This window comes from Erithacus rubecula, assembly GCF_903797595.1.
Source record: "Erithacus rubecula genome assembly, chromosome: 13".
NCBI lineage: Eukaryota > Metazoa > Chordata > Aves > Passeriformes > Muscicapidae > Erithacus > Erithacus rubecula.
This window is the reverse complement of record NC_136665.1, coordinates 19,503,829-19,792,186: the sequence shown is the minus strand read 5'-3', so window position 1 is coordinate 19,792,186 and position 288,358 is coordinate 19,503,829. Positions and strand designations below refer to the sequence as shown.

The 288,358-nt window shown below is 49.4% G+C and overlaps 1 protein-coding gene across 3 annotated transcripts; it reads right to left on the bottom strand.

Moving 5' to 3' along the window:
• Positions 1-48,101: 48,101 nt before the first annotated feature.
• On the bottom strand, positions 48,102-211,574 carry GRM7 (glutamate metabotropic receptor 7). Of its 3 annotated transcripts, XR_013775717.1 has the most exons (11): positions 210,957-211,574; positions 145,675-145,891; positions 120,611-120,752; positions 119,895-120,049; positions 104,768-104,908; positions 100,134-100,334; positions 95,107-95,246; positions 81,908-82,843; positions 64,490-64,736; positions 48,465-48,571; positions 48,102-48,144 (listed from the first exon to the last, which is right to left on the bottom strand). XR_013775717.1 is itself a non-coding variant. In XM_079316959.1 (10 exons), exons 1-10 carry the CDS (start codon positions 211,464-211,466, stop codon positions 48,522-48,524), a joined length of 2,739 nt encoding a protein of 912 aa, XP_079173085.1. In that variant the 5' UTR covers positions 211,467-211,574; the 3' UTR covers positions 48,448-48,521. The 3 variants fall into 3 exon arrangements, 2 of the variants coding, with proteins under 2 accessions (XP_079173085.1, XP_079173086.1); XM_079316959.1 differs by lacking the exon at positions 48,102-48,144 and having other exon boundaries at positions 48,448-48,571; XM_079316960.1 differs by lacking the exons at positions 48,102-48,144; positions 48,465-48,571; positions 64,490-64,736; positions 81,908-82,843 and having other exon boundaries at positions 95,110-95,242.
• Positions 211,575-288,358: the final 76,784 nt, after the last annotated feature.

Sequence of the window (288,358 nt, the reverse complement as noted above, 5' to 3'; positions counted from 1 at the left end):
CTTTTGTGACAGGCTGGAATGTGAGTGACAGCATGAAGGGAAGAAGCAGAATAGAACTGGATGCTTGAGAAGATTATCATAACATAAAAACTGACAACTCTCTGGCTCTTGAATAACATATTGTGTTACTGAAAAGGGAGAAAAAAAGCTGTTTCACAAAAAAGCCCAATGGGGCTTAGAAATTTTTTGAGGGGGGGAGAGACTTTCAAAAGGCTTTTTTAGCACTGGGCAGATTTGAACACTGGAGTTCACAAACAGATTCTCACATGAAGAGTGTGTGCAGTGAATTTGGGAGCCCAGGGTGGGCTGGGCTCTGCTGGCCCCTCTGTGGCTCTGCTGGGAGCTGCTGCTCTGGCTTTAATTCCCACCCTGCAGGGGCAAGGTTGGTGCCCAGCCTGGATCTGGGTGGTGAATTTGGGTGAATCTGGGTGACTCTGGGTGAATTTGGGTGAATTTAGGGGAGGCTCTGGCTTGCAGAACAAACCCAGCAGAAACAGCACGAGCACAATCTCATTTGTGCCTTTGGGCTGGGGGTCCCTCCAGGCTCATCCCACCCTGCAGGAAATCCTGGCAAACGAGCCAGTGATGGAAAACTGCAGCTCTGAAATGTGCTGGGTGAAAAGTCAAAGGTGGGCTTGAAACAGAGAGAGAGAATTGCTGCTCCCTCTGCCTGCCCTGAGTTTGGATCAAGGCTGTGCTCAAAGAGCCTCAGTGCAGACATTCAAATGTGTGAAAGTGAAATTCCTAAGGAAATCAGGAAATTAAAATCATTTCAAGGAGGATGTTAGAAATTAGGATTGGAGGAGAAGTTGTTAGCACTTGTTCTAACATTTCAGTTTGGGACTGGAGGACATTTTTGCACAAGATTTTTTCAATAGAAATATAAATGTAATCCCAGCACGATTTGAGAATCTCATTAATTATGGGCTATACAGCAGATGGAGGCTTTAAAACTGTATTATTTTGCTTGATTTATTGATGGCTTGTTCAGATTTTTTTAAACTGCCATTTTCTTCTGAAAACCTTCAGTATCACATTGATGGGTGGAAGATTGAACATTGCCAAGAGAAAAAAGATGTATATATCTATTTATCCCAAACCAGGCCTTTGAACTTTTTGATTCATCAGTGTGTTGACATTTATTTTAGTTATGGGTTTTAAATTTTTTTCTTTTAACACTTCCTGGAATGATCAGTGATTCAAAATATCTTTTCCTTGCCTGGCTCTACAGGAAACCAGGGCAGCATAAGTGAGTTTTTCAGTTCTGTGCAGACAGTTTTGTGATCCAGAACATTGAGATGCTGGTCAGGGAAAGAGAGATTCTCCATCTCTTTCTTGTGATATTGAAGTGTAAATTGAAACTGTGGCAACAGCGTCCAGTGTCAGTGATAAGGAATTGCAGGTGTGTGTAGTCAGGGATGGATTTGTGCTCACAGGTGGATTAGACAAATAATTGGAAAAGGAACCTGCAGCCAGGCTCTCACTGCAGCCAGCCCCTGTAATTCCAGCTATTCTGATTTACAGGAACCACTGAGATTAGGAGACCTCCAAAATGACTGTAACAGCATCAGAAGAGCTGCTGAGAGGTGAGTCATGGTGGAGAGCACCCAAAGGGAGCTGGCTCAGGACTGGCTGTCTCCTTTGGGGATGTGCTCATCTCCAGCTTTGCTGTTCCCTTTCTTCTTGGAGTGCTCTCGTGGGGGTGAGGCTCACTCTGAGCACAGCATGGGGAAGAACTGCCTGATTTTGCAGCCTCTGTTAAAGCAGCTGCATCTGTAACTCATTTCATGGAAGTTTTACTGTTTTTTTTTTTTTTTTCCTTTTACCATACCGTACTCGAAGCTCAATAAAGATAAACTTCAAATAATGCCAGTATATCACAGAGGATTCAAAGCCCTGCAGCTGAGCCCGTATTCCTCAAAGTGCCATTTATGAGCCGAGCTGTTTTAATGGAGTGGTGGAAGTAAACCCAAACATTTGGCAGTGTCTGTATCTGCACCCTTGGGACAGATGATGGAGGAGTTATTTGCTCCAGCCTTTAATCAATTTTAGGTAAACAGCACGAGTGTACCTTGAGCATCCATATTTTCTAATTGGCTCTCTTAAAAGTGAAGGCTGCCATGAGTCAGGGGAGATTTAGAGCAGGGGAGAGGGGGAGCCCAGCAGCCCCCACGTGGAGCTGTGATGGATCAGCACAGGCAGAGCTGCAGATCAAAATGCAAACATGCCTTTGATTCACTGCCCTGCAAACCTGGGGCTGCACTGGCAGCCCAGCTCTGCTAATCCCTGATTTAGCACCGCCACATCTGCTTTATTTCACTGGGCTCAATTCCCTGGGCACAGCCACTTTGTGTTACTCATGCAAGGGCTTCCCCTGGGCTTTGGGGACTTTGATAAATCTGCTTTCTGTCTTGGCTGCTGAAGGGTTTGTGGCACATCTGCAGAGAGCCCTGGTGCTGAGCTGCCAGTCAAAGGGTGAATCTCATTGTAGGGCAGTGTCCAAAATCATCCTGGACGAGGCAGGACTGAGAGAGGAAAGGCACAGGAGCAGTGATGCTGAAAAATGACTTTGCTTTTTAAATTTTATTTGATTTTATCTGGCTTCCCATGGAGCCCCCTCCCAAGTTTGGTAGCCCCAGACTAGCCAAAGCCCTGTGCCCATGTGCCAGGTAAGACTCAGTGTCAGGGCCAGGCTGGACAGGGCTTGGAGCACCCTGGGGTGGGGGAAATGTCCCTGCCATGGCAGGGGGACAGGGGGTGATGTTCAGTGTCCCCTCCAGCTCAAACCATTGGATCCTCCCGTGTGTTTGCTGACCCAGCCTGGCCTCACCTCTGGCTCCTGTCTGCAGTGATCAGTGCTGGTGTCAGTTCTGGTGTCAGTTCTGGTGTCAGTGTCAGTTCTGGTTTCAGTGTCAGTGCAGGTGTCAGTTCTGGTTTCAGTGTCAGTTCTGGTGTCAGTTCTGGTGTCAGTGTCAGTTCTGGTGTCAGTGTCAGTTCTGGTGTCAGTTCTGGTGTCAGTTCTGGTTTCAGTGTCAGTTCTGGTGTCGGTGCTGGTGTCAGTGCTGGTGTCAGTTCTGGTGTCAGTTCCAATCCAGGCACTCTCCTGATTTTCCCCTTTGTGTGTTTGTGAGCCCAGGGCTGTGCAGAGCTGGGTGGCTCCCAGCTGTTCCAGCTGTTCCAGCTGTTCCAGCTGTTCCAGGGTCACCTTCCTGCAGTGCAGTGAGCCCTTCCCAGCTCTGGCACACACACAGCCCTGGTTCAGGCAGCCCCTCAGAGCAGCACTCTGCACAATATTCTGCATTTTCAGCAAGCTGGGACACCCTTTGTTAAGATTCAGACTTTATGCACTGATTACTTCTCCTCTGCTACAGCTTAACTTCTCCTGCATGGCTTAACTTTAAACCCAAGTGAAAGGAAATCCAATAAAGATAAATGAGATGTCTTTAAAGGATCCAAAAGGAAATGCAGCAGTGTCAGCAATGACTGTGAAGATACAGTGAGTTGAACTTGAGGAACTTGAGGATGATGGGTTCTTTATGAGGTTACATCTGTTCACAAAGGCTTGGAAGTATTTAAGATAATTAATTGCTTTAGGAGCAACACTTTTCAAAGAGTGATTCTCTGTGTTCCTGTCTAGCCCCAGAGCTGGGTGCATAATGTAGCAGCTTGGAGCTGATGCCAAGCAGTGTGCACTGACAAAACCAGTTCAGTTTCCTGGGGAATTCCTCATGGACAATGTGTTTAAAGTGCTTTTGGAACAGCAAAACCTGCTTCCCTGTCACATCTGCTGGTGTCAGTGGTGACCAGAAATTTCTGCAGTTCCTGAGCCAGGTAAATCACTGAGCTGTTTATTCAGAAAAAATAAATGAACCATCCCAGTGGTGGGATGAGCAGTTGTGCAGTATCCAGGAATGCTCACCTTCAGATGAAGGAAATTTAAAGGAATTAATTACTTCTAGAACTTGGGCTGCCACAGTTGGGTTCAGTTTGGCTGCACTCAGTTCCCTGCCCAAAGCTCTCTCTCCTTTCCTCAGCCTGCTCTACCCTCCCTGTGTCAGGTCTGTGCTGGAGCTGCCAGCCCTCATTACACATTTCCCTGTTTATGTTGCTCCTTCCCAGTGGTCACCAGCACCAAAGTCTCTGGGAATCCTCATGTTTCCTTTTCTTCTAATGTACAAATGCCTGCAAACCAATCAAAACAACCATCCCACTTTGATTGTGTATTTTATTTCTGCTGAAAGGTTCAAATGTAATGAAAATAAAATGCTCAATGAGCAAACACAGATTTTCCAGAAGAAACAGGCACATTTAACTTGTTTTGAAAGATGGATGAACGCTATTAGTTTTGATATATTCTATATATATCTTCTCACTTGACAATTGTTATTTAAAGATTTAGTTCTGGGTTATTGCAGCACTTATGTTGTAGAGTCGTTTTACACCAACGCACGGATCAGTAACTTAATTATAAATAAGTGGGTCTAAGCCAAATGGAATAGAAATAAATAGAAATAACGTTTTGTTAGCCAGAGCTGTGGGAGGAGCTGGGGCTGGGCTGGGCTGGGCACACCAGTAGAGGAGAACCTGGAGGCACCAAAAATCCCAAAAGATCCCAAAGCTGCGCCGGGCGTGGCGGGAATGCGGGTGCCTGGGGGCGGGGCCTATTACATTGGGGTGGGGCCTATTGCATTGGGGCGGGGCCTATTGCATTGGGGCGGGGCCTATTGCATTGGGGTGGGGCCTATTACATTGGGGTGGGGCCTATTACATTGGGGCGGGACCTATTACATTGGGGCGGGGCCTATTGCTTTGGGGGCATGGCTTCCTGCCCTGGGGTGGGGCCTAATATCTTGTGGGTGTGGCCTCTTGCCATATAGGCGTGGCTTCTTGCATTGGGGCCTGGCCTCCTGCCCATGGGTGTGGGTATGTCTGGTGCAGCAATAGAAAATTTCAGGCTCCCCATGAGTAAATTTTTTTATTTAAATGTTTAGAAGTTTTAAAATTTTTTTTAATTTACTACCAGGGAGCCTGAAAGTTTCTACTGCTGCTTTTTTAAAGCTAGAAAGGAGAAGGAAGTTAGAAAGAGAAAGAAACAGGGAGAAAAAAGGGAAATAGAGAATGAGACAGAGAAATAAAGAGTTTGAGCAAGAAATAGGGGGAAATACAGTGAGAGAGAAGTAGAGTTAGAGGGAAACAGAGGGAGAGATAATTAAATAGAGAAACAAAAGGGGAGAAAAAGAGAGTGAAATAAAGTTAGAGGAACAGAGGGAGGGAGAAAGAGAGTTACAGAAACAGAGAGAGAGAAAGAAATAGAGGGAAATAGAGAGAAACAGGGAAATAGAAACAGAATGAGAAAGAGAGAGGGAGACAAACAATATAAAGGGAGAGGGAAATAGAGAGAAAAATAAATGCAGAGAGAGAAAGAGTTAGAAACAGGGTAAGATAGAAGGCAAAAGACTTAGGGGTTAAAGGAAAATAGTAGCATACAGTTAGAGAAACAGAAAAAGAAACAGACACAGGAGAGGCAAAAGGGACGCTGGGACAAAACATTGCAGGGTTTTATTTTTGCACTTCATTCTTTGGGTGGGAATTGTTCAGCCTGAGCCCCTTGGTGCATACCATTGTCAATATTAATTCAAAATCCTTTCAAAATCGTCTTCAAAATGTCTATTAAAATATTTAATTGTGAGGTGCTTTTTTTGGCTTCGTCTCTCTCACGTACATTGTTCTTTATCTCAGCAGATGAAGCACTGGAGACTCTGACAGTGAGGGAGGGAATGTGAGAAAATGTGAGAGGGCAGGAGCAGCAAATTCCCCGGAGCACCCTGTCTGGGAGGGGAACTGGGGGCTGGTGGAGGATTTCCAGAGCTTGGGAGAGGAGCTGAGTGCCTTAGAGCACCTGGAGGGCAAGGAACATCATACCTGGGCACAGCCAGAGCCATGGGGCACAGCCAGAGCCATGGGGCACAGCCAGGGCTATGGGGCACACTCAGAGCCATGGGGCACAGCCAGAGCCATGGGGCACAGCCAGGGCCATGGGGCACAGCCAGATCCATGGGGCACACTCAGAGCCATGGGGCACACTGAGAGCCATGGGGCACAGCCAGAGCCATGGGGCACACTCAGAGCCATGGGGCACAGCCAGAGCCATGGGGCACACTCAGAGCCATGGGGCACACTCAGAGCCATGGGGCACAGCCAGATCCATGGGGCACAGCCAGAGCCATGGGGCACACTGAGAGCCATGGGGCACAGCCAGAGCCATGGGGCACAGGCAAAGCCATGGGGCACAGCCAGGGCTATGGGGCACAGCCAGGGCCATGGGGCACAGCCAGATCCATGGGGCACATTCAGAGCCATGGGGCACAGCCAGGGCCATGGGGCACACTCAGGGCCATGGGGCACACTCAGAGCCATGGGGCACAGGCAAAGCCATGGGGCAACAGCCAGGGCTATGGGGCACAGCCAGGGCCATGGGGCACACTCAGGGCCATGGGGCACATTCAGAGCCATGGGGCACAGCCAGGGCCATGGGGCACACTCAGAGCCATGGGGCACACTCAGAGCCATGGGGCACAGCCAGAGCCATGGGGCACATTCAGAGCCATGGGGCACACTCAGAGCCATGGGGCACACCCAGGGCCATGGGGCACACTCAGAGCCATGGGGCACAGGCAAAGCCATGGGGCACAGCCAGGGCTATGGGGCACAGCCAGGGCCATGGGGCACAGCCAGAACCATGGGGCACACTCAGAGCCATGGGGCACACTCAGAGCCATGGGGCACAGCCAGAGCCATGGGGCACAGCCAGCCAGGGCATGGGGCACACTGAGAGCCATGGGGCACACTCAGAGCCATGGGGCACAGCCAGAACCATGGGGCACACTGAGAGCCATGGGGCACACTCAGAGCCATGGGGCACACTGAGAGCCATGGGGCACAGCCAGGGCCATGGGGCACACTGAGAGCCATGGGGCACACTCAGAGCCATGGGGCACAGCCAGAACCATGGGGCACAGCCAGGGCCATGGGGCACACTCAGAACCATGGGGCACAGCCAGGGCCATGGGGCACACTGAGAGCCATGGGGCACAGGCAGAGCTATGGGGCACACTGAGAGCCATGGGGCACAGCCAGGGCCATGGGGCACAGCCAGAGCCATGGGGCACAGCCAGAGCCATGGGGCACACTGAGAGCCATGGGGCACAGCCAGAACCATGGGGCACAGCCAGAGCCATGGGGCACACTGAGAGCCCTGGGGCACACTCAGCTCCCCAGGGCACCTCTCCTGGCTGACCCTCTGCTGATCTCTCTTTCCTCTGCCAGCGGGGGACATGGAACCAGGCAATTCGCAGAATACATGAAAAATGAGATTTCTCTCAGAAGAATGATGGGAAGAACATTGAAAGCACGTTCCATCCTGAGTGCTGGCATTTGCAGCAGGGAGCTTGTGGCCCTGATGCTCTGAAGTGGCTCTTTCCTAAATACTGCCTGGTGTTTGAGAGCAGGAGCAGGTGACAGTTCACTGACCCGGGAGTGAAGGGGAACAAAGGCGCCTGTGTGGAATGAAACCTTTTCATTTGATTGAAACACTGAGGGGACAAGATCTCTTTGTGTGTTTGGTGAGAAGCAAGTGCAGCCTCAGCCACTGCACCCAGCAAGATGTGTGACCACCCCTGGGGACATCCAGCCCACCCTGGGGACAACCAGGCCCCACCCTGGGGACATCCAGCCCACCCTGGGGACATCCAGCCCTATTTGTGTCTTTTAAATCATCTTAGGTTAAGCTAAGAAATGCTTAGGTTTATTTTTATGGATTTCATTTTAAAATAGTTTCACTTGGAAAAATGACTTTTAAATTATCATTATTTTCTGTGAAATTTGCTTTCTTCATCTGTCCCGTGGTTTAAAAGTCAACTGCTTACTCAAGAGAAAACCACTTTGATGTCATGGAAGTAATGAACACTAAAGAGACTTTTGAAAACTTTCAGTTTTGTTCTCAAAATGGCTGATAATGTCATTTATTTTTTTTCTTCATCCCTTTTTTCACTGGTACTGAAAGTACAAAAAAGAAAGAAAGGGGAAAGCAAACAATACCCTGGGAATAATAACTGAAACATTTTTATGGGAATTAATCTATCTCTCTTCTAAAAAGGAGCAAGAAAAGCAGAAATAATTCCATGAAACCCCCAGTGTCTGTCCCTGTCCCTGTTCCTGAGCTGTCAGCACTTGGCAAGGGATGGAGGTGGCCCCGTGTGGGATGGAAATGGCCAAGTGCAGGGAGGATCTAAGAGAAGGGGAGCTCAAAGGGGTGGCTGAGGTGAGATGCTGAGCCCTGGCACAGGCAGCCAGAGCAGCTGGGGCTGGCTGGACACGGAGGCACAAACCAGCCCCTGGCCCCCTGTGCAGCTCTGGCTCCTCTGCCCGGGCTCAGCACCAGCTCAGCACCTCTGCTCCCTCCCTGAAGGTGGGAGCTGCTGTTTCCTGCCCTCTTATTCCATATGGTTGCTATAACTACAGCCTGCTCTGCCTCTGACACCTCCTCGTGTGCCTGATGGAGCTCTGGGCTTTGCTCAGAAATCCATCCCTCCTCCCCTGTGCTCCATCTTCCTCCTGCTGTGCCAAATGATGATGGTTTATTGCTCACCTGCCACACTAACCTGCGTATTTATTTACTCATTCACATTTAAATTCCAGACTGAATGACAAAGGACTAAATGGGGGAGAAATTGATACATTAGAGAATACATTAGACATTATAAACTAGAAGTAAATGAATAATAAATTAGCAAATAAGTCAGGGGTTCAGACACAGCAGTGTTCTGTCATCTGTGTATGAGAAGCCACGGAATGAATCTTGTTGGACTCCTCTGGTTCTGTAACAGTCCAAAGGAAAAAGCCACCTTTGCAAATCCTAAATCCTGTTGCACCTCTGCACATGATTTAAAGATCTGAAAGTGAAAGAATCCTTGATTTTCAGTGAAGAGAGGGAAAATTGATGACCCTCATGAACCTAATTTGAGTTACAAACTGGGCTCTGGCAGAGATTTCCTTGGGTTTGGTTTGTCCACTCCATCTTTACCTGCCAGCAGAACATCTTCAAAAGAACATCTCCCCAAACAAACAGCAGTTACTCATCTAATTGCTCGCCAAGGACACCCCACTAGCAAGATTTATAGCAGCTCTCTACACATGAATTATTTTGAGGTCCTTCCAGTCTGTTGTAGAGTTCATTCATCAGCAGCTCCATTATTTGTTCCAAACTTTGTTTGTTGCTGGCTCAGATCTCTCTGGGCTGGCTTTGCACCCGTGGCTGGGTATTGGGAGAAATATTTGTGGAAATATTGACCATCCAGAGCCACTGCTGGGATTGGAGTGGTGGCACAGCCCATCCATGCAGCTCCTCCCAGCTCTGTGTGCAGAATTCTCCCAAACCCAGCTCTTTCCTGGATGGCTCTAAAGCCAGCTGTTCCACCTGTAATGGCCACACGTTGCCCAGGGAAGTTTGGGGCCTTTAGCAGCATCTAGGACAAGGTTTAAAATAAAATATGGACTCTCCCCAGATGCCAGAAGTCATTCCTTGTGGACAGAGGTTCATTTGTCCTGTAATAATGAGTGTGTGCTGATGAAAAGCTCTGGTTTGGTGGTGATGAGCATCACAGCCTCTGCCCTCCAAACACTCTGACCTTTTGCTACACCAGTGGCTGTCAATATTTCCTAATTCCCTGCCTGGACTTGTGGCTTCATAATTTCTCTCCTGTTTGTTGATGCAGTTACTGGCAGTGCACTTCTGCTCATCTCAAAATAGAAATGCGTGATACAATCTCAGAATTTAACCTTAAAATCAGGGAGGAGAAAATCATTAAGAGCAAATCCTCTCTTGGAGAGGTTTCAGCTTTGTTAATGATTTCAGCTTTGGAAATACCAGAGGAATAAATAATGTGACATTACCAATCTGAGAACCAGGGGGTTGCCAAATGGCCATGGAGCAGCCATGGCCATCCAGCCCAGCCCTGCCAAGGCCACACTCACCCAGGTCCCCAAGTGCCACCTGCACATGCTGTGAGTGGAGATAGAATTGGGTCAAACGTTGCTTTCCCCTTTGTTCTGTTTCATTAGACAATATTGAATTTTAAAGAGGGTCAGGACCAGCCCTGTGGTGCAGCTGCACAGTGGGTGCCAGGGTGGAGGTGCCAGGGTGGGATGGCAATGCCCAAAATGCCCCTGTGCTGGGAGGGGGGTTGGAGCACCCCCTGGCTCTGTGCCTGTGCTCAGTGTGGAGACACCAAACCCCAGAGTGCTGAGCCACCAGTCCCAGCCCAGGGACAGGCCCTGCTTGGGATGGGAGACAGAGCCCAAAGGATGCACTCTGTATGATCCCCTTGCCCCTGGTAATATTTGTTTGTGTGCAGGATAATGAAGGGTAATCATTGTTAAATTCCTAAATGAAGTTAATCCTCGCGATCTGTCATAAATATGGAAAGGCTTTGCAAGCTGCAGAACCCAACACTTGGTTGTGAGTGGGTTCTGCCTGGAAAATCTTGCACAGAGGCTTGGGCTGACCCCTGGCTTTGTCCAAGCTGGGGGAAGTGGCAGGAGGGGGTGATGGGTGCTGAGCAGAGCTCCAGGACCCTCTGCAGGAACCATGAGCAACATCTTCCTCTCTAAAGCAATAGAGCAATAACTAAAATAAAACAAAAGCAGTGCTTTTTTAGGAGTGCAGAAGAAATGCACAGGTGAATCAGTGTGCTGTCCCTGTGTCCCAGAGCAGGAGCTCTGCCTCGGGTTGCAATGCAGGATGTGGCAGAAATGTGAATTCTGTCCCATCTGCTGCAGCCGGGTGGGGCAGTGCCCCTGATCTCCTGGCACACATTATCTGCTAATGGGCATCTTCAAACCAGCTGGGCAATCATCTTTATCTTTCCCATGACCCACCCTTCATCCAGGAGCTATCACCTGTTAATGGGCCATTGTTACAAACTGGGTGTGGCAGCGATTCTTATCCCTGTGGGAGATATCTCCTGTTAATGGGCCATTGTTACAAACTGGGTGTGGCAGCGATTCTTATCCCTGTGGGAGATATCTCCTGTTAATGGGCCATTGTTACAAACTGGGTGTGGCAGTGACCCTGATCTCCTGGCACATATTATCTGCTAATGGGCCATCTTTAAACCAGCTGGGACAATCATCTTTATCTTCCCACAGCCCATCCTCCCTCCAGGAGATATCTCCTGTTCATGGCCACTGAGTCCCAGTGCATGACTGATAAAATTACATCATTTCTATTTTAATTTTCCTAGTAAAGAACTGTTTTTCCTAATTCCCATATCTTAGTCTGAGAGCCCCTGAATTTCAAAATGATAATAATTTGAGAGAGGTGGTTTACATTCTCCATTTCAAAGAGAAGCTCCTGCCTTTATTGGCAGATGCCTGTCCTTCAAACCAGGACAAGCTCTCATCCCTGGTCCTGCCTGTGTGGATACCTTTGGGAAGTGCCCAGCTGGGCAGGCAGAGCTGGGAGCTGCTGGAAGCTGCTGGGAGCTCTTCCCTGAGCTCTGCACTGCCTTGGGCAGCTCCCACTCCAGCAGCTGCTGCTCCTCAGCTTTGTGGTGAGACCAGTCCCTGTCTGGGGGCTCCAGACATGGCTTGTTCAGCCACAGATCCTCACCTGAGTGCAGCAAATCCTCACCTCAGGCAGTGGAGATGCCTTTGGAAAAGCCTGCATGGATATCCAGGGCTCAGCAGGAATTCCTGGCTCTCCACAGCACAATGTGACTTCCACTGGAGATTTCTCATGTGCCTGTTTCTAGTCTTTAATAAAACCAAGTTCAGGACACTGAACAGTAACATTTACAGCTGTTCCCCACCGTTTTTAATTGCCAGCCCCCAAATAGCCAGATGGCCACGGTGCAGAACTGAACCAGCTGGAGCAATTAGAGGGGCTGGGGACCCTGCAGGCTCCAGCCTGGGATGAATCCCAGCCCCTTGAGGTGGAAAGCAGGTGGCTCACTTCCTTCTCATCATTTTTCACTTTTGTTTACCTCTGTGTTCCCAAACACAGGCCAGGAGTGGAGTGGGGAGAGCCAGAAATAGAGGAAATGTGGTCTGGCTAAAAGGGGTGCTAGGACTTGTCCTCTTCTTGCAGAAAGCTCTGGCTGATTTGCATATGCAAATGAGAATGGAAACTGTGACATTTAAGGAGCACTCCAATGAAAAATTTCCCTTTGGAGCACAGGTGAGGCTGCTGGCTTGTGCCTGCTCAGAGCTGAGAGGTTCTCTGGGCTCTGGGTCAATTAAGTGAAAGTACAAAATTTTGCCTGGCTCTGATTTATTTTTGGCCTTTCTGCAGCACTGCAGGAGGTGTCTGGAGCGTTCTGGAGGGGTGAGTGGTGCCAGTGTGGGCACACAGAGCCAGGAGAGGATGGGGATGGGATGGAGGCACTGGCAGCCCCTGGACTGCTCTGTGCCCTCAGTGGTGCCAGGGCAGCATGTGGGGCCCATTCCTTGCTCCAAAGTTTAGCATTTCAGCCATGCCTCTCTCATATGAACTGCTGGAATGGCCACAAAATCATACCAATTTCCAGCCTTTTTTTGGCCTAGTGGCTATTTAATTAATCATGTCACTGCTGCTCCAGAGCAACACCTGGTGCAGAATATGATCAGCTTGGTTTGGTTTTCTGTACAGACACAAGTTTAGGATAGAAAAAAATCAGATTTTTCAGTGTTGTGATGGAAAAGATGCATCTTTTCATCTCCCTCCTGCATACATGAAAAATATCCTTTTTTTCCTCACTGGATTAGACTCATGTCAGGCTGTTGGCTTGTTTCATGGTTACAGCAATCAAAATGAAAATTACAGTAATCAAAAAGAAAATTACCTGATCACAAAAATTTGGTTGAATTCTCCTGGAACCTCTTGACTTACTAATCCATAAGGAAAAAAAGACTATTGGATTCTGCTACTTTTTGTTTGCTTTAAGTGAGTGCTAACAGGTGAAGAGGGAATCTGGCTTTGCACTGCTACCAGTTGTTCCCAAGCAGAAATAACAGCTGTAATTGAAGAAATCATCCAATAATGTTATCCTTTTGCAGCAAGGGGGAATGGAGCACTTTCCATGTGTTTATATATTTACTGGGAGGAGAGCATCCCTCCCATTCTGCAGGTCCTGCATGAGGGGGAATTCAGTGCTCAGCAGGGAAACCTGCCTTGAACACAGAGCATCCAAACCAGAGCTGCTCTCCTCTCAGATCCATCCCTTCCCCCTCCCACCCACCCCAATCCCCTTTTCCCATCTGGAGCTGCCTGTGCCCCAGCCAGGACAAGATTTCCACACAAAATCCTGGCAAAAATCTCTGCTTAAACGTATTTCTATGTGTTTGCATTAGTGAAAGCAAACAAGCTCTGTGAAGTCTTTGTTTAGCAAGGTTATGAATAATTTGCTTTTGTTTTTGTTCCATATTTGTGCAGCTGCTGATTTTTCATCTCTGTGGTTGTGGCTTGGCCCAGCTTGCCTCCTACCAACAAGTAATAATGGTGGTAAATGTGATTAAAGGAGTTAATAATACTTTTTGTGGTGATCTGGCATGGCTCTCCCACACAGCCTGGATGTGGGATGGCTTTGGCTGTGGGGAAGCACCAGGAATTGTCCAAAATAAATAACCTGGGAGCTGCACACAGGGAATTCTGCTCTGCAGACTGACTCCAGATCAGGGATAACATGGGCACAGCCCAGGGGAATTGTTTGTGTGGTTGTCTCCAGCATTTCCTTTGGACACAGTTTCTTTCTCCAAATTGTGTGCAGTGGTTTAGCAGGCATAACAGTAACCCAGAGCAAAGCTGAATCAAACTCACAGGCAAGACAAGGAAAGCCACAAAGCCACCTTTAAAGTATAACCACAAAAGACCTTCAGGCTTTGGAACACTGAAATGGAGAGCAGGTAAAAATGCAGTGGCAGCATGGCCAAAATAATTCCCACTGAAAGCAAACAGAGGGGATGGGCAGGGCAGGAAAGGCCACGAGATGGGAGAAAACAAACCTGCCTTGCTCTGTGGCTGTGCTTGCTCTCCTGCCAGCCCCATGAAATCATGTTTGTACTGGGTCAGCATCAGGGAGGATTTCTGGGGAGAGCCTTGAGGGGCTGAGAGCTGGAGGGAGCTGCTCTGGCTCCTGAGCACAGGGTCTGCCAGGAGGAGCTGTGGGAGCTAATCCAGCCCCTCCTGCATGGGGCTAAACCTTGCTTCTGGTGCTCTCTGATGCCAGAATCTGCTGTCTCAGGTGGTGTTTGGAGTCAGGAGGGGCTGGGCAGGTGCAGTGGGAAGTGGAGGGACAGTGATGGTGTGGATGTGGGTAAAATCCAGCTGGGGGTCACTGAGGCTGGGATCCCTCCTTCCAAATGAACCTGTGTGCCCCTGGGAGTTCACTGGAGTCAGAATAGCCAGAATCCTCCCAGAGGAACCTGTGTGCCCCTGGGAGTTCACTGGAGTCAGAACAGCCAGAATCCTCCCAGAGGAACCTGTGTGCCCCTGTGTGCCCCTGTGTGCCCCTGTGTGCCCCTGTGTGCCCCTGCAGCCAGAGCAGCTGGTCCCAGGGATGGGGCTCCTGCTTTAGCTCCCTTGGCCCCACTCACACCCAGCAAAACTCTCCCAAAATACCCGTTGGTCTTTTGCCCAGACAGACAGGGAGATAAATTCCTTGACCAGGAGAATCTCCCTCTCACTTTCAGACTTAATTGACATTTTCCCTCCTTCCTCCCCTTCCACCAGCCCCTGCCCAGCTCTGACACAGCACAAACCTCTTCCTGAAAATTCCTGGGTCCCCAGGCTGCTGTGACATCTCTGTGAGCTCCTGCACTTCTCTGTCATGGAAATGGGGGATGAAGAAGGGCAGAGGTCACTCAGGCTCTTGCCTATTGCCAATGCAAGTTTACTTTCCAGGATCAATTTACACTGCTCAGGAAATCATTTTGCATATGCCCAGGGGACAAAAGGGACTGGATGGGGTCAGTCTGTCTCAGGAAAAATCTTATTTGGCATGAAAGCACCGTGACCCCACATTCTTGCTCCTGACCTCTGAATAATTCTTGTCTCACAGTGCTGTTTTACACTTTGCCTGACTGTCTCTCATATGCACCCTCCTCAGTGACTCTTTAAAACCAGTGCTCACCTCTGCAGCCCCAAATCTGCTCCTGCTGACCTCCCTTCCCCAGGCAGCAATCCCAGGCACTTCTTCATTGTGCTGCTGGTCCTGAGCTCTCTCTGGTCAGCCCAAAGGAAGGGCAGTGAGCAGGGGGGGTTCAGGTGCCAGCTCAGTGCAAGTCCAGCCTGGCCTTGGGCACTGCCAGGGATCCAGGGGCAGCCCCAGCTGCTCTGGGCTCCCTGGATGGAAAGAACTCTGAAAAACCTCATTAATGGGAATTCACTAGGGGCCAGAGTGAATTAAGCTAACATGTATCTTTTCCAAAATTTATGGGTTTTTGGTCTCTTCCTAAGGATATTCCACCTTTTTGATCTCAATGTGTAATTTAATCTGTCGGGGCAGAATAAATGATCTGACCTCCATAAAGAGATTTCTGCCTTTTTGTGGATGCATTTAAATAACTCCAACCTTTCAAAATGTAGGATGATGCTGTTTAGAACTCTCTAAAAATTGGTAAATAACACTTTTACTCTAATGACAGCTGGGAAAAATAATCCTTTCAAAAACTCTAATACTTTTTTTAAAGCCCTGTTTCTCCTCAAATGCTTTACAAATGTACAAGCAGCTGAAGGCCAGAAAAAGCTTTATCCTTTTTTGATGTGCTGACAAAATCCATTCTGTTTGGGACAGAAGCATCTTGGGATCAACCACTCTGGGATCTGATGGCCACAGATCCTCGCCTGACTCCTGGGCTGCCCAGCCCTTCCCAGCTGCTGCATTTCTGTCCCACAGCAGCCCTGGGGATGTCCCAGGGGACACAGAGGGGTGTCCCAGTGTGTTGGGTTGATGTGGCAGAAATGTGAATTCTGTCCCATCTGCTGCAGCCGGGTGGGGCAGTGCCCCTGATCTCCTGGCACACATTATCTGCTAATGGGCATGTTCAAACCAGCTGGGCAATCATCTTTATCTTTCCCATCACCCACCCTTCATCCAGGAGGTATCACCTGTTAATGGGCCATTGTTACAAACTGGGTGTGGCAGCGATTCTTATCCCTGTGGGAGATATCTCCTGTTAATGGGCCATTGTTACAAACTGGGTGTGGCAGTGATCTTTGTCTCCTGGCACTACATTATCTGCTAATGGACCATCTTTAAACCAGCTGGGCAATCATCTTTATCTTCCCACAGCCCATCCTCCCTCCAGCAGATATCTCCTGTTCATGGCCACTGAGTCCCAGTGCATGACTGATAAAATTCCATCATCCCACTGGGAGATGCTCCAGCCAGGGCAGGAGCCATGCCTTTCCTACCCAGAGAAAAACTGACATTTTGGACACCAAGGAACCTTCTTTCCACTGCATTCCAGATGAAAACCAGACCTTTCCACATCATCCCTGGACCTTCAGAGGAAACTGCACCTTCTCCAGGAGCACTGCTCCAGCTGAGCCACATCTGCCCCTGCAGGAGGATGCAGCACCATGGAATGGGACTGTGCCACCACCCTGACTGACTGACTGTGCCAGCTTGGATTCTGACTCTGGCAGGGTTTGGGATTGTTCTGTGTAATACTGCACTGCTATTTTAATTTTCCTAGCAAAGAACTGTTATTCCTAATTCCCATATCTTTGCCTGAGAGCCCCTTAATTTCAAAATTATAATAATAATTTGGAGGGAGGGTGTTTACATTCTCCATTTCAAAGAGAAGCTTCTGCCTTCATTGGCAGACACCTGTCCTTCAAACCAAGACACCCAGGCACCCTCTGCTCCTTGGGGCAGGGTTTGCATCCCAGCATCTTTGCACCTGACTCATCCCAGCCCTGCTGCTTTGGCTGAGGAATTCACCCTGGCTCCATCTTCCCTCTGGGCTCTCCCTCCCTGGCTCAGCACAGTGAAATCCATTGGTTCCAATGATGCTGGACCTTGGTGACTTTCCAAACATCTCTTAAAATAGAGCCAAGGCCTTTCTTTCCCAGCAAAGAAAAATGCTCTGTGGCTGGAATGATGATGTCAGAGCAGAGTATTTAGGATCTCCAAATTCCCTGCCACAAAATAGGAATTAGCTAATCAGAGGGACAGACAGGCTAATTACAGCAGAGAGAGCACTTCTATTTATTCACAAGGATCTTGTTAATCAGCAATAATGGAAAAGGAAACAGCAAAAAATTACACGGCAGTTAAGTGAGTTTTGGGTAAAATACATGTTCTTAAATTAACCTAAGTGTCTTTGAATCACAAGAATGTAACTTAATTAATTCATTACCAATAACTTGAGTCCTCTTTCCCATTGTATTTTCAGTGATAGCTGTGGGGTGGTGGGGGTGCTGCCAGAGCCCTGCCTCTCTAAGGTGGGATCATGTACCCAAAGATTTCATTTTGGGGGGCTTGGAGTCTCCTTTACTGTCACAGTTGAGAGAAGCTGGGGCAGAAGCACTGGGCAGTTTCTAGAGAAGCCAAATGCAGTGGTCACAGTCTGATCCATGAGTCAGGTTTGGTGGGATGGGAACAGGAGCAGAACAAGCCCAGCAGAAATCAGAGTGTGGAGCTGCTGGTTCCATGCTGTGTGCCTGTAGATAGGAGCATTTACACAGACATCAGCAGTAAAATAAAAACAACTGCATTTCTGCCAAGTTCTGATCTCCCTAATGTGCAAACAGCCTTTTGGGATCAAGCTCATCACTGGTGTAGGATGGAGAGCAGTAGGAGTCTGCATGTGGAGTTTGCTTATGGAGATTGGTGTTTATGAGCACGTTCAGTTTCCTGATTGGAAAAACCCCCCGTTAAAAAATCAAACTTTGATCCCCTCGAGTCACACAGAGACAGGCACTAACAAGCATCTTATGTGCTCAAAATTGAATTTTACAGCATTTCAGCAGAGCAGTCTTGGAAAATCAAGATGTCCTGGGTCTCTTTCTCCTTCCCTGCTCTCCCACTCGTCCCCTCGTTATTCAGGACCCCAGACAAACACTGGTCACTGCTGCTGTTGAGCCAGGAGCAGTGAATAACAGCAACACACTTCTTTTTGAGTGAAAGAAGCACTTTATTGAAAACTTGACTTGTATTTGTAGGATGGTTTGTGAATTTTAAAGGGGACAGTAGTTTATTGGGTAATAGGAGAAAACATCTTATGTTACCTACATTATGCACTGTGCCATGGTCAGCACTAAGTGCCCATCTGTGTTTATTAATTCTTTTCTATTTGTAAAAAAGCTGTCACTCTGGGAAGAACCCTAGCCAGAGCTGGGAAAGTGTCTTGGCCTGGGAAAAAAGACTCAGAACCTGAGAAAAAGCCTGGCTGAAATTTTCCTAGGCTTTCAGCAGTGTCCACAGGTCACCCTGGGCTCCTTCATCCACCCTTGTTTGGGTTTTAATTTCCAGGGTACCAAGCAAGCCAAGCCAGTCTCAGCTCAGGAAGCTATGAAAAATCAAGCTGTTGTTCCCTAAGAGGCTGACAGCTTCTCAAGGGCTGCTGGCATTTCTTGTGTCAGGAATTGCACACAGCAGCATTCCCAGATCCTGAGAAGGGATTCCCCTGATTTTCCTGGCTGGCTCTGCTCTATTCCTGCCCTGTCCTGGTTCTGAGAGTCCTAGCTCATTCTGGTTGATCTGGGCTGTAATGTTTTATTTCACTCTGAAGTGTTTTTTCCTAAGATAAAACAGAACTTATGAAACTTAAAGTCCATGCCAAATAGAAATTTTTTTTCTTTTGACATATTTTATCTCAATGCCACTATGGAAAGTATTGAACGATCCACTTCTAGCTGAATATTAATGAAGTAAATTATCTTGGAAAACTCCCTACTGTGCTCAGACTAGAGGAACTAACAGGCTTCATTAGATGCCTGGTGATTAGAAATGTTCAAGTGGATTTTCTTTCTTTGAATTATAATTAAAATTAATTTGATAGACGTACCCCCAGCCCTGTAACTGGGAGGAGGGAGCCCTTCCCTGCCCCGTGGGGCTCAGCAGGGCCCTGGGGTCCCTCCCACCCCAACCCTCCAATTCTCTGACCCTGCCAGCTGTGCTGGCTTTGCTCAGATCTCAGCCACACTTTTCTCCAGCCACAGCTGCACCTCTCATCACTGTGTCTTCTCATTTATAACATCCTCTCTCAGTTCTGCAGTTTTTTGGCTGTTCTCTAGGCCTGGGTTGTGCTTTCCTTGTAACCTTTATTCAAGCCAAGAGATGTTGGAAAGGTTCATTGAGGCAGAGAGCCAGGGCTGTGCTGGATGCAGCCTCACCTTGACAGCCCAGCCAAAGCTGTGCCAACCAGCACTGCCCAGAGTGTCCCCAGATGAGCATCTGGAGCTCTGGAGTCACCAGGGATGGAGAGTTAGAAATTGTATTTAATCACCAGACCCTTTAGGATTAATAGGCAAGGCGAGGGATAACATTTGTAATAGATTTTATCTTTCTGGGGCTGATTCTAGGCAGATTAAATACTGTATTCCTTACAGATATTTTTGTTCTCAGGATGTGTATTTGGGTCAGGGAGATCCTTAATGCTGTAATGGAAATGCATTATGAGGCTTTAGCTGTGCTGGGTTCCCTCTGTGGGTGGTGCCAGGCTCTTGGCTGTGCTCAGGGATTTCCCTGGGGCTGGGGACCAGCAGCTGTGTCAGTTCTGGCATTGCTGGATGCTGCACTCCCTGGGTGCCCAGCTCCAGGAGGCAGAGCAGCAGCACTGTGTGAGCCCAGGGGCAGATCCTGGAGGCAGATCCCTCCAGGGACCCCATGAGCTGCTGGGCTGGGGCTCTGCAGAGGGCACGTGCCAGCCCTGGGGACAAGCCCTGCTGGCACTGCCCCCCAGCAGGGTGTGCTCACTGCAGGAAGGGTCTGCCAGGGGCAGGGGCTTCGGGAGCCCTTCCTGGAGCAGGGTACCAGTTCAGGGTTTGTTCCTCCAGCCCAGCTCAACAAGAGGCATTTCCCACCCAGGAATTACCAGTTCAGGCAGCTCCTGGGATTCCAGAGCTTCACAGGGATAACTCCAAGGGATGCCCTGTGAGTGGCATGCACTAAACAGGAACAAAACCTCCCCACTTGTGCATTTTCAATCCCAAATCCTGACACCATCCATGCAGCCCAGCAGGTGCTCGCCCCATGCCAGTTCTCCTGGAGAATGCTGCTCACAGGAAAAGGAGCAGGTTTTCCTGGAGCCCAGGGGAGCAGCAGGCTGAGTCTCTGCTGGGTGAGCAGTTTGTGGCAGGCCCACATGGTTAACTCTGCTCAGTGATTTATTCCTCCTTCCCCTCCCCTGCGCTCCCTCCCAGCTCCTACCGAATGTCTCAATTAGATAATTGCCCTGATTGCCACATAAGGAAGTTCTCAGCTGTCTGAGGCCCCGGGTGGGCACCAGGATTCCTGGGAAGAGATGAGAGCTCCTGCAGGCACAGCAGGCACAGCTCTGCCTTGGGCCAGCACTGCCAGGAGCTCCAGAGCTGCTGTTCCTGCAGCACCAGCCTGGCAGCTCTGCTGCCATTGCAACAGGGACCCTGGGCTGGTGTTCAAATGGTGACCAGGAAATCCCTGTGTTGGCATTTCAACAGTGACCAAAGAATCCCTGGTTTGGTGTTCAAATTGTGACCAGGGAACCCCTGGTTTGGTATTTAAATATTGACCAGGGAACCCCCAGGTTGGCATTTCAGTAACTCCCCCGTGTCCAGCAGTGATGCTGCTGCCCTGCAGGGCTCTGGCTGTGCCCTGGTCCCCAGCAGGGACAGACCCTGTGCTGGGTTTTGGGGGCTCTCACAGGCACCTGCAGCTCCCTGCAGGTGGGTTCAGTGATGGCATTTGTGCCTGGCATCCAGCAGGGACACACCTGTGGTGGCTGAAGGAGGTGACAGGGACCAGGACCTGCTCTGAGAGATGCTTGGAACATGTGGAGGAACATCACCTGTGCTAGGGCATCACCTGTGCCAGGACATCACCCCACCAGGGCATCACTCCACCAGGGCATCACCTGTGCCAGGGCATCACCTGTGCCAGGGCATCACCCCACCAGGACATCACCTGTGCCAGGACATCACCTGTGCCAGGGCATCACCCCACCAGGGCAGCGTGGGGAGCCCTGGGGCAGGGCAGGGGCCAGGTTGGAGCTCATTCCCTGCGGAAGGCTCTGGCAATTTGCTGCTGGCTGTTTCTGAAGCTGCAGGGATGCTCTGGAGGGGCTCTGGTGGGAGCTGCTCCCCCCTGCTCCACACAAACCCACGACATCCATTGATCCTGTGCAGCTGTCACTGCACAGACCCACGGCGTTCATTCATCTGCCAGGGAAAGATTTTCTGCCACTTCCCAGCATAATCAACTTCACATCATGGACAGCAATATCCCCTGCAGTGCCAAAGGAGCAGGAGAGCTCCACAGGCTCCCTGGGGACCCCTGGCCCTGCTGGGATGGGGGCTGTGCCAGCCAGGGAGGGATTTGCAGGCAAAAAACCCAAATGAATCCAGGAACTGTGGATGGATGTTGTTTAGGATAAACTGATTCACCCAGCTTGTGCACTTCTCTCTGTATCATATTTGCAATCAAAAATTCATGCATGGTAAATCCAGAGCACATGAGAATCTGCAGGATCTCCATCCATCCATGAACCAACCTTCCTTCCTTCCTTCCTTCCTTCCTTCCTTCCTTCCTTCCTTCCTTCCTTCCTTCCTTCCTTCCTTCCTTCCTTCCTTCCTTCCTTCCTTCCTTCCTTCCTTCCTTCCTTCCTTCCTTCCTTCCTTCCTTCTCCTTCCTTCCTTCCTTCCTTCCTCCTTCCTTCCTTCCTTCCCTTCCCTTCCTTCCTTCCTTTCCTTCCTTCCTTCCTTCCTTCCTTCCTTCCTTCCTTCCTTCCTTCCTTCCTCCTTCCTCCTTCCCTCCTTCCTTCCTTCCTTCTTCCCTTCCTTCCCTTCCTTCCTTCCTTCCTTCCTTCCTCCTTCCTTCCCTTCCTTCCCTTCCTTCCCTTCCTTCCCTTCCTTCCCTTCCTTCCCTTCCTTCCCTTCCTTCCTTCCTTCCTTCCTTCCTTCCGTGACAGGAGTGATTTCTTATTTTCATTTATTTAATAAATAACTCCAGCAATGGAAGCATTTGCCTGGCTCAGTCTAGCAGCATGAATTAAAACATTCAATTACACCACTGGGGGCAGTTTAAATATTTACTTATTCTTGAGGGGATTATAAATTAACCCTAAGGACCTCCATAAACCTTTGCAAGACATTGACAAAAATCTCGAATCCAGGCCTTAATTAATCTGGGGAAAACTGCACTGAGGCCCCAAGAGAGGCAGGGTGGGAGAGCCCCAAGGGCCCTGAGGAACAGGCACACCCACTGCAATAATTCACATTTAGTGCAAGTGTGCTGGGGATGATGAAAACCCCAGCACCTGACACATTTTGTGATGGTCCTGGGCTCCTGAACACTTTTGGGGTCTGAAGCCTGGCCAGGGCAGGGGATGCTCCAGCAGCAGGGGTTTGGGTTTGGGTGCAGCAGAGATTCCCTGGCCCAGCTGGTGAGCAGGTTCCTGATCCCCCTGAGCTGCCTTGTCTCTCCCCAAAGGGAAAACAGGAACTGAAACTTGCTTGTCCCAAATATTCACTGCTGCTCTCTAAGGAATGGAGTTGGTGCAGTCAGGGTGCCATAAATCAGTGAGGAGGGTTTTGGGGAGCAAACTGCAGGGCAGGGTGCAGCTCCAGTGGGCAGAGCTGGAAGGGTTTGTGTTTGGCCCATTTCCCACAGGCTGCAAGAGCTGTTACCCAAATCTGCTCACTGGGATCCCCTCCTGGGGCTCCTCCCAGGCAGGAAAAGGGGAATTTGCTGGCAGCCCATTCTGGGAGGCCCTTGCCACCCTCCCAGCCCTGTGTTCTCTGCTTTTCATCTGGTAATTGATGGTTTATTTCAGCAGAAAAGCAAAATTCTGCCTGAGAAAAGCCTGCCCCACTTGGCCCTCACTGTGCCTTGCACTGCAGCTGAACTCCTGTTTGATTTGGATTTATTTTCCTGAATTATCTGGCTGTTTGACAATCACCTGCCCTCTCTGGGTGATCCTGTTCTCCAGGCACCCCTGGGCTCCTGAAAGGATGCTCCACATCTCTGCAGGGCAGGTGATCCTCAGTGAAAGGGCTGCAAATTGGGCCAGTGCTGGAGGGAAGCAATTCCAGGGATAAAAGCAGGTTCAGTAGCTGTACTTCAATAACCTAATTTTGGCAGCCTGTGCAAACCCACCCGTGTGTCACCTGCACGTGGAAGGGCTGTTGGCCTCAGCTGAAACTGGGGGGAAGGAAAGGGCCAAAATCAGTGGGGCTGGAATGAAAAGGAGGGAACAAGGCTTCACGTGGATTTTTGGGGGGCTTTGCTAAGGGTCTGGAATGATCTTTAAGGTCCTTTCAAATCCAACCCTCTGCAGAAGTCATGTAATAAAAATTACTGTGGGTTTTTCTTGTAGGGGGACTTGCTGCTGGGAGGAGGCTGCAGCTGGCTCTGACACCAAAACAAATCCCTGAATTCTCTAAGCCAGGATCCCCCTTCTGCCAGTCCTGAGCCATCCTCCTCCTCCTCACACCTGCCTGCCCAGGTGGGCACTGGGCAGGAGCTGGGGGTGCTGCAAACCTGACCCTGAACCCCCCAGAGCACTGCAGGGGGCAGCCCCAAACCCCAAACCCCAAATCTGGCCCCACAAGGAGGGTTTGCTGTCACTGCTGCAGATTCACAGCTCCCCCTGCTCCAGGACAGCTTTGTTCTTGGGGAACAAGCAGGAGTTTATTAATTGAGCAATTTCTCCTGACCTTGATGGAGACCATCACTAACAGCCAAATAAATAGATTAGTATCATAATATTTCAAGGCCAGCCCTGGAAATTAATTGCATTTATCTGACTGGGGCTGTTTTGCCATGGCAGTGGCTGGGATGTTTTGCACGTTGTGGCTCCAATTTGCACAGAAGCATACATCACACTGGGGACAATGCTACACCTAATTTACAGCAGCAAATGAGACCAATTAAAAATAACTCAGTAAAAATGATACTGAATCTTCAATTGCTTGGGGAGATGAGGAGCAGGACATTCTGTAATTGACTTGTTCATCTTCTCATCCTCCTGAGCCAGGGTAGCTCCCAAGCTGGTGGCCATTTCACCATGGTTCCACTCTCTGACCACTATAAATCACACACTGTGGTTTCAGTGTTCAGGCTGGATGAAGGTTATTATCTGTATCTGTGGGAGAGTGGGAAGATGGGGTGTTCTTTTTTCCATCAGAAATGCAGTTTTCTTCCAGCTCTGCTGCTCCTGGTGTGCTCTGACACCTCCTGCTGACACCTCCCACACGGCTCTGGATGGGTTTTTGCCATGGAGGGAAAGGCAGGTAATGGGAGTGGAGTTTGGGCTTTCACTGCAGGCTGGGGCTGAGCTCACAACACACCTGTCTGCAGGTAACCCCATACTGCAATAACGAGCAAAAATAAAATACCATGAAATGACCAAAATTCCTGCCTTTGCAGACAGCTGCTTCAAAAAGAAACAGAACAGAATCCTGAATGTTGGAAAAGACCCCTCAGATCACTGAGTCCAACCATAAACGTGGCACTGCCCCCAAGCCATGTCCCTCAGCACCACATTTTAAACTCCCCTGGGCTCACGTGGTAAATTCATTTCCAGCAGTGGAATGAGCATCTCTGGTGCCACTAATCACCTGGATTTGGTGGGAATGCACAGCTCTAATGAAGGCCCTGTGAATGCTCCTCATTCCCGGCTGAATTAGTTTTGGTGAGTAGTGGTGAGCTCTGCTGCTACAGCCCAGGTGTGCCTCAGGGAGGGGTTTGGTGGCTCCTGGAGGACATCAGGGAAGGTGGAGAAGTCCTGTCAGTGCTGCCCAAGTTTCCAGAGGGGTGAGTGATGCCCGTGGGTGTCAGGCACCCAGGGGTCTCTTCTCTGCCCCAGCTGTTTGTGTTTTATCAGCCACATTCTGAGGAAGCTGGGCAGGAACCTGGCTTTTCCTGGGGCTGCTGAAATGCTTTGCAGGCTCCTCTTACAGGAGGGTGCTGCTGAATCTGTCTCAGTTGAGGGGGAGAATTTTTCTCTGGTTGCAGATTGTCTGAAGAACCTCCTCTGGAAAACTTCTGCTTTGTGAGCTGCCATCCCTGGGGTGGTGTGTGCCCAGCTGGCTCCCAGCTCTGCTGGTTTGCTCCATCACCTTTGTTTTATCCGTGCCCTGCCCTGTGAGAGATGTCAGGAGTTTAATTGATGGGAGGTTTTGGAGGCCCTGAACACGTGTGATGCTCTGTGGCTGCTGGCTGGGATGAGCATATTTACATCTTCTCTTTCTGTCCCCAAACTGATCCCCTTTGTTCACTTCTGAGGCAGTGTTTCAAACTTTGCATAAAAATGAAAAGATGGCTTTCATATTTAATGTGCAGTAAGATCATGTAATTAGGAGTGAGCCTTCATGGTGATCCATGCCTGCTGTCTCTCTTTCCTTGGAGCAGCCAGTACGTTCTTCAGGCCACTGTATACATTTGCTGCCTTTGATCAATAATTTAGGGTAATCATTTTGTTCTGTAAAATTTCCCAAGTCCATATATATTGCATGAAATGCAGAATAGCCAATCCCAGAATGGATTTTTAAAAGCTTTTCATGAAAGGTTTAGGTTTTTTTTTTAACTCTGAGGAGGGGAAAGAAGTGGGTCTAGAGACGTGAATAAATCTGTTTGTTTGGGGACTTTGATTCCTGAAGATTTATTTTCTTAATAGTATTGGGTAGCATTTAGGCTGTCTCCATCTCCTCAGTGCTCATGGAGCAGCTATTTTCCTGTTTTATTTTAGCCTCCAGCCTTCCATGCTCAGAGAGGAGTGGGACTGGCACATCCCCTCCCTGGCACGGGAGCTGTGGCTCTGATGCTTCTGTTTCAGAGTGTGATTGATTCTGTGTCTGTGTCCTGGTTTGGAGGACAGGTGTCTGCCAATAAAGGCAGAAGCTTCGCTTTGAAATGGAGAATGTAAACACCCTCCCTCCAAATTATTATTATAATTTTAAAATTAAGGGGCTCTCAGGCAAAGATATGGGAATTAGGAATAACAGTTCTTTACTAGAAAAATTAAAATAGAAATGCAGTATTACACAGAACAATCCCAAACCCTGCCAGAGTCAGAATCCAAGCTGGCACAGTCAGTCAGTCAGGGTGGTGGCACAGTCCCATTCCATAGTGCTGCATCCTCCTGCAGGGGCAGATGTGGCTCAGCTGGAGCAGTGCTCCTGGAGAAGGGGCAGTTTCCTCTGAAGCTCCAGGGATGATGTGGAAGGGTCTGGTTTTCCTCTGGGATCCAGTGGAAAGAAGGTTCCTTGGTGTCCAAAATGTCAGTTTTTCTCTGGGTAGGAAAGGCTTGGCTCCTGCCCTGGCTGGAGCATCTCCCAGTGGGATGATGGAATTTTATCAGCCCTTCCCTGGGACTCAGTGGCCATGAACAGGAGATATCTCCTGGAGGGAGGATGGGCTGTGGGAAGATAAAGATGATTGCCCAGCTGGTTTAAAGATGGCCCATTAGCAGATAATGTGTGCCAGGAGATAAAGATCACTGCCACACCCAGTTTGTAACAATGGCCCATTAACAGGAGATATCTCCCACAGGGATAAGAATCGCTGCCACACCCAGTTTTAAACAATGACCCATTAACAGGAGATATCTCCCACAGGGATAAGAATCGCTGCCACACCCAGTTTGTAACAATGGCCCATTAACAGGAGATACCTCCTGGATGAAGGGTGGGTCATGGGAAAGATAAAGATGATTGCCCAGCTGGTTTAAAGATGGCCCATTAGCAGAGAATATGTGCCAGGAGATCAGGGGCACTGCCCCACCCGGCTGCAGCAGATGGGACAGAATTCACATTTCTGCCACATCCTGAATTGGAACCAAAGTCAGTGTGTGATTCTGTGTGATTGATTCTGTGCTCCCAGAGCTCTGGGTGCAAATAGCTGCCAGCAGGATCTCTCCACCTCCTGGCGTGGCAGGGGCAGAGGAGGTTTGAGCTGTTCTTTGGTGGCTGAGGATTTGTGTATCTGGAAAGGAACCAGAGTTGGCTCCTGTTCTGAGCAGAGCAGACCTGCTCCAGGAGAAAGCTGGGTGAGAGAAGGAAGAATAACCGGGTGAAGGTGGGAATATTGTGCTGAACATCAGGTGGAGGTGAAAAAGAAAAGGAAAAGCACGACTTTACAGGTTTTTATTCTTTTGGAGTGGGGGGAAGCTGATTTCTTGGCAGTTTTGACTAAGGCCAGAGAAAACATGAGGAGCTGGATCTGTTCTCTGAGAAGCCTCTGCAGCAGAGGCAGCCTGAGACTCTGCTTTATTTATGTATTTGTTTATTTTATAAAGGAAGGAAAAATACCATTAAGCACCAGTGGGGAGAACATTCACATGCTGCATCTATTTGTCTATCTGCTCAAATAATGAGGCGTAGGATTAGGATGGGTGGGGAGTGAAACCTGACTGGAGTCTGATGTGTGGGGACTTTCAGGTTCCACTTCCAAGGAGAAACATTTAAAATGGCTCAGGCAGTGTGAGCTGATGTGTTATTCCCTCAGGAAATGGGATGCAAAATCATATTTATTGCTGCTGGTAGGGGATCTGAGGGTTTCTCTGTGCAAACATCTCCATCTGCAGAGGAAAGAGAGGGCAAGTTCTGAATTCCACGTGCCTGTGAAACGGGAGAGGGAGCCCCAAAGCTCTGGCTGTGGGTCACTGGAGCAGCAGCACCAGGGGATGGGTGGAATCCCTCTGCACTCTATGGGGTTCTCGGGGGTGCTGCTGTCCCACAGGCTGCAGCTGGCCCTGGTGGATGGCTTGTGTCCCACTGGTGATTCCTTCCACGTTCCTGGAATGGAACAAACCTCTGAGAGAAGAGGAGAAAAGGAAGCTGGGAGAAGGGGCAGAGGAAAGCACAGCCAGGGCAGGCAGCCCTTGGCACTTTGGATGAGCTGGCCACGAGGAAATCTGTGTAATTGTGACATTTCCCAATGGTCCAGGGCACAGAGAGCCATGAGCACAGCACAGCCCACACCTGTTAAAATTCCTCCTGTGTTCAGGGTGGAGGGAAGGGGGTGTGGGAGGGCAGCAGAGCCTGGCCATGATCCATATTCAGCACTACCCCTCTCGATGGGATCTGGGGCTGGCAGCACTCCTGGCACTCACAGCCCCGTTCCTTGAACTCTGAGTAGGTGTTTTCCCTCACCTGCTTTTGATTCTGGAACCTAGGAGGAAAAATAATTGGATATAGGGGGAAAATAAGAGCCTTCAAATGTGCTGTTACCATAATGTGCTCTGGCAGCTCGGGCAACGTGTTCATTTTTTCAATCCTGAGGTGCATGAATAACACATGAGACAGAGCACAGCTGGAAAGGGCTGGAAAGGGAGCCAGGCTCTGGGCAGGGAGCACATAAAAGGTGTGATCCATAAAGGCCATGCCAGCTTTATCTTCCACAGCACTGGCTGTAACCTTCACTCACCTCCAGAGTGTCTGGCAGCTTCCCTGGATGCTCTGCTGGCTTTGGGATGTTTATTCCTTTCCAAGGTTTAGTTCAGTGCTGGAGTTGATAAAGATATCTCCTTTTATTGTCTGTTTGCAGGGCCCTGTGCACAAAGCAGCTCTGGCCTGGCCTTTAGGGCTGTTCAATACTGCATGTGTGAGTGTGTTTGTAGGCAGATAAAGAGAGAACTGCTTGATCTCTATTGCAGAGTGGACTTCAGGGTGTTACACGAATTAAGCTCATATGAACACAATTAATTTTGAGTCCTTTTGTCTGCCACTTTTCTGGTTACTACACACAAGTACCAACACCACAGAAATGGCTTGGCCAATAAGTTGCAGTGAGTAAATGATGTTGTATTGATCTGAGCAGGCTGAGCAGCCAATCTGTTCATTACAGCTCTTCCAGGCTCCTTCCAAACCACCTTTCTGAAAAATATGAAATGTGTGTCTCCAGTGCTGGATCTGCCATTAAATTATGCTCATGGATATTAATAAAAGAGCTGAAGGCTTGTCTTTATGCAGGCAGAGAGGGAGCACCAGTTACATGGTAAATGGGATGCAGAATGGAGTTTTATGGTGCACTTAAAATTCAGTCCATTTTAAGACATGTAGCAGTGTAAGAAGTGGGAATTTTTAAATTCTGACCTTTCCAGGCATAAATTGGCATATTTGGCTTCTCTTTTTCCCCCCTCTCCCCAAAGGATCAGGCTGGCAGTTGCAGTCTGAGTCTCCAGCAGAGGAATGGCTTTGCAGTGGGAGCAGGGCTGTGAGGTGAGGGGTGCTCAGTGTGGTGCCACAGGCTGGGCTGGGCTCCTGCCCCAGCTCCCCTCCCTGGGCAGGGCAGGGGAGAGGCTGAGCTGTGCCAGGAGGTGCTCAGGGTGTCAATTATTGCAATTATTGTCTGTGAGGGATATAGTGCCAGCCCTGGCTGAGCTGGGGGTGCTGCTGCTCTCCCTGCCTGTCCCCAAGCACAGGTGACGTGGGCACAGCCAGCCCCTCTCACCTGGCACAAAAGGAGAAGTGTCCCTGCCTTGTGTGGCTGAGGTTTGCTGCAGGATGGGACACCAGGGCAGAGAGCCAAGGCTGGGCTGGGCTCTGGAGAGGGAACCACAGACCCAGAGTGCTTGGAAGGGACCTCAAGGACCATCCAGCTCCCACCACTGCCCTGGGCAGGGGCAGCAGGAGCCATCCCCCTTGTCCTGCCATTCCACACCCTGCCCCAAGTCCCTCTCCAGCCCTCCCAGAGCCCCTCTAGGCACTGGAGTTGTACAAAATGAACCTTCTATACACAGCCCAGCCAAGATGATATATCTGTAATATTTCCCGTGCCCCTTGGTGCTCATTAATGCACAGGGTGAAGTGCTGGTGACACAAACCCAGCCCCTGGCAGGGACAGGAATCCACTGGAATTGGGGAAGTGCCACTCAGAAGATCGATACTGGAGCAAGAAGCTTTCAGGACTCTTAGCAGAGCATTAAGATTTGTGCAGAGGCAGCAAAGAGAGGCTGGAAATGGAGCCTGGTGGGGCTGTCAGAGGGATGGCAGAGATTCCACCCTGCACGGGGGATGCTCCAGGGCTGCCAGTGTCCCCACCCCGGTGTCCCCCTGCTCCATGGGCGCCCTCCTGCTGCTCTTTGCTCCCCACAAAGCCCAAAGCCATCGGGTTCCAGCTTTGCATTTTGTGTCTGGCTCCTTGTGAGAGGGACATCACCCTGAGTTTCAGTAAACTGGGATCTCCTAAAGGCAGGTGTGAATTCAACGTGGGGACAGAGACAGAGCACCCTGACCTCGGCAGGATGAGATCCTTGCTAAGGATGGAGCTCTCACCGTTTCCTTTAGGTCTCCACTGATGCACTCTGCCCCTTTCAGCAGCTCATTAAACCTTTGTGCCGAGCTGAGACTCCGAGCTCCTGCCAGGAATCTGCTATTTCTTATTCTGGCTCCAGTAAATACCAACTCAGGTAACATCAGGGAAGGAGTGAGCACCGGTGTTTATAGCATTACATGATAGCTCTGTCTCGCTGAAAATTGCACTTCCATTTCCACTAGCACCGAGGGAATATTCTGGGTTTGTTTAACCCCTTCCTGCCAAAGACCCAGCGTGTCTGTGCTGCCCCAGGGATGATCCCCCAGCCCGATCCCACTTTGGGAAGGGCAATCAGCACTCTGCTCTCTGCAGAGCCAGGCAGTTATTAAATAATGCTCTGTGCCTGCTTCTAATGACAGAAACTGCACTTGCAATCTCCAGGTGGATCTGCTCATCCATCTGCAGTTATTAAGTTGCTGGGAGAGACGAGAGTAAGAGTGCATTGAGCCCTTGCCATTTATAAGCCCAATTACCAGCCCATTTCTGTCCAAGCACTGAGCTTGTCAAGCCTAAGTGAGAATAACCACTGCAGGGAGGAGCAGGAGGTGCCCAGGGACAGAGCCCAGTGCCCAGTGTCCAGTATCAGTGTCCAGTATCAGTGCCCAGTGCCAGTATCAGTGCCCAGTGTCCAGTGCCAGTGCCCAGTGCCAGTGCCAGTGGCCAGGCTGAGCTGGACAGGCTGGGTGGCAGCCCTGGGAGTGCCTGGATGAAGGATGATGGGCACCAGCAGCATCCTGGGTCCCCTGCTCACAAGTGGGGATTCCTTCCTGTGCACCCAGCACCTCCCAGGGTCTGCAGTGGATGATGGCCAAACCTCATCTCCAGGTTTTTGAAGGTATTTGAGCATCTCTTCCCTTCAGGAAGGAAAACCTCCATGTCCAGGGTGCCCAAGGGTATCCCTGGATGTGTCCAGCTGGATGCAGCTGCTGTCAGTCCTTACCTCTCACTTTGTCTTTCATTTTTTCCTAACCTCAGTTTTCCTTTTATTTAAATATTTTAAAAATGTTGTATTTTTGTAATATTACCTTGAGATTGTCTGCACAACATTTTAGTTAATCTTGATTTCATGATGGGTTGGAAAGGACCATGAATGCCATCCAGTGCCACCCCACCCACGGCAGGGACACCTCCCCCTGCCCCAGCTGCTCCCAGCACGGGGGCTCTGCTGTCCCCTCCTGCATTTTGGGTGAACGTGCACCAGGGTGAGCCTTGAGCTGCTCAGCTGCACTGGGAAAATCCACCCTGAAGAATGGGGCTCGTTATTGAGGAAAATGTGCAGTGTCATTAGTCAGGGGCTGTTCTGCTCTCCTGCCTGGGAAGAGCTGAGCCCATTGGGATGGCAGATATTTAAATCTGCTCAGGGAAAGGCCACAACCACACACATAGAAAATCATTCCAAATACCCTTCTTCTTCTTTCAAAACAAAGTTCCTCTGGATAAAAACCTGAGTTTAAAGTAATTTGTACCCCACAGAGGTAATTTTCTACCCCACATTTATGGAAGAGATGCTCAGATAAAGCTGGTAAATGGAGTAGAACAGAGCCCTGACAGGATTATTTGTATCCTCATAAGAAGCCGAGCAAGGAGAGTCCCCTGCAGGGAAATGTCACGGGTGGGAGAGGTGGCAGCACAGGGAATATCCAGAATTTCTCTGTGCTCCTGGCAGGGCCTGCCTGGCACTGGGGTCCTGGCAGGGATGCCCAGCCCTGTGGACAGGCTGCTCTGGCAGCAGCTCAGCCCTCACAGCTCACAAAAACCTGAATTATTACCAGCATGGAAAGCGTTGAAGCACTTCAGGTAATTAGCAAATATGTCGGTGCTTTCAAATAAGGTAAATTAAATGTGTGTTAAATAAGTACCAAAAGAAAAGCAGGTGCCAGCTGTGAAATGGGTGATGAATAAAACATATTTCCAGCATTACCTGGTAATTCAGGGAGCTGGATCCTGCAGAGCAGCCTGGAGGGTTCCCAGGCTGGGGGACAGGGACAAACTCCTGGGGATCAGCTGCAGCCCTGGCTCCAAACTCCACATGCCCATCCATGTGCCAGTGTCACTGCAAATATCCCCAGGTGTTGAGTGAGAGGTGCCTGGGTGTGGTTATTGAGCATCTCTGAAATGAAAATAGCCCAGCCAGTGGCTCTGCTAAGAGGGGAGAGTTCCCTGCAGCTCTGCAGAGCTCAGCTGCTCTGGGGTCCTTTGATGGTTCACAGACTGCAGGGGGAGTGCAGGGCCACCCCTGAGTCCCCAAGGCTTGGCTTGCTTCAAAAGCAGCATTTAAAATAACAAAAATAACAAAAGAGCCCTTCTCCGGGCTTTAAAATTAAAATTAATACATTCTATTTCTACAATATTAAATTATAATATATCATTTTCTAATATGATAATGATAAAATAATGGAATTGCCAAATTAGCTGCCCCCAGCAGCAGCCTGGGGGTCTCAGGGGTGGTGGCCCTGCACTGGGGCAGCTTTGGGGTCTGTCCCAGGTTTGGGGCTTCTCCCAGCCCAAGGCTGCAGTCCCTGTCACCAGGAAATATTTCTGAACTAAAGCTTTGATTTCTCATAAAATTGTGAAGTAATTACAGAAATTAAGACAAAAGCCTGATTAATTAGAGGATAAATGGCAACAGATCCCAGTGCACAGCCAGCAGCATTCCTTGAGGGTAATTTAAGAATGTTTTTGAGCCTTTTCCTTTTCCTAACTTGCTGCTCTGTTGCTCATTTAAAGCCATCTTCCCACACCCAAGTTTTCAGATTTATATGTAAATGTACTGTCGATCAATTAAAAGATAAACCCAACTTTTATGTGGGAATCTAGAAGGAATAAACTCAATAAAATGCAATTTTCATATCCTGATCTTTGTATATAGTGATCAGAAAGCAATTAATCAGATTATTTTTATTGCCCAATAGTAATTTTCCACTTTGCAGTAATTTTCTTGGTCTGTAATCTATAGTTATAAAACATTTTTATATCAAAAGAGATAATTTTCAAGTAGAGGGTCTGTTTTGATCAGAGCCAGACTAATGCTGGAAATGCAGTGCAGGGTGACCCTGGAGGGAAGTGACTGTCAGCAACAGGGGACATTTCTCTCCCTGGGGGTCCCTGGGAGCAGCAGGATTTCAGTAAAGCTCTCCAGGCTGAGTCCCATTGGGGTAACCAATATTTTCTTTATTTTTAAAACAGGAAGTTATGGTCTTTAAAAGCAGACTTTGGCTTTATTTATTTTTTTTAATCACCACCTGTGTGCCTCCTATTGGTGTGCAAAGGAAACCCAAGCCTGTTTCAGGAGCTGGTCTGGATGGGGATGCACCATCCACCCAAGCACTGAGTGCAGGTGGTGCTGCTGCTCCTGTCACTGCACACAGCCCCGGGCGTGGGGACACTTCTGCACACCCTGGCTGTTGGCCAAGCCTCCAGGAATCCAGCCCAGGTGATATTAAGAGTTTGCTCTGCAGATCAATTGGTTTTTTTAATCCTGATTTCTCATTGTGGCACAGAGCTGTGGATTTGGACTGAGCCTGGCCCAAGTCTGCCTGGGAGGGGAGAGCACCTGGCCCAGAAAGGTGTTTAATCAATCTTTGGCACCCTGGGGCTGGCCTGGCAGGTGGGTTTGGAGCTCTCTGCTGTTCCCAGGCAGTGCTTTGCTCAGTGTGGCATTTCCAGGGTTTGGTTGAAATGGGGGCTCCAGCCAAGGCTGCTCCCTTTGGCAGGGGGCTCATCCCAGCTGAGCTGGCTGTGGTGATTTTGGCAGCTTGTGCCAGGCTGGGCAGGGCAGGCTGGGCTCCAGGAAATCCTCTGGCAGCAGATTCTGGAGGAGAGATGGATCTCAGCAGCATCAGCTCAGGGTGAGGAGGCAAAGCCTGGCAGGGTCTGGTGAGCAAGGGATGGAGCCCAAACTGGGCTGGAAGCTCCAAACTGCTTCGGAAGCAGTGGAAAAAACAGAGCAGGAGGTTGATTTTCCACTGATGGATGAAGAGGAATAGAAAACTTTGCCCTGAAGAAAAACATCAAAGAAACAGGAGGACCTGCCATGCAATATTTCCTTGTGGCTTCTCACAGTGATATTACTAAAAGTATGAAAAAAATATTAATTATTGTGCGAAGAAGGGCAAAAATGAAAGTAATTTTTTCGATGTGGTTATATGACGTGCTCTACATAGTCTCCAAATAAATAATTTAGTGGCAGTGATCGATGCGGTTAATTTGTGTTACATTTGTGTCGCCTGTGGAACTTGGTGTTGTTTGTGTCTCTCCGAGAAGAGCCCTGCGTGTTCTGGGATTCAGATTGCAGACTCCATCCCTCACCTTGCCTGCTTCCCCAGCTCAGGAGCGCTCTGCCAGAAGGTGTTGCTGTTTTTTGTTTTTTTTTTTTTTATCTTTACGAATAGCCACATTGTTTATTCGGGATGAGCCCAACACCAACCAGCGCTCTCGCAAAAGCTCCCAGCAAACAGTGTGACACTAATCTGTTGTTTGTGCTAAAATACAGAGAGGAAATTACTGCTCGCCTGTCACGGAGCTCATAAAGGCAAAAAGAAAAATGCCACCGCAAAAGAATGAGCTTCAAAAGAAAGCTCCATTATCAGTTTGTTTCATGCCTTGTAGCTCCAGCTGCAAACAATCCCTGCCATAAACTCCCCTCCGGATAAATGGCAGCGGCTGCTCTCGCCGAGATAAACCACTCTGGGCGAGGGAGGATCCGCTGCTTTATTTCCTAACATCTCATCACCATCTTGGGGGAGCAAATGAATATGTATCGTCTGTTATCTTGTCATTTTGGAGCCAAACAACTTAAAATACGTTTTCTGTGAAATAACCCCGGGGATTTCAAGACCGGAATAAATTATTAGAGCAATTTGAGCTTGGAGCCTCTGCACTTGCTTTGAAACATGGCAAAAGCTCTTCCTGGTTTGTGGGAGTTGCTTTTGCTTAGGAACCAGATGGAAACAAGAGGAAAAACAGGCACCAGAGCTTCCTTAGCCCAGACACCTCTGCCAAGGCTGTAGGGTTGGCCTTTCTCCCAGGGAACAGGGACAGGCTGAGAGGAAAGGGCCTCAAACTGGGCCATATGTTGGAAAAATTTCCCATGGAAAGGGGGGTCAGGCTCTGGAAGTGCCCAGAGAGGTTGGGATCTCCATCCCTGGAGTGTCCAAGGAGCTCCTGGATGTGACACGCAGAGCTTTGGGTGGGGACAAGGTGGGGACGGGTCACAGGGTGGGTTTGATGGCTGGGAGGGATTTTCCAGCTGGAACGATTCTGGGATGCTGGGATTTCCACAAGCTGGTGATCAGCAGAGCTCCTGGAGGCTGTGGTGGTGTGGGGACAGACCTGGTGGCAAATGCCCTTTCAGATTGTGACACTAATTCCCTGTTTGGTCATTTGTGGTGGAATTTCTAAAGCTTTTCCTGGTTTATGTTTTCCTCAGGCTCAGGAGGGGCTGAGCCCTGTGTCAGCTCCTGGCCAGTGCCTCTGCTCATGGATGCTGCTCTTTTAGGGCCCTGGCAAAAAGAAGGAATTAAATCCTTCAATGAATATGGAACTTCTACCTAAACGTGGACATCAGAGAGGAGAAAACAAATGAAAAGAAAGATGTGGTTTTAGATTTTGCCATTTCCTGCTGCTGCAGCTGGCTGTGTGGGCCAACCTCCACCGAGGGCTGAGCCAGGAGCTCGGGCTGCTGGAGCCAAGCACTGTGACAATCCATGCAAATCTAAGCTCTAATCCTTTTATATTGATGGAAATTAAACTTTTATTCTTGCCATGGATATGGGAGCCTGAAATTCACTTTGGGAAAAAATTCAGGGTTTTATTTTTGGCTCCACTTTCACAATTACTCAGCCCAGGGCGTTTTTATGCTGCAGCTCCATTATGTGAAAATCGTGAGTAACATTTTTCTCTCCAGGACTCTGCATTTACTCTCCGAATGTTTCACTGAGAATATGACATGATTTAGACTGCAGTGCTTTTAAAAAAACTACCCAATTTCTAGGACCAAATTGTACCTGTGAAAGTGGCTGCAGGGAGTCGGCACTGCCGTGGTGGGACCGAGCCAAGTATGGCTGGAACTCGTTAAAGCTCCCTGCAAATTATCTCATTAAGTGTCTCAGTGCTGTGAATGGATCTCTTCAAGAGGGGATTTATCATTTTCTGGGGATCAGAGTTGCCAGTGTAACCACATGCAGCAAGTGCAAGGTCGGGGTGGAGCAGGGGGCTCCTAGGGAAGCACCAGGTTCTTGTGCACTTAGGTTTGCAGATTTTGGGAACAGATAACCCAAATCAGGTCTCCAGTCCAGTGATGTTTGGTCTGGAGGGTGTTTGGGATGGTTGCAGTGAATAGCAGGAGCAGGATTGAGGCTGAAGAAGAAGTGAAATCCATTTATTCTGCAATTTCCTCTCTCTCCGGTGGGTCAGTCCTTGGCCAGCCCTGCTCCTCCCCACAGGCATTTCCCACCCCACAGGGAGGAAGGACTGTGCTGAATAATTGAGCACATTGGAAATCTTTGTTCTGCACCTCCAGACTGAAGTGGAAATTTGTCTTGAAGCAGCAGCTATCTGAAATCAATAATATCATCAACCTCACCTGCATTTACAAAGATAATATTTCCTTAATGTTGCCTAGATTCAGAGGAAGAAGAAAGGCTGTGCAGAAGGAAAAGTCATAAAAAGCACTGTGGTGAAGCAGCACTACATTTTAGAAAACTTTTCCAAGGTCATTAATTGAACTTGGTTACAAGATTTAAATGAGATATTGAAAATCAAACACGGCAACCCAGTCTTAATTGCCTGCTCTGTGGTGGGGCACAATCTCAGAGCTGGAACTTCTGTTTTGTGTCCAAAAAAATCCAGCAGTCCTGGGGAGCAGGGGGTCACTGGGGCTGGCCAGCACTCCCAGGTATTTATTTACCTTGGGAGTATTTACTTTTATTTACCTTTATTTACCTGCGTTCCAGCCACGGGCCTGTCCTGGTTTGAAGGACAGGTGTCTGCCAATAAAGGCAGGAGCTTCGCTTTGAAATGGAGAATGTAAACACCCTCCCTCCAAATTATTATAATTTTGAAATTAAGCATCTCTCAGGCAAAAATATGGGAATTAGAAATAACAGTTCTTTGCTAGGAAAATTAAAATAGCAATGCAGTATTACACAGAACAATCCCAACCCTGCCAGAGTCAGAATCCAAGCTGACACAGTCAGTCAGTCAGGGTGGTGGCACAGTCCCATTCCATGGTGCTGCATCCTCCTGCAGGGGCAGATGTGGCTCAGCTGGAGCAGTGCTCCTGGAGAAGGGGCAGTTTCCTCTGAAGCTCCAGGGATGATGTGGAAAGGTCTGGATTTCCTCTGGAATGCAGTGGAAAGAAGGTTCCTTGGTGTCCAAATCTCAGTTTTTCTCTGGGTAGGAAAGGCTTGGCTCCTGCCCTGGCTGGAGCATCTCCCAGTGGGATGATGGAATTTTATCAGCCATGCCCTGGGACTCAGTGGCCATGAACAGGAGATATCTGCTGGAGGGAGGATGGGCTGTGGGAAGATAAAGATGATTGCCCAGCTGGTTTAAAGATGGCCCATTAGCAGAGAATGTGTGCCAGGAGATAAAGATCACTGCCACACCCAGTTTGTAACAATGGCCCATTAACAGGAGATAGCTCCTGGATGAAGGGTGGGTGATGGGAAAGATAAAGATGATTGCCCAGCTGGTTTAAAGATGGCCCATTAGCAGATAATGTGTGCCAGGAGATCAGGGGCACTGCCCCACCCGGATTTCACAGACAGGGACAGAATTCACATTGCTGGGTTGTTTTTTTGTTTCTTTTTTGATTTTTTTTGTATGTTTGTTTTATTAGGGTTTTTTTTTTTGCGTGTGTGTGTGTGTGTGTGTGTGTGTGTGTGTGTTTGCAGGGTTTATTATTTTTTTAGTTTAGTTTTGTTTTGTTTCTTTTATTATTTTTGAGAATGAATTTACATTGAAGATGAAAATGCCCAGGAAGCTGCCTGAGCCATCCAAATTCCTAGTGGGATCTGCCGTGCTATGTAGACATAAAGAGATTGAAAACATTTATCTTCCCCCATGATTAATAATAAATCAAGCGTCTTATCATTCCTCCTTTAGGTTTTAATTCTAAGCAAGCTGTTGAAATACAATCTCTAAGCAAAAAAAAAAAAAAAAAAAAAAAAAAGGTTCAGAACAGGCTTTGTTTGGATTGCAGACAGAAGTTTTGTACTGTTTCAGACATAAAAAATCCAAGTGTATAAAAAGGGAGCCTCCTGCAATAACATATGGCAGGGTTTGGTGGATGGGGAGGATTGATGGCTGCAGGCACAGCAGAATCTGAGCAACTGTGTGAGGGGAGGATCTGCTGCTGGCTGGGGAGAGTCCCAGTGCTCCACCATCAGCTCTGGGACTCCCCTGGGAGACTGCCCAGTGTCTGCTGGGATGAAGGATGAAATAAATGTGTGTCCACACTGAAACTTCACTGCCACCAACAGACCCCAGGGTGCTCTTAAAGAGGTGAAGGAAGTGTCTGGGTGGGTTCAACTCCCCCAGAAATTCAGGTTCTGAATTCCCTGAAGGAGTCCAGGACTCAGACCTCATCCCTCTGGCTCCAGGGATTCATTCCCAGGAGCTTCTCCAAGGATTCCAGCCTGAGGGGAATATTCCACTCATCTTCCAGCTTTGCTCTTGGATGGGATTTCTTTGCTATAAAATGTGAGTAGGATCCTGAGATCAAACGATTTCCAATGGAAATGGAGAGCCCTACGTGGCTGCACTAGTGTGTGTTTCAACCACTCATTTCTTCTTCTCTGAACAGTTGAGTGTTACTCAGCAGTTTATTCATGGAGAGGAAAAAAGGAGCAGCAGCAATAATGGCACGAACAGGGAACGGGAGGAAAATTGAAAATTCTGCCTTTGCCAAGTGGGTGAGTGAGCAGAACATCAACTCACCCAAACCAGGCCTGGCAGAGGGGCAGCTCTGGGTGTGAATGGAACAATATTTCACTTCCTGAGGAAAAAAATCAGGCTGTTGGTCAAGATGTTTCTATGGTAACTGATATAATTTCATTTTAGTGATGGATTACACAGGAAAACACCAGGGAGGTTTGAGATGATGGAGTTTCATCTGACAGAGCCTGGCAGACTCTTCCTCTGGAGTTATCAGGCATTTCTGGTTGTGGTTTACATTTTATACAGCCAATGATAGCCACATATGCTTCTTGTTTCATACACCCATTTTCCATGCAGGAGCTGGGTGGGACAGAGCCCTGGCAGAGGCACTGGTGTGGCTGCTGTGCCCCAGCAGGAGGGGCCTGGGCTTTGCTCAGGGTGGGGAGGGGGCTGCCACCAGTGCAATCTCCCCAGGAATTTTGTATTTGCCCATTTCTGAACTTGGAGCTGAGCAGCTCTGAGTCAGCAAGTGACAAAACGTGAGATCCCTGTTTTTAAAAAGGTGTTTCTGCTGCAGGTATAAAACACAGGTACAGGTACAGCAGGCAGAAGAAAGCTAATTTTATTTCTCTTGAGGGGATCAATATTCCAGAGGAGGGAAAGTTATGTATTCCCAGGATCCTTCTATAAACAGCATTTCATTATGCCCATTATCATAACAGGCCTCTTTATCTCCTCTGTCAATATTTGGCTCTATCAGGCACTGTCTTATCTTTAAAGAGAAAAATCCATCATTGTGACAGAAAGGAAAAAATACATTAACACCCACCTGCTAATTTCTGTTTGAGGCTGGAGGCCCAGCAGTGTGTTAAGGAGCTCCTGCAGGTTGGCATTAATGCTGTTTGAGCTGCTCAATTCCCACCTCCCTTCCCAGGGCTGCAGCACGAGGGTGTGGGCAGGAGCAGCAGCACCCCAAGGTGACAAAGGGACCTGGGCACCTGCAGGTGGCCAAGGAACCTCCTGGGGCAGGACAGAGGGGAGCTGGGGCTGCTCTCCCCAGGGCATGGAGCCCCAGAGGCTCTGGAGCTCCTGCAGCAAGGCTGGCACTGCCTTCCTTGGGCTCTGGAATCCCTTCTGCTGCTCTCAGGGGTCATTCTGGATATTTGGAATAATGGGATATTTGGAATAATGGGATATTTGGAATAGTTGAATATTTGGAATAATTTGATATTTGGAATAATTGGATATTTGGAATAATGAGTGTCCAGCCAGCCCCTTGCTCTGCAGGGAAGGTCCTGCCCTTGGCTCTGTGTCCTGCTGTGGGTTTGGAGATCCCCTGGGCCAAAAGGTGGGAAATGTATTGAGTCTCTTCCTGATCCAACCATTGATGGAATGACAATGACATTTGTGCCTGGAAAGAGACCCCAGGACTGCCCCTGGCTCCAGCTCGTGCTGGGAGGTCCAGCAGGGAATGGAGGATGGGTCTGAGCAGAGCTACCCCCTCCTCCTGAGGCTTTCTCAGCCTCTAAAGACCAGTCAGAGCCTTGGCCAGGCTCTTCAGTGCTGCTGAGAAATCAGCATCTTCATAAAAACATCCCCCACCTGCCCAGTGAGGGGCGAAACTTCATTGTGAATACAATTTATTGTTAATTAATTCAATTTATTGTGAATTCAATTTATTGTTAATACAATTTATTGTTAATCCAGCCATTTCTGCTGGGAAAAGCAGCCAAGGTGTTTCAGGTACAGGTGGTTTCACCTTGGCAAAAGCAGGTGGTGTGTCTTTACTCCATGTGGCACTGTGCAGAGGTGCACACTGCAGCCTGCAGTGGGAACTAAGCCTCCAAAATTGCATATAATGGCTGGGACACCTGCTGTGAGGGGAGAAAAAATTACAGTGCCTAAAGAATAAAAATGTGACTTGTGGCTCGTTTCAGTGGAGAGGGGACAGTGTGCACAGAGCAGGGGGAGCCTCCAGGTGCCTTGGCTGGAGAAAACTCTCAGCACCTGATTGCTGCTGGTGCAGTGCTGGGGCACACAATAATTAACATTTCATCTTCAGTGGAATTACAGAGCTCATGGAATCACAGAACACACCGAGCTGGACCCATCTTGAGGGCAGGGAAGGCAGATTTTGCAGGTTTTGCAGACTTCAGACAATAAATTCAAATCCTCCTGTTGGGCTGCTGGGATTTCCTGGCTGCCCTGCCCTCAAATTCCTGCCTCCACCACAGCAGTGGGGATGGACAGGGATCATGAAGGGCAATGAGAAAAGGGGAGAGGAAAATGAAATGAAATGGAGAAAATGACTTTTGAACAATTCATACATGTTCGTGCATCACTCATCAAAGGCAGCATTTTAAAAAGGTTAACACCTTGGCAGAGTTAATTGCTGTTCTTCCTCTTAAATTCCAGTGTAATTTCTGATTTCTTCCTCTGTTGTTGATCTTTCAGCTAAGTAGACTTTAAATAAAACAAATATTTATGCCAGTAAAGCACACAACGGCTTCAATGTTTAAGTAAAGCAAAGCAATTGAAACTTCCTTCTGTAAATATTGAAGGAAAGCAAAGCAAACAAAGCCAGAAACTCACATGGCTGAAGGAAACTGCCTTAAAAACATGAGGTTACTAACCTCTTCCCATAGAACTTTTTATTTTATGGAATTCTATTCTATTCTATTCTATTCTATTCTATTCTATTCTATTCTATTCTATTCTATTCTATTCTATTCTATTCTATTCTATTCTATTGTATAAACATTTTATATACATTCTATATACATTCTATATACATTTTATATACATTTTCTTTTGCTGGGCAGAATGGAGAAGCTCCAAACTCTTTGGTTTCTTTTCCCAAAGAATCATACTGCCCAAATATGATTCTTGGGGGAAATTTCTCTGTCTTTTCAAGTTGCCTCCTTTCTCCATGAGCCTTGCCAGTCTTTAAAGTGCAGGACTTCAGCTCTTTCCTCGTGGCACAACTTCCTGAAGGGAAAGCTGCAGTTTTATATGTACAGTTTATATATACAGTTTTCTATATGCAGTTTATACAGGCAGTTTTCTAGATACGTTTTTATATGTCCAGTTTTATATATACAGCTTTACATATGTTTTTTCACTGTAAAGAAGCACAGCTCTGGGAGTTTGGAGGGCAGTGGCTCTGAAGTGGTAATTGTGCTCAGCAGGGAGAGGTGGTGGAGACACCAAACACTGGAGGGGTCTCAGGAAAACAGCAAAAACTCTTTTGGGGGATGGAGAGGAGCCTGTGGGGAGCTGCTGCTCCAAGCAGAGAAGAAACTACAGAACCTCCTGCACTGAGGATTTGTGCACACACTTTGTGGGGCTGTGTGGAAAGAAACAACAGTTCTGGGTCATTTATTTATCTGTGTCCTGCTCATTTCCAGAGGAGAAGAAACAGAAATGGGTGATTGTGGCTGCTCCTCCTTGTGCTGCTGGGAGCCCAGACCAGAGCAGGGGAGCAGCAGAGAGCACATGAGGAGGCAGAATCCTCCTCCTGGCATTTAGTGTCCAGCACACCCTGCTGAGTCCCTGAGCCTCCCTTCCAGGCACTTGCTCAGTGATTTATCTGCTCCAAGGGCACATGGGACAGAGCAGATACAGGATTACACCAGCTGGAGAGTCAAGAGCAAGGTTCACTATGATTCAATATAGTGGAGACAGTCATCTTTATAAATTAAAGAGCACCAGATTGAGATCCATTCATCACAGATTAGCTGAGGCTCTTCTTGCAGGGGCTCATTGAAATGTATGTGATGCTCATTGTTGTGGGAGATGCTGTTCAAAACTTTCAACAACAAGATAAAAGCTGGTGACTGGGAGAAAGAACTGCTGTCACTGCTGGATTTAATAAATCTGCTGCAGGGACAATGAGCCTGAGATAAACCCAGACAAAGCCTCTTGCTGGGGAGTTCTTCTGGCAGGTGGGAAGGAAGGACATTCTGTCATTGGGGTTTGGGGCTGTGCACGTCACCAGGCTGCTGGAACCTTCCTGGGAGCCAGGACAGAGGATCTGTTATTCCCTGGGCAAAAAGTCTGAAAAAGGCCATGGGTCTGCCCAGTGCCACCCTCTGGCACCAGTCAGATGCTCAGCACCAAAAAACTGGAGGAAAAAAATAAAGTTGAGAGCATTCTTAAGAAAAAAAAAAATAAATGGAGTATTCTTCTTGGGTGGTATAAGAAAACAGCATTTGCTGAAAATAAAATGTACAGAAAGTAAATGTGTGGTACAAGTAGAATTGAATCCCAGAATCATTAAGGCTGGAAAAGATCTCCAAGATCATCAGGTCCAACTTTCAACCACCAGCTGCATTGCAAAGTGCCACATCTCATTTGTTGAACTCTTCCAGGGATGGGAACACCCCCATCCCTGTTCCAAAGCTTGAGCAATCTTTTACAGAATAGATTTTTATTAACACAAAATGATTGTTACAATCAAATATTAATTTAATTTTAATTTATAATTTAATTATAAAATTCAATGCTTAAAATTAAATCATGGTTAAAATTACTGTTTATCAATACTAAATAATTGTGGCTGCATCAAGGACAGCAAATAGCCACCCCTGCTCCCCCTGGAGCTCCACAGGGTGTTGGAGTCTGTAAATCAGAAACCTCTCTGAATTGTCCAGAGAGAAATCAGAGTGCAGGGATTGAATTAAATCCTTTAGATGAATTGAAATACATTAAGCCACTCATACATGAAGTAAAGGTGTAAGTTTAAGTTTTAAATAAGTAAGTAAGTAAAAATGTATTTTAAGTGCTTTAGATACCAGTGTAGAGGAACAAGTTCTAGTGAAGGCTGAAAACCAGTCCTAGATACTAGTGATAAAAACAAGTTTCCAGGTAAGCTCCACAAACATAATAAAAGTATAGTAAAAAATGCTGCTTACATTTTTTAGATAGAACAAAAGAGACCATATGCAAAGTTTATATATAGACTGGTGTGCTACGAAACTAGAATTCTAATAAGTTCAAAAAAATAATTCTGGTTAAAAAAATAATTTGTGTATAAGAATCTATGCATTAAGGAGAGAAAAGAGCTCTCTGGCTTTTTTTTCTCTCCTCACTGCCATCATCATCACCTGAGGAAGGTCAGAACTGCAGCAGCAACATTGACCAACAAGAGCAGCTCCACTTCTAATTAAATCTTTACTTCTATTTAAAACTCCATGCCAAAAACTTTTAGCATGAACTTTAACACCTGTAACTCTTTACCTTTCAAAACCAATACACCTTCACAATAAACAACTTTAGAGCAGCTAATAGCTGCTCAACTCTTTAAAAAACCAACCAAACAACCCACAGCAGGGACAGAAATGACCCTGCTCTGCTCCCCCTGCCCATAACTCTCTGCATTTATTGAGTAAAGCTCTGCAAGCTCTCAGGGGAGCAGGGAACTGAAGCTGGCAGTTCCAGATGTGGCAGTGGAAGCTCAAATCCATTTGTTCCCAATCTGGGCTGGGGGTGAATGAGGGACAGAAAGAAGCCCAGAGCTGCCGGGACTCCAGGCTTGTGCCCTGCATTCAGGCAGCCCCAGCACACCCCAAATGAGCCTTTTGGGATGGTTTTGGGAAAGGCCTGGGGCACTGGGGGCTGCTGATGCAGTGCCAAGCTGGATGGAAGCAGCACATCACCCCTCAGCTCCTATTCAGCTATTAGAAATAATATTAATTATGCCACTAGCACAAAAAGCAATTATCAAAATATTTTGCTAAACATCTTAAAAAAATGTTATTTACCAAAAAACCACTCAACTGTATCAAAGGCTTGACAAAAAGCTCTCTTAGAAATTAATAAATATGTTTGATTAGCACTTTCATGGATGCACAGATTCTGCATATGAGAGCATTATAGTGCACTTAATTATATATAAAGGCAATTAATGTCACAAATTAAGACTAAGCTCTGACTCGGGCTAAATAATTGTCATTATCTATCATACAGCATGCCCAGAAAGCTTAACTCTGCAATGATTTTAATGAACAATAAACTTGGCATTTGCATACCAAAACAATTTGCTGTAATTCAATCTCAATAATAAAAAAAATCACTGCCATTCTTGGGGAATTTTTTCCCTTTCACGATCACATGGGCGTTTTTCACAGCAGGAGCATCACGATGGAAGGGAACATTTCCTGTCTGCAGCTGGGTGCCACAGCACAGCCCCAGAAAGGGGTGCTCAGCCCCACAGCACCCCAGGGTGTCACTGCTGTCACTGGATCCTCCAGGCCAGCACAGGGTGGCCATGTGTGTATACACAGATTTATATTGAGTATATATTGAGTTATAGCTCAGAGAGACTCATTAATGCACCCGGGCTCAATTCCCCATCACTCCCTCTCAGCAGCACCATTCCCTCTTTCCATCACCAAAATAAAGTGAGAAACAAACCAACAAACCGTTTTTTTCCCATCTAGAATTGAGAAATTTTAGATTCCCCCATTTTAATTCAGAAAACATTTTGAGTCTTGGAGCAAGAAACGTTTGATGGCAACGTGCTTATTTAGCCCAACACTGGCTCTGTCCCTGTGCTTATGGGAAAAGGAAAACGCTGCAGCACCTCTGCCTTGGTTATTATCTGGGCTGGTAATTAGTTTGTTGCTAACAAAGCCTTTAGCTGGGTGGAGCTGCTGAGGTTGGAGTTCATTCTGAGCTCATCCCGAGGAGCAGGAGCATCCCCCAGCCTGTGGCACCCGGCTCCTCATCTCCAGGCTGTCACAGCTCCTCTCGACGCTGATTAACTTCATCAGGATAATTGCTCAGGCTGTCTGCAGGCAATGGGAGGCTGAACGCCTTCCCCAGGGTCACAGCCCAGCCGTGGCTGCCATGCCCAAGGTGCTGCAGGTGCTGTGCTGCAAAGGGAATGAGTTTCCTCTCACCTCCTGCCTCAACTTCTCCCTTTTCCTGCCCCAGCTCACCCAACCCGTGCCTGGCAGATTGACTCTGATTAATTGCTCACTTAATTACCTTCTGGTAAGGCAAATCTGCTGCTGAATGTACTGTCCTCCAAAGGCATGGGCAGTGTCAGCAGCTTTGGAGATCTCAAACCATGGCAGGAGTCTGGCACTGCGGGACTCCAGTGTGGCTTTGGGGTTCTTAAACACCTCTAAAAATCCCTTCCAAGCACTTTCCCTGCCATGAGCTGCCAGCTCCCCCAGCACTTCCTCCAGACCTGCCCCTCGTGCACGAGCCCCTCCGTGCTGGGTTTTCCAATGTCTGACAATGTCATGAAATAAATGTTAAGTCACAAGGGGGAAGGGGGAGGGAACAACTGAAAAAATATATTTATTGGAGTAAATAAAAAAAAGTTACCCAAAATCTTTTATTGATACATTCTTGGATAATATCACAGGATCGAGAGAATGGAAAGGGAGGGAGGAGGTTGCGGCAAAGATTGGTTTCACTAAATTGGCACATAAGCAGCAAGAATAACGAAATTACTTATTACAAACAGTATAAAACATACATGCTTCTGTAAGTCCTTATCACACTGGTCAGTCATGGTGGGGCATCAACAAAGAAAAACCTCAAGACATGTAAAAGCCATATTCTTTCCTCCAAATATCATAAGAATCATTGAAATTATTGCAAAATAGTCATATACCTTAAAGAAAAGAACAAAATAGAACACAAATACAAATATCAAACATAAGTTATTAACATGTACCATAAAATACATTACTGGCATGCATTCCAAAGATCAAGACCTTTACTAAAACTCAGCAAAAATCCTTCTTGCTTCCTCTGCAGCCCATCGGAGGTGTGAAGGGGGGGACAAACTTCGCCAGCACAGTTTTTGGTCTTTAAATTTTTTTTTTGTTTGTTTGTTTGTTTGTTTAGTTAAAAAAAATAAGGTATATGGATTGCAGTGATAGAAGAGTAATAGTACAAGTCAGGTGGACAGGTGTCGGATCCTCAGCTGCCGGGAGCACAGGGCCTCAGTGGAACCGCGCATCCAGAGCAGCGACCCGGCAGCAACGTGGGTGGCAATAGGCAAAAATCCTCACAAACTGTACAGACAGTTCAAAAACTTGCAGTCTGGAAGTACATAGAAAGAGTGAGCCCCTTGGAGTCCAGAGCAGCCAGAGCAGCCGGCCCGGGGAGCCGCTCCTGAGGCGCCGCCATGGCGGGACAAGGCCGGAGTGCCACAGGGCCACAGGGACAGAGTGCCAGAGTGCCACAGGGCCACAGGGACACAGGGACAGAGTGCCAGAGTGCCACAGGGCCACAGGGACACAGGGCCAGAGTGCCACAGGGCCACAGGGCCACAGGGACAGAGTGCCACAGGGCCACAGGGCCACAGGGACAGAGTGCCAGAGTGTCACAGGGCCACAGGGACACAGGGCCAGAGTGCCACAGGGCCACAGGGACACAGGGCCACAGGGCCACAGGGACAGAGTGCCAGAGTGTCACAGGGCCACAGGGACAGAGTGCCAGAGTGCCACAGGGCCACAGGGACACAGGGCCAGAGTGCCACAGGGCCACAGGGACACAGGGACAGAGTGCCACAGGGCCACAGGGACACAGGGCCAGAGTGCCACAGGGCCACAGGGACACAGGGACAGAGTGCCACAGGGCCAGAGTGCCAGAGTGTCACAGGGCCACAGGGCCAGAGTGCCACAGGGCCACAGGGCCACAGGGACAGAGTGCCACAGGGCCACAGGGCCACAGTGCCACAAGGCCAGAGCAGGCCGGGCTGATAGAGGGATCCCAAATCAAGGATCACCCTGGAGCCAGGGCTCTCCCATGGAGGGATCCCAGATCAAGGATCAGTGTGAGCCAGGGCTCTCCCATGGAGGGATCCCCAAATCAAGGATCACCCTGGAGCCAGGGCTCTCCCAGCAGGGATCCTAAATAAAGGATCGGTCTGAGCCAGGGCTCTCCCAGCAGGGATCCCAAATCAAGGATCAGTGTGAGCCAGGGCTCTCCCATGGAGGGATCCCAAATCAAGGATCAGTCTGAGCCAGGGCTCTCCCAGCAGGGATCCCAAATCAAGGATCAGTCTGAGCCAGGGCTCTCCCAGCAGGGATCCTAAATCAAGGATCAGTCTGAGCCAGGGCTCTCCCAGCAGGGCCCTGCCCGATGGAGGGACCGTGTGCGAGCTCAGCCCCATGGCAGCCGGGCCTAGATCACCAGGTTGTTGTAGCTCACGTATTTCTTCTTGGCAGCAGGGCCTGCAAGGGAACGGGACACGGTCAGACATGGTCAGAGCCCTGGTGGGGATGGGGCTGGGAATGGGGACACACTGGGAATGGGGACACACTGGGAATGGGGACACTGGGAATGGGGATACACTGGGAATGGGTACATTGGGAATGGGGACACTGGGAATGGGGATACTGGGAATGGGACACGGAATGGGGACACACTGGGAATGGGGACACACTGATAATGGGGACACTGGGAATGGGGATACACTGGGAATGGGGACACTGGGAATGGGGATACACTGGGAATGGGGACACATTGGGAATGGGGACACTGGGAATGGGGACATTGGGAATGGGGACACACTGGGAATGGGGACACTGGGAATGGGGACACACTGGTAATGGGGACACACAGGAATAGAGACACACTGGAAATGGGAACGTGCTGGGAATGGCGACACACTGGGAATGGGGATGTACCAGGAATGGGGACACACTGGAAATACTGGGAATAGGGACGCACTGGGAATGGGAATATGCTGGTGGCTCCCATCCCTCAGTCCTGCCCCCAGGACTCCAGGCAGGCAGCTCCTGGGCAGCCCCAGCCCCAGCCCCAGCTCTGGCTATAAACAGAATTAGCAGGGATTGATTTTGTCAGGCTCCCACAGTCTGGGTGACTGCACTGCTGAGGCACCACAACCAGATCCTATTAAGATTTCTTTCTTACAAAAACAGTGACATTTCCTCCAACTTCTTAAATCTCCTGGGCTAAACTTGGCTTTTATCACGGATAAAATGATTCTTATTCAAGTTTTATGACTTCTGAGAATTTTTTAGTATGGGGATGAAGGTACCAGCTTTCCCAATTACGACCTTCAAATCCAATCTGTTTGCAAACAGAAGGAAATCAAAGCAGTCAGAACTTTATGAGCACCACTACATGCTCCCGTCAGGAAAAACTGCAAATATCTGCAGCTGAACACAAAGCAAAATGTTCTGCTGTACTCTGGCAACACTGACAGATCCAGGACACAGAACTGTGGAATATCCTGAGTGGGAAGGGATCCACCAGGTTTATCCAGCCCAGCTCCTTCCCTGCACAGACACCCCAACAATCCCTGGGAGCTCCTGGAGCTCTGTGCCCATTCCCTGGGAGCCTGGGCAGTGCCTGAACCCTCTGGGGAAAGCAGAACCTTTCCCTGAGATCCATCCTAAACTCCACAGAGACCAAAAAGAGAGCCTGGATTTCCAGTTATCCCCATTTGCTAAAACACTGACATCTAAATCCCACAGTCTTTGGGAGAATTTGGCATAGCTTAAGCAGTTTGCTGAATATTTCCAGCCTGCTAAGCTGGGGCAGGCTCCACTCATGCTTTGGATCATGTTTTTAATGTGGTGTGTTTAATTTTATAACTTTCTCAAGAAGAGTTAAGAGATGCTGTGGAAGGAGAGGCGAGAACAACAATTGGATTTGTTCTGCAAATGTGCTTTTCAAATTCATTGGCTTTGGGCCCCCAGGGCTCCTCTCAGCCCCTGGGCAGATCTAGAGCCAAACAGGCCATGGAGCTGTACCCAGAGCACCCTCACACCCCCAGAGACCAGGCACAGCTGGGGTGTCCCCGGGGGTGTCCAGCAGTGTCCCCAGTCACACACCACTGCTGCCTTTTCAGAAACACTTGCTCTGCCCTGCCCCAGCAATTCAGACTGTTTTTGTACAGTGCACAGAGTGCAGCCCAACACCAATCTTTCCTGGGGTGTTCACTGTTTCACTGACAAAGAAAGGATTTTAGTCCCAGGTATTCCCAAGATGGACATGTAAGAACCCCACACATAGCACAGCCCTTTGCAATATTATCCTGAAACTCTCCCTCAGCTCTTTCCTCACTCCCCAGCCAGGAGTCAGTGCTGTCTGCTCAGTCAGGGACTGATCCCTCAACGTGCTGATCATCCTCACTTCTCATTAACTCCTCTTGCACACAAAGGTGTCCAACATCTGCCAGGATAAAACTCATTATCCTTCAAGGCTACACTACAAATATCCAATAAACTGGGGAATGTATTAAACGCTGAAGAAGGGTAAAATGAGCCTGTGACAAAAAATGTCATCATGGACCAGATTGCAAAGTAATTCCGTGTATTATTTTGTGATGTACTTCAGCTTCACCATGACATGCTCAGATTTCAAGGAGCAGCAGCGTTTCTGTGACAGATTTAGATGCTCCCCCTGCGCGTTCAGATCACGCCCGTGCCCCCCGGGTATCGCCGGGGCTCTCAGCAGAACCAAGCTGAGTTTCCTCACCAGCCCAGCCCCAGAACTCCTTTCTCATTCCCGACAGGACAAGGAAGCAGCGGTGCCAAAGGGATGGAGCCAAGGAATGCTGCCTGGACGCGCTCAGACAGTGACACAATCCTTGGCATGCCCTGCCTCGGCAGGATAATGTAGCTGACAAAAGCATCATCCATAATTCAGATAAAATGATCAATAAAAGCCGCGTGGTTACTTTCAGAGAGGAAAGACAATCTCCCTCGATTAAAGGCTGTTGTGCTGGGGGGCATCCTGTCCCTGGTGGCTGCTGGTGCATCTCCCCACCCAACCCCAGCTCAGCCTCTGTGCGACTCACACTCATCCCAGGCATCTCTCCTGAGCCGCAGCTCACCATTATCGCTGCCAATTAGCACCAGGTACCGATTCAATTTTCCTCAAAGACATTCATTTACATGAGAATGGGGGACGCTAATGGAACATCAGCGTTGCATGCTCTAATCCGGCAGACACGAGCATCCTTACACAGATGCGGATCCCCCGCGCTCCGCTGCCGCTCCGGCACAGGGCGAGGCTCCCCGACAGCGAACTACACACACTGCTAATTAACACACACGTAATCGTGTCAGCCAGGTCTGGCAGCGAGCCAGGAGCAGCATCCTGGTGCAGGGACATTCCCTGAGCCCGGGGATCAGCAGCGCTCCCTCAGCCCCGGGATGCGCCAGGGGCTCTCCCTTGTTTTTAGATCCCAAATGCGGTGTAGGAAGGAAATATCCCGGCTGCTGCCTGCCTGTTTGCAAATAAAGGTGCCCCGGGGGCATTTGCACCTTGAAAAAAGAAGGAGACGTTTCAAAAGAGCCTTAAGCACCTTAAAAAGAGGTTTCCTGTTAGAGACAAGTGCCCTTTTCTGCTAATTTTCCGCTAATTAGTGGTGAAGAGTGCCAGCGCCAACAGGAGAAGGAATGAGGGGTGCAGGTGTACACAGCAGCCAGGACCTGAGCACAGGTAACCCCAGAGAGCCACGGAAGCAGCGAGGCTGGAAAAGCCTCCAGCATCAGCCAGCCCAGCCCTCACCACGGCCACTAAACCCGGCACTGGGGCCACCTGGGCTCGTGCCTTAGTTACTAGTGTACTCGTTAATAAATAAACACTTCCAGGGACAGGCAGTCCCCCGCCTCACTGGGGAGCCTGAGCACTTAGTGAAGATTTTTTTCCTAAATTTTTCCAATCTGAATGTCCCTGGTGCAGCCTGAGGCAGGTTCCCCTGGCTGTATCATGATTTCCTGGCAGAATTTGCAGTCCCCTTGCAGAATCTGCAATTCCCTGGCAGAATTTGCAATCCCCTGAGAGAATTTGCAATCTCCTGGCAGAATCTGCAATCCCCTTGCAATCAGCCATGCCAAGGCACCCTGAGCCTGCAGCAGCAGCACCCAAACAGGGACAAGCTGTGCAGCTGCATGTGGCGACCAAACAATGCTCCTCAGAGCACAGAACTCATTCCTTGCAGCAGTGGGGGCACTGAGAGCCTGCACCCATCCTCTCCAGGAGTGAGGAACAGCATGGGAACAGCTGCATCTCTGTGCCAGCAACACATTAGAAACAAATACACAGAAGCAAAAATCCTCTTTGCACCCATGAGTTTCATCACTTGGCTGGTTTTCATTATCTCGAGCACGGGTCACACAGAAAGGAGCTCCCCCAGCACCCAGAGCAAGGCAGAGCTGTCAATACTGACTCAGAGCCAGATGTAATCACTTGCACTTCAATTTTATGCACATTTGTAACCTCTTCCATGCTTAAAGAGCAAAGATTTACAGTGCAAGGAATGAATTTTATTGCAGCCCCCAGGCATCTCAAGCTATCAGACATATGAAACATCATCTCAGCATTCCCAGCTCCGAGCAGGGACAGACATCAGGATGGCTCCGAGCCTGGAACTCCTGCTCTGATTCCCTCTGCAGCCACTGGGGCAGATAATTCCTAGCTCCTCTCTTTCATTTCCTTAATTCTGGCTTAGCAACCCATATCATTTGTGCCAGGCAGAGCAGAGGCTGATTATTAAATCCTACTTCTAGTCCATCTAAAAAGCAAAATGGAGTGACGTGGCTTCTCCTCCATTTCTGCCAGAAAGACAAAGCTATCCCCATGCTCTGCTGCCTTTAAATTGGGGAATTTAGATGAGAGTGGGATGAAGGCAACAGGCCTAAATGATTCTACATGCTTGCCCAAACTCCAACAAATGGAATGAAGCTTGGAGAAAATAATTTTAAATTTGGTATCTAAATGTAAATGGATTGTTCTTTCACATCTTGACATCTCTCTTGTGCTCCCACCGTGTTCTGTCACCTTATCAGGTGTCTCAGTGGCTGCACTCTACAAGATCCAACCTAAACCTTCCCTCGTGCAACTCGAGGCTGTTTTGTCCTGTCCTGTGACAAATCCTCTCTGACCACCCTCTGATGGACGTGGCCTTTAGGTTCTCCAGCAGGATAACTGGGGGCATTGTCCTTAGGAACCACTGAAAATCCTCAAGCTGGCTGGAACTGCCAGGAGCAGAGAGCGTCCTGCAGAGGCTGGATGTGCCTGGCTCACCTGGGGCCTTCCCAAGGCAATTCATAATGAAACTGTGACTCCAGCTCATTAGAATGATGCTGTTTATGCATGTGCATGCAAATGGGCAGATGCTGCAGGTGTATTTCCATCCAAGGAGCCCCCTCCTGCCTGCCACCTCACCCAGCTTCCATTCCTAAATCCCTCATATTCTACATTTTACCTTCAGGGCTCTCTTATTATTGTCCCTTTTAGACACGGCTGTGACAGAGCACAGGGTGAGTGACAGCACCCCTGAGTGAGCCCTGAGCTCAGGGCACTGCCAGAGCCCCACACAGAGCAGAGCCAGGCACGAGGAGCAATTACAAATATTCAATATCCCGGGTTCCTGTAATGAGCATGGCTTTGAAGTTCCCAAAGGATTTAATGGGAAGGAAGAGTCCGACCTCGCCAGTTCCCCAGGGCACGTTTGAAGGAGGTTTTCCTTTCAAAAGTCTGGTTTAGCTTTGAAAGCTTCCAAGCAGCAGCAGCTATGGAGTGTGTGTGTTTTTAATTCCTCAGGTTTGGTTCCAATGCTCTTTCTGTGAGAGCTGGGAATGCACCCGAGAGGAGGAGTAATAAAAGCAGTTTTTGGATAAGATAATAGTACAATAATAGCAGCAGTTCAGGTCAAAGTGGCAGTGAGCTGACCCTCTTAGAGCAGAAGACAGCGTGGGAGGGTTTGAGTACAAGGAGTAAGTGTTTGCTTTGGTGTCCTGCAGACGTGCTGGGCTGAGCCCAACCTGCTGGGGAACTTCTCTGTCCATAGGGGTGCAGGAACCCTTAGCTCAGACACCACAGGGCCAGAACTCCACCAGCCACAGCCTGCACTGCAGCACAGAGCCAGCCAGCTCTGACTTTAGTAACTCCTGCCTTTCCCCAGTGAATCCCAGAGAGCATGGGAAGCTCCTCATGCCCTTCACCCCAGAAGCCCAGAGTGATGTGAAGGTTATTCTGCACAGTCCCTGTGCACAGGGCACCTCTTTGGGAAGAGGGGACAAGAAGGAATGGGCTGTTGGAAGGCTGGGCATGTTCTCCTCTGTGAACAGATAAATATATTTACAGATAAATAATGGACTTGGGCTCACACACAGAGCTCTGGCACAGGGGGACAGGCAGAGCTGCTGTGCTGGAAAGCTTTTCCTGATGGCACAGGGTAACCATCACTTCCCTGACCTGCTCTGTGGACAGCAAATTCCAGCTGCCTACAAAGACAAGGAGGAAATAACAAAAGCTAAAATCAATGAAGTACAGCCCTGCAGAGGAATATCCATCTCAAGCACCTTTGGCTGCACTCTCTCCCTATCTCCTGCTTGGCTGCATCTTTCCCCATCTCCTCCTTTTCTGCTTTGCAGATAAAAACTTCTGTGTCAGGTGCAGCTTGAGAGTATCTGCCCCACCAGCAGGGAGGGACTGCAGAGGGGCACAGAGAGAGCTGTGCCTGTGCTGGGATGTGGGGACACAAATCCTGCTCCAGGGGGAGAGGGGCTGAGGATGGAACCAATGCCAGGGGACAAAGGAGTCACTGCACAGCCCCCACACCAACCCATCCCAGAGCCTCACCTGCACCACGTCATGTGGAGCTGCAAAGGTGCCCAGGATCTGAGGAAATGTGTTTCCAAATGTTTATGAGATTATGGCAGGGAAGAAACAAACCCAACTCATATTCCTTAATTGGAGCCAGTGGTACAGAAAACCTGCTAATTCCAGCTCCATTTCTACTGCTGCTGTGTGGATGCTGTGGACTGGAAAGATAACAAATGGAAGCAAATTATTTTCACCCGCTTAAAACAAAGTCATTAACAGCACTTTGGTTATCTTACCTGGAAAGGCAGGCTCTGCAGAGAGCTGTTAGAGCCAAGAGTGAAAACAGTTTGCATGAAACATAATTAAAATGATGACCTGAGTGATGGCTAAGCCATCCCCAAGGAGGCCTGGAGTCAGAGCTGCTGGAAACAACTCCCCTCTGCTCTGCCTGTGGCTGCAGGGTGTCCCCAGGGTGTCCCCAGGGTGTCCCCAGGCTGCCCTGCCCTGTTCCAGCACATCTCTCCTTTATTTCTCTGCCATCCTGGGAGCTGTTGTGGCTTCCCCACCCTCCCAGGGAAGAATTCCTCCCCAAAGCCCAGCCCTGCCCCTCCAGCCCCTGGGAATGTTCTCTCTCCCCTTTCCTGCCAGCCCCTGGAGGCACAGGCTGACCACAATCAGGTCACCCTGCAGCTTCTCTCCAGCACTGCCAGGTCTCCCAGCCTCTCCATGGTGATCCAGCAATCACACAAGCAATATTTCCTTCCTCACACCCAGGAACTCCTCTCCCTTCCTGCCAGCTGCTCCAACTCCTTGGCAGAGAGTTGTGGGTAACAAACATCTTAACAGGAAAATCACGGATGCTCATGAGGTGCAAGGAGACTCAATTCACTGGAAAATGTATTCCTGGTGTACAACTCTGTTACACCGTGCCTGACAAAATGACACTCTGAGCTGTGCTGTTAAACAGCCCCATTCGGCTGCAATCAACAGTTAATTTTTTAGCAGAAAGTCTTGATTTCAAATACCCTGGAAATGTTTAACAGCTGATATTAATAAGAGCCCAGATTGAATGCAGGGCTCTTTATCCCAGGGACATGATGAGCATCGTGACAAGTGGTGTAACTATGGCAACTCTATCTTTTCTCTTTCTTTTTCCCCTGAACAGGAGCACAGGCACCTCACTGGATGCAGTGCCAGGCTGCTCCCAGCTGGGAGCCAGAGCTCTGGGTCACTGAGGGGAGACTCAGCCAAACCTCACATCCTGGCACTGCCTTCCTCCCTCTTCCCTGCCTCCATGCTGTGTCTCATGTATTTACATGTATTTTACATGTATTTACATGTATTAACATGTATTTTACATGTATCAACATGTATTTTTACATGTATTTATATGTATTTTACATGTATGAACATGTCTTTTACATGTATTAACATGTACTTTTACATGTATTTACATGCATTTTTATATATATTTACCTGTATTTTCACATGTATTTATATGTATCTTTACATGTATTTACATGTATTTTTACGTGTATTTAACAAATTTACATGTATTTAGCCTAACTCCCTCTCTCCACCAAAGACACACAGCAAGGCAGGAACAGAGATTTTCTGCTGTTCTTCTACAATCTGAGCAGTTTTCTCCATACTTGCAATCATGCCCACCAAAAACTGCCTGGATTCGTGTATTTGAGAAATTATTTTTGCTGCAATATTGCCTGGGGTTCGTTCTCCTGGCCCTTTTACCCCCTCATTATTACAATTTCCTTTTTGAACTCACTTGCCAAATTTTCAGTAGATTTATGAACAAAATCAGCCCTTCCAGCCCCTGGTTCTGCTGCTGGGAGCTGCTCCCCAGAAATTGGATTGCGATGATTTCAGGGATTTGGGGGGATGGAGGTGAGGATGGGAGGTCTGCTCCTTTCCTGCCCCATGGCCCCAGCAGGGAGGAGGGTGTGAGTGAGTTTATCCTGACATCTGCCCTGCCTGGGACAGAGGGAGTCATTACAAATCTGGGGCAGATAAGAGAGCCAAAAGATGTGTCTTTTCCTTGATATTCCAATTTCTAGATTTGGCAGAGTCTCCCTGAGAGGATGTAAGGAGTGATAAATTAGTCAAAGGGAGAACTCAGAGCTACTGAGGGTTTGTTAAGTGAAAAAGGGAGAGGGATTAGTCCAAGAGCTGTGACTGTATCTGCTCACTCCCCACCAGATCTCCCAGGAAAAAAAATTCACATAAGAGGACAGAAAATATGGAATGAATGATGAATACTTACACACTAATTAATCCTTATTTGTGCTCACAGACATCCATACTCTGCACAGCTTTTCATATCCCAGGCACTTCTAGCCATGAGTGTGTTTTCATTCACACATCAAACTCAAAGGTGAAGGTTTAAGTGCCCTCAGAATTTCAATTTTTTAAAAAGGAAACAGTCTGACACTTCCCTGCACGTTACAAGTCCTGCATTGTGTAAGTCATCAAAGGTGTGAGACAGTCTGCAGATAATTAATATGGGAGCAGGCAATTCTATGAATGTACCATCAAAAGAAATTATTTTTAGATGTAAAAAAGAACAGCATCCCCAGATGGGATATTGGGCAGGAATTGTTCCCTGGCAGGGTGGGCAGCCCTGGCAGTGCCCAGGGCAGGATGCACCTCCTTCAATACTTCCAAAAGAAGAACATCCCCATTAGAAGGAATTTGTGATGTTCAGTTTTCCAGTCAGCCATTCCAGAATCAAAGCAGATGCAGTGCAGAGCTGTCAGTGTCTTTCAGTTATCAACTTTGAGAGCAAATGCTCCTTCCTCAGCAGCCTCCATGAACAGAAAACCCCCAAGTGGGGTCAAACTCAGAGTGTGTCTCAGGATGAGAATGGCCAGACTTAAAACAGAGCTGACACTTCAATCCAGCAAATAATTCCTGCACAGCAACACTGGAGGTGTGAGCTACAGAGCATGTCCCAGCTGGGAGCCAGAGCCTGCAGAGAGCTCTGTCCCCTGGGCCACAGGCTGTCCCCTGGGCCACAGGCTGTCCCCTGGGCCACCAGGCTGTCCCCAGGGCCACCTGTCCTAGTGGCCCAGACTCCTGCAGTGCCAGCTGCACATTCCTGCAGTGCCAGCTGCACATCCCTGCAGTGCCAGCTGCTCATTCCTGCAGTGCCAGCTGTTCTCTCCTGCAGTGCCAGCTGCTCATTGCTGCAGTGCCAGCTGCACATCCCTGCAGTGCCAGCTGCACATTCCTGCAGCTCTGCAGAGTCTCGGATGTCCCCTTGCCTTGCTCCCTGCTGGACAAGCTCTCCCCTCACAAGCACCACGTGGATTTTCCCAAGCCTTGTATTTCCATCAGCCTCAGGAGCAGAGCTCCTGTTTGTCACTCCCAGGACACAATTTCAGGCACTACAAACACACCTGCCCCTGCACCACAGGCAGAAATTGATACAGCCCTGTCAGAGCTTGGCTCTGCTCATTCCCTCTACAAACACCTTAGCAGCAAAACAAGTGTCAATTTACAACCAGGCTGATGTTTTGCTGCCAGCCCAGCTTTGTTTTTAATACACTGCATTGTTTCATGCTGCTCTTGGGCTCGTGTTCCTGGGAGAACAAACCAAAACAGCAACCAGGGCTCCTGGAGCTGGGGTGGAAAACACCCTGGAGTAGAGGAGCACTGGCAGCACCAGCACAAGCCCAAACCAGCCCTGGCTGTAGCATTTTCAAAGCTTTTCTGGACCAAATTTTAAAATCTGCTTAAAGAATCTGAGTGGCCAATTGCTTTTTATAGGACTTGGGTGGCAGAGTTATTTGTGTGCCTTTGCAGACAGCAATTCCTTAATTATCTCCATTGTTACATGGGAAAAAAAAATAGAATCTGGGCTCCTCATTATTTTTTGTGCCATTTTAAAAAGGCCAAATTCTCCTGAGATTTAGGTGTCTTCCATCTCTCTCCTTCTCATCTCCTTCCTTCAGGAAGTTCCTCTGCACAGAGCTGCCCTCTCCTCCCTGCCCTTTCTGCAGTAATGCTTTGAGAGGCCCCTTGTCCCCCTGGGCTGCTTGGTCCCATTTCCCCCAGCCCAGCCCTGGATGCTCTGGGGCTCCTGGGGAGTTTCTCCCTCCCATCCCTTCTGCCTGGGCTGGAGCTGATTCCAGTGCAATAAAAACCAACCTGAGCTCCCAGCTGGGCTGGATTGATGCTGGAGCTGGGACAACTTACACCAGCCACAGATACTGGAAATTTCTTTTCCTGTGACTCAGGGACTCCATTCAAGCCACACTCCCACCTTTGCTGCTAGTTCTTGCCCATTAAACATTCTGAAGGCTGAGTACAATCGAGTGATTTTCCATCCCTCAGAGCCCAGCACCACAGGAACCAGCTCAGGTCCCACCCTTTGTACCTGGGCAAAGTGCAGCAATACTGGCACAGTGATGTGTCTGAACAATCCAGCCTGTGCTCTGTATCATATTCACCAGAAAAAACACATTTAGCTGATTTTCTCCATATTTTGCTGTTCCTTCACATGCTTAGCTGTTTTCTGTATATTTCTTAGTTTAGATCAATATTTGTAACAGGTGCACAAAATAAGCCATTTTTAAATGTTTTTCTGCAACTTGTTAGAACCCTTCAAGACCACTAAAACATAAATTGTGCTAAATTTAAAAAAAGAGCTGAAAAGCAAAATGCCAAAATTAAAAAACCCAAAATAAAAGTGAGCAGCAGAGTTTTAAACAACCAATCATCGTACCTGAAAAGTGCAAGAGCAGCACAAAAGCACCAATCAAACAGCAGTCTTAAAATATATAATTAAAGCTAAAAGTAAACAATAAATCAGCTTCTGCATAATCACATTAATTTGCTGTCCAGAAGTCCTCTTTCTCCCACAGCAAAGCCCCCTGGGCACACATGGAGCTGTGAGAAACACTCATTAAAGGGGGGTAACCAGAGTTTTTCCTGACCCCTCCCTGCCCCAGGACAGCAGGAACCCCAGGCTGAGGCAGCCACAAAGAGCAGAGCAGCTCACACATCACCAGGTCACCACGAGGAGCCACAGGCAGGGAAAGGCAGCCCTCAAAAACTGTTCACTCCTGTCCACAGAGCCAGGGGCCACTGCCCTGCCCGTGGGGAAAGCAGCTCTTCCAAATCCTGGCAGCCATTGGTGGTTCTGGAGCCATTGGTGGTTCTGGAACCATTGATAGTTTGGAACCATTGATAGTTCTGGAATCGTTGGTAGTTTTGGAACCATTGATAGTTCTGGAACCATTGGTAGTTTTGGAACCACTGATCTTTTTGGAACCATTGGTAGTTTTGGAACCATTGATAGTTCTGGAATCATTGATAGTTCTGGAACCATTGGTAGTTTTGGAACCACTGACAGTTTTGGAGCCATTGACAGTTTTATCCATCACACTTTGGCAAATGTTCTCTCTTTGCTGCCCAGCCCTGGGGGTGGAGGTGCTGGGGGTGACTCAGAAATCATTTCCTTAGTTCTCAGAGCTGGTAGCCAGAATTAACTTTTGATCATTTGTTTGTTTGTTTTTAAGCCAATATCTCCATCCTCCAGGGCTTTTTGGGGATCCAGCTGCAGTGGTGGGAAGCAGGAGACCCCTCAGAGCTCAGAGATTCCAGCACAGGGACTGGAACCCCCAGGTCAGGGCTCTCCCCTGCCCAGGAAACCCTCCCATGGCAGCTCATGATAACAGGATTGTGAACAATTTTTAAGTTTGATATTTGTTTTAACACAGCTGCACTAATGAACATTTGTCATATTATTATGTATATAATAAAAAGAGTAATAATAATAATAATCATTTGAGAATAAAATAATAAAAGCTGTGTTTTCCTTACCTTTTGGGAAAGCAGGCAAAAGCTACACAGTAGGTGGGAGAGTGTACCAAGTAACAGACTTTTGAACACTCTTTCTTACTGCTGGTATGGAGTCTACAGGGAAAGTAAACACATTGAGTGTAGGACAGGTGTGGGCAAGGGAACACTCCCAGCCTGCCTGCCCTGAGCTCCTGCCAGGAACCAGCCCTGGGCAGCAGCAGGAGAGCAGGGCAGGGAGCTCAGGCAGCCCAAGCACGGGGCAGTGCACAGGGAGCAGGGCTGCCTCAGCTGGCTGCTCTCTCCTCTCCCCTCAACCAGCTCGGGGGATTTTGGCTGCAGTTTCAGACCCCCCATCCCTCCTCAGCCCCAGAGGCACTCACAGGTTCCTTGGCATCACCCTGAGTTTTCCCCAGGAAGGTGGAAGGAGCAATTACATGTAAATCTCAGTATGAATTAAGTTTGGGTTGGAGGTTCAAGTGTTTCTCTCCCTGTCTGACTCTGCTCCTGCAGCAGAAACTGGAGCAGAGCACTCACTGCCTGAAACACCTCAGGCTCCACCAGAAACACCTTCCCAAGCAGTGGAATCCAACCAAAGACACACAGAGAGCAGAGCAGGCTGATCCCAGGCTGGGAGCTGCTGTGCTGCAGCTCCTGCTGATCCCCACGTGCCCCAGCAGGGAAAGCCGTGCAGCAGTGGCAGCAGGCACATGCCAGATGGCAAACAGCAATGATTAAGAGTTTTCCTGAAGAGATTGGGAGGCTTGGCCTTGATTTATCCCACCAGCATGAAAGCCCTCCCAGCCCTCCCACGGCGTGGCTGGAGCTGAGCTTGTGGAACTTCTGCTTTTCCAGGGATGCCATGGAATGTGTGACACAGCCAGTCCTGCTCCAGGGAGAGGAGCTCACTGCATTTCAGGGGGTTCTCCTCTCACCTCAATCACTGGCTGCTTTTACTCTCACCCCAAACCCCCCTCCCAAGTGCTCTGCACATTTTGTTTTTTACTGAATTCCAGCAGATTGCCCCAGAGCTGTGTGCAGTGGTTCCTCAGGATGTTCAAGGATGATCACAAACCTTCACATCTCCAACCTGTCACCACAGAGGGGTCTGGGCTGGAAAATACCCCAAATCCCACCCAGTGCCACCCCTGCCATGGCAGGGACACCTCCCAGTGTCCCAGGCTGCTCCAACCCCAGTGTCCAACCCTGACACTGCCAGGGAACAGGGGCAGCCACAGCTGCTCTGTTCTCTTAAAGGGCTACTGAAACTTGGAGATCTTTGCAACATCTTTCCAGCAGCTCCAGCAGCTGAGCAAACACCAGCACAGCCCATGAGACAGAAAATCACACTGGAACCCCACAGTACAGAGAGCAAATCAAACTGGGAATTCCCCTGTACAGAGAGCAAATCAAACTGGGAACCACCCTGTGCAGAGAGCAAATCAAACTGGGAACCCCCCTGTACAGAGAGCAAATCAAACTGGGAACCACCCTGTACAGAGAGCAAATCAAACTGGGAACCACCCTGTGCAGAGAGCAAATCAAACTGGGAACCATCACTGTGCAGAGAGCAAATCAAACTGGGAACCATCACTGTGCAGAGAGCAAATCAAACTGGGAACCCCCCTGTACAGAGAGCAAATCAAACTGGGAACCATCACTGTACAGAGAGAAAATCAAACTGGGAACCACCACTGTATAGAGAGCAAATCAAACTGGAAACCACCACTGTACAAAAAGAAAATCCAGCTGCAAACCCCTCTGTCCTTGCCCAGAGCTCCAGGCCAGCTCTGGTTCTGATCCTCCCCAGGAATTTCCCTGAGCTCCAGAGCCCTGCCCCACAGCCAGGGGCCATCCCAGGGCAGCAAAGCCAATTGCACCAAGAAATACTGAAAAAACATCCTTTGGTTTTCTTTTGAAAGAAGATATTTGAGATTTTTAAAAAGAATTGCTCCAAGAGTTGATGCATCCAGGGCAATTTGTAATGAACATTTCCTATTTTCTGACTGGAAATTTCCCTGCCCACAGTATAAAATATTTTTAAAGTGTAATTGCTATAAAACCATCAAAGCCATTTTTTATGTATGGACATAAAGTTGGATTTGGGGTTTTGTGGGGGAGAAACTAATTTCAGTGATTAGTGAAGTGCACCAGCAGCACATCCCCCTGCCCTGCCCAGCTGGATTCCAAATTCTCTTTTCCTCCCCCCTCTCCCTGAAACTGGCCTTGGCAGAGGTCCCTGAGTGTCCCTGGGGGACAGCCCAGGGCTGTTATTGGAATAACAAAAATAACTGATATGGAATAACTGGAATTCCTTTATTTCCTCCTTCACTCTGTCCAACACAGTCCTGAACTTGTGAGAACCATTTCCTCCCTGTCTCATCTCAGAACCCAGTCCAGCTCCCAGGGATGAATTAAGTTTTAAGCTGGAATGTGTTTTGTACCTTCATGGTCAGAGATCAGAGAGAAATGCTGCAGGGAGGAGGGAAAGTGCAATGTCAGGGATCTGCTGCCTGCTCCAGACAGAATTCCAGCAGCATTAGGGACAGGAATTCCAGCATTAAAGGGACAGGAAGGGGCAGAGCAGGGGCAGGGAAGAGGCATTTCTCCCATTCACATCTGCTTTTGCACAAAAGCTGCAGTCGTGCCCAAACCTTTGCAGTGTGCTGAGCAGTTTGCAGCTGTCTCCTTCCTCAGCTCCTTCCAATTCAAATGCAGATCAGATTTGATGGCCTCAGTCTGTAATTTCGTGCTGTGCTATCCTCTGCTATGCACATTAAGGAAACTACAAGTGTCTTTGCCATTTATTTTCCTTTTAAATCAGTGGCAAAATTTGCATTGAGACCAGATAAAATCCCTAAATGGGAATCTTGAGGGACTGTGAGAGTTTTGCAAAGCAACTTTGCAAGAAACAGGATGGAAACTCGGGTTAGCAGTTCCTGCATTTGGTGGGACCTGTCCCTGCCAGGGCCAGCTGGATCTGTGCCCAGGGGTGTGCTGATCCCTCAGCCACAGGGGGAAAGCAGGGGACACAAGATACTCACAGCTCCTGAACCCTTCCTGAGCTTTCACCCTGCCAAAAGGCACGGCTCAAACACCAGAGCCAAAACCAGAGAATTTCAAACTCAAACACAAACTCACACTGGAGCCAAAAATGGAGAATTTCAAACCCAAACTGGATGAAAAATGGAGAATTTCAAACCTACACCAGAGCCAGGACAGAGAATTTCAAACCCATATGGGAGCCAAAACAGAGAATTTCAAACTCAAACTGGAGCCAAAATGGTGAATTTCAAACCCACACTGGAGCCAAAAATGGAGAGTTTCAAACCTACACCAGAGCCAAACCAGAGAATTTCAAACTCAAACTGGAGCCAAAACAGAGAATTTCAAACCCATATTGGAGCCAAAATTTCAAACCCACACTGGAGCCAAAACAGAGAATCTCAAACCCGCTGGAGCCAAAACAGAGAATCTCAAACCCGCTAGAGCCAAACCCAGTGAACTTCCCACCAGCCCCGGGCTGTGGCAGCAATGGAGCAGCACAAGCAGGTGAGGCAGGGCTGGGTGGGGCAGGGCGGGGCGGGGCAGGGTGGGGCAGGGCTGTCCCCCCAAGCAGGGCTGTCCCCCCACATAGGACAGGCTGTCCCCCCAAGCAGGGCTGTCCCCCCAGGCAGGGCTGTCCCCCCAAGCAGGGCTGTCCCCCCAAGCAGAGCTGTCCCCCCACACAGGCTGTCCCCACTCACTGCTGGGGTCCAGGCTCTCGCACAGCTCGGTCCTGGCCTCGCCGTTGGGCCTCTCGCTGGCCTTGTGTGACAGGCGTGAGGACATGGTGGCCGCTGTCACCACGGCCTTGAAGCTGCGCTTGCGCTTCTGCACGTTGAGCTCGGGGTGGAAGATGATGATGTAAACCTTGGGCATGTAGAGCATCCCCAGCGCCACCGACGCGCTCAGGTTCATGGAGATGGTCAGCGTGGTGGTCTGGATGTAGAGCTGTGGGAGAGAGGGGTTACACAGAGTCAGAGACACTCTGTGTAAAGAGATTGTAACCAGAGACACCCTTTGTAAAGAGATTGTAACCAGAGATACCCTGTGTAAAACCATTGCAACCAGAGACACCCCATAAATAGAGATTGTAACCAGAGACACCCTGTGTAAAGTGACTGTAACCAGAGACACCCTGTGTAAAGTGACTGTAACCAGAGACACCTTGTGTAAAGAGATTGTTACCAAAGACACCCCATAAATAGAGATTGTAACCAGAGACACCCTGTGTAAAATCATTGTAACCAGAGACACCCTGAGTAAAGAGATTGTAACCAGAGACACCTTGTGTAAAGAGATTGTAACCAAAGACACCCCATAAATAGAGATTGTAACCAGAGACACCCTGTGTAAATTGATTGTAACCAGAGACAGCCTGAGTAAAGTGATTGTAACCAGACACACTGTGTAAAGAGATTGTAACCAGAGATACCCTGTGTAAAATCATTGTAACCAGAGACACCCTGTGTAAAGAGATTGTAACCAGACACCCTGTAAATAGAGATTGTAACCAGAGACACCCTGTGTAAAGAGATTGTAACCAAAGACACCCCATAAATAGAGATTGTAACCAGAGACACACTATGTAAAGTGATTGTAACCAGAGACACCCTGTGTAAAGTCATTGTAACCAGAGATACCCTGTATAAAGAGATTATAACCAAAGATATCCTGTGTAACGTCATTGTAATCAGTTTGTATGTGTTACACACAGCACTGAGCACAGATACCCTGTGTAGTCATAGTAACCAGAGATACCCAGTGTAAAGTCATTGTAACCAGAGATACCCCATGTAAAGAGATTGTAACCAGAGACACCCTGAGTAAAGTCATTGTAACCAGTTTGTATGTGGTACACACACAGCACTGAGCACAGAGATACCCTGTATAAAGAGATTTTTAACCAGAGATACCCTGTGTAAAGTCATTGTAACCAGTTTGTATGTGTTATACAGAGTCAGAGATACCCCGTGTAAAGAGATTTGTAACCAGTCTGCATGTTACACACAGCACTGCACACAAATACTCACTATAAAGAGATTTTTAACCAGTCTGCACATGTTACAGAGCACTGCACACACAGATACCCATCTAAAAATGTAAAGTGGTTTCTAACCAGGCTGCATGTTACACAGCAATGCACAGAAATGTCCAGTGTAAAGTGATTTTTAACCAGCCTGCATGTGTTACACACATAGCATGTCACACACACACACATTAAAAAACCTAAAGTCATTTTTAACCAGTCTGCATGTTACACACAACACTGCACACACACAAAAAAACTCACTGTAAAGAGATTTTTAACCAGCCTGCATGTTACACACAGCACTGCACACACACACAAATACTCACTGTAATAAAGAGATTTTTAACCAGCCTGCATGTGACACTCCTGGCCAGCACTGCACACACAAATACTCACTGTAAAGTGATTTTTAACCAGCCTGCATGCGTTACACACATTGGGCCTGGCCAGCCTGCAGCACTTCACCCCCACCCACTATACTAACACAAGTTAATAGGAATTTCTGACCTTTAGAAACATTGAGGAAGGTGGGATTTTCTTGTTTTAACCATACTTTAATTCTCTGCAATTCACTGCAATAACTTTGCAGAGGATGCACAACAATTTCTGTGCTCGTGACACTCAGCTGTGCTCATTATTGTGGAAAAATATTTTCAAGCCAGAGAACAGGGACTGAGATGAGTATTCAAAGGGATTAAAAAATGTACTCTGCAAATATACAGGGGTAGAAAAGCCTTTTTTACCCCCCTCCCTTTTTTTTTTTTTTTTTTTTTTTTTTTTTAACTGTCTTTTCAGAGGACACAGGTAAGAGATAAACCAGAACAATTCTCACAACTTTGGAGGATTCAGCACGATTAAAAAGCACAGAGATAGCACAGCACAGGTGTGGGGGAGCTGGAGAGGCAGCAGCATCCAGAGATCCTCCTCAGAAATTCAATATACAGGAAACCCAGGGAGATGGGGAAAGCATCCCACATGGAGGGTGCTCTTGCTCCACAACACTTTTCCTCTTCTCCTCCCATTCAGCCTGAACTTTGATGGAAAAGCTCTGAGAGCAGCACAAATGTCCCCAGAGCACCAGGGCTGCCCCTGCAGCTGCCACACACAGCCACCACCTATTTCATTTTATAATATAAAATTTTAAGTTATATCATTATAAAATCATACGCTACATAATTTTACATTTTCAATGAATTTTATCATAATTATAATTTATTTTTATCTAATTAGGGCCATTCTGCAGCAGCTCCAGGGCTGCCCAGTGGGAGCTGGTCTGACTGGGAGCTGCCTCACCCTTTGGGCACCTTTTGATGCAGCACCTTCCCTGCTGTGCCCAGCAGAGCAGCAGCAGCTCAGGAATTCATTTCTTCATTTTTCCTGCTGGAAAGGGGTTGAAGGTGAAATGATTATTTAATCAAAGGGGTCTTTGGCAGCACCTCACCAGAGCTCCCACCTTACAAATACTGATGGGAGATAAAAGACAAGGGAGAAAAGAGCATTTGTAGAACAAGGAGGGATGAGTGACACACAAAGCTTCTCATGACAAATGGGAGCAGCCTAAAGATAAGGGAAACTAATAGATATGCTTATTATGCAGAGCCTCAGTTTTATGTGTTTTATCTCTGCTTTGTGGTTTTACCAGCCAGACATAAAAATGCAGTTTACGTGAAACTATTTCATTTCTTATTTCACTTCTTCTGATAAATTCTGGGGAAGCATTTTAGATGAATGCAAATGGCTGACTTGGAGTACAAAGGATCAGATTTAACTGACAATGGCACTCTAATAACTCCTGCGTGCCTTTTACAGCTGGCAGCTCCCAAACCTGAGATTAAATTAAGAAATTAAGATGCAGATTTAGTGAGAGATGCTCGAACTTGAAATGAATGAGAACTGGGACCGAGCCTGTTCTGCCTGGAGGGGAGAAGCTCTGGGGTGACACAAGTGTGCCTGAAGGAGCTCCAAGAACCTGGAGAGGGAGGAATTCCAAGGGATGGAGGGACAGGGCACAGGGAATGGCTTCAAACCACCACAGAGCAGGGCTGGATGGGATCTTGGGCAGGAATTCCTGGCTTGGAGCATGGGGAGGGGCTGGGATGGAATTGCCAGAGCAGCTGTGGCTGCCCCTGGATCCCTGGCAGTGCCCAAGGCCAGGCTGGACATGGGGAGGTGTCCCTGCCATGGCAGGGGTGGCACTGTATGGGATTTAGGTTCCCTAGATGGGATTTAAGGTCCCTAGATGGGGTTTAGTGTCCTTGGATGGTGTTTAAGGTCCCTGAATGGGATTTAAGGTCCCTGAATGGGGTTTAGGGTCCCTGAATGGGATTTAGAGTCCCTGGATGGGATTTAGGGTCCCTGGATGGGATTTAGGGTCCCTGGATGGGATTTAGGGTCCCTGGATGGGATTTAGGGTCCCTGGATGGGATTTAAGGTGCCTGGATGGGATTTAGGGTCCCTGGATGGGATTTAGGGTCCCTGGATGGGGTTTAAGGTCCCTGGATAGGGTTTAGGGTCCCTGGATGGGGTTTCAGGTCCCTCCCAACCCATCCCATGACTGGAAGTGCTGCCAGAGGAATCAAATCTTTCCCAAACCAATGTGGTGCTGCTCTCCCAGGCCACCCCTGGAGGGTTTGAAGTCACATCTGCTATGACAGAAGGACAAATCTGAAGGGTCACCCTCACTCAAATCTCCTCTCTCTCAAGCAGACTCTGACTTTTGACAAATTTTAACTTCACACACCGAGCTACAAATGCAGGACTTTGAAGCAGGCACTGGAGAAAACCCAGCCCTGAGGACATCATTCACATGCAAAAGCACCTAGATTTTATCACTGCTTTTACATAAGTGATTTCCATTTGAATTTTAGATTTTTATGTTTTCCAGATTCTGGCTTTATTCATGCAAATCACAAAAAATTGCCCTCAAAACCCTGAGAGAAAATTGGACTGGTCTGGAATACACACATCTAATAACGGGCAATTTTTATAGAACAAAATACATCAGTGGCTGGTTTTGCATGAACTGTGATTTCTCTGGGAAGCAAAGCACTGATCTCTGCCTCTGCCAGCCCAGGATAGATTTCCAGCTGCTGGGCCAGAAGAACTGAACTTACAGTTTAGAGAACAACTCAACCCAGAGCTGCAGAGCTTTGAAAAGTCCCTTTAGGAGCCTGGAATCCTTTCTGCAGCCTAAAGCTTTGCCTTCAGTCTAATCAGGAGCAACTGCTCCTTTTTCTAACTCAGCTTTCTAATTATGCACTGAATTGTGTTATGTTGCAATATGGAAATAAAGTGGTAACTTGAGATATTTTTGGACTCGTGCTATTACAAGCCAATTTATCTCACTTTTATATGGGAATTAAAACAAATGTTCTTACAGATGAAGTAGAGGGTTTATAAATCTCCCAGAAGGCTTTTCCAGGTCATCTGAAGATTCTATCTCATTCTCTACATTATGTTGTGCAAATATATAAGAATGAGAAACACTTTTTAATAAAAATTAAAATTAGCTTCCCCTGTGCTGCGTGTTTGCAAAAACACAGGGAGTGGAAGGAGCTGAATGCAGATGTGGCCTGGGGCATTTGGGTGTGCAGGGCTGGGTGAGGGCACTGCAGGAGCCCTGAGAACCCCAAACACACCTGCACATCCCTGCCAGGGAAAAATCACACCCAACACCCAGCTCATGCCAACAGAGTGAGAATTGCTCAGACAGGAGCATCTGGAAGAGAGCAGGAGGCTGTGGCAGCCCCTGCAGCATCCCAAGGATCAGGAGCAGGGAGGGATCATGGCCCAGCCTGTTCTCACAGCCAGCAAGGAAAACACATTCCCAGAGAGTCACACCTGCACAAATTCCCAATTCCCAGCATTCCCAGAGAGTCACACCTGCACAAATTCCCAATTCCCAACATTCCCAGACAGTCACACCTGCACAAATTCCCAATTCCTAGCATTCCCAGAGAGTGACACCTGCACAAATTCCCAATTCCCAACATTCCCAGAGTCACACCTGCACAAATTCCCAATTCCCAGCATTCCCAGACAGTCACACATGCACAAATTCCCAATTCCCAACATTCCCAGAGTCACACCTGCACAAATTCCCAATTCCCAACATTCCCAGAGAGTCACACCTGCACAAATTCCCAATTCCCAACATTCCCAGAGAGTCACACCTGCACAAATTCCCAATTCCCAACATTCCCAGAGAGTCACACCTGCACAAATTCCCAATTCCCAACATTCCCAGTCACACCTGCACAAATTCCCAATTCTCAACATTCCCAGACAGTCACACCTGCACAAATTCCCAATTCCCAACATTCCCAGACAGTCACACCTGCACAAATTCCCAATTCCCAACATTCCCAGAGAGTGACACCTGCACAAATTCCCAATTCCCAACATTCCCAGAGTCACACCAGCACAAATTCCCAATTCCCAGCATTCCCAGACAGTCACACCTGCACAAATTCCCAATTCCCAACATTCCCAGAGAGTGACACCTGCACAAATTCCCAATTCCCAACATTCCCAGAGTCACACCAGCACAAATTCCCAATTCCCAGCATTCCCAGACAGTCACACCTGCACAAATTCCCAATTCCCAGCATTCCCAGAGTCACACCTGCACAAATTCCCAATTTCCAACATTCCCAGAGAGTCACACCTGCACAAATTCCCAATTCCCAGCATTCCCAGAGTCACACCTGCACAAATTCCCAATTCCCAACATTCCCAGAGTCACACCTGCACAAATTCCCAATTCCCAGTGCCTGCTGCTCCTGATGTCACCTTGTGTCACCTTGTCAGGGGCTCCTTTCCACCTCCCCCCAGCACATTGAGGTTTCCAGCTGCAGCTTCACAGCAAAACATGTGCAGGACATTTGCAGTGAATGGCTGTGGTTTAAATATCTCCGTTATTCCAGCTAAATATTTTATACAGCTCGTTCCCTTATATTAGGAGCTTCCTTATGCAAGAAATTTGCATGCACCAAAAATAAACGTTTATGGGTTATATCTATAACTTGTGTGATAACTCAAAGCAGCAAATGCTGCAGCACTTGCTCTGAGGGTTCTGATGCAGATGCAGAAGAGGAGGAATTTTGTCTCTCCAGCCTGAGACAGAAACTCTAACAGCTTATCTGGAAGGAAATTAAATTAGCCAGATAATTGGACAGAGCAGCAATGGAAAAGCAAGTGCAGCTTTCAGACAGCACCTGATGGCTGAGAGAGGAACTGGAGCAGCCTCAGAGGCCACCCCACAAGTCCCACAGACAAAATCCAGAGTCCTGCTCTCCTCTGCTGCAGAAAGAGCTCCTTGGCTTTCTCCAGCAGCTACAGACACCAAAGGTGCCCAGCAGTGCTTGGAGCCACAGGTGATGGGCATGGCCAAGGGGATGGGCACAATTTGCAGTTCCCCCACAGGATCTCAGCCATTCCCCAGTGCAGGAATGTCCTGAGACCCTCCAGGTTCCCCCAGGGGTCTGGGGGTGATCAGAGATTGCAGTCACAGCCAGAGGGAAGAGCTCCACAAATCCCATTATCAATCCTCAGAACTGTCTGACATCTCTTACCTGCCATTCCTGTTTGTGATCATTGCTCCAAAATAAAGTTGCACATCACTAAAAGAGGCAAACACAAAGTGCAGCAGGAGCAATGTACGTCCTCAACTTCTATTATTAAAATAATGGCTTTTCCCTCTCTCACGGGCTGAGCACTTGGTTTTTTGAGCTAGAAATAATTCCTCATCTGTCACTTCTTCCAGAAAACAAAAACAAAAAAAAAAAAAAAAAGGAAAGACAGAAAAGAAAAAACCTTCATTGCATTGCTCCCCCTTGCCACTGCACTGCTAAATTGACTGACACACAATCTTGGCATTTTCGGGTATTCAGAGCCAGACTCTGGCTGCTGCTGTAAATCATATTTCTCCACACTTATTGCATTTTATTCATTTTATACATGACCAGAGATTAGAGTTCAAATGAAACAGATTTTGCTATCCTTCTTATATTCCAAACGTCACCAGCCTAGAAATCTTTGATTTTACTCACTTCAGCTATTGAATAATTCAATGCAAAAGGAGAAAAAAAACCAACCCTGCAACCCTCAGTTTGGGATTTTGAGGAAAATAAAGTGAGACCCCAGGGCTGTGTCTCTGCAAGGTGGTGGGCACTGCCCAGTGCTGGGACTGGCACTGGGATGTCCCCAAGGGCACTGGGATGGCCCCAGGGGCACACAGAGCATTCCAAAACAGAAAACAAACTCAGCTGCCCGTGCCCCTGCACTGACTGGGGCCACTTCACCTCTCCCAGGGCTACAAATCCCAAAAATCCAGCTGGAATCTTTCAATGTCAGTCAAGTTTGAGCCAGGCCCATCCTGAGAATCTATTCCATGTATTTGCATACAAAGTAAGATCTAATTCTGCTTGGAGACCTTCAGGGAAATTTGAAGTGCAAGCCAGTGTCAGTGCAGGAGGGGGAGAGGGAAAGGATAATCCCACACTTATTACTTCTCTTTAAAGGCCTTTGGAGTAGAGCACTGGCAATAAAAACCACTGACAAACACGCATATATGAAACAAGCCAGTTTTTCAGAGACTTTTGAAATGATAATGCAATTATTAGTTAAACCAGAGCATTTACATATTGCTGGGCTACTTAGAGAAAACTGGACATGTCCTCTGCCAGCACAGGGCTGGAGTGTGGGATGTGCTGGGGGGGACTAAAGGCTGCAGGCAAGTACCCAGAGCAGGCAGCAATTCATTTATTAGTATAACTGGGTTATTTTTTCATTTATTTATTTCTTTATTAGCATGGCCAGAGCAGCTGTGGCTGCCCTGGATCCCTGGCAGTGCCCAGGCCAGGCTGGACACTGGGGCTGGAGCAGCTGGGACAGTGAAGTGTCCCTGCATGGCAGGGGTGGCACTGGGGGGGATTTAAGGTCCCTCTCAACCCAAACCACCCTGTAACAATGATTTCATTTTCTGAAGGATGAGAGTGAACAGGGAGAGTGGCAGAGCTGCCTGAAAGAAGGGAAGGTTGCTGGATAAGGCAGCACAGCCTCTGTTCCTGAGCAGCCATCGACAGGAGTTAAACCTGGCACAAGGAAAAGAATTCCTTCTACTAAAGAAAAGCCATTTGAGCATCAAAACAAGAACAAAAATAAACGGTCAGACATGGGGTGGGCAGCAGCTCGAGGCTCACACAGGCTGGACACACACAGGGCTCAGATGGCCCTGGGAGAGCCACGGGCAGCTCACACCGAGCTCTGCCGCAGCATCCCCCGGTGACAATGCCCACCCGAGGGGTCCCCAGGGGCTCCCCGACCCTCCTCATCTCCCACCCCAGGCAGGAGAGCCCAGGAGCAGGGGAAGGTCCGGGATGAGCCGGGGGACACCGGGCGCTGTTCATTTTCTGCATTTCATTAACTCAGTGACTGGAGCCAGCCAATTCCGGCTGCTGCTAATGGACCCCAATTAGGACGCGCCGTTGCCATGGAAACTGCCCAGCGCATCCTCATCCTCCTCCTCCTCATCCCTGCCCGCTCGCAGATGGGCGCTATTGTGATAAACCGGGAACGGGTAATCCCGCAATACACGATCATTGCGGCGCTCATTTAAACGCGGTTTCATTGCGAACACTCTGTCATTTCAGGACCTGCCAAATTCCAGCCGCTCCCCCGTATCTTTGGGAGGTACCAACCTAATCCAGAGCATCAGGGAAGAGCTTCGCTCTTAATTACCTAACGCTGCCTTATTGTGGTTGGAATAACCCAAATCTCAGATCAGGCGCTGCTCTGACAATTTCCAGCAATACCCGAACTATTCTCAGTCCAGGGCAGCTCCTGTTCCTCATCCCCAGCTCCGGGGAAACTCTGGAATCTCCTCCCGGTCAGCCAGAGAGAGCTCAGAGAACACCCGGAATTATTCACAGACCCCCCAGCAGCAGCTTCACTGGGGTGCTCGGACTGAGAGCAAGCTGGGGAGAAAACCCGAGTTTCAAACCCAAATCAACTCACATGGAGAGCAATGCCGGGTTTGTCTTGACAAACCAGCTGTGGGAGATAAAACCAGCACTGAGATAGAAAAGAAACAATGGGATGGATTCCACTGATTGGTGAATGGGAAAAGAGATTTGCCTTTACAAACAAACTGCAGGTTTGCTGAGAAATGAAATTGGATATTGGAAGATGGAAGAAGCAACGGGGAAAAACCATAAATTCTATAAGAATTAAAAATTAAAAGAAGGGTTGTACATGAGAGGGAATCTCAGGTATCAGGTGTTTGGGCAGTCTGTGCCTCTCAGGTACCTCAGCCCATGGGGACAGAGAGAGGGAAATTGGGATAAAAGGAGGCTGCACCTCCAAAAATCTGAGACCGCAGGGGATGCCCCATGGCCCCTCCCTTTATTGGAATAAAGCAAAAGGACTCCTCTGCCTCCTTTGGACACAAACCCCTGGTGTTTGTGGGTTCATTTTCCTGACAAGGTGTTTAACTCCTCCGTGGCCTGACAGAAGTTAATGAGCCGCAGATGCTAGTGTCAATCTGCAACATTAAATCTGTTTTAACAGGATCCAGAAAAGCAGAGCCTGGTTTTGGTGCCTGCAGCCGCTGTGACACCTCCCAGGGCTGGGCTCTGCCCCAGGAAATCCCCCAGCCGGGCTGAGTCCCCCTGGCCTCCCTTCCTTATCTCAGTCGTTATCAGAGCTCATCCTCCAGTCAATAAAACCCGCTAAAACAACATTGATTCTGAACTTCTGCAGAATCAAATCACTTGACTTCCCTGGTCCTCCAATTAAGGCACCAGAATAAATCTTAACTACTCCCTAATACCGGGTTTCACAAGACTTTCTCCAGCTCTAATCACGTTTAAGCACCTTGGCTAAAGGAATTGATTTCCATTGCTTTTCCCTCCAGACCTAGGAGAGTGTGTGAGCTCTCCCGTGCATCTCCTCCCCTTGCTGAACTCCTGCTGCTCAGCAGGATCTGTCCAACCAAAGAGCTGTCTTGTCTCCAAATGATATCTAATTGTCTCCAAACGATATCTAATTGTCTCCATGAACCTTTACAGGCTGCTCTGACTGGAGATGTAAATCCCAGGGAACAAGAGGGAGATGAGAGGATATTGTTCATCCCATGTTTTTCCTCCTACTCCCTCTGCACTCAGTAGTCTCTAGAGGTAAGGCCAAGGTGCATTTGTGAACTCGAGTTACCCAATTTATAATCAACATTGTTTTTCACTGGTGACACCACAGGCTGGGCCTAGCCAGGGCTGAACTCGGCTTTTCCTGCTGTGCCAGAGGCAGTTAAGGGCTGAATGGATGGTGCTTAATGAGCAATCAACAGTGCAAGAAAAGCTGTTATTGCAGAAATACAAACATGCCCCAAAAAAAGCACTTTCCATGAGGTAGGGTTGGGACACAAATTTTTGTTTCAGCCTACAAGAATTCATTGTTGTTTCTCTTCTACTTTCTGCTAAGCTTATGCCTCAAAGACAAAACACGAGGCAATTTCTATTACCGAGCACGATGGCTGCAGGAATGTGTCAGCCCCTCTGGGGAACCACACCGTCTTTGGATACACTTACCTTAAGCCTTGCACACGCAGGAAATTCAAAATGTTCATTAAAGTCGTGGGATCACCTTTGGGATCACCAAATCCCATAATGAACCAGCAGCTCCAGCACGTTCATCACCACATCCCCTCCTGAAGTGCCTGTTCTGAACAATCAGGGATGGTTTCTAAATATTCAGGGATGGTTTCTGGGCACTCCCAGGGATGGTTTCTAAATATTCAGGGATGGTTCCTGAACACTCAGGGATGGTTTCTAAATATTCAGGGATGGTTCCTGAGCACTCCCAGGAACCTACACACTCACAAACGGGAACTGCCTGCACAGACATCCCAACAAACTGCCCCTGCCCTGTCTGCAGCCAGTTATTCCATGATTGATTCCTTTTAATTCCCTTTTCAGGGCTATTCCATAACTCCACAGCCACCCCTGGCTCCTGTGGGTGGCTGCCCCGAGCCCAGCACTGCCCAGTGTTAATCCCAGGGCAGGGCTTTGCAAGGCTGAGATTTTCCCTGGGAATTCAGCAAACTGGAAAAGCCCCCAGCCCCTCCCAGCAGCGTGGCAGGGGCGATGCGAGAGCTCTGCTGGGGAAATTATGTTGTCAGCCCAAGTGAGTTTGACATTCAGAGGTATCACAATGCAAGCAAAGAGAAAAGTTTCATCAACACAGTAATTACTGCCTGGACTCCACGGAGCCACAATTATTTCCCGGTGAGGGGCTGTCAGTTTGTGCTGCAGATAAAAACTCCTGATGGGGCTGCCAGGGGCCCGTGCAGAGATGGCTGTTCAGATATAAAACCCTCCTGGCAATTCCACATCTTCCAAAAAAAAAAAAAAAAAAAAAAAAAGAGGAACAAAAAAAGTACATGTCAACACTATGCATTAAACACCTACACGTTTTTCCCTTTAAAAATTGTGTTGCTTTTTAGCCAGAGGCAGTTAAGTATGCAGCAGAATTCCAGGGCAATGAGACCCTCCTTCCCCACTTTTCCTTTCCTGACACCGTGTGTGTGCCCTTTCCGGGTTCCATTTATTTTCCCATCTTCAAAAAAAGAAAAAAAAAAAATTTTTTTTCTATCTCCTCAGCACAGCTAAGAATGGAAAAGGCTGGAATTACCACAGCAAAGAGATCCCTCACTGCCAACACCAAAGCAGCCACTTCAGAGGGTCCCTGGGTGACACGGCAGCTCCTGGGGACAGGAGTGAAGTCACTCCTTAGCTGAGCCCAGGTCCCTGTGAGACAGGACACCAATCCCTGCCCCAGACAGAAACACTGCTGCAGTAAATGAAGATTGCCCCAATTAGCTGATTGTTAATTACCTGGCAGCCCTGCCCTACCTGGCTGGGGAGCCCCCCCTCCCCAGGTAATTATGTGCAGCACGATTGTGGCCTTGGGCTCTGCCTGCTCAGTGTTTGCAATTAGATTTTACTACAAAAGTACATATTAACATGAAAGGAGCATTACAATGCAGCAAATGGGATAAAGCAGAGCAACGTTGCTTGTACCTTCTGCTGCTGTTCTTTCAAGAATCATAATCACCCTTAATTTATGGTCTTCTGAGGAGGATCTAATTACTGCAATCAGCCCTGGTTTTGCTCAGGGTGTGCTGCTCCCTGCCTGCCTGAACTGGGCTGGAAACCCCCAGACAGGACAGGAAAGGCAGAAACCCCTTTCCCAGGGGCTTGGGAATACAAGCTAGAAAATTTGTTCATTGCCAAAATGTGTTGTTTTTTTCCAGACACCCCCTTGAGGAGAAGAGGCTCCTTCCCAAGCCATCCCTGTTGTGTCAAACCCCAGTGACAGATCCCCCAGTGACAAATCCCCCAATAACAAATCCCCCAGTGACAGATCCCACAGTCACAGATCCCCCAGTGACAGATCCCCCAATAACAGATCCCCCAGTGACAGATCCCCCAGTGACAGATCCCCCAATAACAAATCCCCCCAATAACAGATCCCCCAGTGACACATCCCTACAGTGACAGATTCCCCAATAACAAATCCCCCAGTGACAGATCCCACAGTGACAGATCCCCCCAATAACAGATCCCCCAGTCACAGATCCCCCAATAACAAATCCCCCAATAACAAATCCCCCAGTGACAGAGCCCCCAGTGACAGATCCCCCCAATAACAGATCCCCCAGTGACAGATCCCCCAGTGACAGATCCCCCCAATAACAAATCCCCCAGTGACAGATCCCACAGTCACAGATCCCCCAGTGACAGATCCCACAGTCACAGATCCCCCAGTCACAGATCCCCCAGTCACAGATCCCCTTCTCTCTGCTGCACCAGTGGGGCTGTGGGACACTTGGGCACCAAGTTTTCCTGGCTGAATTTCTTTCTCTTTTCCATTCTTTGTGGCAGAGGGACTCCAGGAACCAGCCAGGTCAGGAATATCCCCAATTTCCTGGGATGTTCTCTCCTCCAGGAGCTCAGAGGTCACTGTGAGTGTCTGTTCAGGGAACAAAGCTCCACCCAGAGCATCAGGGAGAGGAACAGAGGCCAGAGATCAGCAGCTCCAGAGCCTGGGATCCTGCAGCACCTCCAGGACACACATGGAAACCCTGAGCTCCCCTTTAGCGTGAAACCATTAGCAGCTTTTAATCTGGCTGGGGTTTGGCTGGTCACAGCCCCCCTTCCCACTGGAGAGGCCAAATGAATACAGAAGGTAATACAGGAAACCTTGCTGAGAACTTGGCCCAGAGCTGTGCTTAAAATCTGTGTTTAGTTCCACAGAAATTAGAATTGAATCTCTATAAACACTCAAAGGTTCTCACAAGGGTATTTATACACTTTTCAGCTGTTTTACACAACCTGATCAAAACCCAGGCCAGGATCACTTTTGCAGTGAAGGTTATCAGCCTTCCAAAAATCCCACTGATGATTTCACTCCTAGATTTCAAAGAACACTGAATTTCTCCTCAGTTAAAATGCAGAACTCCAGCACTCCCCAAAAGGGGATTTTCTTCAATGCCCTTCAAGTGCTGTGAGGATCTGGAGGGTCTGAGCTGCTCTTCAGTCCAGGCTGAAGCTCTAATGTCAGATCCTGGAATCCCAGGGTGTTCTCAGGGATACAATCAAGGCTGGAAAAATTTAAGAACTTCAACATCTGGACATGCAGACAATGAAGTGATGGGTGAAGTGAAAGTGCACCAATGAGAAATTGCTGTTATCAGGAGTTTGTGGTTTCCATCTGTGAATTTAAACAAAAGCTGCCACGCACACTGTCCCTGTGTGAGCCCAGCTCATGGCAGACTCAGCCACATTCCCTGCAAGCCTCAAAGCCTGGTTTTCTCCACAGTCCAACAGTGTAAAACTCCAACAAATGTTGCATTAAATTCCTCATAACTCCCAAATCCACATATGTAGAGTTGCTATAGCAACTGTCAGCCCAAGCCTTCCCAAGGGAGAAAATAAAAGTGTGTCCTACCTGGCTAATTGGTATTTGTGTTACAGGGAATTGAAGGGTAATTTAGTTCCACCAAAAAATAGAACAGAGACTGAAGTGCTCCTGTGCTAATGTGACATTATTTAATCTGAACAAGGACCCATTTTGCATGTGCCTTTAAATTATAGTATTTATGGAACACTCAACACAATAAGTAAAAGTGTTGCTGCCAAATATGCCTGACTTGCCCTGCTTATTGATTTGAATAAAAGGGGCATTGAAAAAACAACTAGAGAAACAAGAAGGAAGGTGGAAGAGCTGATGGGATTAGGGACTTCAAATTTCATTACAAAACCTACAAACTCCCCCCAAAAAACCCCAACAGTTTACAGCTGAAAGCTCATGCAAAAATAAGCTGATGGAAGGTGACAAAACTCTTCCCTATTCCAGCTTTTCCCTTTTTTCTCATCCTTGCAGGAAGAATCAAGCTCCCAAGCAGGACAGCCTTAACAAGTCACCTCTCACTCAGTCCTGGTTAGAACTTTTTTTAACTTGAAAAAACTCCTGAGGAGCATTCAAGGAAAGAATCCCACGGGCAGGATATATTCAGGAGCACACTGACAGCTCTCACTGGCTTGTAAACACATCCAGCAATCGATTATTTTAATCTTAGCACAATTACTAAATAAAAGCAATCAGAGCTCTGAGGCAGCAGAATCTCTATGAAACATGAAAATGTAACAATGACATCTCTCCCTCCATCAGCCCAATGACATAATCTGAGAAAATGAGATTTCAGGGGAACATTCAGCTTCTTTGGGCAGGGTCTCCCCTCCTCACAGGGGGGATTCCTTCCACATATCCAGTATAAATCTCTCCTCCTTCAGAGCCATGGAGGATTGCTCTGAGCAGGCACAGCACAATTCCTGTCCCCAGAGCTGTCCTGCTCCTCCAAGGTGACAGCAGTTTTAGGATATGTCCTCAATGCAGGAAACCCCCCAAAGCAGAGTGCCCAGGCATGGGGCAGGAGCTCAGAGCTCTGTTCCCCAGCCCTGGGCACTCCAGGAGTGCTGGAACCTGCCAAGGACAAGCACATTCCACACCCATGGGATCCACGTGCTGCACTGCCAAACAAAGCCCACAAATCCCAGTGACCCATAATTCACACCCACTGTGCTCTCTCCATTTCTGCTGGTGGACAAGGAAACTGCCTGAGTGAACTCAAGCTGTAAAAAGGACTGAAATCTGCTTTTACCACGTGCCACCTCCCATGTGCCTCATGGCTCATCTCCATCCTGGAGAAACTCACATTTCTGCCCTTCCTCACACCTGGCCTCCCTCCACCTGCTCAGCAGCTCCTGCTTGAATTATTCACCTTTTATGAATTACCTGCAGCACATTACTCGGGTTTTTTGTTGTTGTTGGAGGTGTTATTCTCTACCCTGAACAAGGCAGGTGTTTTCAATATGCCTTTTACTGAACAACATTATGCTTGTATTTATCGATGAAATAAAATAAATCCATACACTGAAACCCACAGTGTTATATATAACCCCATTCCTCAGTTTAAAAGATGGTGCTGCATGAGATTTTCCAGCAGGTGCAATTTCCATTTCAGCACAGACGTGCGTGGCTAAGCTAAGGCACAATATTTTCCAGAGGAAATATCTGACAGGAAATCAGTAGCAAGCACCAAAAAGCACAATCCCTGCACCCCCAGCCAAAAGGAGTGCCAGGAAAGACAGGAAAGCAGCAAAGCTCCAGCTGTGTGCAGGGCAGGGGCAGGAGCAGGGCCAGCACTGGGGCTTGGCACTGAGCTCTGCTCCCCCAGCCCTGCAGGGACACGGGGACAGGGACAGGGACACAGGGACAGGACCTGGGTCCTCCACACACAAGGGGGTCACACTGGGGGCTTTGCTGGACAGAACAGAGCAGCTTCCAGCCCAAGGAATGGGCTGAGCCCCAGCAGCACAGAGCAGCCACTGCTGTCCCCAGTGTCCCCAGGCTGGGACACAGCACAGTGAGGGGCTGCCTGCCCTGTCCCATCCTCTGTGCTCTGGGGGAAATCTCTGGATGAGATTCATCATCATCATCATCATCACCACCATCACCACCATCACCACCATCATCCCTTCTGCTGTCCCACATGGGCTGAACCCAGCGCTCCCAGAGCCCGGCTTTAAGGAGCTTAAGCTCAGCTCCAGGAGCACATGGAACCTCAGACTGTCACTGCTGAGCAGCTCTGGGTGCTGCCAGCAGGCTCTGCCACTGAGCAGACACAGTAATTCCACCCACAGCACTGAGCCTGTTCCCTCTGTGCTCCACAACAAATGTGAAATGAAAATAAGAGGTGGAAAAAGAAGCCAAAGCTGTTTCCTGCACGAGGAAGGGCAGTTCAGGATCTGGGGATAACAGGGGCAGGGCTGGGGTGAGACAGGTGAGGGATGCCTGGATTCAAAGCACAGCACAGGGAAGGATGTGGCAGCAGTTTCCAGCTGGGCTGGAGGGGTAAACCAGACTGACAGCAGCTCAGCACAGCCCAGAATCACCATTGCTCTCTAAATACAGGACTTGGAGGAATTTGCCAATCCCTCTGAAATGCCAGCTTTTCTCCAGAGAGGAGTAACAGTGAATCTGCATCCTGGGGCATCACTGGAGCCACTGGGCTCAGCCACAGCAGCTCAGGGCAGGCCCTTCCCCCAGGTGTGAATGTGTCCTGGGGCTGCTCTCTGCACTCCCCAGACCCCACACTGCCCTCAGGGCTCGGGTCCAGAGGCACAGGAGTCCACCCCAGTACTTTCTGACAGTTTCCTTGTTTACATCTTGTATTCCAAATGATTTAGTTAGGAGATGCCTCTTTGTGGATAATATGACAGCTAATTCCCACTTATCCTGCTGCAAAGAAACAATTGAAATAGATGCAACAATAAAACTAACGGCTAATGTGATTGCTATTGATCATTTGCCAGTTTATCAAATGAACGGCCCACGAGAGCAGTGCCACAGCTGGCCCCTGAGGCAGGAAGGAGCTGACTGGAGAGCTCAGCTGGAAATCCACGGGAAGCTGAGCACCAGCACGTCGTTACAACCACAGAGCATCCTCAGGTACCTGCGCACTCTCACCTACCTTTTCCGCTGACTGGGCAGTGCCAAAAAATATTGGAATGAAGGCAAGCCATACTATACAGGTAGTGTACATAGTGAATCCAATGGGTTTGGCTTCATTAAAATTCTCCGGGACCCCCCGAGTCTTGATGGCATAGACAGTGCACGTCACCATGAGCAGAATGCTATAGCCCAAGGAACAAATGATCTGTAGATCCGTGATGTCACATTTGAGAACCCCTCGGGCCTGCTCGGGGTTCATGGTTTTCTGCTCGTCGTAATCCACGATGACGTTGGGCGGGTCGACGGCGAACCAGACGCAGACGCCCAGCAGCTGGACGGAGATGAGGCTGGAGGCGATGGCCAGCTGCGAGCTGGGGCTGATCAGCCGCGGCGCCGTCACCGACTTCTTGCCCTGCTCGAAGATGCGGTAGATGCGGTTGGTCTTGGTGAGCAGCGCGGCGTAGCTGATGCACATGCCCAGCCCCAGGAAGACGCGGCGGAAGGAGCAGACGGCCACGTCGGGCTGGGCGATCATCAGGAAGGTGATGATGTAGCACAGGAAGATGCCGGTGAGCAGCACGTAGCTGAGCTCGCGGCCCGAGGCGCGCACGATCGGCGTGTCGTTGTAGCGGATGAAGGTGGCCACCACGAAGATGGTGGCCACGATGCCCAGCATGGCCAGGAAGACGGGGATGACGGCCCAGGGCGAGTGCCACTCCAGCTTGACGATGGGGATGGCGCGGCAGCCGGTGCGGTTCTCGTTGGGGCGCTCGCTGTAGGAGCACAGCAGGCAGGTCAGCTCGTCGGCCTGGTACTGGTACCCGTCGCACAGCTCGCAGTGCCAGCAGCACGGCATCCCCTTCACCATCTTCTTCCTCTCGCCCGGCCGGCACGGCTGGCTGCACAGCGAGGGGGGCACGGCCCGCACGCCGCCGCCCCACTGCATCTCCTCAATCTGTGGAAAACGGGATGGGGTTAGGCCTGGATTAGGGCTGTCTTAGAGCTTGTTTAGAGCTGGGGGTTAGGCCTGGCTACACAGTGAGGGGGGCACGGCCCGCACGCCGCCGCCCCACTGCATCTCCTCAATCTGTGGAAAACAGGATGGGGTTAGGCCTGGCTTGGGGCTGGCTTAGAGCTTGTTTAGAGCTGGGGGTTAGGCCTGGCTGCACAGTGAGGGGGGCACGGCCCGCACGCCGCCGCCCCACTGCATCTCCTCAGTCTGGGGGACACAAATGGGCTGGGGTTAGGCCTGGCTTAGGGCTGGTTTAGAGCTGCACACTGAGGGGGGCACAGAACAAACCCCTCTGCATCTCCCCTGCCCCACTGCATCTCCTCAATCTGGGGGACACAAATGGGCTGGGGTTAGACCTGGTTTAGGGCTGGTTTAGAGCTGCACACTGAGGGGGGCACAGAACAAACCCCTCTCCCCAGTGCATCTCCTCAATCTGTGGGACAGACAGGATGGGGTTAGGCCTGGCTTGGGGCTGGTCTAGGGCTGGCTGCACTCCAAGGGGGCACAGAACACACTCCTCTCCCCCCTGCATCTCCTCAATCCGTGGGACACAGACGGGCTCTGGGTTAGGGCTGGCAGCCACAGACACGAGCTGGGAATGAAGGGAGGGGACAGGGGAGCCCCAGCACAAAACCCAGCTGGACAAAGTTCCCAGGTGTCAGAGCCACCCTGGGCCTCTGTGTGGGGCCCTGGCCCCTAACTGTGTTCACTGCCTCCATTTCTCATTTCTATTTGTTGTTAAGTCTGATGGAAGGATGTACAGCCCCAGATAAACCACGAGACTGAAAACCTGCTTTTTCATGAGAATTAGTAAGGACATTGCAAACCTTGAGGGAGGGCAGGACTCACATTTGCAAGGCTGCTTTCCAAAAACCTTGGGGATTCTTACCCAGACAGAACAGAGATCTCCCTTCTGGAGCTGCTACTGAGCAGGGGAAGACTTGAAATGAGGTGGAAATGTGTTTTCTATAGGGCATGGGGCTGGTGGGAATGAGGGAAGGTCTGCCATACAAGCCAGGTGAGAAATATGAAGGACAAAGAATATGGTCATCACTGAAAATTGCATTAATTAGATAATATTTCATTTCAAAGTCACATTCAGCTTGTGAAATATCACATGTGCTTCTGGGAATGCAAATGATAAATGATTCTATTAAACACATGCAAAGTCTCACTTACTCTGCAGTCTGGAGAATCCTCAGCTCCAAGGTGTGTGACAAAGGCTCCCATGTACTGTGGACAATCAGACTCAAATAATTTCAAACTATGCCTGACTAAAGCCACTCACCAGCTCCCAAGAAAAGGAAGGTTTAGCACTGGAGCCCCATGAAAGGGTCCAGACTGGGAGCTGGGAAGGTCCTGGCATTCCCACACCAGCCACCAGCACCTCATGGCCACAGCACTCTGTGTGTGTCTGTTCCAAACACAGAACCTGATCCCCTGGGAGAGATGTGACCAAGTTTATTAAAAACAAAATTTCACCTGTTTTTCTTTAGGTCACTTAAATGCTGACAAGCTCCATGATTTTCCCTACAAGTGAAAATTCTCAGACGAGTTTCTTGGACCAGATGCCTTAATTATTCAATTCAATTCAAACCTTAATTGAAGGTTTGGGAGGGATGTTCTGGACAGGAGCAGCCCCCTCCTCAGCTCTGGCAGTTTGGGAGGGATGTTCTGGACAGGAGCAGCCCCCTCCTCAGCTCTGGCAGATTTGGGAGGGATGTTCTCCCTGCTCCACACATCCCCCAAGTCCTGAACGCCTCAAGCAAGAGAGATTGGATCCACTCACAACAAATATCCTCATTATGTTCACTATAGAACAAACATTAACAAGAAATGCTTAGTCTGTCTCATAAGGCCTAATGTAATTGTTCATTTTAATGAACAAAGTAACTCAATCTCTGTGTATAATTCAAACATTGCTGCTTTGCTTCCCTCTGCCACAAACATTTCCATAATAAGCCATTTGTTCTGAACTTAATTGTTTCGTGCAATGTTTGATTAAAATAAAAATCAGTACAAAAATAATTACATTAGTGGTAATTAACCTACTCAGGGAAGAAAATAGCCACGTTCCCTGATACCACTTTCATAATGATAGTGCCATTAATTTCATGGACACACAGAGCCCAGAGGCTCCGAGGACTGGGCTCAGATTTATTGCCACCTCCAGACTGCAGCTCCTAACTCAGCACTTCACACATTTGTGGATATTCCACTTTGCAGACAGCGATATTTGCATGACTTAGCTCTTCAGGCTCAGCTATTAATGTCTTGTAATTAGCTTTTAAATCCAGGGATTTACCACGATAATGGTTTTAAGCTAAGAATATGTCAATAACACATCCTCAGCAGAGTCTTCTGCAAAAATATCAACTGCAATCCCTGCAGGAGATGACAGTGGTGATAAGCCAGAGTGCCAGGGAGGATGCAGAGGATGCCTGGCCCAGACAGGGTGTTTCACTCACACTGGAGCTGCTTTCCACTTCCCTGGCTCAGGGGAGCCTTGAGGCAGCTCTGAGCCTGCAAGGTGGTGGAGGCAAAACCCACCAGGTCTGCATGGTGCCAAACAAACCCCTGCAGTGAGCAGAGCAGCCTGACACCTCTGCAGGAGAACACAGAATTCCAGACCCCAAACCCTCTCGTGAAGCAGGAGGAGTGTTTGTGCTGCAGCCACACACCAGCACTGGGAAGCAGCCATGTCCCAGCTGTGGGAACTGACACTGCTCCCATCCCATTATCCCATCCCATCATCCCATCATCCCATCCCATCATCCCATTATCCCATTCCATCATCCCATCATCCCATTATCCCATCCAGTTGGAAACTCCCACCCAACACCATCACTGCTCCCCCACTGCAGCTCCTCCTGGGTGTCCCCACAAGAACCAATTCTTAACCCTCATTTATTTCCCTTTCATTTCTGCTCTTTGTCTTTGGGTTCATATTTGTCACCTTTTTTTAGCAGCCCCACCTGCTCTGCCCCAGCAGCCCTGAGAGCTCCTCTGAGCCCTCAGAAAAGCATCTTTAATGAGATCCAAGGGCCATTTGTTCTACATTAAAGCAAGGACATTTCCAGCACACCACTGATGTAGAGAAAAATGCTTAATCCACAGTTTTTGCAAAAATGCTTATTATTATATATTTCTGTTGACACACAATAAAATGGAAAATTAATTATTTTAATGCTTTTATATCTGCCTACAGCTTTGTGTTGTCTCCTCACTAATGGAAGGGGGTGGACCATGCATCTTCACTATTCATCCTGCAGCCCCTGCATAATATTCTTCTAATTAAAAAAGAGCATGTGCTTCCAAATGTGCATTTATAACACACAGCTCTTGTCTCTTTAACTGGATGGGTTAGGGCAAAAGTATCTTCTGAAAGCAGAGTCTACACAAAGCAAATTTTTATCCTAAAGTGGCTTAGAATGAGGAAAAATCTGAATCACCACAGAATCCCAAACTGGTTTGGAATCAAAGGCCACCCAGTGCCACCCATCCATGGCAGGGACACTTCACTGTCCCAGGTGCTCCAGCCCCAGTGTCCAGCCTGGGACACTCCAGGGATGCAGGGGAGCCACAGCTGCTCTGGGCAGCAGAGATTTTCATGGTGAGGATGGCAGAAAGCCCCAGCCCAAACCCCACAGCCCCTAAGCCCAGCTCAGCCCAGAGCAGCTCAGCACAAATCAAACACTGTTCCTGACCTGCTCACAGTCACTGAAAGTCTAGGTCCTCAAGAACAAGGCAGGGTGACAATGGCACATCTAGGGGGAAATTCAGGAATTCTGTTTTTTTCTCCTGAAAACTCCTTTTCAGAGCTGCTTTCCATGGCACAGCCAGGAGAGGACCTTACCTAAGGTTTGGGCAAAGGATTAGCCCTTTATCTCTGTTGATCTCTCTTATGAGCCAATAAATACTTTTTTTTTCCCCTGTTATTTGTGGCTGTGAACAACTCCCAGTCAGGAAAGGGCAGAGGTGAGAGGGAACCAAGCCCACTGTGTCATTTGGAGAGCACTGCTCTCTCACTGCCTGCCAGCTCAGAAGTGCTGGCATTTATTTATCCTCCTAATTCCCCAGCTGATTCAAAAAACCAGCATTTTCCTGTCACATCATCTGGTGCTGGCTTTGCCTTCCTGAAGCCTCAGCATCAGTGGGATACTGATTTCCTCATCACATCTTGTGTGCAAGGCAGCACAGGGCAGGGAAGGAAGATGAAAGAAATACAAAGTTCAGAGGGAAATTCAGTACCCAGCTCATTTAGGCCCTAATTAGATTGCTGCAGTGATATTAATAATACTAATAATATTAAATTATCCTGCTCAGGTTATGCTCAGTCAACTGGGCCTTAAAAGAACTGCAGATGTACACAGAAAATTAGGAATGGCTGGACACACTGCCAGGGGAGCAGCTGCCTCCCAGGGCAGGGAATTTTCTCCCCACATCCAGGGTAAAATAAAACCCTCAGTGCAAGGAACTCCACCTCACACAGGGAGGAGAAAACCCTGCCCAGCCCTTCCAGCTGCACTTTTGGGAGGAGAAGGGCAAAACCTGCTCATGCCAAGGGAGGCTGAGCCTGAAAACCCTTCCCCAGCCAGTGAAGGCACTGCAAAAGCAGAATAACATCCCTGACTGCAGTCAGCACTGGGAAGCAGCTGCTCAGCCAGTCCCACATCCCCTGGCCAGCTCAAGGTGGGATGAGCCAGTAAACAAGGATGTTCCACGGGAATCATTTCAACAGCATTGTCACAAAAATGTACATTTTCAATTTAGTGGAAGAAAAACCAGATAAAACAGGAAAACAAAGCAAATAAAGCATCCTCTCCAGTTGTTTCAGAGCAGGCTAAAGACCCTCTGCAGCTGTTTATTGGGGGCCATTATTGTCCATCATGTGCACAATTAGCTGGAGACAGATTAAATTCCACATTATACATCTGATATTCCAGCCCTGCCACAGCCACAGTGATTTCCTTCCAAAATCAGCACTCAGGGACATTTCAACAGTGATTATTTCTGACCCACTCAATGCATGTGCCCTGTCAGGAACCTTCATGCTTTGCTTAAATGCTGGAAACTCTGAGGGCTGCTCACATGGGCCTGATGTGAGCAGAGCTTTCAGTCACCCTTTGTGGGATTCCTTTCTCCTCCCTGAAGCAAACAGGCACACTGTGACACATCTGTCACCATTTCTACTCCAGCACCCTGGGCACTGCCATCAGTGTGGGACCAAAATTCCATTTTGCAAAACACAGCTGGGTCATGTTTGGGATCTGCAGATGCAGCTCTAAGCCAAGAGTTCCCATGGCTCTTCATTATTGCAAATCTGATCAACAGAAATGGAGACAAAGCAGCAGCAAGGTTTGGCTGTTAAATGTCACAGAAGTCTTGGAAGGTGCCAGCCCCTGGCACTAAAACCTGGGGCAGGTGACACCCCAAAATCCTGATTCTGCTGGAATGGCAGGCAGTGACACCCCAAATCCTGCTGGGATGGCAGTCACTGCTGACAGGGACAGGGATGTTCAGCAAACACTTCCCACAGCAGGCAGACAAGGAGGGTGGGAAAGGAGACCCCAAACCCCACTGCTGATCACTCCTCCCAGCCCGAAATCACACCTGCCTTGCCAGGGCAGAGACAGAAGTGCCTTTGATCCAGAGGCACAAACCCAGCATTATTTTACTGGTGGTTCCTGATTCTCCCTCTCCTGCAGAGCCCTGCCTGCAGCACTGTCCCCACAGAGCTTCAGTGGGAGCTCATGGACAAACAGAATAATAGGAAATATTTTCCATCCAACCTCCTTTGCCAGGGCAAGGATAAATTGAGGGTGCCCCAGGCTGGGCAGGGAATGAGGGATGGAAATACTGGGCAGGACTGAGCTAAAGCACCCAGTGGGTGTGAGGGGAGCCTGGATCCCTGCTGGGTGAGCTGGGGGCATTTCAGTGCCCACACTGCACCCCACACTGCCCTGGGCAGCAGGACAGCTCTGCTCCCCACAGCTGGGCAAGCTGCTGCAGACACAACAAAGCACATCTGCCACTGAAGAGCCTCTTCCCACTTCCAGATATTAAATAAAGAATATTGTACCCTCAATAACGCACCAACTGACATTGTTACTCCTGCCAAAAGCAACCAAACATGTTCATTAGCCATAAAATATCCCAGCAAAGCATTTGCTCCTGAATATATTTGCTGACAAAACCACATTAGCCTCACAGAAAGGCTTTAGAGGGATGTGTAGGCACAGAACCAGCACCTCTTCTGGAGCCTGGGTGATTTATTTTTTAACTCCCATTTCTTACATAACTCATCCTCAGAGTGTGTCTGCCTGCAGGCTCATGGGCATGGCAGGGAACAACACAAGACAAAGCAAAATCTCAAGTCAAGTCTTCTGCTACATCATTTTTTCTGCCATTACAGCCTTTATGAGCTCCAGTTTTCTCCTGTCTTTGAGCACATGTGTAATCCATCTCCAGCTCTCAGCTGCTTTCCCCTTCTGTCCCCACAAACACTTTCCCATGACGTTCTCAGAAGCCCAGCCGTGTTCTGCCTTGCCGTGAAAGAGCTGAGCTCCCTCACTCACACTGTTGCTGCCTGAGCCAGGCAGGTCAGTAACACAAAAAATGACATTTCACATCTCCAGCCCCAGCCTGAGCTGCTCTGCAGAGTGAGGAGTGGGATTTAACCATTGCCTTGCCGTGCTGGTACAGCACAAAGCTGCTTGGAGAGCTGAGTAGAGCTCAGCTCCTGCCTGGCTCTGGTGGCTGATAAACCCCCTGCACCAAACCTGTGCAGCCCCACAGCCCCTGCTCTCCTCCCCAGGCACTCCCAGCCCAGCTCAGCCCCAGCCTGTGCAGGACCTGTGTGATTCCTGCCTGCCACCCCTGCTGGAGCAGGGAGCACTCAGCATATGGACATTCAGCGGGCCAGTGGCTTGAAAAATTCCCTTCCCCTTGGCTGCAAGTTAACTCTGCAAGCTGAGATAATGAAAGGTGTTTGTGCTGGCCACGGCTGACAGGAGCCATGAGAGATTGCAGGGTTTAATGAGGGAACAAAATAAACAACAGCCATTACTGCAGCACACAGCAGGGCTGGGTGTGGTGGCCTGGGAGGGGCTCTGGGAGCCCAGGGATGGAGTGACCCTGCAGATCTCACTGATGGGCCAGCCATGGCCAAGCTGTGCAAACAGGCTGCAGATCCTCCTGTAAGGACTGCACTGAGCAGCAGCAGTGCTGGGAAATAACTCCCACAAATGCAGACACCCCACCCTGTGAGTGGGACTGTCACCCAGGGAGTGATGTGACACCTGCAGGGACAGCAGCACAAGGTGCTGGGTGTCCCTAACAGTGCCAGAAACTCCATTTACTTCAAACACATTCTGCTCCAAAGGGAAAACCCAAACCCCAGCAACAAACCCAGGAAAACAATGAACAGAAATCAAGTTGAACATGTTATTTTAGAAAAATACCATCTGTTGGCAGAATATTCCTGAGCAACAAACAGAAGAGGCGCTTGGATTCAATTCCAATCCGAGTATTTTATCAGAAAAAGGCAGGTACAGCCAGGTCTCTTGCCAGCAGGTTAGACAGTTAATTACTTTCTTCACCAGCTCACTATTCATAACATTTATTTCCAAATTCCCTAACAGAGATGTTTATGGCATGTAAATTGATTAGCCTGAGCCCAAACAGATTCAGGAGGTGTTGAAGTGAGCAGGTTCTGCATCAATTGCACAGAGGATTACAGAGTTACTCCATGTTCTTCTGTGTGTGTGAAAAATAGGATTGCAGTGTGGAAGATCCATCCTGTCTGTCAGTGACCCTGGTGGCCCTGTCCCTGTCCCTGTCCTGCCAGCACAGGCTCCCCCTGCCCTGGGGGCTGCCCCAGCTCACCCCAGTCCCCAAACCCTGAGCTACAGGGGTAGAAGGAGCAGGGAATTATTCAGGAGCCCACAGCCCATCCTGGGGGTGACCAGGGGAGCTGGACCCCTGAGCAGCCCATGGGACCCCACTGAGCATTATCAACAGTGGCTTGGCACAGAGCTGGGATTGCTGGGGACATCAGCCAAAGGGGAGGCACTGGCACAGCCCCAGCCCTGTCCCAGCCCCTAAGCCACCACAGTGCCAGAACACACCCAGAACAGCTCCTGTTCACCCTGCAGGCACTGTTCAGGCATCTCTAACACACATTTGCTTCCGTTTGCAAACAGATGAATCAGAGCAGCGGCTCAGCTGTGTCTGGAGCTCCCTGCCCCACATCTGGGAGGGAGGCACACCTCCAGCACGAACTGTCTGAGATCCCTGCAGTGCAGTAGGGGACAGGAGCTGCTGGTGTCCCTGCCCAGCCCAGGGCTCAGCTCCTGAGCCATGCTGAACCTGCTGCACCCTGCCCACCCAGGGACGCTGGGTGTCACTGCCCACCCAGGGACGCCAGGTGTCCTGTCCCTGAGGGTCTCTTAGGCGTGAGACCTCCTCAGAGAGGACATGCAGGTGGTCAGGAGTCTTGCTGGAGAGTCACCAGCAAGAAAGCTGCTCGAGATGACTTTGCGTTGTTTCAGGGCTGTTTATTTATCTTATCTTTTAAAATGTTTCAGCCAGCCTGACACGGGTCCGCTCTGCAGAGCGACCATTACAGAACTACCCTCAGGTGGGCTGTGCCAAACCTTTTATACCTAAAACTATGTATTCTATATTTACAAATTCTTTCCAATGCCATGCAATCTCTTTACAATGTCCAGTTCTTTCCCCATCCAATCTGTAGCTCCCAGGATGCAACTTCAACATGGAGAACATAAAGAAGGAAAAAGAAGCCCACCACACCCAAGTTCCTTCATTTTAAACACATGGCCCTTAATATAAACAATTTAAAAACCTACTTATTCTACATTCTAATACTCTAATTTATACTCTACTCACTTTCATATTCATTGCCTCTTCTCTCAGCGTTGGCAAACCCTCCCAAGGAGCTAAATTCAGCCCCTGTGGCTCTTAAACATCACTCGGGGGTCTCAGAGGGGTCTGCCAGGGGGGGTTTTGCATCCCCAAAGGAGCCAGGGAGGTACCCTGGACTCCCACAGGACCTGCTGAGCTAACTGTACCTGGAGAAAGAGAATACTTGAGCCAGAATATTTAGATGAAGCATGGACCTAGATAAAGGGAAATGTATGATTAAATCATTCTGTTTTAAATCCCCGTTATGAATATTATGTTTTCTAAATAAATTCTAATACAAATTTTGTTTGCAAAACAAGACTTTCCCACAGCCCAGTAGATTTTGCAAAATCAGATTTCCTGCCTTTGTGTAATCAATTGCAGCTTATCCACTGAGACCAGACTTCCCAGTTTCTGCCATTCCTTGTCTACCAAGACCAGATGGGTATTTATGAGACTGGACAAATTGTCCAGAGACTTCATGGATGTTTTTTGAGCACCACTGCTTACCTGGCAAAATTATGACAACAAAAAAATAACAATTATTGATTACTACAAGAAAACCATGCTATAAAAGAAGCTGCAAACCAAAGTTTGGTGGAGCATGGAGTGGGCAGTGACCCCCCATGTATCCCCAGCACTGCATTACTCTGTATAAAATAAAGCAATCTGAATTTTGCTGGAATCCCCCCCAGGCACAGGTGGGACGTGGCCCTGCCTGGCCATGCTGGGCACTGAGCATCACACCCCTGCTGAAGGAGAAAACAGAATTCTGCATGGTATCCTGGCCAAGGCCTTTCCACTCAGACATCTGCTGCTTTTATCCTTGCACAGACGTCTGGAACACAGCCAGAGCTGCCACTAAACCCTGCAGAGCTGTGCTCCACTGACTGCTACAGCAAGCAGGAGAGTGAAAATAGGGTGACTGCACTGCCCCCACAGAGACTGCTGTGCCCCAGGTTTGCTGCAAGGAAAAATCATCAAATATTTACAAATATTTACTGTACTGTTTATCTGACCTGAGGTACAGACAGTCCCAGGTAATTCATAAACACAGGTTAATCAACCCAGGCTAACAATAAGAAAGCAGAGTGGATTTGAAATTTTGTTAGTTTTTTTAGAGCTCTGCTCAGTCTGTCTCCTAACACAAGCAAGAGAGAGAAAACCACAACAGAAGTTACTCTGCAATCTAACATGTAAAAATCTGGTTGAGTCTCCAGCCTGTGCCCAGCATATTCCCAGAGTCCCAGGAATGGGAAGATCCCTTTGCTGGAGGCACCACAACAGACTGAGCAGCAGCAGCCCTGCCAGAGGAACCCAGCAGGGAAACATTGCTGTTCCTTCTGGGAACGAGGATGATGGTAAAGAAGAAAATATTCACTCACCTAATGGCCTCCTGCAGTTATCTCCCTCCTGCCCCTGGGTCTGGAGTGTCCTTACCTGTGTGAGAGCTTCTCCTGCTCCCAGGAAATTCAGAACTGACCCAGAGTGACAAAGCACCACTGCAGCAGTGCCAAATCCAAACCAGCACCAAACACCCCCTGCTTCCCCCTCCTGGGCTCTATTTATGAAACAAGAACTGGGGAAACATCCCTTGAGGAGTTATTGCCACAACAATTACTGAAGACAAATCACATGCTCTGCTAGTTTTCCCTGGGATGTATTTAATGGTATTTATTTTGGTTATTTCCAGGAATCCTTGACTTCTCTAAACTCCACAACTGCCTTTGTTATTGTAAGAAATAATCCAATAATACAAAAGGGACTCTCTCATATGTATTTGTGTGAGAAACTAGGACACTTGAGTGATTAGAAGGGAAGTTAGTGAGAGAATCTCAGCTACTGATGTGACCCTGTGGCCATGAGGGTGAGGAAAGAGGTCTTTTTATGGAAACATTTAACACAACATCAGGAATACAAATCAAGCTCCATTAATTTAGCTTTAAATTTTAATGAATCAGGATGTGCAGTTTACATATAGAAGGATTTGCTTGATAAAATATTAATATTTTTTGCTAAAAGAACTGTAAATTGCAAGTTAATATAGGTTGCCTTATATAGAACATCAAAAGTTGAAAAGCACTGAAAGAGCAAATCAAACACAGAAAATGAAAATGAGCCAAAATTCAAGGAGAGCAAAATATTGTTTGTGATCAGCCTCCAGGAGTGGAGCCCTGGTGACTCACATCATTTGCTGGGTTTAACAAAAGCCATGAAAATACTAAAAATAGAAGTGTTGGGCCTTTGGCTGCAGCCCAGGGATGCTGTGAGCCTGTGGGCAGCCCTTGGATTGTGTCCCAGGGATTAATGGGGGCTCAGATGTCCCCACAGGTCACAGGGCCAGCCCCAAGTGACACCAGGGCCAGAGAGAGCCTGGGCTGGGAGCACCCCCTGGGTCACACCAGGGTCATCCTTGGTCACCCCATGGATCACACCTGTGTCATACCTGTGTCATACCTGTGTCACCCCCTGTGTCACACCTGGGCCACATCCTGTGTCATCCCCAGTGTGACCCTGTTGTGTCCTGGTCCCTCTGGAGGGTGTCAGGGCAGGGCAGTGTCACACAGCCTGTCCTCTCCTGCTGCTCCCAAAGGACACCTGGCAGCAGAGGCAGAGGAGGGGCCACACACACCAAGAATTCCCAAAGTTCCTGGGCTGAGGGAGAAAACCCTTTTTGCACAGACACCCATCTCCCTCCAGAACAGCCTGAATGTCCCTCAGGCCACGCTGAGGAGCTCAGGGGACTGAAATCTGCCTCTGGGTGTTGATAACACTGCACAGGGAGCCCACACACCTGCAGGACCCTGGCTGAGGGCACAAAGCCAAGCAGGGTCCTGGCCCAGCAAGGCTGACAGGCTCTCCAGATTTCCCACCCACCAGTCCTGTTGTGTATTTTTTTCTGGGAGCCATGGCAGTGTGTTTGAGCACCTGCTGCTCTGTTTTCCTTTGGGCATCATCCCAGAACAGCCACCTCATCCCCACGGATGAAACCACACCGGAAAATGACTCACTCCAAATCCACTCCATCCCAGCCTTCCAGAGTCTAGAAAAACCAAAAAAAACATCTGCCAATGAAAGCCCAGTGGCTTCAAACTCCAGCAAATCACAGCTTCATTTCCCAAGCTGCCAAGTGGGGACTGCAGAGGCAATAAAATCTGCATGTGCCTCAGCCTGAGGAGGCTCTCTGTGCTCCGTGGGCACAGGGAGGAGGTGCAGGGCAGAGGGGGGTGTGCAGAGGCAGTGTGCAGGGGGCTGGGCAGGGCCAGGGGGGCAGCACTCACGTTGAGCTGCAGGTCGTCTGCCCACTGGCCCACCAGGCGGTAGCCGGGCGCGCTGCTGTTGCTGCTGTGGAACTGGAAGATGTCGTAGCGCCCCGGGGCGTCCCCGTTCCTGTTGAACATCACTGGGGTGCCAGCGCTGCCTGGGGAAGCAAACAGGACAAAATCCAGCCACCCTGCACCAAACCTCTGCCCAGTCTTTAGCGTGGGACACGTGCCAGGCCAGGGCCATCCAAGGAGGACACTTGGGGACACTGCCACCACCCAGCCCCCTCCCACTGATCCCTCTGCCTGAAAACAAACCCAGCAAGCCCAGCTGAGCCTTACCTCACCCTCTCTCAGTGCCAGAAATGTCAGAAGGCTTTTTCCTCCTGCCCTGCAGCCTCCCTCCCATCTCCCTGTCCCCAGGGAGTTCTCCAGTGAAAACCTCCTGTGAATGCAGCCTCTAAATGCTGCTTCCCCCCTCCAGAGAATGTTCCATCTGCTTCAGACACGCTGCTGACAGAAGCCAGCCCAGGTCTGGTGAGTCTTGACTAGCATCCAGAAATAGCTTCCTCCTCCTCCTCCACAATCTGCTGCTCTCGTCATCACCGTGGGCTGGGGAGGAGGGAAGGGAGAGGCTGGGGAACAGCAATCCCTGGGGAGAACATTCCCTGGGAAAACAATCCCTGGGAACAGCAATCCCTGGGGAGAACATTCCCTGGGAAAACAATCCCTGGGAACAGCAATCCCTGGGGAGAACATTCCCTGGGAACAGCAATCCCTGGGAACAGCAATCCCTGGGGAGAACATTCCCTGGGAAAACAATCCCTGGGAACAGCAATCCCTGGGGAGAACATTCCCTGGGAAAACAATCCCTGGGAACAGCAATCCCTGGGGAGAACATTCACTGGGAACAGCAATCCCTGGGAACAGCAATCCCTGGGGAGAACATTCCCTGGGAAAACAATCCCTGGGAACAGCAATCCCTGGGGAGAACATTCCCTGGGAACAGCAATCCCTGGGAACAGCAATCCCTGGGGAGAACATTCCCTGGGAAAACAATCCCTGGGAACAGCAATCCCTGGGGAGAACATTCCCTGGGAACAGCAATCCCTGGGAACAGCAATCCCTTATCTGGGAACAACAATCCCTGGGAACAGCAGTTCCTGGGAAGAATATTCCCTGGGAACAGAAATCCCTTATTCCCTGTGCATTCCCTTATCCAGCTCTGGGCACTCCCAGGGAGTGTCTCAAGCAGAACCAGAGCAGACCCTGCATTATTGGATTTCCCAGGCACTGAAATGACACACACAGGGGAGTGCAGGGCAGGAGAAGCCCCATCCCCATCTCCATCCCCAGCCCCAGCCCCAGCCTGGAGCTGCCCTGGGCTCAGGTGAGCTCTCAGCAGCACACCTGCAGCTCAATCAGGGTGGGAACCTTCCCAAGAGGAGAGCCCAGAGCAGTGCCTCATCTCCTCAGAGCTCCAGGAAAACCTTCCAGGGTGACATTTATTCCCAGACATATTAAAATCGGTTTGGGTAGGGCAGAGTAATATTGTGTCAAGATTGAAGATTATGACAATCCTCCAGCATATCTATATTCAAAGCTTCCTCCTCCTGTGTAACTTTTTTTCCCTAAAGCAATGAAAAATCTCTCCTGTTGTAGCACTGAACTTTAAGATTATCGTTTTCTTCATGATTCCCATTCTTCATTGAATTCCAGGGAGTGAAAAAAAGATTTGAAGGAGTGAATTAGCATAGTCTCCATTCTAGCCCTGGTAAATTGTTTCCTGTCTCTACAATCTCCTCTCTACAATCCTCTGAGATCAGTTACAAATTCAGTTCAAAGGCTGCTACAGAAAATCTCCCACTGAAATCTCTCCTTGCTGCTTCCTTGAGAGCACCAGGCAGATATTTAATTGTCATTACAGATTCATGCAGCCAGAATACATTTGAGTGGAAACACTTGGAGTCAATCAGAAGCAATGGCTGTAATTCCTTGGCTCCTCAGGAAAGGCAGCAAAGTGCTAAATGGGATCTGGCTAATCACGACTCTAAGCACTGCTTAGCCGAGTTAGGCTCAGCTTTGTCAGAGCTGGAAGGAAAGGGACACCTGGGACAGCAGGAGCTCAGGTGAGGCTCCCAAAATGCTACAGGCACATCTGAGGAGGGCACAGAGGAAGGGCCAGGGCTGGCAGGAGGCAGGTGGAGGATGGACAGAAGGACACCACTGTCACAGCCACCCCAAAGCCAGTGCTGGGACAGAGCTCCTAGAGCCACCTCCACGGGAGCAGCAGCCCAGATCCCCCAGCACAGCACTGCAGGTGAGCCAGGCTGGCTCCAGCAGGGCAGCCTGGGGTGGGCACTGCACAGACCCACAGGCACAGCCCCAGCTCTGCACACAGAGCAAACTGCAGCCCCAGCAGAGCTGGAATGGCCCAGCCAGGCTGGAACAGCCCTGTGCATGGAGCAGCTGGGAGAGGGGATGGGCAGGGGGGCACAGGGCAGGCAGGGTGGCCCTGGGCTGGCTTTGGAGCTCAGGAACTGGGCTCCAGCCAAGGCTCTGCTCAGCAGGGCCAGCCCTCCTCAACCCCTGCTCAACCCGGGTGAGGCTCTGCAGCCCTTCCTGTGCCACCTGGCTCAGGCTCTGCCTGCCCTGCTTCCCATCACTGCAGCCTCAGCTCAGGCTGCTTTCATGGAATAATGGAATTAATAAAAAGTGATGTATGGAAACCTCACCAGAGAGGAAACGCATTTCAGAAATAACCCTTGATCTTCCACTCATTACAACATGTCCTTATTTCACTAGGTTTTGATCATTTGGGATTCAGTTTCTTCCTAGTGAGGTTTCCCAGGTTTTGCTGAGCCCAAAGCACTTCAGAGTCCCTGTCAGTCTCCAGGCTGCAGCTTCTTGCTCGTGCAGAGCTGTGACAATTTAATTCAGTTCCCAGCAAAGGAGCTGCCTTCTCCCCACACAGACACAGGGCACTTGGCACCTGCAGGAAGCCCTCAGACCCAGACACAGCCTGACTGAATTTGCAGGGTCTCTTAATCACTGCAAGATGAGGAATGAATTATGAAGAGGAGAGCAGAGTTCCACAGGTGCCACCAGCCCAGGTGTTTGTCACTCAGGGCACCCAAGGGGCCCTGAACAGCATCTTCAGCTTTTCACTGGCAAAAACACAACTGCTCTTCAAAACTCACAATTTCACTGCGTGAGCACTTGAGGTTTAAAGTTTTTAATATTTTGGGCCTTTTGTTCTCTGGGCAACAGCAATTGCAAAATGCACACTGAGCTCCTCACCCAGATCCAGCCTCTCTTCAGCACAGCCTCAGTGATGGAGCACCTGTGCAAGGAGGGCAAGGCCCCAAAGCAGGGCAGGGTGGCCCCAGCCCATGGCACAGTGGCCCCCCAGCCCATGGCAGGACCAGCAGGGTGGCCTCAGGAGGAGAGCTGCTCCACACCAGGAGGATCCCAAGCTCTGGGGCTCAGGACCCTGGAGCACAGCAGGAGAACAGGTGATGGATGCTCCTCCCCTCACACAGAGCACACAGCTCCTGGTGCCACCCCAGGAACAGGACAAATCCCCTGGAACACGGGGAACAGGGATCTGACCACAGCACACTGACCACAGCTCCGTGATGGGGGTCAGCAGGGGATGGAGGGGTCAGCAGGGGATGGAGGGGTCAGCAGGGGACAGGGAGGGGTCAGCAGGGGACTGAGGAAGGTCCATAGATGACCGAGGGGTATCAGTGGGTGACAAGGGCTGTCAGTAAGTGACTGAGGGGGTCAGTAAGTGACTGAGGGGGTTCAGTAGGTGACAAGGAAGGTCCGTAGGTGACAATGGGTGTCAGTAAGTGACAGAGAGGGGTCAGTATGGGATGAGAGAAGCCAGTAGGTGACAAGAGGGGAGTTAGTAGGTGGCCATGGGGGGTCAACAGATAACAGGGGATGTCAGCAGGTAACAGGGGGTGTCAGTAGATAACAGAGGGTAGCAGCAGGTGACAGAGGGGGGTCAGTAAGTGACTGAGGGGGGTCAGCAGGTAACAGGGGGTCCCAGCAGGTGTCAGTCTGTCAGTAAGTCACAGAGAGCTCCAAGCAGGTGCCAGTCTGTCAGTAGGTCTCAGAGGGGTCCCAATGAGTGCCAGTCTGTCAGTAGGTCTCAGAGGGGTCCCAGTGGGTGTCAGTCTGTCAGTAGGTCTCAGAGGGTCCCAGTGGGTGCCAGGCTGTCAGTAGGTCTCAGAGGGGTCCCAGTGGGTGCCAGTCTGTCAGTAGGTCTCAGAGGGTCCCAGCAGGTGCCAGGCTGTCAGTAGGTCTCAGAGGGTCCCAATGAGTGCCAGGCTGTCAGTAGGTCTCAGAGGGGTCCCAGTGGGTGTCAGTCTGTCAGTAGGTCTCAGAGGGTCCCAGCAGGTGCCAGGTTGTCAGTAGGTCTCAGAGGGGTCCCAATGAGTGCCAGTCTGTCAGTAGGTCTCAGAGGGTCCCAGCGGGTGCCAGGCTGTCAGTAGGTCTCAGAGGGGTCCCAATGAGTGTCAGTCTGTCAGTAGGTCTCAGAGGGGTCCCAATGAGTGTCAGTCTGTCAGTAGGTCTCAGAGGGGTCCCAGTGGGTGTCAGGCTGTCAGTAGGTCTCAGAGGGGTCCCAGTGGGTGTCAGGCTGTCAGTAGGTCTCAGAGGGTCCCAGCAGGTGCCAGGTTGTCAGTAGGTCTCAGAGGGGTCCCAGTGGGTGTCAGGCTGTCAGTAGGTCTCAGAGGGGTCCCAGTGGGTGTCAGGCTGTCAGTAGGTCTCAGAGGGTCCCAATGAGTGCCAGTCTGTCAGTAGGTCTCAGAGGGTCCCAGCAGGTGCCAGGCTGTCAGTAGGTCTCAGAGGGGTCCCAGTGGGTGTCAGTCTGTCAGTAGGTCTCAGAGGGTCCCAGCAGGTGCCAGGCTGTCAGTAGGTCTCAGAGGGGTCCCAGTGGGTGTCAGTCTGTCAGTAGGTCTCAGAGGGGTCCCAATGAGTGTCAGTCTGTCAGTAGGTCTCAGAGGGTCCCAGCAGGTGCCCAGCCCCCAGCTCACCGTTGAAGCTGACGCTGCGGATGTACTTGAGCAGCCTCTTGCCCCCCGCCTGCTCCATCTCGGGGCACAGCCCGGCGCTGTCGGCGCACAGCTCGCGGCTCATGCGGTGCAGGGCGTGCGCCATGGCGTACACGGCGTCGATCACAAACTGCACCTTGCCCTCCTGCTCGTAGGGAGAGTCCTTCCCGATGCGCTCCTGCCCTGCGGGGACACGGCAATCGGCACCTGCACAGCAGCTGCCCCTGCTGGGGACACAGCCAGCGCCGGGAGAACGCAAACGGCGCCAGGGGTGCCGCTGACTGCTGAATGGCAAAGGCATTTGCCTTTGCGAACAAACTGCAGGCTTGCTGAGAAATGGATATTGGAAGATCAACGGGGAAAAAAGCATGAATTCTATAAGAATGAAAAATTAAATTATGCATTAGAGGGGAGTCTCGGGTATCAGGTGTTTGGGCAGTCTGTGCCTCTCAAGTACCTCAGCCCATGGGGATAGAGGGAGGGAAAAGCAACCAGGAAATTGGGATAAAAGGAGGCTGCACCTCCAAAAATCTGAGAGACCTCAGGGAATGCCCCATGGCCTCTCCCTTTATTACAATAAAGCAAAGAGGACTCCTCTGCCTCCTTTTTGGACATAAACCTCTGGTGTTTGTGGATTCATTTTCCTGGCACGGGACACTCGGGGACAGCGGGGACACCAAACAGCAGCCGAGCCCCTGGCAGGAAGATCCTACCTTCAATCAGAACAATAAAACACTCTGAGCTGTTCTAATGGTAATTAAAATATAACCAAAGCTCTGCCATCGCTGCCAGAATCATCGACTCCTGTTGTGAGTTACTCTCCACAGAAATAGAGAATCCAGAGAATCTCCCAGAATCCAGAGAAACGAATCCTGATGACAGCACGATCCCACCCCATCCCCATCCCCATCCCGTGCGCCCCAAAGCCCGGCTGATAACGGGAGCGCATTTCAGGGAACGCACAGCGGGGTTTAAACCCTGTTCGTTCCATTCTGCTGCAAATCCCCGGCTCTAATTGAAAGTCAGAGCCAGATCAAGGGAAGGAGTCACTTCAGAGAACTGAGGAACGCGCCGACAATTAACGGGCAATTAACGGGCAATTAACGGGCAATTAACGGCACCTCGGGAAGCCCCTGCCACTGTCACCCCCCCGCCCCCAGAGCCTCAAGGTCCTGCAGGACCCCACGATTGCCTTTGAAGTGCTGGCAGGAGGGAACTCAAGGAGCCCCGAAGTGAATCCATCCATGCAAAGTTCCCGAACTGGGAACCAGAACGCGGGATTAAACCACAGGCAGAAGAACTCGAGATTTTCAGAGCCTGGAACGAGGCACTGCAGGCTGAGAATCAGGAATCTGATTTATTCTTTTTCCCCAAAACTGTCCATTAACTCCCTGGCAGTGCCCAAGGCCAGGTTGGACATTGGGCTTGGAGCAGCCTGGGACAATGGGAAGTGTCCCTGCCGTGGCAGGGGTGGCACTGGATGAGCTTTAATGTCCCTTTCCAACCCAACCATTCCATGATTCCATGATAATCGAGGCACCCTCTACCAAAACCCCTCAGTTTTAAATCTCAGCTCCTCTGGAAGCACCAAAATCCTGCAAAGAACTGAGCAGAAAAAGTGAGTTTCCAGCTGGTGAAGTTCCAGGCAGGATCCTTTTCATTATTCACTCCCTCTCATTGATTACAGAACTTATCAGGATTTCAAGCCCTGACAAGGAAAATGCTTTTAAGTGGTTTCAGCTCTGTAACCAAATGAGCAATGCAGCAGGAATGGATGCCAGGGGAGGGGATCTGGGATTGAAATGCTGCACACAAACTGCACTGATAAGCCACAGCAAGTTCCAGAAGCAAGGCTGGGCACACACAGCAGGAGGAAAACCTTCAGCAGTGAAGAGATCTGTGAGAGGAACCCGAGCAAAACACACCTGAAAAAACCTCAGAGCAACGTAACACTGGCCAAACACAAAAATAACTGTTTTTAAATCTTAGTAGAATTTCCAAGAACAAGGATCCTTCCCTGTGCTGAAGCAGCCCCTCAGCTGAACATCAAGAACTGTGCACAGAAAATCCAGATGTGGAGACAACTGCTCACCACTAACATGCCTGAATTTGTACAGTTGGGAGTGGGCTGTCCTTCACCAAACACAGGCTGAGTTACCTCCTGAAAATATTCCATTGCAATTAGGAGTTTAACCCAAATCTGAAGCAGCAAAGAACCGGCAGAGCAAATGTTATTATTTATATGGGCCACATATTCTTCAGACTTCAAAAAAACCAGCAAATATCCAAATTAATAGGCCTGGCTGAACAGAGTTCCCTCCAGTTTGAGAACTGCTCCATTCCTGCTCCTCTTTGGGAACTGCTCCATTCCTGTTTGTCCTTGGGAACTGCTCCATTCCTGTTTGTCTTTGGGAACTGCTCCATTTCTGTTTGTCTTTGGGAACTGCTCCATTTCTGTTTGTCTTTGGGAATTGCTCCATTCCTGTTTGTCTTTGGGAACTGCTCCATTCCTGCTCCTCTTTGGGAACTGCTCCATTCCTGCTCCTCTTTGGGAACTGCTCCATTCCTGCTCCTCTTTGGGAACTGCTCCATTCCTGCTCCTTTGGGAACTGCACCATTTCTGGAGAACTGTAGCATTCCTGTTCCTCCTTGAGAGCTGTACCATTTCTGTTTGTCTTTAAGAAGAAGTTGCTTTGATGTTGTTTTTTTTAATGTGGAGGCCTGCAGGAGCCACACAGCAGCACGATTTGCTCCAGCAGTGAAGCAGCTGACACCTGGGACACTTGAGCACAAAGTGATTTCAGGAGAACACACTTGTGTCCCACAGGCTTGCAGTGAGTACCTTGGGATGTCAGGGGAAGGATGAAACACAAAAGCAGATTATTGACACGAGCATTTTTTGCTTCCAAAGGATCCATTTGAAGGTGATGACAAATAGTTTAACCCCCCCTTCCTACTCGAGGCTCGAGTGCTCATCATCCTGATTCCTGAGAGATGGAGCAGCTTCAGGCACATCCTCACAGGAGAGCAACACTGCCACAAAGGCAGGCAGAAAAGCTCCAAGCCCAGAGTGCTGAGAACAGAGAGAATCCACTTGTTCCATCTCCTCCAGATGACAGGAGTGAGATGCAGGATGGAGAGCTCTGGTCCCACTCTCCATCTCCACGCAGGCGGCGTCAGTGCGTCCCGGCACGGCGAGCAGCAGACGTGCCCTGCTCCTGCAGCTGATCCCCCTGCACTCATTGTTATCACCACACAACAGAGGGGACGTGCTAGGATCAATAAATAGTATCTCTAGGACCGTTTTTATGGTGTATAATTCACACAGACAGACATCAAAATCCCACCGCGCCGGGGCTGGGCGAGATGAGTTCAGACGCTGCTTCAGCTCCTGAAGAATTAAACACATTTTCAAAGGGTCTGGCACAATGGTGCTGCTGAGAACCTGGTGATAGTCATCATTAACATGAGATTTAATTTAAAGATTGTGGAATGCTCAGGGTATCAAACAGGCAGCTCTGTTTTGCACGAGGTGGAACTCGGCAGCCGGGGAAGCGCTGGCAGGAAAACATCCACTGTTCATGCAGGTCAGCAGCATCCCAGAGCCCTGCCTGGGCACAGGACTGCCCCAGCCCCACAGATCCACCCTCCACAGACACCTCCCTCAGCCAGGGCTCTGCAACCTCCTCCTGGGTGCTCCCTCCCAGCCCAGAGCTGCACTCAGCAGCTGAGAGCTCCGAATGTGGAAGGGCTGAGAACCAGGGCCTGAGAGCCACCCGCAGTGTGCCAGGGTAATTAGTGTAATGTGGGGGAGCAGAGGGTGACAGTGGGGCCTCTGGGCAGTGAAATCCCTGACAAAGCCCTGCAGGACCCAGTAGAGCCCTGCCAGAGCCCCCAGCCAGCAGATCCCATCAGACACTAAAGCCTTTATCCAACACACCCACCAATCCCCACGGAGCTGCCTGGGCAGAGCAGAGCAGCTGTGACATCTCTGCTGCTCACCACACAAAGCACTGAGCACTGGGTAATGCTCCAAGCCAAACTGCCTCCCCACCCCTCTGGAGCAGGATCTGTACCCAGGAGTGCTGAGCTGCTCCCTGGCCCCCAAACTCCCTCCCCACTCCTCTGCAAGGGAGTTTTCATCACTTTTCCATCAAAGTAAAACAAATCCTTCCATGAACCCATTTCCTCTGATCACAACTTGAGGCAATTATCCAATGTAACACATTTCAATTGGGAAATCTAAAGGGGGTGATGGGACATCAGGTGACAGCACTGGCCATGGCCTCAGTGACACAGAGGAACATTCCACCCAACGCTTCTCCAGGGTGCCCTAACCATGGAACCATGGAATCCCAGATGGTTTGGGTTGGAAGGGACCTTGTGGATCATCCAGTGCCACCCCTGCCATGACAGGGACACTTTCACTGTCCCAGGTGCTGCAGCCCCAGTGTCCAGCCTGGCCTTGGGCACTGCCAGGGATCCCCAGCCACAGGGGAAGCCAGGGGAAGAATTCCTTCCTCAATTTCTCCATCCTCCATCCAAAACAAACACCCTCCATGACCCCAGTGAAACCACCCTGCTTCCCACTGCCCCAGCAGAGAAGGATGAGCTACCTGTGCACTTGCGGTCCGTGTCCTCCTTCTTGGAGCCAGTGATGGTCAGCTTGCAGTTGAAGTTCTCCTCCCAGTACTCTGCAAACCACACGTTCCTCCTGTTGTTCTCCAGGGTGCGGGAGGTGAAGTAGGTGTCAAAGCCTGCAGGAGGACAGGGCACAGCTGGGTCCTGCTGGGTGCAGCTCTGCCCTCGTGCCCCTCTGTGCCCATGGGAGGTCAGCATGGGGACAGACAGCATCCCTGCTCCCTCATCAGCTGCATCCTGCAGGAAAATGGCCCTTAAAACTGGCCTAGACAAATGTAAAACAGACCAATAGAGAAAAAAGTTGTAAGGAAAAAGGATGGGTTAGAGATGTACCAATTGGGAGTGGAAATACAAGATGTGGTGCAGCTGACACTGGGCTGAGCTCAAGACACTCACTAATTTTGTTATTGGCCTGCCCAGACTTCCAGAGGAGGCACCTCCATCTCACAGGGTGTTACCAGCACCCCTGTGCATCCAAATCCCCCCGAACCAGCACCCACATCCTGTTACTGTCCCACTGCACTCCTGGCTTTCTCTGAAAAACGAGGTTTGCATGAGCACAAATAAAGGAGTTTGTGTCTGTGTGCTCTCACACAAAGCCTGCTGTCACGCCTAGTGTTGTTTTTCCCTGCAGCTGCAGCAGCTGTGCCCATCCCTGCTCAGCAGGAGCAGAGCCTGCAGGGCACAGCCAAGTGCTGCTGGCACAGAGCAAGGCAGTGCTGGCACCTGTGCCACTAGCAGGTGATGCTGCTCCAGCCCTGGCACGGGCTCCTGGCACCCCAGACCCTGCTGCCCTCCCAGCTTTCCAGCTGTGTCTCCCTGTCCCTCTCCAGGCTGGGGCTGTGCTGCTCTCCCAGGAGTGTCAGCCCCAGGGTGGGGACACTCACCTGGCTGGGCTCACCTGCCTGTGGCTGCACCAGAGCCCTGCTGCTCAGGGAACCTCCCACAGCTGAACCCAGCTCAAGCCCAGCCACAAAAAGAGTGTTTTCTTTCACTAAGAAAGTTGTGGAGGAATCCAAACTGCCCAAATCCTAAACCTGGATGAAGCAGAGTAATGGTGAAGGAGAATGCTGGCAGTACCCAGAGAAGCTCTGAGGTGAATTATCTGCCATCCACAAGGGCAAACCCACTGGGGATGGGAACCTCAGAGGATGTTCATTCTCCCCCTCCTGTTCCCCAGCTGTTCTGGCACTGCACAGGAGCAAGGATGGAGCAATGAGCTCTCACAGCCCAGAGCACCCAGATGCTGCACCATCACACAGCTCTGCAGACACATTCCATGGACAGGGGAACGTTCTGGAACTGCAGCCAAGGATCTCCCTCCTGCCATGGGTGGGTAAAGCCACACAGGGTGGAGCAGAGTCTGAGGAAAACCATCTGGCACGATGAAATCAGCACAATCCCTCCACCAGGGATAAAAATAGGCAGCACAAACCCAGCTGTTTTAAAATTGGAAAGGAGACTGGGAATGGGGTCAATCCCTCTGCTCTGTGTGCCACTGACCCAGCTCTAACCTGTGTTTTCCCAGGCTGAGCCTGCTGCTCTTGACACATCCCACGTCATCTCCAAAAACCAGCCAGGAACATCAGCACTGAGCCTTCCAGGAACAAGCTGAAAGCCAATTAAAATTTCACCTGCAGCCTCACCAGCATTAATCACCTGATTTATTAAAATCAGAAGCAGATCCCTCCTACAACAAGGGCAGCAGGAAGGTGCTAAACTCAGAGACCCAGCCCCAGTGAGGACTGCAAAAACCTGCAAGAAAACCTCCAGAGTGGCTGGGAGAAACCCTCAGTGCTGACTGCAGCTTTACTGAGTGCCTGGCTGCACTCTGTGAGTTAAACTCGAGTTTTACTGGCTGCAGCTTTACTGAGTTCCTTACTCTGTAAGCTCCACACGAGTTTCCAGCCCTCTACTGCAGCCTGAAATGAAACCTTCCCAGAATAAAATGGATCAAACTGCAGGAAAAGAGAGATCCTGGGGTGCCAGAGACCCCCATCTCTCCCTGCTCTGTTCAACCTGAGGCAGGGACTTCAGCTGGCCTCCCACAGACTGAGTAAATAATTGGTTAAAACTCCTGGGACACCTGCTGTAGCTAACTAATAACAAATTAGTGGTTTAGGAACATTTCTGGGCAGTCTCTAGAAGGGCCAGCACTATTTCTCTACCCAAACCCTTCTGTGATTCTATGATAATCATTTATAGGATTAAATTTCCTAAGGAAAACATTCTTGTGGATGGGTCAGGAGAATGTTCAGAAAACAATCAGGTTGTAGGGGCACAGAACCTGAACTTTTTGCTGTAAACCTGTGTATATTGGTTTTCCTCCTAATTAAAAGAGCATTTCAAAGGGGATATCCAGTCCTAGGATGTACAATATCCATATGGCTGGGAAAGAGCACCAATAAACCCTCCCCACGTGCCAAACTCACTGGCCTCTGGGGAAAGTGCTCTATAACTTAATAACACAAAATCAATGAGTCCTGATAAAACTGTAATAGAATTCCATATGAATTACTCCAAAGCTTTACAGATTTAATAACAAATAATAACATTCTCATTGATTGGTTTAATGATCCCTCTGCATTTGCAGGCAGGAATATGGATCCCTATTAAAAAGGGAACATTTTTTACCATTCTTTTCTATTGATCAGGACACGTGGGTGAGTGACAGCAGGACAGGGCTCAGAGCTGGTCAGTGCTGTGCAGCCACCCCTCCCTCTGTGCAGCTTTGGGATTGCTGCTCCCACACAGGAGAACCCCTGTGTCTGGGTTCAGGATGTGGCAGAAATGTGAATTCTGTCCCATCTGCTGCAGCCAGGTGGGGCAGTGCCCCTGATCTCCTGGCACATATTCTTTGCTAATGGGCCATCTTTAAACCAGCTGGGCAATCATCTTTATCTTTCCCATCACCCACCCTTCATCCAGGAGCTATCACCTGTTAATGGGCCATTGTTACAAACTGGGTGTGGCAGCGATTCTTATCCCTGTGGGAGATATCTCCTGTTAATGGGCCATGGTTTAAAACTGGGTGTGGCAGTGATCTTTATCTCCTGGCACACATTATCTGCTAATGGGCCATCTTTAAACCAGCTGGGCAATCATCTTTATCTTCCCACAGCCCATCCTCCCTCCAGGAGTTATCTCCTGTTCATGGCCAGTGAGTCCCAGTGCATGGCTGATAAAATTCCATCATCCCACTGGGAGATGCTCCAGCCAGGGCAGGAGCCAAGCCTTTCCTACCCAGATAAAAACTGACATTTTGGACACCAAGGAACCTTCTTTCCACTGGATTCCAGAGGAAAGCCAGACCCTTCCACATCATCCCTGGAGCTTCAGAGGAAACTGCACCTTCTCCAGGAGCACTGCTCCAGCTGAGCCACATCTGCCCCTGCAGGAGGATGCAGCACCATGGAATGGGACTGTGCCACCACCCTGACTGACTGACTGTGCCAGCTTGGATTCTGACTCTGGCAGGGTTGGGATTGTTCTTTGTCATACTGCATTTCTATTTTAATTTTCCTAGCAAAGAACTGTTATTCCCAATTTCCAATTTCTTTGCCTGAGAGCCCCTTAATTTCAAAATTATAATAATTCGGAGGGAGGAGGTTTACATTCTCCATTTCAAAGAGATGCTTCTACCTTTATTGGCAGACACCTGTCCTCCAAACCAGGAAAACCTGCCAGATGCATCCTGCAAACTGCCCTCCTCCCCAGCCTGGGAACAACAATCCCGAAATGCTTTGGGCTGGAAGGACCTGGATTCCGTCCCATCCCAGCCCTCCCACTGTCCCAGGCTCTCCCAGCCCTGCCCAGCCTGGCCTAGGACATTCCCAGGGGTTATTTCACCAGCCAGGACTGTTCCTGCACTCCCCACAGGGCTGTCCTGCCTGGGACACTGGCAATCTCAAATGCTTCTCTAGTTTTAGACAGGTTTTTGGAATGGACCTGACTCATAAACACTGGGGGTGATCAAGGCAAAGATTCTCTCACTGACAGCAGACCTGAGCCTGTGCTTCACCTCTCTGACCCAGGACACGAACACAACTCTCACACACAGAGCTGAGCCTGAGAGTTTGGGGTTCAGAGCCTCTGGGAATTCAATGACCCAACAGAAAACTCTGGATGCTCAAATGCAAAAGGAGGAATAATCACTTCTCACCCCTATTCGTGACCAAGCACTGCACTGCTGTGACAAGATTTAGTGATTCCCCAATGCTCTCCATATTTCATACTTTAGCAAATTACTTTTTCAGCAAATACCTCTAAGAGATATAAATAGTTCTTTTATGAGATTTTCCAAATTACAATGAATCTCTTATTACTTCAAATCACTGTGATTTGATTAAATCATTATTTTTACACATAGAAAGATGATACTACCTAAAGGGTTCATTTATTTTCCACCACAGTATAAATATGTACATGAACCTCATTGTGATGAGACAGAGGGGAAAAAAAGGGGGACATGTAGGGGGGAGTGGGAGAAAGGGACAGGATCCCAAACCCTATGGAGGAGCTGGGAAGTCCAGGCAGGGAACAGCTCCAGCACCACCAGGAATGCTCAGAGGAGCCCCTAAATTACCAGCCAGGAAATGAACCCTGCTGACCCCACCCCAAAAACCCCAAATGACTGAGTTGTGACATTAACCCTGTCTCCCTGTGGTGCCCTTTTCTGGCTGGGAGCACAGGGCTCTGTTCCCTGGCACTGCTGGGAATTGTTCAGGCTCAGGACAAACCTGGCTGGGGCTGTGCTGGGGACAGGGCAAGCTGGATTTGTCACTGGGATAGAGCCAGGAGCACACCCAGGGACAGGGACAGACTGGCAGCAGGGGTTTGTCACCAGGACAGTCAGGAACACACCCAGGGACAGAGGGAACTGGATTTGTCACCCAGAAAAACTCAGGGACAGGGGGAGCTGGATTTGTCATTAGGAAAGAGTCAGGAACACACCCAGGGACAGGGACAAGGACAGGGAGAGCCTGGCAGCAGGAAAGAGTCAGGAACACACTCAGGGATAGGGACAGGGAGGGGAGCTGTATTTGTCACCAGGAGAGTCAGGAACATGGACAGGGACAAGGACAGAGGGAGCTGGATTTGTAACCAGGAGAGTTGGGAACATGGACAGGGATGGGGGAGCTGGATTTGTCATTGGGAGAGTCAGGAGCAGGACAGGGACAAGGACAGGGACAAGGACACCCAGGAGAAGCAGCCCCTGTGAAACCAGGGATGAAATCCATGGATCTCCCCCTGGGCTGGCTCCAGTGCCACCAGCAGGAGCTGAGGGGGACCTGTGCCACCTCAGCAGCACAGGCTGCAAACCTTCCCCTCCACGTGTCACAAGGGACTGCAGGGGCTCAGGGGTTATTGAATAAGGAAAATCATTAAGTCTAATTAAACCACAGAATTATTGACCCACTGCATTTCCCATGTGCCTCAAGTACTCTGATTGTCAGCCCAGGTGAGAGCAAATCCAACATATTGACCCAGTTTCACTGGAGCAGGGATTTGAACAGTTTATGATTATTTTTATTCTTCTATTTAGTCCCAAGGATGTCCACACTAGTGACAACCAGCTATTTACCCACACAGTAAATCATCAGCTGCTGCAATTATTGATGCCAAATGAGTTGAAAGCAGCTACTCAAGCACTTTTCCAATTTTCCTAGCATTTAACCCAAAGCAGTTTCATTTACCCACATTAAATCTGGGATAAAAGCATTAGCTGGGGAATGACAGGATCAATTTTAGGACAGCAAGTCTCTCTGCAGGTTTTATGCTGTTGCCCAACCACACACTATGGGGTGGTATTAAGACAGTCTACATATTTTTTTTTTTTACCTTCTTACTCGGTAAAAAGGCCATAAAATAAATGATTTTATTAACTTCCATCGTGCCATAAAAGTGCTCTGCAGTTGTTTTCTTTTTAAATCGTTGATTATAACTGTGCAGAAGGGTATTTTAGGTGCTGTCACATTTGACTTTTTATACCCATGACATAAATCACATTGAGAGGAACTTGCACTCGGGGCAGATCTGGGATTTCAGGCTGCAAAGGTTCTGTGTCAGACAGGTGTAGTGAGTGTCTCATCACCACTGCACAGAGGGATGCAGCTGCCAGGGCAGGGGGGTCAGGGCCCAGGTGCTGCCTGAGGCAGCCCTGGCAGGGAAAGGTTAATACACAGCTTGTAATTATTCATTATTCTGCATTTCACAGCCCCCTGAGAGCTCCATGCACCAGCCCAGCAGCACAACCCCTGCATTTGTCCCTGTTTCCATTTTCAGGACAAATCCAGCCTGAGCTGCCAGGGATGCTCTGAGAGCCCCAAACCCCCCCAGGCTGAGCACTGCACCCCACTGGGACTGCTGACACCAGGGGCTGCTCCATCTTAACAAAGCAGAGCAGCAAAACCCGAGATCTGGGAGGTTTAAATCAGAACATGAGAATGATTTTGGTCTCTGCCCAGCAGCCACTGACAGAACTCCCAGCATCTCCCCAAAAGAGTTAAACTCCAGCCCCCCAGCCAGAACTCAAACCAGGCTGAAAATACAGGAATCCCTTGTTGGGATGCAGCAACTCCTGGAGGCACTCAACAGGTTAAAAAGGATAATAAAGAATTATAATGAAATGAGGATGCAAGGGGCTGCTCTCCCCAGCACTGAGCCCTTCCCAGCAGAGCTGATTTTCTGCCTGCTCTCACTGCAGTGTTTCCATGTCAACAGCAGCCACAGCAGAGGGTCCCCAGCTCTGAGCACTGCTGGGAGTGCCAGGTGTCCCCAGAGCCCCCAGAGCACAGCCAGCCCTGCTGGGGACACTGCTGGGGACACTGCTGGGGACACTGCTGGGGACACTGCAGCCCTGCCCTGTCCTGGCACAGGGGCACTGCCCCCCTCACTGCACATCCCCATCAATGGGAAATGACCCCAAATCCCCCCCAGTGCCACTCAGCCATGGCAGGGACCCCCCCCACTGTCCCAGCTGCTCCAGCCTGGCCTGGCACTCCAGGGATCCAGGGGCAGCCAGGGCTGCTCTGGGCACCTTGTGCCATCCAATTTAAGCTCTCCTCCTCCTCCACTTGTCCAATCCCCCTGATCCTGTGAAAAATCCCTCCCCAGTTTCCTGCCCCCCCCTCTGCAGGTAAGGAAGGGGCTCCAGGGTCTCCCCAGAGCAGCCCCAGCTCACTCAGAGTAGAACCCAACCCCTCATCACATCATTCCCTTTTTGCCTTAGGTCCTTTTACAGAACACAAACTCCTTGCTGGTTGACAGCTTGGAATTCTTGATTTCTCAGATTCCTTGGCTGCCAGGCAGGCTGAGCAGTGCCAGGCTGAGCAGAGGGGATCTCTGCTGTTCCCTCCCTGCTCCCCTGGGCACAGGGACCACCCCAAGCACAGCTGCCCACCCCTGGGCACAGCAGGGCAAACAGGGGCATTCCTGGGGCTGGCAACCCTGGAACCTCCCCAGGGGCAGGGACAGGGCACCCACAGCACCCCAAGGGAATCCCTGCACCTCTGGGAAAGCAAAACCCATTTCTAGCTGGTTTCAGAGAGGAGCAGAGCATCCTCCAAGCACCACCCCTCATCCTCCTCCCCCACTGTGTCCTTCAGGGATATCCCACCCCAACCTTCCCTCCGGGGTGCTGGCCAGCCTTGGGGGCTACCAGGCCAGTCCTGTGGCCAGTTCCTGGCTCAGAGCTCCCCTCACATGCACCCAGAACACCCAGAGCCACTGGAGCCCACCCTAAGAGCAGCACTGCATTCCCAGGAGGATCAATATCCCAATAAAAATATCCCAATACCCCAATAAATATCCCAATAAATATCCCAATAAAAATATCCCAATATCCCAATAAATATCCCAATACCCCAATAAATATCCCAGTATCCAGCAGCTGCTGAGGGCAGGCTGTGCCCAGAGCTGCCCTGGCAGGGTCAGAGCTGCTGGGACAGATCTGAGGCTGCCTGAACATAAGGAAACTTTAAAATGGCTCTCAAGTCACAAGATAATTTGTATTCCCCTCTCTTCATACCAACACATTACCCAAATACATTATTTCCATAATGAGGAGATGAACATCTGTGTGGCTTCCCAAAATTTCAAGTGGCAATACTCGAGACAAGTATTCCCTCCTTGGGACTGACACATCAGCATTTCAAATAAGTGCCAGAACTAAAAATATCATCTAAATTCCAAGGAGGTCAAAGGCAGTTCAGGTGTGGTTCAGATTTCAGGGTTTTTTAGATAAAGCAAACCAATTTGGTTTCACAAAATGAACTCACTGCAGCATTGTATTAACTCATTTGTACTTGGTCCTGTGTAAATGAGGTGCCCAGTGCAAACCTTGCCAGGAGTGGGAAGGAAATCCCTGGGGCAGGGCTGTGCCACTGGGAACTGCTGGGAGAGCAGGAGAGTCTGGCAGCAGAGCTCGAGGCTTCACCTCTCCTGGCTTTGCTACCACAGCCCTGCCCAAAGCCCTGCAGAAACAGCTCAGCCCCCCAGCCCTGGGATGCTCTTCTGGGGGAGTTCAGGCTGTGGGAAGCAGAGATTGAACAGAGAGAAAAGCTGACAGCGAGGGAGAGAAGGATTTCTTCTTTACACTCAATTTTCACAGGTCCCTCCTCCAGGATGTGCTGTGGCTGGACAAGGGGGGTCTGCACTGTGAGCAGCCAGAGCACAGGGTTGGGAGGAGGGCAGGGGGAGGGCAGGGGGCTGGTGTGGCTGCAGGGAGCCCAGGGAGGTGTCACAGGGCAGGGGGTTGGGCTGTGGCTGTACCTGGGCAGGGGGGGTTGGGCTGCACCTGGGCAGGGGGGGTTGGGCTGTGGCTGCACCTGGGCAGGGGGGGTTGGGCTGTACCTGGGCAGGGGGGTTGGGGCTGTACCTGGGCAGGGGGGGTTGGGCTGTACCTGGGCAGGGGGGGTTGGGCTGTACCTGGGCAGGGGGGGTTGGGCTGTACCTGGGCAGGGGGGTTGGGCTGTGGCTGTACCTGGGCAGGGGGGGTTGGGCTGTACCTGGGCAGGGGGGTTGGGCTGTGGCTGTACCTGGGCAGGGGGGGTTGGGCTGTACCTGGGCAGGGGGGTTGGGCTGTACCTGGGCAGGGGGGTTGGGGCTGTACCTGGGCAGGGGGGTTGGGCTGTACCTGGGCAGGGGGGTTGGGGCTGTACCTGGGCAGGGGGGTTGGGCTGTGGCTGTACCTGGGCAGGGGGGTTGGGCTGTACCTGGGCAGGGGGGGTTGGGCTGTGGCTGTACCTGGGCAGGGGGGGTGGGGTTGGGGCTGTACCTGGGCAGGGGGGTTTGGGCTGTACCTGGGCACAGGTGCAGCCCAGCCCTGGCTCTGCCCGGGCTCCCCAGCCCCCCCAGCCCCTTCTCCCAGCAGCCACCATCACCCTGAGAGCCTCCCTCACCCCTTTAACACAATCCCTTAACACACCTGAGAAGGTGCAGCCTCTGCTGACCCCACTGAGCTGGGACACCCCTGAGAGGTTCCTGCAGCTTCTTCCCTGCTGCATTCTTCTGTATTGCATTGGTAGAACCTGCAGGCTGCCTGCCCCTTCTGGATAAACACCTCTATTAAATTAATTTATCACCTCATCAGCTGAGTGCTGACAGGAGGAAAGCCACAGGTGAGTGTGAGGTTCCATCAGGGCTGTGCCAACAGAAACAGGGTAGCTCCTTTCTGATGGGAATCAAGAATATTGGGAATAAAGAATAATGGGAATAATAAATAAAGAAATAAATAACAAAGAATACTAGATAAAGAATAATGGGAATAATAAATAAATAAAGAATAATGGGAATAATAAATAAATAAATAAATAATGGGAATAAAGGCTGAGCTCTGCCCCCCAGACCTCTCCCTGGGCAGTCCCAGCCCCTCAGCACTTGGGCTGTTTATCCAGCCCATGGACCTGCTGACTCCTGCCCCCCTTCCCAGGAGCCAGCACAGGGGCTGCTTCTCCTAAATCTATTCCTAAATTCCCCTAAATCATTCTCCACCCCTTTGTTGTCGTGCAGTGGAGCCAGCAGAAGGAAAACAGGCTCCTGAGGCAGCCCTGCCAGCCCAGCAGGAGTGAAGTGGCACTTCTGCCTTCATTGTATCATCTTTAAGGAAATTATGTGTATTGTTCTGTGCATTATTTCCTAAGCTACTCCTTTGCAAAGCCTATAATCAGTGAAGCTTTAACAATACACACTGGAAGACAAATGCACAAACAAGCCAAGCCTTTGGAAGCTTTCTCAGCTCCAAAATGAGCTCATTCCTGAGTGCTGAGCCTGCTCCAGGGGTGCCAGGAACACCCTGGGGTGTGCAGCCCCTGCCCCAGCAGCTTTCCTGGATGGGAGCAGCTGCTCAGGCAGGACTCAGCACCCCAAACGTGGCACTGGGGCAGGGAGGGCATTTTTGGGGTGTGATGCAGACACTGCTTTGCTCCTCACAAACTCTGCATCCATCAGAGCCTCCTGCAGGAGAGGTACTGGAGCTGCCACACACAAACAGCAGCATTCTGAAAATACACTCCTTCCTCTCTGGCTGGAAACACCCAAACACATCCAGCTGCATGGCAGAGATGCAGCCCAGGGTGTCCCAAAGCACTGATCAATGGGTGATCAATGCTCCTCTGGGTGATCCCATGGGCTCATCCCTCCCTCAGAGCAGCCTCAGCATCCCCAGTGCCCCAAAGCACAGCTCAGAGCTGGTGTTTTCAGCCATTTGCTTATTGCCACTGCATTGCCATTGTCTGCTTGCCTGTTGAGACTGGTGTGCTTTGTAATAAATAACCTTTTGGCTATCAGCTGTTTGCCTAATTTAGAGAACCTGATGAAGTAGGAGCCAAGAGCTCTGGAGCTGGCACAGAGAGCACTGGAGGTCACAGAACCTCACACCCTCTCCCTTGGCACTGGTCCCCCTCTGGATTTTGGGGCTGCTGGGCTCTGCTCCAGCCAGGCTGCAGCCCCACAGCCCCCAGAACAAACCCTCCCATCCCAGCTCCTCTCCAAAGCCCATGGCTCAGGCCCCAGGGACACAGAAAAAGCTGGAGAGCAACAGAGAACTGGGAGAGGCTGCACCAGGCTGTGAACAAAGAGAAAACCCAAAGGGAAGTGTCTGACAAGTAGCAATATGCAAAATACACTGGCCCTGCTCCCCCAAGAGCAGCCAGGAAGGGCTGTGGGCAGCACATCACTCCCAGGGAATATTCCAGGGAAAAATGAACCCTGAGCTCCCTTCCTTTGCCACACTGGGGCACTGAGGGTGAAACACTGCAGGGAGGGAATTGCATCCTCAGTTTTGCTTAGGTCACCACTCTTCCATTGTTTCTTCTGCCCAAACAAAAAAAAAAAAAGGAGCAAACCAGCTCTTATTGGAAATGAAAACAGAACAGGATCTGCCATCTCCTTGGAAGACAAACAGCTGAAAATTCCAGGGACAGTTCTGTTGGTTTGCAGTGCTTGCAGTTTTTGGTTTTTAAATATATAGGCTCATCCCTGTGCTGGAGTGGAGCCATCCCTCAGCCTTCCTGCCCAGAGCTTCACAAACTCAGCCTCAGCCCATCCACAGCCTCTGGAATTGAATCATTAATCTGAAATCTATTTGAATCCCACTGTTCAGTTGCATCAATTCTGAGCTCAGACAGTAAAGACTGTTTTTCTCCTCATCAGCAAAGCTTTTGCCAGACTTTCTAAATAATTCAGATCAAATCTCTGTATTATCCCCTGTGTTTCTGCTCCCTCCTTGGCTCCATCTCCCTGGGAGCTCTGTCCATGCAGACAGAGCACACACCTGAGAGAGGGAAGGCAGAAAAACCACGAGAGGAAAGCCCAGAGCTCAGTCAGCACAGACCAGTGCTCCCAGTGCCAGCCTGGAACTGCCCAGCTGGGAAACCCTGCACAGGGAGAAAAAGGAACCGCAGAAAGGAGGAGGTGAGGAGAGCACTGTCCCTCACAGCTGAGGGTAAAACAACTCCTGGGGCTCAGGATGAGTTTGGGAATCTCCTCCTGTGTCAGCAGACCCTGCTGTGGGTGCAGCATCACAGCTGCTCTGTGAACAAACCAACCACCACAGAAATAAATCATCTCCTTTTTCTCCTCTGCAAGCCTCCCCAAGCCCTTCAGGCTCCCTGTACCTGGCTGGGCTGGCTCTGGAGCTGCTCCCACCTTGCCCAGGAGTGATTCCTCTTCCATGTGCACTTCCCTGGCTCACTGTCAATTATGCAAATAAAATGCAACTTTATCCTTTCAGCATAATTACATCAAACACAATCAGGCTATATTAAGACTGACTTAAGATGAATGAATTCAGTTCATCTAATGATTTCCTAAATCCCTCCCATGGGACTGTGGCAAAGAAAATTCTGTCCCAAGAGTGACATCAAGTACCAAGACAAATAAGTGTGGATCTGGGGCCTGATCCTACAAAAAGGATGAAAAAGTCAAACACTTTTAGGTCCCCTCTGGAGCCACAGGCTGCTGGGATATTCCCAGTGTCAGAAAAGCAGCAGCATCAGCTGGTTCCTGTGTCCAGAGTGTAAAACACAGAACACTTCACTCCTGAACTCTGAACTGAAGTCACAATGGGGGCTGAAGAATACATTGAAAAACACTTTTTTCCCTGCTAATCCCAAGTGTGCCCTGCAGCTTTGAACTGACAGGCCCCCCTGTGAGTGCAGCAGGGCTCCTGGATGCTCAGCCAGGCATTATTCCCTTCCCTGGGGCAACAGGCAGAGCCAGTATTGGGGTCAGGGCACGTGAGCTGCAGTGCCCCCTCTGCTTCCAGCAAGGTTTCTTAGGAATCTCCTTCCAACATATCCCAAACACTACTCAGGACAGTGGCCCTGCCTGGAGCCCCAGGATGCTGCAGGACAGGAGCTGGGCTGGCTCTGCTCAGCAGCTCCTGCAGTTTGCTCCCTTCAGTTTGCAGGGAAAGTCAAGGTGCTTTATTTCTTTAATTTGATGTTCAGCAAAAGCAAAGTGTTGGTGGATTTTAGGAAGCAGAGGTTCATTTCTGGATGGTGGAAGAATGATGTTAAAATGCTGAATTCCTTTCTCTGGGTCTCGTGGCCAAGTGAGATGAAAACAACAGAAAGGAAAGAGGGACAATCCAGAGGGACAGGAGCCTCCCTGGGCATGGAAACACCAAAGCCTGGGGACCCCTGGCACATCCACTGCTGCTCTCCTGGGGAAGGAGGCACAAATGGGATCAGCCCAAAAGGGGGAAGTGCTCCCTGCAGCTGCAGCAGGAGCAGATGGCACCTCCAGATGGCATTCAGGGAGGGCTGGATGGGGCTGGCAGGGCAGGAACCAGCCTTTGGAGAGGGCAGGGAGCAGCCTGGGCTCTGCTCTGCACAGGGACACTGCTCTGCCTCCCCCAGGCACTGCTGCACCCCTGCCCCAGGCTGCTCCTCCCCAGACAGGGGCACTCCCTGCCCAAAATGTGTCTGCTCCTGCAGCACACCTCAGTCAGAAAGGTGAAATGGGATTTGGGCAGCACAGCAACCCCCAGCCCACCTTGGGCAGCTCTCCCAGGTACTGAGCAAGGAGATATTTCCAGGCTCAATAAACAGGTTTTTTTTGCAGATACACCAAATCCACTGCCACCAAAAACTCTGCTTTAGCTGCCTTTCCACTCCTGAACTTTCCCACCCTGCCTCCAAACCCCTCGTGCCTCCCAGGAGGGTTTAACGTGTAACCTGAAAGGAAAACATCTTCAAACAAACAAACGTGGGAAGTTTTTGTTTCTGTGTACTGCTGACAGAATTCTCGTTTCTGTGTCAGAAACCCTCAGGGATGAATACAGACAGTGTGAAAAGCTTATTAAAATATTCAGGTTTTCTGAAACAAGCCACTTCATTGTCTGTCAACTTTCTGTATTTACAGAGAAATAACATCCGAGAGTACCTCGGGGGGTTAAAAATGGAAAAGAATGAAGCAGATGATCTACCTGAGAGGAATCACTGATGAGCAGGGAGTGCAGGCACAGGAGAAATGCAAATATTTGGTTTTCCAGGGAGTGAAGACACCAGAACCCATTTCAATGTGGGCAGCGTGCTCGAGGGCTGGGCCAGCAGAGTTGGGTTTCTCTGCTCAGAGCCTCCCCTGGAAACAAGTTTTCCTCCAGATTCCAGAGAACTCAGACTCTGACCAACCCCTCTGTGCCCAGGTGGATGCTAAAGCATCTTTACCCCCAACAGGATGAACAAATCGAGGTGAGATCAGACAACAAACACTTGAGAGCACAAAGGGAAACTAAGAAACAAAAGGATTAAGCAAAACAACTTTCCCAAAATTCGCCACACACACACACATCTGTACAGGTGTGGATATTTCTGAAGTGCACACAAGCAATGTGGATAAACCCAGTGCTTGATCTGAAAGAAAAGTTGAGTTTAAATGGAAAAATGAAGATGTAGTCCTTCAGTAGGAAACTTCTGTGATTCAGAGGAGTTGCCCAAGACGTTCCCTCCCCTGTATGAGAGGTTCTGATCAGTTGGGTTTTCCTTTCAGGGGTTAAATCCCTTCAGGGATAAAGCCCTGGCACGTCCCCCAAGCTCTGAAATCAGGTCTCTGACAACCTCAGCTGGGAAATAATCTTGAGTTTCCCCACAAGGAACACAGAGAAATTCTGGGAGGAATCAGGAGGTGGAGATGCCTCCCAAGAACCTGTTTGTGCCCCAGGTTCACCCCCAGAGCCTGGGAGCAGGGCCAGGGCAGGGGACAGAGAAAATCAGGGTCCAGACACTTCTCATGGCTGCAACACATCTGGCATTATGAGCAATCTAAAATTTTAAAATGAAGCCCATAAGTTCAGCTGAAGAATATCACCCTGTGCCTCCTGCCTCACTCCATAACTTGTGTCTCAGTTTCAGTGGTTCTTGTAGAAAAACCACCTGATTGCTGCTTGAGTGCTGAAAAGCCTTCCTGGCTTCCAGCAGTTCTCCCCACTGCCATCTACAAGTGTTTTCCCCAATTCCAGCCCCAATGTTCTCTCTGGGGCATTCAAGAGCTGCCCAAACAAAAGATGCTCTCCCAGTGATCCTGGTGCCTTTCCTGTGCTGAATGAAGCAGTGAGATCTCCATCCCCACAGCCCCAGTGTGTCCCAGTGCTGCTCTTACCCTCGATGGTGGCTCTCTTGGGCAGGATGGTGATGGCTCCCTCAGCAACGTCCTCCTGCTGCAGCAGCGGGCTCACCTTGGAGCCCCAGGTGTCTGAGCCCACCCACAGGAAATGGCCCACCTGATCTGCCCTCTTGGCAGCTGCCAGGACCTGCCTGTGGAGAGAATGGTTTGGTTTGAGTGTGGTTTTATTGAAATGAGCTGCTCTAGCACATGGGGTGTGCTGATGATGAGTCCCTGGCTCACTCAGAGCTTTCCTGGACATTCCCAACTCCATATCCCACCCCAGACCTTTCCCTGCCTCACTCAGAGCTTTCCTGGACATTCCCAACTCCATATCCCTACCCCAAACCCTTCCCTGGCTCACCCAGAGTTTTTCTGACACTTCCTCACATTCCCAACTCCATATTCCCACATATCCCCATCCCAGACCTTTTCCTGCCTCACTCAGAGACTCTCTGACATTTCCCCACATTCCCACATCCTGACCCCAGACCCTTCCCTGGCTCTCCTTCCCCCAGAGCCCAGGGGGCTTCTGTCCCAGAACTGGGAGCTGTCCCAGAACTGGGAGCTGTCCCAGAACTGGGAGCTGTCCCAGGTGCTGCTGTCCCAGAACTGGGAGCTGTCCCAGGTGTGCTGTCCCAGGTGCTGCTGTCCCACGTGCTGCTGTCCCTTCCCTCCAGCCCCAGGTGTGCTGCCCCAGGTGTGCTGCCCACCTGATGTCCTCGTCGTGGGCGAAGGTGACAATGGCCCTGGCGTTGGGCGTCTCCAGCAGCTGCCGGATGATCCTGTCGAAGTCGCTGCTCTTGTCCCGGCGCTCCTGGGGGATCTTCAGGGACTGGGCGATGCAGAGCCCACCTGTGGCACAGGGCAGAGACAGGGGCACCTCAGAGGAGGCAGGGAAAGGTCAGGGACAGCAAAGGAGGTGCTGCACCCCAGGGAGGAGGGAGCTCTCAGTGGATCACCCCCGATCCAGAGGGATCCATGCAGTTCCTGCTCTCCTGCATGGCTGCAGGGTCAGTGATTGCAGACTGTGCCCACCCCACTGCAGAGCAGCAAAACAAGCAAGGAAATGGGCAGTGGGAGGGTGAAAAGAAGAGGAATTAAAACAGGAACCAACAGCAACCTGAACAAGCTCAAACTGATAAAAACCCCCAAATCAACGGGCTGAGAGGCAGAAGGCACTGACAGTGTGCTGGGCAGGTTTTATCTCAGGGAAGGGCTGAGATTCTTTTTGATTTTGCAACTTGAGGGCTACTGGGGGAAAATGCTTCCACTGGAATGACTTACGTGGAATGGGAACAGCCAAAGTTGAGATACTGGCACAACCCACGTTGTGTCAGAAAATCCCTATTCATTCCAGTGCCCTCCACCTAACAGGGTGGAGAGACACAAACACTGGAGCCTCAAGATCAAGTCTGAATGAAACTTCTCATAAACACCCAGAGAACACAGCAAAGAGCATCAGCACAGCCACAGGCACCTACAGCCAGAGCAGGAACACTGATTTTAGCACAGTTCTTGTATTACAGCTGCCTAGCTTGTTTTAGAAAAAATAAATTAAAAAAAATCCCATCTCCACTGACATTCTGCTTGTGGCTGGCAGATGAAAACACAACTTTTGCCTTAATTATTTTGTTTCTCAGTAGTAAACACTTTCATCTTTTACAGCATCTTTGATACCAGCCTACTCACAGTGCATTAATTAATTACGTATCAGAGCTCTTCACGAAAACCAGCAGTGGGGATGAGTTAATTAAAAGGCAGCAGGACAAGGAAGAGATTCACAGACAAGCTTTAAAAAACCCAGATTTTTAAAGAATCCTGGTAATTGAAGCACTGGAGAAGGTGCTGGAGGGTGGAAAACCTGGAGGAGGGGACTGAACCCCTCCTCCTCTGGAATTCGAGGGCAGGTCTCAGATGTGTTTGTGACATTTTCCACCCCCTCTGGGGCTCAGCTCCTGTTTCTCTGCTGCCCAGTGGGGAGGGTGAAAAGCAGAGCTCTGCACACCTGGAAAAGTGCCCTGGGCTCAGCCCCTGGGATGGGGAGCTGCTCTCAATCCAGGCAGATGCCATGGCACCCTGCTAGCCTTGGCACCACCTCTGCTGAGAGGAATTACAGATAAAAGGCAAATATCCAAATATCTGTGTGCCCCTTGTCACCCCTGTGCAAGCTGAGTGCCTGGGGAATTGGGTGTGTGCTGTCCAAAAGGCACAATGCAGTAAATTCAGCTCCCATGTCCTCATCCCACCTTCCAGCACAGCAGGAACCATGTGCACAGTGATTGGAACTGTCAGGTTAATTCACAGCACTTCAGAGGGAAAAACCTCCCAGGGAATCAGGTGGTAAAAACATGAAAGTTGCAAATTCAGGCTCCTGTCACAGGATTCCTGCAGTAATCCCTTACCCTGTGGCCTGAGAAGTGAGAAATGCTCCAAGCAGCAGCACCAAGTGCCTGGGAGGCAATGGAGGAGAGCCAAAGACACTGGGGCTGAACTGGGGCTGCTGGGGCTGTCCTGGATCCCTGGCAGGGCTGGCAGCCCCTGGGATGCTGCAGCTGTCCCACCAAGGCAGGGAGTGGGGAACAAGATCTCCCAACCCAAACATTATGGGATTTTATGCTCCTGTGAATCTGTGGATCCCACACCACCAAACAACCAGCAGGCTCAGGCTGCTGAGTGAGATCACAGCACGAGCCCTCTGAAGGGTGAGCAGGGATGATTTGTTTCCCTGGGAGTGCCAGTCCTGTGTCAGAGCCTGGCACAGAGTGCAGGATGCTCAGCTCCCCACAGCCAGGGACTGAGCCAGCAGGGGCTGGGACAAAACAGAGCCTGAGCAACCCCCTGAGCCTGTCCTGGCTGCTCCTGTCCCCTGAGCCTGTCCTGTTCCTGTCCCCTGAGCCATGTCCTGTTCCTGTCCCCTGAGCCATGGCAGGACAGGCAGGGCCCAGAGGATGCTCTGCAGCCAGCACTGGTGTTTGGGATGCATCCCTGGCAGTGCAAGCCCTGCTGCAGTAGCCATGGATACCCTGATTATTGCCCTCTGCATTCTGCTCCAACACCAAGCACATCCTCTGCTCCCGACACTCCAGGAGCTGCTTTTCTTATCTCCACTTAATTGGATTATCAGGTAGCAAAAGAGACAATTTAACACTTTTTCAGCTGATTTATCTGCAGAGATGCCCTTTTGGGGGGAATCACTTTTGGCAATGCTGAAATCATCACGTCACAAAGTTATGCTGGTGCTGATAATTATTAAAAGGAACTCTCAATTAATTTGATTAGTATGTTCCTTTAAAATTAGCAGCTGCCAAGAGCTGCCTCCTGGATGTTTATCAGAGCCCTGGGAACAGCAGACAAAGCCCCTGGCACAGCTCCCTCCCTGCACACAGCACAGAAAACACCCCAAAATGAAGGTTTTAAGGCTGGTTTGTTGGGAGGGGTGAGAAAAGCTCAGGTTAAGCACAGATGGCACCTAGATTTGTACAGTAAACAATAACAATAAAATAAATAAATTTTTAAAAAATTAATAAAAATAAAGATTCTGAACCCTCACAGAAACCCTGCCAGGGAGCTGCTGTGGCCCCACAACAAGCAGGACCCCCTCACACAAGGGGAAATAAATCAATCAAACACTTCAACTGGAGTTTGGGGGAGCCAAAGGAGGGAATTAAGTGGGGAAGAAATGAAATAACCTCCAAGGCACACAGCAGGTTTTTCCCATGGCCTTGCACAGTTTCTGTATCACTGCTGGGTTTGGCAGGTGCTGCCATTCCCTGCATATCCAGTTTATGAGTTGCAATTTATGAATCTGACTTGTAACCTCCTGCTCTGTGCAGAGGAGAAACCAGAGGCAGTAACACTGAGAACTGACTTTGAAGGAACCAGGACTCTCCCTGTGTGAAAACCTGGAATGCACAACTGAGGAGAGTTCCCTGATAAAGCAGAACCACATCCCAAAGAACCAGAATGACAAAGGTGATTTTACAGTGCTGAAATGCAGCTGCACCTCCTCAGCAGGGACAGAGCTGTTCCCACAAACACAAACCCCAAATCCTCAAAGGCAGAGGCTGGAATCCACCTGTGACTCACACTAAAAACCAGCACAAACCCCCTGCCAGGACCTGCCACCAGCAACAATCCCACCTTCAGGAACTTATTGGAGTGCAGGAAAATTCCCAGCCCCATTCCCAAACCTGCAAATTCCCAACCCAGCAAGTGAACAAAGCAAGTTCTGACCTGGATCTTGAATATCCCTCTGGATGTTGAATATTTCCTTGGATGTTAAATATTTCTCTGGATGTCAGACATTCTCCTGGATGTCAAATATTCTCCTGGATGTTCAATATTCCCCTGGATTTTAAATATTCTTCTGGATGTCAAACATTCCCTTGGATGTCAAACATTCCTCTGAATGTCAGATATTCCCCTGGATGTCAAATATTCCCCTGTCCCACCTTGGAAGTTCACCAGAACACTCCCAGCACAAGACCCCAGGGATTTATCCCAGAACTCCTGGGATGGGATGCAGAGTTCAGGAGATGACCCCAGCACTCCAAAGGAATTTCCTGAACCCTGCTCCCTGGGAATGCTCCCCCTCCTGCCTGCCAGCAGCCCCAGCCCTTGCTGGTGGCAGTGGAAGAACTTTACAAAGCCCTGATCCACAGACGGGCTCCCATTTAAATTACATCTCCAAAGTATGGCACAATTCAATTGTAAAAATGGAAAGTGCACCAATAATAAAATTACATTAAAACATGGGATGACAACAATTTATCCAAGGAAAAGGATCCCTGTGGATACCCAACAGCTTAAACTCAGAAACTTTCTACACGTGAAGAAGCTACTGAATCACTTGGAAATTTCATTTTCACTAATCTTGTTTATTGTTTCATTTTTTCACATTAGCCCTCATCATAACCCAACAACAGAACACCTAAACTAATATGGAAGACTAATATTTCTAGTATGTTATTCATTAATGCTTAATTCCATTGTGTCAGACCTTTGCTGCATATTTAATGACATTCCTGGTGTGTTTTATCACCTCAAAATTCTCCTTTATTATGGCAGTTAAACTCCAGTAATATACAAAAAATTAAGACTCTCCTTGGGAACACTAAATTAAATTATAGGAATGGGGTAAGATCACTTTGAGAGATGGAAGAGAGCTCAGTGAGACAGCACAGAAGGAAAACGAGGATGTGCTGTGGGACCAGGAGGGAGAACAGGCTCAGCTCAGGGACTGGGAGATTTTGGCTTCCTAAAATCTGCAGGGAAAGGGGCACTGGGGCCACAGAGTGCAGCCATGCAGGAAAAAGCCACAGGAGATGGAAACCCTGCTTCAAACACTGCAATGCCTTTGGGAGTGCAGCTGCCAGGACCTGCCTGGAGCAGGACCCAGGGGTGCAGGACAGGGAAAAACATTCCCAAAACTGGGCTGAGCTGCACCCCAGAGTCACCCTGGCCCCATCCCAGCCTGGCCATCCTGCAGGTGCCAGGGGGATGCTGCCACCCCAAATTCCTGCAGGTCCCAGCTGGGTGCAGGTCCAAGGTCACTGCTGGGGGCTCACTGCTCCCCTGGGACCCCACATGGGCAGCAAAGCTGGGAATGGGTAAAACAGGTTCTGTCCCAGCCTGGGATGGACCTGGGACACAGGAACAGAACTCTGTTATTCTTTCCAGCTGCTCTCATGATCCCCATCTCCTTCACCCTGGAGCAAAGTTCCTCATGACTTGGCTGAGCCTTAATGAACCCTCTCAAATGAGGGCTGAAAATGCAAAGGAGCAAAAAGCACTCCTGGAGCCTGGCAGGAGGGGCACTGGGACAGGGGAGGTGTCCCTGGTGACACTGGGACAGGGAGGTGTCCCTGGTGGCACTGGGACAGGGGAGGTGTCCCTGGTGGCACTGGGACAGGGGAGGTGTCACTGGTGGCACTGGGACAGGGAGGTGTCACTGGTGGCACTGGGACAGGGGAGGTGTCCCTGTCCTGGCAGGGGTGACACTGTGCTACACCAAGAACAAACCCAAGGAAATTCACTTTTTACAGCAAGAACTCTGGAGAGACAAAATATGAATGCACCAGAAACGAGGTCACAGCCTCAAACCAATCCATCCATCAACCAATCAATCAATCAATCAATCAATCAATATTTAAATTATTTTTATGCCACAAAGAAGTTTTATCACTACTTTTTTGGCAGAATCTTGATAGGGCAAGGCAACACCAGGAAATCTGGGACCCACAAGACTAAAGAGAGGCCAAAGAAGGGATGAGAGAAATAATTATTATATTAAAAATATATACAACTAGTATTAAATAATATATACTATTATATATTTTATTATTATCATTATCATATATACCATTATATTATTATGCTGTTATTAAATTATATATAATATAAGAACATTTGAGAGGGGCTGAATGTGCCCCTTTCCCTGACTGGGCCACTCCTCATATTCTCTCCCCTTAACTGGATTTCCTTCTGTTATTTGCAGAGCAAATCTCAATGTCCCCCCTGAGCCAGCAGAGCTTCTCCTAAAGACTCTGACTTGTATGGAGGAATTTAAATGATGTTCTGAGTGTTACACAAATGAAAAGTAATTAAATCAGTGTAACTTCTAAGGAAACAGATGTTAACTGTTATTTCACATAAGACATCCACTTCCTTTATCTTTAATTCATTTTGTGGTTGGGAAAGATGACCAAAGTTATTTTTACTTTGCTAAAAACTAAAACTGCAGTGTGAGTGAGGGAAATTAACACTGTGATTAACACTTTTAATATTTGGAATTCATTTCAAAGCTTCATCTCAGTTTCCAAGGTTTGTATTAATCATTTCTCCCAATATTGGAATATTGAGAGAACTTGATTAGATGGATTCCAAAGCAGGGAGAGAAGAGAGCTCAGCCAGCACTGACTCAATTCCTCTCTGACATTCCAGGGGGCTACTCTATTTGAGAGAAAATGTGGAATTCTGATGGAAAATCCTCTTTCTCATTGCTCACACACAGAGCAGCTCGTTGCAGGGCTGGTGGGACTCTGGGATGGTTTGGGCTGGGAAAACTCTCAATCAGAACAACCTTTCCCAGCTCTGCCAGGCCACCAGAGCCCCTGTCCCCAAGTGCCACTTCAGGGCTTGGAAATCCCCCAGGGCTGGGGGCTCCCCCCAATTCCTGACCCCTGTCCATGGAGAATGTTCCCAAAATCCACCCTGAGCCTCCCCAGCACAGCCTGAGGCTGTTCCCTGGGATAAAATCCCCAAAAATCCCAAAACCCCCCAAAAACCCCAATAGATTATGATGATGATGGTGATGATACTAATACTAATACTAATAATAGTAATAATATAAAATACAAAGTACAAAAGAAATAAATGCAATCCCAAATCCCCTGTTTGTCCCCTCCCATCAGGGAGCTGTGCAGAGCCACAGGCTCCCCCCTGAGCCCCCTTTTCTCCAGGCTGAGCCCCTTCCCAGCTGTCCCAGGAATTCTGCAGCCTGGAGCAGGCATGGAACATCCCCTGCACCCACAGGAGAACTCTCCTGAACAAACATTTCCATTTACAAGCCATGAAGTTCACTTTTGCCTTTTCTCTCAGAGCCAAGCAATGTTCCCTACATAAAGAATAAAAGCAGAAACTCCACAAGATTCCAGCGAGTGCTGTTGAACCCACTCCCTTCCAGGTGTTCTGCAAACAGTTTCTTATTTTGGGGCAGTAAATGTTTTTGCTGAAGTTGAGCAGAGCTGCAGCTGGCAGGCTCTGGAGCATCCCTGCACATCCACCCTGAGAGCTGCTCTTGATGCTGATAAAGCAATTTGTTGAGTCATGCTCCTTTCCCTCTCTGCAATCTTGATTCCCCAGCCAGTGTCAGCTCTGCATTTGTTAATCCATGGTTAATTTTCAGATCTCAGAGCATCATGGCTTTGGAGATAAGCTCTGGGAGCAGCCTGCCCCCAGCCTCCTCCTCTCCTGGGGCAGGCTGAGAACAGAGAGCAGACACTCAGGGATCAGGGGGGACAGTGCTGGGAAGGGGGGGCAGGCAGGGGAGGGGTGGGGGAGGATGGGGAGGGGTGGGGGAGGATGGGGAGGGGTGGGGGAGGATGAGGGGCAGGGATGAGGATGAGGATGAGGGGCAGGGATGAGGATGAGGGGCAGGGATGAGGATGAGGATGAGGGGCAGGGATGAGGATGAGGATGAGGGGCAGGGATGAGGATGAGGAGCAGGGATGAGGATGAGGATGAGGAGCAGGGATGAGGATGAGGGACAGGGCTGAGGATGAGGAGCAGGGCTGAGGATGAGGGGCAGGGATGAGGATGAGGGGCAGGGATGAGGATGAGGGGCAGGGATGAGGATGAGGGGCAGGGATGAGGATGAGGGGCAGGGATGAGGATGAGGGAGAGGGATGAGGATGAGGGGCAGGGCTGAGGATGAGGGAGAGGGATGAGGATGAGGGACAGGGATGAGGATGAGGGAGAGGGATGAGGATGAGGAGCAGGGATGAGGATGAGGGACAGGGATGAGGATGAGGGAGAGGGATGAGGATGAGGGGCAGGGATGAGGATGAGGGAGAGGGATGAGGATGAGGAGCAGGGATGAGGATGAGGGACAGGGATGAGGATGAGGGAGAGGGATGAGGATGAGGGGCAGGGATGAGGATGAGGAGCAGGGATGAGGATGAGGATGAGGGACAGGGCTGAGGATGAGGAGCAGGGATGAGGATGAGGAGCAGGGATGAGGATGAGGATGAGGAGCAGGGATGAGGATGAGGGACAGGGATGAGGATGAGGGGCAGGGCAGGGTCTGGGACACAGCCCTGAGAGGCTCAGGGGGGGCAGTGCCCCAGAGCCTCTGGCAACACAGAAATGAAAAAAAAAAACCAAAACCCCCCAAGCTGTTTGATTGTCTCAGCTGGAGCTCCCTGGGACACTCTGGAAACACAAAACCTGCAGCAGCCCCCAGCAAACACACTGGGAGGCACTGGGAGGCACTGAGAGATATTGGGTGACACTGGGTGGCACTGGGTGACACTGGGTTACACTGGGTGGCACTGGGTGACACTGGGTGACACTGAGAGATATTGGATGACACTGGGTGACACTGGGTGACACTGGGTGACACTGGGTGGCACTGGGAGATATTGGATGACACTGGGTTACACTGGGTGGCACCTGCACCCTTTGCAGCACCCCTGAACTCCCCAAGCACAGCCCAGCCCTGCACAATCCTGATTTTCTGTGCTTTAGACCCTGCTCCTCCCGAGTGACTCAGTAAAGATTTTAAACAAACTTGATTCCTGTAACACTGGGAAAAGAGTCCTGTTAAACTCAAGTTACTTTGATGATAAATTTTAATTAGTACTATCCACCAAATGCTAAAATAATCTGATGGAGGAGGCAAATTCCAGCTGAAGCAGCAGAACATGTAAATCCTCAGCCTGATTTACAGATCCTGCAAGCAAATCTGGATCTTCCCTCAGCCTCTCATGCAATATTTTTTATTTTTCCCCAGAAAAGCTGCGCTGCCAAGGAGTGGCAGTGGACTTCTCTTTTTTGGGAAGATCCTTGTTAATTACTGGGATGGAACTTTGCTCCTAATTGAGCAACCTGGAGATGCACTGCAACCTGAGTTACAGCAGGTGAAAACAAGGGATCCTTCCTCAAAAAGAAATAAAAGCATTTCACCAAGGGTTGAAAGAGAAATGGAAACACTTGTTACCTACCAAAACATGGAGTTCACTGTTGTGTTTCCCCTGCCACAGCTGAAGGCATCACTAACACCTAAAACAGAGCAGAGAGCTGCACTTGCACATTAAATGTCTAAAGACAGGGGCAGGCTCCACCTGCCAGAGCAGCAGCAGGACCTCAGCCCAAGGAAAATCCCTTCCACAGCCCAAAATTCAATGTGGGGCAAACATTTACTGGGGAGAAAGGAGCAGAAGCCCAGGGATGGGATGGGGCACTCAGAGCTGAGTGTTCACTGATGAGAGCAATGCTGGGTTTGTCTTGACAAACCAGCTGTGGGAGATAAAACCAGCACTGAGAGAGAAAAGAAACAATGGGATGGATTCCACTGATTGGTGAATGGGAAAAGAGATTTGCCTTTACAAACAAACTGCAGGTTTGCTGAGAAATGAAATTGGATATTGGAAGGTGAAAGAAGCAATGGGGAAAAACTATGAATTCTATAAGAATGAAAAATTAAAAGAAGGGTTGTACATGGGAGGGAATCTCAGGTATCAGGTGTTTGGGCAGTCTGTGCCTCTCAGGTACCTCAGCCCATGGGGACAGAGAGAGGGAAATTGGGATAAAAGGAGGCTGCACCTCCAAAAATCTGAGACCGCAGGGGATGCCCCATGGCCCCTCCCTTTATGGGAATAAAGCAAAAGGACTCCTCTGTCTCCTTTTGGACACAAACCCCTGGTGTTTGTGGGTTTCTTTCCCTGACACAGAGATCAGTGACTCTCTGGCACCAGCACAAAGAGAAGGTGCAGGAACAAAACCAAGGGGAGTTCAGAAGTGGGAGCAGCACAGTGAGAACATTTCTATTTCTGCCAGCACAGCTGCAGTGCCCTGCAGGTCCCAGGGGTGCTGGGATGGTTCCTCCTGCCCTGGGCAATCCCTCAGACTCTCTGTGGGCTCAACAACCCTCTAAATCTGCTCTGCCCTTGGGGTGGCTCTGGACCCACTCACACAATCAGGGCAGGGGGTGCAGGTCTCCTTTCAATCAGGAGGTGGATTGACTGATGATTTGCTTGTTCAAGCAGACACTCAACTTGAAACTTCCACTAAACTGGGTAGGGAAAGAACTGAACTGGAGAGGAAAAACTAAACCAGAGAGGGAAAATTAAATAACTAGAGAGAAAAGCTAAACCAGAGAGGAAAACTGAAACTAGAGAGGAAAAGAGAGAAGCAGAGGGAGAGCCCAGGGGCAGGAATGGCAAATGGGGCTCCAACAAAAACACCTCCCAGGCATGAAGATTTTTGGAAGGAGCTGCTGGAACCCTCCTGAACCCACCTGAACCCTCCTGCCAGCACTCCCTGTGCTCTGCTCTGCCCCAGAGGAGCCAAGCTGACTCCTGGAGGTGCTTCCAGAACCTGCTGCAGCTGCTGGGAGCAAAGCTGGGGGAGCTCAGAGTCCCTCCTGTCCCTGGGAAAGGTGAGGAAGGAAGGATCATTCACCCTGCCAGGGGCTGCTCCTTGTTCTCACATCAGAAGTGGCTGCTGCAGTGTTTGCCACATTCCTGCACCCAGCAGGAATTAATTCCTTGGGGAAGAAATGTAAAAACTTGGAAAAAATAATTAAAAATCCATTAGAATAAGCAGAAGGCCAAATGCCCTGCAGAGCTCAGGCTCCAGACCAGTTCAGTGCCTGAGAAATCCTGAATCACTTTTAATTCATCATGAGATTAGCAAAGGTGAAAAGGTTCAATTTGGTGGCACTGAATTCCACATTCTTGTGGCTGTATCTGGATTTTTGCCTGTCAGCTAAAGTGAAATTATCCTCCTGCTAAGAGCTGGAAACCCAGGAGTCAGCCCCCTGCTCCTGGAATGCTTTGGGGGGTTAAATTGCCAGAGATTTCACTCTGTGCTCCTTATTCCTTATTTCATCTGGGCTGCAGTGTATTTTCTGCAGACAAATTTTGTCTCTGGCTCTTTTTTCCCTTCATTTGAGAGAAACAGAACTGAAACAGCAAACCAGCCATAATTGTGTATTGAGGTTCCCCAGTCAGCTCAGGAGTGGTGGCTGGAGCAGCCAGTTCAAACCCTGTCTGGAGAGAAAATGTGCTGGAGACACAACTCAGAGATCTCCTGTTTCCATGGTAAATTAGGATGAGCAACATGAAATCAGGAGAGAGAAATCTGGAGAAAAAAACCCCCCAAACCCACCATAATGAAGAAATAAATAATTCTAATAAATACACTAACAATTTAACCAATACTAAACCCTCCTCATAAATTGGTGTGTTAGCTGAAAAATCTCAAATGAGCAAAGCAAAACCACTACAAAGGGTTACAGCAATAAATAAATTAATAAAATAAATAACTAACTAAATGGTTACACCAGTAAATAAATTAATAAACAAATAAAGGTTTACACCAATAAATAAATTAATAAAATAACTAACTAACTAAAGGGTTACACCAATAAATAAATTGATTAGAGGAGAGTCTAAAGTCTCTCTCTAAATTCTTGCTGCACCATGATGGCACAGGGTGAAACTTTGAGCAGTTAAAAATGAGGAGCTGGAAGTGAATGTTGCAGCCCTTGAGAGAGAATTCCCAAGCTCTGCAGGCCTGGGCAGGTACCACAAACTCACATTTATGGCCCAGAACAGATGGTGTTTCACAAACTGCCACTTGATGCAAGTTTTCATCCACTCCAAGAACTGTTTTTTCCAAAAATCCAAATAAAATGTGAGGCCCAATAATCAGGGCAAAGGATGATGAGGCCACAGGCAGCTTTCAAATGTGGTGAATCCAAATGGATCTAATCTGGTCATTAACACCAAAGCTGTTTATTGGGAATTTACTGCAGTTCTCCCAGTGCTACATCCCCCAAAAGGAAAAGAAAACCATCATGGCCAGCAGCAATCAGAGTTTTCTTTGCCTCATTAGAGATTTCCATTCCTGCCTGGTTGCAGCTGGAGCATCTGGGACCCTCCAGACACAGCAAATCCCTGACAATGGGCTGGGGTGACAAATCCCATGGGCAGAGCTGCTGTCAGCAGGGGATGGCAACCAACAGAGCACTTTGCTCCCCATGAGCTTAAAACCTGCTCTGACTGTGCTCAGTCCCTGTGGGGTCTGCATTTGGGACTCAGACCTGGCTCTAAATGCACCTGGGGCAGCAGCAGCTGGAGCTCCCCAAACCCCAAACACACCAAACCCCAGCCTCCCAAACCCTAAAAAAACCCAAACCCTAAACCCCAAACACACCAAACCCCAAACACACCAAACCCCAAACACACCAAACCCCAAACACACCAAACCCCAGCCTCCCAAACCCTAAAAAAAACCCAAACCCTAAACCCCAAACAACCCCAAACCCCAAAGCCTAAACCCCAAACTCCCAAACCCCCAAACCCTAAAAACCCTAAACCCGAAAACCCCAAACTTCAAACCCCAAAACTCAAACCCCCAAACCCCAAAACCCCAAACCCTAAAAACCCTAAACCCGAAAACCCCAAACTCCAAAACCCCAAACCTCAAACCCCCAAACCCTAAAAACCCTAAACCCCAAACTCCCAAAGCCAGCAGTGCAAGGACAGGACAGAGCAGAGATTTCCCCTGTCCCAGGAGCTCCGTGTGGGATGCAGAACGTGCTGCAGTGAGAAATCCAGGGATTCCTGCCAATCCCATATTGCTGCACCCTGCTCTCAGTGCTGTGCCCCACAGCTGCCCCAGCTGGATCCCCCAGGAGGAGCTGCCCTGCTGCAGGGCACCAGCCCAACCCTGTCCCCAATGCCCTGATTGCTCTCAGAACATTTCCCCAAAAGCTGCAGAGGTCCTGCCAGCCCAACCATCGAGGGAAATGAGAGATAATTGACCAAAATCACACTGAATTCCTGTAAATGAGCAGCATTTATGGCAGTTCCCCGTTTTTGTGCCACTTTGCCACATCTCTCTGTTCCAGGTGAGTGCAGCTGGGGTTTGCAGCCCCATCCTTTGGTGAGAGGCTGGAGGAGAGGTGAGCAGAGCACAGGGCTGAGCTGTGCCTCAGGAGCCTTTTGGGGTGAAACAGAGTGGGTACCTGTGATGTTCTCACTCCAAGCCTCGTGTGTTTTCTGTTGATTTTTCTTTGGCAATGTCACTTTTAATACCAGGCCCAGAACCAGGCTGACCTACATAATCCTCCTAGTGCAGGAGCACACGCTGCCTCCCACTATTTTTGGAGAACAGAAATGGAAATGTCTGTGGCTTGCTTGGTTACCATGTCCCTCCAGAGCTATAAACATCAAATTGGAACAAATGTCCCAGGCAAACTCACTGATCTGCTCCATTTTTTTTTTTTTTTGAACATAAGAGCCCAACAATGCAAAAGAGTGTGATTATTTCATATCAAGGCATAAGTCTTCCTGCTCTACACTCAGATGGCACCAGGGGACTTTGGTCTCCAGAGCTGGAGCTTCTCCCCCTTTCCCTGTCCATGTTTATCAGTTTAGAAAAAGAACCCAGCAAGGAGAGATAGGATGGCAGATGCATCAGAGGAATTTCAAGCCCTTTTCCTGTTATCCTGTAATTGTCCTGAATCAGCCCTGCCACAAGGCAGAGCTCCTGTTTTCCTTTCTGCTGCCTCCCTTCCCTTTCCCTGGGACTCAGCAGCCCCTGCACACAGCCCCTGCTCCCAGCTCCAGGCCTGAATGAATAAATAAACCTCCCTTGGGTTATCTGGCTGAACCACATCTGATTTTAAAAGGTACAGAAGGGCACACACAGCTCAGCTCTGGCAGTCCCAGAGCACTCTCTGTCCAGCAGGCAATTCCAGACTTTACTCTGCACCATCCTGCCCCAATTCCAGACTTTGCCCTGCACCATCCTGCCCCAATTCCAGAGCTCTGCACCATCCTGCCCCAATTCCAGACTTTGCTCTGCACCATCCTGCCCCAATTCCAGACTTTGCCCTGCACCATCCTGCCCCAATTCCAGAGCTCTGCACCATCCTGCCCCAATTCCAGACTTTGCCCTGCACCATCCTGCCCCAATTCTAGAGCTCTGCACCATCCTGCCCCAATTCCAGAGCTCTGCACCATCCTGCCCCAATTCCAGAGCTCTGCACCGTCCTGCCCCAATTCTAGAGCTCTGCACCATCCTGCCCCAATTCTAGAGCTCTGCACCATCCTGCCCCAGCCCCAATTCCAGACTTTACACCATCCTGCCCCAATTCCAGAGCTCTGCTGTCCCCAAAACCTGCTCCAGGCACCTCTCACTGCCCACACTGTCCCAGAGCAGAGCAGAGACTCAAATGTCACAGGAGATGGAGTCCCAGCCAGGAGATGGGAATGATGAGTCTGTCCCAGCTGCTGGCACTCAGCTCCTGAGCCCATGCACATTTTATCTTCATGCAGGTATTCAGGAAAAGGCTGTTCCCAGCAATCCAAACCTACAAACCTACAATCCAAACCTGCAAACTGGCCAGATGTCAAACAGCAGCAGAATGAACCCCAGTGAAGGAATTACTGAAGAGCCAAAGCTGCTGCTCTGCACTGTCCCAGCATTGGAGAGGAGCAAAGTGTCACCAGCTGTCACCCAGAGCTGCTGCAGGGGAGGAGCAGCAGAGGGATAAACACCCAGAAGCAAAGCAGAGGAAGAGCAGCCACCCTGTGCTGCCAGCCCAGCCCCTGCTCACCCCTCACCTCAGCACCCCCATCCTCCTCCTCACACCAACATTCCCAACATTCCAACACAAAACATTCCCCTCGCCACTAATCTTGTTTATTCTAATAAAGAGTCACTGACTAAAACAAAATCCAGAGAATTGACTGTTGACTCACAACTGAAGAGAAATTCCCATAGGCAGATCTTTTTAGCATTCCAAAAGCATGACTAATTCAATTAACACCAGCCAGAAGAAGATTATGTAAAGCTACCAAGTTACACATCTATATATGTACAGAATAAATTACAATTACATGTTAAGGAACACAGGTAAGAGCTGGATGGTTTGCATTTGGTATTTCTAGTGCTGCTATAAACATCTTTATGGCCAGTTTGACTCCAGGAGGCGTTTACACATTTTCAGGCATATGTGAAAATAAAGTTTTAGAGTTGTGTGGTTTTAATTACCTTTTCCTTATTCAAATCATTACTGGGTGTTGTTATCTTTGTCCATCAGTGACTGTGCATGTGCCAAACCACCCTCCATCCTCCTTCTTCTTTTCTCCTAATTCAAAATCTCCATAAATCTGATGAAAAGAAGAACCAGAAGAGCAAGGGAGTGGAAAAGAGCTTGTCTTGTGGATCACTCATGCAAGGAGAGAATTCAGGGGTGCCCTTGAAAGGCTTTTCTGAAGACTCCACAGCCCAGAGCACAATTAAAGTATGAGCCTGAAAGTTCTCGTGCCAGGAAACAACTTCTTGTATTTTCCTTTGACTGGAAACAGAAGGTTAATGAACCCAACAATGAAATAAATGTGAATTCTGGGCTCAGGCAGTGCAGCTGCTCTGCTGCCTCTGCTCCAGAGCCCACCATGACAAACTGGGCACCAGAGCTGCCTTTCCCTGCCTGGATCCACCAAGAATATGAAAGGAATTCAGAACAAGTCCCACCTTTTATTTCCTGCACAAATCTCACAAATCTCCTGCCTTGAGTTTTTCATCAGGCTCATTTAGAATTCCAGATCAGCCAGAGCCAAGCTGAACTTGTCCCATAAACACAAACTAAGATGAAGCTCCACATTCACATCATTTCTGCCTGAAAAAAAAATGAACTTACAGGAAAAATTATATATTTTTTATAGAAAAGTGAATTAGGGCTAACTGAAACTTCAATTCAGGCTGAGCCAGCCAATAACCCTGCTGGAACACACCTGGACAATAACCCTGCTGGAACACACCTGGACAATAACCCTGCTGGAACACACCTGGTACAGTGATGCCACAAATCCAGGAGATTCAGGGAACACAAATGAGCAGGGATCAAGCTGCAGATCTCAGAATGGAGATCTCAGAGGAGCCCTGATGCTCCTCTGGATGAAGATCCTGCAGCTCCACCCCTGCCTGCACAGGGACACCCCAGCAGGGCTGTTCAGGTGCTGCTCTTTCAGCACCTGGGCTATAAATACCACATTAAAAAAATAAAAAATAAAATCATAAATTTAATATATATATATATACACACATACATATATATATACACACATATATATAATTATATATATACATATATATAAACACATATATATATAATTATAAATATATATATGAAAATACAAATATATAAAAATATATTTAAATAAATATATATATATATATATATATAATATAAATATCCCCATAGAAATGAAAGCAGACAGAGATCCCTGCACTGCTGAGAGCACCCTGGGGCAGAGCCAGGGCAGGGGCTGTGTCCCCCTGAAGCTCAGCCAGGGCTGCTCTGCTGGGCTCAGAGCAAAGCTGAGCTGCCAGAGCTTTTTTAAATCCCCTCCCTGAGGGATGACACCCACAGCACCCTGCAGAATCTGCACAGCTCAGGGGAGAGTTGGAGCTTTTATGTAACAGGCAGCAAGGAAAGCTCCCAGGAAAAGAACATTTTCTGTTTTCTGGCTCCTTCTCTCCACTGGGACCTTTGTCTTCCCAATGCCTGTTTGATTTGGTTTGGAGTAAATCATTGAGGGGAGATTTAATTTCTGGGAGCTGATAATGAGTGTAGCTAGATATGGATCCTTTCATTTAAAAGTCTGCTTTGCAATTTAATCAGCCTCCACAGCCTCAACACCAGCCTGGAAGTAAAGTGGGATGGTTGTAATGGTGAATGAAGAATAGAAAAATTAGAGAAAAATGAGATTAACGATTCTATCAGAAACACTGAGCTGCTGCCTGTAATCAGGTTTCACTGGGTGTCTCTGGGGAGGATTGCAGATCCCCAGAGCAGCCTGGGGGCTGAGGAACCCCAGCCCCTCTCCACACACAGGGCACCAGCACAGAGGCACCACCACCACCTGCAGCCATTTCCCCACTCCCTGCCTTAATAAACATTAATAAACATTAATAAACATTAATAAACATTAATAAACATTAATAAACATTAATAAACACAGGCACCCTGAGCTCCCCAGCAGGACTCAGCCCCACCTGCAGCAGCACAGCAACAGCAGTGTGGTTATTGGGGTTTGGACCCAGTGCCCTGCATGGCCAAACCGTGGGCACACAGCAAAGGGAAAACGTCAGAACATTCAATATTGGGGGGCTCCAGGCAGCCCCAAATCTGTGCTGGGGGACCTAAGGGAACCCAAAATCTGTGTTGGGGTCCCAGACAGCCCCAAATCTGTGCTGGGGTCCCAAGGCACCCCAAATCTGTGTTGGGGGGTCCCAGACAGCCCCAAATCTGTGTTGGGGTCCCAAGGCACCCCAAACCTGTGTTGGGGGTCCCAAGGCACCCCAAATCTGTGCTGGGGTCCCAAGGCACCCCAAACCTGTGTTGGGGGTCCCAAGGCACCCCAAATCTGTGTTGGCAGGGCACAGACCTGCCTGTGCAGACACTTCCAGCCCTTGGTGTCCCAGGGACGTGCTGCACCCCAGGCACACACCCCACACTGTGCACAGCACCTGTGAGGAGAGCAGCACCTTGAGCACTCCCCACACCCAGTGCCACCTCTGCCATGGCAGGGACACCTCACTGTCCCAGGCACTGCCAGGGATCCAGGGGCACCTGAGGGAAGAGTTGAGGTGGCCCAGATGTGTCTGTTCTGAAGGTATTTTATATATATATATATAATTATATGAACATATATATAATTTATATATAATTTCTAAAATACAAATATATATAAAATATATATAAATAATTATATAAATATATTTTAACAATTATATTAAATATATAAAATAATTTTATATATAGATATAAATAAATATATAAAATATATATAAATAAATGTATATATCTATATCTATCTATATATCTATCTATATCTATATATATATATATAATTATATATATATATATATCAATAAAGAATTTCCATGGACACAGAGCCCCTGCTGTCTTTCCCTTAGGATGTCACAGACAGAACATCAAGGCAAGGGCAGGGAGGGGAGCAGGGAGAGAACACAGGAGGCTTTAAAGGGAGATGGTGCCTTTAAGGAGCTGGGAAGTTGTGAGGAAGCAGGGCTGAAATTCGCTGGGCTGATTGCTCTGAAACTGCAGAACTTGGGCAAGTCTGAGGGAAAAGAGCCAGAGCCTGCAGAGACACCAATCCCTCCTGTCAACCCTCCCAAGTGCTAATTGCTTTTTCAGAGTTTCCTGCAGAGCAGGGCAGTGTGTCTGAGGGAACTGGAGCAGGGCTGGGCTCCTCAGAGCTCCTGCAGGGCATTTCCAAGGGAAATGTTCACTCTAGGAAAAGTTTGGGCGGTGCAGAGTTTGGCTGTGGTAGTGGGAGGCTGCCTCCCTCCTGATGCTGATGAATGAATTTCTGTGGTTACAGCAAGGGGAGGTTTGAGGTCAGCTGGGCTTTCCTGGGAACAAACAGCACAAAGGATGAACTGGAACAGGGAACATTAAGAGGCAAAATTCCAGGGTGGGAATATCCAAGCTGCAATTGATCCAGGCTCAGGGTGAGCAGGACACTGTGCTGGTGACACAGACTGAGCTGGCCCTGGCACAGGCTGCCCCTGTTCCCTGGCAGTGCCAAAATCAGGCTGGACCTGGGGCTGCAGCACCTGGCACAGTGGGAGGTGTCCCTGCCATGGCTGGGGTGACACTGCCTGCATTTAAGGTCATTTCCAACCCAAACCTCTCTGCTGGGCAGCAAACAGAACCAGTTTAACATCCAAGTGCCCAAAGCCATTTGGCTCATCCCAAACTCCAAAGAAAGGCTGGGTTTGGATGAGCCAGGGCATGGCTGAGCTCCTGCCAGAGCAAACAGCATCACCTGGGGCTCCCAGTCACTGCAGGGTGGTCCCAGAGCCCCTGTCCCACCTCCCCAGCTCTCAGACACAGCTCTGCAAGCCTGGACTGATTCCCCAGGTGCACAGGAACTGCAACACAAACCACAAATCCTCAGCACTCTGGGAGAAACCAAGCTGCTCCAGCTCCTTTATCCAGGCTCAGGTGTCCAAACATGAGGCTTCAAGTGGCATTTGCTTTTGACATTGAAATAGATATGAAATAAGCCTTCCCAAGGAATAATAGAAAACTTGGCAAAAAGCACAGGCTGCAAAAAATAAAGGCCATTCCTTAAGCAGGGTCCATGCCATCCAGCAGTGATATACCAGCAGTATAATCTTAATTAGCCAATAAAAGTTTTTAGACAATCTGTCTAGACTTGCTTTTGCCTGGATATAAAATTGGCTCTAAAAGAAATACATAAACAGCAATGAAACATCAATGAAGAGCTGTCAAAAAAAAAGCTCCCTGCTGCTCTACATCTGCACCCTGCTCTTCCTACAGCAGGAGCATTTCTGGGAAACCCTTCAGGTTTTCAGGCAGAAAAGCTGCTGTGATTGGGCTCAGGGTCCCTCAGCTGGAGCCCCTGGTTGCTGAATTCCTTATCAATAATGTCAATAACTGAGAGCAGCCCTGACTCTGCTCCAGACCAGCAGGACAGGATGGGAACAAGGGGCAGCACAGGGCACAAAAAGTGTCAGGCTGGGAAAGGAGCAAAATACAGATACCTGATCAACTGAGGGACAAGGAAAGGGTTAATTAGATATTGTGGATTAGTGAGTTAAGGGGAGAAACGAAATACACCCAGGGAATTAAATTCCAGTGTGGTTTTACCCATTCTGTGAGGCTAACAGCCCAAAATATCTGAACAGGGGCTCCTGTAAGCCCCACGATCCCCCACCCACTGCTCAGCCTGGGCAGGGAGGGCACTGCCAGCTCTGGATTCAAACCAGGACACGTGAAAATGATGCTGAAAGTCTCCACCACGAGGCTCCTTTGGGGGTGAAAAGGTGCAAACCTTGAGGAGGAGCAGCCCAGCCTGCAAGCCAAGCTGATGAGCATCCCCTGAGCACCTCCCAGCCCTGGCATGAGGACAAACACTGACCATGCTGGGGGCTGCTCCCAGCTCAGCTCCTCAGATAGAGCCCAGCAAAGGGAATTTCAAACTCTGCCCTGACAAATAACTCCCCTCAGAAGACTAAAAACTCCCCAGATGCTCACTCCCTACCTGCCAGGACCCTGCAAGGTGGGAACCTGCCACCCACCCCCTCCTCTGCACAGCACACAAGATCCCAAAAGAGCCAGAGCAGCTCTGGCACCTCACAGGGACAGATTTTGCTTTCCTGCTCTCAGAAATCCCTTCCAGCTCTCAGAGCAGCCCCAGCCACTCCTGAGGATCAAGGCCAGGGCATCTTCTCCCAGCTCAGCTGCAATTAACAGGAAATCTCATTAACCCTGCCACAACACCAGTCACTACAAACTCAGACAGAGATCTTGCCTGATTGTTTTTTTTTTTTTTTTCTGAAATGCCAAAGCATTTGTTATTTGACAACAGGAGGGAGAACAATAGATTCCATAATGTTGTTATTTAACATCACTGCACACCAAAAGGACACGTGCCTGAGTGCTTGGGAAAAGTGGGAAGAAAAATGGAAAACACTTGAAGTGCTTGGAGATAAATGGCTCTGTTTTCTGAGTGGTTTATCCGTTTGTTTTTGCTGTATTTGATCCAGAGAACAGGCTCCCAAGAGAATAAATAAAGGCTATTCCCACCAGAGCTGAATGGCTGAGCACAACCAAAGACAGGAGGACAACACTGAGCCCCCAGGAGGAGCAGGAATTCCCTGGGAAACCTCCCCAAGCCTCCTCCTGTCCTCTTTTCATTATCACAGCCAACCTCTGCCCAGCAGAGAGTCATCACCTCCCTCCTCATTCCAACCCTGGGTGCCTTGTGAGTCCCTGCTCCTTGCAGCTCCAAACCATCCAGCAGGGCTTTGATGGACCCCAGGAAAACAGAGATCCCTCACTGGCATCAGTGTAGGATGAAAAGGAAATAAATGAGGATTTCTGCCTGGCCCCAGGAGGCAGCAGTGCCCCTTCAGCTCCCTCCCAGCAGGGATTTCACCCTCTCCTGTTACCCAGCACTAATTTGTGCTAATGGAATTCCCAACATAGCATAGAAATGAACTTGTCTTGCAGAAATGCAGATTCAGGATCAGAGCAGACCTTCAGGAGCCTGCAGAAGTGCTGTGTGAATCACTGAGGGATGACAGAGCAGCTCTGGCTTTTATCAGTGTCAGCAAGGGCTGAGTGAGAACACAGGACTCTGATACCACTGAGGGGCTCAGGGAGCCTCAGGACATGACTCAGATCCCCAAAAAAACCCAGCAGAAGATTCAGATCTGAGAAGCACAAGCCAGTCCAGAAAACAAGTATCAAGGCTCTAGGAAAAGCTGTTGCATTTTCAGTTTTCAGTGGGTAAAAGGGTTTAAAAAGCTTTTGCTACAGATAACAAACCCAGAGAAAATAACTTCTGTAACAGGCACTGAATTGGGGGCCACCAGTCTGTACAGGAATCTGTGAATTTGGAGAGGATGGTATTTAATGCACAGACTGTGATGCAGTGCACAGTCATGGTTCACGGTTCTGGTGGGGTGACACAGAATGATGGAATGTGCTGGGACCCACAGGAATGAAAATCCAACCCTGGCCCTGCCCAGACACCCCAAAATATCACCCTGGGCATCCCTGGAACAGGGCTGGAACCTGACCCTGGCACAGGGATGGAACCAGAGCCTGGAACAGAACTGGAACCAGAGCCTGGCGCAGGACTGGAACCAGAGCCTGGCACAGAACTGGAACCAGAGCCTGGCACAGAACTGGAACCAGAGCCTGGCACAGGGATGGAACCAGAGCCTGGCACAGAACTGGAACCATAGCCTGGCACAGGGATGGAACCAGAGCCTGGCACAGAACTGGAACCAGAGCCTGGAACAGAACTGGAACCAGAGCCTGGCACAGAACTGGAACCAGAGCCTGGAACAGAACTGGAACCAGAGCCTGGCACAGAACTGGAACCAGAACTGGAACCAGAGCCTGGCACAGGGATGGAACAGAACTGGAACCAGAACTGGAACCAGAGCCTGGCACAGGGATAGAACAGAAATGGAACCAGAATTGGAACCAGAGCCTGGCACAGGGATGGAACCAGAGCCTGGCCCAGAACTGGAACCAGAACTGGAACCAGAGCCTGGAACAGGGATGGAACAGAAATGGAACCAGAATTGGAACCAGAGCCTGGCACAGGGATGGAACCAGAGCCTGGCCCAGAACTGGAACCAGAACTGGAACCAGAGCCTGGAACAGGGATGGAACAGAACTGGAACCAGAGCCTGGCACAGAACTGGAACCAGAGCCTGGCACAGGGATGGAACAGAACTGGAACCAGAGCCTGGCAGAGGGATGGAACCAGAGCCTGGCACAGGGCTGGAATCAGAGCCTGGCACAGGGATAGAACAGAAATGGAACCACAGCCTGAAACAGAACTGGAACCAGAGCCTGGCACAGAGATGGAACCGAAATGGAACCAGAACTGGAACCAGAGCCTGGCACAGGGATGGAACCGAAATGGAACCAGAACTGGAACCAGAGCCTGGCACAGGGATGGAACCGAAATGGAACCAGAACTGGAACCAGAGCCTGGCACAGGGATGGAACCAGAGCCTGGCACAGGACTGGAGCCCCTTTGCCACACCTGCAGCCCACCCAGAGAGGTGCAGACCCCCAGAGCCCCTCTGCAGCCCCAGGGGCTCAGAGGCAGCTGTGGGCTGGCAGCACTGGCTGTCCCTGCTGTCCCTGCTGTGCCCAGAGGCAGCAGCAGCAGCACAGGGAGCTGGGCAGGGCTCAGCAGGGAGCAGGACACTCATCCTGCAGCTCCAGCCCCTCCTCACCCTCCTGAGCTGCCCTGGAGAGCAGCACAACCCCAGCAGGGGCACAGCCAGAGACTCAGCTGTGCAAATGGGCCACTGGGGGAGAGCAGGACATTAATAAATGCACTCCAGATCTTTCATTTATCTGTTAGGAGGCATTCAAGTGGTCTTTTGCTAACGACTTCAATATATATATTTCTTACAGATAGCAATTAACCTTCTGGTACAGATTAATCTTTAAAAAAAAATCAAAGACGAATTAATCTTTGAAATTCAAGTATTCAGTAGTTTCATTAATAATCTGAAATTGTCCTTTAGATTTCCCATAATTAGACCATTCCCCTAATTTATTAATCCCACAGACTGCAGAGCATGTTTCAAATCTTCATCTCCTGCCACAATGACATATTCAAACTCGCTTGAAGTGCTCATAATAAAAGTCACTTTGTGAAGAATTATTAACTCAGAGGATCAAGCAAAGTCTTTATATGCCAAAGCATATTTGAAAACGAAGCAGGGGAAGCACTTTCCACTGATCCTCAGATTTCCTGAGATCCTGGCTGATCAGAAACAAGCTAGGATAAAGCAGTGACTTCAGGATAATCAGCTGCTACAGGCTGAGGCCAAAGGCAGGGGATGTGCTGGAGCCCACAGCCCAACCCTTCCTTCCTGCCAGGGGACAGTGACTGTGAGGTGACAGGCAGTGCCTGGGAGCTGCCAGCCCTGCTCCACTAAACCTCCACACAATGGGATCTGCCTCCACTTCCCAGGGTTTGGGATTGTGGCAGGAATTAAACCCTGTCAGAACTTCACCTGAGCTTTATCTGTGTGATAAAGGAGCTGAGCACAGCCCTGAGCAGTGCCAGGGATTGGATTATTCCCATCCAGGTCTGAGGAAGGAGCTCAGGCACATCCCTGTGAGTGCCTCAGTCTGCCAGGCACGACCCAGATCCCCCTGAGGACACAGAGCAGGGAGCAGGGCTCTGCTCTGGCTTCAGCACCTTGAGCTGACTGCATGAGCAGCTCATAGAATAAATGTAGTCCTGCACAAGGTCCATAAAACAGATCCTGCTGTCCAGCCAGAGCCTGTCCTTCACACAGGGAACACATTCTGGGTATGAGTTTGCAACTGCAGATATTTGCAAATAAAGTCAATTTTAAATTCCAATGAGCACTGGCATTTGTCACTTCCTGCTGTATTAAATCCAAACCCATTTGCTTTAATACCACATAAATATGCATTTGTAGGAACAGAAGAATTTATGCAAATGTGGGTTCCTTCTGTGACACCAACATGAGGAAACAATTCCAGCTCGCCTTCTCCCAGACCACTTCCTTTAAGCCCGGTGACTTTTGTTCCCTGGAAGATGCTGCAGGATGGATCCACCAGCCCCAGGACAGTGTGGGACCTGCCTGGGGCTGTCCCTGCACTCAGAGCCAGCCTTTGCACTCAGCACCAGTGAGCAATTCCAGCACCAATAATCAATTCCATCACCAGTGAGCAATTCCAGCACCAATGAACAACCCCATCACCAATAATCAATTCCATCACCAGTGATCAATTCCACCACCAGTGAGCAATTCCAGCACCAGTGATCCCATCCCAGCATCAGCTGTTTCCTCCTTCCCAGCACAGGAATCAGCTCCAAACACTTCATTTCCCAAACCCTGATGAATCTGGGCTGCAGCTCAGCTTGCAAGGACTCCCACCCTAGCTCTGGCATGTCTCACCCCACGCCAGGGGAAGGACTCTGAGTCACCTCCACTGAATGGGCAGAGAAATGCAAAGCAAACAGCCCAGATCAGACCCCAGGGTGACACCAACTTCAAGGCTGTGAGCAGCTCCCAGCAGAACTGCAGGTGTGAGTAAAGCTCAGCCCTTGCCAGCCTGGCTGCTCCCCACGCCAACAAGGAAACTCAGCACGAACCAAAGACTTATGGCTGCAAACCATTGAGGGCTCCCACTCAAACTGCACCAGCAGTGCAGGGATGACAGCACCCAGGAGGCACTGAGAGCACTGCAAAGGGCTGGAGCAGCTGCAGGACCAGAGACCAGCTCTAGAGAAACAGGACCAGAGACCAGCTCTAGAGAAACAGGACCAGAGACCAGCTCTAGAGAAACAGGACCAGAGACCAGCTCTAGAGAAACAGGACCAGAGACCAGCTCTAGAGAAACAGGATGACATTTGGCACAACACGACATTGATCGCTTGCTGCAGGGAGCACGGGCGTTGCCTACCTGCCTCTCTGGAAATTTGCATGAAGGACTCGACTCCTTTTTCTCCATAATTCCCTTCAGATGCCAAAGTGGATACATAATTCCATCCCAAAGCTTTCACAATGTCCACCATTGCTTGTGCTTGGAAGGAATCTGGAGGAACCACCCGTGAGAAGAAATCATAGCGCCTGTCATCGCTCAACTCGGGTGCAGTTGAGGCATAACTGATTTGTGGGATCTGTAGAAAAAAACAATTTCTGATAAATACACACATTCACAGACTCATGGCACTCGTAGCAGCAGCAGCTCAGGCACCTGGCTCCAGCTGAGCTTTGGCTTTGCTGTGTCCAGCTCTGTTTCTCTCCTTTACAACATCCAAGCCGAAGGAACAATCCTTTCATTGGCTTTGAGTTCCCCAAACAAAACTGGGACTCCACTGGGGACAGCTCTGCACATCCACCACTCCTCCCTCTGAGGCAACCAAATCAGCACACAAACCAAATAATATCAAACCCAGCACACACCAAATAGCAAATCCAGCACACACACACCAAATATCAGATCCAGCACACACACACCAAATATCAAATCCAGCACACACACCAAATATCAAACCCAGCACACACCAAATAGCAAATCCAGCACACACACCAAATATCAGATCCAGCACACACACCAAATATCAAACCCAGCACACACACACACCAAATATCAAACCCAGCACACACACACCAAATATCAAACCCAGCACACACACACCAGATATCAAACCCAGCACACACACACCATTCCCATCACTCCCTGCCCTTGTCTCAGTGCTGTGTTTTCAGCAGGATTTGGGATCCTGTAAGGTGAGGTTAACTCTACACCTGCCAGCACTGGCTGGGAGCAGGGACACCTTCCTCAGCCTGTGAGGATGAAGGCTCAGGGCTCAGGGAAGGGTGGGATTAGTTTTTATCCTTTCTGATGGAGAGAAGTGAAGGTTGCTGAGCACAGACACAGCCTGGGCAGGATCAGACTGTCCCAGCAAAGCAGCCACTGCTTTTCCTTCTCCCAGCAGAGAGTGGAGGAGCCTGGCAGTGATTTTGTGACACACCAGGACAGTGTTCAGGGCTGTTTTCCCCTTGGTAGCACAGGCCCTGAGCAGCTCCTGAGCTGCCAGCTGTTGATCCCCAAGCCCATTATGGAATTGTTGGAACAGTCTGGGACTGCTCCTTAAATGCAGGAACCTGCCACAATCCCACTTGAGACACCCCAAAGGGCAGAGAGGAGACTTGCAAGGCTGAGCAAAGGGCAGCAGCTGGTGCCTCACCACAAGCACCTCCTGCACTCTCAGATTTGGTCTCTGCACAGCACTCCACAAGGATTTATCACTCCACAGGTGCTTATCAGCTCTCCTGCCTCCCCAGAAAAACAAACACACATGAAAACAAAACAGAAAAACCAAATTATATTTCCCCAGGATTGGTGCTGAAAGGGTTCAGCACCTTTGGCTCCACAGAGCAGGGGAAGAGGAGAGCAGATTTCCCCAGAATTCACATTATTTCCCCAAAATTCACTTTATACCCACACAGGCATTTGCAACTCCCACAGCACAGGAGAAGCAGACACTGAAAGCAAAATCACTGCTGGAGAGCCAGAAGGGTGAAAACAGAAATGAACTTTGCATGGGAAAATCATGAACCCACCAGCTGCTACTGAACCTAAACAAACACAAACTGTCCCAAAAGCAGCAGCTCTCCATCAGTGCCCTGGCCCTGCAGACAGCCCAGAACCCCCTGAGGCTGCAGCTCCCTGTCCCCCCAAACTGTGCACTGAGAGCACAGACCCTGCTGGCATCCTCCTGCCAGAGCTGGGAGATCCCAGTCTGTCCCAGCTGCTGTCAAATCCCAGTTTGTCCCAGCTGCTGTCACATCCCAGTCTGTCCCAGCTGCTGTCACATCCCAGTTTGTCCCAGCTGCTGTCACATCCCAGTCTGTCCCAGCTGCTGTCACCTTTGGGGACACCTGAGCAGAGAGCACAGAGAGCACCCAGCACCCACCCAGAGCAGAGCTGCCACAGCCAAGGGCTGCTCTCTGCAGGTATCATCAAAGGGGGGCTGGAATATCAGTTCTTATCTCAGCTCTCTCTATTCCATCTTGCAGCAACTGCTTTTCCAGCTGGAAATCAAAAGGAGCACGTTCTGCACTTTTATGACAGCCAAAGCTTCTACAGAATTTGCTGCATTGCTTGTATTCCTAAGGAGACTTTTTGGATTTTAAATCTTTTTCCACTGTTCATAAAATATTAACTGCTGCTGGCTGCTTCAATCACTTGGAGTATAAAAATCAGGTATTAGAGGTTTTACCAGCGCTTCGAACGGGATATCTAAAAGCAACATAAAGTTATATATATGTGTGAGTGCCAAGTAAAATTATCCTGCTGGTTAGTTCAAATCCAGGGAGGAGAGTCCTTCAGAGGGTGTGCCAGGGACTGCAGCCACCAGAACTGCCCAGGCCAGGGGTCAGAGCAGGCTGCAAGGGGCACCTGCTGCTCCTGCACTCCAGCAGCATCCCAGGGGCCAAACTGGGCTAAAATCCAACTGCTGCCCCCAGGGAGCTGCACACAGCACCCCCAGCTCCTGCCAGCCCCAAATGCAAATATAAAATCACCTCAGTGCCACGGGGAGCAGATTTTGCAGCTTTTCCCTGCTCCCTGTGTCTGCAGGGCTGGAGCACACACCACACTCACATGTGCTGTGCCTGGCTGATGTTCTGACCACAGCAAGGGGGAATGATTAATGCTGGGAACACTGTCTTAGTCAGTGATTAATTAATGTTAATTTATTTCCAACACTGACCATTATTCTTCATTTATTTCATTTTCTCCTGTCTCTGGGTTGCACTTGTTGTCTTGCTTGCAGAGAGCAGCAGCACAAACTCCCTCAGCCTCTCCTTCCCCCATCAAACACCCCCCAACAGCAGGAGCTCAGGGCAAACCCCCCTGGAACACAAACCTGCTGCTCCAATTTTCCATTCCTGCATTATTATTGATCCCACATCCCCCTTTTCCATTCCAGAGGAATGGCAGGATGCCTGAGCTGCCCTCCAGAGCCAGGGGTCCCACCCAAAGCCCAGAGCAGCACCCAGCCCTGCAGAGCCCCAGATCACAATTATTGATTATTGCCCCTTATGTCAGGATTATGGAAATGGTGCCCTGAACCCACCTCAGGCAGGAGACTCCAGGAAAGGGTTTCCCTGGGGACCTGCAGCAATTAGGAAAATGCAGGAGTGCACCCACTGAGGCATTAATGAGCTCCTGCAGGGCAATATTAAGTTCACAGTTTGCTGCATTTTTACTTTCAGTTTCCCACTAAGTTTTATTGATATGATTTCCTGGCAGTGGGGACACCTCAGCCTGCTCTGGATTGCTTCCCCTGGCTCCAGATCAAATATCTGAATTTTCTCCCTGGTTATTTTCTGTGGGCAAAACCCTCCAGACTCTTCACTTTGCCTTCTTTTCTTTTCCAGAAATCCAGAGATCCAAGGGGCTGCACAGACCTTTAATCTCCCTTGGAACCCAAACCATGCTGTGAGTCCATATAAATATAATAAATGTACTATATATAATAATATGGGAATTTTACCCAATATACTAAATATTTACTATAAATAATAATTTGGAAATTTTATCCAACATACTAAATATTTGCTATAAACATATATATAATATATTTAATATTTCCTATATATATACTATATATAATAATATGGAAACTTTACCCAACATACTAAATATTTGCTATAAACATATATATAATATATTTAATATTTCCTATATATATACTATATATAATAATATGGAAACTTTACCCAACATACTAAATATTTGCTATAAACATATATATAATATATTTAATATTTCCTATATATATACTATATATAATAATATGGAAACTTTACCCAACATACTAAATATTTGCTATAAACATATATATAATATATTTAATATTTCCTATATATATACTATATATAATAATATGGAAACTTTACCCAACATACTAAATATTTGCTATAAACATATATATAATATATTTAATATTTACTATAAATATGCTACATATAATAATATGGAAATTTTACCCAATATACTCTATATTTGCTATAAACATATATATAATATACTGAATATTTCCTATAAATATACTATATATAATAGTAGGAAAATTTTACCTGATATACTATATATTTGCTATAAGCATATATATAAAATACTGAATATTTCCTATAAATATACTATATATAAAAATATGGAAATTTTACCTGATATACTAAATATTTACTAAAAATACGCTATGTATAATATGGAAATTTTACCCAATATACTAAATAAGGTCAGAGCTCCAGCTCCCACTCCTTGGCCAGCCTTAGGATTAAGCATCCTTTTCAAATTCCCAACTCCTCATTACCATTATTATTATAATTATAATTAGGGATGGAACCCATTCCTGAAACAAACACTTCCAAAGCTACTTTGGGTTTCTCCCACAGCTACAAGGTCCTTCCTGCTTCCTCTGCTAGAGTGAGAAAGTCCTGAAAAAAATAATTGTAGCAATTAAGGGACAATAATGACAGCAATTAGCACTGTCCACATGGCTCACGGGAACACTCCATCAGCTCAGAAAGCAGGAAAAAGATGATAAACACCCAGTAAAATGAGATGTGCCCATAAATATCAGATATCCTGTTTTTCATCTTGATGACCTGTGCCTGGACCAAGGTCTGTTTGTGACACTGATGAGCTGTTGGCATAGATTGGTTTTTTATAGAAAAACAGGGGCTGATTTCTTGGCTTTTAAATGCTGAAAGAACCTTGAAGAACCTGACTTGAAACCAGGACCCAAAATTGTGATGAAAATCAGACACAGCACAAAAAAACCCCGTCTCACACAATTTTAAAATTGCAGATAAAAGTGTCCTTGGATTAACAAGGACATCAGCCCTGTCTCAACAAGTCCACACTGAGGGGATTACTCAGCCACTGCACAGAATGTGTTGTACAGTCCCAGACACGATCCATTTGTACTTTCTCAGGGATGAATTATTTACTAAAATGCTTTGTTTCCATCCCTGGCAGTGTCCCAGCCAGGCTGGATGGGGTCTGAGCACCCTGGGACAGAGGCAGGGGTGGCACTGGATGGGCTTTAGGGTCTCTGCCACCCCAAACCACCCTGGAATTCTGTGATTTCTGCCACTGGCACAAAGCATTCCCCAGAGCTGGGCCTGTGAGGCCGTGCAAACCTTGCTGCTGTTTGAAAACCTCTCTGAGAGCTGCCAGGGCAGGGCTGAGACAGACACTGAGCCCCTGCCCCATGTCCCACAGACAGGGGAGTTCAGAGCAGCAGGGATTCTCTGCTCCCCCCTGCACAAACCCCCCCAGAGCTCCAATATTTCCACTCTCCAACAGCAAATGCCATCCCCAAATTACTTCACAAAGGGGGAGTGGATGGAGGCATGGACAGCTCTGGAGCTGGAAGGAGGAGCATCATTCCAGACACAAACAGAATAAAGAGAATTCACAGAATACAAGCAGGGAATCAGACCCATTTCCTTTGGGAACAGGGGCCATCCCAGAATAGAAAACAAACAAACCTTCAAGAGACATGCTCAGAGATTGGGATGAAGAAAGGCATTAAAAGAAGGAGATTCTGACACGGCATCACTACAGCTAAGGGCCTGCCAGTCATGGAGTGTGCATCCCAAATGGGGCCACAGCCTGCAATTCAAGGCTGAGCAGAGTGGGGGAGATGAGAATCTCTCCCCTGAGCACCCAAGCAGCTCCTGCCCATCCTGCTGAGCTCACACCCACAGCAGAGCAGAAATAAACTCCTCTTGTGTGCAGGTACTGCCTGTGTTTGCCAGCCCACCCTCACCATCTGAGCTGCCAACTGCTCCAGTAAATTGCCTTACCTTGGGACTGCTCTGCTTAAAAACACTCTGAAAAACATGTCCAGAAAGCAGGATCTGAATTTCTACTGACACAGAAAAAGAGTTTTAGATACACACTTGCCTCATCTGTGTGTGCAAATTCCTCTCTGTGAATAAGGCTGTGTTTATGTAATCATGGAGATCCTGAGTGAGCACTTCTCTGAAGTAAAATTAACTGGTATTTATATTACTCCCATTTTAATTTCTCTTGGTTTATCTGCACTGTGATTCAATAATACTAGGGGAAAAAAATCTAATTTATAATTGCTAATTACTATTTGTAAGCCCTTGATCTGCAACCCCCCTTCTTGGAAGGGGAGGCTCCTGGAAGACACCAAGCCTTGGCAAGGACAAGGCACAAACACTGGGAGCCACAATTTCCCCTGGGTGCCACAACAAACACCTCCAGCAACAGAGAAACCTCTCCCATCCCTTCCCATCCCCAAGGAGGGAAATTCATCTGCACCAGAGGGATTGTTGACACTGCAGGCCAAGGCACAGGTCCAAGCAGGACCCTTCCCCATTCAATATTTTAAAGTGAAATATTCAGCTTGCTCAGAACTGCAGCTGTGTGGCAATAAAGCCCCCCTGGTTTGCAGATGCTGGGGGTGAGCTGTGAGCAGCAGAGCCCCTTGGAGTGCACAGCACTCAGCAGAATTTCCCTCCCAGGATCAGCTGGGACATCAGTGCTGATGGCCCAGCCAGTGCAGTGCTCAGCTCTTCATGTTTAATCCAGCCCTGGTGAGCTGGGACCTGCAGTGTGGAGTTAAGAGATGGAACTTTGCTAGAGGCAACTGCAAATCTTAGCAAAGCTTCAGAGGATCTTGGCTGTCAGGAGCCAGCTCTTCAAGCCCATTGTGAGCTGGTGTGAGGTGATGAGAGCACGGGGACCCTGCAGCCCTTCTGTGGGGCCAGTTTGGGATCAGATGCTGCTTCTGCAGCAAGGCTGTGCTCAGCTGCTGCTGGCACTGAGATCCAGCCCACAGACAACACCAGGGACATTCTGTCACTGATGCCACAGCAACCACAAGGTCTGACAGAAACTGAGATGCTGGGTGAAGGAGGGGATGATGCTCCACAGAGAAGTTCCAAAAGCTCTGTGTGCTCTGAGCTTGTGCTGAGTCTGAGCAGAGCACACAGTGGCACTGAGGAGGGAGCAAACCAAGGTCTGGCCACCAAACACTGCAGAAAGCAAAAGAACCTGGGCCAAAAATGCAAAACTGCACCTGCAGCCCACTGCTAAGAGCAAGGGGTGTCCAACACCCTCAGGGGCTTGGGAATACACAGGATGTTGGGGTCCCATTTTGGAAGGGCTGATATCAGGATTTTCTGTATCACACATGGAAAGTCTCATCCTTGTGCTGCTCCCTCCATCCCCACATCCTTGGCAGCACAAGGGAATGGCCTAAAGCTGAGAGATGGCAGAGTGAGCTGGCATTTTGGCAGGAATTATTCCCTGGGATGGAATTCCCAGAGCAGCTGTGGCTGCCCCTGGATCCCTGGAATGTCCCAGGCCAGGCTGGACACTGGGGCTGGAGCAGCTGGGGCAGTGAAGTGTCCCTGCAGGGCAGGGGTGGGATGGATGGGATTTGATGTCCCTCCCAACCCAAACCATTCTGGGATTCTGGGTCTGTGCACACTGCAAGGGCTTGTCTGCCTCTCCCATGGCCTCAACACATCCTGCAAGGTCTTCTAGGTGCCCAAACTGTTCCCAGTCCTCTGGAATTCAGATTTACAGCAATCAGGGCATTCTCAGAAGGTTCCTGTCCCCACTCAGGGTCCTTTTCTGGGGCTGGGAGCTCTGGGTAATTTGTTCTCATCTCCTGCCACGTGCTCCATTCCCATATCCCTGCTGCATCCCCAAAGTCAGTCTGTGTGAGCACAGAGGCACTGGATGGACACACAAACATTTGCAGAGACTGCAGCTCCCTCATCCAAACACGGGCTCACCAATTCCAACTCCTTTGAAAATAAATCTGAAGCGGAATATAAACAGAGTGAACCAGCTTTTATGTTTTATTTATGTGTACACATTGCTCCATTCATCCCAAACAGATAATTGAACCTTATATTGTCTATGCATATTTTAAAAGGTTTTTAATCTGCAAGTATAAATCTCATTGATTTTGAAAGTAGCCCGATAAAGACAACACCAGTAACGACTTATTCAGCAGCCAGGCTGAGACAGAAAATGTTCCTGGTGGCAGAACACAGCTCTGTGAAAGCAGCCCACAAGCACAGACACACAAACCAGCCCAGTGGAAACAACTGCTACAAGGGGGAACAGCCCTCCCTGTGCCTGAGTTATTGGGCTAAATGAGAGCTGTGGAGCTGGGCTGGGAGCAGATCTCATAATTGCATTTCCAGGAGAGCATCCATGCTTATGGCGTGGAAAATAAGGCTGTGATTTGAATAGTTATTCCTAAATTTTCAATAAAGCCAAGAGTCTGACAGCCAAAGAGAATAAAGCCTCTGGCCTTGGTGCCCTGACAGAGGAACACATCCAAAATCTGGCAGCACAGATTTAGCCACGCTAAGTGGTTATTTCTAATTTCAGTGTACAGTTAAACTTTGGGCAAGCAGCTCCAGTGGGCAAACCCAAATGCTGTGAGTGATTTCCACTGAGCAGACACTGCAAAAGAAGGAGTCTGCTCTCATTTAAATGTCTCTGAGTGGGCTCACGTTGAGGGAGAGGCTCAGACAATGAGCTCCTCCAGCTCTCCCCAGATCCTCCAGCACCCCAAGGGGACCAGCTGCATTTCAAGCAGTAAATGATGTTTTAAACAGGCTTTCTGGAGCTCATTTCCCTCCGTGCAATATTGGAAGTATCTCTGAATTTAAAAACGTGTCAAATAATAAAAACCCCTGGGTTTTTAATGTGCTCACACACTGTGGCTGACTGAAGGGTTCTGCTTGAGCTTTAACTGCCTTGCCTTGGATTGGCACTTTATTAAAGGCTTGAGGCAAGGGGGAAGCTGTGAATTAGACAGAATGTGTGTGAGCTGCTGTGTGAGCTCCCTGCAGCCCTGGCCACCCACACCTGGAGCTGACCAGGTCCCTGCTCCCCCTTCCCCCTGGGGCCAGGCTCAGGCTGTGCTGTGGAACAGCTGGAGGTGACAAACCCAGGGCTGGAACATTCCCAATTCCTGAGCAGGGCCACACTGAGCTCCCCATCCTGCCCTGGTGGGAGCAGCATCCCTGCTGCCAGCCCCAGGGACACCAGGATCAGTTCCCCTGAGCCCAAGGGCTCCTGCAGGGCTGTGGTGCTGCCAGGGGTGGTGGCACCTGCACAGAGCCACTGTGGGGACCAGGGACCTGTCACAGCCACTGCTGCCCAGCCTGGCTCCCACACTGACCCAGGGACCTGGCACGGGCTTGTGATCATTGATAAAAGATCATGTCAATCATAAAATCATTGGGGTTTGCATAAACCTGAACACTCAGGTCAGAAATGAAACATGATTCTAAAGAAAGGGAAATATATGATTAAATCATTCTGGTTTAAATCCATCTGTTATGAATATTATCTTTTCTAAGTAAGTTGTATCTAATACCAGTTTGCAAGCTAAGGCTTTCCCATGGCCTGAAAGATTTTGCAAAATCAGATCTCCTGCCTTTGTGTAATCAATTGCAGCCTATCCACTGAGACCAGACTTCCCAACTTCTGCCATTCCTTATCTACCAACACCAGATGGGTATCTGATACTTCACATCACCCAGAGATCCCATGGATTGTTTTCCTGACCACCACTGCTTACCTGGCAAAATTATGACAACAAAAAAATAACAATTATTGATTACTACAAGAAAACCAGACTATAAAAGAAGCTGCAAACCAAATTTCAGCAGAGTGTGGAGTGGGCAGTGACCCCCTATGTATCCCCAGCACTGCATATTCTACCTGTATAAAATAAAGCAATCTACATTTTGCAGGATATCAAAACTTCTGTTTCTCATTTATAACAGTCTGAATGATCCCATCTCCATCAGCCATCCTTTATATTCCCTTTTCTACCCACACAAATCCTCTTGTGCATCAGGAATCCCAGAAGAGCATTCCAGAGCAGCCAAGGTGTGCCAGCTGCAAGGGCAGCCAGGAACAGCAGAACCAGAGGAGGCAGAGTGAATTCCCACGTGCAGCTGCAGCACACACACCCCCCAGACCTGCTCCCAGCTGAAGGATCTGCTCCAGGTGGGAGCAGCTCAGCTGCTCCTTGCTGCTGCAGCCACACTCCAGGGCACTGCAGTTCCCTTTCCAGCACTGCCCTGCTGTCTCTCCAGTCAAAGGCACCACCTGCTGCAGCAAAGACTCAGATCCATCGTTTTTCCACCAAACATCAGCGTGGAAAAACACTCCAAGATGAATCCAACCCTTCCCCAGCTCTGCCAAGGCCACCACTGCCCCGTGTCCCCAAGTGCCACAAGCACAGCACGGGGACTGACCCTGCCCTGGGCAGCAGTGCCAGGGCTGCACAGCCCTTTCCATGAGAAATCATTCCTGATATTCAGCTTGGAGCTCCCCAGCACAGCCTGGGGCTGCTCCCTCTCCTCCTGTTCCACATCCCCTCCTGGCAGGGAGCTGTGCAGAGGCAGAAGTTCCCCTGATCCCCCTTTTCTCCAATCTGAGCCCTTCCCAGGAATTCTCCATCCCTTCCCACTCTGTTCCCTGCCCTGGACTCCTCCAGGTCTCCCCTGCACGAGGGAGGGCTCAGAGAGGACAAACTGTCCCATCATCTGCAAGGTCAAACATCTCCCTCCCTGGGTGCAGGCATTCAGAATTCCTGCAGAACAGGGGGAGGCACAGTGACCCGGCCTGGGGATGGCTCCCCCAGGGACACACAGGGATTATATTTAGCCTGCCTTTGATTTCATGTTTTCTTTAATCCAAAATAAACATTATCACAAGTAGAAAGGGCTGCTGTGTGCTCTGAGCACCAGGAACAGAACAAAGTCCTTCAGGACACAGACTGGGTATAAAGGAGGGTGAGAAAATGCAGTGAGGAGAGAGGTGAGGGAGAATGGGTTGTAATTATGGGAGAAATCTGCATTTGACATTTCTCCCACTACATATCCAAGAGTTATAGGGTATAATGGAGTTCCAGGGAATATCTATACCTTTTATTCCCTTATATTTCATCTCTGGCCTTTTACAAAGTGCATCATCACCATGTAATTCTACAGACATCTAAATATTTCTGCATTATTACAGGAAAAACCACAAGGCAATCACACTTTTACCTTCGCTGGTTTTCTTCACCTCACCATTGAGCTTGCCAGCTAAATAATTACATTTCTTCTTATCTAACTTGTGGGAAAACAAATTTAATAACAGAAATACAGTCAGAAAGACGAATACTTAGGGGAGAATAATTTTCAGCCTTAAACTTCACAAGCTCAATAGATTATTCTGGACACTGGATAATTACTCTGCATGTCTTTATCGCAGGAGGGCCTGGACATTCTAATTAATCCAAATTACTTTCCAAGGGCCATGCTATTAGACTCATGCAGGAACAGCCAGATATAGAAATATTTGTATTTTTAAAGGTTTCTAACTGCTCAGTCTTTCAGCACCCAGATGAAAACAACACCAGAGCAGCTCCTTCCTTCCCTTTCACCATCAACTCAATTTTCAGCCATTAAAAAAGGCTCCCAATCCTCCACCAAGTGTCCTGTGGAAGTTCCATGTGCCAAATTTGAGCCAAAAGAGGACAAAGTAAAGAGCAAATAAAACCACGTGCACTCAGATTCCCAACCATGCTCAGACCAAACTTGATGGTTTCTCCCTGCAATTCCTTTGGCAGAAAAACAAAACAAAACAAAAAAAAAAATACTGAGGTGCTCTGGAAATGTGGATGGTACCTGGAAAAATTTGGAACAGCTTTGTGTTCAATGGCCTGAGGAGCTGGGCTGGCACTGGATGGGCCCCTAAGGAGCACCTGTGAATTTGGGTTCAGGGATGGGTTATAGGGGATGGGAAATGGGATATGGAATAATGGGGATGGGATAACAGGGATGGGATATAGGGGATGGGAAATGGAATAATGGGGATGGGATAACAGGGATGGGATATAGGGGATGGGAAATGGAATAATGGGGATGGGATATAGGGGATGGGATATGGGATAATGGGGATGGGATAACAGGATAACAGGGATGGGATATAGGGGATGGGAAATGGAATAATGGGGATGGGATATAGGGGATGGGATAATGGGGATGGGATATAGGAGATGGGATAACGGGGATGGGATATAGGAGATGGGATAACAGGGATGGGATGCCCCATCAGTCCCTGAGCAGCAGGACCATCCTGCCAGGACCCAGCCAACCTCCAGCAGCCTGGATTCCCCTGCAGGAACAGCTCTGCCCTTGCAGCCCCACTGCTCACCCCCTGAGAGGAAGGGGAGAAGGGGGAGGCAGGAGGGGGCTTTGCTCTCCACTCGAAACACCTTTTGAATCTGAAGGAAAGCAGCACTCCAGGAGCTCTAAACCCCAGTGTGAGCTTTCCCAGGGCTGCCCTCGAGGGACAAATAAAACCTCAGATGTTTCTCCCAACTCTTCTCAGCCCCTGCTCCCTCTCTGGCACAGCAGCAGGTCAGGGGATGCTTTAGGAGGGCAGCGCTTCCCCCCAGCCCTCAGCAGTGCTGTCAGATCCTCCCTGCCAGCCTCTCACACACACAGCGTTTATTTCTGCCTTTGGTACATCTCCTTTCAACTCCCTTCCCTGCAGATATGAATTCCTCTGGAGGGCAAACCACAGCAACCAGCCCCCTGTGCATTCTTCATCAGGATCTGCAGAGCTGCTGCTAATTACTGCAGGAGCTGGGGCAGGGGGCTGCAGGCTGTGCCAGCCCCACCAGCACAGCTCTGGGCTCTCTGAAACTGTGCTGCTCTCACAAGCAACCAACAGGAAAATTAGCATTGTAAAATGGCAACCTCATTTAGATAAGCACCCTGTGAATCCATCTAATTTGTACACAGAGTCATTATATGGTCACAGCCCAGTGACTCGAGCCTCCTGCTTTCCTGCTGCTTCTCCCACTCCCAAACACCAGAGCTCTGGGGTATCCTGAATTACCTGAGCATTGCTGCCAGCCCCAGCAGCCACCCCGGGCTCCAAACCTGCACCAATGCCCAAATCACCCCAAACACCCCTCAGCCAGCAGCTCTGGGCTGCAGGAGGCTGTGAGCCCCTCTCCCATCACAGCTCCAGCTGCTCCTGGGGACACCTGTGGGCACAGGCAGGACATCCCCAGGTGGCACAGGTGCCCACACCCTCCCACAGCACAGTGTGGGGTCCCTGCCCCACTGCCAGCCCCATCACTGCTGCCATTTGTCTTCCTGCAGACTTTTGTGCAGGCAGAAATGCCAGGAGATTTTAACATCCATTCTGACAGCTTGGGAATCACCATGTTTAATAACAGAAAGCTGACAGGGAAACTCGATAAACAGAAATCCTCTCCACTTCCACACTGTCCTGGTCCATCTGCATTATCCCAGACACTCAGGAGATTTATATCCACCCAGGTGCTCACACCAATTCCATCACCATGGCATCACAGAGCTCTCAACTCCTTAAAAATAGAACTAATGGCATTTTCTCATTATTTCTCCCTTCCAAGCTTCCCAGAGAAATGCTGCAATCACTTATGGCTTTATTTTATTTATTCCTTTGTTTGTGAAAGAGGCTGAGTGAAGCACATCCCTTCCCTTCCTGCCAGGGAAAGGAAAACAAGGGGGGGATGTGGGAAGGGATTGAGAATTCTGAGAACTGGAAAGGAATTGTCTGTGCTGCTGAAGGGTCCCAGCTCCTGTGGGTGCCCCCATGTCCCAGGGGTGGTTCCCCATCCCATCCCAACCCAGCCCCACCCTGTGCCAGGTGGGACAGGAGGGAGGCACAGGAAGGAAGGAGTGATGGAGAGCAGGGAGAGCCTGGATTGATTAGAGCAGACATGCCTGCAATGCTGCTGCATTCTCCTCATCCCCTGCACCCTGGGAGAGCCAGGCTGGCACAGGGAAATGGCAAATAAATCCATCCATCAGCCCAGGAAATGGCAAATCCATCCATCCATTCATCCATTCATCCATTCATCCATCCATTCATCCATCCATCCATCCATCCATCCATCCATCCATCCATCCATCCATCCATCCAAGAAATGACAAATCCATCCATCCATCCCTCTGTCCATCCATCCCCAGACACACTCTTGGGTTTTTGGGGCTCCCCAGACCCTGCCCTGGGGTTCTGGGGGTGGTCCCCAGACCCTGCCCTGGGGTTCTGGGGGGGTCCCCAGACCCTGCCCATCTCCTCCTGGCAATGGCACAGCCCCTGCAGGAGCATCCCCAGCCCTTCACCCCACACTTGTGGCCACTCTGAGCACCAGTTAACCCCAAATTCACCCCACCCCTGCCACCAGCAGCAGCAGGGAGAGACTAATTAGCAAGGAGCTTTGCAGGGATGCATGAATATTAATGCCAGCGTCCAAAGTAATTTCCCCAATTAGTGCTGTCACAGCAGCTCCACTGCCATCCCCAAACCCGGGGTTGATATGAAGATCTCCCTAACAAGGAGTGAGAGCTGCTGCTGGAGAGCTCTGCCACGCCTCAGCTGACACCAACAAGCTTCATTTTCCCCCCTGTAGAAAATCACAGAAATCTGTAAATATTTTAAGAATGAAAGCAGCCTTTCCCTCCTGGTATAAATATTCTGCTGTAAAATCCACCCAGAGCTTCCCTCAGCACAGCCCAGGGAAGTTTGTGATCTGCTGAACTCCCAAGCGTGGAGCATTGAGCACTGAGAGACAAAAAGTGCCATTAAAGCAATGAGCTGGCTCCTGCTTTGGGATCTTCATCCCAGATTTCACATTGATAGTCCCCTCTGAAGTGCCTGTGCTCAGGAATTCATCAGCCTGTGACACGGCTGAACGATTATATGACATGTTAGAGCTTAAATGCACTTTTATTATGCATAAAGCATTACATTTTGCTATTTATTTCCTTTTGCAATGCTTTTTTACCCCTCTGCAAACACAGCCAACACTTGGAAACCATGCAGCTCAAAACTGCAACGGCAAAGAAATGAAACCTTTTCCTGAGGAAAAAGAACCAGTATTTGCATTTAGATCCATGGCTGAGTTAAACTAATTCAGAACAAGGGTAGAACATCAGTTCTGCTCCTGAGGGTGACCAGTGCTTGAGGAGCACCTTGATTTAATCACCCAGAACCTACAGAAGCCCATGGTGCTCCTCAAAGATCTTTATACTCCAGGGAAACTGCAGCACAACATCATAAATAACACAAACACAAGGGCTAAGCACAAATCTTATCCTGATGCTTATGTTATACAGAAGCAGGGGGAAACTAAACCAAGCAAAAAAGCCTCTGGTGATGATGATCAGCGACAGAGGAAGATGGTAAAAATCATGGTAAAAATAATGTAAAAAATAAATAGAGTAAAAAATAAATAGAGTAAAAAATAAATAGAGTAAAAAATAAATAGAGTAAAAAATAAATAGAGTAAAAAATCATGGCAAAACCACTGAGATGAGACTGTGCTGGAGCAGGTGCAAAGCTCAGGAAATGCTACAGGATTTTACAGATCTCCAGTTTTAAACACCAGCCTCTCTGGGAGCAGCTTGCAAGCACAGGAGCCTTTGAGAGGTTTTTTTTCTCTGCTTCCACCTGCTGGTCAGACCATCCTCAATTCATTTGGGATCAGCCCAGGGCTGGTCAGAGCCCAGGGGCTGCTCTGGGATGGTCCCAGTGCAGCCCCAGTGCCAAGGCTCACATTATTGTCTGGATAATGACACATTTATTCCTTTGCTGGTGTTGACAAAGTCTTGTGGAAACACTGGACACTGCATTACACGTGATAGAAAGAGAAAATAAAATAAAACTGCAATGCAGCCTCGAGACAGCACCATCATTTCCCTGGTAATGCCAACAAAGAATTAACAAATAACCATTTGGGGGCTGAAAAGCAGCCCCACTGCATTTCAGGTTTATTTTTCCAGAAGGGACACTGACTGAAAGCTGGAAGAGGCTGGTGGAAATTGTTCCTTGAGATAATTGCTATTAATGACTTTCCTGCAGGATGGAGATGGAATTAGAGCCTGGCTCTGTTGGGATGTGAACTCGAGTACCTCAATCAGATGGGCACCCATGGTCCAACCTATCCCCAGCCACAAAGGGCAACTGAAATCCTCAAAACTGAAATCCTGACACTGAAATCCTCCTGTCATCCAACACCATCAGATGAGGAAGAATTTCATCACAAGAATTTGCCAAGCCTGGCACAGCTGCCCATGGAGGTGGAATCAGCATCCCTGGGAGTGCCCAGGAGTCCTGTGGAAGTGGGGACAAGTTTAGGGGTGAGAATGGCTGGACTGGATCTTGCAGGGCTTTTCCAACCCCAAGGATTCCAGGATCTGGAACAAGCAGGGAGGGGCAGCAAGGAGGGGATGAGGAGCTCAGGCCAGGCTGAGGCAGGAACGTGGATTTGTTTCTCTCTCTGATCATCAAAGCTGCAGCAGGTTGAACAGGAGTGCTCAGGAACAATAACCCAGGCACATCCAGGGCAAAAGCAGCACTGGAATTGCTCTGACCTGCCCTGCAGCTGCCTGGATCTGTGTCACAGCTCCTTTCATGTCCCTCCTCCCCACCAAGGACCAGCCCTTTGCTTCTGCCCCCAAGGCCTGCTCAGCTTTGCTTTTCCTGGTTCTCTTCAAAGACACTGCCTGTGATTCCAAGCCTTTCATTCTTCTCCCTTACATATCCCTGCTCCATCTGGCACTTGCAGCACCTTCCAATTTAGATTCATCTGGAATGAATCCAGCCACAGCTTCAGAAATACTGAGGCAGATGCTTTAAACAATGTCTCTGCCACCTTCTGCACTGCTGGGGAAGGAGGGAGCTGCCAGACCCTGCTGCCCTCCCCACCAGGAGATTCCCAGGTCTGATGGAGGATGGATGGGGCTGGCAGGTCCCACCTTCCTCATCCTCAATCCTCCCTCCCCTCCAAACAAAATCCCATCTGCTCTCCCACCCTGCTGCCTCCATCTCTGCGTCTCCTTCACCACCCAGAAGGGCTCAGGGGTGTCACAGGGACCCTGCCCCATCCCTGAGCAGCTCCTGGGGTGTCACAGGGACCCTGCCCCATTTCAGGGCTGCTCTGGGGTCCAGCAGGAGCTCAGGGCAGCCCCTGTGGGGTCTCAGCCCCCCCAGGGAAGCTGCTCAGCCCTGAGGAGCTCCTGCACCCACACACCCTGGAGCTGCTGGCACCACCCTCCTGCACAAACACCCAGGAATGTTTAATTATCAATGGCAGCACTCACAGAGATCCAAGAATATTTAATTATCAGAGGCATCAGTCACAGACTGAGCTCACCACTGCCTACTCAGCAGAGCCACCTCGGATTTACTGAACTGCCTCTGCTCTCTCTCTGTTTTCTTTTCATCTCCCTGATTACTGCCCATCATTCCTGGGCAGCTCCATCAGTAATCCAAGCCAGACTCCCATCCTGGCTCCTGGGCATGGCCAGGGTGTGCAGCAGCATCGATCTGCCTTCCTGTGTGCTGCACTAAATCCCAACCCAGCTCCTCTGCCCTCCCCTTCCAGATGCAAACCCCCTGCCACAGAGGCACCCTGAGCCTGCAGTGCTGATTCCTCAGCTCCAGCCATTCACAGCTGCAGCTCCCCTGCAGATAAAACAGCCTGGAGTCCCTCTGCAGCTCTTCCAGGCTGCACCTGGGTGCTGGGAGGATGGAGAGCTCCACCTCCATCCTCAGGGCAGCCCTGCTTCCATCCTGGGACCCCAGGCTGGGCAGGGTGAGACCTCCCAGCTATTGGGGGTCCTGCAGGGCTCCCCACATCCTCTGGGATGGTCCAGCCCTCTGGGAGCTCTGCCAGAACAGGGCACAGATGTGGCTGGCAGGGTAAAGAGCATCTGCTCCCTCTGAAAGGACCCCAAAGAAAGCTGGGCAGTGAAACAAGAGGGAAATGAGCAGCACCAAAGGAGGCAGGGAGAGTGCCCTGCCCACCTGCCCTGCCAGGATGGGTTCAGGAGCTGCAGCTCCCAGAGGATGTTCTGGAGCACCAGGAGGTCAAACCCTCCTCCCCTCCAGCATCCCCACACCTGACCATGATCCCACAGGAGACAAGCCCATGGCAGCCACTGGGGCAATTCTCATTAATTTCATCATCATTTATCCCACCTTTGAGTGGGCACAGGGCCGTGGGGCAGCAGCTGGGGGAGCCAGGCTGGCCCTGCCACCCACCCTTGTCCCCAGAAGTGCCCTGTGGAGTGGCAAGTGGCCCTGGGCAGATGCCAGCCCCTCTCAGCTGAGCCCCCCTTGCAGGACAGACCCCAAGGACACTCAGGAATTGATTTTGCCTCCTGCTCCTCTCCCATTGCCACCTGCCCCGGCCAGCTCTGCACACAGAGGGAGATGTGGCACCTGGGGACATTGTGCCCACTGGGGACAGGGCTGTGGGACAGTGGCACAGAGCTCATCCCCCTGAGCAGCCCCAGGCACAGACTGACCCCATCCATCCCACACAAACCTGCAGGCAACTGTGCAAGAGTGAGCACGAGCCCCCGTGCACTGAAATGATGAATCAAGCTTTGAGGAGAGAAAAATCACAATTCCAGCAGAGCCCCAGCCAAAGCTGCTGTAAACCCCCCCTTGAAACCCCCCCCCGGTAAAACCCCCCTGAAAAACCCCCCTGAAAATTCCCCCTGCACAGGGCTCTGCTGCAAAAGTGCCTCACGTGTAATTAACTGATATGGATAATAAATGCCAGGAATCAAAGGGAAGGCAAAATAAAGGTTTGAAGGTAAAAGATGTTTTCAGATCTGATTTCAAAATGATGGTGCATAAATGGAAAAGCAAATTTAACAATATTACTGTACTCTATCATTAGGAGGAAATGAGAGCGATTTACTTATCACAAAACTGCACTTTTTAAACAAAACCACTACTTAAAACAAAACATATCTTTGACAGAAAGACCATCAGAGCTGGGTTATTCCCAGCACAGGCTGGGGAGGTTCCAGGCAGGCTGTCCTGTTCTCAGGGACACAGGGCAGGGAGGGGGGGCTGCACCCCTGGGCCAGCAAAGGGCACAGGGCAGGGCTGGCACCCCAAACCCTTTGGGCACAGGGAAACCCAGCCCAGAGCAGCCTCAGGCTCCCCAGACCCCCCAGGCACTGGCAGGGCAGAGCTGAGGCCATCACAAAGTTTATGGGCTCAATATACAGAAAATGCCAGTCAGCTTTGGCAGCCCACAGGCAGCAGGATTTGTTCTGTGCCCTGATCTGGCCCGTGGCAATCACTCACATCCAGCAGCTTCTCCATCCCTCCCAGCCCCAGGGGCAGCACTGTCCCCTGAACTGGCCCTGCAGGGGAAGAAATCTGCTGCATTTGCAAGCCCTTGCTCTCCTGCAAACAAAGGAACACACACGGTCTGCAAGGTGATTGACCCAAAATCTCTCTGGTACCCATTCTCTCCATCAGCTCACAAGCCAATAAAGATCTTTTATTTCAAACCCCACAAGCTGCACCAGGCACCAGCTTCACCCCCAGGCACTGCCAGCCCAGGTTCAGATTAAGCAGAAATTGTTAAACAATCCCAGTACATAAAAATGATGTTACCAGGTTTATTCTGCCCATGTGGTGGCTGAACTGCTCTTTACACACTCCCTGCTATTGCTGAAGAACCTGGAGGAGCCAGGAACACAGAAATGCCACTGAAGGGTTTGGACAAGGAGATCTCTAAGGTCTCTTTCAACCCAAAACACTGGCACAAATCACCCCAAATTCAACCCTCACACACCCACAGCCACAAATATCAGGATTGAGGCAGAGAAGCTGCAGCTCCCCCAGTCCCTGGGCTGGCAGTGCCCAGGAGCAGAAATGCAATTTCCAGAGCCCAGGGTGCCACTGTCCTGCTGCCCTGGCAGGATTTGGGGGGGTGAATAAAATCGTGGAGCTGGCAGGGGTGAGAAGGACCCCAGACCACAGCAGCTCTCAGGGAGGCACCAAGGGGCTTCTGATTTATATTTCATGGCCAAACTCAAAGAAAGCCCCAAAGCAGCTGGAGGGGAGAGCAGAGATGAGATTCAGCTCTGAGAAAAGCCAAGGGTTTGCCCCAGCTGAGCCCTTCAAACAAGGGCTGGGATCTGGGAGGGCAAGGAGCTCTGGCACAGCTGGGCAGGGTGTGCAGCCTGCAAAGAGGCAGGAGCAGGATGAAAAGAGAGAGTAAAATAAAAAATAAAAATAAAAAATAAATCTACAAATAAAAATATGCAAATAAAAAAGGAAAAATAAAAAAAGGTAAAAATTAAAAAAAGTAAAAATAAAAGTAAAAATAAAAATAAAAAAGTAAAACTAAAAAAAATTATGAATTGAAAATAAGAATAAAAAATTAAAATAAAAAATAGAAATAAAATATAAAAATAAAAAATAAAAAAATTACAAATAAAAATAACATAAGAAATTACAAAAATTAAAAAGAAGCAGCAGAGCAGAGCCACAGCTTGTCCCAGCCTGGTTGTGGGAACTCAGGCTGGACTTCAGGAGGAATTTCTGCCTGAGAGTGGCACAGGCTGCCCAGGGAAGGGGAGGAAGCTTCAGGTAGAGACACTGGGGTCTGGTTTAGAGGACATGGGGACCAGTCAAAGGTTGGATTTGATGTTCTTGGAGGTGTTTTCCAACCCTAATTATTCATTCTGTGCTGCCCCCTCCCTCCCCTCCTCAGCCAGAAGGAAAAGCTCATCTCAAACTCACCCTAAGCAAATTTTACAGGAAAAGTTGAACTGCACCAATTCTCACAGCCTATTTTTCATTTTTTCTGCTAATGGAGCTTTTCCCCCTGAAACTCTGACAATAAAACAATTCTGCTGCAAGGAGCAACGTGGCTCATTTACAGTTCTCAAAGCCCTGAGGGAACACCAGGAAAATCTTTTGTTGTGCCCAGGCTGGGGGAGGTGGCACTGGGCAGCAAAGCCAGGAGGAGACAATTCCAGGAGAAAGGAGCTGATGGAAATGCAGATTCAAATTTAATTCCTGTAAATATCCTTTACAGCTTGCAGCACTAATTGCATTGAATTCATTTAGTCCTCAGGCCGTTAAATAAAGTTTTTCCATTGATTTACAGATTATAGGTTGATGTATCACAGCAAAGCTCTTTCCTGGTTTATTATGCCCCTCGAAGCCTTTTTAAAAATATTATTCAGGCCAAAATCAATAGTTACACTTGCAAAGGAAAAAATAGCAACGTGGAAAGGCTCCCAAAGGAAAGATTTAACCCCGGGGTGAATCCTGCCCAGAGCAAGAGAACATCCATGAAAAATGGGACACAGGGATATGCAAACACCTGAGCAAAGCACCTCCAGTTTGTGCCCTCTCCTCCTTTCATCCCTCACAATAAATTATTTTTCCAATAAAAAGATGATAAATCGCTCCAAGGCTTTTGCATTTCCAAATCTGAGCACACTCAAGGTTTTTGGTGCTTGGATCTGTCCCCATTTTGATGGGGTTTTATGCAGTTTTCAACCAGGAGTGGATTCCTTTGGAGGAGCGTGACATTCCCAGAGAAAGGAGGAAACCTCTCCAACATGGTAATGATGTTGAAGGATGCATCTCCCAGATCAGAGCAGCTCTGTGCAGGAGCTGTGACTCATCAGCCTTGGAGATGCTCAAGAATGACTAATTTGAATTTTCAAAGTGGAAATAAAAGGTTACATGCTTGGGGGTGCAGGCCAGAGGCAGCTCTGAGGGGATCTGGAGGATGAGAGGGAACTTCTGGCTGTGCCTGGCTGAGCAGCCCCAGACACTGATGGGTGAGAAAATGCCAGTTTTGCACCCAGGCTTGTCTGGAGCCATCCCTGAGGAGGGGCAGAGCTGCAGATGGAGGGAGGGACAGCTCACAGGGAGCAATTCCCCTCTGTGCATCCCTCACCTTCCAAATGAGAGCACCAACATCCTCCACAGCTTTAAAAATGCCATTAAGGAAAGGTAACTCTGAAACACTGGAGTTCCAGACCGTATAACTTTCCTGCCATGAGTATTTAAATTGCATTTTGCTGCCTGTGATGGATCTGTCACCCCAGGAGCAGCAGAGCTCCTGAGCTGGGCTCTGGGATTATTAAAGAAGCTCTGCCACAGGTTCATATATTTCAATCTCCTCTGTCTTGCTGGGCAGGCACTGCCAGGGCTGACAGCTAAGAGGGTAAAAAATTAGCTATTTATTTATTTATTCCCTGCCCCTGCTGCCAGTAGGAGTGTCACAGTGCCAGGGAGTGGGGCTGAATCTGATAATAGCTGATTGTGTTATCTCCTTCTCCTGGAGGGGAGGGGGATGTTCTGAAGGGACATTTAACCCCTGCTGCACCTGAGGGTGCCCTGCTGAGCCCTGTGCCAGGCCTGGGTACTCCCTGAGTAAAGAATTTCCTCTTAACACCAATCTAAATGTGCTTTTTTTACAGCCATTCCCTGTGCCCTGTCCCAGCCCAGATGCTCCTCCTTCCTTTCCTCTGGCACAAAGGTTGGGCTGGATTTTCGAGGTTTTTCCCAACCTGACTGGTTCCACAAGAAGCAGGTCAGTGCTTTCTCATTAGTGAGCTCAGCAAATGTTCCTATAAATAAGAATGGGACTGATTTCCCTAGCCAGGGCCCACTGTTCCCACCCAGGATTATCATCACTGCAGCTCAGCCCAGCCTCGACAGGAGCTGCTATTACAACTCACATGATAATGAAGGTTTTTCTTTACCTGAACCCACTTCAGGAAGAACAGTATCAAAAATGGCACTTTTCATCCAAGCAGTGTTCTGCCAGCAATTGTGCCCTCCAAACCCCTATAAAAACAGCTCACTTGAAATCAAATCAGTTGCTTCCTACTGTACTCAGTGCCCAAGGCATTAATTTGTTTGGAAATGACAGCACACGATGGCCCTGCCTGCTCCCACAGCCACAGCAGCTCAGCAGGGCAGCGCTCACAGATCCCTGTCCCAATCCCCATTCCCTCTCACAATTCCCATTTTTTGTCACAATCCCCCATTCCCTCTCACAATTCCCATCCCCTGCACAGTGCCCTCCTCATCTGAGGCTGCCCAAGCCCTTAGAACCAGCTCATTTTAGTCATTTCTCCTGATTTTGTGCTGGTTTAGTGTTTCCCTGGTGGGAAGCAGAGGAGCTGCCCCCATGGCACTGCAGAGTTGGACCCTGGCTCTGGAAAGGCTGACCTGGAGCAGAGACTGGGCAGAGCAAAAGGAATAAAACTGAGGTTTATGGAAAGGGTAAAACAGGAATTTATGGAAAGGGTAAAACAGGAATTTATGGAAAGGGTAAAACAGGAATTTATGGAAAGGATCCACCTTGGGCAGTGCAAGAGCCCAGCCAGGGCTGCACCCAAATCAAATCCCAGATGGATCCTGGTCACGAGTTTTAAACTTTTACGAGTTTTGGCTCATCCACACCCTGGGGTCATTTATCCAAGCACAGCCCCAGGCTGTGCAGTCTCAGCCCCCTTTCCCTCACTGCTGTTTCTGATTTTTGGGTACCAGTTGTCCTGATTCTCCAGCTGGGAAGGAATTGTTTTGTCACCACCCTGACAAGAGAACTCACTAACACCCAACATGAAGTTTCAGAGTTGCACACCAAGCAGCAGAGATTCTGAAAAACACCAAGGCCAAAGCCCAAGGCATCACTCTGTGCCACTGACAGACACCCTGCAAGGGACAGATCAGCCCTGGCTCCTCCACACAGGGAGCACAGGGACCTGTGAGACACCAGGGCCACCCCAGCCTGGCCACCAAAGGCCACCCCAATGTCCCTGCAGCACCCCAGGGATGACCTGAGGGGAAGGGCACTGCAGGAATCAGAAATGATCCCAAAGCTGGGACAGCCACACGGGTTTGAAACCCCCAGCACGGGGACCTGGGCATCCCCTTCCATGAGAAATCATTGCTGATATTCCCTCAGGGCTCCCAGCACAGCCCAAAGCTGAGCAGTGGGAGCAGCTCAGAGATCCCACCCCAGCTCTGCACTGCCCACTCATCCCCAAAATATCCCCAACAGTGGGGTGGGTGCAAACCCCCCGTGCCACAGCAGCCTCCAGGGAAGGGCTCAGAACTCCCCCCTGCACCAGAGGCTTTGAAATCCCCCCTCTGAAATTCCATTTCAAAGCAGACGTTTCGCTTTCATTTCAATTATTCTCCTTTTCTCCCCTCTGTTTTCCAGGGAATGGCAGCTTTCTCCTCAGAACAGTTTATTTTATGGTTCCAGATAAGCTTTTAGGGATATTACAGGGCTGCTAGTCTGGAGCAGGCTCATCACACCCTCCCCAGTGCTGATGCTGCCCTACTTTGAGGCTGTCTTACACAGGCTATATTAAGCACACACATGCAAAAATGTTCTCTGTGATGTCTGGGTGCCTTGGAAAGAAACAAGTGGTGAAACAATTCCAAACAGGGCACACATCTCAGACTGACAAAATTATCCCCATCAGCTGGGGCAAGAAACCTCAAATTATCTCATTGATTAAAATCACATCCTTCCTCCCGCTGATCCAACAGATAATGCACCTTATTTATTTGAAAACAACCAACTCTGCTAAGCAGTACCTGCTGAAATTGAGCTCTCCAGATGAAATTAATGCCATTTGCTGTTTGAAACAGGAGGAAGGTGCCTGTGAAATACCTGTCTGGGGAGGCAGAGGGAACATTTAACTGGGAATTCATAAATCCTTCCCTGACACCAGCGAGCTCAACAGAAAGCTCTTGGTAAATTCCTTCAGATCGAAATCCTAAATGCTTTAAAAATATAAAGCAAAGCTTCAGAGCAGCCCAATGCTGGAAACCAACTTGACCCCAGGAGAAACAGGAATTGGCCAGGTCTGAGCCCCCTCCCCAGCTCAGGGCTCACAACAGGGATTTTGCCACTCTCAAAGGCAAGAGCACAAAGTTTCTGTCAGCAGCAATTCATCTCTCATCTTCATGGAGGAAATGAGCAAAAAAAAAAAGCAAAACCAAGAACTGGTTGCTGTAAAATTCTGTAGAGCAAATGTCAAAGAGTAATTAAAAAGAAAGGAGGATTTCTGTGGACCTGAATGAATAATGAGGAAGGGAGCTCCTGTTGAAGTGACACTGCTTAATAATCTCATTGTAAAAACAGAGAAAAGTTACGTTCAGGGGAATTATTTTTTAATTATTTTGAATTGGTGGCTGGAAAATGAAAGGAAAATGGGTGCTTGTGCTGCTAAATGTCACTAATGTACAAAGCTCCTGAACAAAAAGGCTTCTCAATTGGAGCACTCAGTGCAGTGCCATCACTGTCACTGAAATTCCCTCTGTGCTGGCTGGGCACTGCTCAGCAGTGGGGAATTCAGAGCCAGGGGCTGCTGGGCTCTGTGTGACCTGGGAGTTCCCTCTGCCCCACCAGGGGAAACAGGAATTTCATTTTGTTTGAACCTGCCCTGCTCAGAGCAGGGATGCAGCAGCACAGAGCCCCAGCAGCCAGAGAGGCTTTTCCTCCAGAATCCTGGAATCAGTCCTGGCAGGGTGAGGCTGTGCCTGGGGACAGTGAGGGGACAGTGACAGTGCTGGCAGTGCCACCATGGGGGTGGCACAGGCTCTGAGGGGATTGTGGGGTTCAGGGTGAGGCACAGGCACCAGGTGAGGGGTTATGAACCTCCAACCTCCTTGGGTTTTCTTAAATGAGCAAAGCAGCTGAGAGGTGCCAAAAGGTTATTTCTGCAAAGCCTCAAGAGGCAAGAAAAGCAATGGCTAAAGCAAAAAGCACAAAAGCAAATGGCTAAAAGCACCAGCTCTCCCCAATACCAACTCTTACACAGGATTTTCCCAACAAACTGAGACAAACTCAAACCACCACTCCTTAACCTGTGAGAATTCCAGTTTCTTAACATGCCAGGTTATGTATAGATGCACATATAACCTGTCTTGTTCTATCTGAAATGTCAGCAATATTCTCATTACAGCTCTGTTGTGTCCTGGAGCCTCCACTGAAAACATCAGTGTGTTTCAAACTTCGCTAAAACTCTCACTGCAAACCTTTCACTCACTAAAAGCATTGGGGCTCACACTAAAACTTACTCAATTACTTATCCTAAAACTTAAACTTCCACCTCTACCTTTTGTGTGAGTGGCTTAATATCCTTCAACCCATCCACAGACTTCAATTCAGCCCCTGCATTCTGATTTCCCTCTGAAGAGTTCAAAGAATCCCCAACTCACTGACTCCAACAGCCTTTCCTTGATCAGTGCACATCCCATCATAATAAAATAATGATTTTATTATTTAGTCACAGGGCAAGAGGGGGATGGAGCTCCAGGGACCAGCACAGAGCTGCTGCTCCCAAACTTGCTGTTTGCTCAGCAAACTGAGCACCTGAAACCAGAGCTGAGCCCTCCTCCCTGTCAGATCACTAAATTATAGATGTGAGCCAGTTCTGGGAGAGGAGTGTTAATTATTAATAGGAATTACCTGAATTGATTTGCAATTACAGAATATTATTTTCTCTGACACTGCAGTGGGACTGCAGGAATTCCATTAAACCCAGAAGCATCAATTCCCATTAGGGCAGGTGGGAGCTGAGCACATTCTGTCTCTGTTGAAGCCACTGACCTGCCCTGGCCCCTTTCTGGGCTCCCAGTCCACCAAAACCCCTTTTTGACCAGCACAGCAGCTCCCATGATCTCTGACCCCACACAAGATCCCTTCCCCAAAACCTGGCCCATAAAAATCCACACTCTGGGTTCCTTCCTCCTGATTAACCAAAAAAAAAAAAAAAAAAAAAAACAAAAAAACCAAAAAAACAAAAAACAAAACCAAACAAAAAAAAAACCAAACAAAAAAAACCCAAAAAACAAAAACAAACAAAAAAAACCCCACCAAAACCAAAAAAAACCAAAACAAAACCAAAACAACAAAAAAACCAAAAAACAAAGAAACCAAACAGGGGAAAAAAGCCTCTTCAGGGCCTTTCCAAAGGCTTTTCTCATCACAGACACTCCAACAGGTGCCCAACACAACTCACTCATTCCCTGCACGGATATTGCTGCTCTGAGACTAGAACAGAGCATGCTACTGAGCACTAAAATAGTCATTTATTTCTAAACTTTCTGCAGGAAAGTAAACATTGGGTGTAAACAGGTTTTTTCCACTGTCTTCAAGTAGGAAGAGACACAAACAGAACCTTTTCTACTCAGCAGGCCACATAAATCACACACAGGTGGCACAGCAGAAATACCCAGATGGTTCTTCTTTTTTGGTAAGATTCCTTTTTTCCTCCCTACTGCTTGTGATTCTCATTTGGAAGCATTATTTTCATTTTTGAAGGGCTCTTTTAACACAAATTGGATTGAACCAACAGGCCAGCATCCCAAAGACACAGTTAATAGATTAAAGCCCAAATAAAATGAGACACTCCCCCAAAATGCAGAGGCAGAAATCTGCAATCTGGCTAGAGCAGGCAGCTTTTCAATAAATAAATTCTTCCTGCTGATAAAGATGTGATGCTATCTGCAGCTCAGCCAGTCCCTGTGGCTCCAGGCACTCAGAGCAGCAAGAAAAGCCACAGCTCTGTTCAGGGGGAGGTTTTGTCCTCTGAGAGGATCCCAGAGGATCCAGGTGAGATCTCCTCCCTCCTGTTGTTGGGACCAGCCCCAAATCCTGCCCAGAGCCCTTTCAGTGCTCCCACTCTGCTTCTCCCCCCTCCTTGAGCAGCTCATTCCCTCTCCCTGTGTAGGAAGGAGAGGTTTCCAAGATCCTGGAGCAGATGGTGGGATCTGCATGTCCTGTTCCAGCCCAGCCTGGGATGTGCAGTGCGGGCAGGGGGGCTGCAGGACAGGGATTTCTGCTGCCCCTCAGCCCTGGGAACTCCTCCATCCCTCATCTCCACACTCCCTGTGCCTTTGGAGAGTCAGCAATCATTTGGGATGCTGGTTTGATGGACATCTCAATTTGCATTTCCCTCCATCTGACCAAATTGGGGGGGACTCAGAATTGGGGCACTGAAGGGAAAGGAGCCAAGAACAGGTCCCAGCTCCACTGAGAAGCACTTGGAAGGCAAAAAGCCAAAGGAAAGATGATAAATGAAATAAGAAATAAATGAGTGAGGGCTGTTGGGCTGCTCTCAGGTTTGCTGGGATGGAGCAGCTGGCTCTGCATGGGTGATCCTTGCTCTGCTGAGCCTGGCACACTGCTCATGGAAATAAAACTTGAACCCACATGGAGAGGTCAGGGCTGAACACACCAAGCCCAGACTGCTCCCCAGGGAGAAAGGACTGACAGCAAATTGAGAGAAATCCCCAGGGACGGGGAAGAAAAAGCAGCAGAGCCCCAGGGACGAGGGCTCAGTGCCAGAGCAGAGTCTGGGAGGGCACAGGGAGCAGCCAGAGCAGAATTCAGGCAAAACCTCAATTTAAAGAGCTGCAGCTGAGAAACAGAACCCTCTGAACCTGTTCTGTGTGTGACCCTAAACCCCTAAATCTGGAATTCCTGGGGGAGCAGGAATGGGAGATCCATTTACAGATCTGAGATCTCTACTCTACAGAGCTCCAACATCTTTTCCTACAATGCACTAACTCCAGAAAGTTCTAAAATCCCTCAGAAAAACATCACTTTCTGCTGCAGAAAGTTTCAGCCAACTCGGGCCTTAGTGATCATCTAACCTTGAGAAATTGCATCTTTTTTTGGATGGATTGTAATAACTTCTGAGTGACATATCTGATCCACTCAGAAATGTCTGGGAATTAAGCAGGCATCAGTAGGCAGAGCCCAATTGATTTTGGAGAAAGCCAGGAAAGAGCAGAGTAAATGAGGCACATATTACTCTCTTTATCTGGTTAGCAGATTAATTTCCTCCAGCATCTCTGTAATCATTTATAAATAGCTGATGGCAGCTTTAGAAAATAAAAAGAAAAATCTGTTCAAATTGACATCTCAAAGCCTCACTGCCCATGGAGAGAAACTTAACGGGCTGAGGGTGCTCCTATGGAATCATTTCAGTGGGGAAAGATCCCCAGGATCATCCAGTCCAAGCTTTGGGGGGGATCCCCCAAATCCTCTGGGCTGACTGGGGCATCCAGGGAGAATCCAGGGGCTCCTCTGTGGGAGCCCAGACCCAGCCTGGGTCCAGAGAGGAGCTGCCTAATTCTGATTTCCCATGGTCACTGCCCAGCCTGCCCTGGCACAGACCTTCCCTGAGCACTTCTGCTCCTCAGCCAACAGAAATAATTGAAATCCTCTCTGGCTGCCTGGTGTGAATTAACCCTTGAGGCAAAGCTCCTCTTGATGCAACATTAAAGTGACACTGAGCAGAAAATGCTTCTTGTAGGGAGTGACAGAGCACAAGAAAACCTCCCACTCCACACTTTGAAAAGCCACCCAGCACTGACAGCGGGTGCACTCCTGCTGGATCCAAGACAGAGGGATGTGTTTTTCCAAAGGGGAATGTTGGAAATTCCCTGTTCCACAGCAATAGTGCAGCAGAGATCCAGAAAACGAGTTCCACTTTGAGGTTCTTGGTCACAACTGCACCTTCCACCTAACACTGATCACCAGCAGCGATTTATTTGTTATTTATTTGTTATTTGCCCCTTGCCCTCAGGAATCCACATCCTCGGAGCCACCTGGAGCTCAGCTCACTGCCTCTGCTGGCAGAAGCCTCTCCCCCAGCACCCAGATGTCTCTTAAACGCCAAGAACGATCTGCTAATGGCTTTATGGGGTTAATTAACTGTTTCTTTCTGGAGATAACAGAACTTGCAATGAGGGACATTGTCTTTAGTGCTACCTCTGCAAATGGAGTACAGGGTAATTGCTGGTGCCTGCTATTGCCCATTATGCACGGAATTAAGGCAGGGAATTTACATACAGTGATTACCATTGGTGTTTTATGGCCCCCCGTTCTTCTAAGGGATTGCAGTTCACACCATGGATGTACAAGAAAAGTGACTATTCTGCTGCAGTGCCCCATTGCAGCCCTGAGGGTTTCAATGATGAGGAGCCCAAACCTGGGGAAGGCATTAACTGCACTCTGCATCAAGGAACATCCAACAGGAGATAAAGTGATGCTCCATCAATTTGGGAGAGCGCAGAGGTTATGAAATGCCTTGGACTTCATTTGAGCTAAAACCCTCGGAAGGGCCTGGAATGCTCCAGGCTGGAGATGCTGAGAAGCAAATCAGGTCACAAAGCCCAAAACAACCGACAGGAAACCAACAGCAAACTCGTTCTGCTGCTAAGAGCACCTGGATTTTACTGCAGAAAGTAACTTGGTGCTGTGGCTGCAGGTTCTGGTGTCCCTCTGAGGACCCTGAGCCTCCTGCCAGGGAATTCTCCACTGATTGGGGTCGGGAGGGACCCCAAAGTTCATCTCTGTCACCCCTGCCATGGCAGGGACACCTTCCTCTGCCCCAGGTGCTGCCAGGGATCCAGGGGCAGCCACAGAAATCTGAGTTTCTCTGCAAAACCTCCAAGTTGAGCTATTGCTCAGCAAATCCTGAAAACACAAACTAACACTAAAAGGAAAAAAAAACAAAAACCAAGCCACGATGGCTTTGGTGGCACTCCTGGTGGCAGCCAGGGCAGTGTCCCTGAGCAGAGCCCTGCCCAGGAGTGTCCCTGGGCTCAGCTGGGCACTGCAGGGATGTGCCTTTGTCCCCTCAGCTCCTCTCCTGCCAAGCAGCTTCCCCTGGCACCACAGCAAACCCAGCAGAGCAGGTGAGGCTGCTCCAGGAATACATCCCATTTCTGCACTTCTTTTTCCATAAAAAGCAACAACATGAGGCTGGACTGGGATGTTTTCCCAGCAGAAAGATGAGTGTTCACACTTGGTCGAATTCAGCAGAGCTTTCCAGCATTACCCATCACTGCAGGATCTGCCTTCCCATCTTTATTGGGATCCCAAGGGAACCAAGAGCAAACCTGCACCCTGTGCTGGACAGGATCCCCCTGCTCCTGCCACAGGAATTCCTTCCCCACCTCCCCTCTGTGGTGCCAGGGCTGACCATCCCAGAGCCCTGCTGACCTCTGGAAAAGCTTTTCCTTATAAACCAAGTGTCTGCAGCTCCTCACAGCACAGGGGTGACCCGGGGAAGAAATCCTCCCCCTCCCCAACCTCAATACTCCCCGTGTTTAAATGCTCCCTGTGTTTATTCCTCTGTGCTCAAACCCCAAGCAGATGTCACCACCTCCTCCCTTTATCCTCACACAAAGAGTGTGAGAGACACAGCAAGTTCTGTTCAGGGTATTGCCCCATCCTGGGAAATTGTTACACAATTTCTGAGCAGAACCAAGCCAGATATGTGATATTTTCTGTGCTCCTCCCTTCACAGAAAGCTCTCTGCATCCTGCTCAGCCTTGTCTCCCAATGATAAAGATGGCAATGAAGCTACAAAATAAGCTGAGTGCATTGTAACTAAAGCTAAAGGGTCCCAAATTAAGTACAAGCAGTGTACAATTTAATCTGTTCTCCTTTTTCCTACAACTCATAAAAAAAAAAAAAAATCTTAAATTGTGCTTCTGCAGTTTAAGACATCAGCAAATTCTCTAATTGCTTTCCAGAACCATTGTTATTTTATGAAGGGACTCTCCATCCTCCATGTTCTACAGCTGGAAAATTAAATTACCCTTTGCAGGCAATGTGCACAGGAGCCACAGGCACATTTCTGCAGAGACACTGGGATTTTGGGCAGGGCTGGCTCCAGGCTGGACACTGGGGCTGGAGCAACTTCCCACCAACTCCTGTCTCCTCTTTGAGTCTGCCCAACAACTAACAGCAATTACAGCTGGCCTTAATTAATACACTGCTCTGATGAATCTCCTGCCCCATTCTCAGGATCAGTATCTCCAGCCCTGTCCCATGAATGAAGCACTGTCAGCTCACTGGTATCAGAATTGTTTCATAAACAAGTTTGGGGAAACAGCACAAACTCAAGTGCGTCATCGCAAAGCTGGGCAGAAAATTCCTTGATCAGATCCTTATAAATCCTCATCTGTGCTGCCATAGATTCATCTGGGGTTTGTGCTAATTCACTGCAGAGCCCTGTAATCCCTTGTCATAAATATGAAGGATTTCACCCAGCCTATTAACCTGCAGAATTACAGATTGCCAGGGAGTAAATCATCCCCCTTTTCCAGACACACCAACAAAAGGTTGAGAAAAATTACTCATTCATTTTTATAATCCTTTAATTCTCGTGGATGTTCCTCTGGAAATTGATTTAAATTGATGAGTCACAGGGCAGGATTGGTGTAAATTTTTCAAGCTGAAGGCTCTGCCTTCGATGGAGTGATGTCAGCCCAGCCCTGCCCCAGCTCATCCCTCTGCCAGCTCTGACACTGCAAACTCAGATCCAGCTCCTGCCTGCCACAGCAAATGGCATTACATTTTTGGAGCCTGACCTGTCCTGACACCGATTTTTCTGTGGCTCAGGCGGAGGGGAAGGGCAAGGCAGAGACAGAAATTCACCTTCTGCAGGTGTCAGTGCTCTGTGCTGGCCTCGGTGACACCCTGTGCTTGTCACTATTCCAGGGACAGCATTCAGCCTGAAATCCCACAAAATTCCCCCTGGGGCAGCCCCAGCACCCCAGGCCACTGCACAGAGCATCTCACCAAGCTCCAGGGTGAGCACCTGCAAGGACTCAGCATTAGCCACAGCAGGAAAACACTTCCCAGCCCTTCACATCCTCTGCTCTGTCACAATAATCCCAGGAGATTTTATCCTGCTCTGGGTTATTGCTGGGCAGCTGCTTCCTAAGAGATATTTGCCTGATATAATTCACACAAGGATGAACAAAACTAACCCCCTGACTTGATCATAATGGCTCTTTCCCTTGTTCTGTGACTAGAGAGAATCTAAATTTCAGGAAAGATGATGAAAAGCCACCAGCTTAGCCTGAAAATCTCCCTCACACAACCAGAAGACTGTCACCAATCATGTATTTGCCAGTGCCACATGAAGCCACCACCCTCCTCTGCTGGGAGTGGACTCACAGCCTGTGCCACACAAATACCCAACAGCTCTAAAAATACCTGAAAAGTGCCTCAATCCCACCTGGCCCAGCTTTAGTTCAGTGTGGTTCTATCAGCCAGCACAAGCAGAGCCCAGGAATTCCAGGGGCTGGTCAGGATGTCCCTGTGGCCCAGAACAGCCCCAGCAGAAAGGGACAAATGCAGCTCCACAAGCTGAGAGACAATCAGGATCACTGGCACTGCCACACAGGGGGATTCAGAACTCACATTAATGTCACCCAAGCTTTTATTCCAGATGAATATTCAACCCCTGATGTGGGAGCCAGGCAAGGAGGAGCTGCAGTGACTTCCCACCATCTGCTGGTCCCTCTTGCTCCCTGGACACAGTTTGGGGTGATCCCTGCAGTGCCACAGGAGGTTTTCACCCTCCTGGTGCCCTGGGGCACTGGGGCAACTCCCAAGGAACCAGAACCAGCTCAGCAGTGACAGTGGGGCTGGGGGAGCCCTGGGGCAGCTCTGCCCTGGGTGAAAGTGCCAGGAGTGTGAGTGTTTGCCAGCAATCCTACCCTAATCAGCATGGCCCAGCTCAGCTTTGCTCCCACCCAGGGCCCAAGGAGGAGCATTCCATCAGCCCAAATCCCTGTGCACCTGAATTCCCTGGGAGAAGCCCTGAGGATGAGCAGAGCTGACACTGGCACTGTGACAGGAGCTCAGGGTTACACAACAGCTCCTGCCAGCCCTGCACAGCCAGGGGAGCACCCCAGCCCCCCACCCTCCTCATTAACAACTCGATTAATTGTGTGCCTGAGAGTCACACAGCTGCTGGGGGAGCAGCCAGAACACTCCCAGCACTGCAGATCCCCAGGCTCTGGTTTCATGGGCAGAGGGGATGATGGAGTGGCCAGTGCTGGAGTCAGTTAGAGTGGAAGTCACTCTGGGAAGGGACCAGTCACTTTTTTGTAACATTACTCGAAATCAATAAAGTTCTTCTCCAAAATTATCTGGTAGTCTGCACCATGTCTGCCCTGAGATCTGATGGATGCAATACACGAGTGCTTTGTGCATCTGATACCACGGCTCTCAGATAGAACTCCAGCACAAAATGGGAATGATAAACTTCCTGATTGAAATTAAAATGGCTTGCCTTAAATCCTGCTCACAAAATCCTGCCAGCACCACAGTGAAATTGCTCCACGTGTTGAAATTGCTGCCAGGATGCAAACCCAGCTGGCAGCACCCAACCACCCCTCCCTGGCTGCCCACCCTGAGCAGAGACAGCAATGCCCCTCTGCAAAATCTGATTTATCCACTGAGGCACAGCAAGCAGGCAAAAGGCAGAAAGAGGAGGGATAGAGAGAGACTCAGTGCTGGACAGAGCTCCTGAAGGTGGTTTGTCACCAGTAACAGAAGCTTTCCTCAGAGCTGCCCCACAGCAGAGGGCCCCTTGTCACTGCTGCACCAGGAATTGCTTTTCCAGGCAGCACAGCCCCATTTAGCACTCAGCTGCAGGAAGGGTAATGCAAACAGACTTCACTGCTAAACTGACTGACTGGGAGGACACAATTCTCAATAAATCTAATATTTCCAAGTGCTCTTCCTGCCAAAGCAGCACTTTGGATTTGTGTTGGTTACACAAGTGAGCAATAATGCATTTTAGATCTAATAGTCTCTCCAGCAAAGGCACCTCAGAGTGCTTTGCCAACACTGAAGAGCTCCAGTGCAGGGTGGGAGACACTCAGATTGCTTCCCAAAGGGAGCCTGCACAGCTCCCAGCACCCACCTGCCACGGCCAGAACCCACAGCACTCACAGGGAACCTGTGCTGGAGCTGAGGCTCCAGCAGCTCCTGCACCTCAGAGAGCCTGAGGGACCCTGGGGTGGGGGATCACAGCAAGGTCTGGCTTGAGAGACCCCCTGTGAAATCCCCACACCAGGGATGGGAACATCTCCTGCTCCATCTGGCAGGAACAAGTTCCTAAGTTTGTTCAGTTTCCATGTTAATGTTACATTTCAAGCCTTACTCTGTTCTGGTTCTTAATTAATGTCAATTATTAATGCTGAATGATTGGCCTCACTCTGATTTGGTCCCCAGTTGTCTCAGCCATGTGCCCTTCCCCTCCTCTGCTCCCCTAAAACAGGAGACTGGGAGAGGAGTGATGTCCAACTATATACAAATGAAGGATGCAAAGGACCTTGGGACACCACTCAGAGTTAAAACCCCTAAAACAATGAGCCCAAACAACATCTAGAACTGAGACTAGCATTCCCAGGTCGAGAAAATATAAAAAAAAATGAATTTATTATCATGACTGGCTTTGTCCTGTCACCACAATCAAACACCACTGGGTTAAAATTACACCCCTGACAAGGAGCTTGTTTTGGGTTTTTGGGATTCTCATGAGGATGGAAACCCCAGTTTTGCCCAGGGACAAAGCTGCATTTCTCCATCAGGAGCACCACCCTGGAGCCCCCCACCCAAAGCTGATTTCCAGTACAAGCCTTGCACAGAACTGGTCTCCTGGCCCAGTTTATTCCACACCCACAGCACTCAGGACACTCAGGGATGCCAAAAGCAGCAAGAGCTGCCCCAGTGAGAGCCCAGCAGGAGGGAGGGGGCAGGAGCTGGGGACAGGCAGACCCCAGACCCAGACCCCAAAGCCAGCCCTGCTGGCTCTGGGTGCACAGGGGGGCTCAGAGCTGAGCTGCCAGGCTGGCCCTGGCCCTGCAGGGTCTGGGCTCCCATCCATTAGTGCTGCTGAGCAGTCCTGCCCTGCATGGAATGAAGGATGGGGTCAATCTGCAGCTGCTGCCTCAAGCCCTCCATGGCAGGCAGAGTGATGTGACACTTTATCATCAGTATGGATTCCACGCAGCCAGAAACTCAGGATGGCCCAAAAATGATCTGCCATTCATCAGGGGTGCTCCAGGAGCCAGAGCAGCACAAGGATTTTTGATGTTCATTGACTCCCATGCAGCTCCTCAGCTCAAAGGAAGAATTGCTCCTTGTTCTTTTGATTTCTGGATCACAAACACCTTCCTCACAAACTCCACCTGCAAGAGCTGCAGCTTGGCTTTGTCCCCTGCTCCACCTGACTTCCCCCTCATTTAAGTGATTTTTTTTTCCTACATCTATAAAAATAATATTGGCAGCAACATCTGACCAGAGCTCTTGGCTGCTTTTCCTCACAAATTGCTGTGACTCCAGGGAACTTGTGCTCCTGCCAGAGCCGAGTCCCTGCAGGGCCAACACCTCAAACACTGGTGTCAAACACTGTCACTGCTTTATTTCTGCCACATCAGAGTTCTATCAATCACTGTCTCCAAAACTTTCAGAGGTTTTATAGCCACAGAGCAGTGATAATCTACATGGGTGATCAGTATTCTCCTAATGAAAGCCATTCCAAGCTTTAGCTGTAAAAGATGCAAAAATAAGTGTGCTCACACTGCAGGAGCTTCAATAACTACATTTATTTCTTTCTCTCTAACACTTAACCTTGGGAATGTACTGCTGCCACTAATGAACTGCAAGAGAGGAGGAGAGAGTTTGAATCTGAATGATTATGCTCCCTCTGTTGCCTGGAGGAATGGATTGAAGAAGTTTACAGGAATTGCTGGAGTGTTTGTCTGGCTCCATCCCAGGAGTGCTGGGAGCCACCCTGCCCCTCCTTGCTGTGTCAGGGATGCCACCCCAGCAAAAAGGGCAGGGAAAACCTTGCTGGCTTTTTGGGATGGCACAAATAACCCCCTAAAATTCCAAGTCCCACTGATGGGTGTGGGGAGGTTTAAAATTTCACAATTAAAGGTGAATCCTGCTTTTTTTTTGTCGTTCCACAGAAATACAAAATCCGGGGGAAGCTGTGCCTGGTGCCAGAGGAGCTTGGTAAATACAGGGCTGAAAGAGTGGTGGTGCTTTGATCACTGCTTCCCTTATCAGCCCCAGCTGGAATTACAGCCTAAGCTCCTTACAGGGAGCTTTTCACTGCCCTGCATTCTGCAAGAGCTGCTGCAGGTCTCAGAGAAAGGTTTAATCCTCAGACCACTGAGAAAGGCACTGCCACTGGCCCTGTCCCTTGCCCTGGTGAATAAAGGAACTGCACTTGGCTGAGCCTGGGCATCCTCCTGGAACATCCACAACACAGCAACATCCACCCTGGTGCTGCGCTCCAGGACCCCAGGGCTGCTGGGTTTGGGGTCAGGGACCCCCAGGGACCCCAGGGCTGCTGGGTTTGGGGTCAGGGACCCCAGCCCTGCTGGGTTTGGGTCCCCAAGGACCCCAGGGACCCCAGGGCTGCTGGGTTTGGGTCTCCAGTGACTCTATCCCTGCTGGGTTTGGGTCCCCAAGGACCCCAGGGACCCCAGCCCTGCCACAAGAGCTGATCTGAGCTCACTGCAGCCCAGCCTGGGAAGTTTGCAGCCAGTTCCACTAATTAGATAACACATTACAATGAGGGCCCTATTTCACTCCTGGCACTCCATCCTCCCTCTGCACACCACATTTCCCTCAGCAGCATCACTCAGCACGGTGAAGGGCAATTTGATGCCAAGGAAATCAGGAGTGAGAGAGGCACATAAAGCACAAAGAGGCACATTAGGAGCAGGGAGAGACTATTTCTTAATATTTCCTTCCTTCTTATCTTGCCAATGACATTAGCTTGGGCAGGAAGAAGGCTCCATAAAACATCTAATAAACAATTAGAGCAGCAAAGCCTCTCTCAGCCATTTGTCTGCAGCTCTGTGCTGGGTGGAATGTGCTATGGAACTGTCCCAGGCTGTTCCCACCCCCTGGACACTGCCAGGGATTCAGGTGCTCTGGGAACCCCACCCTCACTCAGAACTCCTTCCTAACATCTAAATTCAAGCTGACTTGGAAAACCTGCGCTGGGAGCTGAACAGGGATCTCCAGCCATTTATTTATTTAACTGGATTATTCAGGGTCCACATACACAGGACTCACTCAAATGAACAATTACATAAGGAAAATAAACCCAGACATAAACTGCCCACATGTGGGCAAGAACCTCTTCAAATTACCTGGGAAGTGCCTTAATTACAACAGCACTTGAGAAATACTTTTAAAGACAAAATTATATCTAAAATCAGTATTTTCCTTCACTGCCAGTGTCCCACACTGAACAGGGAAGAGAAGCACCTCAGCACAAGGGATGGACATACAGTGCCCTGGTGATGGTCACACCCTGACCAGGCAATCCCACCCCTGGTGAAATGTGACAGCACCATGAAGGCAGAGCCATGGGACAGAGCAAGGATGCTGAAAAGGACAAAACAACAGTGCACTCAACATTTAACTACACTGGGGGAGAGCTGAGTGGGGTTAATCTGTGCTCTGCAGGAATGGTGGGTGCTGGGTCAGGCTTGTCTGTGTCTCAGTGGGGACAGCACTGGAACCAGCTCAGGCTCTGCCCAACTGGGCTAGAGCCCAGCTCAGGGGAGGACACCCATCCCCAAAAACCCCATCAGGGGGACAACAGGACACCCAGCATCCCTGCCAAGCAGATTCACACCCTCCCACTGCCCATTCCAGCCCTGCTGCAGCCAGGGGTGACTTTCTGCAGGGGATCTCAGTGGCTGAGTACACAAAAGCAGCTGAAATCCAATTATGATCCACTTGGATCCCTGCCAGCCTGCAGATGAAGTTGCCAAATTACTTTCCATTAACTTTTATGTTTCCCACAGCCGTGCCCCAGCTCAGCCTTGTGCCAGGAGGGGTTTCAGTGCCAGCCTGCCCTGCCCAGCTCTCTCAGGGTGCTCTGCTGGCCCTGCTGGCCCCTGGTGCTGGCACACAGCAAAGGAACTGCCTGGCACCAAAGGCTTGATTCCAAAACCCACCTCGGTCCAAAACCCCCCTCCCTCCCTCCCACAGCCCCAAGGGGAGCAGCTTCCACCACAACATGCCCAGAAATCAGAAGTGCAGGGGGGGTTTAAGTTAATGGGCAAAGCCATAGAGCCATTAAGGAAAATCTTGTCTCCAGACACCATCCTTGGAAGGTTTTGGGGCTGAAATGGATAAATTCCCTGAGCAGTGTGGAGCAGACTCCAGACCTTCCCACATGAGTTATTCAGGGATTACAGCAACTTCCACTCACAGCTCCCCTCTTTTCCTGCATCCCACACCCTCTCCCCATTTAGGAGGCACCAGTGCACATTTCCTCTCACGTGAGTCCAGTTTGGCACATTTTATCACTGCAGTGAGATCCAGTATCAGCCTTGTCATGGGGGGGAAAAAAATAAAGAAAGTGAGAAAGATGCAAGAAAGTGGTGAAAAATGTGAGAGGCTTCCAGCCCAGCCACTAAGGAAATGCAAGTGGTCTGATGTCAAATCATCACCATTTGTGTAAGCAGCAGGCTGGCAGCTGATGGATGGGGATGCAGAAACATCTCTGTTCTGCAGGCAGGAGAGGGACTGAGGCTAAAATATCACCGTGCTTGGTGTGACAGTCTCACTTAAAGTCACCAGGTCTGGCAGTGCTCTCCTTTGGAGGCCTGTGCCACACAAATTCACTTATTCAGCCTGGGAAATTGCCTTTCAGTCATTCTGCCCAGCTGATTAATTAGGCTGCTTTAGAGAAAAGATCTGAGAAACACAGATCTAACACCTGATTTATTCACCCTGGGAGAGTGACCCAGCCCTGTGCTGGCACTTGTGCTGAGGCTGAGAGCTCTCCACACGAGGAAGAGGAGGGCAAGGCCATGAGCCCTGCAATGAGGGGAATCCTGCTGCTGGCCACTGCAGAAATGTGCCAGGAAAAAGGTTTCACCCTGTCATTTCTGTCCCATTAAAATCAGCTTTTTCTCCCTGGGGGTCACTTCAATGCCAGCATTAGTTGCCCATTTCCAGCACACAGAAAAGGCCTGTTGAAAACCCACACTTCCATCAGCACATCCTCATTTACCTGGAAATTTTAGCCTGGTGCTTTTCCTGCCTGCAGGGGCAGAGGCTCATGGTGTGAGCACAGTGCAGACGACACACTTGCTCAGATAATACTGGGAGAATCTATAAATACCACTTGGAAATATCCTCTTTGATAACATCAGGCCAGATTTCAGCAGTTATTTACTCCTGACAGCAGCTAACTCTACAAATAATCCTGCCAACTGCTCCAGGGTTTCTTCTGTGCCAGGGGATGGTGGCAGGACTGGGGAGGTCACAGCTCACCTGGCCCCCACCTTGTCACCACCTGTGCCCATGTTCAGCCTGGGGGTTGAGCTCTTGAGTGTTTCCACAGGAATTACACAGGTCTGGCTATTCAGAATCTGCCTCAGGCATCAATCCCAGAGGCTGCTCCAGCTCAGGGGTGCAAAATCCCTTCCTGCTTCCTTACCAAGGAGGGTCAGGCTGGGAGGAGGCAGACACACTCCTGTTACACCAGGGGCAAACCCATCCTTTACTCCAGCCCCAGAGCACTACAGTCATGAAATCCTTGAGGTTGGAAAAACCCTTCAAGATCCTGGCACTGCCACCAGCCCCTGTCCCCAGTGCCACATCACAGAGCTCTGTGTCCCCTCCAGTGACCAGGCTGAGAACCAGCAGACATCCCCTGATGAACACACAGCCAAGAAACATCCCTGGCCATTCCCAGCCCCCCACCCCTGCTGGGGAGTGCAGATTTGGGATTTGCAGCATCCCCTTGGGTCTCATCTCCAGCTGCTCCTTCAGGCAGGATGCTCCTGGCAGGAATTCCAGGGCAGGCACAGCAAGCCAAGGACAAATCCTTGCTCCAAATCCATCCCTTTCCTGCCCAAGCTCAGCAGTTTGGGAGCTCAGCCCCTCCAGGGAGGTGCCAGGGGCACACAGACCTCAGCAGGCTCCTGTCCCCAAATCCAAAGCCCTGCAGGAGCTCAGCTCCCCCAAGCACACTGCCATCAGTAATTATTGCAGTGACAGCTTCTCCTCTGCTTTGATGTTGCTTTTCTTGTAAAAAGAGCAGAGGGTGGAGTTGGGTTTCTGTTGTTTGTGCTTGAGAAAGGCTCATTATAATGTGCTTAGGGATGTAGATGTTTTAAGGGGCTTTTCAAGTTTTTTTTTTCCTTATTTTTCAGATTAATTTACTTGAAGGATCATCAGGGGACCAACCCACATGTGCATTTCATGCTGTCTCGTTTGGTTTGGAACCAAAAGCAGGATTTTAAACAAAACCGAGTGGGCTTTTGTGCTGAGCCACATTAACAGATGCAGCAGCTGAGGGCTGGATCCCAAATAAACCACAGATCTGCAAGCAAAGCCAGCACCAGCCCCTCCTGGAGCCATGGAATATCCTGGGTGGGAAGGGACTGAGCTGGAGCCAGGTGTGTGTGCTGAGCAGTGTGAGAATTGATAAGAGATCTGTGTTAATCATACAAGTGTTGGGGTTTGTATAAACCAGAACACTCAGGTCTGAAATGAAGCATGACACTAAAGAAAGGAAAATACACAATTAAATCATCCTGTTTTACTAACAGGGTGCAAAACAAGCCCAGTAGGTTCTGCAAAAATCAGATTTCCTGCCTTTGTGTAAACAATTGCAGCCTGAGACCAGACTGCCTGAATTCTGTCATTCCTAATCTACCAGGACTGGATGGGTATCTGAGAATTCATGTCATCCAGAGACCCCATGGACCACCACTGCTTACCTGGCAAAATTGTGACAGAAAAATAAAAAATAAAAAAATATTGATGGCTACAAGGAAACCATGCTATAAAGGGATCTGCAAACCAAACTTGGGTGGAGCATGGGGTGGGTGATGACCCCCCATGTATCCCCAGTGCTGCATAAAATAATAATATAATACATAATCTAAATTTTGCTGAATATCGAGACTTCTGTTCCTCATTTATAACACCAGGAGCACGGGGGGCTCTCAGAGTCTCCCTGAGCTGCAGCAGGGCCAGGGCTGCACACAGAGCATCCTCCAGGACAAACAAGCACTGCACCAAGGGCAGCTCTGACCCATATTCCACCCTCTGGAGCTGCTGCAGAGCCTTCCCCAGCACAGCCCCCCAAGGTGGGAGCACCAGGAGCTGATCTGCAAGAATTCACAGCAAGGTTTAACAGCTCTTTTATCTTTGGCTCCCTTCTGGTGTTATTTCAACATTGATTTGCATAGTCAATATAAAACTCTTTACATCTAAACTGCCTGCAAGGATGACACCATCAATCCTCAGCTCTATTCACAAAATTTATTATTTGTTTCAATTTAAGAGAGATCATTGCCGGATTACACAGTTGCTGATGAGGATTTATATTTACATTTACAGCAAGCAAAATACATGTCTTCATTTTTGTGTGGGTTTTTTTTTTAGTCATCTCCACCACTGTGAAAGAGGGAACCAAAATAAAAATCAGTGTGTACACCCTCCTGAATGCCTGCAGATCCTGTTCTGCCTCATCTTTCCTTCAGACAATATTGCAAATTAGTCAGCATCTGTATCACAGCAGAGCATGAGCTCGATCATGAGGCAGAATTAAAGGGTATTACTGAGACAGCCTTAATCTCACATGGCTGTGAAATTGGATGCTCAGATGTGAGGGGAAAGTGGGATGATAAAAAAGGCCCCAGTTGTGCATCAGACAGCAGCAACCACCCCCAGCCCTGCCAGGGCAAGGAAAAACTGAGTTCCTGGAGTGTGACACTTATCCAGCCTGACCTGAGCAGCACAAGCCTCTGATGCAGCAGATCCCATCAAACAAGTCTTTTAACACCTCTCATGGGATTTGGAGAAAAAAAAAAATAAAAATACAAAATAACAGGGATGCATCACCAAAGCAGCTGAACTCTGCTTTCCCACATAACTGAGGAGAGAAAATAACTGAGCTGTGATCATATCCTACATCACCCACAGAAGTTCATAAAAGTTACAGCTTCTCTGAAATAAAAGGAGTTTGAGTGTGAAACGACCTGAGCAGAAGCTCTGCCTTGGAAAAATAAAGCAAAAAAGTTTTCCAGGACAAGAGGAGGAGGAATGCCCCCTCCCCACTGCTGCCCAGGGGCAGGTGGAGCTCATGTGTGATCACAGCAGGAACCTCCTGCCTGCACCCCAGCACCCCTCCCACAGCAGCAAGAGGCAAAACACCCATCACAAAAACACCCCAGGGAGAAATGAGGTTATTGAACTGATGTGCAAAGAGGAAAATCTGCAAACACAACCAAAAATCACTGAAACTGCCCAGCAAACTGCTCCCAGCTCAGCTCCATCCTGGATCCACCTGAGCCTGACTTGGGACCAGTGGGGAGCAAGGATCAGCTCATTGCTCTGAATCATCACCAGGAATAACAGATCCTGCAATGATGAGTGCTCCACGACCTCAACAGGCAGCCCCTGATCAGCAGAGGTGAGAGCAGCCTGGGGAAGCAGGGATCACTCAGATGGCTCACAGGCAGTGAGGGGCTCAGGCAGCCTTTGTGCCACAGCCCTGGGGGTGTCACAGCCCCTGGGGGGTGTCACAGTGCCCATAGGGGCTGCAGGGGGGGTGTCACAGTGCCCATAGGGGCTGCAGGGGGGGTGTCACAGCCCCTGGAGGGTGTCACAGTGCCCATAGGGGCTGCAGGGGGGTGTCACAGCCCCTGGGGCTGGCAGGGGGGGTGTCACAGTGCCCATAGGGGCTGCAGGGGGGGTGTCACAGCCCCTGGGGCTGGCAGGGGTCACTCAGATGGCTCACAGGCAGTGAGGGGCTCAGGCAGCCTTTGTGCAGCCCAGCCTGGCACAGCCCATGCCAGGCCTGGCTGAGCAGCTGCCAAGGGGGCAGATGTGGCTGAGGCTCCCCCAGCACTGCAGCTGCAGGTGCTGATTGTTCTCTGGCACAAAGCACCCCAAAAAGGCACAGGGCATGTGAGCAGAGCCTCAGTGCCAGCCCAGGGCTGTGCCAGGACACTGCAGATCCCTGAGCAGACTGACCCAGGGGGCAGGGATGGATGCTGTGGGGAAGGAATTGTTCCTGGGAGGGTCAGGGATGGCACAAACATTCACTCTGTCACAAATGGTTCTGATTTCACTCAGCCAGTGCCCAGCTGTGGCTCCCCTGGATCCCTGGCAGTGCCCAGGCCAGGCTGGACATTGGGGCTGGAGCACTGGGACAGTGAAGTGTCCCTGCCATGGCAAAGGTGGCACTGGGTGGGTTTAAGTCCCTCCCAACCCAAACCATTCCACGATTCCATGACTGTGACAATAAATTTGACAAGATGACCAGCCAGAGCTCCCCCAGTCCCTGTGATCCCACAGGATGCTCCTGGAGGTTTCAGCACAGCTGCTTCCCCTGGGTCACCCACGGGGAGAAGGAGCAGCCCAGCAAGGCTGGCATGTGTGCCCAGCCCTGCTCCAGGCAGAGCAGCATCCCTGCTTTGCATCTCTGTTAAACCAGATTAAATACTGCTTAGTCACTTCCAGCAGCCATGGGAGAAGTGACCCAGAAATCAGCTGGAAAACATGACATGTATTCAGCATTGCTTCTGCTGCCAGACATGGCTGAAGCAGCCACCAGTGGAAAAAAAAAGATTAATTTCTCCCTCCATTGCTCTCCTTCACCTCCTAACATGAGTTTCTTTCACATTTTAAGATAGTTGAACTTGTTTGGCAAAATTAAACACACACACAGCAATTCCTCTGCTGTGCTCCTGGAGTCACCAACACCACCCAGGATTTGCCCACATGGCAAAAATTCAAGTCCTAATTCAGTCAATTAAGACATGAAACTGCCTCAATTCAGCCTTTAATGTGAGCACTCACTCAGGATAAGGCTGGATCAGGCTTAATCCACTTCCAGAGTGACCAAACTGAGCCCAACCTCAGTCACTTCTACACAAAGAGCCAATGGCAATTAATAATCTGACCCTGCATTAATTATGACCTTTAAATTGTGTTTTAGTCAGGCCACAGCCATGCCCAAGAACATGCAACAGTGGGAGGTTATTTTATCTTAATGCAAACAGTCACCAACTCAGCCAAGACCCAAAAAATCCCCTTGGAGCATCCAAGTCAGTTCATTTTAGCATTTCTTCACTCAGTTATATTTCCAGACAGAAAGACCCAGTAGGAGCATATTTAATCTGAGCAGCATCTTGTGATGATTTATGTTAATTGATATTTAATGGGGTAATTTTAGCCTGGTGCCATTAGCTTTGAAACCTGAGAGATTAGAAGGATCTTACAGTGGAGCTTCGTGTACAGAGAAAACTGTGAAGGCAGAAATGCTGAAGTCTCTGGAAACACTCAGCCAGATCCTCTGCAGAGGGGATGAACAGAGATCCTTGAGCAGCAACATTTTGGGAATTCCTCCTGCTTGCCCTGGATGGAGGGGAGGGAAAGGGATGGAAACCTGAGGGGTGCAGGGAATGAGCTCATCCCATCCCAGCACAGGAACTGCCATGGGGAGCCACAGAAACCTGAGAAACACCAACCTGCAAACCCTGACATGGCATTTGAACCCTCCTCTCCCAAGAAAAATCTCTCAAATCTCTCCAAGAAAAATCAGTAAATCAGACACTGCAGGTCCCTCCAGCCTGGGAGACCTTCCCCCACAGCAGAACAACCCCTGGACAGTGATTCACTTCACATTATCTTGGTTTTTGTTAACAGCTCCCTGGTGATAATTACTCCACTTTCACATCATTTTGAAGCCCAGCTGGGATGGGTGACCACATCTGAGTGCCAGCTCAGCCCAGCCTAAGGCATTTCCCTGCTGTGCAGCTCTGGCCTGGAGCAGCCATCAGTGGCTTTGCTCCTTCCCCCAGCAAGGGGAGGTCACTGCAATCTTCTCCTCCTTATTTTCCCCTTCTCTGTGTCAGGATCACCTCAATCCTTTGTATTGCATAATGACAAACCCTTCCCCTAACAAGGCTGGCTATTTAAAATACTTTTAACTACATTCCTTTGATTTGTACATTAATATTCTCCAGGCAGGGAAGAAAATAGGACAGAAATAGGCCTGGCTGTAATGCAGGCTGCTCTTGCTGTTCCCTGCTCAGAATTTGCTCCCTGTGGAGGGCACACAGGGCCCATCCCCCTGGGGCACCTGCCCAGGTGAGGGCTCATGCAGCACCTCAGGATCTGCCCAGAGCTGCAGCCTGAGCCCAGCAGAACTGCCTGGGACACAGCCCAGCCTGGCAGGTGGAACTGACCCACAGCAATGCTGGGATAACCCACTGAGGGCAGCAGCCCAGCTGTGAGCATTGATAAAGGGTTTGTGTCAATCATGAAAGTATTGGGGTTTGTATAAACAGAACACTCAGGTCAGAAATGAAACATGATTCTAAAGAAAAGAAAATACATGATTAAATCATTCTGGTTTAAATCCATCTGTTATGAATATTATCTTTTCTAAGTAAGTTGTATCTAATACCAGTTTGCAAACTAAGGCTTTCCCATGGCCTGAAAGATTTTGCAAAATCAGATTTCCAGGAGCACCTGGGTTGATTTTTGACCTGCTTGGGGAGCTCTGCCCAGCACAGCACCCCCAAACTGCCCCTTCTGGGCTCTGCCTCAGAGCAAACACTCACTCTGTGTCACAACAACTCAGTTCTGGCTTTGCTCAGCCAGCACAGATTTATCTGAATTGTCTCATCATTCATGGCAAACAAAGATACTGTCATGACATGCAGATTGGGAGGAGAAAGGCATTCTGTGCAGGAGGGAGGAACCACAACATGACAGAACTCCCAGCTCAATGCCCTCCTTGTAGGGAAACACTCAATGCATCATCTCTGATCAATTGTACTTTCAAGTCACTTTCTTATTTATGGATGACTGAGAAAACACTTGAGCTGGCAAAATAATTCACATTTGTTTGCACAGACAAAACCAAATTTAATAATGCAGCCCTTTTTTAAAATAAATAAAGTCATGCATTACAAAACGTGCATTTAGAGTCATTCTCTGTAGAAAATTCACAGCATGAACTCCTTCCCCTCCTCTGAAGTGAAAACCTTTTCCAGTGTGTGCCTGATACACATCACACTCCACTAACAAAAGAAGCAGCACCTGAATTCCTGTTGCTCCTACAAATTTCAGTTCATTAATGGCAAAAGTTCCAGGGGAAGGTCCTGGCAAAGCCTCATCAGTGAGCAGATGACTGAAAATTCCTTCTGCCAATCCAGGGGGCTGCTGAACAGACTGGTGAGGGTGGGAATTACTGGGGACAAAGTCAGATCCCTCACAGCAGGAGAGAAACAGCCCCTGGGAACTCTGAGCCAGGCAAAAGCACTGAAATACCCCTGAGAGGAGAGATAAAGGTTTTTCCTGGAGATAATGTGCCAAGATTCAATCCAAAGAACAAACTGAAAGCACAGTCACCACAACAGCCAAAAACCATCTTGCACCAGCAACAACCACCCCAAAGCAGCTGGAATTATTCTTACCTGCACCAGGTTCCTTCCCCTGAGCTCCTCCTTCCCCAGAGCCCTCTCCTCTCATTTATCCCTTCTCTCATTTATCTCCCCTCTCATTTATCCCCTCTCTCATTAGCCCCCACTAATTGGGGAATTCCCCCACCCCTGTCAGGACTCAGCCCCATTTCCCCACCTGCTTTTCCCCCTCCCAGGACACCTGGGGACATTTCCATGTTCTCCTTTCTTCCTTGTCCTTTCCAAATGGAACAACATGGAATTCCTTCTGCCCTGGTGTTTTGGGTTTCCATTTGAAGCCCAGTTTTGTCAGTGAACAGCAACAGGACATCCCTTCACTCGTGATCCCAACACATAATTATTTTTCTGGTTCCTTATGAATTTCAATAAAACCTCAAACCTAATAATGTTGCAGTCGTATACAACCATTCATTTATGTATATTTATTTTTAATACATTTTATGTGTGCCTTGCATTTAATTTTTGCCCCCAGATGCTCTTAGGGGGATTTGCAGAGTTATTTTAATAGTTCTAATTTTAAATTCATTGAAATGAATTTATGCACCTTTAGACTGAACCCATTCAGGCATTTACACCACAGTAATGAATTGCAGGACAGCACTGTAGACACAGAGAGAAATTCTTTCCTTCTGTGGAGTTTATATTTCTAAATTCAATCGTGGGGTTCATTGACATGCAAAGAGTCCAGACCTTTGTTAAACGACGACATTTAACCATAAACGTTTGAGAAGATGCACATTGAGAAAGTCTCTCCTATTTGAATGTCAGGAAATTAGAAATATTCTAATGAATTCCATTTTTTTCACATCTTTCATCAAAGCCTTTGTAAAAAAGGTCACTGTCTTCACTTGTTATTTTGAAAAGCCTCCTGCAATTTGCCTTCCTGCTGTAATTAGAGGGAAAGTTCCCACAGCACCACACCACAACAATCCAGGGGGACTCTTCTTCCTCCTGATTGTCAACAAATTCCAGCATCCAAAGGCAAAAATGATGAATTTCAGAGGCATAATGAGGCTGATGGTCACAGCCAACATTACATAAAGTATTTGCATTTCCTGCTTTCTCTGAACCAGGAGCTCCCTGAAGTCTGCCAGCCTGAATGTGCTGAGATGAATTATTATTTTATTGACATTTCAAACCGTTTGAAACCCCTCTGCTGGATCTGACCCACATTTCAGAGAGGCTCCACTCCTTGCTGTGGTGACTGTTTTTCATCTCCTCATTGCTCACTCAGGCTTCATCCCAGCCCCAGGAATCTCTGATGGCTTGGGGTAGCTCTGGTTTAATGCAGAATAGCAATCAGCACCCTGTCCCCAGCAGGGCTGTCCCCAAGCAAAGCTGTCCCCAGCAGAGCTGTCCCCAGCAGGACTGTCCCCAGCAGGGCTGTCCTCAAGCAGGGCTGTCCCCAAACAGAGCTGTCCCCAAACAGAGCTGTCCCCAGCAGGGCTGTCCCCAGCAGGGCTGTCTCCAAACAGGGCTGACCCCAAACAGGACTGTCCCCAGCAGGACTGTCCCCAAGCAGGGCTGTCCCCAAGCAGAGCTGTCCCCAAACAGGGCTGTCCCCAGCAGGACTGTCCCCAGCAGGGCTGTCCCCAAACAGGGCTGTCCCCAAACAGGGCTGTCCCCAGCAGGGCTGTCCCCAGCAGGGCTGTCCCCAAACAGGGCTGTCCCCAAGCAGGACTGTCCCCAGCAGGGCTGTCCCCAGCAGGACTGTCCCCAGCAGGGCTGTCCCCAAACAGGACTGTCCCCAAACAGGACTGTCCCCAAGCAGGACTGTCCCCAGCTGCTGCTCCTGGGCTGCCTCAGTCCCACCCAAATGGGAACATCTGGTGTAGACCATGACCAAAATCCCCCTGCAGCCCACTGGCAGCAGCTCAGAAGGTCCTGGCAGTGTCCCAGGCCAGGCTGGACATTGGGCAGTGGGACAGGGGAGGTGTCCCTGCCATGGTGGGGTTTAAGGTCCCTCCAACCCAAACCTTTCCATCATTCCATGGTTTCTCTTCCCACCAGGCTCCAGCCCTGCTGGGTGCTGTAGCAGCTCTGTGCTGGGTTTCTTGTGATTACCAGGAAAAATAACTCCAGACTTTCCATCTGCATTTAAAAGTCAAGTTCAATCTTCCCCTATTACAGCTGCAAACCCCTCGCTATCTAATTCAGATAAAGTAACAAAGCTGCACTTCCATGATTGGAACTAAATGCAGTTAACCTTAAAAAGTCACTTTTACAAACAGAGCAGATTTATCTGGATTTAAATTTTAGTTCTTGTGCAAAGGCTTAAGAACAGGTTCCTCCCCATTATTCAATTTAACAATAATAATAAAAACCTCCATGACAACTATAACAAAAAGACTCTGATAAAGCCTGAAACCTTTTGGATAATGAAACATACAATTTCCCTGGTTGAAGCATAATTCCCCAGGGAACATTTTAAAAAAGATACAGAAGAACAGTCGAATCCCAGTTGTTAATGTAGAGCCACACGTGAGAACAGCACATGGGAGAAAAACCAACTTGGAGAAGAGCTAAAGGAAAAATCATGGGTGGGAGAGATGAGACAAAACTGCAGTGTTATTAGTGTCAGTGTCATTAGGGCAATTAGTCATTAACATGGGAAAAGGAGAGCAGCTCTCATCCACTGGGGCTGCTCCTCCTCAGCTCCAGCCCCAACCTCCCAGGATTTCTCATCAGTATCTCATCTCCTCAGTGCCAGGGAGGAGCTCAGGCACAGCAGGGTCTGGGAAGAGAAACAAGCACTTGGCATGCCAAAATAACCAGCCCAGGATGGATGGATGCCAAAAGAACCATCCCAGATACCAAAATAACCAGCCCAGGATGGATGGATGGATGGATGGATGGATGGATGGATGGATGGATGGATGGATGGATGATGGATGGATGGATGGATGATGGATGGATGGATGGATGGATGGATGGATGGATGATGGATGGATGCCAAAATAACCAGCCCAGGCCCTGGATTAGGGAACAAACACAGGAGAGGGTTGGGAAGTGCCAAATCCCCCAGCTGAGTGTCTCCAGCACAGGGAATTTTCCTTCCACACTTCACTTTTTACTACTTAAGGTTGTATTCGTCAGCTTTTTGTATCAATGAGTATTTTTACACACAGAGATCTCTTTACTTTTAACATGTCTCTCTTTACTTCTACAAGTGCCAAAATGAATGAAAATTTTTACATTGCCTATAAAATATATAGGTCACAAGTTTAGGTTCTTTCCTGGACTGGAGAAAGATGTGGGAAATGTGCTGAGCATCTCAGAGCACATTTGACTGCTGTAGCCATTGTATTGGTGTGACTTTTAATATCCCAGCTCCTGCAGGAGTTACCATGAGAACCTCCACTCTCATTAAAACAAGTGTTCTACCCTGGGTTTGTGTTTTGGGGTTTGAGGCAGGTCTGTGTCTGCCAGGTTTTAAGAAATTTTTAAGTATTTTTTTCTTTCAGGTTAGAGGGCTTTTTTACAAAAAAAAAAAAAGCCAGTTCATGAAGTGCAGAGAGTGTGATCACATCTCAAACCAAGCAGATGGTCCCACTGCTCCTTTGCCTGGGTCTCTGTTTGTGGTTTTTGGCTGCTGTCTCACAGACCTCAGAGGTGCTGCTGGTCACAGCCACCAGCCAGGCTGTGACCTCTAATCCCCAGAATCGTGTTCCTGTCAACAAGGTGTGAATTTAAAATCCCATTTGGAGAGACAGAAGGATAAAAGTGCAAAGTGGTGGGAAAAAAAAAAATCAACTCATTAAGGTGAGAAATCAATTCTAACACAAAGACAACCCAAAAACACTGGGATGTGTTTGCCTGCTCTGGGATGGATCCAGCACTGCCCCAAATCCCTCTGGGCTGGGTTTTGGCATCAGAGCTGGGCTGGAGAGGCTCCAGCAGAGGGTTTGGTGCAGCTGCCACAGGGAGCAGCTTTGGCACAGCTATTGCAGATCCCTCTGCACTGCCAGGGACAGGCTGATCCTCAGGCATGGGGGGACTGTCCCAGCTCTGCCCAGCTCCTCTGGCTCCTGCCCTGCCCAGCCCAGCCCAGCACAGACATTCTGGCCTGGCCTGAGACCTCAAACACTCCCAGATCCCATCCCTGCATCTCCTGGCAGCAGCAGCACATCCAGCTGAGCAAACCCAACACCAGCTGATTGCCAAAATCCAGGCATGTTCACCAAAACCCTGGGCACATTCACCAAAACCCTGAGCATGTTCACCAAAACCCTGGGCACATTCACCAAAATCCTGAGCATGTTCACCAAAATCCTGAGCACATTCACCAAAATCCAGTAATATTCACCAAAACCCTGAGCACATTCACCAAAACCCTGAGCAGAATTCCAACAGAACTGCTCTTCCCAAAGCTCAGGGGGGAAATGTGGGGCTGGTTATTTCCAGGCAGGTTTTGTGTCTGTCCCTGAAGGAACACGAGCCAAACCCCAGCTCTTTGTGCCCTGTCCCTGCATATTTTGTGTATTTTCACTGTTGTATGGGCAGGGAGAGGCCAAACCCTTCCTGGCCACCTTTCCCAAGACAAATCCTTAGCCCAGTCCTCGTGATGAAGGATTTATACATCACACAGGAATTCCACACCCATTTCTGTCACAGGCTGCATTTTATACATCAAAAAACCCCCAAAAATGTCTTCCAGATCTATCTGTGATGCCTGAAATGAGGATGAGCAGCATGGCTCCAAGATAAAACGGGAAGGGCTCTGTGGGTTTGGCATCTGCTGAAGGATTCAGGTTCAATAGCACAGACACCACTCTGCCAACTGTGAAGGAAAACAGATTCCAGTTGTACCACATTCTGCTTGATTTAGTTGAGCACTGGGAGAAAGATGAGGGGGGAAAAATAACCTGCAAAGCAAAAAAAAAAACCCCAAAAACCAACCAAACAACAACAACAACAAAAAAAACCAACAAAAAACCAACAAAAAAACCCCCACCTTGTTTTTCTGTTCTGACCATGAACCTGCCAAGTTTGAGAGGCTGCAGCAGCTCCTGTGGATGTGCCACACACCCCTGGACATCAGCAGGGTCTGTGGAAGCTCATGGGACCAAGAGCAAGGAGTGGGATAAGAATCAGATAAAATCAGATAAAAATCCCATCTCTGCTTCCTGGGCTTTCAGCTGGTGCTCACCTGCTGCAGGCAGGAGTCAAGTCGTGCTCTGCTTTTTGGAATTAGGCATTGTGCAGTCCAGGCCTGACAGATTTGCTAGGATAGAAGGTTTTGCAGTCCAGGGCAGGTCCCAGAGCAGCCCTGGGTCTGGCACTGCTCCCCAGCCCAGCACCAGCAGCCCCTCCTGGCACCCAGACAAGTCTGGGGAAGTTCTGTCCAAACCAGGACTAAAAACAACTTTGAAAGGGGCAGGAGGGAGCAGTGCCTGTGCCCCCCCTCCATCCCCAGCACAGCCTGAGCCCATTAGGGCCAATTCCCTCTCCCTGCCAGCCCATTTGCTCTCTGCTGGCTATTTTTAAATTGCTGCAGCTCCTGAGTGTTTTGTTCAGTGCAGTGACAGGCTGTCACTTCCCCAAACGTGCCCCTTGCCTGTCTCAGATCCAGGGAGCTCAGCCAGCCTTGGGCACGTCCCTGGCAGCTCTCCTGGGTCAGGAGAGCCTGGAATGGTTTGGGGTGGGAGGAACCTTAAATCCCACCCATGGCAGGGACAGCCCCAGTGTCCAGCCTGGACAGGGGCAGGGATCCAGGGCACACACGCTCATTGCCAAAACATTCCTAGTGAGGAAGCAGCAGAAGGCAGAGCAGAGCAGGATTTTCCAGGAAAGCACTGCCTGCAGTCTGTCTTCAGATCAGCCAGAGCCCTGGTGGGATTTGTCACAAATTCCTGCAGCTGCTCCCAGCTCAGAGCAGGGATGTGACCCCCAGCTCCTCCTGCAGGGTGTCCTTGTCACACAGCTGCAGTGCTGGGGCTCAGAGCAGCCCCAGCTCCTCCAGGGCTGGATTCCATCCTGGGGGCTTTTCCAGCCTCAGGGATTCCATGATCCCAAAACCAGCCCTCAGTGATTCCATGATCTCAATGACACCCTCAGTGATTCCATGATCCCAAAAACAGCTCAGTGATTCCATCATCCCAAAACCAGCTCCAGTGATTCCATGATCTCAAGGACACCCTCAGTGATTCCATGATCCCAAAAACAGCTCAGTGATTCCATGATCCCAAGGATAGCCCTCAGTGATTCCATGATCCCAAAAACACCCCTCAATGATTCCATGATCCCAAAAACAGCTCAGTGATTCCATGATCCCAAGGACAGCCCTCAATGATTCCATGATCCCAAGGACAGCCCCAATGCTTCCATGATCCCAAAACCAGCCCCAATGATTCCATGATCCCAAGGACAGCCCCTCTCCATTTCTGCTGAGCAGGGCTTGGAGCCAGGCTCAGCCCTGGTGCTGATTCCCAGGAAAGGGTTGGGAGAGGTGAATGTGAAGCTGAGGGTCCCAGCAGAGCCCCCAGGCTGTGCCCCCCTGCCCAGAGCAGGGCTCAGCTCAGGAGGCTCCTCCAGCATCCCAGCAGATGGAGCAGCACAGGCTGGGCTGGAGTTTGCACATTCTCAGCCCCATTCCTCAGGGCTTTTGTGCTCAGAGATATTTTCTGCCCTTCTGAAATGCAAGGAGATTCTTCCTGAGAAAATAAGCACAGAGGTGGGAGGCTTTTTTTTTTTTTCCACAATTTGATTTCCCAGAAAAATATATTTTCCACAGGTGGGAAAAATTGTATTTGGGATTTATTTCATTTCTTCATGGGTTTAATGCTCTTCACAGTTTCCCATGTCACTGAAATATTCCTGAGGAAGGAAAGTGGCTTTTCCAGGGGCTCCATTACCTCTGCTCTGCTCCTGTTTCACACTGAGCTCTTGGGGATCCTGGTGGGTTGTAGAAGGATTTGGGCTGGAAAAAACCTCATTTCCACATTTGGATGGGATCCAAACCTCCCTGGGAACTTCCAGTTGTCCAAAGTTTGCTGGGGAATCAAAACATCCTTTCCTCCTTTGGAAATCCTCCACTGTAGCCATAGCAGACACATCTCAGAAAGATAATTTCTGTGCATCCCCATCCATGGAAGGGTTTGGCATGGAAGGGACCTTAAGGATCATCCAGTTTTCTCAGAGATTTTCTGTACTGCTGTCAGATAGAAAAACTACAAATCCACAAAAAGCCATTTAATTAATTTTTATTGTCAATATAATTTCTGTGCATTCAAGCCCTGCCACAAAATTACCTGCTTTAAAAATCACTAAACCATCTCTATTAGTGCTGGGTTTTATTCCTGCAAAAATAACAACTTCCTGCCAAATTTGAGCTGACAGTTTGTCTTTATTTTTTTATTTTTATTAAATGGAATCTGGCCTTGATCCTATCCATTAGAACTCACTTTTGGTGGGATCCACATGGGAAACACCTCTGGGCACTCAGAGCTGTCTGTGCTCTCAGGAGCTGCCATTAAATCCCAGTGTTCAGTTCCAGCCCTCCATTAGATTTACTTATTTTATTTTATTATTTCAGCACTGAGCTCTGGGCAGCAAGGGGTGTTCCCAAAGCAGCAAAGGCAGTCCCAGGACATCCAGGGGCTCAGCTGTGTTTCTCTCAAGATAGCTAAAAATTGATTTGCATTTCAAAAGTTCTGATGGGCCACAACACGTATTTACAATTTATTTGGGAGGTAGGTTGGTGTGATGTTGATGGCCCCACAAACAGGGGGTGCCGTGGGGAGCACAGAGGGGTCCCAGAGCCCCCCAAAGCTGCACCCCCCAATATAAATTTGGGATAAATTTGAAAGCTACTTTTCAAAAGAAACTGAAAACTTATTAATGTATATTGAGGGCATTGCAAATATTTAGAAGCTGACCTGAGATCTCACACCAAGTGTCACCAGAGCTGTACAAAGCCTGGCTCCAGCCTGCTCTGGGTGCAGAAACACCACCTGGCATTACCAGCCTGGATTTAATGGCATGAAACAAATCTCCATTCTGCTGAATGCATCATTACCAGTGTTCAAATATTTATGGAATAAGACATTTATTAGGAAATTAGTGGTGGATGGGCTTGCTTTGCTGTTCACAAAGCCTAAAGTGGCAGGAGAGAAATCACACCTGGGCATTTCCACCTGAGACAACAGGGACACAGACCCCTGGGTCCTTGCATCAAAGATACTCAATTAGGAGAAGTGGGATTTTATTATTTTCTTCAACTGGAAGGGTTAAAGGAGGGTTATTGTGGAAGCAACCTTCTTGTGGGGTTTTTGCTGGATTGGTTTTCAGCACAAGGAGTCCAGACTGGGGATGAAGCTGAATTTAGAATTGCTCTGGTCCCCAGGGCAGTGAAAGGGGGGCTGGCACCTTGATCCTGGCTCAGCAGTGCCACAAATCCCCCTCAGTGCATCCACCCCCAAACCTCTGCTTTTCTGAGCTGCCTTCCAGGGTCAAAGGCAGAGCTGTGGGAACATCCCTCCTGCATTTTGTGTTGCACTCAAGCCTGCTGTGAAAACAGAGCCAGAACAAACCAGGAAAACTTCCAGCACAGAGGATAAAAGCTGAGTACCAAGAGGAGAGATAACCAGCCTTTCTTGCTCCTGTAGAACATTCCTCAGGAGTTTGCAGGAGAGCCCAGGCTGGAGGGAGCAGCCTGGCAGCAAGGGTGTCAGCCAGCAGAGGAACTGCTCCCTGGAGGGTGGGCACAGTGCCCAGAGCAGCTGGGGCTGCCCTGGACCCCTGAGGGATGCTGCCTGCACTGAAGACCCTGAAACTGCCCCAGGGGATGAGCTGCCTGTCCAGCTCCCTGCCCAGCACTGGGGAATGGTGCAGAGACCACTCTGGGGTGTTTGCATCCTGTACAATCCCACCCCTCCCTCCCTGCCCATGGGGACAGCTGGGGCTGGCTCTTTGTACAGCACAGAAGGGGCTTCTCCAGAGGGATCAGCATCCCTGTGGAGCTGGACCAGTGGCCCTGAGAGCCCCTGTGCCACATCCCCAGAGCTGCCAGAGCTCCTGAGGGCTGCAGGGGCCCCTGGCACAGCCCAGGGCTCTGGGCAGAGCTGGTGCATCCCTCTGGCAGCCACAGAGCAGCTCTGCCAGCAGCTGAGCTGGGTTTGTGTCAGCCCCCCGAGGGGAGCCTGGATCACAGCCAGTGCTCAGGACAGCTCCAGCTCGAGCTTTTGGCTTTGTTGGAGTTGTTTTACCTGCCTGTGAAGAGCTGCAACAGCTGTAGAGGTGTGATCTGAGGAGAGCTGTGGCAGCAGCTCCTCACCCAGCACAGCTCTCCCCTTCCCAGCCCAAGCCCTGAGCAAGACCTTAAAGAACCAGCTCACATTTACACATTAGCACATACATCAATAATATCTCTGTACATCTCTCTCCATCTGTACATAAAAACACCCACATGCACAGCCATGCTCAGAGGCAGAACCATCATCAGGATAAAACCTTGTGACCTGTGACTGCTCCAAACCCTCCCCTCCACCCCCACAGCTCAGGCCATCCTTTTCACAAAAACCCAGACCAAATCAGAGCTGCTGGACATGCCCTGAATGTGCCAACACTGGACCTGCAGCACCTCAGGCAGCGAGGGCAGTGCCAAGGGAGGGCTCCAGTGTCAGCCAGGGGCCAGGCAGCCCAAGTGCTGCACTGATCCCAGGGCACAGAGGGGATCTCCAGCCAGGAGCACGTCCCAGGGCTTTGGCAACATTAGTCAAGCTCATCTGGAAGGGCTGGGAAGGGAGGCACCAGCCAAGAGAATGGCCAGCACTCAGCCAGCATCTCAATGCTCTCCACATCCCAAATGGCACAGCAGAAGAGCCCTCAGCAGCACAGCACAGGAGTGGGGCTGTCAGGGGTACTCTGTCCCTGCAGGATTGCTGGGATCCCTCTGGGAGCTCAGGTGTGCCCAGGTGCCCACCCTGCACCTGCCACCAGCTCTGCTCCACACACAGCCCAAGTCACTCCCCTTTGCCACAGAATTTCATCCCTCTACAGGTGCTGTTCTCAAGAAGAGCCCCTACAAGCAGCCCTTGAGGAAGCTCATTTCTGAAAGTCATGCTGTTTACTGGGTTTTTTTAGGGCTCGCCTGAATATATGTGGGGAAACTAATCCAAAAATTCTTCTGTGAACTTGCTTAGAATCGAAGTGGCCTAAAGTGATTTAAGATGGACAGCACCCACTGCATCCCCTGAGCTGCCAAAACACAGGGCATACAAGTGTCCTGGGCAGAAATATAGGATGTGGCAGAAATGTGAATTCTGTCCCATCTGCTGCAGCCGGGTGGGGCAGTGCCCCTGATCTCCTGGCACATATTCTCTGCTAATGGGCCATCTTTAAACCAGCTGGGCAATCATCTTTATCTTTCCCATGACCCACCCTTCATCCAGGAGGTATCACCTGTTAATGGGTCATTGTTACAAACTGGGTGTGGCAGCGATTCTTATCCCTGTGGGAGATATCTCCTGTTAATGGGCCATTGTTACAAACTGGGTGTGGCAGCGATTCTTATCCCTGTGGGAGATATCTCCTGTTAATGGGCCATTGTTACAAACTGGGTGTGGCAGTGATCTTTATCTCCTGGCACACATTCTCTGCTAATGGGCCATCTTTAAACCAGCTGGGGCAATCATCTTTATCTTCCCACAGCCCATCCTCCCTCCAGGAGATATCTCCTGTTCATGGCCAGTGAGTCCCAGGGCATGACTGATAAAATTCCATCATCCCACTGGGAGATGCTCCAGCCAGGGCAGGAGCCAAGCCTTTCCTACCCAGAGAAAAACTGAGATTTGGACACCAAGGAACCTTCTTCCCACTGCATTCCAGAGGAAAACCAGACCCTTCCACATCATCCCTGGAGCTTCAGAGGAAACTGCACCTTCTCCAGGAGCACTGCTCCAGCTGAGCCACATCTGCCCCTGCAGGAGGATGCAACACCATGGAATGGGACTGTGCCACCACCCTGACTGACTGACTGTGCCAGCTTGGATTTTGACTCTGGCAGGGTTTGGGATTGTTCTGTGTAATGCTGCATTTCTATTTTAATTTTCCTAGTAAAGAACTGTTATTTCTAATTCCCATATCTTTGCCTGAGAGCCCCTTAATTTCAAAATGATAATAATTTGGAGGGAGGGTGTTTACATTCTCCATTTGAAAGAAAAGCTTCTGCCTTTATTGGCAGACACCTGTCCTCCAAACCAGGGCAGCAGCCCATGGACCTGGACACCCCTGAGCATCCCCTGAGCTGCCAAGGAACAGGGCACACCCAGCCCAGGTGGCCCTGGGGTCACCAAAGAGTCCAGCCCCCCTGACACCCAGAACCATGGGGGTCTCTGCTCCTGGTGCAGCCCCAGGGCTGGGCTGCTCTGGCCAGGGGAAGCACGAGGGGACTGCCAGGAGGGAGCTGTGGCCTCAATGGGGCAGGGCCACCACCTTTCCCAGCTCCAGAACAGCAGCAGGATTTATTTGTGATTAAATTGGTGATGGTTCAGAAGAGCTGCACTGCCTTCAGCAGAAGGGCTTGGGAGGAGCCCGTGAATCATCAGTAACGAGCAAAGCTCTGGGAACTCTTGTTCTCCTGGAGATTTCTCTCTGCCTGGGTGCCCCCTCACCACACTAATGACCTGGCTAGATTGGATTCCATGCTCTCCAAACAGCCTTCATTACATGCTTCGTATCTCCCAAGATTATGATAAAATTCATCATAGTCCAGAGTCTGGGACAGTCAGCATTGTCACTCATTGAGATTAATTTGAATACGACTATAAATAGAAATAACAACGTCTGATCTTATGAAACAAAGGATTGTGCTGGATGGTTTCAATGCCTCCAAGCAAAACTCATTTAATAGAATAAAATATGGAACAAAGTACGTGTAGTTTTGTAGTATTACTGTTATGAGATTCCAAAGCAGATCAATAATTCTTTCATAAAAATTAATGCCTTGAAATGATCCCTCCATTTGTCATTCCAGAGAGGTCACCTTACTTTGTTTCACAGAGTAAATTGGGAATTGCACAAGTGAACTTGCTGAGAATCCTCTCTCTCTGCCCCTGTCCCTCTCCATGGATGAGCATCCCTCTCCTGGCACAACCACTCTCCTTCCAAATGACCCTTTGCAGTCCCTTCTGCCTCCAGAGAGACACTTGAAAACAGATTAAGAGCCAAGATTATTGCTCAAATTGAATTTTGCCTTGTCAAGAAAATGAATGTTACCTCCAAAACACAGTGTTCCAGAAAAATACATTCACAGCACCTCCAACCTCTCATTAGTGACTCCCCGTGTGGAATTCTCCAAGTGAGGATTTTCCTGGCCTTTTATTTAAACAGGGAAAATCAGATTCCATGTCTGTGTGGTGCAGCCTCACAGCTGAGGCACAGCACACCATGGTCAGGGTGCTGACACACATCAGGGCCTCACTAACAACAAGGACAAATATTGAGAGGCTGCTGAAATGAAAGCTCATTCAGGAACAAAAAAAAAAAAAAAAAACAAAACTTTTTTTTGAGAGGAGGCAAAGAATTAAAGGTTGCTGTTTTCTATTTTCAGCTTTTTGTTCCATTCTTTATGTGAGAAACCGAAAAATGTGGAGTTTCCTGAAATATCTTTTCTAAAATGAAACATTGCTCCATTGCTTTAAAAGTATTGTCCTGTTTGAAGTGAGGAGAGGAAAATGCAGCAATCAGGTCAGGAGCTCGCAATAAATCAGCATCCAGAGAAGAAATCCTGCTGAAATGTGGGAGTTTTCTTCCTGAGCCCCAGAGAGAGCCCAGGTACATCCCAGCAGTGAAACCTCCCAATATCTCAGCAGGGCAAGGGCAGGAGGGGCTCAGCACCTGGGCTTGGAATGGAAAACAAATCCCTGGAATGGCCTGCATCCCACATTCCTGCAGGAAACTGGAACTGAGAGGGGGCAACAACAGCTAGCAGGCGTTTTCCTGGGAATTAAAAGGAGTTTCTAGAAGGGATCAGATCAGCAGTGTGGAATTGCTCAGAAACCAAACACTTCCAAGGGATCTGCTGGAACCATGGGATCACACGTGGCTGTACAATCTCACACAGCCCTGCCCTTTCTCCCTGTGCCTGAGGAGCACTCCTGGCACCAGCAGGCTCCAGTGCTCCCCTCAAGCCCCATCCCATTATCCCATCCCAATATCCCATCCCATTATCCCATTATCCCATCCCAACAGCCTCCCCCAGAGAGCCTGGCAAAGGTGTCTGCATTTTGCAAGGAATGAGCAGCATCCAGCTCAGAGCTGCACTTTGAAGCTCCCTCCCTCTCCAAATAATCTCATTTTTGTGATTCCTGTGTCTGGAGCAGAAGGCAGGAATGCAAGTGTGATCTTCCTCCTTTGGCAGAAGGAAAGGCAGCCAACACCCCCAGGGAGCTCCAGGATGCTCCAATTTACACTCCCTTAGCCCACTTGGCTGCAAAGTTCCCTGGAGGGGCTCAGGAACAGTCCCACAACAGCCACCTTTGATAAAATCCCACAGGGATTTAGACAAAAACAGAATTATTCTTGACTGACTCTTTCAAGCTGCATCCACCGAGGGCACAAACCTGAAGCAGTGATTTGTTCATTATTAATGCCTGTCTGAGAAGTCTGTAGTTCTAAGGGAGCACAAAAACAAGTTTTCCAGCATTAAAAAAGAAATCAGGGAGCTGTTTGGAGCATATTGTGAGGTTCTACTCCCAGAAAATGTGAAACACTCTGGCAATGGTTTTATTATGGAGTTCCATTTGCAGGGAAAGGTACCACCCTGCAAAGGAGTATTTCCTCCAAAGCAAAACCAGCAGCTTAAACCCACCCTGCCTGAACTCCCTGGTGCATTTGGGAGCAGCTTTCCAAATTATTTTGGTGTTATTTTTAGGAGAGATATTTAATTTATGGCCGGGCTGCTATTTACTGGTGTGCACTGATAGAATTGTGTTGGGAAGAAGTCCCTGCCTTTGCCACACTGGAATATTGGTGCAGGGCCATGTCCACGCTCCAGCAGCCCCAGGCTGAGCCCTCCTGGAGCATTAATCCAGTGCTGCAGCACAGGCAGCAGGGCTGGCACAGCCCTGATCCCCAAATTCCTGCCTGGGCTGGGCACACTGCCCTGATTCCCAAATTCCTGCCTAGGCTGGGCACACTCCTGATCCCCAAATTCCTGCCTGAGCTGGGCACAATCCTGATCCCCAAATTCCTGCCTGGGCTGGGCACACACTGCCCTGATTCCCAAATTCCTGCCTGAGCTGGGCACAATCCTGATCCCCAAATTCCTGCCTGGGCTTGGCTGGCACAGCCCTGATCCCCAAATTCCTGCCTGAGCTGGGCACAATCCTGATCCCCAAATTCCTGCCTGGGCTGGGCACACACTGCCCTGATTCCCAAATTCCTGCCTGAGCTGGGCACAATCCTGATCCCCAAATTCCTGCCTGGGCTGGGCACAATCCTGATCCCCAAATTCCTGCCTGAGCTGGGCACAATCCTGATCCCCAAATTCCTGCCTGGGCTGGGCACAGCCCTGCTCCCCAAATTCCTGCCTGGCTGCCCTTCCCAGCAGGATGGGATGGGACACAGCCCCAGGGGATGCAGTCACACAGGGCTGTGCCACTGTCCCTCCTGCCAGGGCACTCATCCTGCTGGATGGGGTGAAGGCAAAGGACAGAGGTGGAAAATAAAGAATCCAGCCCCAAAATCTCAGCTTGGCTCCATCAGCACCAACCCTTCAGCTGGAGAAAGGGTTACAGCTCCCCTGGGCTCCTGAGGAACCTCCCACCCCAACTACTCCCAACCACTCTTTCATCCAACTGCGGGGTAAGCGAGGGCAGAGGGACAGAGGCAGGACTCTGATCACACAGAAAACAACCCCAAACGCCATGGAGATCCCTCCCATCATTTCCTCACCCCAGGAAAGCTCCTACAAGGCTTCCAGCAGTAATTGCACGGATGAATTGCAGCCTCTCCCTGCTGATCCACCTGTTGGCTGTGGCTGCTGGGAGCTGCAGGCAGAGATAACAGAGCCCCCCATGCAGGGAGGAAGATGAGCAGCCCAGGGGATCAGGCCCCTCGTGGGGAGGAGGTGCCTGGAGCAGCAGCAGCTGCCTGGGAGCCCTGCTGTGCTCTGGATGGGGTGTAGATAACTATATATGTATATTTACACGGATTTTCTCCCTACATTAAGGCACAGCACAAATACTTCTCTTCCATGATATTGTCAGAGAAGCAGAAACTCCACTCATATTTCTTTGCAGGGGCCTTTTGCACGGAGCTTTTGCCTCCCAGATGTCAGGGAAAAGCCAGTTTGAGTGTGCAGATAAGCATCCAAGAGCCATCCAGCCAGCCCTGACCCACTGCCCCAGGCAGAGAAACCCACAGTGACCCTGGGAAAGAAGCTGGCTGCCACACTCAGGAATTTCACACAGTTCTGAGGTTAACAAGATTTTTTGTGATTGGTACTTGGTTTTCATCTTTCCACTAACTTGGAGCTTCTCATCCTCCCACACACAACGACACTTCACTGTTGAACAGGTCCAGTTCTCCTCCTAAAATAGTTCTTTTCTATTTCTCTCTGGCTGAACGTGTTCTGGGCTGTGTTTTGAAGGAGCAGAGGACAATAGGGACCAGTTTTACAGCAAGGAAGGTCTGCTTCAAGGCAGCTCCTCCAAGCTGTAAAATATATCTTCAGTACCATCCCTCAGTGTGGGCCAGCTCCTGCTTTCTGGATGATTTGGTTAAATTGCAGTTTTGAACAGATGCTTAGTCACAATGCATTAAAATATTTAGTTTATATAAATATCTCTACATGGAGAAACCATCCAAATATCTTATTTTCTGCAGACTCCACTACGTATCACCCAAGCATGCAGGTATTGTGGCATTAACCAAAAGGCTCCTGGTGCCTCGGTTCCCTTTCTGAGCTGATCTCGCTCGGGAGTGCCCCGGGGGCAGCTGCTGAGCTCGTACCTGAGCACGAGTTCAGCATCGCTCACGGCCCTGCGAGAACCGGAGCGCATCGGGGGATGGAGCAGAGGGCGCGGGCAGGGAGCGATGCCGGGCACGGGGAGATGCTGGGGGAGCACGGGGAGATGCTCAGGGGGCACGGGGAGATGCTGGGGGAGCACGGGGAGATGCTCAGGGGGGAGCACGGGGAGATGCTCAAGAGGGAGCACGGGGAGATGCTCAGGGGGCACGGGGAGATGCTCAGGGGGGAGCACGGGGAGATGCTCAGGGGGGAGCACGGGGAGATGCTCAGGGGGCACGGGGAGATGCTGGGGGAGCACGGGGAGATGCTCAGGGGGGGCACGGGGAGATGCTCAAGAGGGAGCACGGGGAGCTGCTCAGGGGGCACGGGGAGATGCTCAGGGGGGAGCACGGGGAGATGCTCAGGGGGGAGCACGGGGAGATGCTCAGGGGGCACGGGGAGATGCTGGGGGAGCACGGGGAGATGCTCAGGGGGGAGCACGGGGAGATGCTGGGGGAGCACGGGGAGATGCTCAGGGGGGAGCACGGGGAGATGCTCAAGAGGGAGCACGGGGAGATGCTCAGGGGGCACGGGGAGATGCTCAGGGGGGAGCACGGGGAGATGCTCAGGGGGGAGCACGGGGAGATGCTCAGGGGGCACGGGGAGATGCTGGGGGAGCACGGGGAGATGCTCAGGGGGGAGCACGGGGAGATGCTCAAGAGGGAGCACGGGGAGATGCCGGCGCTGCCAAACGAGATGCTGTGCGTGGTGCAGCCACACAAACTGTGGGAGATTCTCAGCACGGCGCTGAATCCGGCAGCGATGCGCTGGAATGTGCCGGGAGGGGAGGCGAGCAAGGCAAAGCAGCAGCTCGTTGGTGTTGTTTCGGGCACTGCCCGGCCGGGCAGAGCCGAGGGCAGCGGGCAGCGAGGGCGGCATCGCCCCGCTCGCCGGGGATGCAGCGGCCGGAGATGCACCGGCAGCCAGATGGGAATGAGGCGGCTCGGCGGCTGCTGGCAGCACCGAGTGCATTTGCCGTGAAAACCTCACAAGTTTCCAGCTGGGAAAAGCGGGGGAATCTCTCCGCCCGCAGCACAAAAATAAAAAAAAAAATCCCTCCACCACCTTCCGCATGCGAAGGCGTAGGACAGGGAGCAGAGAACTCGGCTGCTCACGATGCATCTGGTGGCGCTTCTGTCACTGTCACCGCGCCCGCGATCGCTGCCGAGGAGCGCCCGGCGCTCGCTGCGGGGCCCGGCGGCTGCAGCGGCGCCCCGGGGGGACACCCCGCACCCCGGGGGATCCAGACCCGAACAGATGGCCCCGCACGGCCCCGGGGCAGCAGCGTCAGCGGGGGTGACAATCTCCGTGCCCAGCGAGGGCGGCAGGGCGCGATGGCAGCGCACGGGGGAGAGGCGAGCGGGGCGAGCACGGGCAGCGCTGCAGCGCATCTCCCCCGCACACACTCACGGCTCTCTCATCTCGCATCTCATCCTCCGGCTCTGCTCATCGCTCGCTCCCCCCGGAGCTGGCGCGGCGCTCCGGGCTGCAGCCGCCCCCGCTGCCCCCGCTCCGGCCGGCAGCTCGGGAGGGAGCGGGGACCCGACCCTGCCCCGCACAGCCTCGGCTCCGCCGGAAAAACCCCTCCTGACCCTGTCCCGGCCCTGTCCGGGCCCCCCGCGACCCCCGGGCCCCGCCAGCCCTGCCGGCACCGCCGGGATTCCGTGCGCGGAGCGCTCCGCCCGTGCGCCCGCATCCATCCTCGCCGAGCCGCGGCTCGCTCCAGCGCAAACCCAGCGCAACCAGCGCCTCTCTCTTCCTTTCCTTTTTTTGTTTTTTTTCCTCCTTTCCCTGAGGCATTGCTTCGTGCAAATGGGGCGATAAATCCAGAAAGCGCCACGCACCGTGGAGAAGGGAGACGGGGAGGGCGGCGGGGAGGGGAAGCAGCTGCTCCGGAGGGAGGCGGATGGAGGGAGCACCTGGAGAGGCACGGGGGAGCCGGGGCGGCGAGCCCGCGGCACGGCCCTACCTGGAACAGCCGGAGGATGTTGGCCACCATAATGGACACTGAACTTCCCGACGCCCCGATCACCCCAACTACTTTCTCCGGCTTGACGAAGACGGGCGGCTCGCCGTTGGTGCACCTCACGTCGGAGGTGTCCTTCTGGATGAGCGCCTGGACGAAGGTGAGGGACTGCTCCAGCGCGTAGGTGTCCCGGGAGCAGGTGTCCAGGATGCGGGCGCCCAGCGTCACGTTGGGCAGCAGGTCCGGATCGCTGTTGATCTGGTCCAGGGCGTAGAGCATCGCCTCCAGCCTGTGGATGCCGTTCTCCTTCTTGATGTCCCCGCAGGGGGTGCCCGGGGGGCCCTTGGCGTGCACGGGGAAGAGGCCGCCCAGGGTGATGTCCCCCTCCAGGCGGATGGAGTGGGGCGCGTACATCTCCTGCCCGCGGGCCGCCTCCCCGAGCAGCAGCTCCAGCAGGCAGCAGGGCAGCTCCAGCAGCGCCAGCAGCCGCAGCACCCTGCCCGGCCGGCCCATGGTGATGCCGCCGCCGCCCCCGGGCGCTGCCCCGCGCTCCCCGGGGGCCGGGCCGGGCCGGGATGGCCGGGGGAGGGCTGCGGGATCGGCCCTGCCCTGCCCTGCCCTGCCCGCCGCGCTCCGGCACCGGCACTGGGCAGCGCCGAGCGCCGCTGCCGCTTTAAACGGCCGGGACCGCCCGCCCCCCGCCCCGCCCGCAGCCTGCGCAGCGCCCGCCGCACCGCCCCGGCACCGCGAACGGGAACGGGAACGGGGACGGGAACGGGGATGGGGATGGGAACGGGAACGGGGACAGGGATGGTGATGGGGACGGGGATGGAACGGGGACGGGGACGGGGATGGAACGGGGACGGGGACGGGGATGGGGATGGGGATGGGCACGGGGATGGAACGGGGACGGGGACGGGGATGGGGATGGGGATGGGCACGGGGATGGAACGGGGACGGGGACGGGGACAGGGATGATGATGGTGATGGGCACGGGGATGAGGATGGAACGGGGATGGGCACGGGGATGGGGATGGGAACGGGGATGGGAACGGGAACGAGGATGAGGATGGAACGGGGATGGGCACGGACATGGGGATAGAACCGCGTGGGCCCGGCCCCTGCGCCCGCCCTGCCGGGGATGGTGGCGTACAGGTGTACGGGGGAAGCGGAGGAACACGAGCGGCTCCGCTCCCCGCTCCCCGCTCCCCTCGGCCGCAGCCGGGCTCGGGCAGCGCGGCTCGGCAGCGCCCGCCAAAGGCGCTGCGCGGGGGATGCTCGCTCAGCCCCGCCGGAGCATCCTCCTCATCCTCCTCATCCTCCTCCGCCTCCTCATCCTCCTCCGCCTCCGCCTCCTCTCCCGGCAGGAGCGGAGCGCCGCGGGCTCCCCCGGCAGTGCCACCGCGGGGCTCGGGGACAGCCGGGGACAGCGCCAGCATCCAGCCAGCCCGGGGCATCCAGAGCATCAATCCGGATCGTGCCATGGGAACGAGAGCCAGCCCGCCGAGCTGGGTGCCGAGGGAGCGGCGAGGAGGAGGAGGAGGAGTTTGGATGTAACCCCGAACTCCCAAAGCCGAAGTAACGCAGCTGATCTCGTTCTATTTTAAGATCTCCAGACCCGTTTTTGTTCTGCATACCCAGATCTGGAGGATGCTGGGACATCCTGGTTTTATTCCCTTCACCCCGAATCTCTGGCACCCCAAGGGGCTCCACCTGTTGCCATTCCCTTCTGACCAGCAAATCCACACCCTGGCACATTCCCAAATCCAAGCTAATGCAGAATGCATCTCTCAGATGTTCCCACCAGACCAAGCACATTTTTTTGGAGACAACCTTTAATTCCTCCATCATAAATACCAGAGCAGGTGTAGCTGGTGTTCATCACTCAGCCCCTGACACACTCTGGACCAGCAGCGCCCCGTGTGTAGATCCTGTCCAGCCACAGGATCACAGAGTGGACATCTCATGAAAAATTCTGTTTATCAGTTTTCAATTTCCTGCCTTTTAAGTTGAGCTCTTCAAATTGATTCTCCTTGTCACTGTACCTGAGCTCCATCCACTCTGTGCTCTGAGCTACCTACACCCAATCTGGCCCTCTCAGGCAGGAAACTAAATATAATAACAGCCTGTACATCTCTCACTGCTGTGTTTTCCTTGGGAGAAATATCAGACTTGATGATCTGAAAGGCCTTTTCCAAGCAAACCATGATTGTGTCATTCCGTGGTTTCGCTGGGATTGCTGAATGCCTGGAGTGAGGCAGCACTGACTAAAGGCAGCAGCGAGTGTGTCACACCTGTGTGAGCAACAGCCCCTGTCCCACTGCACCCAGAGAGCCCCTCCCCTCCCTGCCAGCCCACCTGGGAGCCACACTCAGAGTCACACTCAGAGCCACACTCAGAGCCACACTCAGAGTGCTGCACTCACAGCCACACTCAGAGCCACACTCACAGACACACTCAGAGCCACACTCAGAGTGTTCTGCACTCACAGTCACACTCAGTGTTCTGATCTCACAGCCACACTCACAGCCATACTCAGAGCATTCAGCACTCAGAGCATTCAGCACTCAAGCATTCAGCACTCAGAGCACTGAGCACTCAGCACTGAGCACTCAGAGCCACACTCAGAGCATTCAGCTCTCAGAGATTCAGCTCTCAGAGATTCTGCTCTCAGAGATTCAGCTCTCACAGAATTAATCTCTCAGAGCATTCAGCTCTCAGAGATTCAGTTCTCAGAGATTTAACTCTCAGAGCATTCAGCTCTCAGAGATTCAGCTCTCAAAGCATTCAGCTCTCAGAGTGTTCCACCAGCAGTTCCTGAGGAGAACTGAGTCATGGCCATTCCCCACTCCCAGAGCCAGGAGTTTCTCCCCTTTCACTCAATCCCAGGAAAGCTGCAGCCATAATCCTGCACAGCTCAGGAGGGAAAGCAGCCCTTGATGTCTTTAATGGGACACTGAGAAGTGTGGAGATGGAGGAATATTGCAATGTGACGTTTGTGTTTCACTCCCCAGTGAGTCACTGTGCCAGCCCAGCTCCCAGCACAGCCACTCCGAGCTCCCAGGCACTGAACACCTTCTTTACCCTCAGCCTTGGCAGCTCTGGCCTCACACCTGCACAGCCTGGACACCCCCTGGGGCCAGAGTGAAGCAATTCTGCTTTTCTCACCCACAGAATGACACGGCAGGGAGCTCAGCACTGGGGTTTGATGCTCTGGTACCACTCCAGGTAGTCCCAGCAGTCCCACTCATGTCTCACCCTCCCATTGCCAGAGCCCTTGCAGTGCTGGGGACACACTCCATCTCCCTCTGGGGAGATTTGCTTCACCAAAAATAAAACCGACCCCAAAAACACAGAACAAACCAAAAAAAAAAAACCAAACTCAACAAACAAACGCAGCCTAAGCCTGATCTTTTTAGCAAGAGAATTTGTTTAGAAGTAAACGCTGGTTAAATGCATCCAAGAGAATATTCAAAACCATTTCTCAACTTTGCTGCCAAATAAGATTCAGCCAAATTGTTACTGGATAAGCAGAGAGTTTGCCAGAAAGGAAGGGGCCTCATTGCTGGCATCCTTCAGGGAGTGGCCTGATCTCCAGCACAGGAGGATCTACTGTCAGAGCTGCTGTATAATTAAACACTGCCTTTATCTGGGCAGCTGGCAGAGCAAACACACAATCCCCTTACAGCCAACCAGTGGAAGCAGCCCAAAGAGTGATGGACCAGCAGCAAGGAGGAATAAAACAATCTTTCAAATATTGGAGATGTGGCAGAGGCTGCCAGGCAGGCAGAGGTCAGCTTGGACAACTGTAATGGACGTGGTACAAGCAATTAATTTGTTGGGTGAAGTCAGGCTTGGGAAAGCAGCCAGAGCTGCTGCTTATCTGCTGTTCAGAAAATAATGGATTTTTGGAGCAGAGGCCAGTGAAAAGCTCAGATCCTTAACTCAGGGCTTTGTTGTTGCTGTTTACAAAGAGAAGGTGTCAGTGAGACTCTGGTTTCCAGGGAGGACAGGGGACAGCAAATTCCCTTCAAGGGTATGGTCGCTTAGATACCTTGCTAGATCCTTATTTATGTAAGAGAAACAAGATTTTTACAATTGTAGCTTATTGAATTATAAAATATTAAAATATATTAAAATTACAAATAGATTGTAATTTATAAAATTTATGAAGTTATTAAATCTACAAGACATTATGGATTGTTTCCAAGGAAAAAAAAAAACTGCAATGAACACGTTGTGCTAAATGAAGTATCTGGGCCTAATTCTGTTTTGAGCACTGGTGTGATCCTGTGGAAGAGCAAAGCCAAGCTCAGCCATCCTGTGGAGAGAACATTTCCCTTCCTTTGATGCTCTCAGAGGCCCCCAGCATCACACTCAGAGCTCTTTGCCATCTGCAGGCACCTCCTGGGTGCTGCCTCCTGTGCCCTGCAGCTGCCACTGCTCTAGGGAGAAAAAGGATCTGGGAGGAGGAGGAGGAGGAGGAGGAGGGGTGGACCTGGCAACGCCAAGTTCACCATTGGATTGATGATCTGAGCCTCCATCCCAGTGATTTTGTGGCTGTAGCACGTGGTTAAAGGAGTGCAGGGATCAGCTGCCACCATCCCCACCCCAGGGAAGGACCAGAAGGGCAGGGGAGGAAAGGCCCTTGCTCTTCCCAAGCAATTGCCCCTCTCTGAGCAGCATTTCCCCCTCTCTGAGCAGCATTTCCCCCTCTCTGAGCAGCATTTCCCCCTCTCTGAGCAGCAATTCCCCCTCTGAGCAGCAATTGCCCCTCTCTGAGCAGCATTTCCCCTCTCTGACAGCAATTCCCCCTCTGAGCAGCATTTCCCCCCCTCTGAGCAGCAATTGCCCCTCTCTGAGCAGCAATTGCCCCTCTCTGAGCAGCAATTCCCCTCTCTGAGCAGGAGCTCAGGTCACTCTGCCACCTCTGCCTCGGGGACAGGACTGGTGGCATTTCCCAGAGCCTGCAGCCCCATCCATCCCTGCCCCAGGCTCTGAAATCCATGCAAGCCTTGGAGAGGGATGGATCAATCAATTCCACAGGAGACACTTTGCAAGCATTCCTTGGAGATCACAAATCTTTCCAGCAGTCAGCTCTATTAGATGGGCACTTCAGCCAAATCATTAAACTCGCTGCCACTCATGAGGAACAACAACTTCTCCTTTCCAAACACTTATTATTCTCTCACTTACTTATTTACTAAGAATATTTTGATTCGCTTAATGCTTGGAACATCTTCCTCCACTGCTGAATTAGAAATGATGGAATTGCACATTCAGGATAATTAAATAAGACAGCTTTCTCCCAATAATAATAGTGTTGTAATGTCAGACAATAAATGGACCCAGCCAGTGCAGGCAGGTCTCCTCCTCCCCTTCTGGCTGTGCTGCCTGGACTTTTCCAAAGTGGCATTACAGCTGATGGAATCACTCAGGATGCTCTGCAGAGGCTTTTCCCTCCCAGCCACCAGTGCCCCTTTTCTGTCCTTTACAGCTCCACCAAATTTTAAGCAAAACGCTCTAAAAATACTTGACAGATTTTTTTTTTCCTCCAAGAAAAAAAATGCTTTCTACATTTCTGAAAAATACCTTTAACTGGTCACATTGACCCAGCACAGTTCAGAAAGGCTTTGTTAGGAAACTGCTTCCCCAGTTTGTGAGCTCAGGGCTCATTTCATCCCAAAAACCACAGAACCATGGAATTGTTTGGGATGGAGGGAGCTCAGAGATCACCCAGCTCCAAACCTCTGCCATGGCAGGGACAGTCCCACAGGACTTTCCAGAACCTCACATGTCACACTCACACCCTCCTGACTTTCCAGCTCTGTCCTTCTGGGAATTTAATGATTTCTGTTGAACTGAAGTTGCTTTTAGCAGAGAAAAGAAAATCATCCTGGGAGCTTCATAGATTTTGTTGTTTGCTGTAATGGAGTCACAGAAAACTCCAGTTCATGTACTGAGGCACTAAATACATTCCCTTTGGCCCAGCCCAGTTATCCCCTGACACTGAGCACTGGCTGCTCTTCCCAAAATCTCCAGGGACAGTGATCCCAGCCTGGAAGGTGCTGTGGTACCCAATCCCATCACAGCTGGCACTCTGCTTAATTAGTCCTGACAAATCCTGATAATGAATCATTGAGAATATGAGTTAAGCATGAAATAAAGCAAACACCAAGGATCTTATGTAATTCTTCCTACTTCAATGGCTGCAGGAATTGAGTCATGAGATTGTTTTGGAACATTTTATGACACAAGTCAGGAGAGCTCTTTGTAAATGAAGTTTTAACTTTTTTCCCTTTAAGGGCTCTTCATGGCTGTGCACATTTTGTACAAGTGGAGATTTTTTTTCTTCATCTCTTTCATTTATTCCCCTGATGTCCTCCCTCATTCATTTTGTAGCAAGCCTGGTCTGTGCAAGGTTTTACCCTGTGTACAACAGGAGCCAACTCAGGCAAAAAGCATCAACAGCCTGGTAATGTCAGCAGCTCCTTTCTGCTGGTGTGGGTTCACTTCCATTCCCTTGCCCTGATAGTGAATATCAGACAATCATGCCTTTTCTCCATTTGCAGGTACTTAACCATGGCTTTCTTTCCTGCCCATCACACCCCATGAAATGAATTTTCCCCTGGCTTCACCTGTCTCACTACTCACCTGGTGTGTCTCTAGATCCTGGTGTTCCAACCCCACCAAGTGGGGCCATGGAAAAGCCTCTCCAAGGTGCTCCCATGGGTGGAAATGTGGTTTTGGATGTGGGTTGAGCTCAGTGTTGACCCAGCAATTTTTCTTCAAGACTCACTGTGTTCTCCACAGAAAAAAAAAAAAAAAAAAAATTTACAGGTACTGGGAACATCTCCATCACCTGTGAGCTGTTCTAATAATAAAAAATGTTTTATTTGAGGTGTTTCATTCATTATTAAATGAATGAAATCAGATTTTTCAAACCCCACTTTGGACTTTGGGAAATGCAGTGTTGAACTTCCTCTCTCAGGGAACCCTGGGCTAACAAAACCTTTCTAGACTGGTTGCTTGAGCTAAAGGGGTGGAGAAAGGAATTCAAAATAAGTGGGATGGGATGGGGTGGGATGGGATGGGATGGGATGGGATGGGATGGGATGGGATGGGATGGGATGGGATGGGATGGGAGCCCCATAGCTGATCCTCTTCCAGCCCATGGCAAGTCATTAATTTCAGACTGGAGTGTTCATTTGAGGAGTGCTGGCAGGGCAGGGGAGGCAGCCTGGGGGTTAAAGGAGACAGGACAGCTCCTGACAGGATCCTGGAGCAGAACCAGGGGAAATCCCTCACAAACAGCTCTGGGTGTGTATCCGTGTTTGACACCCAGGGAAAATGGATTTTATCCTCAATTAGCCCAATCCAGGGCTGCCCTCAGCAGGGCTCAGGGTTCACTGGGACAAACTGCAGTGCCAAGAGGGGAACTGCCTCACTGCCCCCCAAAATTCCACCCAAACCTCAGCCCTGCTCATGAGCCCCTCTGGGAGACAATTATTGGGTTAGAAAAAGGTTTTTATGAAATGACAGAGTGGCTGTGGGACCAGAGCTCACACTTCCCAACTTGTGGCTCTTGGCTTCTGTTGGGTCTTTCAAGGGAACCAAAACACTTTGTCTTATCAAACCAAACACATTGGAATGAATATTTTAAAATATTTTCCTTATTTTTTTCCAATTAAAGGGAAAAAAGTATTATAATTTCTTGATATTATTAGGGCCTTTTGTTGAAAAAACAATGTCAAAACTCCTGTGTTTTCTGTGCAGCCCCTGTCCCTCCTGGAGCTGTCCCTGAGGGCTGTGCCTGTGCCACCAGGCAGGGCTGGGCTGCAGAGTGAAGGTCCTGGCTCAGGACACAGCCCTGGCTCTGCTTTGGGCCAGCTCTGGCCACTGGATTGTGTTAGGGACACTGCCAGACCATCTCCCATCTCAGTTCCCCCAAATAAATCCATTTTCCTCCCTTCAGGAGGACACCCCAGTGGAAGCAGGGCGTGGGAAGGGGGTTTAGGGGGGATTTGTCAGGAAATGTTCCCCCAGCCCTGAGCCAGACATGGCAACAAAACCACCCTGAGAGGGATTCCTGCAGCCTTGGAACCACAATTAAACACTGAGAGGATGGAATTGAGGAAGGGACTCTCAGCCTGGCCCTTCCCCAGCTGTGGCAGGAGCAAAACACCTTCAGCAGGGATTGTTTTATTGTGATATGCAGAGCTGAAACAAAATCTGATCCAGATATTGGATCAAACCTTGTACTCCTTGGCAATCTAATTTTATCCTGACATGTTGATTGCTCGCTCTTCATCTGTGGCTGCTGTCCCAAAGGGGGCTAAGTGAGAGGAGCTGCTTTTTTATTTTTTTTTTCTTCTTTTTCCTTTCCTCTAAGAAGATGACACGAAATAAATTCAGAAGAACACACACAAGAACAATGTGGGGTTTGTTATTCACAAGGCAGCTCGGAGAAGGGAAAAAAAAAAATTGGAGCTGAGATTTGTGAAGGATGGTACAAAATATGATGGAATTTCTGACTAATAAATCACAGAGAACCATTCCAAACCAAGGGAACTGGTCCATGCAGGAAAATCTCTCTGCATTGTTCTCACTGCTCTCCAGCAGGTGGGAAATGTGGAATTCCTTGGAAAAGCCAGGCCTGTGCCTCATGAGGTCTGTGGGCAGATCCAGTGGGGAATTCACAGCTCATAGACCAAATCCAGTCCCAGCTTTGGGTGCAGATTCCTCAGGGATCTGGAATTCCCAAGAGAGGAACATCCCTCAGAGGCAACACCTTTAGGAAGGGATGCTGAGCTTTGCCACAGTGGAGAACTAATTACATTTAAATAGGAGCTTGCAAAAATTCCAAGGATTTCTACAGATTTCCATGGATATCAAACTCCAAATATAAAGCTGAGGGATGCCAGCAAGGGGCACACAGCAGACCTGAGAGCAAAAGCAAGAAGAGCCCTTGAAAACATCCCTGCCCATCCTCTGGGTATTTCCCTGGGGGTCACAGGCTCAACTCAGCAAATGTTGGTCCTGCTAATGAAAGGGGGAAACCTGGTGTGGATATTTGCAGAACCCAAAACCCTGCCCTTAATTTTCTTGCAAATATTTAAGAAAAAAGTCAAACACAAACTCACCAGCCCATCAGGAGAACCTCATTTGCACCACTGGCAATCCAGAATTTCTCACTGAACCTCTCTCACTTCTAATAACCTCAAACTTAAAAGTGTTTCTTAATTTTAGCAGTTTTTTTTTTTTTTTTCTCTTGACCCAGATACAAACAAGTTTTTACTACTGGGAAATGCAGTGTTCATGCAGCAGGGCTAAACCCATCATTTATTTTTGTATTAAACCAGAATTTCTCTCCTTCCTCTTTAATTCCCCACCTTGTTGGAGCTCTGCATTGTCCCTGAGCTTAGCAGGTGTTTTACATTCCCACTCTGGCTCCTCCATTAGCTCAGCTCCAACTCTGCCCAAATCAAAGTGAATATTTCAGACACACCAATGGTGGCTCAGGGTTGGCGTGAGCAGACAAGAATAAAATTGCTTTTTATAAGGTTTTTATTAAAAGCAATTCAGTTTGGAGGACCGGAAGATGAATTAGCAGAGTGATGCTGGGCTGGGTGTTAATTGCAGCCAGTTGATTTAATTAGGGATGGCTGATGAGTGTGGGGCAGTGCTGGCTGGAGATTCCCTGTGGGCTCCAGCTCTGCCACAGCCATGGAGAAAAATCCATGTCCTCAAGACATCCCCTAACTTTTCTGGTGGTTTGACTCATTAGCAATTTTCCTTTTCATGCTCTTTGAGGTGAAAAAAAAAAAAATAGAAAAAGATGGCATTTTGGAGAAGAGAGGAGCAAGTAAAAGACAGGCAAACCCATGAGAGCACTTAGGGAGGAAAAAACCCTCCAGTGCTCCTGATGTTTCCTCCTGAACTTTTCCATTTTCCAGCAGCAGGGTTACCTGAGGCAGCCCCAGCACGTCCAGGGGGCAGAGCCTGCCCAGCCTGGCCCTGGGGAGCCACAGGAGTGTGCAGGAGCTTTTAGTGCTGCGAACCAGGGCTTGAGTTCTGAACAGGAATTCAGATCCAACCCATAAATCACCAACTTCCCATCGAGCAGGGTTAAGATGTGCTGAGTTAGCGTTAGAAATCAAAGTAACCACTGACAATCCTCTGGAAACTCAGCAAATTTCCTTTGTCCTCACTGCCAGGAAGGAGAATCTTCCTTTCCAAAATGGGAATTTTTACCACTGGTTTATGTCCTTTCCTGTTTTTATGAGGCAAAAGTTACAAAGGTATTTCAAACATGAATTAATTGAAACTTGTGCTCAATTCCCACCAGAACTAGGCTGGGGTTCTCTAATGTGGGGTGTTTTGGAGCTCATTTTCCATTTTTATACCAATGAAATTGTGGATTCATTCAAATCTAAGAAACATTTAAGGCTGGACTTGATGTTCTTGGAGGTCTTTTTCAACTGTGAGCATTCCATGAACACGGGCTGCAAAATCAGAAGGAAGAAATGACAATTAGCACATGCCCTGAGGGAAGCAGACCTTTCCCAGCTCCACGCTGGGTCTCTCCTCAGCCAATGCCTTTCCCTGCTCCTTCTGCTGTGTGCTGGGAGTGCTCCAGACCCCAGATAGAGGACTGGAGTCTGACCCACTCCCTTCAAATTATTATTATAATTTTGAAATTAAGGCGCTCTCAGGCAAAGATGTGGGAATAGGAATAACAGTTCTTTATTAGGAAAATTAAAATAGAAATGCAGTATTACACAGAACAATCCCAACCCTGCCAGAGCCAGAATCCAAGCTGGCACAGTCAGTCAGTCAGGGTGGTGGCACAGTCCCATTCCATGGTGCTGCATCCTCCTGCAGGGGCAGATGTGGCTCAGCTGGAGCAGTGCTCCTGGAGAAGGTGTAGTTTCCCCTGAAGGTCCAGGTATGATGTGGAAGGGTCTGGATTTCCTCTGGAATCCAGTGGAAAGAAGGTTCCTTGGTGTCCAAAATCTCAGTTTTTCTCTGGGTAGGAAAGGCTTGGCTCCTGCCCTGGCTGGAGCATCTCCCAGTGGGATGATGGAATTTTATCAGCCATGCCCTGGGACTCAGTGGCCATGAACAGATGTCTGCTGGAGGGAGGATGGGCTGTGGGAAGATAAAGATTATTGCCCAGCTGGTTTAAAGATGGCCCATTAGCAGAGAATGTGTGCCAGGAGATAAAGATCACTGCCACACCCAGTTTGTAACAATGGCCCATTAACAGGAGATATCCCCACAGGGATAAAAATCGCTGCCACACCCAGTTTGTAACAATGGCCCCATTAACAGGAGATATCCCCACAGGGATAGGAATCGCTGCCACACCCAGTTTGTAACAATGGCCCATTAACAGGTGATAGCTCCTGGATGAAGGGTGGGTGATGGGAAAGATAAAGATGATTGCCCAGCTGGTTTAAAGATGGCCCATTAGCAGAGAATGTGTGCCAGGAGATCAGGGGCACTGACCCACCCAGATTTAACAGATAGGGACAGAATTCACATTGCTGGCCACATCAACTCAACGCAATTCCCAAGAGAGGAACAGTCTGCATCCTCTCTTGTAGAGGAGAGGCCTCCAGAGGAGGTGGCTGTGCAGGAGGAACAGGAGTGTGAAGGAGCAAACCCTGGCCAGCAAGAGCCAGACCAGTTTAACACTGCATTATTTCAAATTATTTAATTGACACTGAGTGTGTAATCTAAAGCTGCAATATAAGCAAAACCCCACTTGAGCCGAGTTGCTGTGACACAATCATTTGCTGATTAATCCCCAAAGTACACTTTAAAGGACACAGCCAAAGACTTCAGGACAATGGTTTTATTTTTATTGTGCCACATCATATTTTTCATTTACGAGTGCAGCTCTTGCTAAAGACCTGTAATTTCATCTTTGGTTCACCCTGCGAGAAGCCTTTGCCTTGTTCCAAAATACTCCCTCAGAAAAGCTTTCCCCAAAAGCTTGCAACCAACAATAAAAACAATTGCCCTGAAACCAGCCTCAATCTGGGGCATTTCCATCAATCCAGCTCCTGCTGCTGCTCCCGTTGGAGCTCGGGCTCTTAAATGATTTCTCACTTTCATCCTCGCTCTGAAACTGCACAAAATTCTCACATTTGGCACCGCTGGAAGCAAGAACAGGAAAGCTGCAAAGCTCCTGGGTCTCTGTGTGAGGGAGGGAGGGTTTTGCTCTAAATGTCCCCGTTTCCATCACATCCTTCATGCTAATGGGGTTTTAAACCTCAGCCTGAGCTTCCTGCTGCAGCTCCTGTTCCAGCACTCCATCCCTCCTGGGCCCCTGGGGCTCTCCTGGGGTCTGGGTTCAGCTCCAGGTTTTCCACACTTTTCCTGTGTAGGACTCCAGGGAACGATCTGGTTCCTTGCTGCTGCAGCTCCCCTCCCTCTCAGCAATAACAAACCCACTAATTCACATCGCTCCAAGACACGAGAGCCGGAGCAATAAAACTTGCAAACAGAGCAGAGAGAGAGGGAAGCAAGTAAATATGATTCAAACCCAAGTTGAAGTTACTAAAATCCAATTGAATTCAAATTTCTTTTCCTCCTTCCCTTGGCTGATGGTTCCCCAAAGCTACTCCCTTGAATTACATGTGCACAGTCACCCTTCATTTCCATCAGCTGCGTTGGAAAACCCCCACCATCTTGTGCTTATGAAGAAAATAATTTAAATTAAGAAGGTTTTGTCCATGTGGGTTCTGAGAGCGTGGAATGACTGAACAGCTGGGCAAGGTTTGCAGGAATGAGACCAAGCCAATGCCTGACCCCCATTTCTAAAGGGACAGAGTGTTTATAGAAGCACAAAAAAAAAAAGGTAAGAATTGGGTTTGAAGAAGCATCTCACCATCATCAAAGGCACAGGCAGGTGACCAAAGAGTGACATCTGTAAGTGCTGGGGTGACACTGATGCTGCTGGGGTGGGTGAGACTTTGGTGGCTTCCAGGGTTTCAGCCCCAGGGAACAAGAAGGATGTTGGGATGTTGGGATGTTGGGATGTTGGTTGGCAGCACCACTCTCTGCTTCTCTCTGCCCAGGAAATGGGGATTTATGGCAAGCACAGCTTCCCAATTCAATGAGAATTGACCATAGAGGTGGTGATGAGTACAGACCTTCCAGAAACCAACTGCAAAATAATCTCAGATAACCAAGAAATTGCTGAGATGTTCCAAGATCATGCACTGTGGGGGTGCAGAGGCCCTGGGATGGATTTCCCAGAGCAGTGTGGCTGTCCCTGGATCCTGCAGTGTCCCAGGCCAGCCTGGACAGGGGGCCTGGCACACCCTGGGCCAGTGGAAGGTGTCCCTGCCATGGCAGCATTTACAGTCCTTCCCAACCCCACCCATCCTGTGGTTCCCCCTACAGAGCACACATAATAAATAATTTTTTGGAGCACTCCCATCTTCCCAGGGTCAGTACCAGGGTTCCCTCCAGTGCCTCCAACCCCAGGAGTGACCACAGGGTCAGCCCTGAGCTGGAGCTGAAATGTGAAACCTCCTCTGTGCTCCATCAGCCTCTTGCAAAACCAGCCCTAATATTCAAAATTTAGCAACACCATCTGTTAGAGACTTTGTTAAATAAAAACAACTCATTACCGAACTTAGAACTGGGAGAAGGATCATTTTCTTTCACATACAACTGATTTTCTTCAGCTGGAAAAACACAAATAGTTGTTTCCCAGTATTTCTGAACCATTTCCAAAGGTTTCTGACAGCAGCCACGTTCCTAACCTGTAGCCAAAGAAATAACTGTACTATTAATCTGGAACTGGCAGTAACTCCTGACATTTGAATTATGTTGCTGAAAGGTGTCTTTTTACCAGCTGGTAAATAATGATCCCCTAATTACAGATATAAATCTGGGGAGGTATGAATGCACGGCTGAAAGGGATGAAAATGTTTAATAAAATATGGCCCAGAAATGGAGAACGTGACCAGATTCAGCAGCAGAGACCCACGGGGATTTCTGGGTCTGAGGATGGCAACACCTCCCTGTGCCAGGGCTCATGTGAGGGGCAAACTGCTGCTGAAAACTGTCCCAAGAAATCTGAGCAGGCAGATGAACCTCCCTCTTAAATATCCAAATTCCAATGGCTGCTGCAGGGAAGAGCTTTTCTGATCATCAGCAGCCCGTTATTAATTCTGCTTCTCCAGTGAAGTTTGATGAAGATGTGGTTTCCTTTTGGGGCCTGAATTTGTCACCTCTGTGATTCAGACTTATATCATAGATCTCTAATGACAGAAACTGGAAAGAGCTCAAAACTGGAGTTTATTTTTTTTTAATAATTTTTTTTAAAATCACTTTTTAAAATTCTGCCCCAAGTCAGCTATTTTATAAAAGCTGTGGCAGCTTGATTTGAAATGGCTTTATTTTGGTGCTTCTCTTTCAGGTTGTTTTTTTTTTTTAGTATTATATTTATTTATTATATTTTTTTGTTGTTTCCCAATAATATAACAAAATAATAAATACAGGTGTATATACAATATATTGTAAATAGTAACATAACTTGGGGAATGACCTTTCTGACCACTGAGATGCAGCACAGCTGAGTCCAGGCTGGATTTCAGAACTCAGAACTGTAATTATCAGCCATAACTGTGATTTCTGCCCAGATCTCTGTCCCTGCTTCCCTGGAGGGAAAAGTGACAGCTCAGCCTCCCTGCCCTCTTCAGGGAACGAGCAAAAACTTCATTCCCAAGCTGCCAGTGCAGCTTTTCTCCAGCACTGCCCTCATTAACTGTGCAGCACAACACCCAAATTGCTCCTTGAGCTGCTGCAGGTTCCTGTGCCGTGCTCGGGGTGGTTCCAGCTCATTAGTGCAGCTCCACTGTTGATGCACGGGCACTGCCCATGCAAGGGTTTGTTAATAACTCACGTTCTTAAACCCATGTGTTCCCCTGCAAGGATCTCTGGCAGAACATCTGCCTGTGTTCAAATTATAAATGACAGTGATGAGACTCTGCTTCTGCTCATCCCAGCCCTGCCATGCAGGGACCCTTCACTGTCCCAGCTGCTCCAGCCCCAGTTCCAGCCTTGGGCACTGCCAGGGACCCAGGGCAGCCACACCTCCCAGCCCCAAATCACCAACCCCACCACCCTCAAACCCCAAGAACCTCCTCGGTGCAGAGCCATGTGCTGATGAAGAACACACCAGGGCTCACTCTGCATTTTCTGGTGACCAACACCAACCTCAGAGCTCTGCCCAAAACCACTCCCCACCACCAGACAGACCCAAACAAGGACCAAACCCCAGCCAGACCCTGCCCATCTCTGAGCTGGGCATTGCTGGAGATGAAACCAATGAAAGGGGTTTTAGGAGGACACTTGTAGAGGAGAGGAAGAGCTGGGCTGCAGAAGCTGGAGCTGGCATGCAAGGCTGAATTAATAGCTTAATGCAATTCAGTTCTTACTGGTTGCCTGGAAACTAACTTTGGGAAAAAAAATAAGGAAAAGCACAAACCATAATGGGTGTAGAGGGCTTAATAGGGAATTATTGATGCCACTGGACTGTCTGACAGTCTGATGGATTTCTAACAAAATCACTCTGAACACTCCTTTGTTATTTCATGTTCTCCTGAACAACAAGGTCCGAGCCAAAGGAGAGGAAATATTCCATGGTGCTGGGGTTAATGCTGGCAGGAGAGCCTGGAGGGTGCCAGGGACAGCCCTGCTTTTCCTGTGTGCTCACCATCACCCTGAGCTGCAACACCCAGCAGCAAACCCTGCAGAGCTCCTGCCCCATCAGGAATTATTAACCCTGCAGAACTGCCCCATCAGGAATTAACCCTGCAGAGCTCCTGCCCCATCAGGAATTAACCCTGCAGAACTGCCCCATCAGGAATTAACCCTGCAGAACTGCCCCATCAGGAATTAACACTGCAGAGCTCCTGCCCCATCAGGAATTACACAACCTGGAAAGCTCCTGCCCCATCAGGAATTAACCCTGCAGAGCTCCTGTCCCATCAGGAATTAACCCTGCAGAACTGCCCCATCAGGAATTATTAACCCTGCAGAACTCCTGCCCCATCAGGAATTATTAACCCTGCAGAACTGCCCCTTTAGGAATTATTAACCCTGAGAGCTCCTGCCCCATCAGGAATTACACAGCCTGGAAAGCTCCTGCCCTGCCAAAGCTCTGGAGTCCTTTGGGCTGAGGATCCCAGGTAGGAGCAGGAGCAGGAGCAGGAGCAGCCCAGCTGGAGCTGGTTTGGATGGAAAGCTCCTGTTCAGCCCAGTAAGGACTTGCCAAGCCTGGGAAGGCACAAACTGTTAATGATGCACATTTTAATTAGCTAAAGAAGCAGCTCAGTGGTTCTGGCACCACAGAGCAAACCCTGTCCCTGCAGCAGCCCAGGTGACAGGAGCATCACCCAGAGCAGCTCCAGACCCTGGGGCCCAGCTTGCCATCTTGGAATAGTGCAGGTTTTATCCTGATTATTTTTGACAGGAATTAGGTCAGTTTAGTTACCTTAAACTCCAGATGAGCAATCCAGCTCTTTCCTGGGTGTTTTAGATAAAGAAATAATGCACTGACAACACCAAACCACAAAGCCCAGCACGCCCAGGCTGCTGGGGACCCTCCCCACACACAAATATCCTTTTGTGTGCCTGAGACAACCCTGGCAGGGTGCAGGGAAAGGACCTGGCCTGTCCCACACAGCTCTGAGAACAGGCTCTGTCCCTTCTCCCATCTCTGAGGTGCATTGTGCAAGGGCTGGATAATGGGACTGGAATATAGAACATATTGTAATATAGAGCAGGGCTAATTTTGAGTCTGCTCCTGATTTATCTGTGATGTCAAGATATTCACTAGATACCTCGAGAGCATTTTAAATAGTCTCTAAATAAAGCAAGTCATTATTTCTTGCTAAAAATGGGGTTTAAAATGAGCTAGTTACTGAAAAAAAAAAAAACCAACAAACTGTAAATTGTTTTCCAATTCCATAGGTCCCTTTCCTGTCTCCAAGTGATCTGTGGTATTAAAGTATCAACATGGAGATCAAATGCCCCAACAAAATTATTTAATGAGTTACAGAATGTACATTAAATCCCTGCAACCTAAGCCAGGACAAACATAACCACACACCCCTTTTTATTGCAGTTCTTTAGACATGGGGGGTATAAATAGAATTTAGCCCACCAGTTCACTGATTTTTCATTGTTATCCCATTAGCCACAAGTTCTGTTGTCTTTGTATCTTTTTTTCCAGAAGTTCCTGAACCAACAAACCTGGAAGGTGAGAGGAAAATCTGGATTTTCCAGCAGGAATGGAAGGGAGCAGGAGTGGGGCCAGCTCCCATCAGAACCTGCTCATTGCTGTCTGTGGAATTAAAGTGATTTAATTGTGTAATTTAATTAAATTTAATTGAAGTGATTTATCTGAGCTCTGAGCTGGTAAAGCTGTGAGGGTGAACACAACCTGAGCATCCCTGAGCCTTTTCTTCTGAAATCAGGGAAATGTCCTCCTGAAGTTCAAAAATGTCTCCCTAGTTGCTGGGACAAGTCATTCTGAGGTTGTTACTCTGCAAAATAATTCATAGATTCCAAATACTGATATTTATAGCTGGAGCAGAACTCCTAAAACCTCGTGGTTCTAATGGGAATGTTGGCAGGTCCTTTATTATGTCACAGCAGTGGTGTTAAAAGTTCTGGAATCAAACTATCAATGCATGATAAATGGGGGGTGAGCTGCTGGTGTCACACCACTTATTAAGTTGGTACCATAAATTATTGCACTGTAAAAATCAATGTTTACTTCAGACTTCCAGATTTTCATTGCTGTTTTCTAGAATTCATTTAAAAGCTACAAGAAAAGAAAAAAAAAAAAAAAGAAGGAAAAAAAATAAAAAGGAATCCAAAACCACATGAAAAAGGAAAATTAATTTTCTTCAGGCTGAATTGTTCTCTATTACCTAAACAAAACAGCTGAGGGTGTGAGGAGAGAAAGAGAGAGAAAGAGAGAGAAAGAAAGAGAAGGAAGGAAGGAAGGAAGGAAGGAAGGAAGGAAGGAAGGAAGGAAGGAAGGAAGGAAGGAAGGAAGGAAGGAAGGAAGGAAGGAAGGAAGGAAGGAAGGAAGGAAGGAAGGAAGGAAGGAAGGAAGGAAGGAAGGAAGGAAGGAAGGAAGGAAGGAAGGAAGGAAGGAAGGAGGAAGGAAGGAAGGAAGGAAGGAAGGAAGGAAGGAAGGAAGGAAGGAAGGAAGGAAGGAAGGAAGGAAGGAGGAAGGAAGGAAGGAAGGAAGGAAGGAGGAAGGAAGGAAGGAAGGAAGGAAGGAAGGAAGGAAGGAAGGAAGGAAGGAAGGAAGGAAGGAAGGAAGGAAGGAAGGAAGGAAGGAAGGAAGGAAGGAAGGAAGGAAGGAAAAGAAAGAAGGAAAAAAAAAATTTTGCAAGATAAAAGTTTAATATTTCAGCTTCACCTCTCTGGGCTGGGAAGAAGGTGTGGTTTATGATTTAACAACTTCAGCAAGGATCCTGTGCAGGGTGGGGAGAGAAAAAGTCTCTCAGATCTCAGGCCAAGATTCCCCCATCCTACAAATAACATTTTTCACCTCTTGTTGGGCATGCCAGACCTGCAGGGGCTCCCAAAGGTCGGGTCCCTGTCCCTGTCCCTGCCCTTGTCCCTGTCCCCATCGCTGTCCCTACCCCAGGCTCATTAATCCTGCAGGCTCAGGTGCACCTGCAGCCCTCTGGCATCCCACATTCCCCATTATCCCACCTGTTGCCTCCAGTTCAGATCACCTGCCTTGCTGGGAGCCTGCAGAGGGACCTGAGCCAGCCCAGCCCCTGGCTCAGAGCTCAGGCTGTGCTGGGAGCATGAAACAAAACCACACATCTCCTCCTCTCTGCACCTGGGAAGGTCTCACTAATTACACCAATTATTTTGCTGCAACGATAGGAAATAAATTTTTTTGGTTTTTGGTTTTTTGTTTTTGGGGTTTTTTTGGGTGGTTTTTTTTGTTTGTTTTTTTTTTTTGTTAAAAAAACCAGACAGAGGCAATCTGAGCTAGTGTTGTGTGCCAGTCTGGAGGAAGGATGCACTGCAGAGCTGCTCTGGGGCAGATGTTTAATGAGGGAGTGAATAAACCCTGTGTGCATCAGCTGGGTGTGTGCTGCACATCCCATGGCTCCTAACAGGTTAATAAATCCTAATGGGGTTTATTGCCCATCCCTTGATGTATCTGGTGCACAAAGAGTTCTCAGAATCCCTGAATGGGTTGGGTGGGAAGGGGCCTTCTGGGACACTCCAGGAATCCAGGGCAGCCCCAGCTGCTCTGGGAATTCCAGGGAACAATTCCTGCCCCAGATCCCACCTCACCCTCCCCAGGGGTGTTTTTCCAGGGCTCTGCAGGGATGGAGGCAGCTCAGCCCATCCCACAGAGGAGCTGCAGCTCAGGGTTTCTGTCCTTGGCACAGCAGCTTCTGCTGTGCTTGGTGTTTGTCCCACTCTGGGGTTCCTCCTTTGCCCCCAGATCACCCCAGAGGGACATGAGGTGGTTCAAACCCTGGTTTTCTCTGAAGCAGCCAAAGAGAGATTGCCAAGATGGTTTTCTCTTGTTCCAAGGATTGTTTATTATTTCTTATCTCAGGACCCTTTCTGCCTGGCCAGCAGGGTCTGCTCAGCCTGGCATCCATGGTGGGATCTGCCTGCTGAGGGCAGGGCTGATCTTATATAGTTTGTACTACATATTACATGTTTACAACAATTTCCCAATACAATACAATTTTATTGAATGGTCCAGCCCTGACCCCATCCAATCCAAGAGTGCCAACGTGTCACCCAGCATGGATAACATGGAGAAGAAGGAGGAAAACGTGTCCACCCCCCAAATTCTCCATCTTGGCCATGTGTCCCTTATCATAAACATTAAAAAAAACCTATTTATCTACATTCTAAAAGTCTAATTTACACTTTACTAATTTTGGTGGGTTGTTTCCATTCCCTCTGTGTTGGTAATTTCCCCCAAGGGTTGGAATTCAGACACTCAGAGTCTTTGAGACCCTCTCCAGGGGGTTTTGAGACCCCCAAGGAGGGCAGGGGTGCACAGGTGGGCAGAGAGGGATTGAAGTGAAGCACAGTCAGGATCCAGACCCTGCCCAGCCAATTGCTGCTCACTGAGCTGTGCAGGTGTAGAGGGACAGGAGGATTTTAAGGTCCCTTCCCACCCAAACCCTTCTGGGATTTTGTGCTATTTGTGTCTCAGAATTCCCAATTTACTCACTACACATTACACATATTATGTTCAATCTTAAAATATTACTTATCTTTATATTATTTCTAATTAAGTGCAGCATTTCTGGGGTTTTTTTTTGTTGTCATCCTTTCCAGAGCACTGAGCTTTTCCAGCAAACCCATTCATTTGCCCATGCTGCACAAAGGCAAAGCTAACTGCAAAATAATATTGGTGCCATCTATTTATAGCAGATATAAAATCCCCCCAGGAAGTTGGTAAATCCCCTTCCCTGTGCTCAGATCTGAGGGGCCACAGAGTTGCTTTTCCAGTAGGGTTTCATTATCCAACCCTGGTGATTGATGCCATTCCTGAGTAATCTTTCAGATAAATGAGCCCTCCCCACCTCGTTTCCATAACTATTTTATCACTGTGTGAATTAGTTCCTCACACTTCTGCAGTTACCTCTCCAACAGGAATTTCTTTACAGAGCAATAGAAACATCCAGCAAATAAAAAATATCCCAGCAAGTGCTGAATATCTCCCAACAAACCTCTGATTCTTCTCCTTTAGCAAGTAAAATTTTGACATTTTTTCATCAACTCCTTTCTCAACAGGTGAGAAAATCCAAGCCAGGAAACAAGGGCCAGGCAGAAGGTAGGGATGTTTTCTAGGAAAAACAGTGGTTATCCAACAAAATCCAATGCAGACATAAAATCCAGCTATGTGAGAATCTTCCTTTGTCAATATCTGCTGGAGTTTCCTAAAACATCTCTTCTTTTTTGGAAAATAGCTTCAAACTAAATCAAAAAAACAGCTTCAGAAATGGGGTTTAGAGGACTGAGAGAGAAGAAAAGCCATTTGTTCTGAGGCAATCTGGGTTTGCTTAGATTGGTTTCCTCGATTTTGAGCAGAGGAAGGTGTGAAAATAGGCAAAGAGGAGACAAGATTTGACTGCTCTGGATGAAAGGATCAATTCCAGGCCAGTTGCTGTTTGTGCTCACTATAAACCCATTTTTTCAAGGGTATCACAGAAATCCAAATGCACTCTGGCACTGGATGAAGAATGGAACTGAAACCAGGCTGGGGATTTTGGGTGTGGGATGGTCACATTCAGCAACAGAGGTCTCACACCTCACCACTGGGATGTGTTTAAGATGCTCTCTTCATGAAAAAAAAAAAAAAAAATTATAAAGAAAATAAAGTATGTTAAGCCCTTTACTAAGGACAGAATGTGAGATCTGAGCAAAAACCAAGTGTGAAAAACCGCAGTCATAATTCAGAGACTTCTGCATTTTCAACTTAAATGCCATTCTTGCAAAAAAAAAAGCTGTGACATCCACAAGCTGACCAATGCCGTAGATAAAAAAATTGTCTTTCAGAATTACTTTAATCACAACAGATGCTCCCAAACCAGGTTTTAAAGCAGTACCAATGGTAATGTTTGTCTGGGAGAGTTCAGCAGCAGGGAAAAGAGCACTGAGGAGCAGAACCAAGGGTTGCACTGACAGCTAGTTCTGCATTTTGGGGGATTTCCCACCCAAATTCTGAATTTTGGGGGATTTTCAGGCCCACCCTGAGCAGGCCAGGGCTGGGCCAGGTTCCCCTGTGCCTCCTGTGCCATCCCAGCAGCTCCTGCAGTTCCAGTCCCAGGCAGGATGGGAGGGTGCACAGCTGGGCACAGCTGGGCACAGCCAGGGTTGATCATCTCACTCTCAGGTGCTTTGGGATGGCCCTGGGGGGCAATGGGAGCTCGTGGCTGGTCACACATCAGCAGCAATCCCCTGGTTGGTGACCCCAGCCCTGCCACCCTCCTTCCAAAGTGCTCCAGGAGCCTCCTGTCCTGCTGGGGAGTGCCAGCAGCCAGCCCAGCTCCCAAAGCTTGAGCACACCCCAGCTCACAGCAGGGCTGGGATGTTCAGATCCAATCAATCCCAGCTCATCCCAAAGCTTGAGCACACCCCAGCTCACAGGAGGGCTGGATGCTCTGATCCAATCAATCCCAGCTCATCCCAAAGCTTGAGCACACCCCAGCTCACAGCAGGGCTGGGATGTTCAGATCCAGTCAATCCCAGCTCATCCCAAAGCTTGAGCACACCCCAGCACAAAGCCAAGGGTGGGATGCTCAGACCCAGTCAATCCCCAGTTTATCCCAAAGCTGTGAGCACATCCCAGCTCACATCCCAGGGCTGGATGCTCTGATCCAGTCGATCCCAGTCAATCCCAGCTGATCCCAGGGCTGGATGCTCTGATCCAGTCGATCCCAGCTGATCCCAGGGCTGGATGCTCTGATCCAGTCGATCCCCAGTTGATCCCAGCTGATCCCAGGGCTGGATGTTCTGATCCAGTCGATCCCCAGTCAATCCCTAGTCGATCCCCAGTCGATCCCAGCTGATCCCAGGGCTGGATGCTCCAATCCAGTCAATCCCAGCTGATCCCAGGGTTGGATGCTCTGATCCAGTCGATCCCAGCTGATCCCAGGGCGGGATGCTCTGATCCAGTCGATCCTCAGTCGATCCCAGCTGATCCCAGGGCTGGATGTTCTGATCCAGTCGATCCCCAGTCGATCCCAGCTGATCCCAGGGCTGGATGTTCTGATCCAGTCGATCCCAGTCGATCCCAGCTGATCCCAGGGCTGGATGCTCCGATCCAGTCGATCCCCAGTCGATCCCAGCTGATCCCAGGGCTGGATGCTCAGATCCAGTCGATCCCCAGTCGATCCCAGCTGATCCCAGGGCTGGATGCTCTGATCCAGTCGATCCCAGCTGATCCCAGGGCTGGATGTTCTGATCCAGTCAATCCCCAGTCGATCCCAGCTGATCCCAGGGCTGGATGCTCTGATCCAGTTGATCCCCTGTCGATCCCCAGTCGATCCCAGCTGATCCCAGGGCTGGATGCTCTGATCCAGTCGATCCCCAGTCGATCCCCGGTCGATCCCAGCTGATCCCAGGGCTGGATGCTCTGATCCAGTCGATCCTGCTGTTCTGGCCTCGTTGCCATGGCAGCACCAGGGCTGCTCCCTGCTCTGCTCTCTGGAAATGCTGCTCTGCTGCTGAGCATTCCCAGCTCCTCACCCAGCAGGGACCAGCCCCAGGCTGCTGCTGCCCCCCGGGGGCTTTGGGGACTTTTACTGCCCCTCTGGAAGGGGCAGAAAGGCACAGCAGTCCCTGGGATGGGGAAACAGGGGATGCAGCCACAGAACTGGTGGAATCCCATCGAGATGAGCCCTGGAATTCATGGTTCCTGCAGTGAGATCACAGAACTTTGTGTCACCAGTTCAGGGGACACAGAGCTCCTCCAGACTCCTCTTTGCTGGCTGTGCATTAGTGATGGAATCATTTATATTTCTGTCAAGCTGATGCCAAATGTCCACATCACTTCAAAAATGAAAACTTAGTGAGATTGGTATAAACTGTATGAAATTGCCACCTCTTATAAATCAAGATTTTTGCTGAAAACAAACAAGTTTTCCTCCATATCCTTGTTCCTCATGTTCTGTGCTTGTTCCTCAGCCTTGGGACGAGCTGAATTTCCACTGAGACATCTTTCAAGCCTTTGCTGCCCCATGTTGTTAGATTTCCCTTCAAATTTCCTGTTTATATAGAAAATATGGATGTTTGCATGCAGCCTGGCATTACCTGTCGTGCAGGTGGAGCTCAGCTCTCCCCCTCCCTGGGGTTTGTCCCCTGCAGATCCCTGAGCAAGGACACCTCTGGGTGTGGAAATGGGAAGAAGGACCCAGCAGATTTCATCCTCTTCCTCTTCTCCTTGAAGGATTTCCTTCCCTTTGGAATGTTCTGTCTGAAACGGAGCCAAAACCAACAGCATTCCTCAAAATCAATTTGTCATTTCTTCAACAACAGAAGAAAACATAATATTCTTGGGTATGTAATATGCAAAACATGCTTGGGTTTATTATTTGAAAAACTCAGACAGCTTTGCCTTTGGAGATTAGGGAGAGCAGAAATAACATTCCCTGTGCAGAAATAACATCCCCTGTGCAGAAATAAAGCTGTTTTCCTCTGCCACATCCACAAATGCTGTTCCAGGTGTTCTCCTGTTTCTGCCCATGGCTGGACACAGCACATCCCTTCAGCAGCCCCGTGGGTCTGGGATGTGAGGAGCATCTCAGAGCCTGAATTTCCCCTTGTCCCCAGCTCCCCATGGCCAGGGAGCTGTGGCAGCTATCTCCTGGAGCCTGGCTGAGCTGGGTTACCCATGGGACATGTTCCATGAAATGGGACATGCTCCATCCCTTGGGACATGCTCCATCCCATGGGACATCCTATGGGACATGCTCCACGCCATGGGACATGCTCCATCCCTTGGGACATGCTCCATCCCTTGGGACATGCTCCACCCCAGGGCTCTGGGCTGTCCCAGAAGCCAGCAGCACCAAGAGCAGCTCTGCTAACCCACTGCACCCAGTGCACCCAGTGCACCCAGTGCACCCAGTGCACCCAGTCTGCCTCTGCTCTCAGGGCTCTGTTGGCAGCTCCAGGCTCCCAGAGCAGCCCCTCAGGAGCAGCTCTGCCCTTGCAGGGATGCACAAGAAATCCCCAAATTCACACTCAGATTCAGTCCAGCCCTTCCTCCTGGAGCCTCCACACAACAATTCCAGCACTCCACAGGCTGCTGGGCTCCTCTCACCCTCACACTCAGCCAAGAACTCCCACAGAAACGCTTTTATATCTCAAGACTACTTGAGAGGAACCTAAGTACTGCACTTTCACTGCCAAATTTAATTTGTTCCTGGAGCTCTCAGCTCACTTAAAAGCTTGCCAGGCTCTCTGAGGGCTGGGGGCTGCTCAGGGCATGGTCTGGGCTGTGCTCTGGGCTCTGCCCTGCAGCCCTGGCAGGCTGAGGAGCCCTGCAGACCTGTCCCTTCTCCTCCTGCATTCAGAGAGTCACTCAGCATCCCAAAATTCTGTCTGGGGAGCACCCTGTGCAATCCCAGCCTCACTGAGGGTGGAAAGCTCTCCAGGAACACCCAGCCCAGCTGTGCCCATGCCCAGCCAGAGCTCTGAGTGCTCCTTGGACACTCCAGGGATGGGGATCCAAACCTCCCTGGGCACTTCCAAAGCCTTTCACCCTTTCCAGGTAGAAATCCTGCTGTGTCCCACCTGAACCACATTTTCCTCTCATCCTCTGGGAGAACAGGACCCCCTCCTGTCCCCTCCTGTCAGGGATTTCTGCAGAGCCACAGGGTCCCCAAACCCCCTTTTTGTCCAGGCTGAGCCCCTTTCCCAGCTCCTCACTGGGGGTTCTCCCCAGTTTGGGGACAGGGCAGATCCTCCTGCCTGGATTTTCATGGTTGTGATAAAAATCCTCTGGAGAACAGAGGGCGAGGACTGGAGCAGAGCTGGTGCAGTACCCAGAGTAAACTGGAGACACGAAATTAGAAACAATCTGTGTTTCAGAAATGTGGTCAACAGAATGCATCACCATGACAATTCTTGCTAGAAGCAACAAGAGAGGCTTCCTGGCAGTGCTGGAGGAGGGCTGGTTCAGCACTGAGGATTCATCAAAATGCAATTTGCAGCACCAAAAAAATGTATCTGTAGTGGCATTTCATTGACTTTTATTCTTAAAATGTGAGAACTAGACTGAAGAAGCATTACCTTACACTGAATTCTGTGAAAATCCTGGTCCTGACAGAAAATCAGAGACATCTTTAGCGTGTTCCTCACTAGTTGCATTCCAGACAAAGCTAAAATAAGGATCAAAGATTTATATCACAGATATAAAATAAAATCAAACGAGAGACTCAGATTGAGGCACACAGAGGTGGGCTTTAAATTATAAATATGGTTCTAAAAGGAAATGTAAAGAAAGGATTAAAATACCCACACAATGAGAAATCATTCCTTTCAAAGGTGCCACCATGTCCCAGCTATGGCAGAAACACAACTTTTAATGCAATTTTAATGATGGTTCTCTCCAAACATCCCGTCCAGGGGGGTTGGGCATCCCCCCACCAACCTGCCTTTGGGTGAGGATTCCACAAAATGGATTTGTTTTTATTTGGGGCAGCTGTCCTGACAGATGAGGTCACCCAAATGTGTTTGTGGGGACAGGGCTCAGCTGGAAAGAGAGAAAAAAGAGAAAAAAGGGAATAAATCTCTCTGGGGAGAAAAGCAAGGAGCCCAGAGCAGCTGTGGCAGGGCCAGGCCAGGCTGGACACTGGGGCTGTGGGATGGATGGGATTGAAGATCTCAGCTATTCTGGGATTCTGTGATCATAAAAAAAAAAAAAAACCAAGGAAACCCAGCAAGATTTTGATGACAAATGAAATGAGGAGCAGCTCTGGCTGGGGGTGGTGTGGGATGGAAATCACGTCTCCACCTCTGGAGCTTCCCCAGCAGCTCTCCCCCAGGGGTTACTATTTACTACATTTTAGGGAGGGCAGGCACTGAGGATAAATTTCCTCTCTTAAGGCCATAAATCTCTGCAGGTCTGACTGAACACTCAGCATGGTATATGTGTGTGGCTGGGCTGACCTTGAGCTGGGGAAAAGTTTGTGGAAAAACTTCTCCTTTTGGAAAAAAAACCAAACCATGGCAAGCTGACAAATCCTGCACAGCTGTCCATCAACTGCCACAAGTTGTCTTAATTTTTTTAGTGCTTAAATGACGTTCCTTTCTCATCCAAATACTTTGTGTCAAAAATTTCGTTTTAAATGTTATGCTAGGTTAAAAAATAGTAAATCACTTAGCAACTAAAATGAAATATCTAACAGGAGGTCAGATTGGCCACTTTGTTGATTCTGGGTTGAAACAACAATTTGTTATCATTTTTGCTTTTAACAAAGCTTTTTTTTTTTCTTTTTCCTTGAGGCAATTTCGAATTGCCAGGGAATAAAATAAATATATTACCCCCAGATAGGTACTGTATAAGTAATATATGGTAGAGTTATAATAGAACACTGAAAAACTCCATTACATTCCTGTTCCTTTGTCAGAGGCAGGACTGGTTGGAGCAGCACTTGTATATCTCAGTGATATCTAATTCCCAGGGAAAACCTAGCAGCACTGAGAGCACAGCCAGCTGCAGGCAAACAGCCCCATCAAACACTGCCACAAACAGATTATTCACAGAACCCAACAGGAAAAAAAGAAACAGGAAAAGAGAATGTCTATCATATCCATAATTCATAATCAAGTGTTTTTAGCACAATGGCAGAGCAGCTCTGGTGCAGGTGGGACAGAAATGGGGGTCAGTGAGGAGCTCAGAGGAACAAGGATCTCTCACCTTGGGCTTTTGGGGAAATCTCCCCTGGCCAAATTCTCACTGATCCCACCCTGGGGCTGGGCACTGCCCCTGCATCCCATGGAAAACCTGTGGGGGGAAATCACAGCTCCCACCAGGGAGTCTGGGCTGGGAAAGCCCTCCAGCCACCAGAGCTTTGGCACTAATTGCCAATTATGAGACATGGTCCATTCCTGCCCCTGCACTGTCACACTCCCAGAGCTGTGTGTGCAGTCCTGGGGTCTGCAGCTCCTTGGCCTGGGGGAGGGAGCTTTTCCTGACCCACAGGAGGTGCAAATCCTCTGTTTGTCTCACAAACCTCTTCTCTGGAGCAGGAAGGACAAACCAACTGTTCCCACAAAGACTGTAAGGCCAGGAATGATTGTGAGCACCTGGGAGGGAAGAAAACCAAGCCAGGGCTGTGAATCCAGAGCTGAGCTCGTCCAGCTGCCCAGGGCTGCAGGGATGGGGACCCAGACCAGCTCTGGTGGGACCCAGACCAGCTCTGATGGACCCAGATCAGCTCTGGTGGACCCAGACCAGCTCTGGTGGGACCCAGACCAGCTCTGATGAACCCAGACCAGCTCTGATGAACCCAGACCAGCTCTGGTGGGACCCAGACCAGCTCTGGTGGGACCCAGACCAGTTCTGATGGACCCAAATCAGCTTTGGTGGCATCTAAATCAGTTCTGATGGACCCAAATCAGCTTTGATGGACCCAGATCAGATCTGCTGGACCCAGCCCAGCTCTGCTGGACCTAGTTTAGCCCTGCTGGACCCAGCTCAGCCCTGCTGGACCCAGCTCAGCCCTGCAGGGACCCGGTTTAGCCCTGCTGGACCCAGTTTAGCCCTGCTGGATCCAGCCCAGCCCTGCTGGACCCGGTTTAGCCCTGCTGGACCCAGTTTAGCCCTGCTGGACCCAGCTCAGCCCTGCAGGGACCCGGTTTAGCCCTGCTGGACCCAGCTCAGCCCCGCAGGGACCCAGCCCAGCCCTGCTGGACCCAGTTTAGCCCTGCTGGACCCAGCTCAGCCCTGCTGGACCCAGTTTAGCCCTGCTGGACCCAGCTCAGCTCTGCTGGACCCAGCTCAGCTCTGCTGGACCCAGCTCAGCCCTGCACGGACCCAGTTTAGCCCTGCTGGACCCAGCTCATCCCTGCTGGACCCAGCTCATCCCTGCTGGACCCAGCTCATCCCTGCTGGACCCAGTTTAGCCCTGCTGGACCCAGCTCAGCCCCGCAGGGACCCATCCCAGCCCTGCTGAGTGCCCTCCCTGCTGAGCTGGGTACCATTCCCAGCCCCAGTGAGTCTCATCCCCCAGCCCCTGGCTCAGGCTCATTCCCAGAGCTGCAGTTCTGGATATTTGCTGAGCAGGGCTCTGCCACTGACGTCAGCCTTCCCCCAGTGCTCCCAGTTGTCTCCGTGGGCTGGGCTGCCCAACACCTCCCTCCAGGAGGGGAGCCTGGCCCTGGTGACTCACCGAGGTGACAAAGTGCTGCATCTCCTCCTGGTGCATCACTCAGAGAGGGGCACAGCTCCAGCCCCCCGCTCTATTTACGGCAGCAGCCAGAGAAAAACATGCTCCTGCCACGGTTTAAAATAAAATGTATGTGAGCTTGGTGAGAAACAGCAGATGACTGCACGCAGGGATGAGGGGATGTTAATGCACACAGTGACACCTCCAGTTTTTGGGATGCCTGGGGAAGGCACCAGCAGAGCTGCCAGCCTGGCCTTGGGGCACCAGCACAGGGTGGGGAGGGCAGGGGAACACACTGGAAACACCAAAAGCACCAAAAAAAATCCACAGGCAGACCAATTGTGGTCTGGCTTTGAAGCCAATCTGGCAAAAAGCACTGGGAGAAAACAGGAACACTTGAAAATTTCGAAATATTGCCATTTTTTCAGGGATTTATAAATCTACAAAAGCCTCGTTGATGCACCTGAAACAGCTTTGGCTTTCTAGTATTTATTTAAAGCAGTAATTCTTCTGAGTGTTTTACAGGATGTTCAACCCTTCAAGTGAAGCTGTACAGCAACAATTATAAAATGCAAAGGGCAGCACTGCTCAAATGAAGAGACCTCAGCCACAGAGAGGTTTCAGCTTCTCTAAACCTCATTTGTAAGCAGGGATAAAATGGAAGAGTAAATGGAGGAACCTGATAGCTTCATGTCAGGAAAGACATGAACCGTGACACAGCAGTGTCAGCCAAAGGAAAATGAGCTGTTAAAGCACCTGGAGTGGAACAACACACGGTTTCTGAAGTGGCAGATTTAAAAAAAAAACAACCTGATAATGGGTCACGAGTGATGAAATTTATGCCTTGTTTCTGCCGAGCACGGGGACTTCCCCTTCCAAAGCTGCAGTCAGAACAGATTAGATTGCCTCCAAATGAAAGTGTCAAGGTAAAACCCAGCAAGTGGAGTTCAACAGCTCTGTAAAAACATTGGCAGCCAGGGAAACAAGAAAACAAACCTCATTCTGCTTTTCCAGGCACCTGGAGAACAAGGCTTTAACAGAGGCAGCAGGAAAGGGATGAAAACCCAGGGCCTGGAGCAGAGGGCTGGAAGGAGGCTTTAAGTGCCTGTCAAAAGTTGTTAAATAAGATTTTTTGGAGCTAAACCATGATTCAGCTTTTCTAATATCACATAAAACTAAAAATTGGAGAAAAGGTGAGGGATTTTTCATTGACCTTCAGGAGGAAACAAACCTCTGGCTGGCTGGTGGCTGCAGAGAACAGGCAGTTCCAGCCTGGCTGATTACTGAGCAAACCACTCTCCCACCCATTTCTTTCCCTCCTGCTCCAGCAATGCCTCAGCACAATTTAACAGCTTCCAATTCACTAACTAAAGTACCTCAAAGGTCTTTATTTTTCCAGGGTGAGGAGGGCAGCCCAGCAGCATTTCAGGGAGGGCTCCAGGAGGTTTGTCTGGCACAGGACGTGTCCGGCGCCCACGGTGGCATTTCCACCCTGCTGGGCTGGAGGAGGGAAGCTGCACTGCCTGCAAATATCCCACTGTGGGGAGGAGAAAAACTCCTGTTCCTCCTGACCCTGAATGAGTTCTGGCAAAAAAAAAACCAAAAAAAAAAACCACCAAGCCAGGTTTGGGTTGATGATTTGTCCGAGCTCGCAGGAGGCGGTGGGTGGATCACAGCCCAGCTGAGCCCTGGTCCCTCCAAGTTTAATGCAGATTTTTGGAGCTCTTATCAATTGAAACAAGAGATCTTCCTCGGGTCATAAACTCGGAGGGGAATCAGTAAATTCTGATGTTTTATTGTGCTGACCTTTAGACCACCATCTGTCTTTTGGCTCTTTGGTTTATACATGAGAAAATACCACAAGGAGCTGGGGCTCTCCTTCCACCACCACACACAGACCTTAAACCCTTCAGCACTGAGCTGGAAGTTACATTTTTATTGAGAGACAGCTTGAAGCAATGGATAAGAAGAAAAAAAAAAAAAACCCAGCTCATTTATAACCACTTCTAGTTAATGGCAGTGAGGAGGATTTTTTATTTGCTTACATCATCCACTGCTAAAGTCCTATTTTCTCTGTTAAGTCTATGTTTTGAAAAGTCCTTGGCATTTTAATTGGCTCAATATTTCAGTTCTCTGTCAAAAAAGAGACTTGCTGATAAAACACCAGCTGATTTCTCCGTGGATTCCTCAGAGCCCCCTAAATGCTGCAGCCCCTGGGCAGAAGTTTGCCCTGGCTGCAGTTCTCACCTAAACCTCTCCCTCTGGAACAGTCTGGCACATCCAAAATCCTCTCCCCAGCTGGAGCTCCCTGCCTGCACCTGGCTCACAGTGAGGGATCCCAGACCCAGCCTTGCATTTCTTCTCCTCCACCAAGGAGTGACAAAGAACGAAAAGAAAAAGCCACAAGTGGCTGGAGCTCTGCAGAGCTGGAAGGGAACATTTCATGGGAGCTGCAGCTACAAACGTTTCCTTTGGTCCTCAGTTCCTCCCTTCCTGCTGTCCATCTCCACACAGCCCTGATCTGGAGATTGGGCTGTTCTTCCTTGGCTCTGGAGAGCAGGGAGGGGACAACACAGAGCTGCAAAAAAATCCCCCAGAGACTGAGTCCAGCCAGCCCTGCCCAGGCCACCACTGCCCCTGTCCCCAAGTGCCACATCCACAGGCTTGAAACCCTCCAGGGATGGGGACTGACCCTGCCCTGCTGCAGGAGGGACCCACAAGGGTGGGGTCCAAGCCCTGGCTCTGCACAGGGCACCCCAAACCCCCACCTGTGTCTGAGGTGCTGCACTCAGTGCAGGTGAGGAACTGCCTCACACCAGGGAAACGCTGGAAAGGGACAATTATTTCCATTTAATCTAGTGGAAGTAATGACAACCCTGTTTTTTTTCCCCTCAGCACTGCCCAGAGCTGCCTCCAGATGTTGTTACCTGAGGATTGGGATGAAGCCAAAAACCCACCCCCCAAAAATCCAGCACCCTGCAAGCAGCACTCCTGTTTTCAGCTCCCTAAGATTTCAACAGATTCCAAATTTCTGCTGCATTTCAGCCATTTTTGCATTATGCAACCCCCAGTGTGCATTTTATTTCCTCCCAGTATCCTGTGCAGGTTGGAACTATTAAGATCTGCCAAAGCTTACCCATTTTCAGATGTCTCAGGAGAACATAAGAAAGGCCAGAGGTTTTTATTTTCATACTGGCAAATTACAGTTTGCTTGCTTCAGTAAGTTAGAGGTTAATGGCTCTGCATGAGAAAACAAGGATCACGGCCAGTTCTGAGCAAGATTCAGTTTCCAGTTGCTTGAAAACTGAAAAGAAGGTCAGCACGCCCAGCCAGGTTCCTCTGTGCTTTTGTTTTATTCAGCTTTGCAAATCAGAGCTCTCTTCATTGCTCCAGTCTCTGGTGTGAGAGCAGGAAAAATGAAGTTGCAAGGCTGAACTGTTATGCTATTATGTTCCCCATCTTATTATCTAAATTGCTGTGCCATGAGCAGATCCAGCCCAGAAGCCTCTCTTGATCTATAGCTCAGGGAGCAGGGCTGCTGGGTTTTTCAAGCCCTGGTGTGTGTACACGGGGCTGGAAGCATTTGGAAATCTGTTTACAAGCTGTCCAGTGTAATTGAGAAGGATTTTTTTTGTGCCTTCGAGGTCACACACGTCCAAAGGTGAAACTTGCTGCAGCAGCTGTTTTAAAAGGATCAGGGAGGGAGAACAATTATTTGTGGCCTGGGGATCAGGAAGGGGAAATCCCCAGAGAATGGTAAAGAACTAAGAAATAATGTAGATGATGCACTAAGAACAGAGTGAGCCAGGAGAGGAGAACCTGGGAAGGAAGTTAATGAAATTGGACAAATTGCATATTGAAAGAATTTCTGATTCTTCACAATTTCCTTGTCTTTGCCTCCTCTCACCTCTGGGTCCCAGCTGGGAGGGGGGTCAGGGCCCTGCCACCCCCTGCTCTGGCACAGGGAGACCTGGCCCAGCAGTGCCAGGCTCTGGATTCTCCAGGGATTCCCAGAGCAGGAATTTCAGACACAGCATTTAAAACCTTCAGCGAGTGCTCCCTCCCCAGTGCAGCCACTGGGCAGAGGGGTCAGGGACAAAGCAGGGGGCAATTAACAGGAGATCATTCCACAAGTGCAGCAGTCATAAAGGGAAGCTGCAAAAGGAGCAGGAAAGCCATTAGCCAAGGAAGTTGAGTGTTTAATAAGCTTTCCTTGCCTCAGTCTCCATGAAAAGGCTAACTGAGAGCAGATGGTCGGCACAATAAAGCTGGAACAAAGAGGGAAGTTTATAATCTCCCACAAAGGCAACGGGGAGAGTGGCTGGCTAATTTAGATGTTTGCAAATTGGTTCTGCTGATGAACTTTATCTTTGCATGCTTAAAGGACTGTCTGAATCAATATCAGAGTTTTAACTGTTCTTGGGGGAGGCTGGAGAGGGAGAGACAGAGGAACCACATCTGTAGAATCACAAATGGTTGGGCTTGGAAGGACCTTAAAGCTGATCTTGATCCCATCCCTGGCAGGGACACCTTCCCCTGCCCCAGTGTCCAGCCTGGCCTGGGACACTGACCCAGGGACAGCCACAGCTGCTCTGGGCACCTGTGCCAGCCCTGCCAGGAACAATCCCTGCCCAATCCCTAACCCAAACCTGTCACTTTGAAGCCATTCCCTGTGCCCTGTCCTGGCACCCCATGCTCCTGGGAGCAATCTCCAGAAGGATGAAAGGACACTGCTTGACACCCCAGCTCACGAGACATCCATTCCCAGAATGACACACTCTGCAGAAAAGCTACAGGACACCAGAAGTGTGTCAGAAGGGCAGCAGCAAACAGCATTGCTGGGCTGCACCATCCAGCTGCACCCTCCCATGGGCACTGAAGATTCAGGCTGGCTTGAACCAGCCTGGCCTGTGGTCACAGAGCTGCTGGAGACCATTCCTTGCCAGAAACAGCTCTGCTGGAAATTAAGAGATGAATCAAGCTGCTGAGAGACCTGCCTTGAACTGAGCATTATTAATTTCTTCATTATTGACTTGCATGGCAGAGGAGGGGTGTGCTGGTTAAATTGGCTGCTGGCACTGTGCAGGGAGGGACTGTGAGCACATGAGGGCATGGGGATAAAATCCAAAAAGGTCTTGGCATTGCAGAAATCACCTCTAAAGAACTCCTGTTATTCAAGAGAGACAAAGCAAACCCCACAGCTGGGCAGAAATAATCATTTCAGGGTGGGGAGGGAGCTGAGCATGAGAAGTTGTGGCTCTGGACAGCAACAGAACTGTGGCCATCTCAATATGGGAAATGATCCTTCTGCTGGGCTCAGCCCCACCTGCAGAAATGGCAACTGCTTGTACACTCTGAGTTAGTGAAAATGGGAGCACAAGGAAGGGAATCAAAGCAGGACAAGGAAGGAGATCAGAGGGCTGGAAAATATCCCCAGTGGATGAAGCAAAATTGGGAAATTGTGCCTGAAACCAGGCAGAGACTGAGGAGGGAGCTTAGAAACTGAAAACACAGTCAAGGTGACAGCAGAGACAAAACAATGAGCTGAGGAAGATGAGGGATAAATCCCAGGGAGCCCCTGGCCAAGGGCAGGGCTGAGGTTGGACACAGGGACCCTCCAGCACTGCCCACCCTGCCAGGAGCTGCCACCCACCCCACACCCTGCAAAACATCCACCAACAACCTCCTGCAACGTGACATGAAAAATTCAGGAAGGTCAATTAAGCTGTTCATGGATATTTAATAATAGGGAAGATAAGAAAAATAACCAAATAAATGACTTGTTCTGAATTATCCCTCCATTCTACCTGCAGTTCATTACTGACTCAGATTAATGAACGTTGAAAAGATATTACTCTTGTCTGAATACTCAGACTTGGCTACCTGATTGCAATTTTTGAAATGAAAAATGCAGTGTATCAATTCTGGATGAATTTTTTAATAGAGTCAAATGCCGAGTGCCCTCCCGCAGCAGAGCTATCATCATTCCAAGGGATCCCGTTTCTCTCTCGAAGTTCCCAAATTGCCCAAGCAATGGTTAACAGAGGAATCAGCTGGGATGGGGCTGGAGCAGGGAATGCCTGCATTGCTCCAGCCAGCTCAGCAACCTCAGCTGGGCTGTTATAAATAGTGAGAGCTGTGAAAAGACCTGACCCTCCCCTCAGGGCTCTGTGGGCTCATTTTATTCATTTTCACCTTCAGCAAAGGAGTGTTTGCCAGGGAAAATGCTTTTGTACTTAGCAAAAAATAAAACCTGTGAATCACCAGGGAAGCTGCGAGGGAAAGGTCACCAACTGGCTTCTCCAGACATTCATTTCATCCTTGTAGGACCTGCACTCCTTCATGTGATCACTCAGCTCTAGATTTCAACAGACAGGGCTCGGTGAAGGTGAGAATCTGGTGTTTCTTCAGGTGACAAACACCTGGCTGACCTCCCCAGCCCCTGCTGAAGGATTTACCCCAATTGCTGAGCTCGGGAAGAGAATGGGCACGGGAACCCCGGGATGGGGACAGGAACCCCGGGATGGACACGGGAACCCCGGGATGGGCACGGGAACCCCGGGATGGGGACACGGGAACCCCGGGATGGGGACACGGGAACCCCGGGATGGATACGGGAACCCCGGGATGGGGACACGGGAACCCCGGGATGGGGACACGGGAACCCCGGGATGGATACGGGAACCCCGGGATGGGGACAAGGATCCCGGGATGGGGACACGGGAACCCCGGGATGGGGACAGGAACCCCGGGATGGGCACGGGAACCCCGGGATGGGGACACGGGAACCCCGGGATGGACACGGGAACCCCGGGATGGGGACACGGGAACCCCGGGATGGGGACACGGGAACCCCGGGATGGATACGGGAACCCCGGGATGGGGACAAGGATCCCGGGATGGGGACACGGGAACCCCGGGATGGGGGCACGGGAACCCCGGGATGGGGGCACGGGAACCCCGGGATGGGGACACGGGAACCCCGGGATGGGCACAGGAACCCCGGGATGGGGACACGGGAACCCCGGGATGGGGACAGGAACCCCGGGATGGGAACAAGGATCCGGATGGGGGCACGGGAACCCCGGGATGGGGATACGGGAACCCCGGGATGGGCACACGGGAACCCCGGGATGGGCACACGGGAACCCCGGGATGGGCACACGGGAACCCCGGGATGGGCACACGGGAACCCCGGGATGGGGATACGGGAACCCCGGGATGGGAACAAGGATCCCGGGATGGGGGCACGGGAACCCCGGGATGGGGACACGGGAACCCCGGGATGGGGATACGGGAACCCCGGGATGGGGATACGGGAACCCCGGGATGGGCACACGGGAACCCCGGGATGGGGACACGGGAACCCCGGGATGGGGACACGGGAACCCCGGGATGGGGATACGGGAACCCCGGGATGGGAACAAGGATCCCGGGATGGGGGCACGGGAACCCCGGGATGGGGACACGGGAACCCCGGGATGGGCACGGGAACCCCGGGATGGGGACACGGGAACCCCGGGATGGGGGCACGGGAACCCCGGGATGGGGACACGGGACCCCGGGATGGGCACGGGAACCCCGGGATGGACACGGGAACCCCGGGATGGGGACACGGGAACCCCGGGATGGGGGCACGGGAACCCCGGGATGGGGACACGGGAACCCCGGGATGGGCACGGGAACCCCGGGATGGGAACAAGGATCCCGGGATGGGGACACGGGAACACCGGGATGGGGACACGAACCCCGGGATGGGCACGGGAGGTTTGGGATGGAGGGATGGATGCTCCTGCTCACCCTCCTCCCCTCCCAGGCCAGGCTGGGGGTCCCAGTCACAGAATCCCCCAGGATGTCACTGCTTGCCTTCCCCAAAAACCAGCAGGGCCTCCTGGCATTTGGCTCTCAGCCCCCTTTTCAGACACAAACACACCAAATTCCCCTCATTTTGGCACAATGCCTCCTTTCAGTCAGAGCTGGTCTCTCATCACCCAGAAATCCCCCAGTGCCTCTCCCCCACTGGTTTCTCTCCCGTGTTGAGGTGTTTCTGCCCAGCTCAGCCCATTCCTCTCCCCATCACTCTGTGTGGAACTGAGTCCAAACCAGTTTTTCCATTAGCCCCACACTCACCTCACCCCGTGATGTCCTAATTCCTCTCCCTGCTGCTTTCCTGGCCAGGTGCTGCTGCCCAGCTTCTCTCCTGCTTTGCTTTAGGACATCCCTTTCCTTTAACCAACTCCATTTCACTGCCAGTTTTTGGTATTTCATCACCTCCGAGTTTCCTCTCCCTCTGTCAAATCTCCGTGATTTTCCCTGTGAAATCTCCTTGATTTTTTAAGACCAAAACAGCTGCAGAAAGCAGGATGTGCAGGGAGAGGATCCCCAGGGGAAACAGGGCAGAGTGGAGCTGGGGTGGGTGACCTGGAGGAGAAAGGCACAGGGAGCACAGCTCAGACCCTCCCAGAAAAAGTGGGTGCAGCAGATCCCCCACCTCAGAGCACCCCAGGAAGGAAACAGGAACATTTCCCTTCAGCACTCAGCTCAGTCCACACTGAGCCTGAGCAAGCACAAATTGCCAAGAAGGGAAAATTAGATCCCAGCTCCTTAATGGCTGGGATGAGGTGGAGATTGCTGTGCCCATTTCTCCCCAGCCCTGCTCTGCACACCCGGTGAATCCAAGGAATTATCCCTGATAAATGACTTGTTTTCCTCCTGCTGCTGCTCAGGTGTCGCTGGACTAGGGGAGTGGAGAATTACAGCCCGTGCTGCTGCTGCTATTATTATTATTTGGCAGTAATTCCTCTCACTTTCTTCCCTGGAGGAAGACACAAGGAGCTGCTCTCCTGCTCCCAAGGTCATCCCGCCAGAAAATATTAGCTATTTACTTCTATTAGTTTCAATTATCGAGCTGCAGAAAAGCAAATAACAGCAAATTTACACCATTTCATGGCCTGCCTTAAATGCAGGGCTGGAACATTTACCCCAAAGCACGAGCAGCTCCAGGGAAGTCTCCACAAATCCTGCTGGCTCCAGGAGGAGGATGGGGGTCCCTGCTGCCCTTCCATGTGCAAAGTTCAAAAAAAAAAAAAACTTGGAGAAGCCACAAAACTCCAGGTTAGACTGGGTTTGGGGGCTGCCTGCCCTCCAAAAACATTCTCAAACATTAATTTCATTAATTGGCTTTGCCCCTACCCAGCAGTGCCACAGCATTGCCTCTGTTCCCCCACTGCTCCTGCTGCCTGCACTGCTGAGTTTGCAGCAGCAAAATTGAGTTTCAGCTGCTCCCCCAACACATCATGGACTAGAACAGGTGAAATTTGCAATGCACCATCAATGTCAGGGGGAGTTGGAGGGGAATTTAAGGATAAAAAACATTTAGATTTTAGTTCTAGGCAAAAAGAGTGACTAAATAACAAGATTGATTTGCCAGCCCAAGAGGAAATGGAAAAGATCCCAGACACTCAGCAAACTGAAAATGCAGTGACTGAGGGAGAGAGAAACTTCAGAGGGAATGACCCTGAGCTGGAGCTGTTGAGCTTCAATTCCTTTTATATTTTTTTAATTTCCAGCCTGGCTTATTCTTGCCTTAATTGCTCCATGGGAAAGTGCAATCCTGAAATTGTTCCTAAAGTGATTTTTCCCCAACTGTTATTCAAATTATCCCCAGTCTAAGGCAAGCCATCGATATGAATTACAGCTCTTGGTATTAAACTACCAAAACAAATTATTAGCATATAAAAACTGATCTGATCTATTCAGGGGCGTTGCTGTGAAATATGGCCCTTAGCACAGTGCACCTATCTGGGATCATAAAACTTGTCAGAGGTACCCCAAGTTTATTGCCTTGGAAGATTCATGCAGCAGCCCTGGAACACTTGATTTAGGTCTGAGCAGCCGTTTGTAATTCTTGCAGGCATGCAAGCAGCTCAGATTTATTTAAATAGAGAAAAAATAATTTAGGAAGACAAAGCAGCCTTTTCTCCTAATCAGATGAGATAGAAATTATTTCAAGGCACTCTAAGGAACAAATTTGTCATTTTTCTTGCTCTAATTGTATAAAGCAATAAATCCTTCCGTGTGAATTCATTTCTTAAACTTAACAGTTATTTATGAACACAACCAAGCGTGTTCTCCCTGTGCTAATGTGTGACCCACCCCAGTGAAGTCCTGGCAGTGATTTGGGGTCTGGCTGGGCAGGATGGAGCTGCTGAGGTGGGCAGTGCCCTCTGCCCCTCTACCCCCAACTCTCACAAGAGTTTTTGCTGTCCCCACCCAGGAACTGCCTGAAAAATCCCAATTTCTTTCACTGATGTAGCTCTGAGTTTTTGTTGCATGAAGGAGGGATGGGGAAATTTCTTCATGCAATAAAGACGTGGGACAGAGAGAAGCAGCAGCAAACAGAGCAGGCCATGATAATGAAATCTCTGGCAGCACAATTTCTGTGCAGCTGGGGATGGAGCCACAGCCTCGGCTGGAATCACCCTCCATCCCCAGAACTTTTAACCAAATCTCACAGAAACCAGAATGGAAAGGGCTGGTTTTAGGCTGCATCTCCTCCAAACACACTGCTGCAGCTTTTCCTGCCTTCACACACACCCCAGAGAAGAAAACCCTGTGCTTTGTGTGGCATCTGTCCTGCAGGGATTACAAAGATTAACTTCAGTTGTCGGGAGTTGGAGTGAAAAGCACCGAAGGCTCAACAATTAATGACAAAGGGAAATAGAAGAACAGTGGCAATTCCCCTTGGTTTGGGTTTGCCTTTAACCCCTTTGGGTTTACCTTTAACCCCTTGGTTTGGGTTTGCCTTTAACCCCTTTGGGTTTACCTTTAACCCCTTGGTTTGGGTTTGCCTTTAACCCCCTTGTTTGGCTTTGCCTTTAACCTCCTTGTTTGGGTTTGCCTTTAACCCCTTTGGGTTTGCCTTTAACCTCCTTGTTTGGGTTTGCCTTTAACCCCTTTGGGTTTGCCTTTAACCCCCTTGTTTGGGTTTGCCTTTAACCCCTTTGGGTTTGCCTTTAACCTCCTTGTTTGGGTTTGCCTTGAACCCCTTTGGGTTTGCCTTTAACCCCTTTGGGTTTGCCTTTAACCTCCTTGTTTGGGTTTGCCTTGAACCCCTTTGGGTTTGCCTTTAACCCCTTTGGCTTTGCCTTTAACCCCTTTGGGTTTGCCTTTAACCCTGCAGGTGCAGCTGCTCTGTCCCTCCCACAAAGGGGACCCTGGCACCCCCTGCCCAGGCAGGGCTTGGGATGCTCAGGGTTTCACTGCCAGATAAAGCAAAGCTCAGCCAGCCAGGAACACAGAGAAACCCCCCTGGAACATCTTAATGATCCCTTCAGTGGGCTGAGCACACACAGGGGGAGCTGGGGCAGGGCACTGGGAGCACTGGGAGCACTGGGATCCCCACGTTCCACAGCCCAGCTGTCTCATCTCAAGCAGTGCCTGACACACTTTGTTCAGTGACCAAGAGAGGAAATCTCCTCTCCTTGGAGGTGAGGGCACAGTTCATGGAATCACAGAGCAATTTGTGTTGGAGGAGACCCGTGGGGTCCCAGCAGCAGCAGAACTCCATCAGAGCAGAGCATCCCTCACTCAGAGCAGCCACAAGTGATTTATTTCAGCAGCACCTCGATGTAAATAGAAGTGTGAGGGACCTCCAGTGCACCCAGGGACTGCCTGTGAGAGCAGCACAAGCAGCAGCTGCCAGGAAGGAATTCAATCTGTCAGCACTCACCTGGGGTGGCTGCAGGAGGCTGGCAGGGACAGAGCCCTGGCCCAGCCTGGGAGCAGCTCTGCACCAGCATCTGGAGCTTGTTCAAAGCTGTCATCAACAGAGACTGCAAGCCACCAAAAACCTTTTATTTTTTTTTTTTCCTATGAACTACATGGCTGCAAAGGTGTTTAAAATTATCAGGACTTTAAATGATGGTGCAAAATCACCTTGCAGTGTTATCTTAGAGCTGTAAAATGGGTTATGCCAGCACAAAAGATATAAATGGAATATTATAATATATGGTATATTAAGATCCTTCCAATCCAAGCCATCCTGGGGTGCTTTAGGGCACCAGGGATCCCTGGAGCCACTGCTGGAGGAATCCCATGGTTGTACCAAACCTGCACCAACCAACAGCCAGGGAATGGCTGAACAATAAATACAAACTCCTCTCTGAAGGAGGCAAAAGGACCCAAATGAATCACAGCTTAGCCCTACTCCTATTTCTGTGCACGCTGCACCAGACCAGATTTCCTGCTGAGAATAAGGTCAGCTTTAAAGCAGAGATTTAAGAAATGCAAAAGAGAAGTGGTTTTATCAGCTGACAGCACAAAGTGCAGCCCAGGCACTCCCAGCCCTCACCTCTGCCATCCTCACAGGAGAGCCCTGGGATTATTGATGGCAGAATCCAGCCCAGCTGCCTCTGGGATGCTGGAGATGGATGGATCTGTCCCCAGCCTCTCCTGGGGGAGCAGGAGCCAAGGAAGTGCTGAATGTTAAGGATTTTTCTAAATGGCTGTCAGGTCGTTTCCCAGTGCAAGTAATGAAGTCACTTCTCTCTATTTGTTTTGTGCTCAGCCTAAGCAGTGATGAACTCCAGCCTGAGATATGTAAAAGCCCCAAATCTGTGTGTGTGAGGCATTGTTTAAATTCCCATCAGAGCAAAACAAAACTTAACTGGGGGGGAGAGGGGGTTTGAAACTTTGATAAGTTTGGTCCATGTGCATTTTGGGGGTTCATCTCCCAATTACAGCTGCAGGTGATGAAGCCATTTACCCCAAATTTGCTCTCCCAACTCACTTTTGTTTCTATCTCTGGGGGCCTGAGGCATGGATTCAATTAGACCATGAAACAGGCAGTGTTTCAGTAGGAGAAACAGATTTCCTGGGTTGTTTTCCTTTTTTTTTCCCCCACTATTTTCTTTTTCTAGCATCTCTTTTTGGTGGCTTTCCTTCATGCATTGGTCCCAAGGAAGAAAAGCCTCCAGTACCCAAATATTAAAGCTCAGAGGGTGAAGATGGAAGGAGGGGGTTGTTCTGGGTTATAGGGCAGCAATACAGTGAAACTGGGAGAGAGCAAAGCTCCTGCTGCCCGTGGTGAGACTGGGATCAGAGGTGTGGCACCAACTCCAAAAATGCTCTTTAATCAAGGGAAATTACATTAAATTACCATTCCAGGGCCTAGAGGGGCTCCAGGAGAGCTGGAGAGGGGCTGGGGATGACAGGACACAGGGAATGGGACACTGCCAGAGGGCAGGATGGGTGGATTTTGGGCAGGAATTGTTCCCTGGGAGCTGGGATGGAATTCCCAGATTTGCTGTGGTTGCCCTGGATCCCTGGCAGTGTCCCAGGCCAGGCTGGACACTGGGGACAGTGAAGTGTCCCTGCCTTGGCAGGGGTGGCACTGGGTGTGATTTAAGGTCCCTTCACCCCAAATCACACAACAACCCAATGCTGCCCCACAAGCAGGAGGGGTTTAATGCACTCACCATGGAAAGACCTTTCTGGGGTGCCCAGCAGTGGAATCAGGGATGCCATGGGGGGCTCTGCCTGGGGAGGGGCTGCACAAACAGCAGCATTGCTGTGCCAGGCTCCAGTGCCACCCCAGGAGGATCCAGGCAACTCTTGCAATCCCCTTGTAATGAGATACAGTCAGACTGTAGCGAGCACAAAATCTATTTAAAGGATATTCCAGGGATTCTCAACGAAGTTACATTATCTCAAGTTAACATCCCTTTAAAAGCACATAATTCACTCTTAACCCTTCCAGTCTTTAGTGCTCTAAGGAAAGCCACAGCCCCTTTTGTGCTGTTTGAGAGCCAAATCAAGCCTCAGCCTCACTACACGATCTGCTTTTCCATCAACAGGGATTGCCTGCCACACTGACACCCAGCAGGGCCCCCAAAAATCCCCCTCAGTTGTTTCCCTGGGGGAGAAGGAGTGCAGGCTGAGTTCCTTTAGCAGGAGTTTCTGAGGAGCTCAGGGATGTTCCCCCAGGCTCTGTCCTGAGTTACCCCACTGATATCCCCATGGAAATTCAGCCCTGGGGAGGAAAAGGAGAATCATAGACACAACCAGGCCCCAGCAGCAGCTCCTGACTGGGGAAAGAGCCCAACTCATTTCCTTGCTCAGGAAAAGGAACAAAACCCAGCTCTCCATATTCCACAATATATAGAGACACATGCACAAAATAAACAACTCCAGCAGCTCTGTGGCTCTTTTTCTGATCCATTCAAGGAGTATTAATTGACCCAGAATTTTGAAAATCATGTCAAAATGACTGGCAAAGTATTTACCATCCATCAGAAGCAATTCCCTCCGTGGCAGCAATTACAGGGCTCCCAGAATTGTTGGCTTCACCTGCAGCAGATGCAATCACAGGCAAAGGCTGAGCACAGGCACCAGCAGCTCGTAATTTCCCACTCATCTGACCCTCCAACTTGGTAATCTTCTCTTTTATAACACTCTGTGAAGAGGAGGGAAGATGATGAGTAGGGAAAGGAAGAATAGGTAACAGGAGATAATAATAAAGAGAGTCAGAGAAGAGGTGATCCATAATTTACCACGAGCAGCAGCACAGGGACAAAGCAGGAACAGAATCTACATCCTCAATATGGACATTTTCTTGCACTGTGGGTCCTCTCTTTTCCCTTATTTCAGAATATATTTTTTAAAGGATCTATTTCAGCAAAAGAAAAATATCTTCTCTCCTGCAAGTACCTGGTGTTCCTCAGGTAAAGTGATCTTGTCTGGCATTTGGTGCCACAGCTCAGCAGCTCTGGCACTGGGGGAGGAATGGCAGAAATGAAAGTGCTCAGCAAGACCCAGCTTGTCTTAATTTTGAGTTCTGCATGCTCTGCTGGGCTTTGACATGTATATGAAATCACAACAGCAAAAAATGTTAGTGTCAGTTCTGGCATCACCTGCAAGGCCTGACATGTGATGGTGGGAACTTGAAACTGGTTTGTATATTTAGTTTTTAAAGTTTTTTAAAATATATTTATTATCTTACCAAAATTGCATTTTATCTCCTAAACACAACATGGAACTGAAATTCAATATATTCTGCCTTATCCCTAAACTTTCTTTACTTTATTTTGCTGTGAGCATATGGGTGAAGCTAATTGCTCTTACCAAATACAGCTGTGATTACTGATGGAGTTCACAGTGAAAAGCACCTGAGAGCTGGCCCAAGCCTCTCCTTCCCTTGCTGTGGTTCCCACACCCAAAGCATCCTCAGCCCATGGCAGGAAGGAGGAATTGTCCCAGTCCCAGTTCCTAAAGGAGATTTGTGCTGGTTCTGACAGAAAATTGTTGTGCCCTTGAGGGTCCTACCAAAAAAAGCCTGAAATTTGGATTCCCATCAGAAATACAGCTCTTTACACAAATCCTATTTAAAAAAAGCTACACCCACGGGAAGCTTTTCAGTCCAGCAGAGCAGACACCTGAATAAAGTGCTTGGGATGAGTTCCCAGCAGATGTGGCCACTGTGGAGCACCCAGGGAGCTCCTGGGCAGGGAGGGGGGACCAGCAGCACCCTGAACCTGGAGCCCTCCAAAAGCCCAGGAAAGGCTCTGTGAGGTGGAGGGAGTGAAAAGTGAGGCTGAGGAAACCTCCAGCAGCATTCCCCACACAAAGGCTCTCTGGGAAGTGTAAATAAATGTGAATATTGTGATTCCCAGCGCTGCACTCACTCCCAGTCTCCAAGGACACCTAGCAGGGCTGTCCTCTCACTCTGAATAGCTGATCAGCAAATTAAAACACTTTCATTAGGCTCCTTTTGTTTGAGTGGGAGCCATTGAGCAGAGCTCCCAAGGACTGCAGCTGAGAACAACATCCAGAGCCAGCACACACATCAGGGCAGGGCTTGTGCAACTTCCCAGGCCCTTTCCAGCTGATCTGAGCACTTCTCCAATTTCCTGCCTCTCACACCAGGTGAATCCAACCCAGGGCGTTTTGTTGGTAAATTCATGCAAAGTGACTGGGAAAGGAGAGATAAGGAGCAGCAGGATAATGCCAGGGATTCCTCATCTGAACAGGGGGATTCTGTGCTCAGGTGAGACCTCACCTGCAGGGACCCAGATGGAGCAGCTGGGTGGGGAAAGGCTGGCACAGCTGGGACTGCTCACCTGCACACGAGGAGCTTTGGGGTGGCCTGAAGGGGAGGGCAAAAAACGGAGAGAGGCAATGACAGCAGATGGAATGGCTTAAAAATGGGAAGAGAGCAGGTCTGGGTGGGATATTGGGGGTAAACCCCTCCCTGGGAGCAGCCTGGGGCAGTGGGATGAGATTTAAGGTCCTTCCAACTCAAACCATTCCCTGGTTTTGCTGATCCCCCAGCCCAGCTGGCCAAAGGAACCAGGGAATTTCTGAATGAGAGCCAAGCCACTCACCTGCAGCAGTTTTTGTAGGTATTTACAGCAGAGGTGCACTTCCAAAATGGGAATTCACACTGCCTGAAGTTTCTGTTTCAGTCACCTGTGCACCTTCCAGCCTTATTTAATTATAAAATACAGTTCTTCAATGAACTCAGCTAATAAATACAGAGATGCTTCTCTGTTCCCTTGGAAAAAAAATCTTCCACGTGACTACAAGCTGGGGATGGAAAAAAAATCCCAAAAAAGCATAAACCCAAACAGTTCCCAGAAAAAGCAGCATGCTCCTTTTTTAACACATGAAAAATTATCACAATCAAATCCCATTGTAAAATGCACTTCCCAGTTTGTTTCCCCAGCTTTATTACCTACGTTACTGGGATATTTTTCTTTTTCCTGAAGTAGGAGTGAGTATCTAAATGAGAGGAGAAATGATGATATACAGCTGGAAAATGGCAATGAAAAGCAAGGGGCCAAAATTTATCTCCATTGTTGCACACAATGAAGCTCGTGTGCCATAAACAGATATTGTAACAGAATAAATCAGAGTGGCACCAATGATCAATCCTGATTCTCTTGCTCCAGAACTGGAGTCAGGATCCCTTTGCTCCTGGTGTTGTAAGGAACAGAGCAGAGGTGCTGAGCAAAAACCTGGCATGGACAGGAGGGAAAACAGAGACAGGAGAGGGGAAAAAAGAGGGAACAGGAGCTGGGGTTTGTCATTTCCTGAGCAGGGATGAGCTGCAGCCATCAGGGAGATTCCCAAGGGATCCAAGGTCATAAAAACCTCGGGAATTCTTTTGGCTGAGCACAGGGAATAAAGGGAGCCCAGAGCTGGGGGGGAGCATGGGCAGGACTGGGATGGAGAGAATGTTCCTCCAGCTTTGCATGGACAGGGATGGAATGACAGGGACAGATCACTGTGCTCAGGAGGGCAGAGTGCCCTAGGAGAGCCTGTGCTTTATCCAGCAGCTGTCCCAAGTGAGGACCCTTATTCCTTATCCCCTTTCCTTTCCTTCCTTTCCCTTTCCCTTTCCCTTTCCCTTTCCCTTTCCCTTTCCCTTTCCCTTTCCCTTTCCCTTTCCCTTCCCTTTCCCTTTCCCTTTCCCTTTCCTTTCCCTTTCCCTTTCCCTTTCCCTTTCCCTTTCCCCTTTCCTCACTGAAAGGCAGCACACAGCAATTCTTAAACCCAGGGCAGCCTGCAATGCATCCCAGGGATTATTCAGTATTTTTGGAGGTGTTTTTCAGGAGGGGCAGGTTTATAAAACCTGTTCCCTGCAGAGCTCCTGCCCTGTGCTGTGCCAGCAGCTTTGCTCTGGGGCAGCTCCTGGCTGAGGATGCAGAGGTGGGAGAGGCAGAGACCTCCTTTAATCCCCTCCAACACCCCTTCCAACCCAAAATATCCTCCAACACACCAAAAGCTCTGTGACTCCACCATTCTCTGTGCTGCTCTCCTCTGCTCACCACACTTTTGACCTCAGGGAAGAAGTGATTGTGAAAAACTGGCCTGGCAGAGAGAACATTTATTTTCTGGCATAAATATAATAATAGTAATAGAGTAAAATCTGGCTCAGAAGCCGAGGGCTTATGTATTTCACATTTTGTGTATTAAATATTTAAATTCATGGAAATGTTTACTTAGATACTTATATTTCATGGGCTATAAAACAATAATAACCAACTCCAAATTAGTCATTTCCTTTCAGATAATAAAGTCACAATGAGAAAAAATTTGTAGCTTCCAGTTGTTCCAACCAGTGTTTGAAACAACATGAAAATCTCTTCAGCAGTCATTACAGCATAATTGCTTTGGAAAGCTGCAAGAGAATTACCACAGCTTTTTGTTGCTGTTTGTTTTGCTAAAGGAAAGTTAATTTCATTCAAAATTATTAACTATTTCCATCTCCTTATTCTTACAAAGCAGAGAAGTGAATTGGGAATTTCTGTTCAATATTAGAGAACCATTCAGGCTGGAAGAGACCCCAAAGTCCATCTTTGATTATCAAATCCCATCAGAAGATTTTGTACAAATGAAATCAGGGAGCTCATGGCTCTGGAACCTTGCAGAGAGCAGCTCAGAGCTGCCAGGATGTGCCTTCAGCTTGTGGGAAATGAAATATCCACGTGCAGCTTTGCAACCCCAGTTTGGTGTGAGGCTCATGAATGATGCATTTCCTTCTGTGAGCACAAAGGGAAATAGAATTAGGAATGGTATTTTATCAATATCTATTGGCATCATTGTTTGGTATTGAAAAACATCATCACATTGCAGCTAATTAAGAGGCTGCATTTCATTTCTGTTATTTGGGGGATACTCAGAATTCCTGTTTGATGCTGAAGCCCTTGGGATGCCAGGTGGGATTTTTTTGGCTGGGATTTTTCTGGCAGTCTTAAGAAGCTTTTTTAAGGAAAGCAAACGTGAAGTACCCGAGCTGGGAGACAAAAACCTGATGTTCAAGCACAAGTCTGAGCTCGGGATGTTCCTGTTCCTGTCCCTGGCAGGAATTCCCTGGGGCATTTCCAGCACAGGCAGCATTCCCTGCTTCCTCAAAAGCTGCAATTCCTGCAGCTCCTGAAACAGTGGAGAGAAATTCCTACAATCCCAGAATTTGGGGTTGGGAGGACCTTAAATCCCACCCATCCCACCCACTGCCCCATGTCCAGCCTGGCCTGGGACACTGCAGGGACCCAGGGGCAGCCACAGCTGCTCTGTGCCCTCCCCACCCTCCCAGGGAATAATCAATTCCTTATAAACCCCTTGGGATGGAGGGTGCAGACCCAAAAAATCAAACCCGCTCCTGTTCATCCCATTGCACACCCAGCTGGCAAATCAAATACCAAAAACACCATCCCAGTACAAAAATCTCATCATAACAAAGAAAACATCACTGTTGGGGTTTTCATTTGGTGCCTTAAACACCACACAGCACCCTGAGACTGCAAAGAGGTGATGTCCCTGTGCTGCTGCTGCTTCCACTAAGAAAAACTCCCCCAAGTTCAAGAATTCCAGAGCAATCTGCTCAGTATTTAGCCAACAGTCTGGTTTCTCCAGGAGCTTGCAGCAGCAGCCAGCACCTAAGTCAGTATGATTCATTGGATCAATAATTCTAAGGTCTTGTACCTAAAAGGTTGAAAAATGTGATCTAACCTGGCAGAAGAGAAATGATTGGAATGTTCAGCAAAACAGTTAATGAGGCTTGGAAAAAGCAGACTTGGAGGGGAGGGAGATCTGAGCAGGTTTAACCTTGCCCAGAGCTCCAGCACAACGTTCCCTCCTCAAGGTTAACTCTGCAGACCCCTGACACCTCCAGTTTTTCAATATTTCCAGGCTTTTCCTGGCTGGTTTTCCCCATTTCCATGCTCTGGAGGAGCTGGTCTCTTTTCCAGCTCCCAGTATCCCTCATCATTTCTCACTGAATGCTTCATTTCAGTAGCTCACTTACATAAAGGCAAGAAATGGTTTTTCCTTCTCCCCTACCTGCAAGTTTTGTTTTAAGTCCTTTTTTCTCCCATCCTTTACCATCCAACTCCAAATTTAAAAAATCCCTTCCCAGATCCCTTTTGCACTCTTTGACTCCCCTCAGATCAGAAAATGCCATTTTATACTCCAGTATTTGTGCTCAAAGCAAAACAAATAGCAGTGATACTGGGAGCCAGGACTGGTGGTGTTATTTCAGCATTTCATTATTCTAAGGAAAACAGACACTGACAGCTCCAATTTCCTGGTCCATAAAAGCACTTCCCACAAGGCAGCCCCATTTGGGATGTGTGTGTGGGGTCTGCCCCATCCCTTACCTGGGGCTCATCCTCACACCAGCCTGTGGAAGGAAATGGCAGAGGAATTATTTAAAATTGTTTATCCACTTAGGAGGATTCTAAAGGGATGGAGTGGCAGGGAATGGCTTCAAATGGGGAGAGAGCAGCTTTGGATTGGATTTGAGGGGTAAATCCTGCCCTGGATGGAATTCCCAGAGCAGCTGTGGCTGTTCCTGGATCCCTGGCAGTGACTCTGGAGCACCTGGGACAGTGGAGTGTCCCTGCCATGGATTGGGGGATTGGGGGATCTTGAAGGTCCCTCCCAACCCAAACCCTTCTGGGACAGCCACAGCCCCACTGTGCTGCCCCTCTCTGCCTTCAAAGCCATTTCCAGCAGCTTCTTCTCTCCAGGACTGAGCCTAGGGATGTGCTGGGAGCAGGAACATTCCCAGTTTGCCAGATCCCTGCTCCCAGAGCCTCCCCAGCCTGGAGCTGCACATCCTCCCCTCTGCACACAATTACATGGTTCTCATCTCATTGCTATAATTCACTTCCCTATCTAATCAACAATTATCTCTAATGAACTTTCCACTGCTCCCTCAAACTCTCCTTCCCCGTGTGAGGCAGAAGGGAGAGCCCCGTGGTTGCTGGCATATCATGTTTTATGGAGTGATTTCTGAATAATCACACTTGAATTTTAAAGCTGTTTAACAGCCAGAGCAAATGGCAGGCAAAGGAACTGGAGTGAGGAGTATGACCTATGAAAACGAGGCAAATTCATTTGGAAAAATCTGTTATTAGGGAAAGGTCTCCTGCTCACAGCTCTATAAATCACCCTGTAAAAATGCAGCACGATTGGAGGAGCAAATAGTTGTATAATTCTGTATCCCTGCAGTCATCTGAATGGGAATAATGGTGTAGGCAAAAGGAAATATTTGTGTCCTGGTTGAAGATGCGTGAAAATGTGGAATAGGTTATGAATGACCCTGTTCTTTGGGATGTCTCAGATAAATTACTGAGGTTGCTTTGCATGGATTTAACTGGTAGCCCAGACTCTGAGGTCAAGGTAATCCAGCTGCTCCCCTTAGCACAGATCACACTGCTCCTAAATCCACTGCCCCCAAAATCCCACTGATCCTAAATCTCACTGCCCCCAAACCCCACTGATCCCAAAATCCCTCTGCTCCCAAAGACTTCAGAAAGGGGAACAGCCACTGAGCAGGGCAGGAGGACAGGACCAAACACTCCCAAGTTTTGGTGAATTTTCAGACAAGCACCAGCTGCAATTATTTAATCTATAACTAGGTTTTATTTTTCTTTTTTTAAGGGGGAAAAAAATAGAAATAAAAGCAGAGCTGAGTAATTTCAAAAGAATTTCGACTTGTTTTGCTTTCCCAGGTACAATTCCCCTCCTGGAAACACAATGAATGCATTGTGATGGAATTGCTGCCAATTGTAACACATCCAAAAGGTATTGCAAATATTAAAACACGGTGTAGGAGCAGGGCAGAGGTGTGAACCACTCCTCCTTTGTATTTCTTCTGAACTTGCAGTCCTGACCACATCGGGACAGCTCAGACCTGTGAATTATCTGATCAATAGCAAAGGAGAATGGAAGTGTTTTCAGTTCACTGGCAAAAGTCAAGGAGCAGAGGAACAGCAGCAGCAGCGATTCAATCAGAGGCAGCTGCAGTAGGTGGCACAGAAACGCAGGACAAATGTCAAGCACCCAGACAAATGGCCCTGCTGAAGGGAGAAACCTGCAGTTATCAGAGTGCCTTTGGAAATCTGGGGTCAGCCTCCTCCTCCTCCTCCTCCTCCAGAGGAGCTCTTGGTGCAGGAAAAAAAATTACTCGTGGAAGCCAAATCATGTGAGGCTGCAGCATTTGTCAAATTCATGGGCCCAGTTTTTAAGCCACGGTCACGTCGACCTTCCTGTCATTTTCCTGAAAAACAAAGAAAGGAAAAACCACAGAGCTCTGGAGCAGGCAAAGAGGAGCTGTTCTGTAAATGCCCATGCCTGCAAATTCCTCTTTGCTTAGCAAAAAGATTTCTCTTCCTCTAAGCTGAAATTAATGAAAAGACAAATATGTTCTGAGTGGCAGGGTGAGGTGTTCCTGTGACAGAAACTGTTCATCCTGCCTAAAGACAGGTCAGCCCAGGGAAAAGCCCAGCCCAGGGAAAAGCCCAGCTCAGGGAAAAGCCCAGCCCAGGGAAAAGCCCAGCTCAGGGAAAAGCCCAGCCCAGGGAAAAGCCCAGTCCAGGGAAAAGCCCAGCTCAGCCTGCCCCAGCACCAACCAGAGGAGATGGACAGGGGAGAGAAATTCCATCCTGCAAGGGCTGTGAGAAATATCTTGTGGAGAACTGGCTGGAGGGAGAGGGACAGGACAAAGGGCAGGCAAAGGGACAAGGACAGAAAAGCCCAGAGCTAATCAGGCAACTGTCCAAACCTGGGGTGAATCCTGAAGGGTCTGAGGGGCTCATTCCATCCATCCACAGGGGTCTGGGGGGCTCATTCCATCCTGAGGGGTCTGGGGGGGCTCATTCCATCCATCCTGAGGGGTCTGGGGGGCTCATTCCATCCATCCACAGGGGTCTGGGGGGTTCATTCCACCCTGAGGGGTCTGGGGGGCTCATTCCATCCATCCACAGGGGTCTGGGGGGCTCATTCCATCCATCCTGAAGGGTCTGAGGGGCTCATTCCATCCATCCTGAGGGGTCTGGGGGGCTCATTCCATCCTGAGGGGTCTGGGGGGCTCATTCCATCCATCCACAGGGGACTGTAAGTTCAGGTACTTCCCTCTTCAGAAGTTATCACAGAGGATTTATTTAAGCCTCAGAAATCCCTCTGGACAAGAAATCCCAAATGGATCAGGATGTGGGAAGCTGCCACTCAGATTTTTTGGATGTTTCCCTAGTGCTTTACAGCCAGGTTCCCTCCAAGCCTTTGGGTTACACAGGAGCAGAGCAGATCCCATCCTTTTATCCAGGTGTGGTTGGCTCCTCCTTCACTTCACAATTTTCTTAGTTGAATTAAGCAGTGCTGCTTTCTTCACATGGTGCATTGAAAGATACTCCACAAACAAACAAACAAACAAAAAATAAACTGCTGGAAAAGTGAAAGCCTTCAGTGAAATCATCTTCCCAATCACTCACAGGGTGTTGCTCCCACATCTGCTCTCCAGATCATTGCTGAGGGCAAATCCTGCTGTAATAAACCTGTTCACAGGTGTGATTTTATCCAAACTCCACATTCTCCAGGAATATTCCCCACTGCATCCAATAACAAGAATGAAAAAGATCTTTTCTTCCAGCGCTGTGCTGGGCCCTGCAGGAGCTCCCTTCAGCCCTTTCCTAAATGACAAGTGGGGGAAAAGCTGGAATCCAGTCCTGGCAAGTGTTCCCAGTGCAGGCAATGGGATTCTGCTTGAGTGAAGCCTCCAGAGCTCAGCTAATTGTCAGTAATTTTCTCCTTTCTTGTCCAGCATGATGTGGAGGAGCAATCAGCCTGCTGGGAAATTACAGAGTGAGGAGAAAATGGGACATTTCCTTGGGGGTCAGGGCTGCTTGGAGGGGCAGCTCCATCTTGCAGGGATTTCAAAGGGAACTTTTCCAAATTTCTGCTCACTTGCCAAGCTATCATCAGCCCTTGATTTCCTCCCAGAGCCCTGGGGGTGTGATGGCTCTCACAGCCCCCAAATCCTGGAGGACTCAGCCAGCAGTGCTGGGAGAGCATCACACCCCAAAAACCCCAAAAATCAATGTTCTTCCCTCCCCTTCCAGGGCCACAGTCCCTGGAGACACTTGGAGATTTTCTGTTCAGTTTGGTCTTAGCTGCTTTTTGATCCACGTGAAGAGAGCAGAGCCACTCCTCTCCTAATTACAAACTCTGCTGCTAATGAAGGGGACAGACAGATGGACACAGCTGCAAACCCCAGGAAGGCTTTCCAAAAAGGAAAAAGGGCAGAGCAGACCTTGCTGGGAAGGGGCTCCCAGCTCCTCATCCTCTGGGAATATTGGTCCTCATTCCCCAGGGACATTTGTGCCAGCCCTGGGATTTGGAGTCACTTCTGCTGTCCCCTCCTGATGTATCTGCAGAGAACAAATGGATTTATAGATTATATATATTTATATATAGAATAATTGACATATAATAAATATATTTATATATTTATATATTTGTAGAAAATATTTATGTACTATGCACTGTATATTATTTATTTATGCATTACATATCTATACAAATTACATCTATGTATTATACATTTGTATATTATATATAGTGTATATCTATATTAGATATCTCTGTATTATATAATATATTTCTATATTATAAAATTACCTATTTCTATATGATACAATTATCTATTTCTATATTATACAATTATATATTCCTGTATTATATGTTTATATGTTTATTATATGTTTATATTTCCATATTATATGTTTATATGTTTCTATATTATAGGTTTATATCTTTCTATATTATATGCATTTATATCTTTCTATATTATATGTTTTTATATCTTTCTGTATTGTGTTTTTATATATTTCTGTATTATATATTTATGTAGCTCTAGAAATTATTGATATCTTTTATATTTATCAATATTTCTATATAAGCAGGAAAACCAACCTGCAGCAGAGGCTCAGCCTCTCCCAGACACCAAATTCCCAAAACCCCAGAGCCCCTGCTGGGCCCAGGGCTGGGACTCCCCCAGGACTGGATTTCTTTGGGAATGCTGTGCAGCACAGAGGGGACAATGCAAGCTGCACACCTGCAGGGCAGAGCAAACCCCAATAAAATCACCAGGAGCTGCTGGCAAAGCTCAGCTGCCAGCTCTGATCCATCCTTGCTGCTGCCTGAGGCACATCCCAGGCTCCGTGTGAAACCAACTGCTCGTTAGAATTCAAGGTATAATTCCTCATCATTCCCTGAGCAAATCTCAGTGTTATCCTCTGGAAAACAAAAACTGCATTGCAGCACCCCAAACCTTCCCCCTCACCCCAGAAATCAGCTCCCCCAAGCAGCAGCAGCAGGCAGGCTGGAAATGCAATGTGCTCCCTTCCACCCCGGAATGGTTTTGGGAGCACCTCATTTTTCTTTTTGAAGCATTTCCCCTCTGCTGACAAGTAAATAAATGTGTAACTTTCTGCTCCTTTTAGCACCCAGAAGAAAAGGAAGGAAGAGAAGGAAAAGGGGGGAAGGAGCTGCAACAGGTTTGGTGAATATTCCTTATTCATTTTCTGAAACACAACAGGGACACTTTATAAACTAATCCAGCTTTCCAGCACTGCCTTCACTTCCCTGTTATTGGATAATTTGTCAGTTCTGGCACTTTGGCAAGTAATCAAGTAAGGAACAACTACCAGAAGCAGAAGGAAATTATTGAATCTGGTTCTTCTTCCTCCTCCTTCTTGTATCCTAAACATAAGCTGATTTTAAACAAAACACTGTTGGCAGAAACAAAACAACCTTTAGGATTTACGAAAGACACAGCACTAAAATAAGATGCTTGTGTTTAAGGGGGATTTTATTTTGCTTTCCCCCCCTCCTTTCTCCCCAGATAGATCACTTTCCATTAAATGCTTTGAGCTAAACATGGAAAATCTTAATCCCTGCCCAGGTGAAACTTCACTTTGCATAACTGGTGGCTCGGAGGGGAGAGAACATCGCAGTGACTGGGCTGAGCTCTGGCCACAGCTGCAGGGAATTCTGCTGAACTAAACCAAACCCACACTTAAACCCCAGTTCCCTGCCCTGCCTGGCTGCAGTTCATCTCTGGTGGGCAGTGGGGGTTGTTGGTTGGCTGCTCTGGGGAATTCCATCCTCCAGAAACACCAGAGCATCCCCCAGGCACTGGAAGCTGCTGCTGCACCTGGGGTTAAAGGGATTCCTCAGCAAATCCGAATTTCTGCACCGGAGGGGGAAAATAAACATCAGTGGATGAAGCACTGGGGCACTAATTAGGTACAAAGTCATCCACGGTCACTTCAGCAACACCTGGACTTTATTTACCTTAGAAATTGAGTGGTCACTCATGAGGTGTGAGCCTTTTAAATAACAGTGAGATTAGGAGCTGATTCCACAAAACCAAGAAACCATCAAGCAGCAAAAGCTTCCCCAGGCTCACCTGCAGCTCCCCGTGTCACCTCCAACAAAGAAAACCCAGAACGTGGATTTTGGACATGGAATTCTCTCACTGCAGGTCCTCAGTGAAGGAAAGAAATCCCCATCCCAAATGAGTGAAAAAATCCCATCCCAATTGAAGGAGATGGACACAGAAACAGCTGTTAGGTGTTGTAAGGTTTAATGTGCTGCTGAATTACTGTGCAGCCCTCAGTGCTATCCCCCTCCCTGGCAGTGAGCAGCAGAGAGGGATGTTTGCAGCTTGGAAAGGAAAGCTTTGAATAAAAGCCACAGCTGCTGTTCTCTCCAGCAGCTCATCTTTGGGATGGGAGCAGGGGCAGGAGCTGCCAGGGGCACACAGAAAGGGCCCAGCTCTGAGCTGTAAGCTGCTGGATTTGATTCACTTTGTTGGTTTAGAGATTCCACTGATAACCAACCAGGCTTTGCTATCAAAACCTCGTGGCAGTGGATGGAAATATCACTTGAATGTGGCAAAGAGCTTCCAGGGCACTGAGCTGCTCTCAGCACCCAGAGCTGCCCTTGTGAGGAGGGTGTCAGATGAATTCCTCACTCCACAAGCAGGAGGGAAGCCAGGCTGGCACCTGTGGGATTGTCTCACCCATGACTGTCTCTGGGAGGAGACAATGCCAATAAATCATTGTCCTTGTCCCACACCCGAACCACACCAGCCAAGGTGACTTTTGAAAGCCCTGCATAATTAATGAGACACCCAGCAAAGCAGCTGTGCACACACTGAGATGTGCTCAGTGAGCCCTGGCCCTCCCTGCATTTCTGACACCTCTGCACTGGGAGAGGAGAAAATGAACACATCTCACACTGACCCCAGATCCCCCTAAGCCCAGGAGTGACAACTTTATGAGCAAGAAGTTGAACAGGAAGAAAAGATTTTACAAGGCAGACTCTGCAGACTGTTACCCTAAAAACCACAGGGGTACAACCTTTGAGGACAGTGACTGTGGTGTGCTGGGCTGGACCTGGTGATCCCAGAGATCTTTTCCCACCTGAATGGTCCCATCATCCTGATCCTTTGCAGCACACCTCCCTGGGAAAGGCAGCAATGGCCCCACAGGCAGCAGCCCAGGCATTAATGCAGGGAGCAGCAAGGGCAAGGAGGAGGGAGAGCTGTAACCTCCATCAGTCCATCCTTGCACTCATCCTGCATCCCTGCATCCATCCTGCATCCATCCATCCACCCTGCACTCATCCCTGCATCCATCCATCCATCCATCCCTGCACTCATCTTTGCACCTATTCCTGCATCCATCCATCCTGCATTCATCCCTACATCCCTGCACCATCCCTACATCCATCCATCCATCCATCCTGCACCCCCAGAGCTCCCCACACCTCTCATGGTCACAGATTGCACTGCTGGACCCTGCTCAGCTCTGCCTTTTAATATTCTCTTGCATGACAATGATCCCACCTTTGCCACTAATTAAACCCTTCCTTTGCTGAACAATGCATTGGAAAAATGAGCTAATGGCTCTGGATTAAACATTCCTGAAGGAACAGCCCAAGCCCAAGAGCAGCCTCAGCTGTGTCCAGCACCAGCCCTGCACTCACAGCTGGCCTGGCCCTGCTGCTCACTCAGAGCTCAGCCAGGACCAGCTCCAGACCTGGCAGGAATTAGGGAATTATCTCCCCTGTGCCCCCAGACCAGCCCTGCCTGGCAATGTCAAGGTTGCTGCTGAGCCATGGGGAAGTGAAAATGGAGTTGGATCATTGCTGCCAGAAATCTGACTCTGCTCTGACAATTCAGTAATGGAATTGTGCAGGGATGATGACACCATTTCTTGTTTTCCCAGGGAAGGGAAAGTGCAGCTACTGCAGCAAGGCAGAAATTGCCACTTCCTATCTAAACCTTTCAAAAACATCTTATAATCCCCTCGTTTGTTATAATTTCAATTTTTAAACTTATTTTAGTTTCACTAGAATAATAAAAAAACCCCAGAAAACCTCCAAACTTCCAAATATCCTATCAGGATAACTTTCATAGCCAGACAAGAGAGAAGAAATATTGCCTGAGTCTCTCTGACAAGTCTGAGCATCCACAAGAAACAAACTGTCAAAATACCAGCACAGCTCACCAGGATGGAGGGAACCAGGTTCTTCCAGTCCCTTTAGGGAAAAATTCCTGTGGAAAAAGCTGCAGAGCAAGTCTCACACTGCTTCAGTCACAAGGGTCCCCAAGCCCTGGGTGGGACAGAATTGTCCCCCTCCAGTCCAGGTGACTTCCAGCTCCATTCCCATTTTCCCTTTGGCCCCACGTGGTTTGTGCTCAGGTAAATACAAAATTAGTTTCAGTTTCTAGTTCAGCCAAAAGCTGGAATCCCAGCCCAGGGAAGCTCAGCCTGGCCAGGCTGTGGCCACCTAAAGCTGCAAATCAGAGCTGGCAATTGCAAGAAAATGCTTTTCATTTTAAATTGTGGAAGAGGGGTAGGAAAAAAAAAAAAAAAAAAGGAAGATTTCCAACACGGCAGTAAAAACAAAGTTAATTTGAATATGAAATTTCATCAGGACAGAAACTACTCCTGGCTCTTTCCTGCTGAGGCTGGGCTGCAGTGGGGCAGGCACAGTGGGATACTGAGACCCTTCTAGGTTTGAGACAGAAAAACTCAGTAAATCATTGCCAAACCCAAGCAGAGTCATCTAAACCTCAAGGCAATGCTGGTGCCACCAACACCAACCTTCAGTACCTCTTCTAAAAAAAACTGAACACAAACATTGTCCCTCAAACTTCTAACAGAGCAGGAGAAGAAAGTGGACTCTGCTGTCCTGGTGTCACCACCTTGCTGAGAGCTGACAAGTGCCTGAGGGAAAGATCTGGGCTCCTCTGTTCTTCTCTCTTCTTTCATCTTTCCTTCTTCTTTTTTTTCTATATATTTTTTATTTTTTTTCCCTGTGTCTCTGCTGTCTTTGTGCCAGGCAGAGGATGCTCCTGCTGGTCGAGGTGGGACCTTCAGCAGTGCCCTGACCACCCAAGGAGGGTCCAGCCCTTGCCCAGGATCTGGGGATGGAGGGAGCAGCCCAGAAACCTGCCCTGGCCCCTCTGCACCCTCCAGCCCCTGCTTGCTGAGCACCAGGGCCACCCCCAGCCCAGGTCATTTCCCCTGTTCCAAAAGCACAGCAGAGCTCAGATTATTTCCAGTGTCACACCAAGGCACTTCTTGCTATAAACCCAACAGGCAATGATGTGGATAAAGTCTTTCCTTACAGTCAAAACAACAATTTCACCTGTTTTCTCTTCTTTTTCCATATTAAAAAAACCCAACCCTTTACAAATACTTTCCAGCACAGCTGTTACAGCCACCCCCAGCCCCTAAAAAGCACCAGCCATTTACTGGTAATGCCCCTCTATTAATCCTGATGGCTCCACCACAGCTCTGGGAAAACATGTGGGAAGAGCAGCCCGTGGCTTTGAAAAGCCATTTCCTGGCAGCCTGGGTGACTGCAGAAACCACAAGAGCTTTAAACCCACAAGAGTTCTAAACCCACAAGAGCTTTAAAGCCACCCCACTCTGCTCACCTCGTTGTGTTCCAGCAGATAAATCTGCTCTCAGGAGAGGCAGCAGCTTCCTCAAGGTCCTGCAGGACCCACTTGCACAGCAATTCTGATTTTCCTGCTGCCAAAATCAGCAGATTTGGCTCACCTGGGGCTGGTGAATTCCTGAGAGCAAATTCCTGATCCTGCTGGGAGAGGGAGTGATGGAAAAGGAGCAAACGTCCTTCCCCCACACAGCCCAACAATCCTCAGAGCCCTCTTGCAAGAGTTCAGGAGGAGGATAAATAAATGCATTGCTTTTATCCCTCTTTGCTCACAGGGGTTTCACTTCAATGAAAAAAATAAAATAAAGAAACAATGGTGTATGATCATAATTGAAATGTGTTAAGTTAGAAGAGTGGAATAATCAAAATTCTTCCCTTTGTCTGATGCTAAAGCAGTGACACAAACGTGAACCCAATAAAGTTAATTCATAGCTCAAGCTGTCCACTTATCCTACCCTTAAAAAAATCCACAATAAACCAAAACCCCCCAAAATGTTTAATCTATGTAAAAAACAGCCATTAACATCGATATTTTAACAAACATAAATGTAACCATGATCTTAAAACTTTGATTCCAGTTGCAGCTCCAGCACTGTAACCATAGAAATAATCCAATTCCCTCCCACTAAAACGTTGTTTGTCCTTGATCGTTATTTTTCTTAATTGAAATACTTGAGCCACTTGGAAGCAAATTGCTTTGCAGCACAATACATTGCAAAAAAGTTGCTTCATTTTGTAACCTGCTGGTACACCACGTCCTACATTTCCCCAGTTTTCTGGGAAGCTCCTTAAAGGCATCTTGAATTTTTAACAGCTCCCTGGAAATGTGAAACGGAAGGAAAGGTAGGTCAGGATTTTGGGCATCCCATTTTTGACAGAGCTCTCTGAACTCTGCAGCTGTGCTGGCGTATGGGGAGTGTCTGTGACTTGCACTCTTACCTAACCATCCTTCAAAGGCAGCCAGGCTAATTCCAGGGGGGATAAGGAGTTATTTTAGCATTTTCACTATGGTGGTAACCTGTGATACCTGCAGCTGCTGTCCTGGAGGTGCCAGCTCAGCTCAGAGCCTGGAGCTCCTCCCTGCAGGGCTTGGGGCAGCCTGTCCCAAGCAGGGTGAGTTCCTCCTGACCCCATCTCAGGGACACTCATGATGCCTCCAGTCTGAGCTTTTGTATTTCCCAGATTCTGCACTGCATTAGTGACTCTGCACTCCATATAAAGTGTTACAGGATCTCCTCCCAGCTCAGGCACACAAACAATCCTTTTCCAGCCCAGAACCAAGGACACGCTGCAGCTTCAGCCCCAAAAAAGTGCAAACAGAGAATTGAGGAGAGAATCTGGGAGGGTGGGACTGCAGAGCCTGGAGCTGGAACTGGACAATGAACCCCAATGTGGAAATGGACCAAAACTGATAAAAGTGTGAAAACTCATGACTCAGAGCCCACCTTGGGTGCAGCCATGGCCAGGCTCTTGCACAGCTGCCCTGGTTTGGAGAACAGGTGTCTGCCAAAAAAGAGACAAGCTTCTCTTCAAAATGGAGAATGTAAACTCTCTCCCTCCAAATTATTATAATTTTGAAATTAAGGGTCTCTCAGGCAAAGATGTGGGAATTAGGAATAACAGTTCTTTACTAGGAAAATTAAAATAGAAATGCAGTATTACACAGAACAATCCCAAACCCTGCCAGAGTCAGAATCCAAGCTGGCACAGTCAGTCAGTCAGGGTGGTGGCACAGTCCCATTCCATGGTGCTGCATCCTCCTGCAGGGGCAGATGTGGCTCAGCTGGAGCAGTGCTCCTGGAGAAGGTGCAGTTTCCTCTGAAGCTCCAGGGATTTCCTCTGGAATCCAGTGAAAAGAAGGTGCCTTGGTGTCCCAAATGTCAGTTTTTCTCTGGGTAGGAAAGGCTTGGCTCCTGCCCTGGCTGGAGCATCTCCCAGTGGGATGATGGAATTTTATCAGCCATGCACTGGGACTCACTGGCCATGAACAGGAGATATCTCCTGGAGGGAGGATGGGCTGTGGGAAGATAAAGATGATTGCCCAGCTGGTTTAAAGATGGCCCATTAACAGAGAATGTGTGCCAGGAGACAAAGATCGCTGCCACACCCAGTTTGTAACAATGGCCCATTAACAGGTGATAGCTCCTGGATGAAGGGTGGGTCATGGGAAAGATAAAGATGATTGCCCAGCTGGTTTCAAGATGGCCCATGAGCAGAGAATATGTGCCAGGAGATCAGGGGCACTGCCCCACCCGGATTTCACAGATAGGGACAGAATTCACATTTCTGCCACATCCTGAATTGCAACCCAAGCTAACTGCCCAAGGTGAATCCTTTGAAGGTTTTTAATAAATCCCTGCTTTATTCCTTCAACTCTGCCCAGCCCTTTTGGGCATCAGCAGACGTGGGAGGGTTGTGGGGTGGTGAGGAGGAGCTGGAGCAGGGCTGGGCTGTGGGCAGCCCCCGTTCCCACCTTCCTGCAGCCCCCAGAGACATTTGCTTTTTACACAGGATCCCTCCCAGCAAAATCCCATTTCACAGTTCAAAAACACCCCTGGGGAGTGCATTTCCTGTCCCAGGTGCCTCTCCTGGGCTGGATCCTCTTCCCTGAGTGTAGGAGATCAGTTCTGGCAGCATGGACAGGTCCAGGGTCCCAGCCCAGGGCCAAGCCCAGCTCCTGGGGATGGACAAAAGCTGGGAAGTGTCACCTCCTTCCTAACACACCCAGTTCCCAGGGACTGATGGGCCTGGAGGAAACCCACACCTGGCAGGTCAGAAACAGAACTTGGAGGAAAAAAGCGAGAGCCCTTCCAAGATAAAACACCTTCAGATCCTGGGGCAGCAGCAAAACCTCTTCATCCAGCACAGCTCCCTCGTCTGCACTGCAGATATTGGATTTCTTCATTTGAACATGTTGACATTTCACCAGCATGAAATGGGCTTAACACTCCCAGCCCCTCCTGAGGAATTCACATGACACCAGCTGTGAGAAGAACACGATGGTTTCAGAGAGGAATATTTGTTGAAATTCATAGCATATATGACATTTTCTGTTTTCTCTCTCTACAAAGGTGAAAATCTCTTGGCCATACATGAAACAAAGCAGCCTTTCCCTGCTCTTCCTGAAATAATGAAAATCTCTTTATTCTCTTGTCTTTTTCTCTGATTAAAACCCACTGTGAAAAGACTTCCTAGTGTGCACCACTAAATTCAAAATGGGAGCAACAAATAGGGAAAATTCCTATACACACTGTACTTAAACTATTTTAAATCTTTCAATGAGTTTAAAACTCAACGTTTAGCAACCTTTTCATGTATTTAACAGGCAATGAGGAGAGTTTTATATCAAAGTAACCATTTCCACCAGAGGAATCTCCAGCTGTTGAATGAGAAGTGTCTCAGCAAGACTTGTTTGAATATTCAAAGTGATCTGCAGAAGATCCCAGTATCACTAGAGATGATACATGAATATCAGTGGATAATAGGAGGTAATTACAGGGATTATCCCACCCCTGGGACAAAAAAAAAGTGAATTTGAAGCGCTCTTTAATCTCAGTGGGACAGGATGAAGGTGATGATAACCATATTTTGTTCAAAAGAATTACTTGTACTAATTAAAGATGAAGGTGGCAGTTCAGAATCTATTCCTGACTATCATTTCAGGTGTCACATCAATCTATTCCACTGAGAAAATAACAATCCAAATGCTCTCTCAGTCCCAGCAAGCCAATCTGTGCTAGAAAATCACTTTGCTGCTGCTGGGAGTTTTTTCAGCACTCTGGTGAAGCTCAATTGCCAACTCCAGTGAACAAAGGCAAAAGCATTTATCAGGTAAAAATACACCTGGGCATGGCTCAGAGCACCTTCAGAGCTGCCATGGGATGTCCAGGAGCAGGCTGGAGGCATTCCAAGCATCTCAGGTGTGCAAACAGGGCTCACACCTGGCTCACCTGGGCACCTCCATATTTCTGAGCATCCCTGAGACATTCACAGCCAGAAGCACCTGGAGCTGCAGGGGAGGATCATTCTCCTTGCACCCACCTGGCTGGAATGTTTTGGGAAACACAAATTCCTGTTCCCAAAGCTCTTTGTGCAAACAGCCTGGTGCTAAATTGGGCAAGAACTCACCTGGGGAGGGAATTCCACCATTCACAGGATCTCCTGGGAATTCTTGCAGGAGCACAGCTGGAGATGGGTGAGGAAACACGAGGATCCTTCTGCAGATGTTAAAAATTCCCAGGGATCCCAATTCCTCAAGAACCACTGGAAACATTGGATGATCCACGAGAAGCTTTGGGATCCCAGCCCTCCCCAGAGAGCAGCAGCAGACTGAGGCAGGTTTTTTTTAAAATTGTTTTTGTTTGTTTGTTCATTTTTTGGGTTTTATTTGGAGCAGCCTGGGACAGTAGAAGTGTCCCTGCCATGGCACTGGATGATCCTTAATGTCCCTTCCAACCCAAACCAGCCTGGAATCGTGTGATTGCATTTGTAAAAATTTTTAAGAACTACCAAATAAGCCCCCAATCTGTTTGCATTGGATTAAAGCAGTTATTTTTGTTAGCACAGACAGCTGGAATAAATATGGACAGCCACAGAAGTTGTGTGGGACAGAATAAACTAGTTCTTATTTGAGTGAAATAAAAATAATAATAATGAATTTGATTACCAGTAGTGTATGAGCAATCCTTTTCCTTCCTCGAGCTCCCTGCCTCATGTAAAAATGATTAAAAGTATGATTTACTAGGCAGTCTGTGGATTTAACTACCATTACCAAATGGCAGCCATGGTTTATGAGCAGTTAAAATGCAAATATTTGTTATCCCATCTCACTGCTGGGTTTGGTTTTACTGCACACTCATCATTAAGCTGCAGTACAAGGTTTGCTGTATCTCAGTTAGCAAAAGCCCCCAAAATAACAAAAAAACCAAACACCAACCACTCATTTATTCAGCTTCCCAATTTATATTCATGTTTGAATTTAAAACTCACTTCCCATGAATATTCTTCATTACCTGTCTCCACAAAGGTTCTGCCTGATAATTAATTAGCTTTGAAGGAAACAAATCCAAAGAAAGAGAAAAAGCAAATTCCACTTTGGGTTTTCTCCCTCTCTCACCCCAAATCCTCTCCTGCTCCTGAGGCCCCTCACCTCTGATGGGGACATTTCATATTTCATATTTTATATTTTCTACCTCCCAATCTGCCTGGGGATGTGCAGATTTCCTGAGGTGGAGAGGGAAAACATCCAGAGGCACTGCACACCCAGAATAGGGCAATTAAATGATTTTATGTCCTAATTCTGACACAATAACACAACAGTTATCAGCTAACATGATCTTTAAAGCTGCTTGATCCTTAAAGCTACTTGTAAAGCTTTTATTGAGCAGAATAAATCACCCCAAACTCAACCTCCTCACAGAGCCAGTGCTTGGGAGCATCTCTGTGCCATCCATCAGGAACCATTCATCAATAACTCTGAGCACACTTCCCCAATTTTTGGCTTAGAAAAATGAACTCCTGGAAGAGAGTTCAAATATTTCTTGCAAATTAGTGCAAATTTCACTTGTAAAGGTGCAGCAGAGGCTTTGAAATGGAAAATTGTCAGTGAGAGGGGCCCATGGGGCAGAGGAGCTGCAGTGCTGTCAGGACACAGGGGCAGGGAATGAGGGGATTTCAGGGAAATTCCCTGGGATTTGCAGGAATTCCCTGCCCTGAGAGCACCCCCAGCACAGGAATATTGGAATATTCTGCTCAACACCCACACCTGAACCCCTGTCTGCAGGACCCCAATTAAATAAAAACCTTACAGCAAAATAGCAGGGGAGGGAGAGGTGCACAGATGTTCCAGCACTTCTGAAGGGAAGAACACTTGTCAGGGGCTGACAGAAATGGAACAAAAACCCTCTGTGGTCTGCAAGGCAGGGAAAACAAACAGGAGAAGATTTTCCCTCCCCTCTCCCTCCTGAGGGACAGCACAGGACGGAGCTGGCACAGGAAAACATCCCCAGACTGGAGCTGGCAGAGTTTGCAGCCTCTTTAACTGTCTGGGTGAGCATCAGCTCTGTCTGCAGGCTGGAAATGGGAATTAAACCTTCCTGGGGCTGGGATGGGCTTGGGGGATCACACCTCCTCAACAGCTGCTCTCCAGATGTTCAGAGGCAAAGCCCAGTGACAACTGGGGACACACGGACACCCCTCAGGGTGGGGGGCAAAAATCCTCTGCTGCCTTAGAAAACCAACACAAAAAAACCACAGTTCTCATCCACACACAGAAAACTTCTCCATTAATAACATCTCCATCGCATATGCTAATTTCCATGGATGTTACCATCAGGTGGAAATATTTGTTTGTGCAGAACTGCCATGGCTTTGGCACTATTTTCCATTAGGAGACTCCCCAAATTCCAAAAGGAAGTGAGGTAATTACAGTACTGAACAGACCCCATCATTCATTTATTATCTCTCTGCCTCTGACAGAAAGATTCTAATTAATTCCACTTAACATTTAAACATGCTGCATGTCTATAAACACGAGATTCACTCGAGGTGGGTGTTTAACAAGGTGCTAATTGTATTTATTCCTAAAGTGCAGTGCCTGCTTGGAATTCAGCCCAGCTTGGACCTTTCATGGTGCCACCATGAGCTGACCCAGAAATGGGGAAATTCATCCCTGCCCAGGAAAAGGGGCTTTGAAGCAAGAATTCAAAATGCAGCAGTGGTTTTTGGGATTAAACACCTGGTATTTTGGTGCCCAAGGTGGGATGGGAAGAGGAGGGAAGGAAAGTTCACAGATCTGGAGCTGCTGGTTTGCAAACACGTGAAAAGCCTTTAAATCCTATTTCTGGAGGGGTTGGTAGCCAACATTCCAGCTGGTTGGAGCTCTGCCTGGAATGGATATTTCTTAATGAATCTTTTAAGCAAAAGCCCTGAAACACTCAAACCTCATCTGGAGTGCAGTGAATTGGGAGTTTTATCCAAAGCCTATCAAAGACTCCCAGCACAAGCACAGTAAGTGGCACATTTAGCTCAGATTATTTATTTCCCCCTACACTAAATGCAGTTTCCATAAGCAAAGAACTATTTAGATCACTCTTATTTTTCCAAGGGATATTTCACCTGTATTTACTGACTTAAATATGTTGTTGTCTTGCACAAAATCCCTGGGTTTGGTAAATTTTGCTCTTTATTGTATTAATTTACATGATTCCCTGTGGAAATGGCTTTAATTTGATGAAGAGATGCAACAGGGCTTGGAAATCTGGACCTCAGAATGGAATCCCAAAACTTCCTAAAGTGGATGGCAAGGCCATGTTATCACCTCAGAAGATAAAATAGTCAAGGTGATTTTCTTTTAATTCTTTCTTTCATTTGTTATTTAACCTACACTGAGGAACCTGAATTAGTCTGTAGTAACTTCACCTTCAAGAGAGGGAGATAAGCAATGGCAAAGTTAAATATTAGAGGTGACAGAGCCTTGATAGTGGTGAAAAAAGATACAGAGGGCAGGGGTGATGTCAGTAAATCCCAGAGGATCCCAGAGGAGCCCCACTGGGGGTGCAGCAGGGCAGTGCCAGCAGTGTTGGATGAAAAGGGAGCTGTGCTCAGAGTGCATCCCCACTGCACTAGAAACATTCACTCAGTTAATTTCTCTGAAGAAAAAGAAATTAAAAAAAAAAAAAAAAATCTGTGTATCTTCAGCTCCCTCCATCCCTCAGGTTTCTGGCAGCCAGAGCTGTGCTCTGACACACAAAGCTTATTCAGGCACGATTTCTTTTTGGTTTCATTCCAAAGCAGCACAGAAATGGCTTTTACCTGCAGAGAAAATTAAAACCTTCCAGCAAAGCTCTCACCCCATCTGGGACACGTTTACTGCAAGAGATGCATCTGTGCTGAGGGCTTGGGATCCTCACCTTGACTTTTTGATGTAGAAGAAAAAAAAAAAAAAAAAAAAAAAAGAAAGAAAAAGAAAAAAGAAACAGCTGCAGGCAGCAGGAGGAATTCTGCTGTCCATGGTCCTGACAGCACCGAGGGCTGCGGAATGGAGATGTTGATGATTATTGATGAGGATTATTGAGGATTATTGATGATGAGGTCTCTGCTGGGGAAGGTCGAAGTGTGGTGCCTGAACCCCAGGAACTGCAGGGGGATAATAAATAAATAAAGGAATAAATAAATAAATAGATAAATAAATAAATAAAAATAAATAAATTAAATAAATAAATAAATAAATAAATGTATTACATGCATGTCTTAACCAGCATCCAGCTGGGCAACTTTGCAATGCATTCAAGAGAAATGTGGGGAAGGGAGAATGCTAAGCAGGGTAATCCCTATCAGAAGGGTGTAAAATATCCTTCTATCTGTCAAAAACACTGAGCTGTCAGTAGCCTAAAAATAATAAAGACAGATCTCAGTTTCTGTCAAATCAGACTGACACAAAAAACTTGCATATCAGTGTAAAAAGGGGGAAAAAAATAAAAATCAATGTCAATCCATTTCTCCACTCAAAAGCAACAATATAACAAGACAATTTGAGCTTTAGCATGAAAATGATTACTGAGAGTTCTTTAAATGTGTTCTGCAAGAAACTGAACCGAAGGGATTCACTTCGAACCTGCCACTTTCCTGGCTGAGATTTCCATAAGTCCTCTGTCATTTCCAGAGGCAGCAAGCACACACCAGTCATGGATCTACAGCTACTGCTGCTTCCCTGATAAAGAGGAAAGGCACAGGACTGGAATTGATGCAAAGGGGGCAGATTTCTTCCCTGGGCTGAAAAACCCCCAGGGCCAGCTGTGATTTCCCAGCTCTCAGCTCCCAGCTGTGGCCTTGGGCTGGGAGAAGTTTCCCCCTCAGTCACAGCTGCTGGAGCATCACCAGGCTGATACCCCAGGGGAAGAAAAGCCCCAGCAGAGCACAGTTCCCTCTTCATCAGCCAAGGGAGTCCCAGCAAGGCTCAGCCCTGGTTTTAGGCACTCAGTAAATCTCAGTGATGCACCCAAGTAAGGCGTGGTGCCACATCCATCTGCAAAATAACAAATCCAGCAAGAAAAGCCACCAGGGAGGAGCAGCAGCTCAGCTCCATGGTGAGAGTGAAGGACAAGCATCCCCTGTCCATGTCCTGGGTTTGTCTTGCCCCAGCCCCTGCTGTGCTGACCCCCAAGGGATCCTGGTGCTCTGCCCCTTCTGGGGCTGCCCATGGGGGCACAAAGAGCCCCTGGCACCCTGAGCCTCAGCCTGTCCTGCAGGAGCATCCCCTGAGCCCAGCCAGAGCTCTGGCTGCTCCAGCCCTGCCCTCTGCTCGTCCCTAGGGCTGCAGGGCTAGGGGTCCCTAGGGCTGTGGGGTTCGAGAGCCCTGGCACTGCTCTGGGACAGGGAACCTTCAGCAGAGCACTGCAATCACAGCCCTGGGGCTGCAGGCACAAACCCAGCCCGAGGGAAACCCAGCAATGCCAAGAAATAAGGAGAAGGATGTTGCTGCTGGGCAGGGCAAGGCTGGGGTGCAGACACACTTCTGCACTTGGCTCCAGTCAGTGCCAGCTGCTCAGGAGCTGTGCATCCTCCAGCTGCCCCTCCTCATCCTCAGCCCCTCCTGGACCCCCAGGCTGAGGGGACAATGAGGGGACAATGAGGGGACAATGAGGGGACAATGTCTCCATGGCCCCATGAGCTGCAAGTTGGATTTTATCTCAACAATGCACCGGGATCATTCACAATCACTGGGCTACAATCACTTCCTTGGAAAGGAATTTGTACATAATAACATGAAATAGAAATGGGATTTTTAGCTGGATTGTGGAGAAAGCGGTAAAATACTATTAAATTATTTAAAAAATAAAAACAAACCAGTGAACTTCATAACTTGGAGAAGCCTTTTGAGCCAAGGTTTGGGCTTTAGCCTGGTACAAGACACAATTCACTTGAGCTGAGTCCCCTCAAAGGGGCACAGCCAGAGTGATGACCCAGAGCTGATGCTGAGCCCAAGCCCTGGAAGTTGAAGGCAAAACTGTTCCACTGCTTGATTTCCATCCAATAAAGCAGCAAGCAAGTTAAAAACACCAGGTATCAGTGATGCAGCAATGGAAATTCTGAACCAACTGCTCACAGCACTTCTGCTCCAGCCACATAAATCATTCCAGATCCTGGCAATGGGCAAGAAGGAAAATAAAATTACACCCAGTTATCAACTGAAGGATATCTTTAATTGCTCTGTGGCCCAAAGCAGGGCTCAGCACAGCCCAGCAGAATCCTCCAGGTGCTTCAGGTGCAAAAGCAGCTCTGTGGAAAGGTCAGCAGCTCCTCACACAGCCCATCAGCTCCCACCCAGCTCAAGGGAAAAGCAGCAAACCCCATCCAAATCCTGCCCCAGCAGATTCCCTTGGGATGACTCCATGGGAATGCTCCATCTGCACACAAACAGGAGCTATGGAGAGAAACCTGCTCCATTATTAATTCTCAAATCAATTTTTTCACTCCACAGTATTTTGAGATTTAAGCCATTTTGCATTGCCAGGCTAGACTGAATGGTTTTAATGATTTATTTTTGACCATGGAAGGAATGGATTGCTTGTTTCCACAGGCATTGTCCAAGCACTGGGGAGGTGTAGCCACAAAGCTTGAGCCATGAAATTCAAAGTCCACTGAGAAAACAGTCCAAACATTTCTTCTAAGATCATGACCAAAAAACAGTGCATTATATATATGCAATATATATATATATATATATATATATACATACAATATTTTAACCAAGCTGCTTTAGTTTTTTGCTTTTATAATAAATAAATCTCAAACCAGAAATCAGAAGCACTTCATGCAGGTCGCCCCAGATGCCACAGGCCACATAAAGCCATGAAAGGGCCATGAGGCCAAAGCCCTTTAGGCTCCCTGGACCCGACTCCTCCAGCCTCACTGGCTGCTCCTGCTCCATGGAAAACAGCTGGAAAGGCTGCAATAAACCCAACGTGAAGCCCAGCTAGAAATGCCAGCTCAGCTAAGCCCCAGCTCACAGGCCCTGGCCCAAATGTGGATTCAGTAGCAAAATAAACCATTATTGGGTTGGTTTTGCCCTGCTGAGCTCTGCCTCACTGTCTGAGCCATGGGGGTGGTGTGGAGCTGCTCAGAGCCTCTCCAGCTTTGGGTAAAACAATGCTGGAGTCATGAATAAGCAAAGCTTGATCCTGGGCTGAGCCACAGCAAAGAGAGGAAATTGCAGACATATCACTCCTGACAGGGCTAAGCAATAGGTGATTCAGATAAGTGGGGTTGGAATAAAATATGATTAAAGCAGTCTCTCCCATCCTGCTTTGATTTAAGAGCACAAAGTGCAAACTGTTCATCTTCTGTCTAGAGGCAGTAAATCAGCTGATAAGAGAAGTGAAATGTAAGTGGGGTGCCAGGAAAAGCAAATCACCAGGTGCCAGCCAATTGCTGTGAGAGGAGGAGCAGGGCTGAAATCACCACCAGCATTTGTGCAAGGGTGGGAAAGCACAAAAAGCATCAACAGCCAAAGCACTGGAGGAGGGAGCAGGAGAGGAAATATCACAGGAGCTCTAAGGCAGGTTCCTCACCCAGTTTTCTTTCTGTTTTGCCAGCACATCACAGAAGTGATGTGTTTAAGAGGAACCTGGAGGGGCTCTGGGGTTCTGCAGGAAACACACCAGCAACTGGAAACACACCAGCAATTCCTCTCCAGATGTGTGAGGCTGGTTATAACCAAGGCTTATTTCCATTTACTGCAGGTTTGAAGGTCATTGATTGTCCTCCTCTAAGGTGGAATCCATCCCAGCCCAGGGAAGGACCCAGCACAGCTCCCTCTTCTCACTGTGAGAAAATAAGGGAGAAAAGGAAAAAAACCCCACACAACCAGAGCACTTGTTGATTCAGCTGTAATTCCCAAACAAGTGCATGAATAAAACAACTTGAAACTGAAAAAAAATGGAGAATCCAAATCCTAACTCACACTTCGTTTCAAAGCTTTCACTTTTTTCTGTTCAGTTGAACGTTATTGTGGTTTCATTGTATAATAGACAACGTAATCACAAAGTGTTGGCCAAAACTGATGGGTTTTTACCAAAGCCACGTTGTCACTCGTAGCCACAGCCTGGCACACACCTCTGCTCCCAAGGCAGGCTCTGCCCAGGGTGCTCAACACTCCCTGCAGCACAGAGGGACACAAAGCCTCTTAAATTTGGCAAACACCCCTCCCACCTCTGTGCTCACAGGGCCCTTCTCCTCCTCTGAGAGTATCTAAGAAAGGGAATTCAATGGAAAATTCGAGATGCAGCAGGATCCACCATTACTGTGATCCTAAAAACACTGATTCCATTCAAACTTCATCCTGCAAACCCAACCCACCCTGGGCTGCTCAGGGCAGAGCTGCACCACAGCCAAGTGCCACAGATTTCAAATGTGCAGCAGGAGAAGGTCTCTATTTTAAATGAAATCATCAGAGGATGGGTAAAATATAATATTGAACAGCCTATGGAGCCACGAACCACAATTGGCATTCCTTAGAGAAACAGCAAAGCAAAATGAGTTAGAGAGGAGCTGAATGGGTGAAATGAAGGGGATAATCCTGAATTTCTCACAAAAGCCTACAAGCAGATTACTTGCCAGCACCAGCTCCATTCTTGCAGCAGGATGGTTTGGTAATTATTTTGTTCTTCACCAATCTTGTAAATGAGAAATGATAATTAGAATTCCTGCACTCTGCTGCACAATTAACAACAATATTTGCCCTCACATTTTACCTGCATGACAACCCAAATTCTTTGTGGGGCTGGGGTTAATGGGATGGGGCTGCATCCCCAATGGGGCAAGGACTGGAATTGGGATAATCCCTCAAGGCTGAAATTTCTTGACATGCAGACCCACACCATCACTGGGAATAAAAGGGCCATAAAAGGGATTCCCAGTCAAGGATTTTTTCCTAAAACAAGACACAAAAATATCCTTCACTGAGTGAATTGTACCATAAACCTTAGAGCTTGAGGGATTTTGTTGGGCTCTGCTGCCCAACACGAGACCCTGGCACTGCCAGGAGCAGCCAAACACTCTGGACACAACACATCCCTCTTGCAGAGGCATTTTGCAGCTGAGGTGGATTTGTGCTGAGCTGGTGAGCCTGGGAAGGCCAGCAAACCCTTTTTGGGTTTATAAACCCCGTGCCATTAGCACACCAGGTCTGTGGGAGGAGTATTACCTGTTGTTTCCACTAATGTCAGCAGTTCCAGGGGCTGGGAAGAGAGAGGAGGGAAGGATAGACAGTGTAAGCACACCTGAGCCCTCCTGATTTAGCTGGAATCTCCTCTTCCCTGGAGGGAGCAGTGCCAGGGTGGGTGTGAGAGTGGCTGCACTGGAGCTGAGTTTGGAGGCTCCTCTGTCCTCACAGAGCCACTCACACAGGGAAAATTCATCAGCTCCACCAAACTGCCCCCCAGGTGAGCATCCTGGGCCACAGCTGGAGTTTTACTGGCATTGGCAGAGGCACAGCAAAGGGGAGAGGATTTAAGGGCATTAACAGCTGCAGCCCCTGTGAAAGCCCAGCTCACACTCTCACATTTACACAGAGGAGTTTCCCTGTGTCACTCTGATTTCCAGCACTGCTCAGCCTGTCATTTCCAGGGTCATATGGGGCCATTATGGGTTTCCCTTGCTCAAAGGATCCCAAACGGAGGGACTTGGGGATGCAGAGTCTGTTCCTCGGGCTCCTCGTGCTCGGATTTAGGTGATGGCACAGCAGCAGGAACATCCCGAACCCTCCTGGGAGTCTCAGTGCCCTGAAGGGATTGCAGCATCCCCAGGCAAGGCGGACCCAGCCCGTTAATCCCAGCCCAGCAGGCAGGCGTTAAACCAGGTTTAGCAGCCCGGGGAGGGAGCTGGGTGTGGAGCGTGGTGACCGAGGGAGGCTCCGCAGAGAATTCCGGGCAGCCCTGGGCTGGGAGCGAGCTGAGCGAGGGGATGGAGGCAGCAGGAGCCGATTGCTGCCGAGCTGAGCCGGACCCGCACCTTGGGGCACCTGTGCAAGCTAAAGGTGCTCACAGAGCATCACTTCGGACAGCGAGTAAAGCCCAGAGCATCTTCCCTCTTTGACTCTCGAGAAGCTTCTGGCTGGTTAACCTGCTTAACCTGCTTAACCTGGTTAGTCGCACCCCGGAGCGGGGCTCGGCAGGAGCTCGGCGGTGCCAGCAGCGCTGCGGTGACAGCATGGTGACACCTACTGTCACCCCGAGCCGCAGGAGCCCGCAGCCCTGCCCGGAGCGAGCCGGCAGCGCAGAGCTGCCAGCCCGACCCGACCCGGGGGATGCGGGAGCCGGGGCTGCGGGAACCGGGGATGCGGGAACCGGGGATGCGGGAACCGGGGATGCGGGAGCCAGGGATGCGGGAGCCAGGGATCCGGGAACCGGGGATGCGGGAGCCGGGGATGCGGGAGCCGGGGATGCGGGAACCGGGGATGCGGGAACCCGGGATGCGGGAGCCGGGGATGCGGGAGCCGGGGATGCGGGAGCCGGGGATGCGGGAACCGGGGATGCGGGAGCCGGGGATGCGGGAGCCGGGGATGCGGGAACCGGGGCTGCGGGAGCCGGGGATGCGGGAACCGGGGATGCGGGAGCCGGGGATGCGGGAGCCGGGGCTGCGGGAACCGGGGATGCGGGAACCGGGGCTGCGGGAACCGGGGATGCGGGAACCGGGGCTGCGGGAGCCGGGGATGCGGGAACCGGGGCTGCGGGAACCGGGGCTGCGGGAGCCGGGGATGCGGGAACCGGGGATGCGGGAACCGGGGCTGCGGGAACCGGGGATGCAGGAGCCAGGGCTGCGGGAGCCGGGGCTGCGGGAGCCAGGGCTGCGGGAGCCAGGGATGCGGGAACCGGGGATGCGGGAACCCGGGATGCGGCTGCATCACTCCGGCTGCATTGCTCCAACTGCACCGTCCTGGATGCATTGCCCAGCTGCATTGCTCCAGTGCATCACTCCCAGCTGCACTGCTCCAACTGCATCATTCCCAGCTGCATCACTACAGTGTATCACTCCCAGATGCATTGTTCCAGTTACACTGCTCCAGCTGCACCCCTCCAGCTGCATCTCTCCCAGCTGCATCACCCCTGGCTGCATTACTCCCACCTGCATCACTCTGGCTGCACCAATCCCAGCTGCACTGCTCTGGCTGCATCACTGCAGCTGCATCACCCTGAGTGCCTTGCTCCCAGCTGCATTGCTCCTGCGGCACCACTCCAACTGCACCACTCCTGGCTGCATCCCTCCAGTGCATCACTCCCAGATGCATTGTTCCAGCTATACTGCTCCACCTGCATCACTCCTAATACATCACCCCTGGTTTCATCACTCCCACCTGCATCACTCTGGCTGCACCAATCCCAGCTGCACTGCTCTGGCTGCATCACTGCAGCTGCATCACCCTGAGTGCCTTGCTCCCAGCTGCATTGCTCCTGCGGCACCACTCCAACTGCACCACTCCTGGCTGCATCCCTCCAGTGCATCACTCCCAGATGCATTGTTCCAGCTATACTGCTCCACCTGCATCACTCCTAATACATCACCCCTGGTTTCATCACTCCCACCTGCATCACTCTGGCTGCACCAATCCCAGCTGCACTGCTCTGGCTGCATCACTGCAGCTGCATCACCCTGAGTGCCTTGCTCCCAGCTGCATTGCTCCTGCGGCACCACTCCAACTGCACCACTCCTGGCTGCATCCCTCCAGTGCATCACTCCCAGATGCATTGTTCCAGCTATACTGCTCCACCTGCATCACTCTGGCTGCACCCCTTCCAACAGCACTGCTCTGGCTGCATCACTCTGGCTGCACCAATCCCAAATGCATTGCTCCCAGCTGCATTGCTCCTGCTGCACCTCTCCCAGCTGCACTGTCCCAGCAGAGTTTACCAGGCACAGAAGGGGCCCTGAGCTGAGCAGCCACCCAAATCCCCGTGTCACACTGCAGGGGTGTCACTCAGCCCCAGCCCACTGCAAGCAGGGCCAGCACCTCAGGGTGATGCACTTCAGGGAAATGCTCACCTGGAAATGGGAACACAGCAGTGGAGCACTGTGAGTGTGCTGTGGGGAAAAGCATACCCAGCATTATCTGGGCACTCAGAAAGATGCTGGGATTAAAAAATAAACAGGGAAGTGCAATACCCTCATCATCACCAGTCTGTGCTTAAGCAAAACCTCTGTGGGTTCAAGAAAAGTTTTGCTGAACCAGTACTTAGTAAAAGCGTGACAAATAATCTCAAATATTACCAATTTTACTGAGGCTGAAATAAATTTTGTGTGTCAAACCGTCTACACAAACCACCTAATATCCATCCCAAATTTCCTCTTTCAGTCTGAGCCCGTTACCCCCTGTCCTGTCTCTGGTGAGGTTTCCCTCTCTGCTTCCCCCTCCCAGCCCTGGAAGGATGAACCCCCTCATTCCCTGCAGGACTTGCTGCCTTTGCCTGGGAGCAGCACTGACTGATCGTTTCCCATTTCCTTTATGTTGTGGCTCAACAATTCCAATTCAAAGTAGTAATAATAATAATAATAAATTTTCAGTATGGGAGCCCAGAATTGATTGTTAACTCTTTATCCATAACAGAGCCTTGCTCTGGAAGAAAATGCTGCTGAAATAACCTTTGAAAGAATCGACTGTAATAATTATTCCCCATTACACCAGAACTTCTTCAGCTGTTCCACGGGGTTTTGCTGTGATTATTGAAAGCTGCAAACTCTGACATAGAAACACACGAATTTCTTTTTTTTTTTTTTTTTTTTTTTTTCCCTTTCTGGAAATAGCAGAGGGAAGAAGCCCTCTCTGTTCCGTGCCACCCCCTGAGCAGATGGCGATGAGCGCCGCCTCCCCAGCCAGCCGGAGAATTCCTCCCCGGGATGGAGAGGGAGCCGGGCGGGTGGAGCTGCGGGGGTGCCCCCGGCCCCAGCGCCTTCCAGGTGGGCTCCTGCCCCTCCTCAGCTCGGCTCTGAGCTCCAGCAGCTCCTAGACCCAGCCCCTTCTCCCTCCTCTACAGTTTATCCATCAGTTTCCCCCCCCATCCCCATCCCTATTCCCATCCCCATCCCACTCCATCCTCTTTTCATCCCACTCCATCCCCATTTCCATCCCTATTCCATCCCCTCCCACTCCCATTCCATCTCCATTCTCATTCCATCCCTATCCCCATTCCATCCTACTCCATCCCCATTTCCATCCCCATTCCATCCCACTCCACCCCCATCCCCATATCCCACTCCACCTCCATTCCCATCCCAATCCCCATTCCATCCTCTCCCACTCCCATCCCACTCCACCCCCATTCCCATCCCAATCCCACTCCATCCCCATCCCCATTTCCATCCCCATTCCCATCCCAATCCCACTCCATCCCCATCCCCATTTCCATCCCCATCCCATTCCATCCCACTCCATCCCCACCTGGCACAGTCAATGAGAATTTTCCCTTCCCCTCTCCCCCTCCCGCCCAGCTCTGTCCTTCATGGACAGGACCAAACATTTCTGCAATTTCTCAGCATCACAACCTTTCTGCAGCAAGCAGATATTGTTTCTCAGCGAGCACAGAGTTGGGAGGAAGGATGTTGCAGGGTGATCATTGTGCTGTGCCAGGTGTGTCTGACAGGGGGTGGAGCTGAATGATGAGAGATCCTGCCCCAAATCACCCAAAAAACAACCCAGAGCACCTTATCAACAGCTGAGATTGCAGCCATCAGTAAATACACGACCAAAATTAACTCATGGCAAACAGTGGCATTGCAAACATTACAGGTCAGCCACACCAAAGCACCAGGAGGTTCAGCACACACAGAACGAGGGTCTCACATTGGTTCCTACCAGAGCTCAGCTCTGTTCTGCTGCTGGGCCTTTCCCTGCATTTGTCTGAAACGCTGGCAAAGCAACAGCTGCTGGTTCTGATCAAGACAAGACCACATTAAAGCACTTCAAAAACATTCTCCATTCTGTAAAAGCACAAAAGGGTTTAAACAGATTATATCTGTATACAGACAAGCACCTGGTTTGCAATAATTATCCTCTAAATAGAAATTATCCTCCAACATTTGTTGCTACTGTACAAAAGGAGCTGTGCTCTGATCAATAATTAGAAATCAATTACAGAGCTCTCTGTCCCAGTGATGATTGCTCTCGTGACTTGGGCACCTCTTACCAGTATTTGTAAAGGTGTTAATCCATCTTAATAATTCTTAAATCATGTATGAATACAGAAGTGCCTGTGGCATTATTCAATTCCTATTTCAGTCCAAGGAAAGCTGCCTGTTTAAATTACACAGAAGTTAAATTTCCCCTGAAAAGCACTTTGAAGTGATTCTGTGCAAATACACACTTGCCACGAAACCACCTTTTTTTTTTTTTTTTTTTTTTTTTTAAACAGGTAACCTGGCAATGCTGTTCTGATTCAGGCTCTGGAACCAATTCTGCTTTTATTCTCCCCAGAAGGTGATTTATAATTTTTGCTTTTCCTGTTAATAAACCCCAAGGGCTGGGCAGTGCCTGGCAGGTCCCTTGGCCAGGAGCAGCCCAGGTCTGCAGTGATGGCACTAATGCTCTAGTGACCCCAGAATCTTGGAGTACTGAGCAATGCACGTGCAGTTCTCAAAAATTTGGCAGTTTCCCCCCTT

What these genes read in the sequence shown, in the direction of transcription:
- GRM7 (XM_079316959.1), bottom strand. Translation starts at nt 211,466, where the DNA reads ATGGGCCGGCCGGGCAGGGTGCTGCGGCTGCTGGCGCTGCTGGAGCTG. An exon ending in CACGGACCGCAAGTGCACAG is followed by an intron (nt 100,335 to 104,767) that starts GTAGCTCATCCT and finishes GTGTCCCCGCAG; the next exon opens with GGCAGGAGCGCATCGGGAAG. An exon ending in CGAGAGCCTGGACCCCAGCA is followed by an intron (nt 48,572 to 64,489) that starts GTGAGTGGGGAC and finishes GTTCCCTTGCAG; the next exon opens with GCCCTGCTGCCAAGAAGAAA.